Source organism: Stegastes partitus, unplaced genomic scaffold (assembly GCF_000690725.1).
Source record: "Stegastes partitus isolate 25-593 unplaced genomic scaffold, Stegastes_partitus-1.0.2 Scaffold142, whole genome shotgun sequence".
Taxonomy (NCBI): Eukaryota; Metazoa; Chordata; class Actinopteri; family Pomacentridae; genus Stegastes; species Stegastes partitus.
This window is the reverse complement of record NW_007577873.1, coordinates 227,935-516,292: the sequence shown is the minus strand read 5'-3', so window position 1 is coordinate 516,292 and position 288,358 is coordinate 227,935. Positions and strand designations below refer to the sequence as shown.

The 288,358-nt window shown below is 40.2% G+C and overlaps 9 protein-coding genes and 1 long non-coding RNA gene across 14 annotated transcripts in view; 8 read left to right on the top strand and 2 right to left on the bottom strand.

Annotated features, from left to right (window-relative positions):
- tfap2d (transcription factor AP-2 delta (activating enhancer binding protein 2 delta)) overlaps positions 1–11,716 on the top strand; it is a 14,992-nt gene extending 3,276 nt beyond the window's left edge. The window contains exons 3-8 of the mRNA XM_008279039.1: positions 1,154–1,214; positions 6,516–6,681; positions 8,344–8,462; positions 8,561–8,702; positions 10,089–10,202; positions 11,500–11,716. Coding sequence (XP_008277261.1) covers positions 1,154–1,214; positions 6,516–6,681; positions 8,344–8,462; positions 8,561–8,702; positions 10,089–10,202; positions 11,500–11,716 — 819 coding nt within the window. The remainder of the gene's footprint in view (positions 1–1,153; positions 1,215–6,515; positions 6,682–8,343; positions 8,463–8,560; positions 8,703–10,088; positions 10,203–11,499) is intronic.
- Positions 11,717–22,401: 10,685 nt separating this feature from the next.
- Positions 22,402–34,485, top strand: tfap2b (transcription factor AP-2 beta). Of its 3 annotated transcripts, none has more exons than XM_008279037.1 (8): positions 22,402–22,449; positions 24,606–25,067; positions 26,552–26,606; positions 27,052–27,083; positions 27,674–27,876; positions 28,201–28,319; positions 29,256–29,397; positions 33,453–34,485. In XM_008279037.1, the coding sequence occupies exons 1-8, from the start codon at positions 22,402–22,404 to the stop codon at positions 33,742–33,744; spliced, it is 1,353 nt and encodes a 450-aa protein (XP_008277259.1). In that variant the 3' UTR covers positions 33,745–34,485. The 3 variants fall into 3 exon arrangements, with proteins under 3 accessions (XP_008277259.1, XP_008277258.1, XP_008277260.1); XM_008279038.1 differs by lacking the exon at positions 22,402–22,449 and adding an exon at positions 24,281–24,307; XM_008279036.1 differs by lacking the exon at positions 27,052–27,083 and having other exon boundaries at positions 27,657–27,876.
- A 77,306-nt stretch (positions 34,486–111,791) lies between these two features.
- Positions 111,792–197,871, top strand: map3k5 (mitogen-activated protein kinase kinase kinase 5). The gene is made up of 30 exons (XM_008279035.1): positions 111,792–112,697; positions 137,286–137,425; positions 142,303–142,326; positions 148,217–148,410; positions 152,309–152,477; positions 153,919–154,025; positions 161,195–161,365; positions 163,474–163,586; positions 165,131–165,290; positions 166,307–166,460; positions 166,942–167,049; positions 167,508–167,560; positions 169,158–169,253; positions 172,777–172,858; positions 175,016–175,149; positions 177,187–177,314; positions 177,757–177,893; positions 180,352–180,457; positions 182,104–182,261; positions 186,073–186,250; positions 187,749–187,766; positions 188,351–188,528; positions 188,806–188,974; positions 190,040–190,225; positions 191,243–191,348; positions 192,821–193,064; positions 193,262–193,374; positions 194,752–194,873; positions 195,110–195,186; positions 196,681–197,871. Exons 1-30 carry the CDS (start codon positions 112,241–112,243, stop codon positions 196,739–196,741), a joined length of 4,143 nt encoding a protein of 1,380 aa, XP_008277257.1. The 5' UTR covers positions 111,792–112,240; the 3' UTR covers positions 196,742–197,871.
- Positions 197,872–198,880: 1,009 nt separating this feature from the next.
- lrp11 (low density lipoprotein receptor-related protein 11) lies at positions 198,881–206,834 on the top strand. The gene is made up of 9 exons (XM_008279034.1): positions 198,881–199,448; positions 201,496–201,653; positions 203,241–203,382; positions 203,535–203,660; positions 203,846–204,040; positions 205,262–205,429; positions 205,521–205,577; positions 205,671–205,763; positions 205,879–206,834. Exons 1-9 carry the CDS (start codon positions 198,881–198,883, stop codon positions 206,031–206,033), a joined length of 1,662 nt encoding a protein of 553 aa, XP_008277256.1. The 3' UTR covers positions 206,034–206,834.
- Positions 206,835–207,271: 437 nt separating this feature from the next.
- Positions 207,272–214,537, bottom strand: pcmt (protein-L-isoaspartate (D-aspartate) O-methyltransferase). 2 transcript variants are annotated; one of them, XM_008279033.1, is made up of 8 exons: positions 214,357–214,537; positions 211,072–211,176; positions 210,935–210,966; positions 210,454–210,558; positions 210,145–210,265; positions 209,092–209,177; positions 208,738–208,964; positions 207,272–208,267 (listed from the first exon to the last, which is right to left on the bottom strand). In XM_008279033.1, the coding sequence occupies exons 1-7, from the start codon at positions 214,535–214,537 to the stop codon at positions 208,785–208,787; spliced, it is 810 nt and encodes a 269-aa protein (XP_008277255.1). In that variant the 3' UTR covers positions 207,272–208,267; positions 208,738–208,784. The 2 variants fall into 2 exon arrangements, with proteins under 2 accessions (XP_008277255.1, XP_008277254.1); XM_008279032.1 differs by having other exon boundaries at positions 208,795–208,964.
- A 292-nt stretch (positions 214,538–214,829) lies between these two features.
- nup43 (nucleoporin 43) lies at positions 214,830–219,781 on the top strand. Its single transcript, XM_008279030.1, has 8 exons — positions 214,830–215,015; positions 215,397–215,519; positions 215,877–215,954; positions 217,535–217,697; positions 217,839–217,974; positions 218,069–218,220; positions 218,349–218,465; positions 219,233–219,781. Exons 1-8 carry the CDS (start codon positions 214,896–214,898, stop codon positions 219,460–219,462), a joined length of 1,119 nt encoding a protein of 372 aa, XP_008277252.1. The 5' UTR covers positions 214,830–214,895; the 3' UTR covers positions 219,463–219,781.
- A 1,272-nt stretch (positions 219,782–221,053) lies between these two features.
- On the top strand, positions 221,054–230,937 carry lats1 (large tumor suppressor kinase 1). The gene is made up of 8 exons (XM_008279029.1): positions 221,054–221,178; positions 221,782–222,232; positions 222,815–222,935; positions 223,473–224,932; positions 225,535–226,117; positions 226,676–226,858; positions 227,797–227,903; positions 227,984–230,937. The coding sequence occupies exons 2-8, from the start codon at positions 221,891–221,893 to the stop codon at positions 228,491–228,493; spliced, it is 3,306 nt and encodes a 1,101-aa protein (XP_008277251.1). The 5' UTR covers positions 221,054–221,178; positions 221,782–221,890; the 3' UTR covers positions 228,494–230,937.
- Positions 230,938–232,833: 1,896 nt separating this feature from the next.
- Positions 232,834–249,112, bottom strand: rab10 (RAB10, member RAS oncogene family). Its single transcript, XM_008279028.1, has 6 exons — positions 248,430–249,112; positions 242,733–242,793; positions 240,373–240,511; positions 236,972–237,061; positions 235,011–235,112; positions 232,834–233,987 (listed from the first exon to the last, which is right to left on the bottom strand). The coding sequence occupies exons 1-6, from the start codon at positions 248,554–248,556 to the stop codon at positions 233,901–233,903; spliced, it is 606 nt and encodes a 201-aa protein (XP_008277250.1). The 5' UTR covers positions 248,557–249,112; the 3' UTR covers positions 232,834–233,900.
- Positions 249,113–253,249: 4,137 nt separating this feature from the next.
- Positions 253,250–288,358, top strand: part of kif3ca (kinesin family member 3Ca) — a 36,470-nt gene continuing 1,361 nt past the window's right edge. Inside the window, exons 1-8 of one of the 2 annotated variants that reach the window (XM_008279024.1) lie at positions 253,250–255,194; positions 280,143–280,244; positions 280,561–280,683; positions 280,957–280,965; positions 283,602–283,720; positions 285,928–286,044; positions 286,327–286,435; positions 287,509–287,654. In XM_008279024.1, coding sequence (XP_008277246.1) covers positions 253,767–255,194; positions 280,143–280,244; positions 280,561–280,683; positions 280,957–280,965; positions 283,602–283,720; positions 285,928–286,044; positions 286,327–286,435; positions 287,509–287,654 — 2,153 coding nt within the window. In that variant the 5' untranslated portion in view covers positions 253,250–253,766. The remainder of the gene's footprint in view (positions 255,195–280,142; positions 280,245–280,560; positions 280,684–280,956; positions 280,966–283,601; positions 283,721–285,927; positions 286,045–286,326; positions 286,436–287,508; positions 287,655–288,358) is intronic. The other variant, XM_008279025.1, reaches the window with a different exon arrangement.
- LOC103355286 (uncharacterized) lies at positions 265,880–266,956 on the top strand. The gene is made up of 2 exons (XR_520081.1): positions 265,880–266,251; positions 266,433–266,956. It is a non-coding gene; the product is annotated as an uncharacterized LOC103355286 (long non-coding RNA).

Below are 288,358 nucleotides of genomic sequence, written 5' to 3'. Positions count from 1 at the left end.
TTGTATATTGATTTTATAATCACTTTAGCTTCGGAATAGAAGAAAAGAAACAGAGCAGGAGCTGGTTAAGAAAGAGCCGCAACAAGCTCCCCTTTTTCCAGTTTATTTTAATCAGGCGCTGCTTGCGTGGGCCAGGCCTCGAGGCTCGCACGGGGGATTAAGTGTTTTTCTGAATAAAAAGCGCGTGTTCTCCTTTCTTGATGACATTGTTGATAGTGTGATCTGCACCAAAATGGCTTCCATACATGCAGGCCTGGATGTATGTTTGCAGCACACAGTGATCAGCCAACAGGTTGGTGGCTGCTGCTGCTGCTGCTGCTGCTGCAACGCAGTCCGGACACTTTGTGCTCATTTGTGAGTCTGGATGAGTTGTGCTGTCCTCAGTTATAGCCCGAAGCTTCTCAAATTAAGCTCGTTTCTGGGTGAGCCGTGAGCTGCATGATTTATTTTTACTGTGCCCTCAATTTTACTCAAAGCCTGCTAAGTGATGCACACTTTCTAACAAAAAGGCTTCCACCACTAGAAAATTGTTCAAAGGGCATGCAGTGCAGCAGGGCCAGTGTTTGGACTCCAGGTGGCTGGTTTTGGTTTGTTTGTTTGTTTGTTTGTTTTTTAACGTCTTTACTGATGAACTTTACGGTGCTGGAAAGAAGTATGTGGATGTGGTGGTGTCCAACCTGTGGGTAGGAGCCCCACAGAGAGGTGGCAAGATAAAGTGATTAATGATGGAAAGTATTATACTTGAAGCACATTTTCTTGTGAAATATTTGTGCGCCTTTATTCACCTAAAGTGGGTAAAAAGTGCGTTTTAAGGTTTACATGGACAGGGACGCTTACAGTGGAAGTTATGGTGTTGCGCGTAATTACCATCCTGTTGTTTTATTCATCACAGTTTTTTTTTAAATTCTAATTTTCATTGCAGCAGGTTGGTGTCACCTCAGTGTGTGCTTGTATACATGCTCATGGAGAATGTCTGCACACATGTACAGAAAAAAACAAACAAACAAACCTTAGTAATTTCCTCTGTATGTGCAGCTGGTAAACTGTGCTGCAGCATTGTTTTTTTTTTTTTAAACCAAAAAAACAAAAACAGAAACTGCGGGTGAAGTGATTTCACCTCCCTGCTCGTCCTAATGAGTGCGTGTCTCCACAGGGCTCCGTGGAGGCGCAGTGTGGGCTCGTGCTGAACGGCCAAGGGGGCGTCATCCGGAGAGGTAAGGCCCCGTTTCTTCTCTGTTGTTGTTGCACCGGAGGCCGTGAACGCTCACGGCTCGACACGACAAGACAGCGAGCAGACAGACAAACAGGCGGAACACTCCTCTCTTGTCTGCTGTCAACGTGTTACAGCAGGAGCGGCAACATTTTCTCGCCTATTTAAACACTAACACACTGTACAAGCGCGCAGACAGAGCTCCCCACTCCCACTGTCACTCACTCCTGCTGCAGTCACACTCAACTCTGGTTGTGCGGAGACAATTAAAATGGCATGAATTAATATGGCCCTGAAGTGACTGTGCAGGTCTGACATAATAAAACCATTTGACACATCCACAGCCTGTCACACGCCTCACAATACACACTCTTTTTTTTTTTTTTTTTGATGCTACCACACTATATTTGTGTGGCACTTTACAAACAAATGGAATGTAACGCAAAGTGCATCACAGAACAAAAGGAATAATAATAATAAAACAATCTGAAATGTGAAATCTATATAATCAAAGTGCAAAGAGGCGCCTGTGTTTGTTTTCATGAAATAAAAGCGTCATTTCATTCTAATCATGTTTGATTTTAGGTAATATGTCCATTATTATCACCTCACAGCTTGTGTAAAGACAATAAGAAAAACAAGGTTAAAATAAAATATTTGAAGTCAATTAAGTGCAATTTAATAGAGTGAAAATAATCATACCAACAGAGGTGTATTATTGTACACGTATAAAGGTTTGGGGTTAATTTAGCAAATTAATCTGACATTAAAGTAATTAAATCCGTATAATATCTACTGCAAATGGAAGCATTTAATTTAGTTCAATCATATAGATTTTTTTTAAAAGGTGCTGGAAAATACACATAATAATTGTGCTTATTATTTACCACGTGTTTGGCTGTTTTTGAGCAAATTCTGCCATTTAATCCTTATTTTATGTAGCTCTGTTGTAGTCGTTGCTGTTTATTGTGTACCTGTGTGTGTAAAGTAGCAGCAGAAACAGAGCGCGGGTCTGAGGCCGGTGAGGCGGCTCAGGGCGGCTCTTGAGGGGAGGATGTGGATGTGGACTGAGCCTGCAGCAGCGCTCTGCAGGCCGGCCGGCTTCCTCCTCCTCCTGCTGCTGCTCCAGCGCGCTGTGGATCTGCTCTTTGCTTCATCAAAGCCCGCTGCTGTTTTTTTTTTTTTTTTTTTTTTAGCGGGGACTGTGTGTAATTTTCCACACAGAGAGGAAGGCTGTGTCTCGGGTTTAATTTTTCATCAGCTCTGCCTAGGTGTTGGGGCTTTTCTCTCGGATTGACGCGGGAATCCCTTCGCTATCACTTTCGGTTAATGGTGCGCCGTATTTGGCCCTGAGCTCAGCCGCTGCAACCATCACAACCAATAATCTTTGCTTTACCTCCCGCTCCCGTATCGATAGCTTCTCTCGCCTCGGGCGCACGCTTTGATATGCTAATGCCGAGCGGGGCCCCGGATTCAGCCGAGATCATATTAATGTTGTTCTTTCTGACTGCGGCTTTGGCGGCATGAATATTCACATAACCTTTTTCAAAAGAAAATCACTCAAGAAATGCGGATCCTACTTAGGAGGAGTCGTCTGTGTTTTTAATCACCCTGCTCTCCCTCTTCCAGTTCAGCTCGAGCAGCAGCAGCCGCCGCCGCGCTCATCAAGCTGATCTGTCAGACGCGCGCCCCCGCCACTACACCCCGCGCACGCACATCTCTCTCTTCTGTCAAGACATTGGCGGGCTTTTTGGAGCTATAAACATTGTTGTTAAAATATGAGGAGAATGGCATTTGGCCCTTGTCTCTTTTTCTTTAATTTTCGTGGCAAACTCGTAAAAGGCGCTTGATTCCGCGTGTGATCCCGCCCGCCGCTCGCGCCGCAGCCCGAGGCTACTCTCCGTTGCTTAAATACCGTTATCGCCTCTGGGCCCGCGCGCTCCACTGACTGCACTACCGGCAATAGCTCTTTTCGATTGCCCTTGGCAACATAAAATACAAACTACTTTGAATCAAAACATTTTTAGGGGAATTAATATGATGTGAACCCGCGGCTTTCACAGACGCGCGTCCCTGTCAGAGCGCGTGAGTCTGACAGACAGCTCTGCCCGGTTCGTGTCACATATAGACAGGCGGGCCGGACGCGCGCACACGCACACGCGGGGGCTTAACCAATAGTATCAATCGATTCCCTCGACCTGCTGCCGTCCATCTCTGACAGCCTGAGTGAAACACAAGTCCCATCCAGTGTGTACAAAGCGCTGCCCGCCGGACTACAACACGCTTTTGTTTCCACACCGTCATGGTGTCAGAGCTGCTCTGTGCGCACGAGCCGACCGTCCAGGTGCTGCGGTGGAGGAAAGGTGCGAGCCGCTGGATGACAGCTCCGACTGCCTTCCTGCGGCCACAAAATAATGCGAATCTAGCACATTTCTCCTGATTGTGAATAATAGATTCTGAGAGAAAAAAAAAAAAAGTAGGTTACAGCTTGTCACATGTAGGCCTTAGTTGGTGGCCAAACTGATGCCCCAAAAAGATTTGCTGTGTGCACTCACTCACTCACTCACTCTTCTTTCCTTCAGTTCGGCCTAAATGGCGTCTTTTTTTTCTTTTCTTCATTTCATCATATCCAGCACGGCATAATAACAAAGCGACACACCCTGCTGTTAGATTTGATAATGAGGCAGATGAATAATAGAATATAGCCTACAGTACATCAGACAGAAACCTTGCATTTCAGCTGCTTGGGACGTTAGTTCAAGTGAAAGTTTAATAATAATAGGCCTACTCAGAGCAGTCGATATATATTTCAGGAGGATCCAGTAACACACCGATTCAGATGCAATTAATAATGTGAAAGAGCCTTCACTATCACAACCACAATCATTTATTCACACATCCAGGAGCCTCAAGTACACAATGAAATCAACTTGGTGGTGGAAGGTGATTAAATGAAGGTTTTGTTTTCCCCTCCTGGGATAACAGCAAACACTTCTTACATACAGACAAATATTGAGCTGAAACTGGAATATAAATATATGTACATAGTTTAAATAAAACCACATGCAATATTTAACTAGTGAAAAGGAGTGTGGTGAAGTGCAGAGAGAAACACATTGATCATGGCAGTGTGACTGAAGATGCTTGATGGTGTGCATTTTCTATCACACAAGGATTCATTTTAAATTGGAACATTATTTAAACATAATATATTGTGTTTGCAGCTATACAGCGAAGAGTGTACACAGATGAGCTGGGAACTTACATGTTCGACGATATTGCTCACAGTTTGTGGCGTTTATGGAAATTCTCCTGATTCAAATGATATTAGACCTTCTAGTTCATAGAAAAAAATCAAAACAGGTCAGAAAAAAAGTGATTTGTAAAGACACATGGTCAAAATAGGCTGCATCTTTAATGTATGTTTGCTTTGAAGGCAATTGTTTGAATTTTATGAAATATTTTCATGTCATCACACAGGTGGAAAAGTTTTAATGGTGAAGCGATTTTCCTCCACGTTAACTTTCCACTCGAATCTTTACTGCTGTAATTGTGTGCGCTCAGACATTATTACATTATTGCTCCAATCCAGTCGGCATATTGTGGTTTATTTTCATTCTTTGTATCATGTCATGAATGATATGTGGCACTCTTTGAAACGAGAACCAAGGAGACCTCATGCAAAGTGTGTGTGCACAGCTAAAGCCACCCTCTATGAACAAAGGTGCAAAATAGTCTCAATGTCTGCACACTTGTCCCAGAGGTAGCATTCACTGAAGCTTAGAAGTTCTCCCAAGAAAAAAAAAAAAAAAAAACACATTTGTGTGTTTTAGACGAAAGTAAATGTTTCTAACTGTTGTGTGAGAAATGTGAATCCAATGCTGGAGCTCACTGATGGATACAGAGTTTGGGTTGAGGATACATTTACACTTTCATGCATTCGGTTTTTTCTTTTTTTTTTTTTAAGACCAAAATGTTCATGTATTTTCAGAGTGAAGGCTTTTCAAGGTCTACATGGATTTTTATTGGATACATTCAGTATAGACCTGAGAGCATCTACATTAAAAGTACAGAAAAAGGTTGTTGCTGCTCTTGTGATAGAAGCAAACACAGCAGGTTTTCATTATTTGCAGGACTAATTGCAAAATAAAGCATCTATAGCATAATACAAAACAATTTAATTTTTTGCGGAACATAATCAGTATTGTTAATACATGCAATGGCAGTGATACAAGTTTAGTCTACATGTTTAAATGCATTTCATTTTATTTTATTGGTGGTATTTTGCTTTTACATTCATTTTTTCATCAGTTTTGGTGATTAAGCAGGAGTTATGGGCACAATGTACAGTAACACCGAAATAATAAAGGTGTTGCCACAGCTTATTCTAACCTGCTCAAGCTGTAGATGGCATCCAAAATAGTCCACGTGTTATTGTGGTCTGCATACTGGTAACAAAAATGAGCACCAGTTAAGAAATCCGAAGTGTTGTTGCTTGCTTGTGCGTTATTTCAACTTAATAATAGCTATTCATGTTGCACAAAAAAGAAGTCACATATAAGGATTAGCTGCCACAAAATTAAAGTTGTGTAATTATGAGCCCACTACTGTCAGTTAAAACAAACAGTCAGGTCTGTATGTGCAAAAGCAGAGGACCAGGGATTGACTAATGTGGTTTTGTCAGGTTCTACACATTAGTAGAGATGAAAGAAACAAATAACTGATATTTGGACTTGATCTATGTTTGCAGTAAAAATGGAAATCTTGGTGTAAAATCTCAGAGTTATACTGAACATTTAATTGAAATGCCTTTGATAGTTCCTATGTTACATATGTTTAACTGGAAGAGAACTTTTCAACATTTATCTTTTGTCTTTATAGCAAAGTTTTACTTGACTTGTAACCAATCATACAGTGGTGTGGGCAGAACATTGATTAAGGCCACAGAGGGACTAAAGATGAAGAGAAACACCTGCATCAGAGCCACAGCAGTAAAATTAATTTACTTTATTAGGAATTGATTTAGGCACATGTAAGTCATAGTTCCATCAAACCCTTCAGAACACTTGGACTACACTGTACTGGCTGTTTGTAATAATATATAGTTATTTCTTCTGCCAGTTGAATGATTTGTGACCAGCTCAGTGTCTAACAGAAGGAAATCCACATCCTAACTCTGTGATTCATCTGATGGTTTTAAAAATTATTTTCTGGTCAACTATGGCTCTAAAATCTCAAAGTTTTAGAGATGCTGCTGTTTGTCCACATTGAACCTAAACAGGTTATTTTGTGTGTGTGTGTGCAGGGGGAACGTGTGTGGTGAATCCTACAGACCTGTTCTGCTCAGTACCGGGCCGACTGTCGCTGCTCAGCTCCACCTCCAAGTACAAAGTCACCATCGCTGAGGTGAAAAGAAGACTGTCCCCGCCAGAGTGCCTCAACGCCTCCCTACTGGGCGGCATACTGCGCAGGTCAGTACAGCGCACACACAGGACGGACAGCTGATCACATATGAAGGAAAAGTTCACAACAGCCTCTTTAGTGGCTCTAAATACACCTGCAGTGATTTAGAGAGATGTGTTGGCAGACAAACAGTTTTTAAACTTCTCTCACTACTGCAGCAGCATCATGGCTCCATATGCTCTCATTTCATCTCGTTAGCCTTTCTGACGGAGCTGTTTACAGCTTTAAAGAAACATTTTAATATTTTAACTACAACTTACTCATTAGGAGTCCAAGCCCAAAATATCCTCTCATAAATCATAAATCCACTGCGACCACTGGCCAGCACCTTAAAGAGTTTTAGGCAAAAAATGTTTAAACCATGCGGGGCGTTCCGGATCATCTCTGGAGAGGGAGAGACCCAAATTTCCAACAAGTCCCTCCAACAGCAGCAATGTTATATAAGAATAAGAGCGTGTAAGTGTCATAGTAAGTGGGTGGAAAAAGTAACACAAACACCTGGCAGTGTACAGCAATTAACACAATGCAAACTATTCAATCTTGCTACACTAACTAACAACTACTATTAGATATGATTAGATCATTGGAATGTTATTTTGCGTGTCATATAACAGCATGCAATAATATTGAAATAAGGCGTGTGATGAGGGAGGGGAGGGTTGAACACAGTTTTTTTCAAGTGTAAATCTGGCTGGTGAGCATTGGAGAGTGCTGCCTGAGTCTTTGCAGCCCTCAGATGAAACAGAGGATATATTGTAGCGCCTACAAAGACTATTGTAGGCGAATGAGGGCCGGGGCTGCACGCGCCGCCATGCCCAGGGAGCCAGAGGGAGGCGAGACCAGGCCAAAGCATGCCAGGATCAGAGGAACCAGAGGAAAGCAAGAGTTGCCAGCGCTGTATTATTGATGAGGTGGAGAGAAAGGGAAAGGGGGGGAAGTGGAGAGAGCGAGCTCAGAGAATATGGCTGGTCCTACAAGATGAGGCATCAACAAAGTGAAAAAATAAATAAAAGTAATTGAGCTGCTGATCTTATTTGGGGTAAAATGTATAATGTTGCAGGGATCACTCTAACAGATGATGATGATATGAGCTTTCATCGTGTAATGTGCTCATATGGTGTCATTTCCAAAAGTCGAACAAACACAATCATCTTTATCAACCGAGCAGAAAGTTGTCCCAGGTTCCAAAAAGTGCTTTAAAGTTTTAAGAAAGAAGCACATATGTTTTATAAATTTCACATAACAGAATAATAAACCACAGGGATCATCGTTCGTCTGTTTTCCAAAATAGAACGTCTCACTTTGGGTATAGAAAGAGACATGGAGAGGCACAGTGAGAGGTCTGTGTATAAAGAAAGCCTATCTAATATATAATGAGTTGACATGTTTTAATTATTTTACTCTTTGATTTTGTGCTTAACTTTATGGCTTTGTCATATCAAAGCAAATCTATATTCTTCCATCCTTACTTGCAAGACTCAATTAAACAAGGCTTTTTGTAGAATTTTTTTTTTTTTTTTTGCATTTTTGGTTCTGAGAAATGATTGGTTGATCAATGCTGCTGCTGATGATGATACGATACGTGCTCCAGTTATTCAGTCTTTTGCTGTCTTGTAAAATGTGATTGTTTGATGATATGTGATGCAAAGTTATCTTCTACGTGTCCCCAGAGCGAAGTCTAAGAATGGAGGCCGGTGTCTTCGTGAGAAACTAGACCGTCTGGGCCTGAACCTGCCGGCAGGACGGAGGAAAGCTGCCAACGTCACACTGCTCACCTCCCTGGTGGAAGGTGAGGATGTTTGGCCTGTCTGTTCACCCTGTGATATGTATACTCATCTCATATTGCAGGTTTTATATCATCAGTCCTTTCCCTGTGTCTGTGTTCAGGTGAGGCGCTCCACCTGGCCAGGGACTTTGGCTACACCTGTGAGACAGAGTTTCCCAGTAAGGCGGTGGGGGAACATTTGGCGAGGCAGCACAGTGAGCCTAAAGAAACCAGCGCACGCAAGAAAATGGTTCTGGCTACAAAGTAAGAATGCACACATACATTCACACATATGGATACACGCTGACACACAGAAATACAACAGAGAGAGCTGAAAGTTTTGCTTGGCAGGCTTTCTTCTCAAATTCTGCTGATATGAATGTTTTTTTGCCTGTGATGGGATGTAGCAGGTTAGAAGATTTAACATAGTGTTTGTATGAGTGAAAATGATAGGGCCAGATTTTTTTTTGTTTTAATTTTAAATTCTATTCCTTAAATTTTGCTCTTACTTAACCCAGTATTTCACCATGTGTAGCTGAATCAGACAGTTTTCATGTTGAGACCACTACTCGCTTGTTGACTTGTTCGTTATTTTTTTTCTATGTGGCAAATGTCTGTAGGTCACATCGTACATTTTTGGTCTCTATATTATTTGCATATGCAGACATGACTTCCATGTAAAAATACATGATGAAGGCTCTGATATATGCGTGATACGTCTTTGTGTTGTTTTATCACGTAAAACTCCATTATTAAAAAATTAAGAAATCTGAAACAGTCGTTCTAAGTTCTGCTTTCTAATTGTTAATATTACAATTTAAACCACATTACGGTTGGACGCTAACTCCATCTCTATGAATACAAGTGTAGTCCTGCAACTGGCTTCACTATTAGCTGTGGGGGGTATACACGCTTACTCTGAGGTGGCCGTGCCCACCCATTGGTTCTGTCCCTGGTTTCCAGCCACTACCATCCATTTCTTTGAGAGAAAAGTTCTTGCACAAACATGTTTAAAACTAAAGGTTTAAAAACAGCAGAGTTTGAGGACAGATTGGGAGAAATGTGAAAATGGAAACTTGCTGCTCAATAGGGAGAAATTGTTGTCAGCTCCTGCTCTGAACAACACATACAATTTCATGCACAGAGCATCTTCCGCTGTATTTGAATTTTAAAATATTGTGTTCACAAATTTGTGGCTACAGGGCATGTGTATACCTAACAGTAGAAGCTGCATTTATAGTAAACTCTCACAAGTTGCACGCTGAGTACTGAATGTGCTGAGGGGAAGAAGCTCCCACTCTTTTCCTCATATTGTAGGCTGATTTTTTTTCCAATAAAGTTAGCCCACCAATGATTTCCACTCTGACTAAAATCCAAACAGACAGCCTGGACAAATGTTAAAAAAAATCAACTTCGACTCTACATCTGCAGCATTGTTGGCATCATGTTGTGAATGTGTTTTGCTTGTTTTTGAACAACACATGGCCATGAACTTGTCTTGTTCCTGCATGTCCTTCAGTTTTTTTGCTTGGAGAAATAACTTGAAAATATGTGTGGGTTGATCCAAATTGATGAGGATGGGTGTTAGGGGGAAAAAAAAGACTCAGACAGATGGTAAACCCTCATTCCCTCCCTCCGTCTGTCTGTCAGGCAAATCTGTAAGGAGTTCCAGGACTTGTTGAGCCAAGATCGTTCTCCTTTGGGCTCCTCCAGACCGACCCCCATCCTGGATCTGGACATCCAGAGACACCTCACACACTTCAGGTAACACTCGTGAATTTAAAAAAAAGTAATGCTAAAAATCATCTGTAATAATGCTGTGAACCTCAAGTCACACTTAAAACCACTGAGCGAAGACAATTTTCTTGCAGAGCCTTGCTCTATGTTTTGCCACTGACCTCTTTGCCATTTTGGAAAGATGCAGCTGTGCAGTTTGATTCTTGGCACAAATGACAGAGGAGGAGGGAACAGCGCCTTGTTAGCAGAAATGTCACATCTGTGGCGTCACCATGTGCAGAAAGTTTTAGCAGACCTCTAAAGGGAGATGTACTGTGGACTGCTGGGCAGAGAAATAAGATGTGAGCTCGGTTGTATAAGCAGCTGCATCCTTGTGGCAGCTTAAGGGTCTGGGCTGAGAGATGAGCAGGTACTTAGCTGTGGATGAACCTGCCTGGAGAGCTTGTAGGCAGATAAAAAAAAGTATCATACGCTATAACTGATTCTTAAAAGCATTTATCTCTCTGTTGTTATCCAGCTAGCTTGTGCTGCTGTCATATTTCCAATGGATTTGATAAATGCCATGATTCTATTGTCTGGGTTTACCTGACTGAGTAGTACAAATGTTTTTTAATATGTATAAGAGCAGTGTGGTTTACTAGACTGAAGGGGAACTGGCTAACTCTTGTTTTATGAATGTCAAATAAACATATTAGTCACTACAGATACACATATTGGAATCTGAAGACTCAAACAGCTCCTGTCGTGGTCATGTAGGATCATATATTAGGTCTGAAATGAAAGATGATTTCCATTATTTTGTAATGTCATTGTTTAGCCGATACAATTTTTAAAAAGTCGTGAAAAATGATGACAAGTTCTGAACAAAATATTCAGTTTATGACGGCTTTAGACAAAGAGACTTGATCAAAATATCAAGTCAAAATATATTTAAACAGTCATTTATTATTACAATATTTGCTTTTTGTTCAAAATACCAATTGATTAAGCTCTAATCTGTATAGTATATGTTTAAACTTGATCATATTTAGGCCTTGAATTTGCTGAAACACATTCAGTGTTTCCTCATGAACTGTTGTGAAACAGGGTGGAAGCAGCGTTTAGACCATCACAGGACATTAAAAGGCTTTTCTGACAGACGAAAGAAACTCTTTTTTGAGGATTTGAAGCTCCATAATGCAGGAGGAAGGTTTCACTGCAGGTGTGAGAAAATCGACACGACTTCAGCTATCGGTGTCACACAAACCCTAACGGATGTCTTTAACTTTTACGCCCTTTGCTCTGCCGCTGTTCTGATCATTCTTTCCGTCTCCTCCCTTGACAGCCTGATCACTCACGGGTTCGGCACGCCGGCGGTCTGTGCAGCTCTCAGCACCTTCCAGACAGTCCTGAGCGAGATGCTCAACTACCTGGACAAAAACTCGAGCGGGAAAACGAGCGGGCCCAACGACCAACAGATCAACAACAGCTCAGAAAAGACGCAGCTCCGGAAAACAGCCGAGCCCCAGAGCAAAGACGGGAAAACAGAAAAGACTGAGTAGCCCCCACCCACCCGGTCCCCGTGCCTTGGAGCGCTGCATTTAGGAGTGTGTCTGTGTATGTGAGTGTGTGCCAGGATTTGTTAATTCCCACACGTGACTTTATCTTCTATGGGACAGTTCATATTTATTGTTATTTATTGATCTTATGTTGAAACGTAACACTATAACTGAAGTGTCCCAAACAAGACATCCTCATGTGTGAAAGAAGTCCTCCGGTGTGTGTGTGTGTGTGTGTGTGTGTGTGTGTGTCCTGACGAGGAGGAGCCTCGCCATGGAGACGGCTGTGACTCATCCAAGACTTTATTTGTTTATTTATTAATTCTGAAAACATGAAGTAAACATCACAGTTTTCCAGGACAGGGGAGGTAACTGCCAACACAGTAACACAAATTATACACACAAATTAGACGTTTGGGGTGATTTGATCTGGATCCAGATAATTCAGGTGTGCATAATCTGCAAAAACACAAAAATTGAAAGCATTTTTTTTTCTCCTTTAACCTGTTTTGCAATAAATTATGAAGAGAAATCTCTGATATCAAGCACAAAGGAGCCAGTTTTGCTTCAATTTTCAGCTGTCATAATTGAAATGATTTAAACTCTCAGATCAAAATTGAAGACAACCCTGACCCAAGCCCTGATCCATGCAGATACACACCAGTGTACCAGAACCTGCAGGAGCACTTGAACCACACCAAGCATACATATCTTTATTTTTACGCCGTACAATCAGTGCCATAGAAACGTGTGTGTTTACCATGACAGAGAGAGAGAGAGAGAGAGAGGCTGTTTCTGGATGTGCGACTGATGTAAGCCACTGCCTGGGGTAGGCTACACTGTGGTGTGTGTGCATTTCTGTGTGTGAATGTGTGTGTGTGCGAGAGATAAAGAGAATGAAAGCGAGAGAGAGAAGGGTCCAACTCAGCCATTTTGTAAAAGGTGACTTTGCGGTTGCCGTCGTTCCTCTTCCCTGTGCATGTCTATCTTTGTACACTCCCCAGATCGCAAGTTTAGCCGACACGAGCTCTCTGACTCGCTCATGAACATTTGTAAAGATATATATAAATATTTAAATTACTTTTCTTGTAGGCTTTCAACTATATATATGTTAAATCCCTACCTTCTAAAATGCTGGTGTTCAATAAAGACAGTTGCTACGTGTTCTACAATTTACTTTTTAAGATGTGCTGCACACACACACACACACAAAACTGCACATTTAAACATACATACACACATGAGGAGGCAGCAGAGCAAGCAGAGACTAAAGGCAGACAGTATGTATCAAAGCCAGAGAGTGTGAATTATCCATATGGGTTCAGAGTGTTAAAATTATAAAAAGCCAGAGTTCCTTTCTAATGTTGTGAGAGAAGGCTCTACCTACAGAAAAGTTCAAAAGCCTGCTTTGTGTGCACGAGCACGTGTGTTTTCTTTCAGTTTGAGCGACTTCTGTCAGGTTTTCTGTTTATTTATATTTCAAAAAAAAAAAAAAAAGAGAGAGAGAAAGAAATCTAATGATAAAACAGAGAGAGGAGCAGCTGCCTGCTGGCGTCTCCATCCGGGCTCTGCAGGTTCTGTTTACTCTTTAATATTCCAGTCATTTGAAAGGAGGTCACGTTCACTGCATACAACACCGAAATACATAATCAGACAGGATGCATTTACAGTGATGCCTGCGCTGGTGTGTCGCCTCCCCAAATCAGTGCAAGCGAAGCCTCAGGTGGAAAAAGTAATGGTGGTAAAGAGAGATGTAAAGGAAGGGAGCGACACAGGTGCCGAATCCCAGTATATTCCCAGTCTAACTGTTATTGTTTGGTCTGGTATTTGACAGATGGTGTTATCCTCCAAATACACACACACATGCAGGCATTGTTTTCCCTCAGGTGTGCTGATTTTTCTTTTTTTTTTTTTTTGGTTTCTACAGCAATGCATTATTTCCAAGCAGCAACACTGTGCTGTCTGCAGCCACTTATCGTTGGGTTTCAGTCGTCCGGTTTGGAGATTTTAAAGACTGATATCATATAAACTAAATGACCCGAACCAACCCTCTTAATAACTGAAAACAAAAACTCTCACATAGCTGCCATCAAGCGATTATTACAACATTGTTTTGGTGCTGGAAGTCAATTATTTGATTAGTCAATTAATTAGTAATTATTTTGATAAACTTTAAAGCTATGAGCAGATAAAGTCTATTTTGAGCAATTCAAGCACGAGAATTTGCTGCTTTCCTCTTTGTTTTTATCACTTTGTATCAAGTATGATTAGTTTTTTGGAATGCTGATGGACAAAACAAGCCATATGAAAACACCATTCATGCTCTACAGAATTGTGATGATTTGTTTTTGGACTGAAAAAACTAAAGTCATTCCTCCTTAATATTGTCTTTAAAAACAAACAAAAAAATTTCTACTTGATGCTAAATTAAAGGTTCAACCACAATGAACTGAAACACATGCTCGATTGGAGACAAATATTTAGACATGGTTAACAATTTTGATTAAATGTGTGGACAAAAATGCTCCCATTTCCAGCATCCACTCTTTTTTTTTTTTCTCTCTTAGCTGTGGTCATATCACTCCAAATAAAAAAACACAAATAGTTTTTTGGAATGCTGTTGGGACAAAACAAGCAAAGTGAAAATGACACTTCTGTTCTTTAGAATTGTGAGGATTTGCGTAGCATTCAAAAAACATTTTAAAGACTAAATGAATAAATGAAAACATAATCTAGAGGTTAAGCGATAAGTCTGTACTGAATATAATTACAATAATATATTGTAACATTTCCACTTGATGCTACGTTAAAGGTTCAACCACCAGAAGCAGAACAACAGCTTTCAGTCTTCAGGATTCATGTAAATTCAGTTCAGTTTTATTTATATAGCGCTAATTCACAGCATTAAATTATAGAGAGACACCCAGAATATCCAAATATTCCCTTTGAGCAGCTCTTTGGTGACAGTGTGAAGGCAAAGCTCCTCTTTAAGAAGACCAGGACCAGGCTCAGGGAGGGCGACCATCTGCCTTGACTAGTTTCAGTGAAGGTAAAGGGGAGATATTGGCTGCATGTGTTGAAACACTTCATTTAGTCAGACAGGAGACACTGGAAGCTGCCAAACATTCACACATATCCCACTCAGTAGCACCAAAAGGTCGATTTGAAGGGTGATCTGAACAGAGATCCATGGTTTAAACTCAGCAGCGTTTCTAGGTTAAAGAAATTCATGAGCGTAAAGCAACATGTAAAATTAACCAACTTTTTTTTTGTGTGGGGGGGCATTTGATGAGTTACAGTATCACGTAGCAACGCATATCCTAATGCTTTGCTTTTGGAGTTACATTAATCATTTTTAGTCTGGGAGGAACATCAATCATGTGCGTGGCTGATATGGAAGAATCAGCCTAATATATAATCAAACTCATGTATTTCCACGGCTGTGTGTGAAGATGTAACAGAGTGATGTGTATGAAGCAAAGCAGCTTTTTAAATTGGCTCTTTGATGGTTGCTGCATCTCACTGGAGGCTACGAGCACCAACAAACGAGCACAAACATACATACTGTACACACCAGCTACGCATATGCAAACATACGCTGGGAGAACATAACTTAATCACGCTTTTGTTTGTTATTACTTGCGCGATAAACATGTAATCCCTGTGAAAGACATCCCTGCTGACCCCACATCAGAATAATAAACAGCTTGATCAAAATTTGCTGGAAAATGAAATCAATACATCGCCTCTACTTGAGTTTCTGCAAGCTGACAAACGGACAAGAATGAATCACAAGTTTGACAACGGCGATGCATAATGTGATGGGGAGGACGATGTATTATTCACACAGACTATTGATTGTATTACAATGCAACACTCACTTATCACCACATTAGGCATCAGAGAATATTTTCGCTTTCACTATTCTCCTCCTCAGCCTTCAATGTGCAATATTGTTTACGTGGTGATTAAATCCATTTATGAACAATTTCCTTGCGGTCCAGACTTTCTACAGTAAGGTTTAACATGCAGAACACACACTAAAAAATGTACATCTTCAGCTCAGAAATACATGCAATGAATACTGCCATTTATATAGAAGTGAATTAAACAGTCTGAGGTCTCAGTGGGACTATAACTCCTGCTGAGTGAGCCCCACAGTCACGAATACCAAACTCTGCTAACTTCTAAGCCCCATCTCTCCTGTCTCTCTCCTCTGAAGCTATAACCCTCCTCCTCCTCTTCCCCTGCTTCTCTCCTAAAACCTCTTCCTCCTCTATCCTGATCCCATTCAGTCCCAAGAACATTCAAGGCCTTTTCTCCTCGGCTGCTGTCCCGACTGTCCCCGTCACACCCCGTCTCTCACACACACACACACACACACACACATCACAGCGGCACCTGCAAGACAGAACACCCTGTTCGCCATTAAATGATGATCAACAGCTGCTGCTTGCATTTGTTAGATCCTGGGAGGGAAATAGATGAAGGCGATGATGTGCTGGTATCAACACAAACCTTAGCTGAGGCTCTATTGTTACGTTTTTGATGCAACATACAGTCTTTGTCTCTTCTCCCAAACATCCAACTATCCGTCTAATTCTAGTTGCATTCACTACTAATATGTGTGTTTTTCTCAGACTAAACAAACCCAAACCTCATGTTGCCAGCAGTGAGTCTACCAAAATGGAAGTACTGATTGGTTAAAAAGCACATACTTTGCCTTTTCATGGTGTTCACTTACAGTAGACAATACAAGTGAGTACATCCCTGTGCAACATCTCTTGTATGTCCTATAATTCTCAATGGTATCACCTTACAGTAAATAGGTTGCTTCTAACTTGAGCAGTAGGGTATTTGCTCTGATGTAAAAATAAAAAATATCAGCTTAGGTTTATTAAATTCAAAACAGAGGCCATACAGTAGGACCTCAATGCAACAAAAATGAATACACCTGTGATCACTGACATATAGGTTAGAAAACATGTGATCATTGGAACTCATCTGAGAGTCCCTGTGGTTTCCCATTAGCCTAACTGCACATAAACATGCTTTATAAAATTGCCTTGGAACCCCCGGACTTTTTTCGTTTTTGGCCCCTTGGTTTTTTTTTAGCGGCTTTTTGGCTTCTTGGTTCCCCTTGAGGAGGTCTTGTTGGGGTTCGGGGGAAAAAAGCTAACTGTGAGACATCAAAAAGATGGAAAATGATAAAGAAAGATCAGCAACCAACTAAAAAGTACTGGACTTGCAGCAGTAATCAGGAGGTATAGAATAAGCCATAGCACCACTAATCAGAGCCACAGTGGCCATCCTACTACAATGACGGTACTTTCACAGTCTAGCACCGACAGACAGAAACGCTTCAGACTTAGCACTGGGGTTATTAGGAGAAGTCAGAGTTTCTATGACAGCTCAGATTGTCTGAACACCATTGTGTAACATCAAACTCTGTGGACTGAGTCAAAGACAAAGGAACCCTGTTTGCCCTTTGGCACAAAACTGCAAGATTAACTTTGCTAATGAACATGAAAAGAAGCCATGTGAATGTTGAAAGCACATTCTTTAGATGAGACCAAGATAAATGTGTTCAGCTTGGATAAGGTCCAGTAGGTTTAGCGTAAACCTGGCCAGGACTACCACCATGAATGCATCGTCCTGGCAGTGAAGCACAGAGGTGGGTGTGAGATCTTATGGAGCTGCTTAAGTGCAACAAGTGTTGGGGAGATGCACTATAAATGTATGTCACCTTACTTGAATCCAAGAGAACATCGTTGGGGTATTTTTTAACAGAAAGGCAGAGCAACATACCCCCTCCAGCAAAGAAAGAAAAAAAAATTGTCCCTGAAAAATGTCAGGGAAATGAAATTTTTTCAATAAATTTAGTATCTCCACACCGAGGAGGGTTGAGTCTATCATCAGAAATAAAAGTGGACATATGAAGCATTAAAAAAAAGAAGAAAAAAAAACAGACTTGAGCGCAAAATCTCTCTTGTTCAACTTAGACGTAATGCAGTTACTGTACGGTGATACAGTTTTGGATCGTTTGATATTTAAGTGACATTGCACATGAATGGACTCACTACTGTTGTACACTGTATGTTAGATTGGTGAAAGGCTTGAGCCTGTCAATGTTCGCTCACTTCAGCTGAAGATGTCATTTAAAACAGGTAAACCCAATGATATTTGGTTTCTATAAATGTGCATTTTTCTCGTTTTCCTTAAGCCATTCTTTAGAATCATAACCTGAGCTCACATTGGCAAGTTTTGTGCTGATAGTTTATCAATTCAAAGCAGAGCTCAGGTTTCCATTCTGCTGCTTCCTGCTTGCTCTTCATCTCCTTTCTGTGGTGTCCTAGTGCAGCCTAGTGGTCAACGGCTGAACTGCAGCTGTGAGGACACCGTTCGCACTGGACCAGGTTTAGAAAGGAATACCAGATAGAAGGAAATGTTATTTTATTTTGTTACAATGCTTGTAGAATGAATCATTAAATCAGACAATTATTAATGTGTCATGCATGCATAAGCACAGTACACTCAAGTGATCACATATTTTTCTACATTAAAGTTTCAGTGTCCTTTGAACCATTTCATTATTGTTCTCATATGTACAGTACATAATTATATGCACCATATCTTTTTAGAAGTAGATAGAAAATGCTGCTCCCATTGCACACATGGTATTCTTTGCAAGAACAGAAACTGGCAGGACTGAGGATTAAAGATTTGTACATGCGTCAATATATATATTAAAAAAATGTGATTAAGTGAGTCTGTAGGTCTGTTTTCTTTGCTCCCAGTCACCACTTTTGTCCAGGGAAAAAATAAAGTGATGAGAGGAATATTCAACTGTTTTCCTTTATTATGTCCAGTTATTTATCAAACATATTGTTCTACTTTCCCCTAAACAACAACTTACTTCTAATACTGTGGATCGACCTTAAGAGCAAAATGAAGTATGAACTGCATGAATATGTATCAAGGATTCGTTGCACAAAGCATCCAATACGTCTCACAATGATCCTAAGAAAATCTAAAGGTTGAACATTTAGAGTCTTTCCAGACACATAAAACTGCGGTGCAACCAAAAGGCCCAGAACAGAACTGTCCTCCGAATGAAATCTCACAGAAAGTGAAAAGGAGATGAATGTGAGCGGATGTCTGCAAAGACAGGGAGCAGATAGAGCGGCATTAGTGTGGCATGTGTGTAATGTATGCTGATACATCATGTGTCAAAGCCCTGCAGGACAACAACCACAATCATGCCTCCAGACTTCCAGACTGTCAGGACATCTGTTATTGCTGACAGTCATATGTCCTGCCATGTGTGTGTTAGTGTTGGTATGGATGCATGTGTATGTGTTCGAGAGAGAACAGGATGGGTGGATCTTTGGCACCAGGTCACTGCAGAGAACATGGGAACAGCCGTGCTCCTGAAACATTCATGTCTGGTATCTTCACTGTCAGTTTCTTTACATGAAACGTCAAAGGAGCCTAACAATGGCAGCGATGTCAGAGAAAACCTACAAATACAGACATAAACTAGCACATAGGCACACATATAGACTCGATGAGCTGTGACTGATGAACCAGAACACCTCCAGAATGCCAAAACCCAAGACAACAAATGCAGATTTTAAGGAACCTAAATGGAAGATATTATGTTAAAGGAAACAGCAGTTTTCTGAGATTAATGTTAAACATGAACACACTGATGCAAGTATATAACCTCCTAAACACATTTATGATTCAAAGTCTTGAGATGACAGCAGCCAATCAACTCAATTAGCCTGAAAAAAAGTCTTATCTCTGTTTCAAAACCTTCAGATTTGTAACAGTAACTCATATAAAGACAGGAAGAAATGCAGCCTAAAGCAGCAATAAACTACGGAATTTAAACATACACCACTGTTTGTCCATTCAATATTGACAATCACGGTTGGGTGACTGCATGTGTGATCCACTGCCACTAGGGGGAGCAGTGTGCACACACATGGACTAGTCCTCAGAGAGCTGCAGTACAGGGGGGTTTACGGGGACTTGGCGTTTATAAAATGCATGTACCCTGTTTATTAATGATTTTGATGAAGACAGTGAATCTGTTTCTACTGGATTGTTGATTTTCCGTTGATCAGTATCAGTATATTAAACATCTGGTCTATCTATATGGAGCCAAAAAAATGTTTGACTCAGATTTTTTTGTTTTTAAATATATATATATGTTAAATTCATTGAGAAATATCACAGAGGTGAGTTTTTAAAAAGGCAAAAGCACAAAACTTAGAAATGTACAAAGTCATGCTGTCAACAGTAAATTTAAGGGAATGCAAACTACTTCCTATGTGTCCATGCTTTTCCTATTTATGACCTCATATAATGCCATGTCATGAACAATCCTGTACCACTTTTCATCATCCTGCCATATAATCATTTAGTGACAAAGAGATTCTCCCTTCCACAGTTCTCATCACCAAGTGAAGAAAACACAACCATTTGACAGAATTTTCACACTTTGTGAAATCCTGAATACATATATATTTGTGTTTTTATTTGTATGAACCATAAAAACAACACTGGGTTCAATATTGATTCAAAACGTGTTAGAATACTGAGATCATACTGAAATACTTCAACAATATGGACAAAATTTGATCCCTATTGAGCACACGCACAATTTTAATGATTAAGCTAAAAATTATTTGATGTTGATCCTTCACGTTTATATGAACACCAAACATTTGATGTTGAATTTTGGTTACGTGGCAGCAGTGTGTGAAGGCCCTGTGATTAAACACCACAGCATGAGTTTCCACATTATATTTCCATTATTGCAAATTTGTTATTGTTTCAGCATTTATTTAAGATACATTTTCATGTATTTTTGCCCATATTTAGACATTCAAGTGAGGAGGCAGAGAGGAAACATGGGGCCAGAGAGATGTGACATGCAACACAGGACTGAACCATGCAGGGACTTGGCAGTTATATAGCATGTGTTGTAACCATTTGGCACCACTTGTACTTATTTTTTGTTTGTGTCAGGGATGCAGAGATGGTTTCATATAGAACTGGACATAAATCAATGCCAAAGCAGCTTGTCATTATACTGCAACACCACAAACCTGCATTCTACTGTTAATTAAAATGACATACATAAATTAAATTGTCCTATCATCTAATTTAAAGCTGCAAAACTTTTTTTTCCTGAAGCATAATCTCTGCTCTGTGTTTTGTCCTGCTCTCTGTCAGAATGTGCAAAAACTAATTTGACTGTTGTTACAGGTAAAGGTTTGGTCCTGTGATGTAATCACACAGTAGCAGTGGTTGTTGTTGTTGTCGGCGTTCAAATACAAGTGCACAGTCCACACAGATTTATCACTACAGTGCAAACAACTGTACAGATAATTGACAAATTAAAGGAAAAGCCTGAATAGATGAGTGAAGGAAAAGAGAGGACAAGGAGGTGACAGACTGGTGTTACGAATGTGAAAACAAGGTGAATCAAATGCCTTCACAGTCACCATTTGAAGAGGAGATTTTGAAACCAGTTTGGCAGCCTCTCCACCACCAACTTCAAAACACGCGAGGGAGTGTATTTGGGAAAAATCCATTCAGAAGAGTTTGAAGGACTTGGGTATTTCATGCCAAGAGCATTAAAACTGTTGTGGAAGCTTGGACTCATTTCTTATTATATCTATACAACATGTGAGACTTTGTCAGGAATAGAACAATAGAGCCCTCTAACAATCTGACCAGCATTTCTTCTTACATTACACTCCTTACACTCTTCATATTTATATCTACTATACAATTTCATGTGGAATATTTCATTTCATGTGCAGCATTTTATTAACATGCACAACATTATTGCATCATGATCACTGCCAGTATTATAGCTTACATTTCTTACCTTGTTTTATTCCAGCTCACTTATTTTTACTAAATGTATTATGCATATTGTTACTTTATTAGACCCTGCTGTTAACTCCCTATAAGCTTTATATTTACTACTCTTGGTTTATGTTATTGCCCCTTTTTTTCCTGAGCAATTGGATTCATGACATTCTATGTTATCTTATTCCAAGTCTTATATTAAGAAACATTAGAAAACATTTCTATTTAAATTTAAAACATTATAAAAATGATGCTTTCATTTGTTGGCACCTTGAAATTGATTAAATAGATCATCAATGTTGGGTAATAGTTTAATCATCTATTCAATCTTTTTTTCACTGAGTCAGATTTGCTTCACTTTTTTCCAAAAAAATAAAAAATAAAAAATTGCAAGAACAATGGTCAAAATAAAACCCATACTGAAGACACTAATGTCTTGTAAATCAGGCTTTGCAAAGTGTGTGGGCATCACATGAAAGGCTTTTATTAGCTGCCTGTGTTTTTTCGCATGGGCAGAGATGCATGATAAATAAAACATGCATACTCTGGATTTATTTGTTGCTCACCATGCTCATACATGGAGCAGCCTGCTGCTGTCAGCCCGCCCTATAGCTCTGCTCCACAGTAGTGGAGTCCTTACAGGGGTTCCCCATTCACAAAGGCTGCCTGAAATTACAGAGGGCGGAGGGAGGGAGGGAGGGGGAGAGAGAGAGGGAGAAAGAGAGAGAGAGAGAGAGAGTTGAGACATCCCTTCCTCACTTGGCTGCATTCGGTTTACCGACACCGGAGAAGCGACCATGCTGTGGAAACTAGTTGAGAATGTCAAGTATGAAGATATTTATGAGGTAACGTTACCGTCCAGCTGTTTGTGACTTGGGGAAATAGACTAAATTGACTTATTAGACATGCTTTTTGGAGATCAATTGTTAGACAGTTGTTGAGTGAAGTGTTTTCCACGAGGCTTTAGGCCTGGTAGTTTTTATTGCTGTGGCTGTGAGAGTGAAGTGGAGGACATTTCAGTACATGACAGTTTGATTCTGGCTGAAATTTGCTTCATTTGCGCTCAGATGCTTTTGATTTTATGTATATTTTTAAAAAATTGGTTATTTTTTGTGATGTTTGTGGCTATGGTGCAGATCCAGTTACTCTCTGGTTCGTGGGAGAAAATGCAGAAAATGTGTCACCCTGCATAGAGAGGGTTGTAGTTTGTGTTTAACTTAAACACTACTTTTATTTTAAATATGGCACACAGCTTCTTGAGTTAATTTGTGTTTTTCAAAAAAAAAAAAAAAACTACATTTCTAACATAATTGGACAAATATAAAAGTTTGGTACATCAGGAAGCTGCTTAAAATTAGACTAAGCATCGATTTCTTAAAAAAATAAATTAAATTAAATAAACAAATGGGTAATTTTTAGATTAAAAAAAAAACACAGTCAAAGAGAGAGGATAAGTTGGAGGAGCGCTGGGTCAAAGCATGAAGTGTATGAAGTATGTAAATGATTTGGCTTTGATCCCAGAACAATAATTTTGAAGAGGCAGTGAGGGAAGGAGGGGACGACGGGGGGACGACGGGGGGAAGAGGGAGAAACGCCGCGCGCTCGGGGGCGAACTGCTGCTCCGGCTCGCGCTCAATGGGCTCGAGCACAAAGCGCCGCTCGCGAGGCCCCTCGGTGGGAAGCCTCATCTCGTGCCGCACATGGCGTTTCTCCCACGGCGCGAGCCGCGGCGGGCTGCTCCGCCGCCGAACTTGCAGATCCACGGAGCGGCCGCGCGGTCCGGGAAGCTCAGCCGCCGCTTTTCAGTCCTGACACGGTTCACACGAGCCCCTCATGCGCCCTGCGTTTCCATGGTGCTCTGACAAAAGGCAGCTGCAGCACAACTTGACCCGTTTTGTGTTTGTAGAAGTGTCAGTTCAGGAAAAGTGTGTGTGTAAGAGTGAATGAAGAGAAAAACTCCAACAGTTATTTTGTATGTGTGTGTTTTTTAAAGTGCTGTAGTGACGCATGTCCACGGTGTCTTACATTAGCTCAAAGGCTGAGAACTGAACCTCTGACCCTGCTGCTTCTACTCTCATAGTTGGTCCAGTAGCGCGAGCTCATGTACACTGGTTTATAGAATTCCAAAGTCTGGTTGCGCAAAAAACTATTTGTGCCAAAACGTCTCCACTGGCAAGAAAGTGCGCCAGGTTTTGCCCATAAAAGGCCCCCAAAGCGCTGTTTTGGTGATGGGGGATTCCTCTCGGGTATATGTGGAGCGGCTGCCCTGTTCGCTCTCTCCTGCCACAGAGACTTCTCTTTCTATCTCCTGCTGTTCGCGCGTCGTTTCGGCTCTCCACGGAATTTAAACGTCACTCACGGTTGCGCGAAAGGCTTCACGCTCCATGTGTCGCCAGTCCCCTGCCTCGCGCACATTAATATTCCTGTAAGTCTCAGTCATGAATAACAATTACACCGTATACCGGGGTAGAGGCGGGAGCTCGGTGCTCACACTCAGAGCGGCGGCAGCTCCGGGCGGAGGAAGGTTCTGTATGGAGCTGTAGACCAGGCCGAGCCTGAAGATACTCAAGCGCTGCTTTTACCTGGAATGTGTTTGTGTGTCTCGGCCCAACACCCTCTGAACCATCCTGCTATTTTACCGTCAGCTCGCTCCTGGTACCGACAGACGGCTTACAGATGATAGTGCATTCCTACTCCACTGCGGTGAGTTTTCTTCCCTCGCTGTGTATTCCAGAATTGCGCAAATGGTAAATCCGTAGGTGTTTCTAGGAGGCTTTAGTTGTGAGGCAGTTTAAATTAAGCTGTGACATTTTTCCTCCAGGCTCTTATGTGTTTTTGTTCAGGAGTTTCAGTGGCAGTTCGGCTACTTTGGCTACATCACCAGAGGCGATGTAATAAAAGCATCCAGATCCGAGGCCTCCATGTGCTTTCATTTCGTTAAAATCTGGTTCCAATTCTTCCAGAGCTTGATTTTTCTCTTCTTCTCTGCATCCTGTTCAAGGACCGGCATGACGGCGTCTCGAGCCACAGCTCGCGCCTGTCCCAGCTGGGCTCGGTGTCGCATGCGGGACCCTACTCCAGCGCGCCGCCGCTGTCTCATGCGCCTTCCTCGGACTTCCAGCCGCCATACTTTCCTCCGCCGTACCAGCCGCTGGCTCACTACCAGAGTCAGGACCCGTACTCCCACGTCAGCGACCCCTACTCCCTGAACTCCCTGCACCAGAGCCAACAGGGCGCATGGGGTGCGCGCCAGCGGCAGGACGCCGCCGGGGACCGGATGGAGAGCTCGGCTCTGCTGGCTCAGCCCCGGGCCTCGTTGCCTCAGCTGTCCGGGCTGGACCCGCGGCGGGACTACGGCGGCGTGCGGCGGCCTGATGTGCTGCTGCACTCCGCTCACCCGGGACTGGAGCCCGGTATGGGGGACGGACTGCTGCACGGGCTGCACGGCATGGAGGATGTTCAGGTAGGTGGCAGGTCCCAGCTGAGATTTACAGCGCTTTAAGTACGCTAAATAATATTTGTTGTTCCAATACTAATATATTTATTATAAAAAGATATTTTGAAGAATTTTGTCAGTGGAGAACAGTTAAACTGCAGACGGGGACCACCGAACAAAATAATGAGTTTACCACAGACCACTGAACATTATCTCTGTGGGAGATATAAACAGTATACCTGTAATATCACATCCAACCATTCCCTTTATTTCTATTTTAACTATCTTTAATAAATGTAATTTACAATTAACAAACATTTTTCTTCCAAAAAACAAAATAAAAATGAACAAATACAAAATGATTTTTTCCAGTGGCAGAACCGGCTCGGTAATTGTTGACAGTTGTCTCCTTCATTGTGTCCGCATGTTAGTCGTGTCTCCAGAGTTAAGGTCAGTGAACTTGGAGCAGCTCCCTCAGGGCTGGACTCTCCCAGCAGCTGTAGCCTGGACGCACATGGCCCTCAGCTAAACGCAGTGTCTGCACACACCCGAGATATCTTGTTTTTAATAAAAACACACTGAACGGTGCCATAAGACCTTCTGCAAAATACTGCTGCATGAATCTTACATTTCCTAATAAGATGTTGTGTAAATAAACCTGACTGATATCTAATAATTAAAACATATTTAAGGGCAGAAATGTCTTCAGACAGCGCTGCAACACTGATAACTTTATATTAAATAAGTCAGTTTGTATTTTTAAGACAGTTGGTTATCTTCTGACTTATTATTATTATTATTATTATTATTATTATTATTATTATTATTATTATTATTATTGCAGTTTATTTTGCTGGAATTTACCCATTTCGTTTTTTTATTTGATTTTTTATTTTTATTTTTTTGTTAATTTTGTGAGCAATATTTTGCTGCTGAGGTTTTAAATGTACAAAGCAGCCTAACAAAGACGTGGCGAGCCGGGCTTTATAGTCATCTGTGTAGGATTTCATCTTCCCCTCGTCTCCCCTCAGGGCACAGCCATCATGAACTGTTTGCCATTTAAACTCTACCACAGATTCTCCTCTCTGGCTTTCACGTATTTGTGTTGTACATTATTAACCCCACGCAGATCTGTTTATATCTATATTTATATTCATGTGTGTATTTATTTGATTATTTACATCAATTTATTTCGTAGCTGAGTGAATGACATTGATGAACGACGCTTTAGATTTGTGAGAGAAGCGTCCTCTGACCTGGTCCTGATGAATCAAACACTGCACTGGAAATGAGATTTGATAGCTGTCTGGAAACAAACTATTTATTTCCTACTTTTGGAGACCTAAAATGAATTCTACAGGATTTTATTTTCTTTTTTTTTTAAATTTTGTGACTGTCAGTCAGTTTGTGAGTGAAAAACTAAAACAAGTTTCATATGCTCGTTAGGTGAAGCATGTCTAACTTTGTACTAAGCAGGCTGTAATGATCTGTATTCATCTTGGTTCTAACAGACCATTGAAGACACCAACGGAACGAACATACTGGATCAGTCAGTAATTAAGAAAGGTACACAAACACCCACACACACACAAACACACACACATCTCTATTGATTGAGCAACAACAGCCCTATAATTGTATTAATTTATTTTATTTTTTTTAAGGGAAAAATGCTTTATTTAAATATATATATTTAAATATTGTGCATGAAAACTGATATTTTGGTTTGGGAAATATGTGCGCTGTTGTTTATAACCGACACATCACCCTGTGGTTTCTTCATTCCCTGCATCGTTGTGTAATCTCTGCTCCTCTGTGCTAATGATTGATGGTATGTAGAGCAGGTAGCCCCCTGGCCTAGTCGCTCACTAAAGGTTATTACCAGAATGACAACCACCTAAACTGGATCTCCGGTCAGCGCAGCTCCATGCAGGCAGATCTCCGTGTTTTGTTGGGGTGCAGGATGAGCAGTCTGAGGCCGGGTTAACGATGCTGCTGTATTGAGTAGCAGGCAGTGTGTCGCTGACAGGCTGCCATGCTGCCGCTCTGATGATGTGCGGTGATTTAGTTACGGGATGTTGAGTGACTGAGCTCCCCGCGGGGCATTTAAGCCGCTGATGTAATAAATGGCACCGCTCACGGAGATCTCGTGAGCTCGTTTAGAGCTAATCTGCAGTATTATCCCCCGTGGAGCCATCAAACCCCCTCGCACTGGCCCCTACACATGCATCCGAGAGGCTGGCTGCTTCTCTTTTGCGCCATTAACGCGCGCATTAACGCGCGGGATGAAGGAGCATCCAGTGCTGCTAGTGGGAGTTAAAGCGGCCGTGGAGAGAACTCGGGGAGGTGGTTAATGCGATTTGAGAACGCGAGCCAATCAACAATCGATAACACTGTAATGAGAATGTCGCGCGACATTAAATAACAGCAAATGCCCGGCACGTGGGCGCTTCATTAGGCCGGGGCCGCCCCCTGAGCGCGCGAGGTCTGAACGGCTGCAGAGAGCCGGGTTTGGCGCAGGAGCGGTTTACACATGCATAACTGTGATCTGCACCAGGACAGTGTCTCCTGTGTGTCCAGACCCCCACTCACACCCTCTAAACCTTCCTCTTCCAGTCCCCATGCCTCCCAAGAACATGGGCTCTCTGATGCTCGGGAAGGACGGCCTGATCGGTGGAGTGACCGTCAACATAAACGAGGTGTTCTGCTCGGTACCGGGCCGCCTGTCGCTGCTCAGCTCCACCTCCAAGTACAAAGTGACCGTAGGGGAGGTGCAGAGGAGACTGTCCCCGCCTGAGTGCCTCAACGCCTCCTTGTTGGGGGGCGTGTTGAGAAGGTACGACTGCAGCCTCAGAGCATGTTGACGCGCATTGTGGTGCTCCTGCAGAAACTGTGGAGAGACTTTGCTCATTAAATACTCAGGGGCAACTGTTAATTACACTGTGAGCTGTTTAAAAAAGGTCTCGGGATCTGTGTCATTTGCCTCCCACATTAACTTTAACTAAATCTCTGGAGAAAAACTGCAGCACAAGCTCACTATTTTTACTACATTCTTTCCACACTACACCTTCATGATCCCAGATAAATATGTTCTGTGCTTAAAGTGATTTTTGATATTATAAACTCTTTTGTAATATATTTATAATTTTTTTTTGTGCAGAGCGAAATCTAAAAACGGTGGGAAATGTCTGAGAGAAAAGCTGGAGAAGATCGGACTGAATCTACCCGCTGGGAGACGCAAAGCTGCCAATGTCACATTACTAACATCTCTTGTAGAAGGTGATTGATTATATTATTTGGGAGTATTTTTTTTTTTTTTTTTTTAATCAGCCTGTTTACATTTTTTTTTCCAGGAAAAATAAACACAGTGTCCCAATTCTCTCCAAAAATTGCCACAACTTCCGTGTGAGTGGCGCAGAAAAAAAGAACCTTCATCTATAATTTAGGTGTCCTGTCATCTGGAAGCTGAATAAGTAACAATCAAATAGTGTCAACATCACCTAAATGTAAGACTGTAAAGGTCATGACCTTACAGGTGAAGCCTAAATGTCTCTTTATTCAGAAAAAGGCTACAACCAGATAAATATACAAATACTCATTGTGGAGCAGCTATGTTTAGGATTGTTAAATTAACAGATTAAAGGCTGCAGTCCGGCCTTCCAAAATCAAAGCTTCATAACGCTTATGGTAAATTTCCTCTTTAAATCTGGCCTCCTGCTTATTTAGGTTTAAATCATCCTGCGACCTAAAATGTTAATAAACTTCTTAGAAAATGTGACATTTTTTGTGGCTTTTATTTTTTCCTGCATCGGTGGTGACACTCTATTAGATATCTGGTCGTTATTACATGCAATAACTAGAACAAAGAGCTCACTCTTTTTTAATAATAAAGTAATTGGCACTTGGGTTTTACATTTTTTCGGCGTTGGTGCGTAAACTGGTGCGTAAAGTGACAGTTCACTGACATTAACCAGCAGCCAGATTTATAAGGTTTAAAAATTGCAACAACAAAAAAATTAATAAATGAATGAAATAAAATGAAAAACAAAATAGAACATGTGAGTGTGCAGGTTTTTAGGTCCTAGAATTGGCGCAATAAGCCGTGGTAGTGAAGCAGAACATCGCTTCAGTCAAATATTTGCCTTCTCATTTGCGTAATGACCGTTCCTATGCTTTTTCCACTGACTGTACGTTCGCACCTGAACCTCCCTCCAGGTGAGGCGGTCCACCTGGCCCGGGATTTCGGTTACATCTGTGAGACGGAGTTCCCCACCAAAGCCGTGAGCGAGTACCTCAACCGGCAGCACGCAGACCCCAACGAGCTGCACACGCGGAAAAACATGCTGCTGGCGACAAAGTGAGTTTGATGGACCGTTTGATTAGATACTGTTCCCTCGTAGCTTTTATGGGGGTTTTCGCTTCTACACAACGCAGACTAATGTTTTCACTCCAACATATGACAGACTAATGAGATTAAAGCATGTGATTATGTTGATGAATCCTAATTTAAATGAATAATTGAGGTATTTAAAGACGGAGCACAATGGTATGAAAGGAGCACAGACACTAGGACCAGCAAATAACTGCTGTCAGAGAAATGCACATAAGCCTCTGTATTATAAATATTAGAAATGTATTATAAAAGTATCTAGGTACTGGTATTTTAAACTGATGCAGCAGATCTAAATGTCTAAAAGATTAAAAATAGACACACACTGGGGCTCCCAATTTGGAAAGGTTTGTTGCTCTGCTGTGGCCTTTGGAAACATTTTTTGTTGTTTTGGATGTGAATTACGTAACACCTGGACATAAAATAGAACATTCGTCTTCTGCAAATTTCTGTTGTGAAATTAAGCCCACTCTGTCATTTTCCTGGGGCCTCTATGGCCTATTTTAAGGAGCCCCGGAGGGTGCAAAGCCTTTCTATAACATGTGCTTCGCTCTACATCACACACAGTCCACTCTGCCAGTGAACGTGACATTGACATTTGGAGAAGGAAGGGAGATTTTCTTAATGAAACCCATTGAAATCCATATGGATCTAACCTGTGATGAAATGGTTGATCGAAAAATTGCCAAGCTCAGAAATTAGAGCAGTTAAATTGAATCCAGGCATTTAAGAAGAGAGCAGAAATCTGCATTAAAGCAAGGAATCTTGTGACTAAACAAAACAGGAAACAGGCAAGACATCAGTTTAAAACTTTTGAATGTATATATACATATAATATCTGGACAAGATGTGTGATGCAATGTGATTCTATCAAGAGGTTCCATTCAGCTGATAAGCTTTACTGAAGAACACATGGATATTACTACATTTGGAACACTTTTAAGTGGTTTATAGTTCTTTCGACATAAAAACATAAACTCTCAGGTTTGTAATGTGTGTCTGACCCCTGGCTGTGGTGTTAGAAATGATCTATTCTATTGGTCCGTCTTGTAAAGTTACTTATATTAATCCCTTTTTACGGCTGTTAAACTGTGAAGTTGAATCCAGGATCTTCTGATTACCTTCACAAAGTCAGCAAGAAAGGGATTTCAGAGGTGACGTGGATTTTTAAATCTGGATGGAGTCACATAATCGCTTTGGATTTTTGAATATTTTAGCAAACCACCAAAATAGTTTTGTGCTAATTAATCTCATTCTGTGTCCATTCGTTTCCCTGAATTTGGGTTTTCTAAATGTAAAGGCTGTGAGCAGAGCTGGAAGTCAGCTAACAAAGATCCCTTCAGGAAGCTTGTATTTTTAGGTTGCATAAATAGTGCTGTCTGCTGGCCTGTACTGCATAAACCATCTGCCCATATGTGTGTGTGTGTGTGTGTGTGGTACTCAGAATGCACGGTGTGTTCGGTGCTGGATGTTTGATGCTTAGATTCAAACCTGTTCCAATACTGTGCGTCGGTGCTGCCTGTTAGAAATTCATTATTTAGCAGTGAAGTGTTTCAAGTCGTCAGAAAACAACAGCGAGAGCCTTGAGTGTAGCCCGGGGTGGCGGCTTCTCCTCTCTACTCCCATAACCCCAGCTGGGCTCGGCCTGCACAGCCTGTCACTCATTTACTGGAGCTCTGCCCTTAGGCCGCGTACAGGGTGTGTGTGTGTGTGTGTGTGTGTGTGTGTGTGTGTGCAGGGGGTGTGCAAGTACGAATCTGTGAGCGGAGAAAGAGGTCTCTTGAATATAGAATTTGGGCCTAAAACCAGAGGATGATTTGCTGAAATTTAACAAGGAGAACAGTGTGAGAATGTGGTTTTCCTTTACCATTGCACTTCAGCATTAAATGTATTTAAAATGGATTTGATTAGCTATTGTCACAAATGTAAATATTTAAGGTGTTGCTCTTAATATGAAGGATGCAAAACTACACTGCTCTGGCATTAATGTCTCTAAAGGGCATTTTGTTTGTTATTCAAATCTGTGCAATTTGCAATTAATTCTGGCTCTAAGTATTTTTTCTCATTCTCAAAAATAATCTGTCAAATGAGCGTTGTTTAATTTCAAGCAGGAGTTTGAGTGTAATGAGTCTGATATAGAACATGTTATAGATAATAGTATAAGTACCAATGTGCAACATTAAAGTACCAGATGTCTTCACAGACAGTAGCTCAGTACATGAGAATAGATTTTTAAAAGGATTTCTTTCTCTCATGGTGTCCTGGTGGAAATCCCAGATTGTGTCACACTCGTGCTTTCTTCCTTTTTATTCTGAGAATCATTAAACTAACTGAAGGAAACAAAGAAGAGCTCCAGGAAAAGGTACAAATAAAAAGCCGTGGGCTAAACTGAACACAGGCAGAGCTGCAACAATTAATCAATTAGCTGTTACATTAATTGCCAACTATTTTGATAATCTTTTTTGATGTTTTTTGTTTTTTTTTAAATAAAGTCTCAATTTTCCGAGTCCAGCTCCTTAAAGTAAATACTTCCTGTTTTTCTCCTTCCTCCTCTGACACAGTAAACTCAAATATCTTTGGGTTGAGGACAAAACATTTGACATTTGTCATCTCGGGTTTTGAGAAACACTCGTTGACAATTTTCACCGTATTCTGACATTTTATTGACCAGAAAACTAATTGATTAATTAAGAAATTAATCAAAAGATTAATCAACACTGAAAATAATAATTAGCTGCAGCCCTGCCAAAATGAATTTTAAAAAGGAAAAAAAAAAGTCAAGGTGGAAATGTTCCTTTGGGATAGATTATGTCATACAGACTGATCCATGGAAGACTGTTTGTTTTTTCATCCAAATTTTAAACACTGCAAATTAAATCCTAATTTCTGTTATGGCAGAAGGCAGGCCGTTTGCACTATGTCACAGAGACATTTTTTTTTAACGAAACGTTTTATCCCTTGTCGTGATGAACGCAGCAGTGATGCAGTAAGCTTTAGCTCAGAGTTTCTCTTCCTTTTGGAGAGGTGGGTGGAGTCGTGTTGCCTTCTGGAGCTGCTGAACTACCTGCAAGAATTTCATCAGTCTGTGTTATAGGACTGGTCTGAACGCTGTTTTAGGGCGTCTTCAAGCTTGTCGACCACACAGCTCCTCTTTGTGTTATTACCAATGATCCACTAATCCACTGCAAAACATAATTTCCTGCATGTGCATTCAAACTGCATCACTTCTTGAAATAATATTGCAACATGGCATTGCGACATCAATGGCATGTTACCTGCCATGTTGAGTTGTGTTTTCATAAGATGTGGAATGCCGGAAAGGAGAGATAAACGTAGATGAAAGTGAATGTGCTTCTTTTTCCTCTTTTTATGAAAGTAAAGCAGCGAACTGTGAGATTGTAACACAGGATTTGCTGCTCTGTAGGATTGTTTCATTAATAGACTGTAGTCAGTAGTTTCAAGAAGCATGGCGGGAAAATTTGCAATTAATGCTCCTAAATCCTCTTACTGTCACTCTTCGACATGGGCTACCCACAAAAGCGTCTCAGTGTGATGTTCCACAGTAGCTGATTTGCGTGCATTTACTGAGGTTTGCAGCTAGGCACAGTCACACAGTTTATGTGCTGTGTGCCGGTTTGCTAACGGGGGAAAATGGTGCTCTGATTTGATGCAAATTAAGACTGAACTCAGAAACTCTCAAGTTAGTTGATATAGCACCACAGGGTTGCAAATTCCTATAAGAAATTGTAATAGTCAAACTCAAATCAAATTATGTGCAACCCCAAGGAAGTCTCGGGCCCTGAGGGATGTTGCCCATTTCCACTGGATGTGGAATCCTACATTTTCTGTCAGTCTTGCCTTTAATAACATTTGGGAAAACACTGAATAAACCATTAATCCTTAAATTTAATGACCAAACTGGAAGTTAATCATAGCATCAGCCTTTCAAAAGCCATTTTGGGGAAACCCTAAGATGAGGCAGAGTTCCCTCCTGACGTCTTGTCTTGTCTTCTCCCCTGCAGACAGCTGTGTAAGGAGTTCACAGACCTGCTGGCCCAGGACAGGACTCCCCTGGGCAACTCAAGGCCCAGCCCCATCCTGGAGCCCGGCATCCAGAGCTGCCTCTCTCACTTCTCCTTCATCACACACGGCTTTGGCTCGCCCGCCATCTGCGCCGCGCTCACCGCCCTGCAGAACTACCTCACCGAGGCTCTCAAAGGACTCGACAAGATGTTTCTCAACAACCCACCCAACAACCGGCACGGGGACGCTGGCAACAAGGCCGGCGACAAAGACGAGAAGCAGCGGAAATGAGGAGGGGAGAGGAGGGGAGTGATGATGGAGAGCCGAGAGGGAGGCAGACACACAGACAGCGGCGTTACACCGTTACTTCTAGCTTTACACCACTGCGACTGACCTGCCACACACAGGGCTGAGGTGGAGGAGGAGGAGGAAGGGGAAGGCTCGGTGGAGAGAAAAAGGCAGAGGAAGACACCCGTGGGCCAGTGTCAGAGAGCACGGAGGGATTTTTCATCTGTGTTACGTTCTTTTCATTCCCCTGAGGACATGGTGGTTACTGTGTTACATCCATTTCGCTCCCCCTGCCTGCATCCTGTGAGACTGAGATGCTGTGAGCAGCCAACAAACAACATTGTGTCTGTGTGCCTGAATGAGTGTGTGCGTGCTTGTGTTTGTCTTCACACAGAAAAAGCATTGTGGGTTCGGCGATTGGGTGATGAGCATTCTATCTGTGAAAGAGGTTTGTGTGGGTATTTAACACAAGTAAGAGGAGGGAGGCTGTTAATTTATGTGTGTAAATATTTATTTATATTAATTTAAATGGATGGTTGTGTAAATAGGTGCGCCAGCTATTTTGGAGTAGGCCTATTTATCTGTGATTTGACCTTTGTGAGCCGGTGGGGGGACAGGACTCATCCAGTGTTTTTCTGTTCTTATAGAGCTGTTGTCATGGTGCTGATGATGGGTAGACATGCTTCTAATTGTCCAGTGATTTCATTTCTATCATATTGATAATAAACCATGTGTTTTATTATGCGAGGTGTGCAGCCTGCGCCTTTTCTCCAGGGAAATACTCCGGCAGAGTCTGACCAAAGGTCGGAGGTCAACTCGCATTCAGTTCAGTCCATTCAGAATTATTTATGACATGAAATATTAATGAACACCTGTAAGTGAGACAGTTTGTATTTGGGGGGGGATTCCAAAAAAATGCAAGCTTTTGAATGACCACTAACAATTTAATCTTGTTGTTCACTGTGATAGTGAGTGCGATGGGTCAAATTCACAGGAAGGCATCTGTGCTAGTAATTCTCATTCATATTTTGTCAGGCACCATTGGGGGGAAAAAAAAAAAGAAAGACAGGAAAAAAAAAAACTTAATTTACTTTGATTCTGGTCATAATGTTGTCAAAAAAAACAAGAATTTGCTGCAGGTGAAAATTTATTTTTTTAAAAATGACCACTGTTTATTTTTGTTGTTGTTGGCAGGTAGAAAAAGACAAAAACTGGCTTCTTCATATACCTACAGAGAGGACAATATGTGGACGCTGTCAGAAACTGAACCATCAGTTAAATTCAAAAGGCAGGATTGGAGTCATTCTAAACTAAATTAAAACAAGTGCATAGCTGAACCTAATAACGGCCAATATTTGTATAATATATGTATGTAAACATGGTTTATTGGCCTGTGCACCTTGCTATGCTTGTTATCACGAATTAATAATACCAGTTTAATAGAAGCATTGAGCATGACTGTGGATGTCATCGCTTCAATTTGCTGTTATTATTATTATTATTATTATTATTATTATTATTATTATTATGGAACAGCTGTTGTTGTTTTATTATTCTATACATAACTGGCATGTAAGGTTGAAAGTGTCCATATATTACAAAGCTGAACACACACATGCGGACACACACAGAGCCCATGATGGATACTGTATTATTCCTGAGAGATAATTGGCTGGATTTTCAGCCAGTGAGGCTTGTCTCGCGCGCAGGGGGAACAGAGTCGTGCCTCGCGGGCCGCTTCTGCGGAGGAGATCTTGCGCGTGCTAATGACGAGAGAGCGCGAGACAGCCGGAGAGACAGACAGAGCTTGGAACTTAATGAGAAGAGAGACACACAGAGACACAGAGAGAGAGGAGAGAGAGACACAGGGGGACACAGGGGGACTGCAGAGAGAGAGAGAGAGAGAGATAGAGAGTGTGTCTCGCGGGCTCAGTGTGACCCGTGGAGTGGAACGCCGCGTGACGCAGGTGCAGAGTTCAGCACCCGCGTGTCCGCGAGCGATTCCCGCTCAACAAAGGCAGCGCTGCGGAGCCTCACCGGCCACCAGAACGACAGGTTGGCTGCAGGAACAAACAAACAGGCCGCGCAAACAACAAACACGACGAGAAACATGGCGTTGGAACAAATTAACTCCACACGTGACAGGGTCGAGGTAAAGCATAAAAAGCGCTCAATCTAAAAGACTTTAATGACGGCCTGACGTGTGTGTTGTGGGTTAATCAGAGAGGACGGAAGGCTTCAAATAGTTCACTGAATCAGGACGTGTTGTTGCAATGCTTTTCTGGCTTCTGGAATTAAAACAACATTCAACTTGGAATGAATGGGCCACAATGTTAAAGCTCCTTGGTCGGCAAACAACATGTCTCCAAGTCAAAGTCTGAGTTACTGAGCTACAGAAAGGACAACATTGGTAAACTAAGAAAGTGGCTAAAAGCTAACTGCCGCAGGTTACTAACACAATATGAAGATTGGAAACTTTTTTTTGTAGTTTTTTTTCCTTTTTTTCCCCTTTTTGCATAAAAATAGGTAATCTTGAGATTTGGAATGAAATCAAATTAATGATAATACAGTGAAAATTTACAAAAAAAGAAAAAAAGATGGAAAAATTGAAACATCACTAATTCCCAGAGAAAATCCTTCCTGACAGAAGTCTTTCAGACTGCTCAGTTACTTTTTGTATTTCCTACTTTAAATGAGAACTGACATCACCGGTTGGTTCAGGGTTTTTCTTCTTTTTCTGCCAACAAAGTTGGTTTTGTGTATTGACCCTCAGGCCTGTTGAAAATGCTCCATCGTGGAGTTTTAGGTTTTCTCTATACAGCAGCTACCTGATGCTCACATTGTCTGCAGGTCATGCAAATGTCATAAATTACAGCAGCCTTTGGGTTGAGACAGATTTTCCAAGCAATATCTTATACACACAATCAAAATTTCACCTCACTGGTAGAATAATTAAAGGTGTGATTCTGTTTTTTTGTTTTTTTCCTCCCAAATAGACAAAAAAAAAATATTGCATAATTTAGGGCTTAGGCTATGAAGAGAAAACTGTTTAAATAATTACCAAGGAATGTATTTAAGGTTAAAATGTAATGGGTCATTACTTTAAACTGTGCAGGTTATTTAGGGCAAAGATTTTATTAAAAGTAGTAAGATCACTACCCTCAGAGTCTCCAGCATACCCTTGAAAATGACAATCAGTCAACGCTTCACATCACTTACTAATTCTTACCAAACAGAATTTTTTTTGTGCATTTTTAACATTAGGCTTTACTGCTCACTCTAAAATGACATTTGGTCTCTTAGAGAACATCTGTCTCACACAGACATTCCAACCAGTGTATAGTGATGGAGTTCACTGGTGCTTCACAGCACTTTGCTTTTTTAAAATAGCTGTCGTCAGTGTGGGATGTCGCCTAGTTTTAAAAGAACTACAGATGTGTCACAAAACTGATTCCTGTTTGTGACCAGTGGAAGTTGGTTTGTGCTCACCCGTTCCATGTTTTATTTACTCTTAAAGGACATCCAAAAACATAAAAATGTAAAATTCTGGCAGTGGTCAGTTGATGCTGTTTTTAGACATGAGTGCAAACTATGGGAAGTTTAAAGCCTCACCTAAAAGAAAAGCTGTATCATCAGTAACACTGGTTATGCTGAAGGATGCTTCATCCATCTTCTCCCATCACACAATTCTGCAAACTACCAGTTTGGAGTTAATATGAATACAGAGTTAAACAGAAAATATCAAATTCCAGGATAATACCAGAGTCAGCGGAGCTTTCTAATGCAATTATCCTATTCCCCGTCCTATTTCTATTCCAATAACAAGGCACTAATTAATTTACTGCCTTCTGTGAGCTTTTCACATGGAGAATTTACAAGTTTTCCAACTACAAAACATCAGCATTATTGAAAGCTGCACAATTAAAAGGAGCTTAGACCAAAATCCAGCACAGGGAAACCCACAGTCTGGGGAAGCAAAAGCAGTAAAGGTGGAGGTGGCTCAGCTTCTTAAATTACTACTGTGTTCATTCTGCACTGTTCTGTGAATCACCTCAAAGTAACTTTCTGTAAGTCTAATGTGGCGGCTGCTGATTATGGGAAAGATCCACAAGCTGCTGAGAGTTTGAAGCAGCAAACAAGCATTCTGGAGCTTGAACATATGAATCACTTGTGTTTGATGAATTGGTGATAAAGGGAGGCAAAATTTATTTTTATGAAAATGTCACAGGTTGTTACTTTAATGAGAGGACCTGGGGAAGGTAATCCAGTTACGAACATCGACTGAGCTCATGAAGACAATGAGAACATTTGATAGATGCAAAGTATGAGAGCAGCACTGACAGTCTTCTCTATATACAGTTATGTCTGCATCTGTCTGTCTGTCGTTTTGCCAGGAAGTGAGAGAGCAGGCCCCCATCAGCAAAACCCCTTGGCGTTCTGTCACGCAATGGGCTGTAAAAATGCTTATCCAACACACACACACACACACACACACACACACACACACACACACACACACACACACAGGTTATCCAGCATGCAGACAGCCGAGTGCCGGTCGGGAGTAATTCCTGCTCGGGGCACTGTGCTCCAGGCAAGGCAGGCGCGTGCTGGATATTTCATTATTCATTAATTTACTGTTTAACAAATCCTGTCATTACTGAGTCCGAGCTGAGTTCACACACATACACACACGCACACACACACACAAAACACACACTTGCAGCAGCAGGGGTGTCAGGCGTGGCAAATCTGCCTGTTTGATCCCGGCCTTCTCAACAAACGGGGAGAGAGCCATGAATAATAAGAAACGCGAAGCCTCGCCGGAACGAGGGAGCGTGACACTGTCTCACAAAAAGCCCTTTAGCGTGGAGCAAAGCTCCGCCGGGGCCTCACCCAGGGCCCAGGGTTCATCATATGAAAAGACAAAACAAACAGTTGGCACAGCCATGATCGATATGAAAAGCAAAGCTCCCCCACACACAAAAGGCGAAAGTGAATCAGTCATGTTTGACAAAAGATGCTGCACTGTTTCCTTTCTGCACATGGAGGAGTCTAGCGTGGCTGCTGTTTACTGTCTTCACCACTGACTCCACTAATGGGATAAGGATTAAAGCTGTGAATGTGTTTTTGGCTCCAACAACCCTGTTTTTGGCCCAAATCCCTACAAAAACAAAAGGGATATCTTCTCGAGTTTCTCATGAAACAGTTGAACATATACAGAATGATGAACTCATACACTAGAATAATGACTTTTACTTTGCCTTTTCAGTCTAGTTCACTTAATTAATTAACAGAGGAAACCTCGAGGCTACAAATATTCATTATTTCACAGGAAGAAAAACATGTATCATAAATATTATAATGATATATTTGTGTTGTACAAATTTTATTCTAAATCACTTAGTAACTACACTCACTATGTCAGAGTGTTTGCTTTGTGGCTGCAGAAGGTGGGAAAAGGTGACCACAGACTTGACAGACCTACGGTGCAGCGAAGGGTTAAGACCTTCAAGTCCTGGCAATGAATGCCACAGCGAAAGGATAAGACTGGTGTTCCAAGGAGAAAGGACTTTATTTCTCAATCTGCTGCCCTCAAGTACACCGCAGTCTGTGGGTGGCCACAGACTTGATGTCATTAACATGTGACATATGTAGAGCTGACTGGGAGTGGCTGGAGGCCAGTGTTTGTCTCCAGCGCTGTTCTCGTGTCTGCAGGGCCAAGCAGGCAGAGTCTGGGCTTTGTCAGCACTCAAGCAGCCAGCCAGCCAGGCCACTGTCTGCCGCTGTTGATAGTGAGCGCGTTTATCAGTATGCATGATGGACAGTGTGCATGAGTGTGTGTTTGCTGGTAGCTGAGGGCGGGAGGGGAGGGGAGGGGAGGGGGGGTCTGGCTGGTTGCTCCATCAGGGGGGTCCTGGTTGAATTGGCTGGGCAGGGACACGGGCAGTCCGGGTCCCTTAAGGTTGGACTGAAGACGCTGAGTTGAAGTGACACAGCTGCTGCTGCTGCTGAGGCAAGGCTGCCTCTCCAGACGGGTCAAGGTTACACAGAGGAGAATACACTTCTGCCACATAGCTTCTTGTACTCACTTACACACATAAACACCCACATGCAGACACAAATACAAAGCAATGCTCCTTCTAAGCCAACACTGCAAGGTCACACACACCTGAATGCTTGTGCCAATACTATGGGATATGTTCATGTCCTTTGCCACTATATTTTAGCATCCCAACAGGGTATAGTCTGGTGTCTTAGAACTTAATATATTTAAACTTGCCATCTTATCTATTCAGTGTTGACTGAGGACATTACTAAGGTTCAGCTCATTTGAACAATAACTCATACCTTCATATTTGTGGTCATGTGACCGCTTCAATATTGAATTTAAAGGCACGTCTTTACAAATAAAAATTTAAAATAGGAATTAATATAAAGTTTCTGCTGTTAAATGCTGATTCAACAGAATTATTAGTTGTTTGACCAGATAAATATGGGAATCTGTGTGAGAATGTGACATTAGTCTATCTTGAACTGACTTTTGATTCTGAACTGACAATCCAGTCTCAAAACAAGGATTTTACCAAAGCACCATTTCTCATCTCACTATTGCTAAAAATCCAACTTATTCTATCACTGTATGATGCTGAAACAGTGATTTGTGCACTTGTGTCTTCTTGACTTTGTTGTAATGCTCTTTCTTCTGGTCTATCTGTTTGTGCCACTAGAAGTCCTCAGTTTGTTCAGAATGCTGCCGCTAGAATCTTAACAAAGAAACACAAAATGTGATCATATGACACCCATTCCGTCCTCCCTTTACTGGCAACCAGTGCAAACTAAAGCTTTTCTTTTAACTTAAAAGGCCTGGCGTAGACTTGCAAAACCTCACATGTACGAGATAATTATAACATATAAATCAGTACTAGCTCTTTCTGCTCTCAGTGCTGCTCTTCAGTTAACAAAAAATCATTTGGCTTCTGAACATTTGCCCTCACTGCTCTTATCTCTAGATTGGCCTTCCACGTTCTGCTGAAATCTTTAAATCAAGACTGAAAGCTTGCATTTAGTCACTTCACGGTAGCCTCTCCTACAATCAGAACTTTTCCAAACATCCCTTCAACACTGATGTTTAGTGTGGTTGTTTTATTTATATTTTTTATATTCTTGCTGTACAATGTGTTCCATGTATTCTCTTTATTTGTAAAGTGCATTGGGACAATGGTCTACGATGGTGTTGACTCAAATAAACGGACTGGATTTCCATCTGCTGCAGTTTAAGTCAGTGTTAAGCTGTATGGCTGTCACATTACCCAGCTGACCCACTGATGACTGACAATCATGGCTCTGCTGCCTTCCTAACCTAAAAGGAATTAATCACAAATTGCATATATCCACTTTCCTTCTACAAGTTAGATATTCAGATTGAAACCACTGTCATATTTTTAAAACAAAGCTGGAGCCATGAGACTATTGCAGGTTGGAGCGACCAGCAGAGATGACAGCTAACATCCATCCATCATCTATACACCGTTTAATCCTCACTAGTGTCGCGGGGGGGCTGGAGTCTATCCCAACTGACTTAGGGTGAAGGGAGGGGACACCCTGGACAGGTCACCAGTCTATCACAGGGCTACACTTAGAGACAGACAACCAAGCTCACTCACATTCACACATAGGGACAATTTAGAATCACCAATTAACCTCAGCATGTTTTTGGACTGTGGGAGGAGTCCGGAGAACCTGGAGAGAACCCACGCTGCACGGGGAGAACATGCAAACTCCACGCAGAAAGATCCCAGGTGTCCACATTGGAACGCGAATCGGCGACCTGTGCTATCAACTGCGCCACCTTGCAGCCCGACAGCTAACATACACAACAAAAACATAACGATTTGCCACAATTTGTTATGCAAAGTTATACTTTGTGAACAAGCGTTTTCAATTGCAACATGTCTGAGCTGTTACATACAGTTTTCCAATTTGCCAAACCCATTGCAGATTTGTGATATCTGACATTTGACATTTGAAGGATCATCTTCACAGTTACAGTTATATTGAAGCACAGACTGTATTCAGAGACCTGACTATAGAGACATCTTACTTGTTGTATCTGTCACATGGTCATGGGCTACTGTCCCTCTGTCAAGGATCATTCAATAATAATAAAGAATGATGCATAATAAATAATGTTGGGTCACTATTTTATGGGTTGTTGGGGATTTCTGTTGTGATGCACAGCCCACATAATAAAAAAAGAAAAGAGAAAACCCAAACCCGTAGCATTCCAGTACTGATTCGGACATTGATTACCATAGCAGTGGTCAAAGCTTTGAATGGTTTGGGCCAGCCCAGGTTGGTTAAAGTTGTCTACAGTAACTTTACTGCCCTTATAGCAGCACTATACTCTAACTGCAGCAACATGATGACACTTCTTCTCTCACACACCAGGAGAGACTCACTTTACACAACTGAACTGCTCGTGTATGTCACAGCCTCCATCAAAGAGGATGCGCTCTGGGTGCAGTAACTATATTTATTCATAGAATTATTAAATGTTTGCTTGTCTTGATAGACAGAGATGAACTGTGGTAAAGAAAGTACTCTGAAATTAGCTCCAAACTGTTTTGAAAATCACTTCTGAATGCCACAAAACATTATATAGGCAAAATGCTGAGCTTGTTTGGTCTGATCTCGAAAGTCATCACCTCCTACACCAACCATTAGTATGATGATAATCATTGAAATGAGCAACTGTACAAATGAGCTGGAAAGAAAACTTGAAAATCCATCATGGATTCAGTGCTGATGGATACAAGGGAAAATTCACTTTTAATTCAAAGCAATGTAGGCATCATAGACGTACCACAGCGGTGTGATGGTGTGGGGGGTTGGGACTACTGATGTACATCACCGCTTGTGTTGGTTGTGTATCTGTGTGTGCATTATTAACTCTCTATTCCCCCATCCCCACCCCCAACACACACACAGTCCCGTGAGTTATTAGCTGTGTTTATTGTTGGAGGCATGTTTGGGTCATATCGCTTACAAACACTTTAACAGGGAGGCAGGACCTGTGAGTGAAGAATGTCACAGCAGGAGATCAGACATGAGACAAGCGCATCGATCTCAAGCAGAAAGAGGCTTCAGTGCACATGAGAGAGATGAATGCTTCAGTCAGAGCAGATGCATTTTCAAAACTGGTAAATCCAGTGAGCACAAATTATGCTTAAGCATTAATCAAGGGAGCTGCGCTTGATTAGTGTGATTATATACCATCTTAATCCTTGCTTTTAAATGAGCAGACACTGAGTGACCGTGCATTCAACTGCATTCTAGTATCTGTACCAAATCCACAGACTTTGGCCATTCTGAATTTTATACATTTATATAATATGACATTGTGTACCTTTGTTGTAATGATCAATTTGGTTTCAGACTGAGAAATCCACTGAGCAGAACTAACCCAAGACTGCAAGGTATGTCGCTAACAGCAACTTTACAGTGTTGCTAATGTTTAGTGGAAAAATTTTACTCATAAGAGCATCCATCCATCCAACCATTATCTATACCCCGTTTAATCCTCACTAGGGTCGTAGGGGGGCTGGAGTCTATCCCAGCTGACTCAGGGTGAAGGCAGGAGACACCCTGGACAGGTCTCCAGTCTATCACAGGGCTACAGACAACCAAGCACACTCACATTCACACCTACGGACAATTTAGAATCACCAATTAACCTCAACATGTTTTTGGACTGTGGGAGGAAGCCAGAGAACCCGATGACAACCCAGGGAGAACATGCAAACTCCACACAGAAAGATCCCAGGCGTCCTAACTGGGGATCTTCTTGCTGTGCGGTGACAGTGCTAACCACTGAGCCCTTGGCAACAACCTCATAAGAGCAGCATGCACATATTATGATGTGTAGTTGTGTGAAGCTTCCAGGTAAGGAGAACAGATAGCAGCTCATGTCGTGTGTTGCGACCCATGGTGGCGATGTGCTTTCCCTCTAGTGGTGGACCCTTGTAGCCTCTGTGTAGGAGATGGTTTGAGCAGACTTTTGAATATGCCTGGCTGAAGAGCATGCTCCAGACACCACCTGTGTCCAGTCATGGCTGATTGGTCTGGAGCTCCTGACCTGCTCTCCAGCCCTCCTTCATCTCCCCGGCTACTGCCGTGGCTGATTGGACCACCACCCAGTTCCCTCCACCAGTCAAACTGCAGCAATCACCACACCTGGGCTATAAATGTGCAGCTAAACTCACAGTCAGTGCGGCTGTGATTTAATATGAGCATCTCACCTTGGTGCCTCTCACTGTCTTTGCGTTTTGTATAGATATTACATTTCTGCTACCAGCTGTGTAACTATGCTAGAAGTTGCAAACTACAAATTCATTTAGCAGACGCTTTTATTCAAAGCGACGTACGTCTGAGAGTAGATCACATTCATACACTCATGGCAACAGAGCTGCCATGCAAGGTGCTGCCTGCCATTGGGAGCAACTTTGGGTTCAGTGTCTTGCCCAAGGACACTTTGACTTTGGAGGGGCGGAGGATCGAACCGCCAGCCTTGCAATTAGAGGACAACCCGCTCTACCTGTCTACCTGAGCCACAGTCGCCTGTTACTTGTGACTAATGTTTTCTGTGATGTGTGTTTTGAGCAACTCATTTGTTTGCTTTTTATTTGCTCATTTCTTAGTTGCTTTTGTTTGTCACATGGGTGTCGCTACTGTATCTTTAAGTTTGGCTAAGGAGTTTAGTTTTGTTTTCTTTTGATATTTTGTCCGAATAAGTTTTGTAACTCTGTTGGCTTTAATCGGTTCTTTGATTTAGCAACACCGACCAACTCTGTTGTAATATATTCACCTTTTTCTCTTTGTTAATTATGTCACGAAGCAATAAGTTGCTTTACCCTCCTAAGTACACCTGTTTTAATTATCTTCCCTGCCAACCCTGGACAGCTGGGTTGTAACATCATGTCTCTGACATTAGGGCAAAGTCAATGGCACTGAGCAAAGAGATGCAAGTGAGCAAGCAGTCGGCAATATTGGAAAAACTGACATTTTGTTCTGAAAAGAGCTTTGTGTATATATAGTGGGTAGAACTTCCAAACTGCAAGATGCAGACTATGGCCAAAGCACTGGGTACTTGTTCAGGTCAGCAGCTTCCCCCATGTTTACTGCAGTATCTGTCATTATACAGATGTGACGTCTCTCATCAAGGCCCCAAGCAGCCAACACTTCCCTCATCACCGCTGCGATGATCTCATTTGTATGATCATGCAGGAAAAATGCCGTTTGTAAACAGCAACGTTTCAGTTGGAAACCCTTTGTGACAGCTCTGTTTCAACTTGTGCTTTCATACAGCTCCTGGAAAGCAACTCGAGAAAAATAGGTGCGTGATGTTGTTACATAGCACTTGTTAAGCGTCCGGATCATTTTTTAAAGTTCTTTTCCATTAATTAGGATCATGTCTTTTTCATGGTGAAAAGTTGTCACATTGATTCTCTCTGTTGTTTTGAACCTTTCTCATGCTGTCTAACACTGGAAAAGGCATTCAAAGTAGATTTTGCTTTTGATTTCACTAAGATCTGACCTTGCACTCATCCTACAGAGCTTTGTGGTGCTGATTTAAATTACAAACAAGTCAGTTGTGTTGCTTTATGTAGTGGCAATAACTGCCAGCAGAGTACATGTTTTTGGTCAGCATCTTGCTTTTTGTAGCTAAAATATTTCTATGCAGCCTTTATTGCATTTGCTTTTGCAACCAAATCTTATGTTTCAGTGGTTCTCTGCTGTTTCTCGCTCATTTTGCTGTGCACATGTGGAGACTGCACGCCAACAAACTCTTTTAAAAAATGCTTTTTTTCCAAAAGTATATCAAAGAACCCTGACAGACTTCATCATGTAATTTGAGAAACTTATGAGTTTTCTTTTAGTGTCATGCATCAAACTAAATTGTAGCATGATGTCTTTGACTTGAGTCGTCTCACTTCATATTGCGCTTCCTGTGATATTGTGCATGTGCAGGATTGGTGGTGAAACAGCATATCGTGTAGTCTTAGTGCAGCATGAAGTCACATTTAGATTTGGTTTTCTTTTCACTATTTTGGCAGGATTGTTTTTTTCAGTACAAAAATATCCTGGAACGTCGTGAACATCTTCATGGTTTGTTACCTTCCCATCAGGCTCAGAAAGAATGTGTGCCAATATGAATGGAAAAGTATCCTTTGACTGTCTGAAATATAATACTAGCCTTAAATGAGTGAAAAACATGGTTTGAAGTTTTTCAGTACTGCAACAGAACTCGACAATATATAATTATGTCTATGGAAAATATTCTTGTATAGTTTTTCAAACTGCTTCATAACAATAATATGACTATAACTGTTTGTATACAGGCAGCCATGAGAAACCCTGCATATTACATGAATAAAGTAGACATACTTTATTAATTAAAACCTTTGTTTACGCTGTGCCTCAACTCAGGAATGTGTGTGACTGTGCTACTTTGTAAAAGCACTGCAATAAACAGTCTATTTGTTGTGATAGGCGCATTAGATATTCCTCATGGTTTTGAAATTTTGCATCATGTCACGTGCACAATTTGTTCTTGTTTGTTGTTTGTATCAGTTATGGTAATAAACATGTTCATTTTCATTTAGCATAATTAATTTCTTCATTTCATGAACCCCCTCCCCCCGACCTTTTTTTTTTTTTTTTTTTTTTTTACATTCTTTCTCCCAACCCTCAAAAACATTTCACAGAAATGCTCCTTGCGTTCAGCCCTGTGGTGATGACAGAATTAGGAAAGATTACATTCTGTCCATAAATTTAAAGTATGCCCATTCATTCAGCCATGGTCTTAGTCTCTAGGTGGCTTAACGTCAGTAAGCTTTTTGTATTGGGTTGGATATTTGTTCCCTAGATACCTGCTCTCTGGTCTACTTTAGTAATACAGCTATTTCTGCAGTTGGGACACTTTCAGGATTAACCTGGTGTTAAATTTAAAATTTGACATGGTCAGTAAGCACACACAACCCATTCACTTACATCCTGATGTGTATCTACATAATGTAAATGCAGTACAAACACACAAAGGTTGAAGTCAAAGATTGGAGAAAAATTGTCAGTCTGGAGAAAGATAAAATGAGAGAAGCTGTAGAAGAAGATAATGAGAAAGAATATAGACAAAGTGCATTGTTTGTTAGTTACAGATATAATAGGAATTCTGCTTTGGCTCACAGACTGTGTGAGACCATCAGAGGGAGATATGGCCTCAGGGCAGTGGAGGTCTCTGTTCAGTGTCTGAACAAAATGCCCAGTCTGATCGAGTGAGCAGGGCCATGAACTAACCATCAACCCCTATAGCATCCAGCCCATCCTCAGAACACTCTAAACAGTGTGTGTGTGTGTGTGTGTACAGACAGATACAACAATCAGTTCTCTGACAGTTCATCTCTGATGAGACGTACACAATGCAATTTGTTTGAATGCATATTTAATGTAGAATGCCATACCACCCACCATATGTCGAGGCACAGGGTTTAATATTATAATGAATATAATTAAAAGGGGATTATTTCTCAGGAAAACAGCATTTGCTTAAATTAAAATTGGGTACAAATTGAATATATAACATGAGCACATTTCGTGTAAAAGGATATTTTATTTTTTCTGGTATAAAAACAGCAGCCTCTATGATTTCCCTCCAGCTTTTTATCTTCATTTTATAGTATCAGAAGAACCTCTTGAGCTATTGAAACTTGATAAGCTGTGGTGATCAATGTTTTCTTGCAGCATAAAAGACAACTTTGGGATTCCTGGGAACAGAAATTCCAAGCGGAACTTGAACTTTTTTCTTTTTTTTTTTGCACTTGATGGTCCCAAAAATCCAATTTTGTCTTTTTAATACCCATATCAGCTGAAGCAAGTGTGTATGTGTGAGTGAGTATGTATGACACGGGGACAAGGAGACAAAGGGGACACTGGTATGGCCGATGGGCTGCTTGTGTTAGTTTGGATGGCAGCAGCAGGGCTTGTCTTGATGCTGAACCAAGAGGACAGGAGGAGGCCCAGCCATGACGCTCATCACTTCTGAAGCCCCCATCTGTACTGGTGTCTCCCCACCAGTCAACTAGCCAACACACACACACACCAACACACATAGCTCTAATCTCTTCTGACAGTGCTCACATTCAGTTAGGCCCCACAGTGCTTGTGCATGTCACTGACCATAAACAAAACATACACTCCTCTACAGGAGACACACCACAGGACACGGGGCGTGGATACCCGAGAAATACCACAAGACAGGGGTGTGGGGAGTGTGTGTTGCAAAAGTCTGTGTGATGTTTATGATGTGTGTTTGCGTGAAGCTTCCAGGGAAGGAGAACAGATGCCTGCAGGTCATGTCATACCTCTGACATTAGGGCAAAGTCAATGGCAGCCGAGCCAATGAAAACAAAGAGACGCAAGTTAGCAAGCAGCCGGGCTGAGTGCAGCGTGAGGTCACAGCATCGCATTATCCTGTATGTCTGCTTTGCTTTTCGGAATTTGGTGAAAGGTTTGTTTTTCAAATATAAAATTTTATAGGACTGTCTTGAACATCTGTACTGAATCTCTACTGACCCAAAAAGTTTCCTAAAGGACCCTTACCCTCAGTCTCAGGAAAAATGACAATGCAGATATTTTCTTTTTACTATCTAAAAAAAAAAAAGATCCTATCTAAAGTTATAGAAAGATACAAAGTTCCTGATGTATTTTGGAAGTCAGCAAAATTAGGAGTTTACCCCTCAAAATGGAATTCATGTCTACAACCAGAAGATAATTATGGGAAATTCAGACTTTTGTGAAAGGTCCAGTAGACAGTATCCAATCTGGCACATGCTTGTACATACTGGGTTGAATACCAAACAAATAAGGATGCCTCATATCAGCCACAGTACATGTCATTAGAGGTGATTAAGTCCAAATTTAGCATTATATTTATCATGTACTGTAATAAATCTTTATATCTGTTCAGATGAAAACACCAGTCTAGTATTCCTACATCCATACTGAATGAGTCCATACCTTTTATGTCCATTCCTAACATTGATTGCCCTATATTTATTCATGTGTATATGAGGTGGAGACTAATGGTGTGGAGGTTAAGACAGTGGATGTTCATGAGGCAAAACTAACATTAATGCAGGAGATTGCATAACCTAGACCCTATAGGTGATAAAATGACAGCAACATGTGGCAGCAATAGACACCTCATCAGTTGCAAACATGAAACTTTTCGATAGAAAGTTCGATATAGTCACTTGAAAGTATTAGAGGCTAAGCGTGCATAACGAAAAGGCAAAATTGGGATACACGAACAAACCCCAATTGTCTTACCTTCCCAGCTCATAACTGCCTACCATACCTTGACAATGGAGCCGCTTTACCCTTCATCATGCTCTCTGTTAGCTTCCAAGGCACGCTAGTCTGCAACCATTTGGGCTTCTCGCCATCCGCTTCCATGTCTGTAGAGTGAGAAAGCGAAATCAGTCGTAACGTCATGGGTCATTCTTTATTTATATGTCATCTGTTAATCTTCTAGTAATAATCAGTTGCCTTTATGTTTAGTCATTAATAGAGAAACTAAATGTGCTGCTTATAGTACTGTGAGATGTGTCTGGAGTACCACAGGAGTCAGAAATAGAGATCTCAGGTCCTCTCAGGTTTGGAGTTTGTGTGTGAAGACACTCCTTGGTCAACTTATGAAAGTAACCAAAGCCACAGATCTTTCAAGGAGATACCTTAGTTTTATCTCTAGAACGCTGTTCTGTCTACAGAATGTAGGACTTGGAGTTTTACACGGGATGGAAAATCGCAGCATAAGAGTTAAACTTACAACCTATTTACAGCAAGCTTAAAAGAAAGGAGCTTGTGTTCACTATCATGGGATTATTAAGCTGTCGTTCTTCTTCTTCCCCACATTAGAAGTGACCGCAATATTTCAATGGCAACATTTCCCCTTAGAGGCTGCAGCCAGCAGGGCCAGTTTCAAAAAACACCATGACCCTGCATCCGCCTCCGCCTAAGTGATACATTTCTGTCAACCTGCTTTGAGGTCTGACGGTCTTGACGTGGGGGTGCACACGGAGGCCAACATGTTGCTGGGTTCCTCATCCATGACACATGAGCCTGGCTAGACACTCAAAGCCTTAACCTCTGCTGGGTGTGATCTCCTTGCCTCAAAGTAATTTCTTGCTTTCCTTTTTTAATGTGTATCAAGATGAGATCATTCCTTTATCCTTACTGATTATTTATATGTGCAAAATTATGAATTTGTACATGTTTTCCGTTGTTTGAATGACATGAACATTTTAGATCTAAATGCATGGAAGGGAATATCACCTATCTCTACCGACAATCCCAACAATTAGCAAAAGCAGAGTTCCAGATTATCATTTGCTTTCTGACTACAGTCACATGATGTTTCCAGTGATCCCAGTTAGAAACTGTTCACACTGGATGCTGGAAATGTACAGCAAACACTCAGCTGAAGTAACCATCAGTGTCAGAGGCTTTCATGGATAGTAAGCACAGTCCAAGATATCTAAAACCAAGACACAAATGCAGTTCTAGTTGCTAGGCCAAAACGTAGGGTCCTCATGAGAGTTAGTAAATAAAACAGGAGAATGCCACACTCTGCTCCCATGTTACCACTTGTTTATTCAGTTATTTCACATATCAGCTTGAGATCGTCACCTGATTGCTGACATTTTCACGACTGGGAGCGATTCAATTTAGTAATAGCATCATTTGTCATTTAGAATGTGCAACTCTTCTTGTTGAAAAGTTAAGAAAAATGACATTATAAAAACGAAGGAAAAAAAGAAATCATTTTTATCCTGTTTTGAAAAAATATTGACACACACGCTCCCCTGAGGTTGTAGCTCATATTTTTAGCTACTGTCAAAAATTATTACTTTAGATTTTGGTGTTGTGTTTCGTGTAGATGAGCTTCCAGTGTGGGTCCCTGGAGAAAAAGTTTGAATCCCACTGCGCCAGCTCTTTGGCTGCTGGCTGCTTAGTGAATGGAAACACAGTCAGACATTCCCACCAGAGAAACGGAGCTGTTTACAGACTGTTTTAAAGCCATTCTAGTTTTACTAAGTGATACACAGTCGAGTGTGACAGCAAACATGGGAGAAGGTGGAGATGGCATAAACAAAAGACACAAGTTGGATTTGAAACAAAAGCGTCCTGTCAATGGCGTGTACCCTCAGATAAATTATTCAGTCCAACAAGTCATCATACTCGAGCGACAAAGTAGACCATTTGTCAGTGTATTCCAAACAACCCTCAAGATATGATGAAGTTTAGGCACCTGCGGTTTGGATAAGATTACCTCAATGGTTAGCAGAAATAAACAATGGCTGTGACTGGAAGGAAAGTGAAGGTTTTCAGACTGAAAATAGCAGTATGTTTAAAAAAAACAACACATTGCTTTGTTAGTTTGGGTGTGCTGCCTCACATATAGGTGAGGAAATGAAGTAAGACTGAAGGTATTCTGTTTGAGCAATACATCCACAAGTTTCAAGGGTTATTCATCATCAGAACTAGTGTTGCATAGCGCACTGATACCAGAACGGTATCACAATCCCCTGCCAGTGAAAACAAGACTTTATCCCATTTTGTTAGTACACATACGGTAAGAATTGCGCTGCTTCGATGTGCAACAGTGTGTGCAGAGCTCTGCTTCAACTCTCTGCAAGCAGATCGGGTGTGCCGATCATGTTTTTCCTGTCTCATGAGCACACTGCTGCTTTCACTGTGACAAAACAAGAGACGTGGCTGCAAATACAAGCGCTGCCTGTCTGAAGATGGTCCAAAAAGTAGATCACCAAGCAACATACGGCGTCATGTCACATACAGCTGAAACTCAGGACGAGCTCATCGCCACCACAAAGCCCGTCTGTAGAACATACTGAAGTGATGCAGGTTGAGGAGAACAACACGTCCAACCAGGCAGAGCAGCTCGTAAACAGATATTCTGACTCGTGAAAAGGATTGAAAGAGCAAATGTCATCGATACTGTAATCATATCATAATAACATTAATACACACTACTACTACAAGCTGCTATAAAGGAGGCATTCACAGTTTGCAGATCAGCAACACTACAATCAAATAAAGTTCCTGTGGAGGTGGTGAGACATGAATATTCACCTGACTTTAATGAAGACTTCCTCCAGTGTGAGTCTGTGTTCTTATAGTTGAATCTATTTGTGTCATTGTTCATTCCTACACGTTTAAGCAATGTTTTGTCTGATGTATTCTTCTTTGATTGCTACTTGATTTTAAGTGTATCTGCATTTATTGTATTGGCCTCAGCGCTATTTAAAAATGAGGGTTGTTCTTCAATGTGTTCTCTGAGGCTTTAAATAAATCAAATGCATGAATGAATGAAATGTTGTAACCATAGGATTTACAGCTGTTGTGATTCTATCAGCTGGCCTCCATAAAGGAGCATTACACTTGAAGTAAATAAAGGCGACCCACAGACAGACAGACGAAACTGCACTCACACTTTGATCTCAGGTGTCGACTTCCTGATTTTTGTCAGTATGAAAACAAACACAAAAATGGGCCTCATCTGACCGGGCTAGCATCTGAACATTTGGTATCTCTCTTGCTCTATTTTTAAAGTGCTCCTCCTCACAGGAAGTGACGGAAGGGAGGAGAATGTGAAGACTAATGGACAGAAAGTTATTGGCTACCACTGGAGCTGGTTTTATGTTACTTTTACAAGTCAGTGCACACAAACACACACACAAACACACACACACAGAATGGACATAGATTGACAGCTCTGACCTGAATGTGCACATGGCCCCTTACCCTCAAGCTACAAGCACACACACGCACTCACACACGCACGCACACACACACACAATGATGCACATACATTATTGCGTGCATGCAGTCATATGCCCAGTGACAAAACCATTTACCATTCCATCTGTGTAAGCATGTATATATTTACGATGCATACACTGTATGCAAAGATGCTTGTAATGCATATTTATTCATCTGTCATTTGCATGACTTTCTGGAGTGATTGTGCCTCCAAAATAAAAAAACAAAAGCATGAACATCATGACTTTCGGTAAATACGGGTTGAATATGATGGTGTTCTGTCTCCTACAGCAATAGCACCTGTCTAAAGATACAGTAACTACAGGTTTTAAGAATTGTAAATGTACATTTTCTAATGCTTTCATGATGTAAGACTGGGCTTTTTCTGTTAATGTTAAAAGCACCTTTTCTAATGCACAGCTTGACACAACATGAAGACATGACAAATTAACTGAACCTGTTACAAAACCCAGAATTGATAGTTAAACAGAAGATTTTTTTTAATTGTATGAATAAATAAATAAATAAATAAATAAATAAATACATAAATAAATAAATGAATGAATGAATGAATGAATGAATGAATGAATAAAATCGAAAAGCAACATTGTGTTACTCAGAATTTTACAACACTAACAAATCCTAACCTATCTGTGGTACTCACTCCCGAGCCTACTTGTTCTTACTGAAGGTTCAAATCTAAAAACAACTTATTCCCATATGTTTTGATTTCTTTTTAAATAGGCACCATAATGTACAGCTGGACATACAACAGTTTTTACAAAATAATACTGAGACCAAACAGTGCATTTGTTTGAGGCTATTTTCAGCTTTAGTTTAAAACACATTTGATACGCTTGTCAGTATTTACACTATCAGGGCAGTGAATGTATAAACTATGGTGTCCATATTCATGCTAATGAATCCATGCAGGGCAACAATGAGGCTCTTTGACTCATTTGACAAAAAAAAAGATTTACACCACAAAGGCATAACCCATACCATGCTTCAGAAACGCAAAATACTTGTTAAATGTTGTTCAATTCATTGTTCTTTGTATATGATTTATTGACAATGTGAATTGATATGAATATAGAAAACATCTAAATGTCCTTTATTCACATCTCTGTGAACTGTATGTGCTGATACTAAGTCAGGACTGAAGGTTGCTGAGCAGTCGGAGCATTGTTTTCTCCCAGATCTTCCTTAAAATGAGCCACAGGCGAGTCAAAGTGAGTGTTAACAAGAGGAACACCAGCCACTTCCAGCACTGAGCCTCAACTCGCCCGCTGGAGCCAGCAGTGGGCGAATATTCATCCCTGGTCACGTAATCATTTTGACTTCAGTGTGGTAGATCTGAGGGGTTGTTCTTATGACCTGCAGGGCCTCAGGGGAGCTGCAGTACAGTGGCTTGTTTGGATCATGCGAGTTGGAATCATGAGGACGTATATGTCTACATACGCATATATATTTTAAATTGAAGGGAATATTTGCTCGATCTTATATGACTTTATGTTCAAACTTCAACTTCAAACTCTTGAGGAAAATTGCTCCATGTGTTTTTTTGTTTTTTGTTTTAACTTTCATTACCATTACCATATGTTTATTGGATTTGAAGGGGAACAGATGCAAACATTCCCTCCATGTAGCCCAGTTTTTTAGGCAAAAACTGAGAAAATTACTGCCTCATTATCCTGAAATCATTTTTTAATTTGAATGAATTGACTTAGGCATAAAAAATATTACATAGTATGTTGCGACTGTGTCATGCAAAGTAGCGATAAAGTGTAATAAAGCAGACGTGCCCTATTTCTAACTTTTTAAAAACAGTGCAGTGTAGCGTTGCACACACACATACACACACACACATACACACACACACACACACACTCTGATAGCAAAGGCGGAGCAGAGAGTAGCAAAGCAGAAAGCGAGAGGAGGGCTCACCATCTTCTCCGTTAAGCCTGGCTGACTAATTCTTGCTGCTAATTTGCGTTTGGTTAATTAACTAATTACTGAGGATGTCTGAGGGCGAGGCTGTCTGTCAGCCTGTATCAGTAATTATTTTCATCGTTTTAATTAGACTCACACACTCCTAGACTCAATTTCTCCCTTCCCACAGAACACACACACATACAGCCGCACACACTGAAGCATCCTGCACTTTGTAAACAGTCTGACAATAGTGCAGAGATACTACGGCTTCTACATCTGGTCTGGTGATAAGATAAAGGCACAAGATAATGCGCATTTACAACCCAGAGAAAGGAGAGGAGTTAGTGCTGATGGGATGTTATCATTATCTCGTGAAAATACTGCAGGGACATCTAATTAGAGAGGGACGGTTTATGCCAGTAACACCATTGCCTCTCTATGTGGCGCAGAGCACATTTTATCCTTAAAGGAACAGTTTGAGAGAGATAGTTGGGTAATGCAATCAAAATCACTCTCATATCTGTCCATTTCATATGAATTTGGATCCACAAGCGGGTTAACTTAGTTTTTCATAAAGTCTGGTAAAAGAGGGAACAGCCAGCCTAGTTCTGCCTGAAGGTAACAAGCACCCCAAAGTGTCCGGACAAGAACAAGTCCTGGATGAAACCCCCCCGTAGCAGAACAAGCTGCTGACTGCAGCTTCCTATTTAACTAAGTGATATGAGCGTGGCATCAATCTTCTCACCAAAAGCTCAGACACAAATAAGAACAAAAAAATCAAGTTCTATGGGTGTCACCACAGTTACACATAAGAATGTCAAACAGGATCCAGGAGGTTTTAGTAATATATCACAAGTTTAAGAGAATGTGGCAGCGCACACTGCACAGTAGTCTAAAATACTCTGAAAGTGGGTTTCACAATGCAGGATCCATGATCTGCCAATGCAGCGGCCTCAATGATGACTAGATTCCTCTTTATTGTTTCAAATAGCGACATTTTAAAGTCCATACTTTATCTTTTACTGATCGGTGTGTACTACAGCTGCCCTAACAAAACGTGCTCTGCAGGCAGCATGCATACAGTTGAGAAATACTACTTCATCATAATAATGCACCTTAAATTTTGACCGTTTGAGAGCTGTCATCTGTCGGTGCACTCTCATGAATTCAAGCTTGGTTATGCTCCCGCAAGACACCGTGATGTGTGTGACGTATCTTCCGCTGTGCAGAGAATTGTGGGTAACAGACGACCAGAACAGCATTTTGGCTTGCAAAATGCGATCCGGATGTAGTAGGACATCATGGTATTTTTGGTTGACAGCATTTGACATAATATGAAGAGGGGCACGTTTTCTGGTACACTATATAGTGTGATAGTACTGATACTCGAAAGCACCCATAGTGTTGCACAGTGCACAGCCTAACAGGAATGTTAGCTTCTGACAATGATCTAAAAGCCATTTTAGCAATTAGTTCTTCAATATACATCACGAAATAGGCTGTTTGTCAGTACCTTCCAAAATGTCCCATACATTTCAAAAGTAACTGTTATGAGTACCTCTAATTGCTAACTCATAGTGAGGAAACCATCTTAGTAATTGTTAAACCAGCACCAGGCCAAGTCGATAGTGAGTGATTAGGGTGCACACCACATGGGAGCTAACGCCCTGAGATGCAAGTCACTGGTTTAAACCATTTGCTGCATGTCACTCCCCGACTCTCTCCTCCATGTTTTCTGTCTTTCTCCACTATCCCTGCCAATAAAGGTACAAAAATACCTGAAAAGCAAACGTTTAAAAAAGGCTGTATTGGAGAGAGAAGTCTAAGTACAGCCCCATGATGTTGGCTGCCTTCGGAAGTCCAACCATCGAACGCAAACTCTGAAAAATTGAAAAATGCTGTCCTTCTCACATTACTCTTGCTTTTTCCTCAGACCACGTTCAGATGCTTGTCAAGAACAGAAACATGGGTGGTTTTATGACAACAGTCAATAAGAGCTGTCATCTTTCTGCTGCACTCTCAGTCCATTTCAGAGGCTTTTCCACAAAGATAAGAATCACATCACAGGAGGAATAAATCACTGTTACCGGAAAAAAAAAAAAAAAACAGGGCGCAGAGATAAACCTGGTGGTTATAAAAAAATGATCACAGGTAGATAACTCCTAACTACACGTCATGGATTAATGTGACTGGGGCCTGAAACCCTCTAGAAAGTGAATCCTATGGAGCTCGTTATTTTCTGTAAAGCTCTAAATTTATTGCTTTGGTGTTGAAATCGTTGTTTGTTGGCTTATTGTTGTTGTTTAGATGTTTCATGCCCAGAATAAAATGCCTCATCAGCTTTCTGTTGGGTCAAAGCCTGGCAGAGCGAGAGAGAGAGAGAGAGAGAGAGAGAGAGAGAGAGCGAGAGAGCGAGCGAGCTGCAAATAGTGAGCAGATCTCTGGCAGAGCGGCCGCACAGCAGATTTCATCCCAAGAAGCCAACTTTAGTAAACAGGCAGAACTAATGAGGACACTGAATACACACACACACACATAGACAGGCAGACATCCACACCCACACACATACACACAACTCAGTGTCTGAGCATTTGGAGGCCCCGGGGCCCCGGGGCCAGAGCAGCCCAGATACCTGATGGGAGCAGGGACATCAAAGCTGCAGGATTAGAGAGAGGAGAGAGGAGAGAGCGCCGCAGGGAGGAAATGCTAACTTATTATCCGCTTCCCAGCTAATCCTGTTATCTACAGAATATAGCTGTGTTTAACCCCCCTACACACCTCCCTCCAACAACACACACATACGGTGTACACACACAGAATTCAGTGTTTGGGGGTTCAACAGCCTCCCAGAGCGGCCCCTGTTTCCATACCGGACCCCCAAAAAAACCATCTGCCTGTGCATCTCGGTTGAAGATAATGTAGATGCAGTTGAACCTTCTCCACTTGTGCAAGTCCTGTTCTTTCATCTAGATCCCTCTCAGGCAACCTAGTTAGGTTAATAACTTGTTCCCCAACTGGTCTTGAGTTCCACGTCAGTTTTTGTAGGCTTTCAGGTGATGTAACACACCCTCTGGCAGACATATTGGAGGTCCACAGATCAGGGACGCCTCGGGCTGAGTGAGGCCCCAAAGCTGAATATGATTAGGTTCCCCCCCAATCCATTATCATTCACGCACCCACATTCACAAACAAAATTCAAAACAGAACAGTGCTTTAAACTATATATAAGTAACAAAGTCATTGTGTTTTTAAGTCACTGTTTAACAAAACTGCTGTTCAATTTTGTTCAAATAATCTTGAAACAACAATCGTTAAAACCTAACTTAGACTAAATCCTGTTTTGTGTTCCAACCCAAGTATGAAAAGAAGAAAATGGATAAAAAGAATGTGGATTACACCTGAACTGTTTCATGTATTTTATGTAAGATTTCATCACAGATATGTGTTTCCAAAGACCAGAAAAGCCTCTGCTGCCATACAGATGGCAATAATATATTGTCCCTACACATATGAAACATGCCTTCTCCAAACTTTGCTAAACAGAAAGGCTGATCAGGTTTGTCATGCTCACTTTATCTCCTTGTTTAACCCCTCGCACACTGAAGATCCCTTTACCAGGAGCAGGCTGTATCTGTTATCAAAATGCAACATAACTTCATTTTTTCGAAAGTGTCTAAGTGTGGAACATTCAAAGAAGAAGCCACCGACTACAACTTAGATGGATGCAGCTGTGCTTGATTTCTGTTGCATCGTATTCGTTATTTATTCCATTATGTACACTTTAGAGTGGGCAGAAGCAAACATGTAATTGTTTTCTGGAGTTTTCCAGATCTCACTTTGACTATTGGAGACTTTTTTAGTTTTAAAATCTTCTGAGGGTTTCTTTTACATAGAGTCCATTGCTGTTCAGCTTGGGTTTTACTCGAGGTGAAAGTTTAAAAAGACAAAGCTAATGCATCTTTATAAGTGCAATTATAAATATTGTATATATATGTATATATATGTGTGTGTATGTATATGTATATATGTTCAAGACTTTAGCTTTGATGGACATGTCATTTATACTTGCTGAAAGTGGGATGTTAGTCATTTTCAAAGTTTGAACGGACATCACTGGCATTACAATTCCATTTTGCCATAAGCTGAAACTTCACAATTTTAGTAAATAAATCTTACACACATATAAACTGAAACATAAAAAGCAGAAATTGTTCATTTCTAAGACATTTTATGTTTTTTCTTTATGTAGTTGTTAGCCATTACATATCTTGGAGCAACCCCACCAACTATCAGTAGTAACCTTGCTTTGTACTTAGCCATCTTTTGCAGGCAGAAATCATCTATTACGTGAGCTAAGTCATCATCAGACCATGGTTGTGGTCAAATAGTCTTTTCTTAAGAGGGTTCCTCACTGAGTGAAATGACATGGAAGTATCTAGAGGCTAATTCATGCTTTCCAAATGTCAACAAAGGTACGTGTGATGCAAACTTTGCCATCTACCCCGGCTTGCAAGACTGCCCATACACCTCTCTACAGACACCTGAGTGCGGTCCAAAATTTGTGACTGTGTCTGTGCTGCAAGCACGTGCCAGGAAAATAAATGGTGCATAAAACTAATGCTTGTTGTGGGAAGGGAATGTCTGAAGAGATTCTCGATCAATCCACACCTTTATAATTCAGTCTCAGACTTCGGATGTGCTTTGATTTCTACATGCTCGCCACTGATAGTTCCTAAACACAGTTCTCCAGATATCCTGTGCTGAGCCTGTTCACTGTGATCGGCATACCTCCGAATAATCATACTGACATGGGGCTACAGCCCAGTCTGGAACTAACTGCTATATCCTCTAAAAGTGCAAAGTCACAGCCTTTCATGAACATCCATGGGAGCTCTGCGCATTTTTTGGCGTTCAATATGAGGTTCAATGTGAGCATCTGCATAGCAGCCCAGTCTAGTCTGGATAGAACCACGAGTGCGTCCACTGTCCACATTGGTCATGCAGAAACCATGAATTGGCATTAAGCGGTAGCCACGGTCAAAATTCTCCAAATGTTAAGGAAAGCTGCTTCAGTGCTTCCTTTAGAGCAGGATACACTGCACCACTCTTTACAAAAGGAACGATGATCACGCTGTCCGACAATTCTTTGCTTCAGTAACATTCAAAGCAGCACCCCATGCACAGCAGTCCCATCTCAACAACATCTGCTGTTGCATAATTACGTAGCCTAATGTAGGGGAAGTCAGATTGTCTTGGTGCAGCTGTTGTCTTTACCTACGTCCTCACAAATTCTCCTTCTTTCACCTCGAGTGAAAGCATCATGAGGTCAAGGAGAAGTGCTTAAGAAAGACATAGGATGCAGTTTTTTTGACTTTTCAACCACAATCCAACACTAATGGTGTGGAAGCCAAAGGGCTGTCAAATGTGGCTTTACAGCGGATCCTCATCTGCATGCTATATTTTAACGTTATTAGATGAACTGTGTAGTCATACAGACATTGCTGGTAATGCTGTAACCAGAGCCAAACCACTTGGTTCTATAGCCACTGTTTACCTTCATATGCTCTTTATAGGCTCTTCCATTTGAATTCATGTGCAATAATTACTTGTTGCACATTCAGCTGTCTCTACTCAGTGCAGCTTAAACATGGATATTTTTTGAGTATTTTTGACACATGTAGTTACCTTGTACTGCAATTACCAAATGAGGAGGAGAAATATACAGATTTATTATTTTGCATAATAATGATGATGTGAAACTGTATTGTTTATTTCCAAACGTTGCACATCTGTATGTGTGATTTGAAAAGTTAGTTTTGAAGTCATATTTATTGGACTTTTGGAAGATGGGCAACAAAGTCATTATATTTCTGACAACATGTAGGCAGCTCATGCACCACTAATTCTAACTGCTTAAGCTCCAACACAATGTTGTATGACAGATTCTTGGCTGACAAATAAAGTTGATCATGGAGCTTTATTGGGCTTCATGTAAACGATTACAAGGTAATAACATACCAAAACAACAACTTATTTTACTACCCCAACATGCTGCATGAAGGCTGGATACTGAATGCTGCTGCACATTAATTTATTGCAGGTACAAGAGTTTACTTCTGGCCATAATTAGCTCATTGTCCTTTCTGACCATAACACCTGTAAAATAAAGAGGGGAAGGAAAAAAAGGAGAGGCAGAAGATGAAAGAGAAAATTCCTTGTAGATAATGTTTATGTGAACAGAAGTCGTAAGAGAATATGGTGCGCTAATACATGTAGATGAAGTGAAATTGTCATTAGGCTAATCAGCACTAAACTAATTGGGAGTCATGGACCCTCCTATCTGCTAATTCTAACCCTAAACCCCAGCCCATATCTGCAAGCAAATGGAGGAAGAGAGAGAGGAAGAAAAGTAGAGGGAAAGAGCTGAAAATGAGAGTGAGGTAAAGAGAGGAAGAGAGAGATGAAGCCTAATTAAGAGTGCTGGGATTTATGCAAATGAGACGGTGCTGATATGGTAATCAGAGCCTGCAGGGCCGTAACAGGCTGTGTGCTGTACTCTGTGTGTGTGTGTATCTAAGAGGCTGACAGCTGGCTGTGAGGAAGGTCAGAGCCAATCAGGCTCTTACTCTAATGCACACTGCCCTCTGGCCACTCCACCATCTCTCTCTCTCGGTTTCTCATGTGCTCGCTCGCTCTCCTTCTTGGTGTCTCTCTGCCCCTCACTGCTATCCTAACCCTCTCCACTGTCTCTCTCTCTTTTTCTTTACATTTCACTGCTTGTCTGTCATGATGCATCTTGACACAGCACACAAACTCAAACCTACACACAACAATTGTTTTCACACATTTGCTGACAATCGGACTTAAATTCACATTTGTAACTTCCATCCCACATTATCCTGTTTTAGCTATGCTCAGAGTTTTTTCTGTTTTGATGTAATACTCACATGTACATATGCACATTAAACTGGTTATTGGTTGCTGTAAACACTAGTCTTGTCCATTCTAGCTGCAAAGAGGTCCCTTATACTAAACTGCTAAAAACCTAAACCCAAAAAAATAAAGGTGCTAGCTGGAAACCATAATGGTTCTTTGCAGTGATGCTATAGAGGAACTTGTGAGTTCCACAAAAAAAATGTTTGCAAGCGGTTCTTTAACGAATCCCCATAGATGCCTCAAAGAATGATCTGCAATTGGTTCCTTCAGCCACCACATATGGTGCGCCAAAGAAGTTTAGCTAAGATAGGCTCTTTAAAGAACCATTTTCAAGACCTTCGTGACCTATCTGAACCTACTGAAAACAGGACTTGATGGGTGTTTAAGTATTTTTAGGCAAAAAAGTCCAGTGTAAGAATGTGCAGTATTTGTGGGTCTTCCATGAATATACATTTAATATTTTGGGTTCTGGATTGTTCAGAAAGTGCAACAGTCGAAAAGATGCTAACATGGGATTTGCGTAAATGTGATTGGCCTTTCTAACTGAGGACCCAGCGAGCCTTCTGGAGAACCATTTTTCCAGAAACCATTATTTTTCTGACAGTAGTGCTAAAAATCCACCATCCTCACCCTAAAAATGCATTCTAAAGTTCATCAAAGCTTTCATGTGGTTTCAGTCATGTGAGATATATCAGCATTTATCAACATTTTCAGTGCATGCAAAGGACTATCAGGGCTGAATGATATATTGTGGATATATAAAATACTGTTTCAGCTTCGACACTGTGATGTTCACATGACTAGTAGTCATATTGTAACATAAACTACAGCAAATTAACTCAAACACATCACAACTTTTTTGCTACTTGATACAAAAACAAAAGTCATTTGGTGTTTATTTTCCATGACTAATCTATTGTACTGTGATTTAAGAGTTCACAGATACACTGAGGTTGATCTTTATTTGATTTAAAAGGACAGTTTGTTGACATGCAGGCTTCACATGTGCACAGAAAAATGACAAGGTTCAGGAGAGAAACACTGGAAGGGAAGATTTGGTTGCAAAAACAAGCATTGCGTCAGCGGTATGGAAATATTCCAGCTACAGAAAGGATGATATTTACAAAAATCAGGTACTCTGTCGCGACAGGTCGAGACAACACCACTCATTTATTTGACCATTTATATTATGATGCAATTACCTTGCAATGTCAACTTTTTCTCAAACTGTACACTATCAATTAAAAACAATCCCTCATTTACAATAAACTGATGAGTAATTTACAATATCTACTCTACATCTGGGACAACCCTCATCTGTACAACTCTCAGAGTTACATAGATGGCACATGTAGGGCCAAAAGAAAGTTAAAATAAGCACAAATCCACATATACACAGTTGGAAAACAACTATTTCTAAGGGGGTCTTAAAAGTTGACAAATCTCATGACAATGGGCAGAGAGGATTTTAAATCAAATCCTTGACTCCGACTGTATTGCAAAAGTTGGTGATGCGTCCTGTATATGGTGAATTTTACATTGTTGATGGTGATGTTTAAGGAGAAACTGCCACTTAAGAGAGGACATCAAGGACAACATAAAAACAACATGTTGTCCTTGTTGGGTTTAACCAATCAGCAAGTAAAAGAAAGTACATTTCCTAGAAAAGATCCAGGGGTGGCTCCTGTGTTTTGATTATGCACAAAGTGGCTGCCCTAAAGTAAACCATGAATTCCTGCAATGGAAAACAGCTCTATTGTGTCAGATCAAGAGGACAATCAGGGGTTCAACTCACAGTCCTCAGCTACATTTATTTGGAAATACAGCAAAACATTAATTGTGATCCTAAACACACAGTCTCATTGCTGCTCGCATGTGCTGTCAAGTGTTGTTTTATATGATAAATGAAAACCAAACCAAGCTTAAAGTCAGGACAAGAAATAGGAGAACATATTTTTCATTTCATTTTGTCCTTAAATTAAATGCTCCCTTAAGCTTCTACAAAAAACTAAAATAAAAAATCAACAAGAAATAAGAATACATGAACGCAGGTTAAATGAATGAAGTAAAACAAAATGGTAATTCCCTCTGATTAGAAGGCTACCTGGGACACATGGATGACTCTGAAGGACCGTCTCATCACCGACTCAATTTGCAGAACAACCTCTTAAGTACTGTGACTTTAAAGCAGATCCCTCCTCCATCAGTCAGAGTGTCTTTATGTGTCATCGTAGGCTTTCTGGACCTCACAAGTGGAATGAAACATTGAGCTTCTTGATAATAGTTAAAAGCATGCATATCTGAATGTGCAACACACACACACACACACACACACACGCACACAGACACACACACATACACACACGCATACACACACACACAGAACCCAGGGCCATGTGGTCATATCAACCCATCTGAGTGTAATCCAGTTAACAGAGTATCCCAAATGACTAAATTAATCAGAGAAATACTATCTGGCTCATCTCTCTGTACTGCTTTGATGTGTGCACACACAAAAACACACACGCACACACACACACACACATACACACTGGTTTACACACATGGATACACATATAGAGGAGGAATTAGTGTGGAACATTGGTCTAACTGAGAAATTACTTTACCTGCTCTGATAATAAGGCCTCAAACCCATGGAGAGGCCTGTGAGATACTATCATTATACAGACACCCTCGGGGGCATGGAAACACTCGCACACACACACACACACACCTCTGTTGTATACATGGGAGTGGGAAAGATCAAAAAGATGCATTATTCACAACTTCAGATAGAGAGTACAATAGCAAGAAAAAACAAGCATAACTGTGTTTCTGTTGCACCTCTGAAGTACAAGTCTTCACCAGTGACACTGCTCTTAATTGATACTTTTGCTTTGTAGATACAGCAGATGTTATTGTACTGTCAACACAGCTCTCATTTCCCTATCCTCATTGCCAGAGATGTTACAGCTGCCAGCAGTCGAACAAAGGTGCTTCGTTTCTGTTGTGCTGTTTTTTGATGCTGCAAACACTGAAGTATTACACTACAAAATGGGAAATTTCAAGCAGTCGATCAATACTAGTCAACAAATTGGCATCGTACCACAAATCTACTGTAGTCTATATTGTGTAATACGACAGAACATGGAGAATTGGAAAGTAGAATTTGAAAACAAAGGTTTCTAAACGCGTTAATGTACAATTAACTTTTTATTTCAGGTGACGTTGCATCCACTACAACATATCTACTGTGCATAGTTTCAAGTTTTGTTACAGTCTAGTGGTTAGGAAGACCAGCTAAATAGCTTTCCCATCATGCATTTTGCCATGACTGTGGATGAATGGGATTATGGTTTATAAGAGAAGTGAACACAACCCTGTGTAATGTCACTGACATGTCGAATGATTTAAAATTGTCTCACACTTAAATAATAATAATATCAATAATAATATTTCTAAGGTGACAAGTACAACATTTCCATTTAAGAACAATGAAAAAACATATACTGTACAATGACTATATTGTAAATACAGGCTCTGCAGTAGGAACTCAGTGCAGCAAAGGTGAATATACCTGTGATCATTGACACACAAGTTAGAAAACCTGTGCTTGGCTTGGAGCCTATGGGCTATTTGCCATCTGCATGTCTGTATCATGGCTCTACATTTAAAAAGATTGCCAGAGGAGCTAAAAAATCTGGCTGAGACTTTACAAAGATGTAAACGGATACAGGAGGATTTGTGAATAGCTTCCAGCCAGTCGTCCCATAGTATGTGCATGGAACAGCAGGTATAAAACAAGTCGTAGTACCACTAGTCAGCGTTGAAGTGGTTGTTTTACTAAAATGGTGCCACAAACAGTGCACTATATTCAAAAAGTGCCTCTGAAAAACAAAAGTGCTTCAAACTTGGTAAAGGGGATATCCATAGCAACCAGAGTTTCTGTGACAGGTCTGACAGTGTGGGGGACAAGGCATGACATCAACCTCTTTGGAAACCTTTCTCTTTAGCACAAACAGCAAGATTAAACTTTGCTAAAAACACAAAAAGAAGCCTGATCAATATTGGAAGCACATTTTCTGCTCAGATGAGATCAGAATGAATTTGTTAAACTCAGATATTCCAACACGTTTGCCGTGAACCTGTCCAGTACTACCACAATGAATGCATAGTCCTGACAGTGAAGCATGGAGGTGGGAGTGTGAGGATGTGGGGCTGCACCATGAACATGGTGTGAAAATATTAAAATACTGCCTGATAAGATGACTGCCAGTCTGTTGAGGCTTGGCAGAAGAGAAATGTTTCCGCATTATAACAACACACAGGAGTTTCTAAGGAAGAAATAAGTGAAAACTCTGACCTGGCCGAGTATGTTACTGGACTTGATGACCGATAGAACACCTTCAGGGTATTTTAAAGAGAGCAACACAACCCACCAGTAAAGAGCAGCTGAAAAAGTCCCTGAAGAATGATAAAACATCTTTTTAGAAATGTGGGATGTTGCATGCTAAGGATTAAGTCTGTCATCAACAACAATGGAGGATACACAATGTATTGAAATGGGGTGGCTCAGGTGGTAGAGCGGTTGTCCTCTGATCGAAAGGTTGGTAGTTCAATCCCCTCCACAGTCGAAGTGTCCTTGGGCAAGACACTGAACTTGAAGTTGCTCCCAATGGCAGGCAGCACCTTGCATGGCAGCTCTGTCACCATTGGTGTATGAATGTGTGTGTGAATGGGTGAATGAGAAACACATTGTAAAGTGCTTTGAGTGCCGCTAAGATAGAAAAACGCTATATAAGTGCAGACCATTTGAAAATATATATTTTTTAAAAAGCAAATACCAGCTGTTCTACTAAGAAGCATTGCAATTACTGTAAGTTAATACAATTTAAATCACTTGACATTTAAGTGATATTGCACAACAGCGTATTCTCTTCTGTTGTGTGCTGCATATGCGGCAAAAAATAGGCCATATATTTACAAAAACATGCCTTCTATAAGCTTCAGAGGTTATTCTGGAAGTTTCTAAGTTTCAGGCCAAGTCATGTCAAACAGAAAAGAAAAGACGAAGGATGATTAAATGAACCTTGTAATTACATAAAAGACTTTCAGTGTCACTTCCCTTCAGTGAACGTCAGTTTCAAATGATGTCAGTGCTGCTTCAGAGGTTTTTCCATCCTCCCAGTGAAACATTCTGGTTGGTCTACTCATGCTGACAAACAATATGACAGTGTTGCTGTCTTAGCATGTAACCACTATCCAAAATCTCTGGATCCATTTGGGGTTCTCTACATTGATTAAAAAGAGGATGTTAGCAGAACCAGGTGGCTTTGAGCTAAACCAACACTCATAAGCAGAAATCTCCATTAAAATAATGAAAGCAATAAAAGCAACAACAACAACAACAATAATAAAACCTTTGGAAAACATTTCATAAACCATCAGCAGCCAATTAGAGGAGCCGGTACAGGCTGTGCTGTGCTGTGCTTTGTGTGTATGTGTGTGTGTGTGTGTGTGTGTGTGTGTGTTGGGTATTAGAGCGTTACAGCGCCCAGCCCGGCTGTGCCCTGCAGGCCCGACCTTCTAATCATTATCTGTCTGTCTTATTACGCTCCAAACCGGGCCACTCTTAAATAAAATATGCAAAGGTTTCTTAAATGATGACCCGAGGCTGCGCGCGCCGCCGCTGCTCTACATGCTGTTAATCTGAGAAATGCAAATTCCCTTCATCTCGCACTCGCCTTTATTAACTTTTTTGAATTTAAAATTCCACGAACAATGAGTTCTGTCAGCTTCTGAAATGATATTTTCTCTCCTCTTTTTATGTGCGCACGGAAGCGAGTTTAGAGCATGAAATTACCAGGGGAAATATGAGCGGTTTCATCTCTCCCGCACAATTTAATTGGCTGCTTTGCAATTATTAGTTTTTGCTGCTAAAGTTTTTTTTTTTTTTTTTTTTTTTATACTTTACTGTTACTGTTTCCTTAAAGTGGCAGCTCACAACAGTGTTTTATTTTTTTCATGTATTTGCGTGCAATTCCAGCGCAAACCATTAGCCAACCGCTCTGATTGGACGACCCATTCCATGTGATTTGCGCGGTGATTTGATGTTCAGATTTCAAATTCAGTGATGCTCAGAGCGGGTCAGGAAAATCTTCAGCAGATGAAAATCAGCCACACACACACACACACAGACATTAACTGCAGACAGACTGACAGATAAACTGATGGCTCTACTTTATAATGCACAACATGTTTTACAGCATCTGTGTCTTTTCCTGAATTCGACTGAAATAAATTCTGCAGTTCTTGACCTCCAGATTTCACACACAGGAGGATGTCTAATTCTGAACTTTTTCATCATGCACCTCTTTTCTCCTTCTTGCTCTGTGTCCATATTTTTTCTTTTTCTCCAGAACATTATTCACCCTGCCTCTATCCCTCTGTTATTCAGCTCTCCTCCTTCGCCCCCGTCTGTTTTTCCCTCTCACAGGATCAAACACAGCTACAGACGAGCGTGAACTCTCCACTTCACCTCCACAGACTGTCAAAGCTGTGGGTTGATATGTTCATCACAGCATTTCTTTCACATTAAAAATAAATGTAAGTCGAAAATTCTTGTTCCTTTTTGCTCTGTTTAGGTCTCCACCAACTACTATGGTTTCGTCCACAGTGGTGTTTTTTAATTACTGGCCAATAGAAGCCTGAAGAAAAGCTATTACCTGTCCTGGTTAATTTACCAACAATGGTACACTGAGAATTCTAACACCTCTGTTCATCGGGAAAGTGGAAGTCTCGTTAGCAAGGTTAGCACTGTGTCTGTTCTCGCCACATCCGCCATTGCACAAAATTGCAGCGTACACTGTGACATCACAAGCCAACAACTCAGTTAAAATGGAGTTTCTGAAATACCCACATCCTGAAAGGTTTTTTCTAAAACCTCCAAATTCAGTGACTTAAAATTATATTTACGTGTGGACAAAAGACCAAAAAGTATAAATAAATAAATACACGTGGACAGCTAAGGATTCTAACTTTTTTAGCTGCTAAAAGCCAATAAACACTTCCAACTTATGTCTGTTTGCCATTTGATGCTGAGCTGGTAGCATGCAGTGGGTTAATCGGACCTTTTTACTGACAACAGCCGCCTGCTGCGACTGGATGAGGTTGATGAAAGCAGTGAGAGAGCCAAAACAGTATTAAAGTTGCAGGGTAGAAAATAATAAAAGGATCTGAATGACGCTAAAATCCTCCCTGGGGTTGAGGAGAACAAATATTCTCTGTGGATTCATCACTTTTCACATTATACATGCTTTTTTTTGATTGACTGTTTGTACTGAAGTTTTAACCACAGCATAGAACAGAACACAGTAACAGTGATCCGGAACAACTGAAGGCACTAACAAACAATAGGCAGGAAATTGGTGTGAACATTTAAAGGAATATCCCCAAAATCGTCCGTTTCAGCCTGTCTGTGTCTATTGCAGTGTAGGATCCAACAGCTTTGACTGAGACATAAACTCAAAGTGTACCAAAACAACGTCAAATAGTAGTAACTAGATGTAACTCCAGTTCTATAGGAACCAGAACAATGGATGGTGGTTTGTTATGATAGCCTAGAAGGAGAAATTTACATTGAAGATGGTGATGTTATAAAGGAGAAGAGTGCTACTGGACAAGAATGTGGAACGGCACTTATTGTTTAATCAATCAGCATTTGTCTTCTTTGAGTTTGACCAATCAGTATTAAGATCCGAATGGCAGTTTTTTTTAAGGCTGCTTAGATGCACCTACCCCAGAGGAGGTGCATTTACCTCCCCAAAAGCAGTCCTGAAAGAGTTTCTTCAAAGACGCTTCCTGCAGTTAGAACAAGTTCAAAGGTTTAGACCATCTCTAAACGGCCTGCATGTGCAACCTGATGTGATGGGGCATCAAAAAATTCTAGTGTTCTGGTTTAATAGGCAATGCCAAAGTGTTTTGTCATGTATGTCGAAGGACTTGTTGGAAAATTATACAATTAGCATCACCGGATTGAAAAAAAAAAAAAAAAGCAACAACAGCACATTGGCTTTTTAAAATTCTGGAAATCTCTCAGCTATTTACGTTCAAGAACACCTCATGAAATTAATAGTTTTTAAAACTTTATAAAGCTGTTCACAAAGCTCCTGAGAGTCTTCAGTAATATAAAGTAGCCCTCTGCTTCCTTCTCGTTCAGTCGCTCTATCTTACTTTACATCTTTAAAAAATGTCAGATGAAACATTTTTATTTTGAACTGAAATAACTTGATTGCTTTTCCTCCTCTCTCTCTTCTCCTCCACCTCCTGCTTGGCGGCAGAGAGTAATGGACAATGTTATGATTGCGTGGAAACACACTCACACTGCTGCTTCAGAGGAATAATGACTCTGAACTAATGTTGATTAGAAAGAAAGAAGACGCAAACATAACGAGGGCTCGTGCTTCATTCCCCTTAATCACCCTCCTTATTTACCTCTCTGTCAGAGTGCTCAGTCTCTGCTCATGCAGCCTAAATGAAGAGGCAGGGTGTACGGTCAGAAACATGGAAACAAGGGGAATGGACACAATTCAATGTATAGACCATATCAACAAAGCAAGATGACTTAAACCACTTCTTGTTGGGTTTATATCAAATTCTATATTCTCAAAATTTCTCTCCACTTTTGATTACAGAACTCTAGTTTCTTTGCTGCAGTAAAAAACACAAATGATAGTTCTCAATATAAATTCACAGCAAGATTCAGCTCAAATTTCACACCATTGGTACTCTGGTGAAAAAAATATACATCACAATGAAGCTTGTTTTACATTTCCAATAATCCCTGTTTATGTCAATGTGTGAGGGTTTATACCCTGCACAGTCTTGAATTAAATATAGGGTGGTTGGATCTAGTTTTCACTGGAAAAACAGCACTTTTTCTTCATTTTGCTGTAACGCAGTCACAGATTTCACATCGTATCTGATGCAGACATGTACACAGCACTGTAGAGGCTGTCTTCTTCTGACTGCACGCTTGCAGTATGAACACGTCATGTAGTCACAAATTTTAGGCTACTGAGGGGTCAATGTGGATTTGGTCAGATGATGTCACAGTAACAGTGATGTTCCCATGCACACATAAATTGGTCTTCTCAACAAATGCCAAAGTCTTTGAAATTTTATGCTCCTCGTGTTCATGCGGGCTTTCTTTTTTTGCTTTGTCTCCAAGTCCAAGACCACAGACTGTTCATAACAGATGGATATTGTAACCATGACATTACCCATTGGTTTGTGCACCACTGTTGTAAAGCCTCAAGTTTGGAATTAAGTTGTTATCTTGGTCTTTTGAAACCAGATGTAACAGATGTGATACCTTAGGTAGCCCTACCCTACGTATACCTTGTGTTACTATCTATATTACTCTAAATGGGAGTACGATTTATTAAAAGAACATGATGCCGTATTGAAGGAGACTTGAAACTAGCAACTGAAACCATAAACTTACAAGGAGAATGTTTACTGAAGTAACAAATCAAGTGGGAAGTAGGGCCATTTTCTCATAGACTTCTGACCTATTCCTGGAACCAGAAGAGTCGCCGCCTGCTGGCTGTTTAAAGAATGCGGGTTTAAGTCACTTCTGTGTCGGCTTCACTTTTTAGACCCGGAGGCTACATTCATCTTTTACATACAGTTTGTGTCCAAGATAAAACCAACATCAGGGATAGGTTGTCAGATTGTACAGAGCCCCTCCAGAACCACATGCAACAATACACTGTTAGGTTTAGAGCTGGAGCCAGAAGGCAATTATCTGAGCCTAGAATAAAGACTGATAGCAGGGGGAACGACTAGTCTGGAGCCATCTGTACACCAATTAGGAAGAAAAGCAAATAAGTGGAATTATAAAAAATATTCAATTATGCCTTTCATTTGAAATCACTTTAAAATAAAAATAAAAATAAAAAAAACAACTATGTGAGAAAGTAACCGGAGTTCATAATATTAAAACAGATGATATTAATTTACTTGAGTGATTCCACAGCTCTCCTAACTTTTTGTTAATGCGATCAGCATATTGGATATGAGAGATTTGTTTGCGCAGAAAACCTGGAACTTGCATCGTAAAGAAAAAACACTTTGATTTTAAAGCTACAACTATTAGCTACATAACTAACTGTCTGATTCCAGCTTCTTAAATGTGAATATGTTGTGGTGTCTATCGTCCTCTAAACCGAAGATCTTTGGGTTGTGGACAAAACGAGTCATCATCGTGAGGTTTAGGAGACGCTGACAGACATTTTCAACTTAAAGCAATCAAGATAAAGTTCTGGCAGCAGCAATCTCATCACCTAAACTCCACGAGGAAAACAAAGTCAAAACACTATACAGTAAAATCTCAGTGTACGTTCCCAAACGACTTGCACAGCGAGCTTCACCTCCTCTGTTCTGACTTGTAATTTCACTCTGCAAACATTGTTTCATTTTCACCGTAACACCCTGCACCCCCACAATTACAGCATTTCTCCGCTCTCATCAAACTCTGCCTTTTGTCCTTGGCGAACAACTGCTGTACTTCAAAGTACATTTACCCACCGCCAACCCGCCCCCCCCCCCCCTCCTCTCCGCCTCCTTCTGCCTCACAATCCATTTTGTTTTGCTGTCAGTGTTCAATAAAAGAACTTTCTGGCTGCTCTCAGACATGCTGAAGATGCTGACACTAATTCAACACAGCAACATAAAGTAATGCTCGCTGCTTTGTTTTCGAACCGTACGTGATGGGTGTGTGCTGCAGATGATCTGTGGTGGTACATCCACTGCATAGTGGCCACCATGGAAACAAATTAATGGTTGTTGGTGAACGATGCTCATGCTTGTGTGTGATGGATTGTTGTGATGCTGGGGAGACAAGTACCTGATTAGCCCACCGTATCACTGCTAGAAGAGCAGTGCATTGTGGGCGATGATGGAGAGGTGGTGTTGGGGTATACAATGACACCTGCACTCACATACAAACAAACATTTACACACACACAGATTTATCTAGCCTGCGATATTGTTAGTATTGAATAATTCAATGATTTTATCAGCCTGAACCACAACAAATGACTTAATTATGTTAATCTGAGCCAGAAACTCATGCATAAATGTGTGTGTGTATGTGTGTGTGTGTGTGTGTGTGTGTGTGTGTGTGTGTGTGTCAGCAGGATTGACAGGAGCCTACAGGCCTTCAGCACCGAAACGCTGATCTGGAATTTCACATCCTTATCCTGAAAGCCTTAGGACACACACACACACACACACACACACACATGTGCACAAACTTGTTCTCACACACACATATACACGCAATACACACTCACTGCTCAAGGAGCCACCGGGCAATTAGCACTACCCTACCTAGAGTCTTTTGATTTGCATACCAAGTCAGACAGAATTCATATCAGTGCGCAGCAAGTGTGACACACAGTATGCACAAGCAAAAAAAAAAAAAACAACACACACACACACACAGGGAGTGTGTAAAGTGAACACAAAGCAGTTGTGAGTGCATCGCTGGCTCCTCAGCGAGGTTATAATTCAGCGTGATGGACTGTCTGTGTCTGCAGTGTATCACCGTGGGGCAGCGCACACACACCTGTGGTCTCAGCACACTGACAACATGAGACAAACACCTGTCTGCTCCACACTGACAAAAGAAAATAAACTGTGCATTTCTGGATTGTTCTTAGCAGCATTACTTCTTTCTTAGATGGTATACAGAGGAGATAGAAACTTAAAGTGAGCTGGTGAAAAAAGACCCTTTTCTGAAGTCAAAGTAGCAATGCTGCAACACAAAAACACTGCACAACAAGTACATGTCCTACATGCAGACACATGCATGCAAGTACTTAAGTATTAGCAAAATGCGCTTAAAATATCAAACGATTACACCACTCACAGTGCAGTGTTTTATCATTACATACCACTACTAATGCATTTATGTGTACACAAGGTAGAATTTTGTTTGGTTGTTGTGCAGCAAGTCTTAAGGCAAGATGCCCATAATCATTTCCATAATGATGTCATTCAATGTCCTGTTAACAGGAACAAAAACAAACAAGAATATCCACATGTAGTATAATGTTAGGATACTGAAAAGTGGCTGTAAACATCAACAGTTTTGCATTTTTGCTGGAAAAATTACTTTTAATGATTCATCAGTTTTCAAAATAGCAGTAGATACAATGACTGAACTCAAGTAATTATTTCAGATCCACTAATTTTATTTATTTGAAATGTTGTTGGGTAGTTTAATCTATAGTCACATTTAATAATAGGTTTTTGTTGACATTATTGTTGTTGTCACAAAGGTGCCATTCTGCATCCACTGGAATGCATGAGTTTGGGAATAATTCCTAATATTTAATCCACCCCATTAATACATTTAAAATAACTCAGTCTGTTACATCAGCATCACCCACTGCAACATGACGAGTAAACAGAAAAGCAGAATTATCACCTTGTCACCACAATGCATACAGAAACTCAAATGGTATATTCTGCTTAAAAAAAGTGTAAAGCTGTAAAAAAATGCAACAATTAATGGCTCAGTGGTCAACTACTACATTAATTGAGGGCTATTTTGACAATTGAATTAATCAGTTATAGTACTTTTCTCTTCGAAGAAAAAAAGTCTAAATTCTGATTGCATGTGAACATTTTCTGTTTCTTTTCTTCTCTCTGACAGTAGACTGAATATATTGAGGTTGTGGACAAAACAAGACGTGTGTCATCTTCGGCTTTGAGAAACATTCAATGACAGTTTTTGTCAATTCCCAATGTTTTATAGCTCAAATAACTAATGGATTATTTAAGAAAATATGCAAAAGATTTATCTACAATGTACGTCGGCGTTAGTTGCAGCTTTACTGGACTGAATTCGATTGCGCAGGAGTTCCAATAAAGTGCTTGGTGAGTCACTAAAGACATCCCATGACTGCATAACAAGAACAGCGATATTTTAAAAAGTCAAGTAAAGGGATACTAGCTTTTTGAGTCTAACAGTGACATTTGCTGATCCCTTCAAAAGTCTGGCGTCTCAATTTCATGTGGTGAAAATGTTTCCCAAATAAGACTCAAAACACAGGCAGGGAAACAGGAACACAACTGTTTTAGACTGGGCTTTACAACATAAGTTCAATATTTAATGGCGAAAACTTTTGTCTCACTCGTTTGCTTGTTTTTCTTTTCATCTCAAGAGCTTGTTCACAGTTTACAGTGTAGGGGTCGACTGATTATAGTAATCAGGGAGAGCAATAATAAATTTGAAGTAAAAATTAAAATCAACATTAAGAACAATACAAAGCTCCATTACCAAACCTCACTGAAACGCCTTTCTTCATTTATGCTTCACGTGTTTATTTAAATGAGACTTTTCAACATTTATTTTTCAAAGTTGATAAGCTGTTACTCGTGACATGTAACCTTCTTTACTCAGGACCACAGACAGACACGAGCTTAAGCTAATTTGATCAGAAATCAGTTGTAAAAAAAATGATACCAATAACTGGAAAAAATGCTAAACATTAAATCCACCCACTTCTTCTACAATGTAATCTAATGGAAAATTACACTGCTGGTGAAGCAACAAGTGACCGGATTTAATTCAGGCCTGGATTGAGTTAAATAATAGATCTTTCAACATCTCAAAAGAAAGTAGAGTCATTTGATTCATAGTCTTGTCTGATTTCTGGAGCAGACTCTCCTCCTCTGACCTGTTCTGTCTCAACTTGTTACAGCTAACATATCTGACAGCCCGGTCCTTAACGTTCTCCATTCAGCCTCAGTGGGATCAACATTATCAGTAGGGTCAGCATCAATTCTGATTTCTTATTTGTTTATGAATTGCTGATGATTAAAAATAAATCAAAAAACAGCTGAGACCTGTGATATGTATATATTTGTGCCTTTTCTTATTACTTTCTGTCACCAAAAGTATTTTCTAAGAAAGCAAAATCACAGTGTTTCTAACTGCAATCCGAAGAGTCGAGGCAGAAAATCTGGGTTTAGTTTTAATTAAGGACAGTAAAAATCACAAATCTTCTACACATCCTAAATATAAAATAGCGAGAGATTTTCCTTATTTCCTTATACTAATAGTCAAGAGGTTTGGGCATTTCTTTCTTTTTTCTTTTTTTAATCTCCCACAACTAAGTAGAGGTGTGGGGATCAGAAACCCTGGACGCTCTCAGCCTGTTTATATTGTTCTCTTGTTAAACATCCAGCATGCCTTCAGCTCAGTACATTGTATACACCAATAGTCCAGCAGCACAGAAACACTATATTTGATGGAGGCCATGAACGGTTTTATGGAAAACAGCTGTATTGAATCTGTTCCAGCGCTTTTTTTCCCACCTCATGAATGAAATTTCCCATGCTGCACTGCTCCGGGCTCTGGCACATCTAGGAGGCAGAGCGCTCTCTTTCTCTCTTTGTCTCTCTCTTTAATGCCTTCATACACCTTATAGCCGTTCGTCAATTACTGACACACATTTTGGCAACAAACACACCATTAATTGAAACATTTAATTAGCATTAAAACCAGCAGTAATTAACATCTTTTCTCCAGCGCTCTCTGAGCTGGGCTCAAATTCTATTAAGGCTTTAAGCAGCTCACCATTTCCCTGCTCTGCACTGACTTTTTGCAGCATCCACAGATGTGTGTGGGTGTGTGTTTATGTGTGTGTGCACTCAGGGCCCCAGGTAAGGAGCCTCCGTGAGGAGTCGAGCACCAAGGCCAGGCCTGCTGGGTGCCCAGGGGAGAAGAAGAAGAAAGACGGTTGAGGAGGGAGGCGAAGACGAAGAGAAAAAAAAATGAGGGAGGAGGTCAAGAGGGAAGGGGAGGGGAGCGCTTGAAAGGGGGACGAAGGGAGAAATAAGGTGGGAGGCAAAGGGAAGACGTGAATGAGGGAGAGAGGAGAGAGGGAGCGACAGAAGGATTAAAGGAGGAGGGCTGTGATTGAGTGAAGAAGAAGAAGAGGTGGTGGTGGTGGTGGTGGGGGGGCGTGTGAAAAGACAGCGAGAGAGAAAAGTGTGGTGATGCAGAGCAACTAAAAATACACACTGAGGATTAACCAATGTGTGTGTGGCAGTGTGTTTTACATACAGTACGTATTTGCTCATCCTTCTGTGTGTGTGTGTGTGTGTGTGTGTGTGTGTGTGTGTGTGTGTGTGTGTGAGGCCTACTTGGAGCCAAAGCAGGGGCCTGGATTAGTTGCGTTTGCCAGGGCTGGGGGGCAGGATTAGCAGGCCGGGCTGCTGTCTGACGCCGCTCTGCCACCACTAATGGCATTATTAATAGGCAGCTAAAAAATTCATTAAAAAATCCATTAAAAATAAATGTGTTTTACATAAGACTTTGCCCCAGGTAGAAGGGATAGGGGAGGCAGGGGGTGAGATGGGTGCAGGAGGGAGAGAAAAAAGGGGAGAGACGAAATGGGCGACTGTTAGCTTTGAGGTCAGCTGAACATCACAGTTCAGATAGTGGAGAGAAAAGCAGCGAGGAGTAAATACACAAACACTCGTCTGACTGGAAATGATGTTGGATTTGTGATAATGAGGCTAAATCAACAATACTGACATTTCCTTCGCTCGGAGAAACGTCTGCAGAGCTGACGTCAAACGTGCAAGCCTCAAAGTACACGTTAAATACAGGTCTGCAGCAGCGTGCTGTCAGTCCTGTCAAACACTGAGCCTATGTGAGCAAATACGGTGTCTTTAATCAACTGAAAATGCGAGTGAAGTTAAGCTGAAAGTCAAGCTTGTTTTTGCATTTGTGTACATGTGCACATACAGAATTCTTTGACCAGTTTTAAAAGACTAAAATCTAAAATATTTAGGCTGCTGTGATCACAATGTCCCTGATTAGATTTTGATCCGAATTAAATTGTTGAGTCTCTCTGCTGTCTGTCTTTTGAAGGCAAAAGGGCAAACGAATCCAAAAATTATTTTAAAAAAGTGGAGACAGCCAATGAACGCTTAATTTTGTTCTCTTATTATCCCAACCTAAAAATGTCTAACTCATCTGTTACTGATATTATTAGAAAAAGACTAATTCGAGCAAATGTTTCACACTCTGGACCCCAAATTCTGTCGGGTTTAAAAGACATTTTTAAATCACCAAAATTGCACCATTCATCAGTGTAAAAAACAAAGAACTGTCAGATTTTTCAACTTTCTGGCCTAACCTGAGCACTGCTGGGAAAATCGAAGCTTAAAACTGTGATAAAAACAAATTTATTCTGTATGTCCTGTAAAATACAAACAATTGGTAACTCATGTGGGTACTCTAGTTTTCTTTTTCAAGTTTTGTAAAATAAGTAACTAATAAAATTCACTTTAATTTCTTCTTTTTTTAAAATTATTTACAGCATTACAGCTATGTCATACTACAGAGAAGATATTTTGAAGTTCTCTCTACTTTACCATGGTTATGCTGCTTCCTTAGAGGTGCAGAATTTTATATTGAAGTTTTAAAAAATGAGCCCACAGTAAGTAAAAATGAGCCCAGGAGTAAAAGTTGCCAAGAAACTCCTTGAAGTTTAGAAGGTTAAAAAGGCTTTTGATTGTATCACAGTCTTCTTCAGCAGATGGAGTATCCCCAGTTGTCATTTTTCTGTGCATTTTCAGGATTTCTTGTCCATGTTGACTTAAAAGTGATGAGAAAAATTAAAGTTTCAGCATCGACATTCTCACAACGACTGAGTAAAACAGATACTGAATAGAATAAACCTGGTGGTCTCAGATTGTACATTAGAAAAAGAAAAAAAAATACAGTTTGTCTACAGTGTGTATTTAATTCCTATTTGACCACAACTATAAATATTTTTCCATATCATAACACAGGTATGTGTCAGCACATGCTCAACATGAGGTCACACTGAGTTATTATTGATTGAACTGACACAGGAATATTATTTTTAACAGGAATGTTTAAATAGCAAACAAACGTGGCTGAAATCAATTTAGCACAAAATAAAAAAAACACTACTGAGCTCCCATTCTCGCCCCAATATATTATCTGTATCAAAGTTTTTAAACTGATTAGCCTTTTTAAATTAATGAAACGGTCGGGGATTATTAACTGTGAGAGAGAGGGAACGACGATGAGGAGGAGGAGGTTAAAGGTGAGGAGGTTCTGCTTTGTGTGTGCCCTGGGGACATTTAACCAAATCAGATTAGTAACAATAGATGCATCTATTCATGCACACGCACACACACATGCACACACGCAGCATAAAAGAGTAGGCGTGGGGGCCTCACAAAGTGCCCAGGGGCCCCCTTTGCTGTAGCCTGGGGGAGTCATATGTAGGAAGAGTCGGGGGGGGAGTCACGTAATTGTTCGCATACTAACTCACTGACATCTCTTAACACACACACAAATAAACACACACAAACACACACAGACGTATGCATCCTGTGCAATAATGGAATTTGAATGAACAGGCAATAAGATGCAGCTTTCACAGCAATCACCCAGATTCATTTCCATCAGGTCGCCGTGCCCCTCGGCCTGCAGCACACCACGCTGACGCAGGACGACACCCAGCACACGCCGCCGCCGCTGCCGCCGCCGCCGCTCCATCACACCATCGTCAACACACAGCAGCTGCTTACAACATATCATTGTGTCGTGCGTTGTTCAGACAGCAGAAAAACTCACAACTAGTCAGCAAAACATCACAGCGGTCAGTTACATGGACAAAAATGGCAAAAATCTAAGATATGAAGCTCCTGAGAGAAAGCAGATGATGCAGATGAATTTGATTATATTCTATAAACCTTCCCCCTTCCAGCTGTGCACCTTTTAGTAATGCATGAATATGTAACGGTTGCTCTGGCGTTGTTGTGATAGTCTGTACCAACACACAGTCTCAAAAGTATATTCACTTCAGGGTTACCAGGCATAGTTGAAAAAGAAGACAATTGATGCCTCAAAAATTCTGACAGTGTCAAAAGTGGTAGTTACAAAACAGTAACTTTTCAATACATACATAAATTACTGTGCAAAAGATGTATGGATTCTAAGGGAACTAGGCATGCTTTTCATGCTAGCTCTTATTCTTTTCTTAAAATTACTCAGAAAAAAAGGGTCAGGAAATCAAAAAAAATCAAATCGATATTTGCTGTGACAACCCTTTGCCTATAAAACAGCACCAGTTCTCCTGGGTGCACACAGTTTTCAAGGTATTTGGCAGGCAGGCTGCGACAAACATCCTGACATCCTGGAGAACCTGCCACAGGGTGTTTGGGGTCACCGTCACACTACAGAATGAATTCTGGACCAATCAGATGAATCCCTGATGGTGCTACATGATGGACAAGAGTCTAAACATGGAGTGTGTGAAACTTTTACACAGTACTACAGATCTCTATATATGTGTGTGTGTGTGTGTGTGTGTGTGTGTGTGTGTCTGTGTGTGTGTGTGTGTGTGTGTGATTTATCATAACATGAAAACACTACACAATGAGAGACACACAGCACCAACCAGCTCACAGTGAACTATAAAGAAACTCCCAGAAATCAATGCTATTGAAATCTGACTGTTACATTGCATTTTAGTTAAAGAAAGATGTAATCCAGGATATGGAGACTAGATTTGTTATGCTGAGTCTGTTGTCCTGTACTTGTGCCTATATGCGCAAACAGTTTATTTTCTGTAAAGTTGAATGAAAAGGTTTCCTCACAGAAACTTTGTACCTTTGTCAGACGACAAAAGTAGACCGTGTCACTAATTATTAGGAGCTTCCAGTGGTAAGGTTTCACCACATACAGCATGAACAACCTAAAAACATATAATTGCTGATGAAAATACTCGATGATTTCAGTGTATCAGCCAATGAAGGCTTTAAAATCAACTCTGGCAGGCACATAACGCCTGTCAGGTTCAAGGATTGTAGGTGTGTTTGAATATTTATAGGTGAGGGACATAAGAAAGAGAGGCAGGTTTTACATGAAAGGTTGAAGTAGTTTCGATAATTGTACCAGTAGTTTCTATTTTATACACAGTGGTGCTTTTTATTGGTTTTATATCCCTTCACATTGCTTCATTGCTCTCTTTTAATGTGGGCTCTTCTCATACACTCTCAAATTACTGGTTTATGCTGCAGCTGCTGTTTTTACTAACCTTGGAAAATCCCATTTAACTCACCGTTTAGCTTCAACCTGGAATAACCAGCAGAACAATCTAAAGCTGGACTCAGTTTTACCCTCAGGGTAATTCAGGTTTCTAATCTCATCTAATTTTATTTCCAACTGTTTTTGTTTTCGTTGATTCAATTGTATCTAAATATCAAATGCTCCAATTAATCTATAATATTTTGATTTTTTAACTTTTCCTTTTAATATCTTAGTTGTTACTGTCATTTAAGTCACTTACACAACTGCTACCTGCATCTAGACCTCTGAATTACACCCCAGCTCCCATTTATGAAGGTTTTCAAAGAGGTCAGGTGTTGCTCTCATTAATGACTGCTTGACCAGTTGGAGAAAGTCGATCAGAGGTGAATTAAGAATGGGTATGACCAGAGTCAGAAATGCTGTAAAAGGAAAACAAGCAACAACAATCACAGATGAGATGCTGTTTAAAAAATATTGCGGTTCAACATCGTCATCAAGCGAAAATGTCTTTGACAGAGCAAATCCGCAATACTGACTCAAAATATCAGGCTGAATAATGACAGGAAAACTAAATTGCAGTTCAGTCTGACTATGAGGGTAGCCAGAATCTGAACTCAAATATCTCAGCAATGTCAGTTCAGAAGTTTCTGGAGCAGGATTTCTACTGATCCACAATACTACATTTCAAAGATTTTGTGCTACTTGGGGCTAGAATTGAACTTGGCCTCCTCCTTCTGCATCATCACTCTCTATCAAATGCTTGGTCGGGTAGATATCATGAGGTGATTAAGAATATGTCAGCAGAGGGAATCTGAATCAGAGCCGGAAAAAAGTAAAACGCAACTTACCAAATTTGGGCGAGGAAAGGCAGAAAGTAAAAGGCAGGAAAGAGCACCTCCCGCTGTGCAGAGAAAAAGACAGCAAAAAGTCAGCAACATTCACACTCAAAGCAAACATCAAACATCATCAAACACACAGAATGAGACACTTTGATCTCCCTGGCTCCACAGGAAGCCAGCATCTTTAGAAAATCCTCCAAATGTAAATTAATTTACTACAGAAAGAGATCCTGAGGCGCTGGTGTGCAACCGAACATCAGACATCAGAGGGTTAAACCCAAACTCTGCAGCTCAGCCCACAGAGACAGTTGAGCCCTGGTGAGTAGATTTTAACCCTGAGCCATGCACGCAGGTCCCCACCAACAGGCAAACCAACACGCACAACTGAGCTCTACATTCCTCCTGAGTGGATTGCCAAACACAGTGGGAATCTGTTCGCATCTCGGCTCATCAGCACTGACATCACGAAGCTGATCGCGTTTTAAGGCTTTTTTTTAAGTGCTGAGAATTCAGAATGTGTAAGCAAACAGAAGGTTTTTTTTTTCCCCTGCAGGCAGCAGAGGGTAACACTTCAGCTACTGAGATTGAGATTCGTCTGCATCGCGTGATCTTGTATTTCGAGTGCATGTTAATGGGTGTGCTTGTCAGTGTGCAGGTAGCAGCTGGAAGGGACATCAGCCCAACATAAAGCATGAAACCAAGAAGCAGCGGTGCCAGTAGCACACTCTGGGTGGCTAAAGCCAACAGGAAAAGTGCTTTAGTGTGAACATTATGGCTTTATGTGGTGTTTATCGTCAGGATTTTTAGCCTGTTTCATAAAGACACCCAAGTAAAGCACATCCTATTGTTGGTCCCATGTCAGGATTTCCTTTGTACATCCTCAGATAAACACTACAGTCCTTCACATGTTACTAACTTCATTTAGTTCCTGACTGTGTGTTTCTCTCATTTTGCCATACACACTTTATTTTATCTGATAAATCTGTAATTTACAGGTGATACTTACCTTGGATATCTTACTGAGAGCTCTAACAGCGCCACGTAAGCTCCGCCCACAGGAAGTGGAAGAGACCAACAGCCAGATGCAGAAGGGAGAAAATGTTGGAAATCACCAAAAATAAATTCTTTCTTTGTCGTCTTTGCAATTAATTAAGGAATTAATCAATTAATTATTGTTTAAAGCCAATTGTTATTTATAAATGCTGTTCTCTTGATGACCTTGTTTTTGTTCTGGTTTGTTAGACAATGAATGATTCTTGTGTCTCTATATATATAAATCTCCCCTTTGTTCATCATTTGTTCCTGTAGCCCTATTTAAAAACACAAAAATAAATGAATAGCACCATCCATCCATCCCTTATCTTTACCCTGCTTAATCCTCACTATGGTGGTGGGGGGGCTGGAGTCTATCCCAGCTGACTTAGGGCGAAGGCAGGGAATAAATAGCACCGACTTATCAAAAGAATTTAACTTAAGATCACAATTAGCATTCTGACACACACACCAAAGGATGTAGAAATTGTTTGTCGCCTGCCAGCGAACAACAAAAGTTTAGATACTCCGATCTGTGTATCTCTTACTCCTCAACATTATCTGTGTCAAGTATTGATTATATTGCCTTGAAGACGTGCATACTGATAGCTGCGGACACCACAGACACGCAGTTGTATTAGGGCATGATGATACAGCTGAAAATGTGAGTATCAAAACTTTTGTTTCACGACAAGCGGTGCAGATCCAGGGCCTTGAAAATCACCAAGTAGCCCAGTCACCCCAGAAACAGGCTGCTGTCCCTTCAGGTAGAAGCTTCGGCTGCCTGAAGGCCACCACAGTAAGGATGCGGAGGAGCTTCTTTCCAGAGGTCATGAGCATTCTTAACAATAACTAAAAAGGACTTTACTGGACACATATCCACATTACACATGCCATACACTCACACTACATATTGCACACGACACACATATTCATACATGCCTTTGCACGTGCACACTTTGTCCATTTTACACTACTATATGTGTACACTTTACACTCACATGTTTATACAAAACAACAACAACACCACAAGAGTCATTTTATATTCTAATCTTATTCTGTAGCCATTTTATATTTTTAAAAAATGTAAATCTCTACACCCAGGTTGTAAATACTGCTTCACATTTTCTATATACTGTCCATACCTACGCAGGCTCTTTGTTTTGAGTGAACTTTGTCTCTTTTGCACTGTCAGCTTGTTTTGTGTACAAGTCGGATCAGGTGCAGTGTATCATGTGCGACTGTGTATGTAACAAATACATTTGATTTGATTTGAAAAATGTATCACAATCAAATTTGTCATTTTAGTTGATGTTGAAGACCAGCAGAAAAACAGGTTTACTTTGAATCTAATCACTTTAGCATACAACGCTGTCCAGCGATCATACTGCTGAAAGTCTATAGTCACTTGAACATGACGGTCATAATTAGAATGAGCATGTAACATTTTTTGTGTGTGAGAAAAGCCAGTCAGAAAAACAAGAAAAGCTGCCCCTTGTTGGCCTCACCTGAGGATGATCACCAGCTACACAGTTCGGGTCACAGCATATGCGCTTTTTTGAGAGCTACTGCTTGTACAAATCAGCAGCATCATGATTTAAAAACAGGTGAAAAGGGTTACAGACAACAACATCACTCCGCATCACATCACCTCCAGCCAGACTTCAACTGAGGAATGCTCAGTTTTCTGTCTAAACATCTGTCCTTCAGGTTACGGTCAGGCATGAGCTTATCCTCTGCTGACTGACATGCTTGTCTTTGCCCTGTCAGTGTAGAATAGCTGCTAAATGTGAGAGCAGGACTCTGTTTCTCTCTCCTATACCTCTCCTTCACACCGAGAGACACGTCGCGGCCCCTCTGCCCCTCCAACCTGCCTTGAGGTCCTATAATCTTTTTACAATGTGTTGAAACAGAGCAATAAATCTGTTAGCTTACAATCTAATTTCCCTGGCCTTTTCCAGAAATCCTCATAAACTTTTGGCGCCCCCATTAACGGCCCTATTGAATCAGAGCGCTTAATCTGCTTCCAGGTGAGGGGTCAGAAAATGAATGCTTTGAGATCCATCACGCTGACGGGAGCAGAGAAAACTGGGCGAGGGAGAGCGCTGGGGAAAAGGGCAGCGTCTCTTCCTCATAGGTCAATAGCAGCCAAGAGAGTCAGTCATTCACTTTTTCCCTCAGTGCCGCTCTCATTTTCCATTTAATATGGACATCCAATTAATGTGAGCACGTCTGGGGCGGCCCGGATCCCCATGAATTATGGCCCATCATCCCCCCAGTTATGGCTCGGCAAGAGAGAGGAAGGAAAGGAAAGGAAAGGAAAGGAAAGGAAAGGAAAGGAAAGGAAAGGAAAGGAAAGGAAAGGAAAGGAAAGAAGGAGAGGAATGACGAGGGAACATAGAGAGGTGAGGTGAGGAAAGGAAATGAGAAGACAAGAGAAAGACAAACAAGGTGATAAGAGAAGAAAGAAAGAAAAGTGAAGTCAAACAAGGAGGAGAGGAGAGGAGACAATAAGAGGAAATATAGATTAGAAGCAGACACATTAAGGATGCGCTAGGAGAGGAAAAGAAAGTAAAGTTGAGAAGGAAGTAAAGAAATAAGAAAATGAAAGCAGGGAAAGATTTAATGAATGAGGGGAGGAAAAGAGGAACAAGAAGTGAAAAAATGGAACAAAATGACAGGATGAGAGAAAAGGAAAGTAAACGAGGAGAGGAGAGGAGAGGAGAGGAGAGGAGAGGAAAGGAGAGGAGAGGAGAGCCTTACAGGAATTAGAGATAATTGATTGGTTGTTGGGGCAGCAGTGGCTGCCTCTGATTGGCTGCTAGGAGGAAGAACCAGATTAGTTTCCAAAGTGGTGCAACAGACACCTGAGCTGTGTGTGTGTGTGTGTGTGTGTGTGTGTGTGTGTGTGTGTGTGTGTGTGTGTGTCCAAACAGCATTACACCAGGGCCTGTGATATTAAACCTGGACAGCAGCACCTTATTGTCGCAGCAACAGGGATTTGTCATTGTACCTCATTATCCAATTAACACCATATGGGCCCGCGGCCAAACATACACACACACACTCACGCATGCACACACACACACACACACACACACACACTGGACCTTCCTCTGAGTGTCTGTGTGTGTTAATATGGTTTGAACAAAGTTAAAATAGGAAATGTTGGAGGAAACTTTTAGCCCTGCTGCCAGTCGCTAATACATTCTCAACTCTCTCTTCTTTAAATTCATGACACTGGCAGCAGAGTCCTGGTCATTAGAAACACTGTTAATTATTTTAAAGCTGCTTTGGTGTTATCAGGTGGGGTACACAGACTCTTAAAGACAAACAGAACAGAACTGGTGAATGAGTGTGCAGATTCTGCTTGTCACTTTACATCTCAAAGAGTCGGAAAGTCATTGATGTATCTTGTAAGTGAGGTAGCTGTGGATGACATGAAAGGGCAGTTTTTATAGGGGTGTCCAGGCTGAGACAATCATTCACAATGAGGTGTCAAATTGTTCAATAATTTCTGTTTTGTTTCAATCAAATTGTGCCTTTTTTAATCACTCACTCTTGTCATTTGTTTACAGCATAAATGAAAGGCTGCATGTAGAAATACATGAGAGCTCATATACAGTATAATAAGCTTTTTAACATAATCCTCAATTTATTAAACTCTGGAACAGTTGAGAAAGCTATGTTTGTTTTTTAAAGCTCATAAGATGATCAAATGTAGATTACATGAGATAAGTTCTGCTCAGGACAACCATGTAGCTGAGACGTCACACTGTGAGCATCCAAACTTTAGCTTCTTTCTTTTGGCTGCAGCTTCTGGTTCAGTCTTCGTTGTTCAACACTTTGCATCACTTGTTTCAAGCTTTTCAAAGTAGGTTTCTACCCCACAATCTCTCAAAGTCTAAGAGCCTCACTAAATGCACAACTACACCTAAATCATAAACACCTCAAGTAATCAAAACATGTACGCAAAATCAGATTTCTTTTGGTACATATAAAAGCAGATGCATCTTTATACTGTTTGTACACTTTTCAATTAAAAAAAATTATAGAAAATGTTGCTACAAAATCATTGTAAACATTTTCTGGTTGATTGGAAATTCCTCTATGTTGCTGAAAAGGTAGATGGTTGTAATGTGAAGAGAAATGGTCCAGCCCAAATCTTCTGCCAGAAAACCTTCTTGGATGTAACTCCAGTTCTAGTAGTACTTGTGTAACCCTCTTACATGCTTCACTATTGATCATGTGTGGTGACCAGACTTTAATCAGTGGTGGCTCACCTGCTCAGGTGATACAGCAGGTCATCCACTAACTCCTGTCAACATGTCCTTCCCTGGGCAAGACACTGAACCCCAGGTTGCTTCAGGTGGACAAAACAGTGTCTTGTATGGCAGCGAAGTGCGTATTAAAAAGGGTGAATGAAAGGCAAAAAATGGAATCTACTATATAATGTATAGTGTAGTTGTGTATTACTATCTTTGGTCCATCAAACCTAAAATCCACTCCGCTCAAATACACACAACAGCATACGTGCTGCACACTGTGTGTCTATTCTGAGAAGTTTACAGTCATTTGGGTAAATAAAGTAAGCAAAACAATATATAGCAATTTTCAGATGTGAAATGTCCAAAATCAACACCCCCACATGCATGCATGCACCTCTGCAATGTTGTGACAATGCAGTTAATATCTGTGAGCAAATGCACTCAACTGTCTGTCATGCTGGTGACAACAGTAGGTAATAAATCCAGTGAATCAGTGGTTGTGAAGTGACAGAGGTTAATATGGGGATTGAGTCAGAAGGCTCCTAGAGGGATTTGTGAATGTTACAGATGTTGTCTCAACAAAGCTACACCTATATTCTTAGACTTTGCAATAATACTTTAAAATCCTGGAAACATACAGTTGTGATTAGATTTAGAACACCTAGTGCAAAGTGTTTTCATTTGCCTGTTTTTCAGACCCTATCCAGTGTGTACACATTTGTTTTTTGTGGAGTTAGTTATGAATGCATGAAGAGTCAGCCTCTCTGGAACAGTCTGCCTGAGGATCTGAGGAACTCCACCTCTGTGGACATTTTAAAAGAAACCTTAAAACATATCTTTTAAGCCTGACCTTTAATTAAGGTCCCTTGTCATTTGTTGTCTTAACTTTAAGTTTTAGCGATTGCTTCCAATTCTGAATTTCCTTGTGCACAATTATTTTAACAGAGTCATATTTACTTTAATATGCTATTCTTTAATTGTTGAAATTATCAAATTTTGCACAATTCTTTCTTTTTGTGTGTGTTCGTGAGACATTTGGGGCTGTATGTCTGTATGAAAGGTGTTACACAGACAAAGTGTTTGAGTTGAGTTGAATGCACTTCATAAATGTGCTGCAGTATTTAACATTCTCCATATGTTCCATTCTTGAAATATGCCAAGACATTACATCTCGCAGCACATCGAAGCTTCAAGAACAATACTATGACATGGAGTCAGTTTATTTAGCCATGTTTTGGATCTGTTGGTAGGGTGACAGCTGAGAAACAGCTTTAACAAGTTATTACAGATGTTTTCCCTGCTGTAAAAATGTGTCACTGTCAGAATTCATTAGAACTGACAGGCTTCTAATTCAAACTGCTGTGCGTCACACAGACTAGAGTAGATCTTTATTAGCAGTCACCCTACACCCTCAAACATTTTGTTATTACATAAAGCACACACATAAATACTATATGTAACAATGAAAATTAAAAACATAAACATGCTGCTAAGTGTGAATTATTCCACTCTGTGTTTGGTAGAGCAGCTAGAACATGAAAAACTGATGTAACGGTAAAAGAATATTGCTACTTCTTGTGTAAAAAGCCAGCGGCTGATGGAACAAAGACCTGAAGTATCTGTTGGTTTTAGCCCTTCTAGACATGCTGATCCTGCGTCCTAATGGAACCAACTTAAAATTCCTTGTGCGGAGGATGCTGTGGGTTCTCTCAGAGCACCTCTGACTTCACTGTAGCTCTGAAAAGATGGACAAGCTCATTCAGATTACTGCCAGTGATCTTCTGACACAACTTAACTACTCTCCGCAATCTGTATCTTGCCAAGGCTACTGACCCAGCAGATGAATGGAAAGGTTAATACAGACTTGAATAAAAGTGGAGTGAAATATTTTTAACATTGAAAACTTCTCATTGTCCTGAGAAGAAAAAAAAATCACAGATTGGCTTTTTTGCATGTCAGATTGGTTTTGGCATTAAAAGCCCTTTTCCGGATATAATGTTGCTGCTTCTGGAAAAGTGACAACAATCTGTCACTCAGACACACTCTACAATAATGTTCCTCACAGCGTCATTTAGATATGCTCACAACAGAGAGAACCATCATACAGGCAAGACTGGACATCTGATGATGTATTATAAACTAAATGTAAACCAATAGCAGCTTATCAAACTGTTCAAATAACAGTCTAGTTTAGAAATGATGTGATGATGATCTAACTGCTGCTTTACCAACAGTAAAATAAAAATATCCCAACTGTTGTGTGACAGCTCACCTGTCTGAGGTGAAGGATCCTGCCCTATCCTGTCTCCATGTTTGGGATAATTTAGAAATATAAGTAATAATGAAGTTACTGCTGTTGTTACAAGTGTGTAAATTAAGCAAGTCCTCTCCTTGGGGACGATCATATGTATAGCTGCTGTTTGATGCCTCTAAAAAGCTGAAGCAACAAGCTAAACCTCAGGTCCTGTTAAGATTTTTTCAATCCTGAAATGCATTTAATCAGAATACCGTCGCAACTGTTGCTGCAAAGTGAGTAGGATGCTCATTCAGACCTAAACACACATTCAGTTATCATCAGAATACCTGATGGCGACTATAATTCTACACAAACAAGTGAATTATAAACTTAAATCAATGAAACTATTTTGGTTGAAATTTAGTTAGCGAAAAGAACAATATGTTAGCTATGATGGAGGAAAAGTGTTGAGGTTATGCTCGCTGAAGAAAAAAGGAATTACTTACAGTGTAACCTCAACCTACACTTCTACAGCAACTGTGTTAAAGCTGTAATGGTAACCAGCGAACAGAGTAAAAATACAGGCCGTCCTCACAGCAGCTTGGCACGCAGGGCTCAAAGCGGATGGATTGAAACCTTAAGTGGAGAAAAGAGAATGCATGAAAAGAAAACAAACTAATAAAGAGCATATCAAAATATGGGTCATCCCTGTATTTCCCTAGATTTGGAAACGTTTCAAACTAAATGAAAAAAATGTGCATTTCATTAAATGCTAATATCTGAGAGGAGCTCCAGACTCTCTCTCTCATTGTGTCTCTGCTCACACAGAGATCTCTCCCTGATTTTGGAGCAAAATACAGGAGTTATTGCAAAGATACAGGAAGTATTCCAGTGCAGAGCCCCCTAAATCCTGATGTCAGATGTTTTATTATTAAAACTCAGTCCACTCTTTGCAGTTCTCAGAGGCTCAAAGACTGAGAGGAAGAGAGAGACGGGACAGGCTGGAGTCCTTCATAATGCCAGATACAACAGACTCATCTTAACTGATCATACAGTAACACCAATGGAAATGAACACTCAATAGACTCCTATGAAAAGACAATCACAGACAAAAATTTCACATCAATGAAATACCTTTTGCCTCTTCACGTATATTACATTTTAAAACTTTCTGGCCTTTTTGCTCTTATTTGATGGAGCACGGCAAAGAGGCAGACAGGAAATGTGAAAAGAGAGAGGACTAGGTTCCCTGACTTTTTGGGACATTGCCGCAACATTTGACCACAAGACTGCAAAACGTCAACCTGTAAAAACTCCAGCAGGCTGGATTGTATTATCTTAGATGGAGCAAGCAGTAGCAACAGTACCAGTGAGCACAGTATTATGTTATATTCTCCACTGTCATAGATATTCAAGCGTTTCACTGCAAGTGAGGAGAATTTTAAACATTTCTTGCTGTCAATATAGCCTACAAAAATATCCACAAACATCACTGAATCACTATTGCTATGAGGTACAATGAAGTTTAGAGTCTGTGCCTTCAAACAGCAAAAACTGTACTTTACTTAATTTTTCTTAGTAACTTACAACTACTTAGTAGGGGTTCTAAGTAGTCTTTTTGTGCTGCAGGTCACTGCTCCAAGTGCTCCTGCAACATTTTGAATGCTCTCTGGAAGCTCTGCTCTGTAAGTGCATCCTCTACTGTGTCAAAACGGCGACCCTTCGACTTTAATTTTATTTTGGACAGAGAAAGAAGTCACTGGAAGCCGTCTAACAAGTGGGATGAGTGGGGAGGGAAGATTGTGTTGGTGCAGCCAACAAACTGCTTCAACACAACGTGAGTGGAGACGTGTAGACGTGAGTTGGCACATGCCGGAGTTCAGGTTGTTTGTGCCAAATGTTCTTCCTCAGATGCCTCCGAATGTTACAGGAGAACTCAGTGTTGACACTGGGTAAACAAATCCACAGTGCACAACCCCACAAATGTTAAACAAAATGGCACTCGTGCCCTGCTGACCTGATGCACCTTCTTTGGTCTTACAGACAGCAGGTTCTCCCACAAACAACAATCTCTTGTGTCAGATGTCAGTCAAGTGTGTTTCATCCCATCCATCAACCCTGACCACCTCCGTATGGACTTTATAGCTCTATAGTGAAGTTACCTGGGACATCTGTTGAAACTGCTAATGCTGTTGTTTCTCTTGGGAGGACCGCCTAATCAAGATTATTGCTCTGTTTTAAACCTGTTTGTGATTGCTTTTTTATGGCTCTGCTGCCATAGTACAATGAAATGCCTATATTTAAAGAAAAAATGAATGATTCTTTATGAGAGTCTAATGCATTACCTATAAATAAATAAAATAAAAAGTCAGCAATGACCTCAAGCTAGTTAGCATCATAAAACGTCAACTTCCTCACAAAGTAATTCATGATACTATCACGATATGTTGCCTATGATAACAGTATTATCATGATATTGTCACAGTGAAAGATACAGTCTCCTTATAAGAGAAGATAAAGCAGATGGCAGCCTGCTATGTTTGCAGAGAGTGGAAGCAAAGCTCTGCACACACACTGCTGTCACATGTTGAAGAAATTTACCCATAATCCTCATGTGAAGCTTGCTGTAGTGGGGTGTTTATTAGTATTGCAGTAAACGATGGGCTTACAGAGAGTGAGTCTGTGAAGGTAAGCCGCCCCTGAACACTTGCAGAGTAAAACATTTTATACAGCTGGTCAGACAGCGGGGAGGGGTACATACAGAAAAGAACAGTGATTGGTTTGCATAGAGTTGCCAACAAAAGGTGATTGAATTAAGAGATCTGATAAACAACAAAAGGTAAGAGAATGAGGGGTCTGGCAGACAGTTACAAATAATAGAGATGATTGAGTTAAGGGATCTGGCAGACAAGAAGCGGTAAGGGGACTATCAATAACAATGGTAATGGAATAATGAATGGCATTAGGAGTAGCAAAGGATGGGCTATTTTCTTCATCACACACGGAGGCAACTCACAGGAAACACAACTTCTATTAAAACATTCCGTGATTGTCACACTGTCATTAGTACAGATACTAATAAAATAGGGAATAGTGTCCTTATTAACAGCAGGGTATTGCAATGTCTTTGTAGTGTTACACTGTGCAACACTAATCGCAAGAGGAAGTGATGATGATGACAACATGACAATAGCAAATCGATGTTTTGTTTCACTCCTGCTTTTTACGCATTTGAAGTTCTGATTGTTAGATTGTTTCAAAAAGGTGATTAGACAAAAAATGGGGGGGAAAAATAGATAAGAAAAATAAATCAGAGCCTCTTACTTCAAAAAAATCAGCGCAGGAGGGTTGCATAACTACTGTGGCCTTGGAGGAAAGTGGATGGGACTACAGTTAAGACCGTGTGTGTGTATGTGTGTGTTGTCAGCGTGTGTCTGCACGGCATCGTAGCTGTGTTTTTAAAGGCCTAATGTTTCCTGACATCCCACAGTTAAAGTATCATAGAGGCAGAATGATCGCCCCTGGCTAGCGGGAAAGAGACTGCCTGGGGCCTTTCGCTCTGGGCAAGAGTGTGTGCATGTGTAAGTCTGAGTGTGTGTGTGTGTGTTTGTGTGTGGTGAAACGGCCTTTCAACATGCAATATTCTCTGTGTCATCAGCTTAAACAGCTAAACAGGGTGTTCAAGGGAGAGAAGAGGAGAAGACAGGAGGAGGGAGGGTAGAAAGAGGAGACAGAGATAGAGGAAGAAAAGCTCTCACGGCCAACGCGCAGCATTACAGCCTGGCTCAGAGCCGGACTCCTCTTTTAATGAAGGAGGAAATGAAGATGAGGGATGAAGGAGGAAGAAGAAAGAGGAGGAAAATCCTTGTGTTAAGTCGACTCTTATTATCTCATTATGCTCCCCTCTCTTTTTCCTTCTCACACTCTGTCTTTCTTTAAGTGTGTGCCTGCAAAGTACGCTGCGATCTCCATTAGCAGCGACGCCGAGAGAGAGAGAGAGAGAGAGAGCTGCGGTGTTAAAACCCGTTTGTTGTCGTTCCTGAAATAATCAAGCGGATTTATAATATTCAGCACTAAATAATTCAAGTGTTTAAGGCTCAGAAGTTTGAGCAAATTGCTGCTTTTTTTTCTGCCTTTCTTCCTTCTTAAAGTGCAGGAGGCAGAGTGTTAACGATGTGCACCGCTGGGCCTGAAACTACTGTAGGCCTGGACTTGAGGTCTGATCTTCTCTTATTAGCACTTCCCCCTTTAGTGTTTTTAAAGGTTGAGATCCTCAGCTCCTATAAATAGGCAATTAACACCAGACCTGAGTCCAACTAGTGTTATTTAAGATATTCTCACAATGAAATTAGTCTCAAAGAATCATGCCTTTTAATATTCTTAATGTCAATGTAGGTAAAAGCTGCCAGTGTGGCTAATAGATACACAAAGCTATACCTTACAGATGTATTATTAGGACAAAGCTCCAATGGTTTTTGGCCTGTAGCTGCCAGCGTGCAGGAAAGAGTGAGAGAGGAAGGGAGGGTCAGGATACAGTAGTGTATAATGGTGTCTAGTGTGAGTCCACACAACAGATGAAGTCATTTCACACTCGTCTGTGAATGAAATGAGAGCCCGGCGATACCATCTCCCCTCGCGCCCGCTCTCTGCCAGCCAAGCTTTTGATCTTCCCGAGTGGCGCTGAAATGATCTTCTGTCCGAGTTTTTTACAGCGAATCAGTGCCGGACAATTCTCTCCCTCTGTCCCCATTTTCTGTCTCGTTCTGAACAGCCGCCAAGCCACGAGTTCAAAGCTGGAGCCCAGATGAGATGAGCACCACTCGCAAGGAATTACATTAGTGCCTGACTGTCCCATGTGCCGGCACGCAATACATCAGAAAGAGAAGAGAATATTTTCATGACTTGAAGATGGCCTTATAGTGTTGTAAAGGGCTGACAGAGTGTTATTGCAAAACCTAAATTCCTGTGGCATTAACCTCACTTCCATGTCGATTGGACTGTGATCGGACAGAACAAAAACAGATCTGTGCAGGTATTCAGGGACACATTTGACCACAAGAGCAGAAATAGAGGCAAATCAAATCAAAGAAAGACAGCACCAAAGATTTGAAGAGTGTATTTTAATTGTCTGGATTTTGTTCTGCTGTTAGCATGATCACCTGTAAGAATCCACTTCTGCACAGAAAGAGTCCAATCAAAACTCCTTGTCTTAAACACCCTGTGCTGACTGTTTGGGTTACCAGTATACAGGGTTTCTGGGTGTGAACTACCTCAAAATTCCAACCTTATGCAGTACCGTGTGGTCATGACAGAGCCAGACTAGTTGTTTCCACTTCTTATGTTGAGCCAAGCAGCAGGCTGTAGCGTCTTATTTACTTACAGACAAGAGGGAGGCATCAATCTTCTCTTATTCTCAGACATAGAGAATAAACATATTTCCCAAAATGTCAAACTATTCTTTAACTGTTTGCATTTTTATATGCAATTGTGGTACCATAATGTCTATTGACTATGATAAAGCAAAGTATTTTGGTAAACACAACAACAGGGCGAGCAGAAAGTCATGGCGAGAGTAAAGTCTTCCCATATGATAAGACAGAATCTGAACAAACCAGAAATTGAACCAAATTATCAAAAAATACTTCATTTGGGGTAAAAAACCAAACACGAGCACAGCAGAGTTGTTGATGCTATTTCGTCCTCAGACCGCAGAGCTGCGTGTAGTCAATCTGTAAACTGTGACGGATATTTACAGTGGACAGCTGTGGGTATAATTTTATGCCTTTTGTTTTTTCTTCTAAATTACAGTTTGGTTAGTCTGGAGGTTTGTTTAAAACCTGCGTGATTGTTTGCCTGTTTCTTGCTCCTGTTAGACTCCTTTTCAGCACATTCAATCACATTCTCAGACATCCAAAACTGGAATAATATGAAAGCTCACTGGGATTTGTCACACATAGAGGTTAGTGAGTAAAGTTTTCAAGAGGGGGAAAAGAAGACAAAATTAAATGTCCTATAAAAAGTACAAAATGATGCTTGTTTATGTCACTATGTCAAAGCAGAGACACCCTCACACTGTCTCTGTGTCACCCACACACACTCTTCCTGTGCTCATGTGGAGAGAAAGCAACATGCAGGGAGGGAGAGTTGAGCCATGAATCATGACTATTATCATTAGGTTAAGCACCAACCAACCCCAAAGGCAGTGAAAGCCTCTGTGGAGAAACGGCACTCTAAATGAGCCTGATTATTATTATTGTCCTCCAAATGAGAGTGATTAGTATTGATGTCTAAATGAGCACTGAGGTTATTATTGCCATGATTATTATTATTATTATTATTGTGGCGGTGTTATGAGGAGCAGGCGGCCTCGCTCATCTTCGCTTCATTCACTTTTAATTCCACAGGCTGCCTCTTTTACCGACAGCAGCTCCACATGGCTGCTGTGACACACACACACACACATTCCCACAAATCTCATAAAAATGTACATGCATGTTTGCACGCAACCATATATGCAGGGAAGTTGCAATCATACATCGGCATGCAATTCAAACTCATACAGACGTGTTTATGTAAATGCAAATACAGACACAGACGACACAAAGACACACACTTTTGTGCATGCACATACACACTAGAATATATGCATTAACCCACACTAACCTGGAGGAAGGCTGCATGCAGCGAAGCACTAGTGTCTAATGGAGCAGATGGTTGCAATTCCCTTCCTTCCCTGAAACAGAATAAATAAATCATCATTACATCTGGACAGATTACGGATCCGTGGAACCAGCTGAAAGGAACATCGCGTATGTTAATTCAGTTAGCATGATCGACGTTAGGGGCCCGTCATTCCCACCGTGTTGTTTTTGGAGCTAATCGTAGCTGCTAATCTGTGAGTAAATATGTCTGTTGCGGTCTGCGTCAGCACTGTAAATGTGTTGTTGTAGTTTACTGTGATTAAAATGTTATAAAGATGAATGCAGCCTTCCAGAGTTTGATTGAAAGGGGGGGGGGAAAATCTGCCTGATTCATTTTAGATGGCGGATTTGGAGTTAGGAGTTGAATTTGTGGTTAGTATGAGAATTAGGCCTGCCTGTGTGCAATCTGTACACATCTGTGCACATGCGTGTGTGCATGTGTGTGTGCATGTGTGTGCATGTGTGTGTCGGGACAGCTGTCAGATCACTTCTCTGATTGGCCAATGTGACAGGCATCAAAAAGCGCCGTGGGAGGCAAAAGGAGGAGGCGGGCTGCCCAGCTGTCAATCACTGCCAGTCACAAGTCTGGCTCAGCTAACAAAGCATCACCTGGGCCTACACACGCGCACACACACACACACACACAACCTTCTAAGCCCACATGTACTAACATAATCCATAAATCTTCATGCATACATCCCCAAACACACAATAGCACATTCACATATAAAAGCACAGCGCACTGCTTTGCACACATGATCTACTGTATATCAGCCACATACACACAGAGACACACACAGTCGTCAGTCTCAACACAGACAGGCATTCAGTTTGACAGAGTAATTATGACGTCCCACTCTGAAGGAGCCCTGGGCTGAAAGGTGAGAGTTATCGATCCCGCACAGGAGGAAATTTATCAATGTCCAACTGTTCAGCTCTGACAGGAACCCAATCCACTTAGAGCGCAATGTTCAAACTGTTCAGGTCTGCTCAGACACACACCTCTGCTCAGCTCAGTGGAGGAGCAGCCGGCCAGCACGAAGGCCAGGCGATGGGTCGGAGGGGTCAGAAACACCGTTTTCCTCAAGTTGACTCATCTTCTTCTTTGGCATCAATAAATCTATATGATTACTGAATGGCTTTCTATATTCCAAGAGAGAAGACTGATGCTTTTGTCATTGAGTTCTGGGATATATCTGTAGGCCCCGCTGCTAACTCAAAACACATGTCATGGTTATATTGCATTCTGTAGTACTTAGGCTACTATCTTTGTAGAATTACGATTATATGAGAGGAAATAGTGCTGAGACTTTACAGTATGATTGTTGAGCATCATAAAAGGTGGCTATTTTTTGGAACTAAGGTTGCGCAGCCTGTTTTATGATCAGAATCACAGCAACAGCAGACAATATCATTATATGCATGTGAAGAAAACTCTAATAGAGCAGCCCTGGATGATAAAATGATAGTAGTATGAACCAATGATAGACACTTAATCACTGTGATAAGAAAATTGTGTGGTCGAACGTTTAATACTTCCACGGAAATGCATTAAATGGGAATTGCCATAAAAGCACACAACAAAAACGCAAAATGAGGTTGCATGAACAAAACCCAAGTGTGCTCCCTCCATGAATCATTACCAACCTATCATACCTTTTGCTGAAGCTTCAATGCGGGTTTCCTAAAATGTCCTAACCCTGCCTAGGCCCCTTGTCGTCCTCGTCCGTCTCCGCAGACCTCCCCTGGTGGAGTCTGCAGGGACTGATGGCTGCCCCTGCAAGACGGGCCTCAGGGGCTAAAAACATTCATGACCCTGTGTCCCACCATCTATGAACAGTGTTATACCTTCTACATCCATGAGTACGGAAGGGTCTGCTAGAGTCTACTTGAATTTGTTCATCTGTCCAATACTGCGACCCCACTACAACGGGCAATAGCATACATGCTCTGTAATCCTGTGTATGCTCAAAATACGTAAATATGACCCACTGTACATGGAAGGAATGAAGTTCTCCCACTGGAATCCTGCAAACTTGACAAGTAGTAAAATAACTACAAACAACAATGTGTTTGTTTCGGATATCTATGAGGGTCCACAAGGGAGTGAAACCTAAGTTTAAGGCCAGTGGTTTACTTTCCGTGTCCGCTCAGGAGAGTCCATGTGGATCCCTCTGTAGATGTCCACCTACAGCCCAAGATTTGTGCAACTACATCACAAGGGCCACAGAGCATGTGTGCAATAGCAGTGTCCATGTGTGAAATACAAGACGCGGCCTCCTGTGCATGTACACAAGTCTCACAAAAGTAGTGCATACATGTGTGTGTTTCTAGAGAAAGACATTGCGAGATGTACTACAGAAAGTGGCAAGTCAGCAGAAGCAGTGTGATGCTCTGGGCAGTATTCTGCTGGGAAACCTTGGGTTCTGGGGTGGATATTGTGGATATTTTCTTGACATGTATCTCCTACCTAACATAGTCACAGAACATGTACATCCATTCATGGGAATGTCTCTGATGGCAGTGGACTCTTTTAACAATATAATCCACCCTGACACACTGCAAACATTGTTCAAGAATGATTTAGGGACCAAGACAAAGAGTTGGAGGTACTCACTTGGTCTCAGAACTCAATCCAATTGAGCATCACTGGGATCTTTTGTAAAAATAAGTCTGATCCATGACTCACTAGATGTAGAGTGTGGGTACAAGCCCGCCAAACGGCTTTAGGTGTACTCAATTCCAAACCAATAGCAACCTTGTGACAAGTTTTAGATTTCGCCAATGGTTTGGATTGTACAATAAAGAAGCTCTGCTAATTTCTCTTGGTGAATCATCTTCTTTTAATGACAGTGTTCGCCTCCCTGCATGCAAATGTTCAAATGTCACTATTTTAAGTAACACCATTGATTAATCTTAATCTTAGCAGCACACAAGATGACTGTGATTGGTTTAAAGAAATGCAAAAACACCAGAGCTCCTTTCCCCTTATAGCACAATGATAATGAGGGGCACCCAGACTGGTCTACACAGCACGGTAGCTCAGTTAGACAATGATCTGACTATGCAGGACGAGATCCATGAAGACCCCCCTCACAGCTTCCAATATATGGTGTAATTGTCTTTTTACCTTATAGGACAGAGAGGTCTTGTGAAACTATGAGAGGTCCTGTGGAATCCATGCTGTGCTGGGTCACAGCTGCTTTGGCGGCACAAGAGGGATCTATACAATATTAGGCAGGTGGTTTGAATGTTGTGGCTACTTAGTATATATAATATATTATTTTTATGCCTGTAGATTGCAATCTACAGCAATGACCTATTTAACTTTTGGATGAAATATTTTTTGCCATTGCATGTGAATGGTTTAAAGGAAGTTTATGTGATAACCGCATTAATCACTGCTTACACTTTGATTTTAATTTAAGAAACTTAAAATCATTAGTCTCATCTCTGTGTGTTGCCCACAGCCTGAGCTCTGGGTGTGCTGTGTCTTGTGTTATACTGAAAGCTTGTGTCAAAATATTTAAACTGCTTTCAGAAACTCCCTGCATCCATGTTGGTTGGAGTCACTAACATTTATCTTTGACTGACAGATCAAGGCATTAAACTCTGGCTTACCGCAGCTTGAGAAGATTTTGATATCAAGCTTGTAAATAGAGTCTGGGATTCTCACCACAGGAATACTCTCTCTCTCTCTCTTTTTTTTTTTTTAAAACTAAGACAGTGAAACATGGAACCATAAAGCACACTATACCCTACATACCTCACAGAAATCAGAGACATACAAGCAGGGGCTCAATGTTTAGAGAAATGTTTGACATAAATGTAAATATGACACTTAGAAATAAACATTAGGATTCAGGTTACACAGTGATGATGAGTCCCACAACTTCTACATTTACAAACTAATGCAGACTTCGAGGGTCCATGTTCTAACACTGTATGGTATAAAAGATTTAGTTTTAAATTCATAAAACTGACAAATATGTTTCTTTTTTGAAAATGTATTCATTACCAAAAACACAAAATGTCTCATTTACAGAAGAATTTGTATTCTAGAGTGGGTTTTTTTCAAGGATCTCTGGGGGTTTGGATGTATTCATTGTTCCCTTGACTGTGACCAGTCTCTCTGTCCCTGCTGCTGAGAAGCACCCTCATAGCATGATGCTGCCACCACCGTGCTTTACTGTAGGGAATATATTTGTTATAGAATGAGCAGTGCCTGCTGTTTGCCAGACAATGTGTTTGGAGTTCTGCCCAACCATTTAAAGATTTGTCTTATCAACCCAGATTATCTTTTCCCTCATGCTCTCAGAGTGCTTTACATTCTCAGGGACATTAAAGGTGAACTGGAATCTGAATAGTTTCCTAAATGAGAAATTAAATTTTTTAACAAATGTGATAGAATCTATGAAAACCATGCTTTCACTTTGTCATTCTGGATTCTTTGTTTTTTTTAGGAACACTGACAACTTTAGTGATTTAAAATTAAATTTACAACACAAAAAATGTGCATGTTTTCTGGCTCTAATAGATAACTTAACAAGATGGTTAGAAACAGATTATACAATTTTTTAACTTGCTGTCAGCATTGCTTCTTTGCATGATATATTCAATGTTACAACTTTAGCTTTAAGCCATCTGACCTGTGAACTACAAAAATGGATAGGGAATGCTGAACAGCATACGCTGCATGATTTTAACGGCAGACATTACAGATGAAATGGAGAAAAGATGACATGTAGTGAGTACATTTTATGTGGATATCATAGATTGGGGTAGTAACAGTAACACTTTCAATGACACATGTGCTGCGATGCTGAACGAAGTGTAACTTTCTGGATTCTGACAAATCTTTGATTTCTGTAGATCTTTTTTCTGCTGGTAAATATCACATGATATGACAAAAACACTCAAAGCAGCTACTATGTTTTAGGACATGGATAGTAATGTGGATATAGATAGGAATCCTCAAGAATCCTTTAGCAGGGATGACTGTTATTAAATCAGTGCCATCATGTAGATTCAGTTGTTTTGTGAATATTTGGGCCATCAAACTGATGAGTAATGTTTCAGTGTACATTGTGTACTCGCGTAAAGTACTTTACAGGAAAACTGCAATGATGCTTAATCTATTAAGGTTATGACAATAAGCATGAAAACCTTGAGCTTTTCAATTTTCAAATACCGTAAGCATTAGAAAATGACCACTCGCTCTTAGTTACAATTATTTCTGTACATTTTTCATGACACACAAACACTTGATATACAGATAGCAGGTAATTTTACTTCATGTGTTGTATACATGCAGATAAGAGGTGCTGTGTTTTCACACCACATCAGAAAGGAATCAAGCGGAGCTATTTATTTCCTTGAAACCATTTTAGCAATTTTCTGGATCATAAAGAAACAGATTGCTCCCTCCATTTATAGCAGTTTGGTCAATATTTCTGTCAGAAGACTGCTTTCAAAATGAGATTGTCATGACAAAGGCCCGTTGACTAAAATGTCAGCAAAAAAGTGTGGTGAAAAATATATCCATTAGGGATGTGTGTGTGTGTGTGTGTGTGTGTGTGAGTGTGGGTGTGTGTAGGTGTGCGTGTGTGTGTGCGTGTTTTAAAGTTTAGATCCTATGCACCAGAAGGGAAAACACACAGTGCACTTTGTGTGTGTCCATGTGTGTGTTATTTGTCTTTGCGCTCATCGACTCAGCCATCATACTACCCGAGCACCTGTGGACATCTGCCTAAAGCCTGAGGTGATGTCCACGCCTTCATTTTTCTCAGACAATGAGTGGAATCATTTCCCCTCACGCAGACCTCTCCATCATTATTGACACAGAATTATTGATCAAGACCTCGGCCGGTAAATTACAACCTATTAGTCAAACTCTTTCCCCCAGATTTGAAAAGACCAAAGAACGGGAGGTTGATAGAGTGAGATTATGGAGAAGTTTGATGGTCTGCGAGGTGGTTTACACTGCTGACTGGTATTATACGTTGTGGAAATTCCCGTTTTTGCCTGTTAAGGAGATTTATTTGGTGAATGCAGATTAAACAGCAGACAAACACAAACTCGCCCAGCTCATTCTTCAAAGTGGTGCTGCCACCGAATCAACATTAGTTCAAGGAAGCCGAGGTTCCAGGTGAAATCTACAACATTGAAGTTAGAGAGCACACCAGCCTCACTTAATTTTTTTTTTTTTTTTTGATGTTTTGCCTGAGGCCTATTCTACTAAAGAGAAGTAATTTGGCTTATCTTATCCCAGAGACCTAGCAGCTGCTTTTTATTCTTTTTTGTGAGGTCTTTTTTCTCATTTAGTCCAACAAAGATTGTCCTCATAGATTGACCTTCTCTGTGCCTGCAGGCCGTTGCCCTCATGCCAGTAACTAGATAACACACTCTATCAGAGATTTGAGAAAATCATTGGGAAAGCAGTGGGGCTGATAGTGGCATCAATCCTAACCTGACACCAGGCTGGGTCAACCATTTATCTCTCCACACCGCCTCTGGTCACAACAGCGGCCATCTTGCTCTGCTACATCCTTCTTTAATAACCTTGGCCATGTCTCTTTGCAGACTGAGAGGATAAGGCACCACGGCACTCCTAGCGCCTCGCCTGATCGCCGCCGTTTTGTTTGCATTTTACCCGTGAAAATCACATTCAAACAGATTTACCGTGTGTGTTTCAGATCGACAAGATTCCTCCAACACAAGCACTCAGGCAGACGCGCAAACACACACACACACGCAGAGGAGATGTGTCTAACAAGAGGGCCAAAGCTCACAAACTCGTTAGTATAGGAGTTAATGGTGACTCCACTGTCATTAATTCCCCATGGTGTTTGACTTAAATGCTTCTATATTGGTGGAGTGAGAGTTTCCCAGAGGCCTCCTAGCGCTGAGATCATTGTTTTTCACTTACTAACAATGAACTTATGATCAGAGCGCCGCAAGGCTCTTAAAAAATGCCCCATAGGATCATTACAGACCCTGTGTGTATCTATGTGTGTGTGACTGTGCGTGCTTGATGCCAATGAGGCCGGCAGAGCAGCAGTGTGTCCGAGGCTCATCTCGGTGCTCTGTGGCGCAGTCAGGATGAGTGGGGAGGTTAAATGGGGCGTCATCAATCTCAATGAAGTGCAATTATTTTCTCACTTATTAATCATTGCAGGCTAATAGCTAGTGGCAAAGCCGGGCCAACCATTTGTCAAACTTAGCAGATTTCTGTAATTTTGTTTCCCCGTTTCCCTCTAATGTTTGTGTAGACTTTGGCAGATATCTATGGAGGACTGCAATAAGTCTGTGCCTCCAAGTATCTATCTCCTACCTGCACTGCAGAACTAACTGAACTTCTCGCTGTTTCTCCATGTGAGTGATTCTCTCCATTTCAGAGCTGAGTGACTATTTCATGGTCTGTGGCAGAGCAGAATAGAAAGCTTTATTTGCAGGGTGCAGCATGGACGGCCTATTGATGGTTAACTACTCTCAAACCCTTACAAACTTCAAACATTACGCCATAGTGCAGGTTGTTTGTTTCTAATTTTGCTATAATAAGTGCATGTATTTACATTTTGAAAGATATTGCATGCTTTCAAGGAGAAGAAAGAACCAAAACCACACAGAGAAACTGCATGCAGTAGCGCAACTATCCAGCTATTGCAAATGTAACTTGACATTTACAAGATAGGTCATTATGTGCATTTTTATCTAACAAGGTGCACTTGGAACAGTGCCTGATAAGGCCATGATTAAAGAGTGACTTAAGGCCAGGTTGAAAGGCATTATTTTACTGTGCTCTCTGTTTAGGGGCTGTAAGTCTGTTGCACTCCTGACTGGATCCAGTGATGCCACCAGTGTACCAACACACCCTGGAGTTCACCTCTGCATCACTGCGTATCAGAAGTGAAGATTTTCAGCTACTGTTACTTTACTCTTTCAAGCTACACTAATCAATATGTTTTTTTTACATTAACAATGCACCATTTGGTTGTGTGTAATACAAGTGGAGCCTGCTGCACAACAAATACACTATCTTAGAACACAGCGCCACATGTAGCTGGTGAAGAGTCGCACATTTCCCCTTAGAGATGATGGAGAGTGAGTATTAGAATTAACAGACAGCAGGTAGACAGAAAAAAAGCTCAGTGCCAATGAGCACGCTAAATGTGTTGTGGTTTGCTGACAAATTCTCCATAACAGTTTTATGTTGTGAAAAGATGTTGATGTGTTGCCTCCGCATGGTAAATAAAATCTGTTAATGCAGTTGTAAAAGCCCTTGGAGGACAGTTTTGTTATTATAAAACTTGGCTAAATAAGTTATGTAAGGATATTATATGTAAAGCCACTTAAGATGCTCCACTCTCCTTAAACAGCTTCACATCTCAGCAGTTAAAGGTCCTGAAGACCTATTTGATCAATCAGCCTCATACTGTGAGACTTGCAGTCCTTCATGAATGCAGCATTTTCTACTAAATTTTGGACAATTATGGAAGACGCATGAAAAAATGATTTAATTGAGACCATTAACTCGTTAGGAAAATGTTTGGTGAGGTAAGAGATCGAGTGAGAAGTAGGGTCATTTCCTCAAAGAATTCAAACTTCTTTTTGCAGCCAGAGGAGTCGCCCCCTACTGGCTGTAAGAAAGAATTAAATGAGCCCAGAGGGGGGGAAAAGGGAGAAAATAAGGAGGCCGTTTTCTGCAAAGATGTATGTTCAAAGACTTACTGAAATGATTCTAACTTCACAAAGTCAGATTTGATAGCTGTAAACTCTCACTTTATATTAGGTTAAATGCTAAATATGAGTACAGCTATGACTGTACTGACATCAGTGTTGCCAATAAAAGCTCAGGCTGAGCAGTAACCTGTTTTCCAAATGCAGCATCACCACAAGCCTATAAACATATAACCTGTAATCATAGGGGAACAATAATAGAATAGAATCATAAAAAAATAAATGATTATAAAAGTGTAGCTGGTGTTAGTAAATCATCATGCAAATCAAACTGTACCTGTATTTGCAGTAACTGCATTTCATTATTGTAATTCAAAACAAAGACTGTTGCTTTATTGATCACTTTTACAACACGAGACATTTGTGCATACATGTTGAGACAAACAGATTTCTTCTTGTGATTTTTTAAAGAAACTAATAGCATAGGAAAGAGGTGTGGCTTTTTGAGAAGTGATCTAAGACAAATGATTGGAAGCATATGTTTCATTTGTAATAGAAAATGAACATAAAAACTAATAGTTATAAAACGAAACAAAATTTAAACATTGTTAAAATGCTGATATCAAACAATCTGTCGACATAAGACTCTGTTTAGCTCTACATAAATGAAATCAATATTACCAAGCAACCTTTGGAGACCAATGTTGAAGTACCAAAACCAGCAGTTCCTTGAATGTCCACTTCTGGTTGGCTTCAAAATTGAGTCAGTCAACAAACTTTATAGCAGAAACAAACATGTTTACAGCTTACCATAGGTTTTAGGTATCTGGGTTTTATTATTATTTTCCTCACTCATTACAACTCTTCGCTCATTTTTGGATTAGCCAGGAGTTGGGAGGACTCGAGCTCTGCTGAGATGGGAACTCCTGAAGCCGTCACACAGGCCCTTCATTCCAAATCGCATACTTTTTCTTTTCCCTCTCAGTATGACCTACACCTCACAAAGTACCGTACTGTTGCATCTAGTATGCATACAGTTAGGACATACTACCTTGTCATAATATTCCACCTTAAGCTTTGATGGTGCTGCTCATATATCTGTTGCAGTCTGCAGAGTGAAATCACCTGTTTGCATGCTCTTGGCAATTTAAGCTTGTTACTTGGCCATGACCATGACTTATGTGATGCATCTTCCGCTGCGCAGAGGATTGTGGGTCAGAATGGCCAGAGAAGCATGCTGGCTTGCATACTGCAAAATGCAACCAGATGTAATGGGACACTGGTATTTCTGCCAGACTGCATTTGACATACTAATTCAGGAGACTTTCTTCATCTTTTTTTGTGTACTGTAAAGTATGATAGTATGGATGTTGGAACACATTTGAACCTATGAGTGACATTATAGAGGATTTGTCCATCATTATATATAGTCTATGATAGTAACTAAGGTTGTTTTTTTTATTTCCGTTGATTTCTATTTATGCTTATTTTTACATTCATATTGCATTTTAAAGAAATGCTTTAAAAAAAAAAAAGCTTTTATAATTTAACAAAAATTGATTCAAAACATTGTAGAAAGTTAGCTCCATGGTTACTGAATAACATCAATTTGGTAAGGAAGGACCTGTCAGTGTGTAATGATCATTCTCCTTACAGACAACTTTATAATGCTTGTAAACAACTATACTTCTGCTTCATATTATGTGTTCATAATATGAATAATACATTTCTTACTTTTTGTTCTACTACATGTATCTGAACCCTATCATTATACTGTATATTTGTCTTTACCTACATAGCCCCTCTAATCACACTCATATAGAAATACAGTCTAAATTACAATACATGAGACCCAACATAAAAACAAAGATGTAAAACAGTGTTTTCAGAATATATTACTTCAGGTTAAGTTGGTTGCTAGTTACATTAAAATAACATTTGCATACAACCTCTGTCATCCTCAGCTTAATATATACATACACGAAATTGTCAAAAATAAGCATGCAAAAAGTTGGAATTACCTTCATTTGTCTTAAATATAACAAAAAATGTTGCCTAAATGGTAATAAATATGTCATGATATTTGAAAAGTGTAATATGTTATACCATATTCTCAAAGGGCACTCATAGTAAGTACTTTTGATACTCAGAGTACACTTTTCCTGATAGTGCTAGACTATCTTTAAACTGAATATTTCTTCTCGATAAAGGATCTGGATACTTCACCGATCACCACTGCTGATAATAGCCGAAACTATAAAAGTCAGTAAATTGAATAGAGGCTTCCTTTCCATTCAGACACTACTGGAAGCACCTTGTCAGTATTCTTTACATTGTGTAGCAGCTTAAATATGAGAAGCTCTGGGTCACAGCTCCAGGACAAACTGACCGCCGGCGGCACGAAACTTTCTGAGGCCCGTCTGCAGGATGCAGAGGCTCAGCAGCTCAGCTCTGTCTGCCAGATGTGTCAAACAATGCTGGCTGCAAGATTCATGGCAACTGTTAGGGGCATAGTTTTGTGTACTATTTTGTCTTCATGGTGTTTTTGTCTCTTAATTGTCTTTTATTATTTTATGAATACAATAAAGATTCACATTTTAGTCTTTCAGCAAGTGTTGTCTTGCTTTATTTTTTCTTTTTTATTAGTTTACGTGTGCAAACAGGTTTTTGTGCATATATGTGAATGAATTAGTGAGAGATTGAGAGAAGAGGAGGGCACAAATTCTTCTGAGTGAAGAAAAGATAAATTCTTCACTGTATTTAATAATCATATGTAATATGACTCAATAATATAACCTTAATGTTCACTCCACTTGATTTGAGTGTGAATGAGAGACACGCTGATGCATTAATGGTTGGTATGATCTGTAATTCGCCCACAGCTAAATGATGGAGACAGACAGATGTGTTTAAAGAAATAACACAACCCTGTGGATGTGTTTGGTTTGGCAGCATTTTCACTGAAAACTAAAGGCTGCTGAAGTCGATTCAAGGATGGTCAATGTGGGACATCTAGTGGCAGAAAAGGAAAAAGGCGCTTCATTGGTTTCTCTGTTTTTACCTTTATTCAACCAGATATCGTTTTCCTGAATAATAACATTGTGATGAAGCATTGTCATGTTTTATGTTGTGAAGCAGAGAGCTGAACATTTATATGAACAGAGTCTGTGTTGAGTTAATGTGACAGCTGAAGCAACAAACTAAAAAACTACAATATCAGACGTGATGCCAGCCACCTAATGGACACAGGATCTGTAGGTTCCGCTGTAGCACACTCTTGTTGAAGCCCAGTTTGACTTACTATTGAAAACTGTCCATTATGAACAGTTGCAATAGTGTAGAGCAGCTATACACAGTACAGTGGAAAATTGAGGCATTGAGGTCACTTCACTTGAAGCACAACTGTAGTTATAGTGCAAAGAAAAACAACAATGCTTTAACTATAGTAACTTCACGTGTAAGGATTTATATTTTTTCATTCTTAAGATTAACACAAATGTACTACTGTTGCATGTTCTTTGAAGTCATGCCTGGGTATACCTTACAAGGTTATATAGTTTTGTTTTGTTTTGTTTTGTTATTTAAAAGGTATTCAAATTCAAATTTAAATTCAAATAACTGTATTTCTCCCCTAGGGGCAATGCAAAAGCTCACCGAGTATTTAATATAAAGACATTAAAAGATATTAATTAAAGATATTGAGTGAATGTGACAATAACCATAGTTGTAAACACCACATGGACATTTCATTGCTGATGATTATACAAAGCACACAGTAAGTGTTGACACAGTGTACTTCATGAAACCAGTACAATGTTAAACCTGTAGAACATCCAGTGATGCTGTAAAACTAGTGTGTGCATTTGTAACTTCTATTCTGGACTACTCTAATTCCCTATTATCAGGATGACCCAATCATTATTTTAACAACCTCCAGCTGATACAAAATGCTGCAGCCAGTGTCCAGTGGATCTAACTAGCAGCACTCAGGTCTTCCCCACTTGTTAGATGCACCTCATCAGACTTTGGTTGGGTTTCACTCATCGAACATGCTTTTGGAATTCTTTCAATTTGTTTCTTTCCATGTGTTCAAACTGAGTAGCAGGTGAAAACCTTCAAAAGAAAACAAACCATATTCAATGCACATAATCAAACCAAGTATACAGATCATCACAACCTGCAATATTTTATAATTTAAACCTTTGAATATATTCAGTATATGTATATTTTATAATATAAATTTCAATTTAAATATGTCATTATATTTAATACATTATTATGTATTATATAGTCATTTCATAATCATCTTATCCTAGTTTAACACTTAATGTTAAATATAGTTCCCATAATTCTAAATACAAATCCACAGTTGGTTCACCCCAATACCAGTAAAGCTACTAACAACCATTCACAAGAACTCTGAACTGAAATCCCCCTTTTTGACTTGGGATAAGATCGTCTTCTACTGGTTGTATCTGTGAGGTGAAAAGTCCTGGGATTTCAAAAAGTAGTGGCAGACTCTCCCAGAGTCGAGCTGCTTTCTGCTGCTTCTTGCTGCACTGAAAGAGTGTCTGCTTTTAAAGGCCCTGGTGCAGCTAATCAGCTGATCACTCACCTGCTGCACTCTTGCTGCTGCGCTGGCTGAAGTCTCTGGCAGGGAGGGGGCGAGCATGCAGCTTGAGCTCTGACAGGAACCAGGAAGAGATCATATTTCTCCAGTATTAGCTTATCTTCACTGGCTCCTGCTCACATACAAATCACTGAATGACAAACATTTATCTTTATATGTTGTCCCTTATTGTATCATATTCCAACAGAGCACTTTGCTCATAGACTGCAGACTTTCATCTGGCTTCTTGAGTTTCCAAAAGTGTTCCAGCTGTCTGGCTCCTCTGCTGTGGAATCAGCTCTCACTTTGGGTCTCTGCTTCTAAGACTAGACATCAAATTTCCCCTTTTTAAAAATAAATAAATAAATAAATAAAAATCTTACAGTTAGAGATGGTTATGCCGCAATAGGCCAGGGCTGATGGAGGACTTCCCATGATGCACTGAGCACCTTTCCACCACTCTTCTTTCTCTTTCCATACATTTAGCCATCAGTGCATGTCATTGCAGGTATCTCCGGCTGCAGAGCTCCACATTTCTGATTTGCAGTTCCAGTCCTCACCGACCCTCCTGAATCCATCCAGTATCTATACACCGCTTAATCCTCACTAGGGACCGACCCTACAAAATGTTTATTATTATTTTCCTATACAGTCTCAGTCTGTTTCTCTCTCTGTCCTGCTCTCTCTCCTCTTTACCTTCACCCCAACTGTCGAGACAGATGGTCAGCCTTCGAGAGTCTGGTCCTGTTGGAGGTTTCTTCCTGTTGAAAGGGATTTTTTTTTTTTTTAACTCCCGCTGTCACCAGAGAGCTGTTCAAAGGGAATCTTTGGATGTGTTTGCTTTCAGTGTGTATATGTCCATGTACCTGGGTAGTGTAGTTATTGGTGATAATTGTGATCACCGCCAAAGATCTCTTAGAAGTTCTGAAAAATTCATATTGAATTCCAGATTCCCTCTGAGTCTTCTGCTTTTAATAGTACGGATTATTTCCACTGAGGTGTTTCTTCTTGCACCTCACCAGCTCTAACAGGTGATGCTCTGCTATCAGGTCTTGGCAAGAAAAATAACTCTCAATCAAAACTGCTTCAAAACTCAGCTGCATGTGTGTCGACCAAGACCAGAAGGAAAGCGTGCATTACACAAATGATGTAAAGTGTGTAAAGCGCCCTGAGTACCACTAAGGTAGAAAAGTGCTATATAAGTGCAGGCCATTTACACGTACACTGCTAAATAGATTTTAACCCTGTCATGCCAAGTGTATCATATTTGATACATGAGTTTTTAGACCTCTGCATCATCAGTGTGATATTTTTTTCCCCCTGAAGAACCTGATGTATACAATCAGACACAGATAATCCACCATATATCAGTCATTAATGCACCAGAAATGCCGGATGTAGCAAAAATGATTCAAATTAAAACTGAAATACTGATATTTCATTATTATTTTTTAATTATTAGACGGTTCAATGAACACTCCATTTTCAAAATAATATAATTTTCTGGTAGTTCTCTTTTGGTTCAGGCTTTGCAGGGTTAAGATCATTTTCTTATAAAAGTCTAATGAGTGTAGGTCCAACCTAATTACCAGATTTGCTTTTTATCTCATGAAGCTTTTAGAGCCCTCAACTCTCCTGGTCGTGGCCTTTTAATGATAACCAAAGGAACCCACAATGAGGCATCATTTTTGTTATTACGTCTCTGAAACAGCCTCTCTGGAGGCAGCAGAGAGTTTTAATATTTTTGAAAGCAAAGCTGCCTTATTAGTTTGGCTTTCATGGGATTTTATTCACTTTTTATTATGTATCTTTTCATGTAATCGATTTGTTTCTCTATTAAATCTACATGTTAGTCCATTTTACATCTTTTAACACTTCACTTATGTTATTGTCTTGTTTTGTTATTGTGAATTACGACTCTTCTCACCTCTGCTGTTTCCTCATTGCATTCATTCCCAGGTTCCAGGGGTGTTGTGTGTTTTGGTTGTTTTATTGGTATTTTTTATTACAGCTCAGTGTGATAACATTTCCACCTGTAATATCAAATCCTCACCACAAGAGGTCCTCCTTGAAACAGCAAAGAAACGAAGACTAACAGGTTGCAAACGGATTCAGATATGTTCTAGGTGAATCGTTACATCATTCCTGAGTGCAGTGAACTCTAATATGTTTCTAAGGGAATTATGAAGCCACATCGTACCAGGCTGCTCTTGCAGGCTGGATATCAGCTGAATCTGTTGCCTAATACGTTGCACAATTTACTGTGAAATCTATTCAGCTTGAACAGAAAAAAAAAGCAATTTGTTTGCAACACTATGAAACATCCTCAGCTCACAACCTCGAAAAAACAGTGTTGCCTTTACAGAGATGGATAAAGGGACATTCCTCTGGACTGTCAACTTTCCCTTTTTGGCAGCGTGTTCATCACATCAGCTGATAAACAGGAGGAGACCCAACAGCTCGTCATGTTGGTTATTAGTAGCAGACATGTGATGGATGGAGATGGCTTCTGTTTTTTTTTTTTTTTTGAAGTCTTGTTTTTGTTGTCTTTTTAGTGAACTGCTCCTTTCCTGAGGCGCACGGCTCCACATATGGTCCCCGAGTCTCCGCCCAGTTACACAAGGCTCCACTGTTGTCTCTCCGCCCAGTGCGTGAGTCTGGACTGGAAGATAAGAGTGGAAACTGGGCAGGGTCTGCCCGCACATGAAGGCAGCCTCGACGCGCGCACCGTGGACTTTCTGTTTGGGTGGATGACACTCCGTTGCGCCGACGCCAGGCTCGGAACTGCGCTTAACTTCGACTCGGCGTCACATACGCGGTTCCTGTGGGCGTTGCTGCGCTCACACCGGCGGTGTTGCTCAACTTTGAGAAGTATGTGGATTTGTTGTGAGAGCTGAGACGGAATGCGCGGTGTCCGTGGCTTTTCCTGCTCTGTTTTCTGCTCGGAACGGTGTCGTGTCGCGAATCTACGGTGGTCATCGGGTGTTTTTACAAGCGTGCGATCGGCAGCAGACATGCAGCATGATGTGGAGCTGCAGCTCTAACAGCCCGGTCACCTGTGTGCGAACGGGGCAAGGTTGCACGTCGTGCCTGTGCAGAGGCTCCATGGGTAACCGTCGTGCGTAACGTTGGCTCTCCATGGAGGACTGCTGGAGGAGCCGCTCGGCACAACCCACACTTTAAGACAGGCAGTGACACTTGATGCAAGATGAGTCAAGACCAGGACGGGATATCCTTACCGGTACCTAGTTTTGGTGCTTGTCCCCGCAGAGAGACTCTCAGCGGGGAGAATAACAGCAGCAGCAGCAGCAGCAGCGCTGGAGGTGGTGGAGGAGGAGGTGGAGGTGGTGCTGCTTGCGGAATCCCTGCAGCTGGGACATTCTGGCAGGACTCGGTGTTAGGAGGCGGGGGGCTCAGCCCGACCCCCGGGAGCTGCCCGATGGACGGCGGAGGATTGCTGTCCACCGGTAAGACCAGCAAGAACAGGCCGGTGACGGTGGCGTACGTGGTGAACGGAGAGGCGAGCCAGCAGTACAACGCGGAGAGCATGGCCCTGCAGTGTCTGAAGGACGCCTGCGACACTGTGGGCAGCAAGCTGGAGACTGTCAACTTTGGCAAACTGGACTTTGGAGAGACCACAGTGCTGGACCGCTTTTACAACGCAGGTGAGTCAAGTGCAGGGAAACTAAAATCCTTCCACATCCAACCCTGAAAAAAAAAACTTCTCAAACTGCTTCTGTTTAAAGGAATTCAGGAGTGGAGATGCCTGAGATGTCAATATTACATCTATGATATTATTGGTGGTAAATTTTGATCCTAAATGCTTGGAGTTTTGAGACCAATCCTGTAAATGTATTTCAGAGGATTTAGGTTAATCTTCCCTCTCCATTATAATGATTAAACCATCTACCCCTGAAGTCCCAATACTTCATGATGGCATGCCACAGGAATGCTTACCTCTCTCCTAAGCTATTTCCAGAGGTCAAAAGTCTCTTTTCCTGCATCAGCTCCATTCTTGGAAACAGTTTGCAGCAGGACAGGTTGCTCAGAGCCTCCCAAACACAACACTCAGCTCTGCATGTCAGGGCTTGAGGCTGCTGTCACAGTCTTTTCCACAAAAAGCTGGAACTCATTGAGCAAAAGTATTATTCAGGGTTGTTTAATTTACACCACAAATGTGGAGTTTATTGTTAGATTTCCCCCTCCCCACACACACTTTCCCCATTCCATTGTGCACCTCTATTGTCATGGTTTGAGCCATGAGCCTGGACTTTCCAGTGGAATTTACTAGCAGAGAAGCAAACTTGAAGCCTCTGACAGAGAGCACTTTCCACCTCTCATTCATACTGTATATGTAGTAGTTGGCTCCTAATCCTACTGGAAATGTGCAGTTGCATAATAAGCAATGAAAAAAGCAGACTTTCTTTTTTGGTATAATACAAAGCAGCTGTAATGTGAAGTGCCGGTCAGCAGAAACAGCAGCCAGTGTTTGCATTTCGTCGAGATATTTGGTGTCAGGACACACAGGAAGCACAGATGATTATGACTGCTATTAAGAACCGCAAAGCCTTTAAAAGATCAACAGCTCAGCAAAACCGTCTAGTATTCAGCCACTATAGGCTTTGTCAGACTTTGGAGGGACCTCTGTCAAACCCAAGGTAAATACTCTAGTATGCTAAATAACATCGGCCCTTCCATCTTTATTAGCACTGTGACAGACATGAAAACGATTTACCTTAGAAGAGTTTTAACTGAAGGACAAACATGAATGAAAACGTGAATCCGTGCGGCCTCTAAGCATATTAAAAGGAGTTTTTCAACAGCAAGGACACTGTAGATACAGAACATAGTGACAGAGTTTTTTCTTGTAGCTACATAATTCATAACCAGCCTTTTTCTGATTTTATTGGAGGTCAAACAGTGTCCAGGCAGCCAGACTAAATTTGGTCTAAAACTAAAGAATGCGTTGTCAAGTGAAGTCATTGTTGCTTATATAGCACTTTTTGAAAAAAAAACAACAACTGTTGCCAATGTACCACTGTTATGTGTAAAAGCATTTCAGTGACTATATTTAGAGCCCTTTATGGTAAAACATGGCTGCCTATTCTATTCTGACCCACCACATGTAGACTTAAGATATAAACTGCTGCGCATTTCATGCATCTTTCTCTTGCCACGATGTGTTACGGTTTTTAAACTCCCCTTCACTGTGGGAAACAACGACCCCCTAGCAACAGCATACATACTTCAAATTTCAAGTTTTGCTGCAGATTTGGATTGCAGCCCTGCTTGGTTCTCTCAGTGAATTACCTATTTTAGTCACATCGCTCGTCTTTCTTTCGAATGTTCCACCAAAACCATTTACTTGTCACTATTTTGCAGAGGTACTGTCCCTACATCCTGGGCTTCATGACACCCAAAATGACTGTGATTGGTTCAAAGAAATTCCAATGCACCAGAGATTTTTTTTTCCTATAGCAGAATGATAATGAGGTGCAGCCAGATAATTCTCCAGCGCTGACGCAGTTCTGTGGAGATGTATCTGACTATAGCACGACTTTATGAATATTTTATAGTAGCCTGTTAATGGTTACTGTACCAGTACACTACATAATAATCTAGTGATAAGAACAATTTTGTGGTTGCCAGAATAAATGATTAACTTACTCAAGACATTACCATTTCTAAAAACCATTAATTCTAAGATTACATATCTAAGTATCTGTTCAAAAAGAGTTAATAACAATCAAGTCTACACACAAGGTCAATAAACCAAAGGCTATTGTTCATTCATTCAACCATAAATGAATCAGTAAGTTACTACTGATGAGTCCCATGCATAGACTCTGTATAAAGATGAACAAACCTTCTGTGGCATCACATGTAGGTTTCCTGAACAGCGGTTTTGAAAGTGATTGTGGTGGCTTCGGCCATCTTGGCAGTGCCTGACTTCTCTAAATTCCTGGTTAGTCCAAAAATGAGCAACAAGGTGGAGCATGAGTGCAGGTGAGACGGCACCATCTGTCACTCAAAGCGGGCACAGCCTTAATTATGCACAACTTCAGGCCTTAATACAATTAAAACAGAGGAGTTCACCTCTTCTACAGTTGTCAGCAAACAGAAAAGTAGGTATAGAGACCAACACATTTTTTATACCAGGCTGTGGACATGTTTACTTGTGCTGTAAAGTTGGACATTTTACTGTAGGGGTTTATGATGACTGACTCATTTTTGGAGCTGGCCTCATGTGGCCATTTTAAGAACAGCAGTTTGTGATACTTCGAGCCTGGAAGTTGAAACTTTTTGCTTTTTGTCTAAGTGAAGCCAAGTTTTAACCTAAATACATTTTGACTACAACTCTTAAGCTGTAATAACCAGAAAATTTCCTTTTTTAGTTTCCTGCCCAAGATGGCAGGATCACACCTTTATCATCAGCATAACCTCCACTTATGCTGGTGATTAGGTGTTTATTATTTAAACTCCTTGTCTGAAAAATCAGTACAATACAGAACGATGGTAGTAAACCAAACTTAAATAGTTTCTATTAGACCTTAAGCAATCTACAGAAAGTTAAATGCTGTAACAGAAATTATTTCACCTGTGTCAAACCATCAAAAGCCTTCCTTGTACAAGCTTACCGCTGAAACAGACAATTGTCTGTTTCACAAAGACAAGCTTGTTGCTTCTCCTATCATTAATTGCACAAACACATCAAGTTCCCTGTATTTTGTTTGGTCTTCTTTCTCTGAACTGCTGTGGAATTTTCTCATAATACACATGGGAGAGCAGTGGCATTTTCCCAGAAATCTTTTCAAACGCAATCCTCTCCATCCTTTTCCTGCACAAGTGTGTGTCAGAGATGAAGGCCAGACAACAAAAAACTTTAAACAATGAGCTCAGAGAACGACTGTGGGTCTCTGCAAACTTGGAAAGATGATTTGGCAGAATCAAATACAATGAGAAGCTGTTCCTAAGTGTCCTTAAATGTCCTCCTCACATGATGCTGTGGACAAAAAAAGGCATTTGGCTGAAGGCTGGCGGAGCAGGATTGCTGAGCCTTTAGGCTATGATACACAGGAAATGTTGGGAAAAAAATGGAAATGCAAAAGTTTGGCAACAGTATCTAATCACTGGGGGCTTTGTTCTGTACAGCCGAGCTGCTGAACACAGACTCTGTCCATGGAGTCAGACTTCAGATCTGAAGCTATTTTGATGGACCATGTTTGTGTCAGTGACTGCCTATCCACATTTTGATGTATTGCGTTAGAAAAGTTAACAAAAATGGACACATTTTAAAAAAAACTTTCAGAATTTTGCAAAAAAAGTTTTTCCGCTTGCAGGAGGTGTTTTTTGCCTGTAGAAATAATAATGCTTTTAATTGGAGATTGAAACATGCACTTTAGAATCAAGTTTAATGCAGCAAACATCGAACTCATCAGCTGATTCTGCTTCTAGAGAAGAGGAAGAAGCTGTTCCAAGGAATTTTTTCCATTCTTCTCTTGCAGATGTCCAAGCCAACTGGTCAGGTTTTTTCCTTCTTGAACGTTATTTGGTGGTTGGCAAACAACTTCCCAATTTATGATCTCTATTTCTTTACTCTGTCTGTTGCAGTCATGTGCAATGTGATTGTATTCCACCGCTTTCTGATGAAACAATGCAGTCTAGTTTATTCCCCTAACAGTAGTGTATGGAACTAATGCATCTAATTTCCCTTTTTTTTTTTTGTCTTTTTAGTTATTTAGTTAAAAAAGCACATGATTGATCAAATATTGAAATACAAAAGCAATTTTCGCTCAAATGAATTCGTTGAGTTGTTTCAGTGCTGCTTAGCACTACTGAGTCTATTTCACACCATATGAGAGACCTTGCAGGTTACAGGATGTCACAGTGTGCAGTATTAGATACCAAGTTTGATGCATGACACTGAGCTATGAGAGTCTGTTTGACAAGCAATAAGCAACATGTCATCTGCTAAAGTCATCTATTTGTAGCACAAAATGCAACGAAACAAAATCAAGCTTTATCCAGCTTGTAACTCCATTCAAAAAGGGCAAATAAGCATTGTTGTGTCAGGCAGTGACAGCTTGGCCCAAGTTTCTGTCACAGTCTTTGTCGAAGCTCTACATCAGCTGTGGGAGGGAAGGATCTCACTGTGATCTAGCAAGACTTTTATCTGGTGCTTTCCAAAATTACATAAGCTGTATCACCCTTTGAAGGCTGTTGAATGGTGTTTTCTACCCAGCAATATGTCTGAAGTCCAGTTTATTCATTCAATGTGTAAATTACATTGAAGTGAATTTACACTTACTACAACAATCCACCTGCTGGTAGTGAGAGGTTGCCTCCAGTGGGCAGTGAAGTTAGAAAGACGCAGCTACAATGGCTATACTTTGGCAAATCTGCCATAGCTGCTGGTTCCTACTAGTATATCTGCACATGTAAAACTGAAGATCCAAACAGCCTTTGTTAGATGGACACTTATTTTTAGTCCAGACAGTTAAAAATGTCTACACAAAGATGACAACAAATCCATATGTACCATTGTCTGACTGAGGCTATTAGAGGAATGAGCTCCTAAATCAGAAACTCACAGGATGTTGAAGGCGTTTCAGAGATGTCACATTTTTCCTCTTTTAAAAAAAGTCTAAATCTCAACTTTTTTTCTTCAGAGCTAAGCACCTCATTTTTCCATTTTTTGCTTTCTGATATGTTTCTTCTTTCTCCATCTTGTGCTTGGGCCAATAAGTCAGGAAGAATCAGTGCTTGGAAGTGTTTGTCACTTGATCACCTTGAAATGAGGGTCAAGAGAAAGAGTCCGAGAAGCCGGATCGATGGAGATGTGACTGTACAGCAGTAATGAGGTCTTTCAAGCTGATATTGCACAGTAGGTTTCAAATGCCATATTACTTCAATCGACGCGATAATTGCTGCTTGCTCCGCTAATGGGACATCTGTGCCGACTAAATACAACATAGAGAGTGGAGCTGCACAATATATTGTTTCAGCATTGACATTGCGATGTGTCCATGCGACAGAAGTCTGTCTGGTAGAGGATGATTTACTCTGATTTTAAGGAATCTTGGATGCAGACTCTTTGTTTTAACTTAATTTAAAAGACATAGAACTTTGTGACTTACAGGCTCCACATGTGCACAGCAAATTAATGAGGGTCAGGAGAGAAACACTGAAATGGGAGATTTGGCTAAATTTTGATGCTGACACACTCCCTTACAGAGTCAACCCAACAACTGTATCGTAGAATGATTAATTCTTACAGTATATTACATCCATCCATCCATTATCTATACACCGCTTAACCCTCATTAGGGTCGCGGGGGGGCTGGAGTCTATCCCAGCCGACTTAGGGCGAAGGCAGGGGACAGGTTGCCAGTCCATCGCAGGGCCACACTTAGAGACAAGACAACCAAGCACACTCACATTCACACCTACGGACAATTTACAATCAACAATTGACCTCAACATGTTTTTGGACTGTGTGGGAGGAAGCCGGAGAACCCAGAGAGAACCCGGGGAGAACATGCAAACTCCACGCAGAAAGATTCCGGTGCCCCCACCGGGACGCGAACCGTCAACCTTCTTGCTGCGAGGCAACAGTGCTACCAACTGCGCCACCTTGCAGCCCCAGTATATGACAGAAAAATAAAAATACTGTTATGACCGTTTTTGTTAATACTTTTTAAATAGGCATTCATTTTTGTTTTATTGGTGACAGTGCCAGAGTCCAAACAATTAATAGTGTCCAAACAAATATGACAACAAATATGTAGGTGGCATCATCTAACCAGGCTGCTAGAAATCCTCTAATTTAATTCAGAGCCCCTAAATCAGAACAACATTGGGTATTTATGATGTTTATTCAGAGGTGGTTTAGCGTTTTTTTCCTCTAAAATGTTTTTCTTGGACTTGTGACACAAAAATCAGGAGGAATCAGTGACTCTAGGTGTTACCCACTTCACCGTCTGAGAAAGAAGCACATGATTGATGGCTAATGTGACTATGCTGCAGTAATGAGGTATTCAATTCACTTTCCACTAGTGGAGCATCCGTGTCAACTAACAACAACATAGAACAGATGCCGAGTGAGTGATTGGTTAGTTAAAGACAAATGTCCTGAACTGAAAACACAATAAGTTACTGTCAGACTGAATGAATGGTGTTTCACATTGATAAAGTCAGGTTCAAAAATGTATTGTTAACAATGCAGAAGTGAATATGGGTGTGTATCAGAGGTCAGCTGTGTAGACTTATGCTGGTCCACCTGTTTTAGTGTTGTGTCACAGCTGTGGTATGCACAGCTTTGTCTCTCCAGCTGATCATTACACTGCATCACTGTGTAATTTATAGGGAGCACAATGACTTATTGAACAATTCCTGAGCACTTTGAAAGCAGCTCTGCCACCGTCTGAGTGTTTGCTTACCTCTTGTTTTGTGCTGAGAGCCTGACTCCACCTCTCAGCAGCCTCTCTGCCAGCAGCTCAGATACAGCTCACCAACTGTTCAGGCTGTCCCCCTTTCTGTTTGTACTGTGTAGTGGCATTAAGAAGGCTGAGAGGAGCAGATTTTTGAGCTCTGAGGTAAATCAGAGAAGGTAGAAATATTTCAAAAGCATCTTATCTACTGCAGCCTCATTTTGTCATCATATCTGTGTTACCTGCAGTGTTGCTGAACTGCTCCAGTATCACACCTCCCTCATTTTAAAATAGATTTGAACAGGTTATTATTCCAGAACTGACTGGGAAATAACTGGTGCTAAAACTAAAGGAGAAGTGTTTTCTCCTGGCTAAATATTAAAGTGCCTCTGAGCAAGACCAGTGCGATTTTTTTTTTGTCATTATCTATACATATTTTAATTATTTAGTGAAGCCTGTCAAAAAATAAATCTAACGCCCTCTACAATTCCCACAACCCAAGATGTGTTTAAAATGTATTATTTTGTGTTTAGCAATCTAAAAAACAAAAAAAGAGAGATTCAGTTTAACCCTGTGAACCCCAAAACTCAGCGGCCAGTTTGACAAGCAGGTCATCTTTATGAATTATGACAATTACACCATCTATGGGAGTCAAACTCTTTCAGACGGTATGTGAATTAATCGTGTGTAACATGCAGTTTAGTTGGAAAAAAAATATTCAAATCTAAGCTTAAAACCATATATTTTGTTTTAAAATTGGCCAAAAATGAACTGTTCATTGAAACCAGAACATTTTGCACTCCACATCACAACCAGAAAACCATGAGTGCCTGAGCTGTGACTAACAGTCACCTGACAAAGATTTAGGGACTTTTTAGCTAAACTGCAGGTTGTGTTTACGCAGAGCAAATAGGTGGCAAATATGGAAACAAATTGGAGACACTGAGAGAAAAATAAATACACTTTATCAATAAGATAAATGCAGCATGACTCGAAAACAGTGAACAGAGAAGCCAGTTGTCAATGAGTTGTCGGAGGATGCATTCAGCAAATATCTTTCTGGACTTCATGTGCAGAGTGGTGTAGAAAATGCTGCATTTGTAGAGGTTGTGAAAATGTACATAGTAAAATATCTTTTGTATGTAGAGACACATTTTTTTTATTTCCCCAATACTGATAACACCTTCACACATTTAGATAATTACCGTGGATTACATTTTTTGTGTCCATTTTTGTTAACATAAAATTAAAGAAATTCAACTTTTTCTCTTTATGATTTATGGCATTATAACAATATAATGCATACACTAAATGGTATTTTTGAGTTCCCTCTATTTCTAGCTCTGTTCTTACTGTTGTCATGGAGGTGCAGGACTTTATGTTGCAGTGAACAATAAGAAGCTGACATTTGAGATTGTTTTGCATGTGTGCTTTCGTCAATTGTCAAAATTGTGATTGATTAATCAACCATTTGCTCAGTTGTTAAGTGATATTAGACCTAACGACTCCATCACGCTGTAGAATTTCACAACAAAACTCATCGGCTTGTCTTCACAAGGTAAACAGCTTACAGGGCTAGTTGGTTGGCTACTGTAGCCGGTGAGCAGACAAGCTGGCAGGCAAGATCTGCAAATGTAGACCAAACAGGGCTGGATGTAATCCTTGCACAGTGGGTGAGGTCCTACTATGTTCAGTGTCAACACCGCCAGGCGTCAGCTAACAGCTTCTTGTTGATAGCGTCTTGGGATTCACCAGCATTAGACTGTACGCTCAGCCTCCCGACTGGGAGGCCACACTGCTCTGAAATCCCATCAGCTGGCCCCTCTGCTAAGTTGTTTATCCTCCCTCCTGTTTACTCTGCATGCTTGGCTGCTTTTCAGAGGTTAGAGAGCACAAGGTCAGTAGGAATTAGCCCATGGGCCACTCACTGGCGTCTGGGGAGAACTGCCTCCTCCTCGGTGGGAGAGGTAGGCTGCAGGCAGGAGTGCAAGTGCATAATACTGAGGACAGATTTCTTTTTTTTCATGCTGGTATTGCTCAACAGGAAGCATGGCTCCAAATCAGAGTCTGTTCTTCATTCATTGTTACTGTGAAATCCACTGAACAATAGTAAGTATGTCAGAGATTAAACACTCAGACTCATGTCAGATCATTTAGGTGTTTGGCTCAGAGGGCATTGCATGTTCTGTATAACTAATAACAGTAATACTCAAAACCCTCGTGTGCTGTGTTTCAACATGAAACAGTCTTCAAGACAGTATTCCTCATGTAAGCTGAACATGTTGTAAGTGCAATATAAACCCCGGGCTAAATCTCTTAAGTGAGCCTCAGAAAAATGACAGGAGGTGGAGAAGTGAGGTGGAGTATCAAAGCGCCCTTTCAAGGCTTATCAGGGTTCATTTTAGGTGAAAGGCAGCAGCAGTGGCTCGCCGGCATCTTTAGAAGCCAGTGGAGGGCGAGGGAGAACTGATTCATATCAGTTTTGGTATCATGATAAGACTGAACTAGGCAGTGAATGTCTAAGATCTGTAGGATTACTCACAGCAGCTGTTATTACATTCTTGTTTTCTCCTGCAGATGCATAGCTACATGCAGCAAGTTTTCAGTGCACCCTGTGGTGTCTAATTATAACATTGTAGCCAGGCAGCAACATAGATGTGTTGTTCATCTGCCTGTACAACTGCTTCTCTCACAGACAGTTTGCAGCTTTTGTCTGGTGTGCTTCATTGCTGTGATTCTGCATGCATACCGCAAGGATCAGAGTGAAGTGTTTGCTAAACTGTATGGGTGGTTGTGGCAAAGAAGAAGAGTCTGTTTTGGGTGGCAACAAACAAACTTGACAAGAAGAGACGCAAATTGACATTGCATGTGTTTTTGGAACCAAAAACTCTGGAAGCTCTAGTGTACTGTTTCACTAGTTACTCTAGTTGGCCTGTGACACTATTTGACCATTCACTGAGTAACACAAACACGGGTCAGCTTGATGCACCTGTAACCGATAAAGAGCCAGTTTGGCCTTAAAACAATGCAGTCTTTCCAAATGTCCTAAATGTAATGAAGACTAGTCTTTTGCAAGGGAGTGATCTACAGTGTGACTTACACTTGTTACAGAGGTAGAGAATACATGATCATTTCATATCATAAGAAAATTATACAATAAATCAAAAGTGCAGCTTTGGAAATATATATTGCCAAGTTCACAGAAACATCAAACTATCATTACTTTTATAGTTCCATCGTAGTCCAATGTATCTGTCATTTATTCAGATGTGAGCAGCTCCTCCATTTCTTTTGTGAAAATACTGTCAATTATCAGCACACTCAAAAGTATTTAGCTTTTTTCTTTGCTGCTTTTCCAGTGAGAACATGTGTGTTTGTGACATGGTGTAGAAGTCTCCAGCCATCTGAGTTATGCACGTGATTTCAATTTAGCTTCCTTCCCTGTCGAAGAAGTCTCCTTGTGGAGCAATACAGTGTTCCCAGTGTTTCTGCAACACATGCAACACTCCCTGGAAGTGTCGTTATGTAAACTGTGAAGTCGCAGGGAGAGGGGTGAGTGAAGTCTGTGGCTGTGGCCAAAAAAACTTGTGCACACTGCAAGCGCTCACATGCAGTTACACCACAGTTGAGGTCAATTGCACTGCATGTATCGATCAGACGAGACGTCGAGTGAAACTCTCTCATAGCAGTCCAACTCTGAAAATTGAAGAGAACAGTGATCGTACTCCTGGGGCTGCTGAGCTGATGCACCTTGTCTGGGTTCTTCTGCAAACTTGTTCCACTGTGAAAATGGCTATTTCTTCTGTGGGCAGTTGCTGCAGACCACCTCTGGTCCGCAGTGATGATCCTCCACATGAAGGATGGATCATGGCGGCTGCTGATTGACACAAGGTGTGATGTTTGCACTTTGCTCCAGTTTGCAGTACGTGGAGAAATCACGAATGTGCACCTACTATTTATCACAAAAATGTGTGTAGCATAGGTTCCACTGTTGTTAGTGCAGAGCCACACAGTCTCCTGGCTCATGACACTTACTGCTTCCACATGTTGCATGTGCATGACCTTGACATGCTCCATGCTCATACTGCAGAGGAAGTCCCAGAACGTTTCGATCGGAACACAAGTTCTTCGGCAAAGCAGTCGGCTGAGTTCAATGCTAATGGGCATGCTAACATGCTGATGGGAATGTCATTATTTTTCAGGTTTTTGGTCATTATTCAAACACAATTTAGATTCACTTGATCATACACCAAGATGAAAAGTAAAATGACATTTCATTAAATAGCCATTGAGAACTTTCAATCAAAATCAAAAATGCCAGTATCATAGTGGTAATGTTTCAATTTTGTATTAGTCCATCTCGTTTATGATGAGATGGTTCACTGAAGATGTAAAAATGTTGGTAGTGGCGCAACAAGTCATCAAAGTTGTGAGGATTCATCCTCTGGTTAACATGTACAGTATATTTGCATTAGTGATCCATCTAATAGCAGACAAGGTATTTCAGTCTGGGCCACCATTTTAGAGCAACTGGCACTGCTATCCCTAAAAATCTGGAGTGTCAAAAGGTCAAATAACCCTTCAGAGCCACTGCAGAGCACTAACGTCTTCAAAATGTATTGTGTAGTAACTCTTGCCGTTTTCATGAATTGGTCTAAAAAATACCAAGATATCATGTGAGGAGAGATTTTTTTATCAACCATGCTGGTGTGTGACATTTCTGTTGCTTCAGATGGAAAACTCTTGCACTTTTAAGGGTATTCAGGTGTATTTTTACTCTCCTTTCTGCCTAGTGTAGCTTTTTCTTTCGTCAAGCAGTTTGCAAACAAGCACAACTGTTCCCCAGTCTTATCATGAGAAGCAGCTGAGATTAGGTTGACACATTGTTTACTTGGCATTAATACAGATCCCTCTTGTTTCGCTGAATTCTATTTCGCTGAAAAGCAGGCAGAGGTACATCAAGCAGGCATGCCGGGGCAACTTGCACTTCAGCACGGGTTACTCTCTGTGTGTTTGTCAGCCATGGGTGAAGTCACATTCTGTTCTCAGTTATTTTCCCCCTCAGGGCCATGCCATCGCACTTTGTAAAATCTGTGTGTGTGTGAAAAGGCAACAAAGTGGAGCAGGGGTAAAAAGGACCATTCTGCCAGGAGAACGGTGCGACTGGCAGGTTGGTGTCATTTCCTGCATCATGTTTTTTTTTCTGGGTCATTTCTTTTGAGTACACTTGTGTCTAAAAATAAAGGCAGGATTAATTCTCTCTGCAGGGCAGGGCATCCAAACTACAGAAAAACCATCAGCTAGTGTTTCCCTTATAATCCTGTGGGAGATGCACTGTAGATAGAAGTGCTCTGGCTCCTAAAAATGAAGTTCCTGTCCAGCTGAACTTAAGTAAACATTCTTAATGAGGGAAAAGTAATAATAAACTTACCTTTGTCATTTGTTATACTGCTGCACTGTTACTCATTTTTAGCCCACCAGTCATATCTTAAATGGGGTGGGATTTGGGATCCTGGCAACTCCTGGAGAAGAGCCTTTAGACGTGTTGGAACAGGGTTATTTTAACCCAAACCGTGGTATTTTTAAGGGATGTCTCCATCCTATCTCATAAAATATTTTTAAACTGATAGGTATTGGCTTTATTGTGCACGAATCGAAGCCCAAACCTTCATTTATGTCCACTTTCACACAGGCGTTTTCAAGGAGAGCTCAATGTGTTGCAGCACGCTGCTGAAATGTCTACAGTGAGGAAATATTTAACATTGAAAAACCAAAGCAGTTCAACAGCTGCTTGTAATGTTTGCAATGTCAGCATTTTGTGAGGTGGTAGCAACAGTACGACTACTTTCATCTAAAAAGTAACACCAATGAGTTCACTCAGGTGACTGAGGACAAGGCTGCACACAGCAACACAATGTGGAAGCTACTTTTAAAAGAAGACAGAAATGTCCTTGAGACAGTGACAAGGCCAGAAAGAGCCTTGGAACTTTTGTATGGAAAGCAAAAAATGCCATAATTGGCCTGTTTGTACATGATTCAAATCAAAGTGTTGCTTTATACGCAGCACCTGAGCTTCACATCAAGGTTCCTGACCACCTACGGGGTCTTTTGCCAGATAAGACTTCTACTGGTTTTGCCACTTTGAAGCAAAATTGAAGTTTCTGTTCAGTTTTAGTACACTAGCTTTTCTACAACACTGCGCCAAGTGAAGTTGTTGTTTTTATTTGTCATGACTGTGAATTTTAAGTTAATCTATTACACCACATTGAAGTGGAATTGTGATTATATTACTCATTGTGAGTGTTTTAGTTTCACTGCTAGAAGGCAGCTCTGAATGGAATGGTGATAAGAGCTATTTATTAAGACATATTTTAGTTTGTTTACTTGGCTATTTTGTTAAATAAAACAGTGCTGCACTAAGTGGAGTTTGATAAATTAGTTTCCTACTAGTTATGTCACAACCTTATCCTCGAGGGAGAATACAAGTTTTTAAAATTGTACAGAAACTATTTTTGTGAGACGGGGGCACATACGCATCAAAATGTCTGAGGTTGTATTTTCGTGCTGTTCTATCTGTTTTTTAAAGTGTGGTAAAAAAGCAGTTTGCATGGTCAAGTAGAAAATTAAAAATCAGAATGCAACAGTGAAAATGTCATTCCACATGAGTAATGGAGACTCCCTGAGGCGCAAACATGCTCCACCTTGTTTCTACCTGGAACTGTAGCACAGCTTGTGTCTAGTTTTGAAGTCTACAGAACAGGATGAATAAAAGTAGTATCTAGTATCATGAACACAACTCAGAGAAATAACCAAATATTTCAATTCCGGTGCTTCGTCCAGCACAACTAAAAAGCTATAGCACAGAGTCGTTTTGCAAGTCCTTCAGAAAAGTCGCACATCTTTAGAGCAAACGTCACACAGTCAGTAAATTTTCATCAAGTCGAGATACACAGCTGTCACTTGATGGAACTCAGTGAATAAACCTGGAAGACAGCCCGTGCATCCCTGTTTGTTTGATCCGCGGCGCCTCATGCCTCTCTAAACTCCGGGGTTTTGGAAATTTGGCAAAAGATCTGGACACGATGCTCTCGAGGGTTCCGTTTTTCGAGGGGATGGAAAAAGACTTCTTGAGTGTGGGAAATAATTTCCAGTGGAGCTTAGAGACAGTAATTCCACTGTCTCCTTCTGTCCTCTGTGTGGGCCGAGCTCCAGGGAAAAAGCTCCCGCTGCTCTCTGCTCCACTAACACCAGGCTCACTCCCTCCTTCATCAGAGATAAGGGGAAAAACCTCAGCTGCCATCCGCGCTGATGGCTTCACTCGCCCCATTCACAGCGGTTTCCTCGGCGTGTCTCTATGGTTACAGCATCTTATGCGTGGCTGTTATGTAATTGATTGTAACAAGTGTTTTATTTACCCACTGTACCTCTCCTGCTCGAGTCAAACTGGGGGCCTCACAATACAACTGTGGGCCTACACAGCTGGCCTCTGGGTGACCAGTGTACGCTCTGCTGTTGCTAATGTGATTGCAGAAGCTTTTAGCATCGCCATGCAGTGACATTTTCACAGATATGAAGTGTTAGACTGAACTCAGGGCACATCCAAACACATAAACATTTCATCCCTCCTCCTCTCTGCTGGATCAAGTTGACTGAACTGTATCGTAGCACTATGAGAACGGAACAACTGTGATGAACTGACAAATAAGAGACGGAAAAGCAATAAAGTCTCAGCAGAGTTAAACAAGATGATAATTACACCTGTAATGAGCTGACAAACATGGACTCCAGCCAGATGTGAACGTATGATTTGATTTATGCAAGGATGTCACTTAACGAGGATGACGGACATCCTTTATTTTGAGGTAATGCATCATCACTTATGCATAATAAAGTCTAAACGTACAGACACAGTTTTTAGCACTTTGCTTTTGTTGATACTATTTTTTAAAAGCCTTTCGGACTGTACCATCTTAGAGACCTCGCCACAGGCTGTCCGGGTTTACTGTCATGCTGCAGAATGAACTCTGGAACAATCAGGCGAGGTCCTGATGGTATTATTTGAAGGATAAGAATTTAAACATTAAGTGTTTAAAGCATCTCCAGAGCATTAGATATTTGAATCTATATCAAACCTGTTTCAAAAAGAGGGATGTAGATTTAATGTCATTCATGTCTCAGTGTCACATGTTGTATCCATTTTTGTATTTCATCATTCAACTCATTTGTCAGAAAAAAAACCTTAAAGTGTTTTCAGCCTCTCACGTTTTTCAGTTTTCTTCAGTTTTCATCAGTTTTTATATTATTGCCAGTTGAATATTTTAGGGTTTTGGCAGGGATGGGCTGGAAACAAAAGGGAGCCTGGGAATTCGCTGGCAGGCGGCTGTAATTTCATTCCCTAAATTCGAAATGACTCAACATGTTTGTCAATTAACAAAACTTTAATTTAAAAAAAACTTGTTAATTTGTATTGTTTATGCAGGACTAAAATACAAAACAATGAAACTATATTTCCAAGGTTTCCCTGATGTTTGCGTGAACTAAAAAATTCAATACCCAATCTAGTTTACATTCTCTGCACTGCTGGCTGCGGGTTTTCTCTTTTTCTCCCTTTTTCCCCAGTAAATGCTCGATGCCTTTGCTTTCGATGCCAACTCCTATCTGCTGTTATGGATTTCACCAGCAGTCTATGAAAAGCCCATGAGGTATTCTAGTAATAGGCCACTAGTAAGCTATTCAACCTTAAGCACAGAATATTTGAATGCAGATTTTTCTCTCTCTTTAGTTGCAGGTGTAGTCATACAGTAAGACTCTTTCAAAAATGCACTTCTTTTTACTAATCTGACAGCATTACAACATGATGGCCTTAAGTCTGAATGAGCACCCTGGTAGCTTTTCTGTAAAAGTAGTGATGGTAATCTTAACATTTATGTAGCACTGTCAATGTGGCACAAGTCTGGATGCTTGGATCTTGTGCATGTGGCAAATATCGTGTGTGAACCAGAACCCTCTCTGTCGATGTGGAGAATGTATATGGATGAACCTGAATGCAAAAGTGACCTACTGTAAGTCTAAATGATAGAATGACTTCACTTTAACAAATTGATGAAGCCAGCGATGTTACGTGTCTCATGTCTGACAACGACTGTAAACATATCTAGCCTGAAGGAGACAATTAATTTGTTTTCTGTCATGCAGGTGCATGCACTATATATAACATTAGAGATGTATAGTGTAAAGGATGCACATAGTCTCAGTTTTGTTTTCAGCTGATGGCTGTTGGAAGCTCCTGTTTACATTTCTGCACAGCCCACACTCATTGAAATCATTTCTTTCTGTCTGAATGTAAGCTCTCTTTTTGGCTCTGGGCTCAGTAGAGACATAGACATTGCGTCGCTGAAACAATCCATATTCACTTGAACAGTCTCAGGTGCCACTTAGATCCTGCTGTGATTATAATATTGAGCAGATCCCTTCTCCAAAAAGAGCGTGTGGAACTGGTGGAGACTCTAAGGGTAGGGTTAAGAAGGATCTATAATGAGGAACCAATAGACACCAGGACAATCTCCAGTAACTTCCTGCTGCTCTCTGCTCTCTGAGCTGCTCATCACTCTTTGACTCCTTCCTTTTTTTCTTCTCCCTCTTTCTCTCCCTCAGAGGCAACACAGGGCCTGAGGAACCTGCAGCAGCCTGCTGAAAGCCAAACAGTGTGAGAGAGTATTGAATTGTTTTCCCTCCTCTGCTTTGAGCAGTAGGCGAGGGAATCAATGTAGTTTTGGTCAACAGCAGCAGGTCCAGCCGTAGGAGGTGTAGCAGGATTGTCAGGGCATCACTATGCATGTTTTGTTCTTGCTTTTTTTCTAGTTTGTCTTGTCTCTGCCTGCTGGAGACAGACTTCAGTGTACTTGTGATTTAAGGTGGATTCAGAGACTACAACACTAGTCGAGGTTAGCATGTGTGATCAGGTGGCAGCGCCTGTGAAAAGGGTGAGTGGGTGACTCAGGTTACTCTGCCATTGGCTTTAAGGCAGCCTTCTGTCAACACGATGCTGGCACGTCTGCCGTTACATTGGCATGCACTCGGCTTCGCTCTTGCATTGGTAAGCAATCACGACATCTGAATGCTCTCCAGAAACATTCAGAGGCTGTGCTGTTGAATCGCAGTCACTGTGTGCATGAGGTTTCCCATTTCTCTGCTGTTTGTCTCCATGAAATCGAGGCTATCATCCTTTACGTGAAGGATTGGCAGATTACAGGAAACATAGTGATGGAGCTTCACAACGGTGAAATCTGACATTTTATTAGCATGTATTCACAGCGTGTCTAGGGTGTTTTATTACAACTGTGGACCATTTCCTCATTTGGTTTATTCAGTTCATCAAATGTTTATTAGGATTGTGTTCTAGATCTTGCAAAAGTGGCTGCAGTGGGCATTTTCTGAGCTATGTATTGTACATGCTAGTTCAGGACCACACTTCACAGCATGGCCTTTTAGTACTTTATTATAAGGCTCCAGCACCCTTGCGATTGGGGGCAAACAGTGCATTCAAAGCTGGCCACTGTTGCACAAATGCTGTTTTTGCTTGTGTAATACTGAACACAAGGCCATGAAATGACCCACACTAACCAACAGGGTTTTGACAGTAGAGTTTGCAAGCTCTTTTGGCAGCCCTGCCAAACAGGTCCTCCTACACTGTCCTCTTAATTAGCCCAGTTATACAATAAAATAAATATACCTTTAGTTGCAAAAAAGTAAATAGTGAAGCAACAATGCAAAGAAAATATAAAACTTGAAGTTGGTGAAGTAAAACAGCTGCTAATTTCTGTTAAACATGGATCTTTCCCTCCTACAGGACAGCAAACAGAATCTACTTTTGCTGTCATGTAAACATATACCAGCAACTGTTAAAGAAATCTGAAAAACTGGAAAACAAAATAGAAATGTTAATCTTCAAAGTTAAAGTCACTCCTAATTCCACACAAGTTTGCACAGGAATTTAAAATGCACATAAGTGTGATGTTTGTTCTATGAGGAAAAAAGAATTCAGAGTATACAGCAGTATCACTCTCTCTAGACATATGATTCGAAATTGCATCACTTTACAGTAATTGCACTCTGTCTAAGGTGAACAGTAGAGTATTTGCTCTTGAGTAAAAAACAAACAAAAAAAACTGTTTAGATTCACTATTTCAAAAGTACAGGCCCCACAGTAGAAACTCAACCCAACAAAAGTCAGTACCACTTTCATTACTGACATCAGGTCATAGTTTTCACCTTTTTCTTTTTTAGAAACTCTTGTGTGATTTTGGCAGTGTGCTTTGGATGGTTATCAAATGGGAATATTTCTCTTCTGCCAAGCCTCTGCAGACTGGGAGTTGTCTTGTCAGATGGTATTTTGGTATATCCACAGTCATTCGTGATACAACACGTCATCACACTCCCATACCCGTGCTTCACCGTCGGGTCTTTGCATTCACTGTGGTAGTCCTAGACAGGTTAACACAAAACAAGCTGGAGCCCATCTGAGCCAAGTCTGAAGTTCTCGCGTCTGTTGTTCTGAGGTAGACTGTCCATGACATCGTTTTAGGAGGACGACAACGCTGCAGCTCTGATTAGTGGTACTATAGCTCTTTCTATATCTGCTGATTACTGCTGTAACTGGGTTTCTAATGATTTTTTCTTAGTCACTGATTGTCCTACAATCTTTTCCATCAGTCTCACAATCAGATTTTTATATTCCTCTGAAACTTCTTTCAGTTTGGGGCCATGATATAGACATGCAGGTAGACACAGTTAATAGGTCCAAAACTGAGAAAGTTCTGGTGTTCACAGGTCATTTTCTTACTGTATTCATGCAACAAGGCTAATTGTAAATCACAGGTGTACTCAACTTAGTTTCAGTGATCCCGGGTTCTCTTACTTGTGTGTCAGTAATTACAGGTGTATTCAGTTTTGTTCTCAGAGTTTCTGCTCTGGGACCTGTGATTTCAGTAAACTCTTTACAAAATATTTGTCTATGTTGTTCATGAGAGGAAATACTCAACTTGTTGGCTGAGAAATAATGCAACTGTAGTGAAGTGAAATTTTAATCATTTGACTTTTAAATGATGTTACACAGAGGGTGTACTCACTTCTGTTGTGTACTGTTGCTTCTTATTCTGGACGCAGACATGAATTATAGCTGCTTTTTTAAACATGACCATTTGCGGAGGTGAAAATCCAAGGAAATGAGCAATGAAAGTGGTTCTGTACGGCTGCCGCAGTTTCTCACTGAAATCTGGAACATGTTGTTCTTTATTAATAGACTAGACTAAAATATACGCTGATGACATGATACACTGGTAGTCAAGTGTTGTCAGCTCTGGGGGCTTTGTTGTCAGTACAAAGCGCTTATGAGAACTGATTGCTCTTCTCCACTCTCTGGGCAGAACAAAACCCGCTTGCCCTTTTTTTTTTTTTTTCTCGTATGTGCACCTAGTTGGCTGTGCTCCGTATTCATCATCTATATCTGCCCTGCCCTGTGACAAACATTTTTCTTGGCTCAGACTCATTCCTGTGAAGCAGCCGGTGAGATTTCCAAAGCAAAGTTATTGCTTTACTCTTGTTTTTTTGTTGTGTTTGCAACAACTGAGTTGTATTATGCCGTTGCCTTTTAATGGCCTGTTTGCATTAAAATCTCATTCAGATGTAATATTGATGGGGTTGACTGCCAGCAGATAAGTGAGACAAGCTTATCTTTTATTCATCAGACAACCTGTGCTGTCTGGATGTTGACATTCAGTTGCATCTTGTATGGATAAGTAAATGCAAAAAAGACAAAGAACATTTTTTACGCGTATGCTCAAGATTGTTGAGGGTTTTATTAGGTATGGTGTGCCAACTGTTTGTTTTCAGGGGTGCAGCAAAATAGACCGAGTGTCATTTTTTGGTTTTGTCGTTTATTCTTTGAAAAAGTTAGATTAGTGTGCATGTTCAACAATTTCCCTGAGGTACCCTACCAAAGGGATCAATAAAGTTCTATCTATCTATTTATGATGGTGACAATATCATCTGTCATGGATGTGGAACTAACAAGTGGTTGTTAAGCAGAGGCCAGTGCTAGTGGGGCTTAAGGTGTATTCTCCCTCCCTACTTCATACGTCAGAGAGTGAAACCTAACTTGCACTCGATCAAAGAGCAGACATCCTGATGTGACGACGCTGGCCGCTCAACAGCAGAACAAAACTCTCATGATGTTCCGCACCACTGCACAGAGCCACAGAGCTTCAAATCCCTTATATCCTGTCTTCCGCTCACTGTCCGTAATGAAAACGTGAGGCTGCTTACCAAAGCACGTGTAAAAGAAGGGTTAATGATGAGAACCTGAGGCCAAAAGTAAGTGCCTGCTTCCTGGTAGAATTTGCATGTTCTGATGATGAGTGCGAGGGGCTGCGTGGCTCCTCATCACTGATGAAAGCTCTCCACTGCTACAACCAGCCTGATTGGCTCGTCTCTGCAGTGTTGCGTTGGCATGCAGTCCCAAAGCTGCTGAATTAAATGGTCTACTTGTTGTTAACTGTGCTTTCAAATAGTGAACACTTAGGTGCTTGCTTTGAGCAGTTTGTTTTGATGGACTGGGTGGAGTTAGAGGCTTTCATTACAAGTAGTGTATTGAGTGATCCGCTCCCTTAACTCTGAGATAATGAAAGTTTCATTAGTTTGGCATTGCATTTGAATAATGTTAAATAGCTTTGACAAGAGCATAGCTGGCTGCTAATCAGTTAAACAGCAAGCAGAAACAGAATAACATCAACTTTTATTTGAAGTCATGTTTCTGACCACCTGACCAATGAAAGTCCAATATGCACTCTCCTGCCTCTATTTTTACCCACTCCTCCCCATTCACTGCAGCTCTGGCGCTCCAGCTCCCCTAAGACACTGTTCGCGAGGGCAAATTGTCCTATTAGAGTTCATCAGCTGTACATGTTCGAACTGCTAACTGATTATGAAGAAGAATAATGATACAGAAAGCCTGTTTACTTTGCTCATGGTATGTCTTTTAGCGTATAAAAATATACCATATGGACACGTTAACAAGGTTCTTCACCGCAGGGAGTCTCTGTTATAGCTGAGACAAAGTGCCTTGAAAGCCTAGCTCTAATACCTTATTACTCATATTAGAGAGCTACATTGGTTCTGGGATCCCACAGAACCCAACAGAAAGGCTGCAGGGAGTGGGTGGTTTTCACTTTGCTGCAGGTGGGAGTAAGCGGTCGAGAACTAAATTGCATTTACCACAAACCAGCAGGATGGAGTCAACAAATGAGGTTGAAAAGAAGATCAAAACAGGTCTTTACAACACAGAAACAAAGCGAGGCAACTCTGACATGTGGATACATTTCTCAGTTGTTACTGATAAAAATGGAAAATAATTGGCCTAATTGACCCTAACTGCGGTAAATGTGCAATGTACTGATATACGACTAGCACATATCTGTCACCTCTGGGTTAAGGAGATGCCTGCTCTGTTCTCCCACACCAATGTACGCTCTCCTTCAGAGATAAAGCACTTCTTCCTGCACGTGTTAAACAAGATACACTCAGAATTGTATATTTGTGCACTAACTGCTCCTGTCTAACTGAATTAATTTTTATGAATGTAATTATTGAGTTTAGAATTTTCCTGTTCATCATCTTGGTCTTGGACAGGATGAGTGGATGAGTGGATCTAGAACTGGAGGGAACTGCACATGCCAATACGGTGGCAACCTGCCCTAAAATATAATCTGCCTTAGTGCATATTTTACTTTGACCATAATTTAGAGGTCATCCTGTATTGTAGGAGACTTGAAACTCGATTGAGACCAGTCACGCAATAATAACGTATTTATTGAGGTAATAAATTAAGTGAAAAGTAGTGCCATTTTTGCATAGACTCATACACAATTTGACTTCTTTTTGCAACCAAAGCAGTCGCGATAAAGAATGCAGCTTTAAGGTACTTATGCATTGGCTTCACTTCTCTGTAGGTTACATCCACCTGTTCGATACAGTCTGTGCTCCAAAACTGAATCAGTGTCCATAAACCTTTATGTCCAAATGCTCAATATGATTATTTTGTGGGATTTCATCATGTCAGAACTTAAGGCTCAAGTGTTTTTCTCACAAACTAGTCTCAGTTCTTCATTTATGTAACATAAGCTGGACTCCAGTCTTGTCCTGGATAGACTGAAGCAGCCTCAGTTCTGCAAATACAAGCCCTGCTGAGTACTTTTTGTCTTTCAAGCAAGCTATAGAAGGTAAAATGTTGATTTGTAATCTTTGCTCTATTTTGCACTGGCCACACTTTTGTATAAACATGACTTTTCTTGTTCAATCCTGGTTTAAAATGGAGCCACCCATCATCGGAGCTTACGCTGACATGAGATGCCTGCATGGATATTTTGGTGTTTTTCCTCTCGTAGTACTACACTAGCTGTAATGGGCACCAGCTTGGAACAACCCATTACGGGAAAATGATTCGGTTTGCAGGGTCAGAGAATATCTGCTCTTCAGCTCCATGTAATGTGTTTGTTGACACAGAGAGGTGGATAGTTGGAAACAGATGAAAAACCTGGGTGCGGCTTTATCTGTGTGACTCTCTGAGCTCCTCTGTCATTACTGGAGCGCTGCCACGGGGCTGATTTGTTTTAGGTGTTATCAGCGGTGCGAGGCAGCCTCGGGGAAAACATGTATTGCCCTACCTCATGTATGGGTCTCCATAACACCATCGTGCTTATTCCACAAGTTGAGGCGTGTGTTTACTGCCTCATAACCTGCATGATGTCATCTAAATGCGAGAACTGAAGGATGGGCATGCTCGCATATGGTTAATGTTGACTTAAACAGCCCACCAGCCACTGAGCGCTTCTTCCATTCAGTCCAGTGCTTATACATAACAGAGCAGTCTGTTATGCTAGTATAAGCACTGGTCTTTTTGTTCAAGGCTGGGAACTCTCCACCCCTTCGCCAGAAACCCTGCTGGCTTGAGTGACAATTGGCATATTTACCCCTCCAGACCTATTGATCCTGATCGTATGGTTAAGGCCAGCTGCAGTCGGTGAGGTATTTAGTGTATTTGTATCCGCTGACAGAGTTGAAAAGGTGGGTCAGGCCACCTTCGTCGATGAAATTCTTTAGTTTTTTTTTTAAGATTGTGCGTCAGCTCCACTTGTAGCTGACAGCAGAGTGAATTATGAAGAGCCATGACTATTTGTCTTTATATCTGTCCATTAACCCCTTAGCTCTTAACTGTATGTCTCTCTCCCAGAACAATAAAGACTCACTGATGTTTGCTTTAGTGAGACCAACAGTTAGTGACACAATACAAGTTTTACTGTTTTTAACACATTTGATTATGGGTAAATTGAATGTTTGCTGCTAATGAACATTGCACTGTTCATTGGTTTATAGATTTTTTTTTCTTTGTTAAACTCTAAGTGTATTAATAAATGAATTGTTCTCCCAATTCCCAGAGCCCGACTGTGTATTTTACTTTGTATGCAGTTTACAATGACATCCAAGAACTTTATTTAAACTCTGTGAATCCCAAGAAGTTTCTGGGCTCTGGGCATGTAGCCCCACCTGCTATAGATCGGCTGTTTGACTAAGTCTATTTACATTTTAACAACCTCTACAAACTCACACTGCTGCGCACATCAGTTCCAGGAAGGCATTTCACCATGCTGAATGTATCTTCCAACCAGTTTTCACACCATTTGGAACCATGCTGCAGTTATTTTATTGATCAAATATGACATGTAGAATAAAGTGATTTGGTGGAATGTCACAGTGTTATGCTTAGATTTAGTTTATTCATCCTGACGGTACAGCACGCTACACATGATGCGTTTACAGACCATTAAAAAGCTGAAGATCCGATGATTCTTTCAGATTTTTACAGTTTGTGGCTGATAAATGGTTCAATTTTGGCGATTAAAAAAAAGAGAACGAAGACATGCATGTTTGGGGGTTTGGAGGGTTAATGAATGATCATTTCTTTGATGATCTAAATGATGAGTCAATGACTGTTTCATAATTGACTGACAACTGAACCATTAACTGTCTAGAATTTTCTTTATAAACTATGCAGTTGTAATACATCAGTCATTTGTCAGTAAATTAATTAGTAAACATTAGTATACTAACTGGTTTGAACAGAGGAAGCATTTGACCCAAACACATTCTAACAGTGATTACTAAAAGCGCCTCAGGTGCTAAAGCGGCACGGATTTAAAAGATTTGTTGCTCTTGCTGTTGTTGTCATTGTTGTAGATTTCACAGAAAGTTAGGGACAAATTTTACTATGAACAAAACAAACACGTGAGAAAGACTTTTCTTGTTTCACAATGATGTGTCCCTGTGCACACAGCTAGCTCTTTATCGACATGGTTTTCTGAGTTTGGTGTAAAATGCCTCTACTAGCAACACAGAGGCCAGACCTCCACCCATCTAACACCTTCAGATTGAACTGAAACACCAATGCGAGACAGGCCTTATCACCCGATATCAGTGGCTGGTCTCACTAATCCTCTTGAGGTTGAATGGGAGCTGCAGCCAGCTTCCAAACTCTGGTGGAAAGCAGAGAAGTGGCGGTTGGTGTAGCAGAGTGTTAATGTTCCTGTTTTTAGAGTGAAATGAACTATCACATATGACTGTTGTTGGTGGAAAAAATACCTCTGACTGTACCTGTATTATTATGATTATTACTGGTCTTTAAAATCTCATGGTATTTAGTATTTTAGAGGACACACGCAGAGGGCCACGCTGACGACTAACATAACACCTTCACCTGTCTTTCATCATCAGACATCGCAGTGGTGGAGATGACAGATGCTTTCCGCCAGCTCTCGCTCTTCTACCACCTGGGAGTCAGAGAGAGCTTCAGCATGGCCAACAACATCATCCTGTACTGCGACACTAACTCCGACTCCCTCCAGTCCCTGCAGGTAAACCGTCATCGCGAGCAGAAAGCAGAACGCTCCTGGCCTCATTGCTTTAGCATGCAGTCCAAACAATCACAGTGGTTTATGAAGGTGGTGATTAAAGACTATATTTAGGAGGAGGTGGAGGGAGGGCACGGGGTTGACAGGAGCGTAATTTGATGGTGGCGACACATAAATGCATCAATAATTTGACGCAAGGAGATGAGGTTATAAAACATGTTGAGAGCAGAATATTAGATCTGAGGGTGAAAAGAGGAGAGGGAGTTCTGTTTCCAGTATTTGGATTAAAGGCTTTCCTTTGTTTTGTTTCTATGTAATGTTTAAAATTTTGATTTAATTCAAGAGTCTTAAGGCAACACATTTCAACCTCCACCAAGGAGGTTTCATTCTATTCTGGGTTGTTTATTCGCTGGAAATTTTTAAAAATTTGTTATGGTACCAGATTTGAGAAAGAATGATGTGAAGTGAGGTCATGATCTAAAAAAACGAGTGGATCAGAGGCAAGGGAAAGAAGTTTTCGCAGGGGAATTTAATAGCCTTTTTGCTATTTTATCATGAATCATTGAATATTTTATTTACTATTTAAAAGATTAATTGTTAGACACTGTAATTGGAAACACAACGAAGAACTGTAGGGACAAAGAGAGAGGTCCTTGACCAAATCCACCTAGAATCATCGCAGTTTTGTGGTCCGTATCTTAATTACTAGGCCACATTATTGATATTCTACAAATAAAATAACAAATATAGAGTGCATACCGTTTTGGAGTATGCAAGCTCTACTTTGTGAATTTTTTTTTATGACCAATGTAAACACTCTTCATTAATGTTCATGGTAGAGTCGGCTATTTTAATCCATTTTTGTGAAATTCAGCAAGTATTTCCTCACGCTGTGTTAGCAGCAGGAGGTGTGATGTGAGATAAGGCAACTTAACTCAAACACATGATGCTACAACTATTTTTACCACTTGATACAAAAAGTAAACAGGTCTCCTTCCCCATGACTAATCTACAAGAGAAGTTTGACTGACAGAGCATAATTTATTCAGATTTAGGGGTACTTGGAAATGTATTTTTCCAACCTTCTTGAAAAGACAGTTTGTACAGCTAAATAACAGAGAAACAGGAGAGAAAAAAAACTTAAAAGGAAGATTTAGTTGTAAAACAGTCATGCAGTGTCAGGTGTAGGGCTGCACAATTAAGAGAATATTAATCATGATCTTGACTTTAGCTTCCCACAGTGAAATGAACATTAACAGACCATCTGCTGTACAATCTCTCGGTTTCAAACTGGGTCAATCTGACATTAAAAGACATTATTTCACTATTTTCAAGGCCATTTATGGTCCCACGTCTGTGTGAATAACTGATGGAGACCAGAGGTTTCACTGTGCACACATGAGCACCAAGCTTCTACTGCAGCCTGCATGTGAGACGTTTAGGGAACACTGGTAAATTGTAAAGTCTGTTACTTGGTAGGTTTTCAGCAAGTCATGTGTTTTGGGTGCAACTGAATTTATATTAAGCATCTATGCAGACAATTCCGTTGAAGAATAACCTGGTGTTCAGTTTTATTTTATTTCAGTACTCTGTTTAAGTGTCTTGCAGTTTCTACCACTACATGAGGCAACACAACTAATTTGTTTGAACATTTAAATCAGCATCACAAAGCTCCGTATGACAAATGCAAAGTACCCCCCTTATAAATCATCCAAGTTATTCTTGCATGATGTGGGTGACTTTTTTTTCTTCAAATAGTTATTCAAGTCATCTGGTGAAAATTCCTGTATTTTTTCATACTTTAATATATATTGCAGGATTCCAAATATCACAATGTCAGCTTCTTCCGATGCTGTGCAGCCCTGTTATAAACATACAGCATCAGATTCCTCAGTAAACAAATGAACTGTACAGTCAACTGACACTGATGCCCAGCCTGTCAGGAGGAGTGCACCTCCAGAGGTAAAATAAACACAACATAAAAAAACGAATGCACATTCTCAGCTCTGTTGTGTCATAGAAATTGCTTAAGATGGCATTCTTTCCTGCTCTAATGGAAACGGATACTGGGATAATGCGAGCTCTCCCTTCCTGTGGTCTGCCACAGTGCCCACCCATCTGTCTGGGCGATGGAAAAACTGCTTCTCACACTGCCTGAAAAGACCACTTCTCTCTGCTGGTTTCCTCTGATCTCCATCAGACTGCCAAATTGTTTCATAAAGCACTGTTAAAATATACACCAGCATCTCTTTGTGTACTCAGTGTAGTTGTGCTGGTTATACTTCTTTCTACTGCTTTTCTGAAGAATGAAATAGTCTCATAGTACCTATGAGCAAGTCGTTTATTTGTTATTGAGCCACAGTTGTACTACAGTTCACCCATGCTTAAGATTGATTCTTTTGAAATACCAGCATGAAAGAAACCCTGGTATTGATTACAGATTGTAAGACATCCTAAAGGTCATCACAGCTTTTACGTGGAAAAACTAATGTGATATTGATGTTCTACAAACACACATTATTACTTTGTATTCCTTAAGGACAGGCAGGTATTAGTAATACTCTACATTCAATGCTGCTAAGGTCATTCATTCTGTTGCTCAGCCACTTTATCATTGTACCCAGCTTGTGATAAAAGAGACTGGCACCGAAACTCTTTTGTGTGTCTATGTGTAAACTGTAACTGTAATTTCATTAACTTAGCAAATGCACAGCACATAGTGATTAATGCATAGTAAGCTACTAATAAATAAAAGACTAACAGCAAGCAATTAAACCTAAAACAGTAGTTATAAAATTCTAAAATCCTAAAATTCTGTCAATGTGTGACAATAATCTAACTAGAGCAAAATAACAGCTGTGATGTAGCGCATGACTTAACTGCAGCTGATAAACTGCGACAGTGTGTTACAGCTCACCTGTCTGAGGTGAAGAAAAGTACACGGTTTGGCTTTTTGTTCAATCTTAATTATTTCTGTCTCCATGCCACTGGTCATTTAGAATTATAAACAGCTAGTGAAAGTACCTCACGGGAAAAACTTTTACAATCAGCTAAAAGCAGCAAAACACACTTCAGCTCCTGTTAATGTTTAGTCAAAATCTGGGTTACATTATTGGTTAGTCTCGTTAAATCGACCTTCGTGGCAGCAAAGTTTTATTTTTGTGTTAATTTCAGTTTGTAATAGATGCAAAATTGTAAAGCGAGTTTTTTTTTTTTTTGTCATCTTTGTGGGGATTTTGGAACAATGTTTGTGCAGAAATGTGAAAAGAAATCTTGAGTATGTTGCGATTTCATGCGTGTGTTTCCATTAATGTGATCTAGCAAGAGCGGCATTGCAACTTTTACACAGCAGTAACCAGGATTCTCATTCAGACATGAATGAAGAAAGACCTTGGAGGAGTATTTCAGATTCTGATTAGTTTCTCACCTCCGCACACTTGGCGAATCTCTGCATGGAGTGGATATGATTGTTACAGAAAAGTGTCAGGCAAATCACATTTACCACCAACGACGCTCTGATTTTGTGCTGAAGGGGGGTTTCAGACATTGTTAGATAATCCAACAAGCATTTATTTTGAGGCATAATGAAGCCTTAAGTTGTGTTGTATACACCGGAAGTAAAGCTAAACTGGGTCTTTCTATAAGAAGTCAGTCAGTGGCTCCATTCTGACCGCCGCAGGATTTGTTTTATGTAAAGGAACTTAAGTATATTTGATGAGGCCATGCAAAAATGTTACTTTCATACTTTTCTGTAGCAGTTGCAGGCCCTTGAGGTACATATGGGGGGATTGAAATTCACAATTTTTAATCCATTTTGGCTGGAATTTTTGAGTTCTCACACTTTATTTACTTATGATAAACACGTGAAATGTTTAGGGATGAAAACCACATTTGAGCTCTGTTCAAATCTGTAACATAATCAGATGTATATCCACTCCAGGTGTCTAAAGACTAAACCTTGTTTTTGTTCAGCATGATTTTTTTCTATTACCAACTTTGAGCATCAATGTCATGGGATATCTCATAGCTTTAAAAGCAGACTTGCATCAGTTCAATGTCTATGATGCTGATCTAATGTCTTTTTTTTTTTACCTACATTTTGATACCAGGTTAATGTTCTCGCCATGATGCCTTCTGTGTCAAAATAACTTTCTAATAAAGGTGTATTTTACCCACCCCCTTTGTACTTCAAGGACCTGCAAAACAGAAAATAAAACTTAATCACATATACTAAAGTTATTTTGCAGAAGAAAATTGGCTGATTCTAAAGGGATCAGGTGGGAACTTCTTTCCGATTCAGTTGTTTTTAAGTGAGATGACTCTATTTCACCCACCCCTTGATCTATACACTTAGTATAGGCAAAACACCGCCTGTATTATGAACCATGCAGTATGCAGGTTCACCTGCGCCTTCAGTATTCTATGCTTCTGAGAAGCCAGATGCTAAATGCACCCTTAAAGGTACTTTTCATCGTAAATAAAGCCTTCCGGCATAACAAGCATGTTGCATGAACTTCCTTCCTCATCTACAAACAGCCTTTGAATATTTTAAAAGAAGCGCTGTTGGCATCAGCTTGTAGTTTCTTTTCTCTTGTTTTACTGGTGTATTTCTCTTACTGGCAGCAGCTGTCGCCACATAATGTCTGCTACACTGTCATAGCTTTTCACTGGAAACATTCATCAGCTATTTGACAAGCAGACAAACTGTCATAAAAACAATGTCATCTTGACAAAATGGTACTGTCTCTCCACGCTGTATTGAATGGTAATGATTTATATTATTTTACTCAGTAACACAGTGTCCAACACAAAATTGCTCCCAGCAGAAAATATTCCTATTGAATCTCTAAATATATTTTTTTTCTCTTCTCTTCTTACAGGAAATCATTTGCCAGAAGAACACTGTAAGTACACAAAGCAATTTTCCCTTGCCTTTGCCTTTCACACATTACTCACCCATTGCTCACACATCACACATATTATGTGGTGCAAAGAATATGCTTTTGTAGAGCGTGCGGGGATCACAGTATCTAACGCCTTATGTTTCTCTTCTCAGTGTTATAAAGGCTTTCTCTTGTGCAGCCCACTTTTGTTTAGAAGCTGTGATAAATGTTTAGCTTCGTGAAAACATCTTCGCTTCCACTTTCAAGATGTGTTTCTCAGATGACAGCTGTTTCATGAGTTCCAGTGACTGCACACGCACAATCTGCATAAAAAGGCGCACGCATTCTCAACATTTGACTTGCAAAAGCTGCAGCATTCAAATAAGGTGGTGCCTTAAAGCTAAGAAATCCTCCTCTGTAGTGGTTGTTATCCTCCTGTAGTTCTAATGAAGTCAGTAAATTAAATTAGCTTCACTCACTGAAACCTTTTAAGCAATACTATTTACATTTTTAGAGAGGTTAATGCTTTCTGTGTTTAGATAGAAATGCGGTTTTAATATTTTAAAGGCAATATGAGGAAGACAAAGTGGTGCATGTGTGTAACCCCTTTTTAAAACGCCAAACAGCATTGTAGGCTCCTGAACTGCATGGTGCACTCAGCAGAGAGAGATGTTATTCATTAACATGCAATTTAATAATTATTTCTGTCAGTTTTTGGCAGTTAGTAGAAAGATAACGTCAGAAAGCTGCAAGAGCCCAAGGTCATATCTTTGAATTCCCTTTTTTAAATCAAAACAATCAAAAGAATTTAACTTGCAGTGATAAACAGAGAAAAGCTGCAAATTTTCGCATCTGAGAAACTAAATGTAACAACTTTGTTCATTTTTGCTTGATTCATGCCTTAAAACACTGAATTGCTTATAGAAATTAATACTGATTGGTCCCCGGTAATAGACTAATTTGACACTAGAAGTTTCATTAATGCCGTGGCAGGAGCAGCCTGATTGTTGTCCATGTTCAGGAGTCAGATGAAAGGCTTAGCTCTCCTAAGTGGCTTTTCAAAGTGGAAGGTGGCTTTGTGCTGCATGTAACGTACTGTTCTCTGACTCTGACTCGTACCGTGTGAGGAGAGCTGATTATCACTCACAGTATGAGAGTGAGAACTCACGGATGTCCCTTATGTGCACTCGCTGTCTTTGTTCTCCCTGTTTCCTGCTTGTATTAAGGCACTTTAATGCCCTCTGCACTGGTGCATATGCTCTTAACTAACCCTCTGTGCTGCTAAAAGTGCACCCAAAGTGCAGCATTGGAGTTTTTGGTCATTGTCTTTTCTATCCCTTTGATGCCAGCTGTTTACTCTGAATGCAACATAATTTATATCAGTTTCAAATAATCCTCATTCATACATGCATTTCAAAAAAATAAAAAATCTTCAAAGAAACTTTCCGCTAATAGTCAGCTCCTCCTGAAAGCCAAAAGTCAAACCATGACACAAGCTTTTCTTTTCTAGCTGATAACCAAACATTTCTTCACTAGAAAACTCGTACGTACATGTTACCCAATTTGGATGTCATCATACCATTCGATAGACATTATCAGGGCACATGTTCTGGTACTTATGGGCCAACAGAGACCTCCTCAGCCTTCTAGTTGACTCTGTGCACTCAGTTGCAAAGTGTAGTGTGAATTGTGGGGTGAAAGTCCACATTTCTCTCATCTAGGAAACTTGAGTTTGACTTGCTTCTCAGGAGCTAATTATTTTTTTCAATGCTCTTATTCACATGATGCCAAGAGTTTGCTAATGCTATCGGGGTTAGTTTCTGTTTATCAATGATCAGAATGGATGATAACCTCCCTACTGGACTTACTACAGGGTGGAAGAGGTCCCTACCGGCCCATGTGTGTGGGAGTAATGTATGCTGATAACAGCTATTTAATTGTCTGACAGCATCTAAATCAAGTTTTAGTCCTTGTATTTTGTGTGGAATATTACATAAAATGTAATTAAAATGTAATCAGACATGTTTTGCCTTATATGTCAGATTTGTTGAAGATCAACAGTGTCAATAATTTAGAGTCAGCTGATGAATAAGTCCTGTGTGCACTCTTTAAGCTCTGTGTTGTCTTCCCCATCTTCTGAGGGCAATACAGGTGCAGCTCAAAAAAACAGAATATCGTGAAAAAGTTCCAGTTTATCTTTTGTAGTTTCATTTAAAAAGTAAAACTGTCTTATATTTTGTATTCATTACACACAAAGTGAAAGAGTCTAAGTCTTTTTTTGTTTTAATTTCCAGGATTATGGCTTATAGCTCATGAAAATCTGAAATCCATTATCTAAAATTATTAGAATATTTTCTGTGATCAATTTTAAAATGGGACTTACAATACAGAAATGTCCAGCTTCTGAATAGTATGTTCATTTATGCAGTCAATACTTGGTTGACGCTCCTTTACCACAACATTACTGCATCAGTGCGGTGTGGCATGAAGGTGATCAGGTGTTTCTCATCGTCCTCTTGATACTCCGTATAAGGTTCAGTGGGGTTCAGGTCAGGTAAGTTGGCTGGCCAATCAAGCATGGTAATATCATGGTCAGCAAACCAATTGGTGGTAGTTTTGGCTCTGTGGGCAGGTGCTACGTCCTGCTGGAAAAGGAAATCAGCATCTACCAATAAGACCGTCAGCAGATGGAAGCATGAACTGCTCTAAAGTCTCCTGGTAGATGCTGCGTTGACTCTGGACTTGATAAAACACAGTGGACAAACATTAGCAGATGACATGACACCACAAATCATCACAGACTGCATTTGTCTTTTTTTAAAATACTATTTGAATAATAATAAACGCAAACTCAAGACTAACAATTCTAATATTTTGATATATTAGATTGCTGATTTGAATGAACTAAAAGCCATAATCATCAAAATGAAAACAAAAAGTCTTGCAATATTTCACTTTAAGTGTAATCAATATAAAATATTTGAAATTTTGTCTTTTTCGGTGTAACTTTTTTACAGTATTGTCATTTTTTGAGCTGCACCTGTATATGGATTTTTACCTGCTACGTTCTTCCCTTATTCTTCTCAGCCAGTCTTCAAGGTTGTGCAGTTTGGCACTGAGCAGGTAGTTATAGAATGCTTTGAGGTTTTTCTCTGAACACAGCTGCCTGTAAATTCCAACAAAACAACACTATAAACTAAGATCACAAAGTCGGAGGCCAGACAATAAGCTCAATTTCAGTGTAAAGCTCCATAAATCTGAGAGGAGGTGTGGATTCAGGTGCTAATTCTATACATTGTAATAATTTAGCAAACAGCCAGTTGCTCTTAACTACCATCTGCGTTGATGCAAATGCTTTTAATTTTTGTCTCTCTGCAGGTACAAATGTACCTGATTATTCTCTACTGTGAAAAAAGCATGCGTTTCTAATTCACTTGAACAAAGTGCATTTAGCTGCCTACTGTGATAATTGAAATCCAGGTAATTAGTCTCTATTTGTGTATATCCAGTTCCTGTAACTGGATAGACTTCTGTTCCTCTCCACATTCACTTACTGTACTCACGACTCGTTACCTGAAGTTGCAGCCCACAGGTGTAGCAGAGCTTTAGGCCTGGTGGAAGTGACCAGGTCATGACTACTTCCTCAGTGGGTTACTGACTGAAACAGTCATGGAAATAAAGCCCTGACACTGAGTTGTGATCTGCTCTTTGTGTGTCTCTGCGAAGGTGAGCGAGCGCGCAGTTCTGTACAGTGCAGCACAATCCTGCTGTAACTGCAGATGGATGGATGGATCATCGGCAAGGCTAACAAACCAGATGACTCACTCTGAATAACTGACTCATCCTCAGTCACATTCACCAGATTCCCTGTGAGCCAGAGCTGTCACATGTGTTTCAGCTCAGAAACTTGTTACCTGTAAACGACTAGGGTAGGTTAGCTTCAGATGACCTGCAGCCTCTCTGAAATATGCATCGGCCTGTGACAGCGAAGCCGTCATGTGATCCCTATGACGGCATGATCGCACACACAGAAGCTAAATTTAGCGGCAGTGTATTGCAACCTGTCTGCTTGCACCTAATAGAAACAGGGTTCAAGGGTTTATTTTTGAAAGGCATGCACAGCCTCTGCAGCTGCTGATGAAGTCATGAACCACTGTTGCACAGGAGGAAGTAGTCATCTACGGGTTGCTTTCATTGCTTCGACACCGCACCTTCTTTTCACTTCCTTTTTTTTTTCTGTTGGCAGTGAGAGCAGCAGTAGTCTGTTTACTCAAAGGTTGCTAAATAGCTGAAACCATGATTGAATATTAAAGGATGCAGCTGGGTAGCAGCCCGACCACCTTCAGATGTTGTGTTTCGGAATCGGCACACATCTGACATTCTGGGAACAGCTCTCCTTGAAAAGACCTTGGCTGTTTCTTGAGAATATCAATAGTGGATTTCCTGCCTCTCGCTCTTTCTGTCTGGGCTGTGTGTAAATACCGCGCGCATGTGTTTCCTCTCGGTTTATTCAGCAGCGGTGGGCCACCGCAACGGGAGCATCACGGCGGCTGCTGCTGCTGGAGAATCGTGTCGAGTTAAAACAAATACAGATACAGGATAAAGACAAAAAGCAGATGTCTGGAATTTGCGCTAAGTAAATAAAGAAGTACATTTTTAAGAGCTAAAACCACAGATAAATCTGAAGCAGGCATGAAACCAAGCTACTCCTGAATGCCACTGCTGGAGCAAACAGCAGGATAGAGCTTTGTTTGGCTCCAGGTGAGCAGTCAGACTTCAGTTTCTGCACGATTTTCTCGTGGCCCGGGCTGCATGAATAAGTAGAGTGTGTTAGCGCTCTGCTGTAAGTGTTTATGGGAAAGCAGCTCCTAATGGGGGGCTGTCAGCACTAATGCAGGTCTCCCCTCCCAGCTGCTACCTGTTTAGTCTGACTCACTCAACGCACCGCCACATTAACACTATTGTCTACGCAGACGGATCAGAGATGAAGCTTCATGTCATTACTTGAAACTGTCTCAAACCGGGGAAACGGCTCAGACTTCCTCCAGGCAATCTGCTTCCTCCCTATGCAATCTAATGCTTTACTGCACAATGTATATAAAAACTGCTGGAGATCAGTGTGTTGATCACATCATTTAGATAGGGTAGTTGTTTAAAGAGAATATGTGTTCTGTAGAGCTGCAACAACTCATCGACTTAAATTAATCAGCAGCTATTTTGGCAAACAATTAGTCGGGTTGTGTAATTTTTATGAGGAAATATCGATATTCTCTGATTTGAAGCTGCTTCAGAATTTTCTGCTTTCGAGGAAACATTCCAGGAAATCATCTAGAGCTTTGAGAAACATTAGTGGACGTTTCTCATCGTTTTCTGACATTTTAAGGCTCAAACAACTAATAGAGTAACTATGATAATAATTAACAGTGAAATTAATTATGAGTTGCCACCCTAGTATTTTGCACTATAAATACATACATTATACAGTTAGGCATTTTTTAAACTGCTTATGATGCATGATACTTTAAATTTGGAAATAAGATATATAAATATTCCCATATTCAAAAAAAATAACTGTAAAGAGCTGCCTCAAATTTATATATTTTAGCATACAACATACTGTATCGCGTATATATAGACATGCATTATAATCTATAAATATTTAAAAACAGGGAAAACAAGAATATAGAGCAAAAAATGCATCGCTCTATAAACACATATATTTAAATGTGCTGAGCCTAAGGGTTTGTATTTTTGTGATTTATTCTTGTGGATATTTCCAATGATACACCCACATTTGGCTAAAATATCACTGATGCCACTTTTCACACCCACAGTGTCAAACAGAGAGAACCCTCTGATGTTTAAATGCACTAATATCTCTTTTCTAAAATCGTGTCTCTTGTGTTGACAGACAAGCTCGGCTAACTACACCTTCATCCCGTACATGGTGACGCCCCACAACAAGGTGTACTGCTGTGAGAGCAGCCTGATGAAGGGCCTGACCGAGCTGATGCAGCCCAGCTTTGAGATGCTGCTGGGGCCCATCTGCATGCCCCTGCTGGACCGCTTCATCCAGCTGCTCAAAGTGTCGGAGGCCAACTCCCAGTAAGTGCATTGGGTTAACTGGACCTTTTTCTTGTGTGTTTTCCACAGAATTGTCATTTGATGCATCTTTCCGTTTTGCAATATTGCATGACTCTATATTTAATTTTATATACGTTTCATCTGCCATAGTTGAAATATAGATTTTATAAAGCACAAAGCCTGTATTGATGTTGACCATTGCGACCAATAATAGCAGATAAACAGGAATGCTGAACAATACAAACGTCCTGTTTTTGTGTGTCAGTGGTGTTCTACAAAAGGAAGAGAAAAGTAACTCTAGAAATAAATAAAAATGTCAAGTTTTCAAGCTTGTAACAGGCAGACAGGTTGTGATACCTAAACATTAGTCCTGGTTACGCCAGTATAGGAAACTGCTTAAGACCAGAAAAATGCAAGTACTGCACTTTGTCTTTGGATAATCTGCAGAGAAACACAACTATTAAACATTTGCAGTACATTGAATTAGATATTACAAAATAATGTACAATTCTAATATTTAATGGTAGTTTAAAGACATCAGATTACATAAATTCCACAAATCAAAATCCAAGATGGCAGCCGCTCTGTCAAGCTAATGTTACGTAGTTACTGTTAGCAGGAGTTTTGCTGGGTTCATTCAGTAATGACTGGTTTTGGTTGTTTGGAATAACAAACTGAGGTAGGTTACTAAAATGTATCACAAGGGTTTGCAGTTTTTCATTTCCAGAATGACAACTAGAGAAAAATCAATAAGTACATAAACTTTAGTTCTAGCTTTAGCTTAGGCTAACTTTAGCTATATTGCTGCTGTTATACTTGTGAAAGCTGTGCAGTGTTTTTTTTCTCTCTAAAAACTTTACGTTTTTCAATGAAATTATTCATTTATATAGCTATTGTTGCAATAAAACAACAAAAATGCTCTCCATTTTATGTAATAAAATGTATTGGGGTAAAAACTTTTGTTTTAGCTTTAGCTTAAGCTAGCGATAGCCGTAGCGTTGTTGTTTTAGCTGCTGCGTAGTTGTTTTTATCTATCTACAATGTTTACTCTGTGCTTCACTAAAGTTACATATTTTTATTACATATACTTGTTATACATCGAAAGAGATGACAAACATGCCCTAAATGTTAATTCATGTTTAAGCAAAGTTCCTGTGTTTTGGCTTTGCAGTGGCTAAGTAGCATTAGAAATAGGGTATAAGGTAGATTACCTATTGTAACTGTTGAAGGAAACACTTTATCACTGACAGCACAAAGAGAAAATCTATTTCAAACAATGTCCTACAAACAATAAGTTCTCTTCCTCTGAAATCAGGAATGTCACTATTGCTAATCATTGTGCCCTGTACGTGTGAAATACTTCTTTGTATAAGCAGAGGTTATATTGGAAAACAATATTTGACTGGTTGTTTATGGTCGTTACAGTGTGATGTCTTGTTAAGAGAGAATCTAGCTTGCAGGTGTTCACGTTTGAACAGCCATGACATTTATTCAGAAGAACAGGCTTCTGTTTTATTATCCCACTCTTCCTATTTTTACTTGCTGTAATTATTGTTGCATGCATGCCTCAACTTTGACTTGCGTGGTGATCTACATTTTAAAAAGAAAAGAAAAAAAAAAAAAAGAAGAGATTTGCTGTGCCTCTGTTGCTGGGGTAATATTTTAGGTTCTCCTGCCAACAGGCGATACAGCAGCCAGTTAGTTCTAGCTCAGCTCCAGGAATAGTGACTCAGGTTTTATAGGCAGAAAAGAAGAATGTGCACTTTGATGAAAGCTTCGTCTCCTGGAGACAACATACATAAAGTTATAGCAGCAGAGTTGTCAGCCATCAGTGACTCACTGGAATACATTATGTACATTGTGTGACTACTATTTATGATCACTATTTAGAATAAATTACCAGGTACATATTGAGTGTCCCTGCCTTCGCCCTAAGTCGGCTGGGATAGGCTCCAGCCCCCCCGCAACCCTAATGAGGATTAAGCGGTGTATAGATAATGGATGGATGGATATTGAGTGTGTTCTGTTAAAGGCATGAAATGATGAGGCGACAGTGTTCATTTTGTAATAGTTTAGTGATTAGACAGCACTGTATGAAAGGAAATCAGGATATCATGAAAACAAAACTTTCTCTCGTTTGTCCACATGAATGAGATACAGAGCTGTTGTTGGGATTTTAAAACATTTGGAGCTTAGTTTGCTAATTACCATATAATTGCACCATTTTCAGATTTTTCAGAGCAAATGAATGTAAAGTGTGAAATGCTAAAGACAAAGTAAGATCATCTGCTTTCTTGCTATGCTTAGCCCAGGTTCAACACTATTATCACAGTGAGTGCAGGTGAGCCTTACTAGTGTTTCTCTTATTTGTACCTTTTTCATAATGATCTACTGCTCATTTTGATTCTTCATAACCATATTATTTTATAGCAAACCGGGTGACCGACACTTTAAACAACCCAGGAGAAGAGAAGCAGAACTTATTCAACCACTTTCTCCACAGCCCCCCACCTCACCTCATTGCCTGCGTCATTTTTCTTTTTGAAAAAGCTTCTCATTTCCACAGTGTTCCAGTCAGACCTTAGTGAATTAGATAGCTGTTCGCCACCAGATGCCAACAATGATAAGCCCTGTAACCGCTGTGCTTTCTCTTTCTCACGCTCACACAAAATGTGCGAGTACATAAAGCAGCGTTAAGTCAATCTGCTGCTTGAATAACACACAGACAACCCAAACCATATGTTATTTGCATTTTTGATCAATGATATCACTTTATTATCGAGGGTAAGCGTTGGGTTAGGGTTAGTTGTTAGATTTTAATGCATGATTGAAATGACAAATACATTTAGGGATATTTTTTTTCCATTGTTGTAGTTTTTCAACACCTGCATGAAACATTCGGGGCTGTAGACTGATGTCTAACGGAGCCACTTTTTTGAAGAAAGCACACAAAATGCCCTATTGGTAGAACTCACTTCTAACAGCTAGATTATGTGAATAGAGAGTACAAAGTGAGTCACTGTTTGTCATTTAGACTTTAACCTTGTTCACTCCCTGTAAGAATACAACAAGTTTAGCACAAAAGAGACATCAGTACATTAATCTTTTGATATTTGTTGACCTTAGAGCAAAGTTTTAATGCCAATATCAAAAGTGTACTGTTTTCAAAAGTATATTTATTGGAATAGAAACATGATTTTCTGCAAACCACAAACAAAATTCTCCTTTGCAAAATGTAGGTAGCCATACAATAACGCTTCTTAAATAAAGCATATATTTAAAACTGGTAAAGTAAATTATTTGAACTCAGAGAGAGTCCAATCAAAGAATAAGTGGACAAAATGCTGATCTCAGTTTTGAATGCAAATGTAAATCAAACAGATATGTTTTCTGCAAAATGGCATTAAAATACTTGCATCGGGAGGAAACCCTTTTAAAACTAATATCTACATTTTTCTGCAAGTTTAAGAAGTTCCGCCTCATCAGTTGCAGTGACAATTTATTAGATTTAATGAGAAATATTATTGTGATTGTAAAGTCATTACTTTGCCGCAAGAGCATAGCAATATTTAATTAACATTTATGAGATATTGTAAAATTCTCATTTAAGACAACATGCCTCATATCTCACGAGAGAGTGATCTGAAATTATGTAAAATAGTAGGAGAATGCAGGAGATGAATGAAATCCAGTCATTTTAGAACTGTTTTCAAGGATACCTTAACTACTTAAAATAATTTGTTTAGTCAGGTGTTAATTGTTTGCATGGATATGTTTATCTGGAATAAACACCAGTTTTTAGTTAAAGGCAGCTCTATAATGAGCTGAGGTAGAGTTTAGTTGTATTGCTATATGATATACTTTCAAGCTGCTCATTTCTCGCATGTACATATCCACTTTTTTTTTTTTTGTCTTTTAGTCAATATTTCCGTGAGACGATTTTGAACGAGATCCGTAAAGCTCGGGAGCTGTACACTGGCATGGAGCTGGCTGCTGAGCTCAGCCGAATCCAGCAGCGGCTGGACAACGTGGAGTGCCTTTCAGTCGATGTCGTCATCAACCTGCTGCTGACGTACAGGGACATCCAGGTACAGCTGCTGAGTGTAGACGCTCTGAACATCAACATGCTGTTGTCCTTTGTCAAATACTGTCTTTGGCTGACTCTAATAATGTTTTGTTTCTGGAAATTAATAATATAACTTTCAATGTGGCAGATTCATACATTGACATCTATGGAGGGAGGAATAAGAATTACACACCTTGTTCATTGTCCCCCAGTAAGTTTAGCAAAGCAATAGGACTGCAACAAACTTTTTCAAATTGAGTCATTATGTGGTCCTTGAAATTCAAAAAATACTGAAATATAACCATCACAATTTTCAAAGGCCCAAAAAATGCAATCTTAAAAGCTAAATTATCAGTTGCTGCCAGGTAACTTTCTGGTACTTTTTTTGTATAACAGTGCAAATGAAAAGTACTTTAAATCAAAAAAGAGAACAAAATAAAATAGAACATGATGTCAATAGTTCATAAGACAATAAAATAGAAGAGTTCATTATACATGAACAGTAACTTATCTTAAACTACATAAGCACAAAAAGGTATCTTCTCAATCAAATGCTGTTGCCTACTCTGAAAGGCTGTTTCAGAATTGAGGGCCGAAGGTTCTACTCTTAAGAGATCAGAAGTGATCATTCTAGCTTTACCAGATATTTCGGTCCCACAGAGATCATTACCAGGCATTAAAATGTCCCAAAAAATCAATATACATCCATGGTGATAGTAGTCTGCATTAAAAAATGACCCCACTTTGCACCCTGAGAACATCCCACAAAGTTTCTAGGATAAACTATCAGACAGTCAGCTAACCAGCAATGCCCTTCTTAAGTTTAGTAACAAACTGTCAACTCAGTGAACTGAATATGCGTGCTGATGTCCCTGACCTTGGCAGTGGAAGCTACTGTACAAACCTACTGTACAAGTGAGAGAGAGGTCACTGCCTCAGCATCAATCTGCCTCATCCCTTTACGGGTGTCGTTTTCTCAAACAAGGGCCATTGCAGACCGCCTGTAGAGAGCTCTAGGCAAAGCTTTTGGTCTGCTCATCTTAAATCTGCCGCTCTTTCTGCTCTTTAGTCTCTGCATTGTGATGGCTCTCACAGTCCAGATCCTCCCACTCAGCATAGGCAGCGTTCAGCCTCATGAATCATTCATTAGAACAACAAGCATTGAGGATGTGCTGAATTATTCAACATGCTTTGGGTATAGTAACTATGCAGGCAAGTATAAGAAACAAAAATGTGATGAAGAGGCCACTCAATTATTGAAGTGTCTTTAGTGTTAAGCAGACAGTTGAGTCTTAGAATAAATAAAGGGACATCAGAAACTCTCCCTCCAGGTTCAAAACAGATCACCAGCTCAATACCGTGATGAATCAGAGTGTATGTTTTGAGGGCATTATTGCAGAGATGCACCAGTCCCACACTGTTCAGCAGTCAACTCATCAGCATGTTCCTGTCTTGTTGTGTAGGATTATGAGTCCATTGTGAAACTGGTGGAGACTCTGGAGAAACTTCCCACCTTTGACCCCGTGGCACATCCTCATGTGAAGTTTCACTACGCCTTTGCACTGAATCGGTAAGTGACCCAGTGACTACATACTGACCAGCCTGCACATGCAGGCATACTCACAGATACACACAAAAGCTCTATACGCACAGAACTAGTATTACCAGCGGACCTTGAATTACATCCTCACGCCTGTTTCATGTGATGCTTTCACAAAAGAAAAGCAAAGTCTATGCTTTACTCGAACTTACTGACAATACCCACAGATGTGGCATTGATAGGCTGCCACATAGTGCTGCATCTGCTAAAAGACAGCAAAGTCACCACATGCTGCCATGCATGTGCTTTATCTAATGATCCTTCAAAAGTTTGCTCTTCTGATGTATTTCTGTGAGTGAATCTGTATGCTAGGAAGTAACTTCAGCACCCAAAATGCTCCAAACACCTCCAGTGTAGCCTATGTAATTTTTGAGCTGCACAGATGCAGAAGAAAGGTGCAGACAAAACAAAACAAAAACAAAAAATCACAGAAATGCAGATTCACAAGCCTAATTCTGTGTGTGTTTGGAGGGAGTGGACATTGGAGAGTAGGAGTGACGGTCCTGCTGGTGTGGACGGGTTAGCCTTTAGCCTAGCATGGATCTCTTTTGCTCTTCCTTCTCTCTCGGGTAACTGTCGGCGTCGTCGGACTCCGTGTTGGCGTAGTATGTCCAAATCACAACCGATCGCTGCAGTTTTAGCGTTGTTTATTGTCCTGATGTTTTTCCAAGTCTCTCAGCTGTAAGTTTTGCGAAATTAATGTTTGGGATAGAGAAGACACTCAAAATGTTCACTTTCGTTGTCTACTGAAGGGGCCGCTGCGTCTATGTGCACCGCCATCACCACGGCAACCATGAAACACAGTACAGTGATGTAGCTTTATGTTCCCATCATATGAAGGCAATTGCACATACCGAGGTTGCCTAAGTTGAGAAATTATTAACTTAAGAGAAAATGTGTCCTTTGCCTGTTTATATAAGGCTTCCATGTGTGCATGCATAATGTTAAATGACATTTAGATTAGAATGGATAATCTTTTTAGGAGTTTATAGTGAGGGATTATCATTTTTTAATTTATTTTCTGTTAGCAGGCAGGAAACATGTAAACTGTATGTAGCAAATCAGATAAGCGCTTTAAGTTCAGCATAATGGGTACATTTCTTACATTTTTTTTTTGAATGGCAGCAAATTTCTGTTGCCAAACAGCAATGATGTTGTTAGTATGTGTGCCGCAGCTCTGTTCAGGAAAGAGACAGATGTAGAACACAGGAGGTTTTCACTGCCTGTTTCTCACCAGCTGCTTTTCTTGTAAACTTCCTGCGGTTTTCATGGTGCGACTGCCTCGAACAGCAATAAAGCGTGCTGTTCTTTAATTTGGCAGCAAATGGAAAATGTTTCTGCAGGGTGCCAAGATGCCCGTGTGTTCGCTGTTACTATCTGGCCGATTCCCAGGATATGATATTGTGCTCGCGAGCTCAAGGCAAGACGTTTCGTGCGACAAATTCATTCAATAAGTGTTAATGACAGAAAGATCTCCCTCTGTCGATAGACTGAGATGCTTCCCTCAGCATTAGAACAGGATGCCATAACACAGACACGGATGTAGGAGGTCTTTTGTGTCAGTTTACCTATTCAACAAAGCTGGATGACTCACTATAACTACAGTGGCTGTTACAGGAGATTGCAATGCCATGTATGCTGCAGCTGAGTTTTCTGATATGTTGTTGCTGTTGAAGAAAAAAAAACTTTTTTTGGTTTGGCGTTTTGGCCCCCCCTTCTTTTTCTTTTTTTTTTGAATTAAACCCTTTTGAAACTTGCCGGATTTTTTTAAAAAAATAAAAGATTTTGTGTTCTGTGCGCTATTGTGTATTTTCTAGTCATAAAAAATACGTTTTTCAGAAAGCAAGTGATTGGTTACCAGCTTAACGGTTTACAGCAGAAGTACGTTAAGCCCTGAAACTTGATGCAAACAACTCTGTCAGGTGTCCTGTCTTTTGTTGGTTACTTCCAAACACCTGTGTCTGTATCAAAGCAGTGTTAGAACACCTGTCCTGCTGCACCCTCTGAAGCATTATTTGGACAGTATCATGGCAATAACATGAAAAACTCAGGTGAAGAAGGAAGACAGACAGATAATGACAATAAAACACACCTTCAGGCTATGCTAGATCTACCTGACAGGAGACGAACAAGTTGGTAGGCTTCAAATGAGACTTAAACCCTTAACAAGCTGGTTTGAGATGAACTTGACAGGAGTGTGAAAGCAATGCAACGCATTTTTTCGGAACTTCTGCGTGGGAGAAACTTGCTTTCTACTGTAAAAAGAATGCCATGAGTGTGTAGTGAAGTGGTGTACAGTGAAGTATTACCCTCTAAATACGTGCAAAGTGCAAAAAGTAAAAGTAATAATCATAGATAAATGCCCATTTGAGAAGAATTTTATTGTCCCATTGGATTATATGTATGGATGCATCATTTTTAAGCATGAAAGCCCCTTCAGACACCACGAGGCATGCACTGAGCTCGCACCTGGGGACTTGCGGAAGACTTAGCAAAGTACACAGTTTCGAAAAGTTCAAGCCAAAAGACATCATTAAAATATTTTGCATGAAAATACCCTTTTACCTCATCACCACAGTTACAAAACTTCTGTAGCTCTGTAGAGCCACTGAGATACATAACAAACTCTCTTAAAACTCTTACCTGACTGCAAATATGCAATGGTTAAAACACACCTGACATAGTTGTAGAGGTCTGTCCTCCAGACGTCGTGTCACAAATGCAAACTTCATCAGCTTTTCCTTGGCTGCACGGACATTGGTCGCACTGTTCAGTTGTCAGAGTTCACCTAATTTGAATCTTGACCACAAGCTCATCAGATGCTGAACTCTGCTCAAAGTACCACGATTGAAAATAATTGATTTCAGTGTGCAAAAGTACCTTTATTACATTTAGTCTGACAGGTCCATTTCCTAAATATTGCAGCTGTTATGCAGGGTTTCCTGTAGCTACTTTATAAACTGATGGGTAGTTACTCTGTAATATTACATAATCATTTATTAGCTGTTTATATTAATAATTAATGATGTTGTTATCATAAGTAACTTAAGCTGTGATAAATGTGTAGTCAAATAGAAGTCTAAGGTGGCATAATAGCATAGATGTACTTAGTCATTTTACATCTCCAACTTTGGATAAGAAATTATGCTTTTTAGTTTTTTTAGTTTATTTTTTTAACATTTTATATTGCTAAGAGGGTCAGGAATACATTGATTCATTTCACTTTTTGGCATTTTAGTCTTTGTTTAATTGTGTAGAGAGACAAGAAACGTAGGCAGAGAGAGAATGGTGTGACCTTGCAGTATATGGTATGGATCATAAGTAACCTGACACAACTGATGACATGCTTAGTATATAATTGACTCCGGTTGTCTGTCAGGAGACATGAACCTAAATCAAAGGAGCATTTTTACTGCAGTCTACAGTTGATAGATACACGCCCAGATACAGATTTGTTACTTTCACATTAAGAAAACCTGAGATTATACTTTGGTAGGTAATTACTGATATTGTAACTGTTTTCAAAAAGCCATACCTGTCAAATGTTAGTTGCAGGTTGTAATAGGCCTTACCATAGAATAACAAAGTCAAAAAAACGGTTCAATTCTGTGTGAAACCCTTGAAGTGGAGTTGTATAAATCTCTACCTTCACTATTTTCACAGAGCTCTGACTCAGCAGCATTCAGCCCACACCAAGCCCTGAGATTATCAATATTTAGCCTTAATAGGCACTCAGTCATTGATCTGAAGTAGGTGCTCTACTTCTAAATGAATCTGCTCGGTTGAAGTGGCTCCAGCCTCAGGCATGTGAGTGCTGAACGCCGCTCAGGGGCCTGTTGTGCAGGGCTCGCTGCTGAGAGCTTGACAGCAAAGAATCTCCTCTATCCAAATACCCATCAGCACTCTGGAGAGAAGAAAGAAGGAAAAAGAGAGATGCATGAGAAGAGAGCAGGTCTCGTCTCCATGAGTGCTCTTCCCCCTGGACTGTCTCCATGGTAATAGCTGTCAGCTCATATGTTTTATTTAACCTTCATGCCCTGGAGGAGACCCACACTATGTTTATCAGTATTTTTTTTCATGACTATCACACAATGTGTGTGTGAGACTTAACTTTATAGGATGGCGCCTCTTATTTATTTCTGAGGTCTGTGTTTTGATATAATCTATAACTCAAGAGAGCAGCCTGATTGAAATGTCACACCGCCAAACAAAAATTCCCCAACGGAGCACATGTTCTGAATAGATACTGAATAAATTTCCATAATGACGAACAACAAGCTTTTCCTGAAGCTGTTAAAGGTCTTTGTTGATATTAACCATCCATACACTTTGCAAAGACGAGTTTGTTTACAAGCATGTTTCAATGTAGGATGTAATTATCACCCTCTTTATCACAACTGATTAATATATATTGATCATATTCTGCTGTTTTTAGTTGCTATTTTCAAACCGGTTTTGTACAATGTAGCCTTTTTTTTTTTTTTTTTTAAGTTTAGTTTATTCATTACTCGATGGCCGGGTGGTCATGGTACATACCATATGGGCACATATGCTCTGAGCAGCAGATCTCCAGTTCAAATCCCAGCTGGGGACCATTTGCTACGTGTCATTTCCCTGCCCCCCCCTCCACATTTCTTGTCCTTCTCTCCACTGTCCTTGTCAAAAATAATGGAAAATGGCCAAAAACAAATCTGTAGTTTGTCCCCTTCCTCCAGAACGACACATAGTGTTTTCTAAGTTGGCGTCTTTCTTGGTAAGAACATATTGTGTCTCTATTCCTTCCAAAACGATTAAACTCTTGTGATTTGACAATGCTACGTTTAAGGTTTGGTTTGGATGTAAAAACTACTTGGTTGTGGTGGACCTGACTACAAAGATATAATGGTTTTAAAGGGTGAAACTATACACTCATTAAGACAGGAGTTATTGCAGTGCTGTTGTATTTGACTGAAGTGTACCTAGAAAACTGACCAAATGTTTTAGAAAATTGCACAGATTTGGTTCATTGACCAAGCCTGATTACTTATTCTGTTCACTCAGTTGTACTTGTGTTTTGTTCTTTTTTCCTAATGAAGCAGAATCATTAAACCTCTCTTCTAGACACTGAGTCAATCGGAAATATAAGAGCTTTAATGGGCAGACATTCATGTGATTTCAGAGTTGAAGAGTTTGTAGCTGATTTTCTAATACAAACGCCATTATTCTGTCTTTTATTTTCCAGTGGGTCACTAATTATAGAGCCTAATATTCGTCCCTCAGAGAACAAATGTTATCGTACCTGAAGGATCACCTGCTATACAGTTTGAGCCTCACAGTGCTAAATAAAGGAGGTGATTCTGTTAATGACCCCAGTTACCTCTGTAATTTAAGTTGGGCCCCTAATGGCCTTCTCTTTACCAGGTATCCCTGTCCCACAACAATAGCTGTGCGACTGTTTCCTAGTTACATACACAAACACACTCATAAGTATGAGCTCACATGCATACGCCACATGCACGTTTTTGTGCATGTTGATACTTTAGTTTATACTTTAGGCTTAGCAAATATATGAAACACTCACAGTTTTTATTCCAAGTAAAATCACCTAGAGTTGAAGTCCACTAATTTCACAGCATCAATACCCCCAATGACCTGCTTTTACAGACTGTTAGGTGTAAAAGCAGATAAAAACATGGGTGTTTTGTGATGTCTCTTGACTCAGTGTTATTTGAATCTGAAGTTTGACAATGAAACTGTGGGTCCGTAGCTTTCTCCTCATCTTTACTTTAAGCTAAATTAGATCAGGTTGTGAAAAATAACAAAAAAAATGTGTAGATTTACAATGTGGGAAAGTATCTTTAGTTCTGCTGCATTTTTCCCTTTTTTTAGTTGTCCAATGTGAGTGTGGCATTGGTGTAGTAGTTCAGTGTTAAATTGTTGAAGTGAGTTTGAAGGTCCCTCTTCAGCTGTGACCAATAGCAAACCTTTTTCTTTTTTCTAAAAATCTTTTTATTGTTTTGTTTTTTTAATTTTTTACAGCATTACAAAACGAACAAAAATGCAGCACTTTATGAATACCATAATATATGATGTCCGTTAGCCATTGTTTATGACTGGGCAGGGCACCTTCCCTCTGCCTGAGCCAGACAGGAAACAAAGGATAAAAGCTCGTTGTTTTTCCACACTAAATTGTGCCTCCTCTGCAGTAACTCCAAACACAGCAACCAGGGGATTTGCATCCAATTTATCATTTAATATCTAAGATAGGGTGTGAAAAACCTTCATCCCATACTTGTTAAAGCTGGGGCATGAGCAGTGCATATGAATAGGGCAGGCTTCAGCACTTTAGCAAATGTTACCAAGGGGACTAGGCCACAAGCAAACTTTTGACAAAGATGGAAATGCCTTTCTACTTACAAATAGCCCTTTAATGCTTTGTTTTTATATCGTTTTCTAACTCCCACTCTCAAATGGGAGAAGGCGTGCCACCTGTTATGTCCTTTATTTTTCAGAATTTGGAAACTCCTTTGTAATTATCCCAAAAAGAAAGTGAACTGAAGGGAAGGAGTGTTTACATGACAAGCATTGATATGTTGTATCATTTTCTTTCCACATTTTGGCTGTATTTGTATTTTTAATTGGACATTTCTTTCTCTTTAATAACTAAGATATTATGACATATGCTGATATATAAGGCTGGGTGTAAATAGCTCATGTTCACAGAACTGACTGTAAACAGCAGTAAACTACATGTGCAACAGATAGACAAAGCAGGTGATGTAGCAGCAGCCGGCATATATCGACTGTAGGTCATGGTCCTAAAGCACAATCTTACATCTCCTGCAAGGCAACTCAGTATTGTCTAAGCAGGTTACTACAGAGCCCCAGAATATGTTACACGACTATGTTACAGGTTGAGTATTAATACGGACATTGACATATAAGAGTGGTGGAGTCCTCATTTAAGAATCTCAGATATCTATAACAGCTTTACACGGTCATGTCTGGACAGATGCTCAAAAATGATAAATTTTTTTGCTTCATTATTTCTGGGAAATCAATGTTTCACTCAAATTAGAAAATGTTTAATTCCTTTCTGACTTGCTGCACACCATATGTGATATATATGTGTGTGTGTTTGTGCTTGTGTGTGAGTGTAGGAGGAACCTGCCGGGCGACAGACAGAAAGCTCTGGACATAATGCTGCCCTTGGTGGAGGGCGAGGAGCAGGTAGCGTCGGACATCTACTGCTTAGTGGGACGGATCTACAAGGACATCTTCCTGGAGTCTCACTTCACCGACACACAGAGCAGAGACAGCGGCACACTCTGGTGAGAGAGCCGGGCAGGATGTCAGTGTATGTTTATGACATTTCAGCTCAAGCAAACAGTTTCCGTCTTCACACACTGAGTCACCACTAAATATTGTTAGAAGAAATGTTTCGAAGGGCAAGATGCCTGATAGATGGCTGCACGCTGACTCACTGGATCATGGCACCTCGGCATTCAGCGTTTACCCTGAATAATACCATCAATGCTGGATTTTTTAAAAAAGCTGTTAAGTCTCATTCATGGATACATGCAGGCATCAGGTCTGTGTATGACAGTTCATTACAGCAGTGGTATGCAAAATGGCATCAAAAGACCCTTTCAGACAGTTTTCCATTTTCCACATTCCAATATTCATCCAAAAGCATCACAGAGAGACTTGATACACCGTTGGTATGCCAGAATCACTACGCACGTTTTTTTTTTTTTTTTTTTATCAGTTTGCTCTACAATTTCAAATCTATTAAGCTACAGAATAAAATATCCATAAAAATATAACTTTACTGTGTGAAAACGGAGACTAAAAGCTTAAAGATTAACGATACTCACCACTGATGAACCTACCGCTGAGTTTTTTTTTACCTGCACACAATTCTAAAATCCTCATATTAGATTTCAGAGTCTTTCAGCTTACACAGTTTAGAGACTACAGACATGATAATTCAGAACAGTGTGCTACATTTCTGTGGAACCTCAAAGCTCCCCTGTTTAAAACTGCTGCATGACTTTCCTGAACTAGACTGTTGTGGTCTTTTTCAGTTAAGTAAAGTGAATCTATGTTGGGTTAAGGTGGTCGCCAAACAATTGTAGCTTCAATAAAATGAGTATGATTTTGAAAAAATAACAAAAAAAAAAAAACATTAAAGTTTATTTTTTACAAAGCTTGACCAAGACATATTTGAGAGGATAACTTCCATCAGTTCTGTTTCTAAACAATTTCTGATACAAATGTGGATAATTTTGACTTACTTTCAGTTTAAACTATCCATCCATCACCAATTAACCTCAACATGTTTTTGGACTGTGTGGGAGGAAGCCGGAGAACCCGGAGAGAACCCACGCTGCACGGGGAGAACATGCAAACTCCACGCAGAAAGATCCTGGTGTCCCCCAGTTTAAACTAGTTGAATATAAATTAATTTTGATTTAGATAACGTGAAGGTCAGAGTTAAGTTTTTATTTTCTGTCTTCTTCCTTTCTATAAAGAGCTTTGATATAGCCTAGATTTGTATGACACCTTCATCATTTATGTCTGGAATCCTTCGCATACACCGGTGTTAGTAAAGAAGTGTCGTTAGTGTTGCCGCAAATAAGGTGTTAAAATACAGTTGTCAAACTCGAGCTATGTTTAGTTTGAGCAGTTGTTGAAGCGAGGAGACTTGCAGAGACCTTTGGGATGTGATAGAGCTGGATGTTCACAGCTTGAGCGTGATACCAAAAGAATCCCAGCAGTATCAGCATGATGCTAATGAGTCAGCCCGAAGAAAGATGCATGTGGAAGATTTCCAGCACTCCGCTGAATCCAGGCCTCGATAATTTAAGAAATGTCAGGCTGTTTGAATAGCAAACCACTACATGGTGTTGGCTACGCTGTAAAATTTGATAGAAAACTTAAAGGGAAGGTTAGCTCTCAGGTTTGCTCTCTCTTGTGTGCGGCTGTCATGCGAGCACAGAGGGGGGCTAACATTAGTTGGCGGAAGTTGACACGAGGCTGGTGATTGTCTTTATCTGGAAATTGCTTTAAAAATCTCATATCTTTGTCGACTGAATATGCTGCTTAGATAATCCAAGCTCCCATCTGGCTGTTATTTTCAGTTCCATGTCACAGCTTGGCACAGGCCTCTAATAACATTCACACCCCTTCCCTCAGCACAACAGATTGCTCATTAAATAAATGAAATTTCTTGTTTTGTGGGGATACTCACAGTTGCTGTTTGCCGTTCTGTGGCCCCAACTCAATATGGCTGTAATTGTTTTTTCTATCTTGAAGTGTCTCAGAAAGCCGGGGGAGCCCTCTGAAGCCATCCGTTATCTCTGAGATTCTTGGGATTTGCAATGACGCATTTCTTGCAAGAAAAGTGTTTATTGGAGTCATTTTTTTCTTCTTTCAGGTTTAAAAAGGGGTTTGAGTCAGAACCAACACTACACTCCGGCATCAACTATGCTGTCCTACTCCTGGCAGCTGGACACCAGTTTGACACGTCTTTCGAGCTTCGGAAAGTGGGTGAGTGGACACTAGACTGGATATTTGTATGTCTTTGACATAAATAGGCTGATTTTCATTTTATTACATTGAGATTCTGGAGAAACCACTGACTAATCAAACTCTTAAGTCCTTCCTCTGCAATAGATTAGTCATAGCTATTTGTTTATAAAAGAATGGCTTGTATTCTACAATGTGGTTGGCACTCTAACATGGAAATCTGCTTTAGTTAAGGCTGCACTAATCAATATTTTATAATCATTGTTATTACATTATTAAAACCATAAATCACAAACAGAAATGTATTACATCTGCTGTTCCCTTCAGTTCTTGACATTTTAAGACCTTTAAGCTAAATTGTTTTTTGGTTTTGTTGGGTTGCAGCTTGGTCGCTCATCAACCCCATTTCCAGCAGAACAGGCAGCTTTTTTTAGTTTGAAAAACTCTGTTAAACCCTCAAACAACAGGCATAAAAAGTATGTGACCAGCTGGTGAACATAGTGTACATATTTTCTGGAGTTGGAATAGTCTCACTCACTGGATGTAGATTGTGGGTATAAGTTTACAATTGGCCCCACATTTCACGTGGCTTTTTCCTCACATTCTGCTATCAATGTGTTACTGTTTTTAAAACAACTTCTTTAAACTAGGGGTTCACACTATTCTGCACATCAGCTGTACAAAATATGTCACCATGCTGTATGTATCTTCCAACAACTTGCTGGTAATTTGCTCCTTTGTAAGCCATTTTTGGACCATCCTGCATTTGTATTACTAATCAAGCATATTTTATTTTTATTCCAGCCTCTCGTTCCTAGTGTTCTGAGTAAACACAGCCTGCAGTTCACCCGAAAAGTCTCAGAATTTTTGAAGCGTGACTGTTAGTCACTCCTGAGTTACTCATGGTGTCTCGCTGAGGAACACATCATTTTTTTGTTTTTTACAGAATCCGCAGCTGGTTTGTTTTTGATGACATTTATTCATCATTACTATATTTGTTACCATTTTTCAGATTACGTTTTTTCTTTCTTTTAGAATCAAATATTATCTATTGGTGTTTCCCTTTGTTTTTGACACCAAACATGTAACTAAGCCTTTGCTCCAATTTTTTTGTTTTTTCTCTGAAATCTGAGGCTCAGAGGAGCTCAGGAATGTGGGAAACAGAGTGGGCACTCCTGGGAATCGGCCTGCAGCTCCCTTAACTAACCCCACCCTCCATTCCTCTAGATGCTGCTTATACCGATCCCTATACGACCCCCGCTGCCTCTTTAAATGGCAGGTTCCTGCAGCAGCCTCTGCAAAACATGTAGCAGCAGCTTCCCTTACAGTCCCCCTAAATATATTGGCAAATCATAAAGCGGGGCCTTTTTGCTGCAAGTTGTGGCACATTCAAGTAGAATGTGGACTTTGTTCTTTTTTTTTTTTTTATCCTTTTCTTGCTACACTCTTTCCTCAGCTATCCTATCTGCTGGCTGGTCCTGTCTGTTTACAGCCCAAGGGCAAAGAGAACAAAACAGTTATCTCCCTACTGTATAAAAACCTATATATTTTGTCTTGTTTTCCAGGAGTTAAGCTGAGCAGCCTGCTGGGTAAGAAAGGCAGCCTGGACAAGCTACAGAGCTACTGGGATGTCGGCTTTTTCTTGGGCGCCAGCATCCTGGCCTGTGACAACACCAGGGTCATCCAGGCTTCTGAGAAACTCTTCAAACTCAAAGCCCCCATCTGGTGAGAACATGGCTAAGCCATTCTCAGATTAGCATGCCCAAAAGCACATTTTAGACCACCTCCATCACCAACTGCTCCTGTGTCATTGGGCTCTGAAGTGTGCTCTGCTTTCCCTTGAAACCACACTGGCCATCTGTGGCCATTGTGCAAGCATTTGGTGCATTTCTCATGAAGGAAAGAAAATATCACAGGGAACTCACTTTGCTCATTTGAACAGAACCTCTCTCTTTACATGGATTTGATGGATATCACAGCCTGGTGTTGTGACATTTTGTGAAGTCTTAAGAATGTGTTACAGTGCAGTGAAAGAAATGCTTCTTCACAACAGGAGACACAACTAGGAAGTGGGTAATTTGACATTTGTTTGACATCGAAATAGTTTAGAAGTCAGGGTGTGGATAGCTGATACATTTCTCCACCTTTTAGTTACCTAAACTAAACTGCACATCTGGATGTATTCATCTAGATGATGGGAGCACATTAAAAGATACCTAAATTATCCTCTCAGTATTTTAATATGAACACATGAAAACGGTTTGTCTAATCCTCACTATTTTCACATGATCCTTTTATGGTGGAAGAACAAAGCCTTAGCTGTCTGCTAAGACATAATTTTAGTCTTTTCCACAAGATTTTATGAGGCTGGATCATGTAGAGGACTATAGTAAACTGTCTGCAGCCCCTTCTGTGGAGTATGTAAAACCCTGCTGTTCTTTATTTGTGTTCGTGCTGTGAAAACTCTTTAAGTTTCCAACAATGTCACAAAGAAAAATGTGGCCCTGCATGGGAACACAATGAAGTGCTCTGAATTGTTTTTGTGATCTTTCTTGAACGATGCTCATGGGTTTAAAACAATATAGTGTAAATGCAAATTATCTGGCAGTAAGTTATTCTGTTCGTAATATCAGATGATGAATGTGATACCAGTAAAGTAGTTCAAAAAATAGTCCAGACATTGGATTATTTGCTTTCTGACTTTCTCAAAATTTTTTTTTGTTTTTGTGTGTTTTTTCCAGGTATCTGCGCTCACTGGTGGAGACCTTCTTGATCTACCAGCACTTTAAAAAGCCCTGCATGGAGCAGCCGGCTCCCAAACAGGAGCTGGTGGACTTCTGGATGGACTTCCTGGTGGAGGCGACCAAAAAAGACGTCTCATCTGTCCGATTCCCTGTAGGTGACTCCAGCCGGGCACCATTTAATTCTAAACATAGCAGCTGAGCTTTAATGTATGGAAACAGAAAAAGAAAAACTTTCACTGATTAGCCCTCTAAACCCCAAGCAGACTCCAACCGTTGTTTGCTCATGTCACATTTAACATCCCTGTAAAGTCATTTGTCACTGCAATAGAAAGTCCTGCACCTCTATGGAAACAGCACAACCATGGCTAGAAACAAAGAGCACTCCAAAAATGTCATAGGAACAGTATGCCACAGTTATATTACCATAAATGGTTAAAGAAGGAAAGTTGAATTTCTTTGATTAATTATTAATCTGGAGTCAACTTGTACAACATTTTCCCAAGTTACCAAAACTGGGACAAAAAAGCAGTGACTTAACATACTATCAGTAGTTTGCTACCTTCATATTTAATTTGTTTCTGTATTTGTTAAACAAGGGTTTAAAACATAGAATACATTAATCTCTTCTTCAGGTGCTGATATTGGAGCCCACCAAAGTGTACCAGCCTTCATATTTGTCCATAAACAAAGACGTTGATGACAACACGGTGTCTATCTGGCATGTGGCACCTGATGACAAGGTACGATATGATATTATGAGTGAATGAAGTCTAAAAAGCTTAGCATAAGCTGTTGGCAAACTATACATGTAACAACAACATGGTATGTTTGTCAATGTCTTCAGTAGGAGGAAATGGCGGTTGGTGATAGGAAATGGTGTTTTGCAAAAAATCACAATATCACAGCCACAGATGTCAACTTTCCTGTTTTCTTGTGTTTGGTTAGATGCTGTATGATAATACATTGTTGCTTCCTGTGAATAATTTCTTTGTCTATTTATTGTTTTTTTCATGTTGTAACACATTATTATTGCTCAGTACACTGCATATAAATACATCAATCAAGATATTTTGGTTAGTGTTGCTTATCTAATGAGGTTATATTGCTGCTATGATCAGTGAGTCCTCCACATAACACACACTGATAAAACACCTCCTAGAAACTGTAATGACGTTATTTGTTTTGATCTGTTATGTAGAACAAGGGAATACACGAGTGGAACTTCAGCGCCACATCTGTGCGAGGTGTCAGGTCAGTGTCTGTTGCCTTTATGCAAACCTAATTAAACACCAGCTTCTTAAACCAAGTCAGAGTCTCAAGTCTTTTAAAGGCAATGGTCCAGTATGAGTTTCTGTCGGGAATATAGTCATGTTTCATGTACATCGCTGCTCCTGGTTTGATTTCAGTGCTGATCCTGAATGCAACATATGAGCAAAAGTTGCTTTTGGGATCAAATTTACGGGTGCAAGGAAAAAAATCAGTGAAAAGTCAAGCTTAACTGGCAGCTCTTGTCACTATAATTGAATGACTGAAATTAAGTTTTTTGTATAGTTTAATTGGTTCACTATTTTTAAACAATGAAATGAAAATGAAATTAAATGAAATGAAAAATGAAATGAAAAATACTTTATTTGATTCAATGAACACATTTTAAAAATTAATCACTACCAGCTTTTGTAAAATTTCCAGGCATTTTTACAGTGCTATTTGTACAGCAATGTTCGTAACAGTAGTACAATTTTGCATGTCAAAAGCATAAAGTTTTATAACTGAATAGAAATTCACAGCAGACTCTAACTTGTTGTTGACATGACACAGACTGAGGGGGCCTTTCCGTAGCCCTGTTGTGACCATGAGTTTGCAGACTCTAGGGAGTCCCTGCACCACTCTGAGCTTGAGGCAAGGAAGCACATTTCCAAAAATGTCAAACTACTCCTTTAAGGCGCAGACTGTGACCCCTGAGTCCTTGATTTGTGTGCAACTTTGCTGCATATCTTTCTGTCCCCTTATTTGCTGTCTTCTTTTTTCTGTCAAGATACCACATAAAAAGCACATATATCTTTCAGTTAACAGCATACAATGCCCAGTTGTAAATAATATATCAGAGCATGCATTTTAGATGTAAGGTTTATTACTATCACTTCACCTCTCAAAGCTCCAGACTGTATCAGAGAGCTCCGGTGTACCATAAACCATTTTCATGATGTCTTGCTCTGCGCCTATTTTTCCACGGTCCTCAAAGGAATTCAGTGTCAGATCGGAGAGAAGTGGAGGGCTGTGCTCACATGTTGCTAGGGAACGACTCATTCTCTGTGCCCACTCAGCCTGCAGACAGTCAGCAGGACACAATAGCAGCTCTGCAAGCTACAGTACGACCACACACATAGGCACTCCGTTGTCTGGCTCAGCAACCTTGGCACACTCACTAAGGAATGGACAAGTGCTCATCCCACTGGATAAAGTTTCCATTTAGTTGCTGAACTGAAGCACTCCATCTTTTATGCAGAAATGCAACATTATTTAATTTGGCAATTTGCAAAACAGATTTCATGTTTGTTTCAGATGCAGATTATGGCTGCAACAAATTATGACTGCTGCAGGACATACTCGTAACACTGCATACTTACATCAGCTAGCTGTACCGCTATTACATCTGTGTGCACATCCTACGTTTGTCACTGAGGTTTATATTTAGATGGAGTGGCTGTCCACGTGCAGTGTTGGTCTTTTGATTCCTGCCGCAGATTTGATGGTGAATTTCATGAGTCCAGTAAAAGGCTTAATTCATTCTCTGAATCATATCTACTCTGCCGTGATTAGCAACTAACTGTGGACTGTTTCTCCTCAGCATCTCCAAGTTTGATGAACGCAGTGCCTTTCTCTACGTCCTTCACAATGCAGAAGACTTCCAGATCTATTTCTGTACAGAGATGCACTGTAAAAGGTTGGTCCGTCTGTTCTGTCTCTCACTGTTCAGTTTCCATCAACACACCCGCTGTGTAGTGCTTGTGTGAGATTTGTAGTAGCCAGTTAACATAATATATCTTCCCTTAATGTGGTTACAGTTGCTTTACTTCCCTTGCTGATGCTTTTGAAATCGATATAATTTGGATTTATGAAACCTCAACCAAAAATTATCTTGAAGTAGGAGTACAGTTTCTAGATATATTAACCTTAGCTCTAACCTACATCTAAAAAGGAGGGTTTAAAGGTTTAGAAGAGATTTACCAATGTACCTAAAGAGAGACTAATACTAAACCAGACATGGGCAAGATCATAAGTGCCTTCAGTCATACTAGCCACTCTGTGAGGCTGCACAATAGTGCTTTAACCTAAATACATCCCTATGTAAGGCTTTTAAAACTAGATGTAACGAGCGAGCAGTTGAGCTGACTGAGTACCCCAGAAGGGTACACGCTGTGATATAGTCGTGACCTGTCAATCATAAGGTGGAAAGCTGTAAAGCAAACCCTGCTTTATCATCGATGTTACCCTAAACGGGGGTATTATTTCTAAAATGAAAACCATGCTGTATTCAAAAAGTCTTCAAACTAGTGGTTAAGACAATAAACTTACTAAGAAAGTGTTTACTGAGGTAGCAGATAAAGTGAAAAGTACCCAAAGGCTGAGTCCATCTTTTGTATTCAGTCCATGGTCAGCATGCTAAAATGCTACCTTTAAAAATGCTAACATGCTGTGTTTAACATGTAATAATGCTAACAGCATGCTAACTTTTGCTAATTAGAACTATACACAAATTTCACCTGAAGCTGATGGCATTAAAAATTCATAGTATTTTCACAGATATAAACTAAACATGTCTGTTATTCTAAACATCTATGACATTAAACAAGGTTTATTACTTTGTTGTTAGTGATGGTGCAGTTAAAGGTTGAAAATGAACACCATTTTTGTTGTAGTTACAGGACAAATTCTCAATTATTTGTTCAGTTAAACCATAAGTTACAGCTTTACAACCCTTTACAAAGGTTGCCTTGCTAGATAATACAAAATAAGCTGTGTCCTTACCCACATCACACACATTGGAAGCTGTTTGGGAGTCAGCGTCTTGCCAGTGACAAATTCAATATGTGAGCAGGAGTGGCCGAGTGTTGAAGGTGGATCCCTGTGAGACTTTCAGTTGTATTCCTCAAAATTCACTCATAACTGAATCAGCATCAGTTTGCTGATCAATTTTTATCTTAAAGATTTGCATCAGGCAACAAAGATTGTAAACTTTGTGAGTACATCTCTTCTTTGGTTGGTTGTGCCTGTCCTTGCAGTAGTTCGAGCACTCTTGTCAACTCTGTACTCAGGTGGCAAATTTCGCACTGTTCCATCACCACAAGCACACCTTGTTGCATTTTGACGCCGCCATGTTTTTTTTGCCTGCTGCTCCGTTGAAGTATTGAGTCCTCAGACTTGTGACTCTCGCAGCTAAGGCTCCCGAGCACTTCCAGTTCCATTATCTGGAGTGTGAGAGTCAGTGAGTCATGCCGGCTGTTGTTATGATGCTGCTTTTATTTCAACGGGAGAGACAGTGGGATAAGAGGGGTGAGAAGAAGGGGGACGAGAGGAAGGAAGAAACAGATGAAAGCTGGTAGAAAGAGGAAGAGGGCCAGTGTGATTCTTTGTGCATATGTATGATTGGCATGTGTGCACACGTAAGCACATGTGTATCACTGAACACCTGCAGGCACGCCGCGTGTGATAGCACGAGGAGGCGACGTGCTAATTCACGTGCTGAGTGGTAAAGGTCAATGTTTGTATGTATCTGTGTGGGCGGTGTGCATGTAAACATAATGTAGCCCCTTCTGGTTCACCAGCTAAAAAACACCACTCAGTCACAATATGCACCAAATGGATTTTCAACATGTGCAAATGACTATAATTTTGAATAATTTTAGATGATTTTTTAAAAAAAAGACAGAATTTTTACACTTTGTTTCTCAACAATCAACATATCATGTCTGGACTGCAGAATTAAGTGCCTCAAATAAACACATTATTGTTTTCAAGCTCTACACTACACAACGCTCATTGTTGAAACTTAATTATATTGTCTAACCCATCACAGTGGACACAGACATGCAAATTATATGGTGTAGTCTTTTTAAATGTTGGAAAGCTTAACGGCCAAATATAAATACAGTACAGAATGTAATTATCACAGCGGGTATCAGATTTTCTTTATGTCCCAGCTCAATATTATGGATTTTTAAGGAAACAGAGATTCTGGCGGGCATTGATATCCGTATTTTTGGATAAGAGTAGGAATTCCAGCCCTGTAAGTGTCTTGGTACGCTGTCCTGATTGGAACTTGTTAGGGCCTTAATTCAGTGGTCACCTAATATGGATACATTCAAACACACCTAAACATGAAAGTCTTTGTTATGTTTCAATTTTAATGAGCTGAAACATCAAAAAATATGTATCTTATCATCTCAAGCTAAATTATAATACGTTAAATAACTCAACTTTATTTTGTCTTTATTTAATCTTCTGAACCTCCTGCATTTAAAGTGTGTTTTTTTTCCCTCCTGTCACATTTTAGCTCACTGTGGGCTGATTTTTTACTGCGATACAAAGTCCTGCATCTCTATGGAAACTGTGCACCTATGGTTAGAAGTAGAGAGCTCAAAAATTTGTGCAATATAAAAAAATTATATTGCCTTAATTAAAAACAAGGAAAAATGAAATTGGAATTCATCTGATTCTTTATTTTACAGAAAAAGTAATAAAAATTAAACCAGGAAGTAGCATGTTCTTCATTTTCCAAGTGCCCACAGGTGTTACCAATATTGGAAAACAAATTTGAGTCTACATACAATAGATATTTTACTACTTACATTTTAGTTTGTTGCTGTACTTGCCCCCAGTCTGCTCTGTGTAAACACAGCTTGCAGTTCAACTGACAAAGTGCTGAATTTCTGTCACGTGACGCATCTAAGTCACTAATGACTTCACTGTTCCACTGAGGGGCACAGAATTTTTTTGATTTTTGCAAAGTCTGGTGCAAATGATTAATTTTAAAAATGTAGTCTAAAGTGATTTTGATCAAATATTTTTCATTTAAGCTCAGTTTCCGCACATCACAAATGATTAGCTCAAGAGCCAATCGGAAAGTTATAGAACTCTTCCAGTTTCTGAATCTGAATACATTTTGCCTTTCAAGCCTGCTGGTAGGTTTTGAAGATCAGAGGGTTAATAATGTTTACCTTTTTTCTATTTTATCTAGTCTTTTCTTATCTCTACCTTTTTTTTTAGTTTTTTACAATTAGGTATATAGGTTGTGTTGACTATTATATGTGTAAATCTTGTGTTTTGGAAGATGAAACATGAGTAAATGATGTAATGTTGTCCACATAGCTCCAGACCATTATTATATATTTTTAACTGGCCTAATGAAGAAGCAGCTATGCTTTATGTTGTCTGTCTTTTAGACTGATCTGACTTTTCTTTGGCAGATTCTGTGACCTGGTCAACAGCATAACAGAGGAGGCCTGGAAAGGTCCTGAAGAAGGAGACTGTGACACTGATGCCTTAGAGGTGAGATGATATTTTTTAAATTTCCGTCACCACTTTCTCAACTGGATTTTACTCAAGCAGAGATGTAGCAAAATTGCATAACTATTACTAATCTAGTCATGCAACTTTTTTTTTTTTTTCCCCACACATCAATACCATGAAAACCGTACCAGTGTGTTGCTCTTTACGTTGTTTGGTTACATCCTGTTGCATTACCACAGTGCAATGTGCCTGCTTTTAAAATGTCAGAGGAAATGTAATGTGATTTTGTGTTTCCATCAGAAGGATTGAAGTGCTGACAGTAAAAAAAAAAAAACAACAACAGAAAGCCATCTGTCAATGATAATTAGTGTTCCTCTTTACTGACAGCCGACTAATTCTTTCATGCAGAATTTATGGCTTAATTATTAAACAATAGATTTTCTGAGCATCTTTGCTCTTGTTTGATCCAGTTTTCCATCTGGTTTTTTTAATCCAGTCCATCACATTTGCATTATAATAACTGGATCGAAACTCAGCTGCAAACACTCAGAGACGAGCAGTAACCTGCTGGGATAAGGCCTGGATTCTGCTTGTGTTCTTTGTATGCGCTGACAGTACAGAACAGACACCTGCTGTTGCATTCACCTGTCTTCCCAGCAGAGCCTGGGGAAAAGAAAAGCTAATTACGCAAAATGCTGCCGCACCTTCTTTGACTCAGCATGGCACGGATCAGATGTCTAACAGGTTTCTGTCAGAGGGATTTTTATATGTGTGTTTGGTGCCATTCTAATCAGTGTGAACTGAGGGACAGTTGGTCTCCAGGGTTGTCAACCAAAAACAAGGGTCCTCCTGACTGTTAGTTGTTTAACCCTCTAAATCCTAAACACCTTCTAGACATTTTTTGCTCCTGTCACATTTGTACTTTCTGTTGGCTTCATTGCAGTATAAAGTCCTGCACCTCTATGGAAACAGCACAACTTTGTCTTTATTGTAAGATAGTTCTTTGATTATTTATTGTACAAAAAATGATGACTCTGCATACTATAGATATTTTACTGTTGACATTTCTGTCTCCTGTCTGCTCTGCATCGACACAGTCTGCAGCTCAGCCAAAGCACACCTGAGTTTTTGTTGCATAACTGTTGGTCACAGCTTAATCACTAATGGCTTCATAGTTGCACCAAAGTGGACAGAATGTTAGGTTTTTAACAAAATGTCATGAAATATCACGATTTTAACCTGAGATTTGATTTGTTAACAACATCACAGTGCATCACAGCATAATTCAAGGACTGTTGGCAAGTTAAAAATGTGAAGTTTCTTTCTACTTTTACGCTTTCTAACTCTGACAAGTGGTGTCATTTTGGCAATTTTTTTTTTTAAAGAAAACACACCTTTCAAGCTCGCGAGTGGGTTTAGGGGTTTGGAGGGTTAATTTGATCTTTCTTAATGAAGTCTCATCAGGGTCAAGAAATCAGTGTGACTGATTTAAAGGAATCTGATTATAAAGAAAAGAACCTTTCTCAATTATCAAATCGCGAATCAGATCTTGTTTTTCTGCACTGAAAAGATGTGATCATTTGTTAGACATTTGTGCCAAAAACAGGAGGAGAATGTATTACTTAGTACACTAACAAAAGAATGTTAATCGTGCAAAAAGCTATAAAATCACTGTTGCAGTACACACAAAATCACAGAAGAAAATAGATTTGCGATGTTTGGATTTATTTTAACAGCGATTTTAGAATGTAAACAAGCAAACATCCACCGCGCAATTACTTGGTTTTGTATCAGCAGGTAACTGCTTTCTTTATTTGGGATAATAGTTGTATGTTAACAGGAGTATAAAGTGATGTGGTGTTTCTCTTGTAATACATTTATTCAGGGGGTTATTTGATGATTTAAAAAAAAAAAAAAGTAGTTGTGTGATATAATTTTTAAAAAATGGATTACAGTCTTTCCCGATGACCATCAGTAAGAAAGCTACAACACAGATTCATTTATTGCTAGATTACATTAGAACATAGCAGTCAAATGTAATTACATGAATGATTTTAGAGAATTTGTTTAGCATTAACTGTAATTCACTACAGCTGCAGTGCTAAGAACAGCTTATCAGGTATTGTTAGGTACTTACCGTAAGTACTGTGTACTTTTAACTGATATTGCAATAAAATATTTCTCTTGTGTCCACAGTATGACTATGAGTACGATGAGCATGGAGAGAGAGTGGTTCTGGGAAAAGGTACATTCGGAGTGGTGTATGCGGGCCGAGACCTCAGCAACCAGGTCCGACTGGCCATTAAAGAAATACCAGAGAGAGACAGCAGGTCAGAAAAGAGGCCGCAGTGTTTCTTTTATTTGTCAATCTGGAAATTTCACACTGTTGTTACCACAGAGGAAGACGGGAGACGAGCATAAAAGACTCATTCCTTTTTTGTTTGCCATGCCAGCAGAGCCTCACCATGGTGATATTCATAGTTCCCAGGGGATAGACCCTAATATTTCTCGTGACCCTATGACCTTTGCTGTAGTGCCAACAACAGAGCAAAATGTCCTTTTTGCATATAAAACATTTAACGATCTAACTGGCAGACTGCTATGGAATTTGCTCAGCATATTCATGTTCAGATCAGGATAAAGGCTTCATCTGAAGCCACCCTCAGGACATATTTTACAAATTTAGCAGTTTTGCTAATCGTCTATTTTTTGCACTGTACAACGATTGAATTACAGCTGGAATGTTAACAAGTGTTAGAGCTGTTAATGCCTCATGCTTGTTCAGCAATGCTGTCAAGCAGCATTTAGAAAAGTGCTGCTTTTCTCCAACTGAGAGCGCAAAGCACAGATCAGCGCTGTCCCTGGCGGGTTCTGGCTCTCAGTGTGCTGGTATCCAGTTGAGTGACTGGTTAGTGAAGAGCATAGAAGGCAAACTCCCTCCCTCTGCCTTTTATTCCCTTCACTGTGTCTGCTCAAAATGCTTGTCTCCTCATAGTTCCACCTACTCAGCTCAGACTGGAAGACTCTCTCACAGACTAGATGATTGCACTTCCACACTTAGTTCCACTAATCACATCAGCAAGTCAGCAGGGCGCTCAGCTGCAAAGAATGTGGAGAATCTGGGTAAATAATTCAGAAGTCGACAGAAATCTCAAGACAGAGAAAAAGAGAGAGAGAGTGAAGATGTGATTCATGCAGGGAGCTGAATGTGAAAAGAAACTGCTGGCAGGCATTCTTTCTCTGTATGGAGGTACCTGTTGTTCTGGTCAGATACAGGATTCAACCTCAGTTTTTTCCTGTTTTAGTCTTTTGTTTTTGTGTTTGTGTTTGGACTGCCTGTATCTATGTTGTTTTCTTTCACATCGCCTTAAGGAAATGACACTCAGACATGGCATCTCCATAAGCCTACTTGCTCCTGCTGAGCAGTGCACACTCACATTCAGTTTATGATAGATCACTATAAGTTAAACTTGTTTTTGTTTTTATTTTTATCTTGTTTTGAGTTGAACATCAGTTCATGGAATATTACCCATTTTAATGATAAATGATATGTTATTTTTTCAGTAAAAATGCTAAAAGTTCAGTGCTGTCAGCTTCCAAAATGTGAATAGTTGCTGGTTTTCTTATTATTCTATGTTGTAGGTGTTGTACTGTTGGTTGGACAGGCTCTGTCAGGCTTCTAACAGGCCTGTTTCACCATTTGCTGACATTTTATACACTAATAACCGAAAGAATTGCTGAATTAATTGATCCTGAAAATAGTGATTTGTTGCAGCAAGAGTTTTTGTACATTTTTGCATTTTTGCTCTTTTATGTTAAGGCTGTTTTATTCTGGCTTTAATGACTATAGTCAAATGTGATGTAGTAATTAGTATTGGGTTTAATATTCTTCCACAAACGTTTCATCCATTCATTAGTTATACCCACTTAATCCTTCTGGAGGGTCATAGTGACAACCCATTGCATCCAATTTTACACCTACAGACAATTTGGAATTATCTCTTAACCTGCCATGCATGTCTCTGGACTGTGGGAGGAACTTGGAACACTTGGAGAAAACCCATGTAGGCACAGGGAAAGCTTGCAAACTCCACACAGCCAACCAATACATATTCCAATACAGTTCTCCCCCCCGTATCTTTATACAAATTAGTCATTTAGCCGTCTCCACAGGAAACACAAGTTCTACACTTTCAAAAGCCAACAAATATGAGATAAGGAACTGTGTAAAAAATTGCAGAGGAACTGAGGAAATACTGGTATAATATCCAGCACTGGTACCTGTCCCGCTTCATCTACATACGTTATCTGACCTGTTATCAGGGGATTTTTTTTCCGCATTTTGATGTGTCATACTTTAAATGCAGGTACTCCCAACCGCTTCACGAGGAGATCGCCCTCCACAAGCACTTAAAGCACAAGAACATTGTCCAGTACCTGGGCTCCATCAGTGAGAACGGCTTCATCAAGATCTTCATGGAGCAGGTGCCTGGAGGTGAGACACCTGCTGTCACCGGGGTGCTTTCACAGCATTACTGAGAGCACAAAATGGATTAAAATTCATTCAAACCAAGCCGCCTGTGCTGCAGATTCCAAATCTCAAACATCTGTGACATCTTAACTCAATTGTTCAAGTGCCTGTTACTGTTCCTAAGCTTTCACTGTTTGACCTAAATTGTCCTGGAATTGCTTTTACATGTGGAAAAGGGGCAAATCATAAGCAAAAGCTGTGAAACATAAACATACACTTAAATTTGCAGGGATTTCTTAATGACATATGTGGAAAATGGAGTTTGCAGATGATGTGCAGCAGTGAATAAGCTAAACACCTATATACATGCTGCCTGACACCATGCAGACTAATCAGTCCTGTGCTGCTAATCTCAGATCAGAGTCAGTATAATAACTGTTGTTGTACTTTGTTCCTTTGTGTCCAGGGAGTCTGTCTGCTCTGCTGAGGTCCAAGTGGGGCCCACTGAAAAACAATGAGCCCACCATCGGCTTCTACACACGGCAGATCCTGGAGGGGCTCAAATACCTTCACGACAACCAGATAGCACACCGAGACATCAAGGTGATTAAACTACTATTATAAGTCTGTAGAACCATCAGCTTTTTGCACACTCCTTTTCAGAAAGGTACTGTTAAAAATGAAGGGAATCGACTACCTGAACTCGCAGAATTTACTATCATTGTTCTGTATCCTATAAGAATGGTTGGCTTTAGCAGTTTCTTTTAATCACACTTGATTGTCACATTCATTAAAAGGTTTTCTGTCATAAAAATGCTGAAAGAGATAACACATTTAGTATTTAATTTTGGTTTTGTAAGGAAAGGACCCAGCATTTAGCAGGATGTATGAGAGCTCCAGTGGCTGGGAAAGAAAAAAGCAAAGTATTGGACCACCGTCAGAAACTCAAGCTCTGAAAACAGGAAAACATGTCAGCATTGGCCACTGTGTGATTGACAGGTGATCGATGTGAGGTTTACAGGAAAAAAACACTGTTGCAATTCTAGGTTTGAAAACAACAGATTTCAATTTAACTACAACAGACGGGAGGCTTGCAAAGCAGTTTTATTTATCACACCTTTCATCGCTTGACTAAACTGTGTCTGTTTTAAAGGACAACTTCAAATTATTCCACGTCTGTTTTGAATTACTCACTAACCCACATGAACATTGAAACAGGTTTTGCTTGCTGTAAATCTACTGTTCAAACTGGCACCGGACAAAAACATACAGGCAGCATGCAAATGTTCTTCCTTTCTGAGTAAAGGTTAAGTTCATTTCTGTTGTTCTGCTAAAAGAAGGGTTCGATTTTAAAGCGTGCTCAAATGTTTCCGAGTGATGACAAATTCTCAGTCAGTGAGTTAATTCACATCCCAGTCAGGTGTTAGAGGACGGTGATCAGATACCGTGACCAGTATACAGACACTTCTTTAAAAAGCAACCATAAAATGCAGCTTTATTTCAATGCCACAATACCACAGATGACAAGAGAAAGTCAAGACTGAGCTGTGGGCATTCTAGATATTATTATTTAATTCGGGCTATAGTCAGACATGAATATTCACAACTCCACCATTTGTTGTCTGAGAAATAGTTTCAGACCGCCTGGTGCGACAGACAATCTACCACATAATGGTCTGGATGTCCAACAATGTGATCCACACTGCCAACTGAACTGAATTGAACTTTGTCAAGCCCTAGCAGCATCAACAGCCTCATTAGCTCTGTGCAGCACAAGTGCAGCACTATGTGATGCAAATAATGGACTCGTAACTGACTTGTGAATTCTGGTCCATGACCCCACTCTCTCCACTAATCTCGCCATTATCTCTGAAATCGCCATACTTTGTCGTTTCATGACATCCGTTCTATTGCAGAGATAGTGTGTGTTGGAGCAACAAACATTTATTCCCTTGTGTTAAAAAGAATGCATTAAATTGTAACATGCTGTGTCTATATTTTTGTGAAGTTAAAATGATGATGGACAAACTGCACAGCCGTTGTTCAGTGCACAAACAGAAAAACCCACGTCAAAAGATGAAACGAGTCTCCAGCAGTCTGAATTTATCAGATCAATTGGGTATCTTCGAAAGCCGCAGTCTTTTTAGTACAGTATTCCCCGCTGGTGTTTCTCTGGACAGAGTTTTCATGCTGAGCCGAGGTAAAAGCACAGAAACACAAAGAGTAAATATTGCACTAAAACTGGTAAATGTACACATAGAAACCTGACTGTTGTTTTAAGACTGACTTGCAAAAACTGTGAACTGATGGCTTCATTTAAAGCACAACCTAATGCATGAGCAGATGAACAAATACAAGAACATGCATAAATAATAAAAAAAAAAGTAGTACATGTAAGCGTATGCCCACCTACCCAAAGTCTGATAAACCTGCATCCACATCCAACATAGCCAGACAAAAACACACAGAGTCAGTAATCAAATCTGGGTTGTGTTTTTGCACTTTGGTAGCTAGTGAAAGTTTTACAGTAAAATGTCTCAAGGACTGCAAAATTTCCATTTTAAAGGTTTGACCTAAACCCTTCACCGCTTTGTTGCAGTCTGAAAATGTCTTTCCTGTGACTCCCTGTGCCCAGTAAATTTGATTTGCCGTGCATGCATTCAAAAAGTATCCAAGCTGCTCACAGCATGTAGTGTTTTCTTCAGAGCCCATTGGTTCCAGCAGTAATCCCTTTTTCTTAAGTAAGAGACTCTCCCTGTTTTATCTCTATTATAACGAACCAACACTGATAACATTCCCATCACAGACGCTCGTTAGGGTCAGCAGCCACTTCCCCTTACGTCCACCTGATTTAACAACTTGGTCATATAAGCATCATTAGCAATGTTAATCACTTTGTTTTGGCTGGGAGCTCCTCCTCCCACGCATGGTGTTGTAACCTGCTGTTTGTCACTTTCAAGGATTTGCAAGCTCCACACATTATCTCAGTACCATCATGGGCTTGGAATTTCCGCAGCAGAATGGGTGTATCTGTTCTCACGGATGTCTTTTCAATCCACAGGGTGATAATGTCCTCATCAACACCTACAGCGGCGTCCTGAAAATATCAGATTTTGGCACATCCAAAAGGTTAGCTGGGATCAACCCGTGCACTGAGACTTTCACAGGTACGTTGTGACCCACCTCGAGATAATTCCCTCCTCCCCCGCCTGTTCATACAAACAAACACATAAATAAGCTTTAGATGTCTGATGAATTCCGGAAACTCCCCCAAATAGACCTTTTGAGGCTAAACTTTGCTTAGTCATGGCTATAAATAAAACTGAACATCGAGGTAACCCCATACAGAATCTCCTGTCTTTGGCTGTTACCATTTCAGAGCAGTAATCCAGCCTCAGTTTCTTAGCCAGTGAGTGATACTGCTGACAGTAACTGACTGTTGCTGTTCAGAGGCGTTGAGTTTGGCATGAGCCTGCGGTCAGACTGGGCAGGTTTGTTGTCTTGTGATGTCAGCACCACAGCCACCAATTGCAGTCCAGAGTTGACCTCTTGAGTTGGACCATCTGCCTGCTGATTGGAGCAGACAGGGACTTACCCTGAATGGTGGAGTCTTTCAGGAAACTGGGCTACTCCTTTTTATAGCCCCTGTCTGCTATAAATGTGTCCCTGCCTGTTTTTAGCTCAGCACACACGCTTGTAAAAGCAGCAATAAGTAGCCAGCTGGCTATTATTAGAACAAAAGAGTCCTTTCTGTGGGGATCTAAAAAATGTTCTTTAGACTGAGCAGTGATTAGCTGACAACACTGAGAGTCTTTGCTGTTACTCACAGAAAAGCATTAACAAGGCTTATGGACTTGTTAATTCTTTTCTAACCTGATTGGCCATTTGCAGGAATTGTGTCATCACCTTGAGGCTGAGGTAACTTATAATTATCCCTAATGCAAGGTATTTTTGGCATTTACATCAGTTCTTTCTCACGCTGCTGACGCGTGTTTAACCTAAAGCACACTGAAACACATTGTACCTTGGTCTTTGAAAGTTTATTCAAGTGCCCATGCAGAAACTGAAACACGGTAAATGTTACCCTAGTGGTTTTGTGGCTCATTGCAGTGCATTTTTCACAAACAGGAAAGATGATCTGCAACACTGACTTCGCCATTAGTGTTAGACATGAAGCAGTAAGAAAGAAGGCAGAATAAACTCGGGCTGGACTCGAACATCTGAATATTCGGTTGTTGTGGAGGCATCCGGATATCAATTTTGAGATACAAATATTCGTTCACCGCCAGAAGGCAGGGTTGAATCATATATCAGCTGCAAGTAACTAAGATTAGTTCAAGTGTGGCTTTGTTGCATATTTCTGACAAAGTCAATATTTTATTTATTATTCAGTTCCTTAGCTATCTGCTCAGTTGGATTGGTTAGTTTAGGTGATTGGAGGTTTGGGTCACAAGTTAGTATGGTTGGTTTGGTTTGGCTGGGTTGGTTGGTTGGTAAGCTTGTTGGTTGGTTCTTTAACTCTCACTTACTAAGGAAGAAATTAGTGTTGCGAGTGTTGTTGGATCAAAAGACAGAGTGAGTTGTGAAATATGCCAACACTCTCTAACCACACTGGTTAGCAAAGCCTGTTAGCTTAGCTTTGCAACTGGAAGAGTGCCAAGCCTGGGTGTGTTCACAGCTTAGCGCACTAATGAACATCGTTTGTTTTCTTTGTTTAAACTGTACAACAACCCATGAACAGAAATGACATTTTGCTGATTTACAGGCGTTATATGCCAGTATTTGTGATGTCTTTATTGGTGTTGTTTTTCAGGCACATTGCAATACATGGCTCCTGAGATTATAGACAAGGGTCCCCGGGGATACGGCAAACCAGCAGACATCTGGTCCCTGGGCTGCACCATCATAGAGATGGCCACTGGTAAACCGCCTTTCTATGAGCTTGGAGAACCACAAGCTGCCATGTTCAAGGTGAGACACATTAGCTGTAACATATTCCAGTATGCCTCTATGTAAAAGCAGATTGCAGAGGGCTGATGAGCAGCTGTTTTTATAGTGACATCCTCCAAAAAGCAATGAACAGCTGCAGCTCTGCCACGTCGATAAAACTGAGTCTGTTGTCAGTTTATATGCTCGAGAGCCGATAATTGCACCCCTGAGACGGATGACGGTGTAAAGTATGAATAGTTAAGAATGTGATTTGTAGCATATTATGTTTTTAAGGCTGTGCTTAAGAGTTTACCATCACCTCCCTCTTGTAACCATATCACATTTATGCATTTATTCTGAAAGCCAGATTACCTTGTCTATCCTGTTTTGCAAACCATCAGTGAAAAATGAAATGATCTGGTTCCAGTACAAGTTTGGAAACAGTGTTCTGCCACAACATTAGCAGAGAAAGTTAAACAGCTGTTGATTTAAAGTTGGCTGAAATTGATCATGCAAAAACTTGGCATACTATTAAAAGGAAAAAAGCTGAAGATCCATCCATTTTTACAACCTCTACAAACTTGACATTTTTCACACTACTGTGCACATAGACTCTATAAAGCTATTTCACCATGCATAGTATATATATATTCCAACAACTTATATGCAGTTTTTGAGCCATGCTGCATTTATTTTATAGCTCAAGAATGTTTTATTTTCCTTTTTGTCTCTTTTGTTGTCTCCTCTCTGCTCTTTGTAAACACAGACTGCAGTTTACCCAAAAAAATCTCAGAATCTTTGTCAGGTGGCTGTTGGACACAGCTGAGTCGGTCTCAGCTGAGGAGCACAGAATTTTTTGGTGTTTTGCAGGATCTGGTTTATTTTTGTTGAATTTTAAAGTGAAACATGCAAAAAATGATTTTGATGAATTATCCTAATTGTAAACCTGTTTTTCTTTCTTGATGGAACCATGCATTCACAATTTTTTGTATGTTCACAGTTTCTGGCTCTGAATGCCTTTAAAGCCTTTCAAACCCACCAGCATGTTCTGGGGTTCAGATCCTTAAATTTAAGATTATTAGAAGTGAAGCTAAAAGTTTAAATACATTGAAAATAATTCTTACTTAAAATGACTTTTTCTCTTCTCGTTGTTGCTGTAATTGTTTTTCGTTTTCCTAATTTTTTACAGAACTCTAGTAACAATTCTGTTCATACTTTGCATAACTATTCAGTTGAAAATGATGCTTTTTTTTAACAATTTTTTAGCAAACATTGTTGGCGAATGGAGACAGCTCAACTGTTATCACATAAAATAAAAATGAAACTAGTAACAAGTGATTGTTGGGAGAGAGTCCAAAAGAAACTGTTTAGGTCAAATCAGACTGTGATCAAGTTACATTTTATGTGATTTAAGAGGAGAGAGGCAAGACTGTGGATGAATACGTCACTATTTGGAATAAAACAGTGTCTTATGACACGGCATGACTTATCCTAACACCTCACAATTTGTGTCAGGTTTGTTTTTTTATTGCCTGGTTAAGTCTCTGAACCCCCAAAACCCACTGGCATGTTTCAAAAGCATGTCCATCCATTATCTATATACTGCTTAATCCTCACTAGGGTCATGGGGGGCTGGAGTCTATCTCAGCTGACTCAGGGTGAAGGCAGGGGACACCCTGGACAGGTCACCAGTCTATCACAGGGCTACACTTAGAGACAGACAACCAAGCACACTCACATTCACACCTACGGACGATTTAGAATCACCAATTAACCTCAGGAGGAAGCCGGTGAACCCAGAGAGAACATGCAAAGTCCACACAGAAACATCCAGGGTGTCCTCACCAACGATCTTCTAGCTGCGAGGCAACGGTGCTAACCGCCAAGCCATCTGGCAGCCCTAAAAGCATGTTATCTTAAATCTAGATAAAGAATCATTGGATTTGCAACTTTTCAATGGTCCTTGAATTAATCATAGTTGACTTCTGGTACTATTTGGAAACTTAACCAAATCTTAGTATAAAATCATGGTATTTTCTCCAACTTACTTCATTCTATATGTACAATTTAAGAATTTGCCAAAAATCAACCAGATTCTGTGAAAACAGTTTTGCGCTCCTTTAGGCAGCCAAGAAGCCTTGACTGACTCAGCTGTGACTGACAGTCATTTGACAAAAAAAATCAAAGACTTTTTTTGACTGTCCCACAGGCTGTGTTCACACAGAGCAGATAGGGGACAAGGTGGAAATAAAACTAAAAACATAGGTGGTGAAATATCTATAGGGTGTAGAGCCACCATTTTCCCAGTGTTAGTAGCCTCTACAGGCATGTTGCACATGTTGATTTCAGATTGTTTTCATTTTTTGTACAATAAATAATCCCAGAAATTCAACTTTAGTTTTGTTTTTGTTTTTTCCGTTTTTATTATTTATAACATTAGAACGTTGTTATACTGCACAGGGGACATTTTTGAGTTCTCTTTACAGGTGCTGGGCTTTATATTGCAGTGGAAAATGAACTGACAGTGAGGAAAAATGTGACAGGAGCAAAACACAGAGAAAGTACTTGGTGTCCAGAGGGTTAACATCACAATAAGTAAAAAGCTGCTTCTCTTTGAGACCTCCATGATGGCACTAGACGTGATTGAGCCTCTGTTTTAGTATTTAGCTCTTGCCAACCTTCAGACAGACCCACAGTTGTTTATGGAAACCGACTGCGTATGTAAACCACTTGTATATACAGTGCATTGTGCCAGGCTTCTTCCACCACTCTGAACCTTTAAAATCTACTGCATTTAGTTCATTTATTGCCCTACACTATATCTTTTAGAAAGTTATTCATTAGAGAGAAAGCATGAAATTATCTCCCATCTGCACTCATCAGTTCCCTTTTTACAAAAACAAAACCGGCGCATCAGCCATTATGCATCTGCATTATGTTACCACCTGCGGGCTGTAACATGATCGAGCCCAGTAGAAACTCCAAATAGAGTGTGTGCTTGAACATTTGTTTGAACACAAACAAATATATTTAGCTCAATAAGAGGAACCGTCAAAGGCTCCCTCAAGTTTCCATGTGCACATGTCTTTGTTTGAAATCATTACCTGCTCTGTTTGCACACTGTATTTGCTTTGAATGGAAAGGTAAAATGTTCCACACCAGTGAGTTATTGTTCTTTAGCCACGTGCAGCCCATTAAGAACAATGAAGATGTTTAAAGGTTGTCTGGAAAGCACTGTGCAATCCTGTCACAGCTCTGAATCATGGGATTTTCCATATGATGTAACTTACTTAAGTGTTGTGAATCCAAACAATCAGGCATATGTTCCTGTAACTCATTTACCTTCTATTAGATTTTATTTTTTTTTCCAAAAGAAACATAGTTGTCCTCTGTACTTTTTGGAAAGAGATCACAGAAGTTAGAGAACTGCCAGTACAGTCTTAATCATCGTCATCTCTGTCAGGATCTGGTGTTATGTCTGCACTCTGAATAGAGTTTCCTTAAATCTTTAAGCAATTCTCATATATTCTTCACTCATCCTTGTGGAATGTCTCAAGGGAGGGGCATCTCCCTGCTAATCTAAAGTCAACATTCCTCAACATCAACAACAGGAATTTCTAGTGTTCCTATTGGCATGAGAGTCTAGCGGTTGAAGTCCAGCCAGGCCTGAAGAGCCGTGTCCTCATCAGACCTCACTGCGTAAACACTGGCTCTGCACAGTTAATCAGAAAATGTACTCTAAGACAAGGACGCTTCAGAGAGGCTGTGTGGTCTCAGCTTTTTATCTCAACCTTTTGTATATATGTTTTAAATATCAACCTGACTAAAGTGTTTGTGTGTCATTTTTTTGCAGGTGGGTATGTTTAAGATCCATCCAGAGATCCCAGACTCCATGTCGCTGGAGGCCAAAGCCTTCATCCTGCGCTGCTTTGAGCCCGACCCGGACCGGCGCGCCACCGCCTTCGACCTGCTCACAGATGAGTTCCTCACCGTCACCAGCCGCAAGAAGAAGAGCAAGAGCAGCTTCACAGGTGGGGTCAGATCACAAGTTGCATGTTGAGGTTTTTCCTGCTTCATTTGATCCAAGGTCAGCAAAGTTATAGCTAGCCTTGTAGGGAACAGTCCACATAAGGTGATAAAAACAGAAAAATAAACTGCACTTTTACATTTCCTTGGTATCAAAATAAAAAGCATACATAAATATTAGTAAATAACTTAAGCTAAGAGGTGGGAAAGAACACTTATTTTCCTTGTTGCTGAGAGTTCGATAAGAAGGTTGATAACACTATTTGTAATATAAACATGAAAGTGGTTAGCTTAGCTTAGTAGAAACATTGGAAACTGAGGAAAACAACTTGTCTGGATCCATCCAAAGGCAGCTGCATTCACATTCAGAGTGGGAAACCATCAGTTTGTGTATGTAGCTACACCCAGTAAACAAATAAACCCACATACACCCCCATATGAGACAACAGTTTGTGGTTTTACACTTAAAGCAGACTTCATCTGAAAGACATTTTAACCTTCTGCCTCCCCAGGCAGTTTCAAGGCATTTATTTACTCCTGTCATATTTTTCTCACTCTGGGCTGACCATGGCTGCAAGTATTATTTATTTCACAAAATAAAAAAAAATTATAATAGTTGAATCAAGATTTACAACATCTTTCTAATGCGACTCTACAAACAATTGATATTGCTACTTTTATTAATTTTGTCAATTATCAATAACAAGCCTGTCAAACTGTCCAGGTTTAAGAGTTTAGGGAGTTAATGGCCAGTATCACACAAAGCTTTTTTTCAATGTTCATATGGATTTGTGACAATTTCAATTTGGAAATCATGTCTTGTTCTATGAGAAACTTAAAAATGTGCCAAAAAGGAATTGCTTGGACTAACTAGATTCTGTAAAACAAAAAAAAAAAACCTGAAACATCTGTGCTTCTTGCTACAACCATGAAGCCATTAGTGACTTATCTGTGACCAGCAGTCACAAGACAAAATTTAAGGGACTTTTCTGCTGAACTGGGATGACCTACAAGCTGTACTTATACGAGACAAGAAGTAAAATATCTAATAGGTTACAAATCTGATCATCTTTTCTGTCTCTGAAAAATTGTGTAATTTTGGTGATTTTTTTTTTAAAGACAGAATATATGCCTGGTACATTAGCACTCGAGTTTCTTTTATCTTAAACATTAACATGTAAGTGTGAGTACCAAAACAGTGTTTATTAATTGCTGCTATTCTTGTACATTTTTATATCACGTTTTCATCCTGCAGCCTGCTTTCTTTCTTCTTTCTTTTTTAATAAACTGTAACCACATCCCTCTTCAACGTCTGGATTTCAGAATAGTCTCACTTCTCGTTAGTAGTCATGTGACCTGGCACAAGTGCAAAGACTAGAAAATAGCTTGAAAGCTTGTGCCTCCCAGCATTCTTGGAAATGTTATTCTGCCAGTCTTACATATAAATCATGTTCTGTTTTGTTCTTGTTTAACTGCTGTTATTTTTTGGTTTTCCCCCTGCAGCTCTGTCACCAGGGTCAGGTGAGTAATTTTTCTCTCTACACTTATTCCCTTTTCAGACATATTTACCACTGGTGTGACTCCTTTATGAACTGCATGTCAGTTCCATGAAACATCTGCCTGTTTTCCTGAAGAGTATCCAGGCTAAAGTTTACATTTTTCCTTCTGCTTGTTGCTCCCTACCTCGTACGACTTTGCCCTTTCCAAGACTCCAAATAAACAGTACGCAGCAAGACGTCTTTCCAAAAGGTTGAATATCTTTATGGTCACAAATACGACACAAAATTGTAATTTGCTGCAAAACACATCAGATAGAGCTCATCTCCCTAAACATAATAACAGAGCAACATCAATTTTTGGCAGCTGAATCAAGATAGAGGTTTTCTTTTTCTCTTTTCTGAAAAGGAAGCCAATACTCCATCAGCACTTTCGTGAATTTCACCCTCTTGAAGCTTTAGCGCTCTTTGTTATGGAAGAACAACTCATTTTCCTGATTAATACAGAAAGCATCACACTTCGCTGCAATGAAGCACTGCATAAGATCTTTGATGTGTGTGTGTATAAGCAGGACTGAGGTTCAGTTTTATCTTGCGTTTGTCCTTCAGAGTACCTTCGCAGTATCTCCCTGCCAGTGCCAGTGGTGGTGGAGGACACCAGCAGCAGCAGTGAGTACGGCTCCGTCTCCCCTGACAACGACCTCAACACCAACCCCTTCATCTTCAAGCCCAGCGTCAAGTGCTACAGTGAGAGGGATGTCAAGGGGCCGAGGTCCCTCTTTCTCAGGTAGAGCAAGTGGAACATACACATGATTTAGTCACAGTGATCGTCGCAGCTGTCATTTATTGAAAATGAGTCTGCTTTGTCTTACACTGACATGATACCAGGTTATATTCATAGCCTTCTGACTCAACTAGTGATTAATACCAATGCAAATCTGCAGTTGAGTTTCTGTTACCCTGAGTGGTGGATTAACCCAGTACTCAAAGAACAAGAAGCAACCAAGCCTGACGCAGAGACTGAACAGCCATTTGAGTGAATATCCTTCATTTTTTCCACCCAGCATTCCAGTGGAGAACTTTGAAGACCACAGTGCCCCTCCATCTCCCGATGAGAAGGACTCGGGCTTCTTTATGCTTCGGAAGGACAGCGAGAGGCGAGCCACCCTGCATCACATCCTGACTGAGGATCAGGACAAGGTGGTGGCCAACCTCATGGAGGCCCTCACACAGGTTGGTGAGGGGCTGAAGGGATGGACGTCCTCACACATTATTGCAACATTTAAGAGTTAGACTGGATATGTATTGTAGATATCCAGAATATAATTCCTCCAAGTCAAAGACATCCATGATGTCATTTTTCCAGGACAAACTATGCCTCTTTTACCCTTCATGAGTTTCTTATAATCGATATCTACGGTGTATCTGCAGATATGTGCCACTGAATTATGACTAGTTGTAATTCCACTTTCAGATATATACATTTCAATTGTAACTACTCATATTTTTAATTTCAGATGTCTTTACTTCCCCTAAGTTCAAGATACATTGTCCTTTTTAGATATCTCAAATTAAGCTCAAACTGGTCAGAATGATATTCTAGATACCTTAAACAGGCATTCTGCCTTGTCAGAATGTAATTACAGACATCTTGCATTAGAGTTTTAACTTGGCAAAAAGACGTTGCAGATATCTGTAGTTACATCAGCAGCTAAAGCAAGTCGGAGGCGGCTTCCTTTTCAGACATACTGTTGCACTGTAACCGCATATGACAAGCCATTTTACTGCCATGTCAGAGCAGCCTGAGGCCAAAGTTATAGTAAATTTCTACCACATATTTCTAATGAATGAAGCTCTCACTCTCCACAAACTCCCTGCTGATGAGCTCGTTCTATTTCACAGCATTTTCCAATAATCTTATCCACAGCAGCAGCAGCTGCCATTACATCTGCTAAAACTGTTCAAATGCTTTGCTGGATCAACATCCAATAAGTAGTAGCACATGTGCAGCGTCATGTGCCACAAATCAGACAATTAATGACATTTGAGATATGTGCAACTTTTATTTTGACTAGTTAAAACTGAATTACAGATATCTATAACTGTTGCTTTGTCTGCGCTGATTTTTTCTGGAATGATTTATTTCTGTGTAGCCAAACTCAGCAATTAAAAATTAAAACAACTTGCTTTCCAGACATAGCAAGATCAACAGCGTAGTAAAAGTCTTCTACATCAAATACACCTAAAGCTCTGTTTTCACATCGCCTTTCTCCACTTTGCCTCATTCTCCTACCTCAGGGCTCTGAGGAGATGAAGCTGAAACCTCAGCTCATCTCCACCCTTGTGGCGAGTCTGGCTGACTTTGTTCGCATGGCGGACAGGAAAATCATCGCCAACACCCTGTCTCAACTCAAGTTGGAGCTGGACTTTGACAGCACCGCCATCAGTCAGCTGCAGGTTGTGCTGTTTGGCTTCCAGGATGCTGTAAGTGTTAACTGAGATACCCATCTAATATTGGAGAGCCAGGAAAACTGCTGCAGAGAGGGTCAAGAAGTAATTCAGTTCAGTAAATCTCAGCTAAATTTCATCTCACATCGCATCCCAATGGCCTTGTGAATTATTGATCACAATCGAAATATGAACCCTGACAACCCACAGTACTTTTCATGTCTTTGCTGCATGTCGTTCAGTTTACAATTAATTGTCATCAGCTTACCTAAGGATCAAATGTTAAATTGCAGGAGAAACAAACTGGTAATTTAAAGATTTGTTTGGTACTACAATACCCCTTACAAGCATCTCATTTTCAGCTCTCCTGCACCTGTAACATGTGATTTTCTGTCTATTATGCGTTCCTCGTTTGGATGTGCTTCTGGCCTCCGCATAATCCATGGGTTCTAAAGACTTCAGTATAATTGTTATCATTTTACATGAGCTGCAGACAGCAGCTGGTTGCCGTTCTCCTGGCACACGCATCAGACAGATAACTGTGAAATACTTGTAACCTTTAAGTGAGGCGATAAAAGGGGGATCTGTCAGAAATAATTGCACATTTTGTAAAAAGGCTCATCTGCTCTCCCCCTCAAAAATGCAGTTATGCAGATGAAATGACACTGGAGCAAGTGGTTGTTTTCATATTTGTAAGGGGTATTGCATAATCATGGAGGAATGTGGAGCTCTTACGCCCCCTGTTGGTCAGCAGTTCAAACAGTTTGGAGAGGATGAAGATACATATTGTGATTTGTGGTGCACGACTATTATCTACTAATAATGTTGTGAAATATTAGCAGAAATCGTGGTATTTTAAAGATCTCTTTGGGGGTATTTGCTTACTATAATCCTAAGAGCTTCAGTAAAAATAAAGACTGGACTTCTGTATTTGGTTTTCTTCAAGAACCAATAAGAAAAGTCCAGTTGCTTGCTCCAGATGACCATGACCTGGATGACTGAGAATCTGTGCAAACATTTCGGTTCTGAGTATGAAAACCTTTGCAATTTCAGGTAAACAAAGTGCTGCGAAACCACAACATCAAGCCTCACTGGATGTTCGCTTTGGACAACATCATCCGCAAAGCTGTGCAGACTGCCATCACAATCCTGGTGCCAGGTAGCATCATTAGCATCTTCACATGCTGTGTTTTTTGATTGGCTTCCTTCTCAAGTTTACCGTGTTGTTTTGCATTAAGGCCTACAAAGCCATCATCTGCTTCATTGTTACGGTTTTATTCTGAGAAACTTTTTCCAGTGAAGATGTCACTAAACGTCTCCTCATTACTTGCATTAAAGCTGTTCACTGACACCCATAATGATATTAATTATGGCTGCAACTGAGTGTTTTCATTATTGATTTAACTGATTAATCTTCCAGTATTAATCAATCACTGAGCAGAAATTAAAATAATAGCAGAATATTTTCATATTTGAAAATGTGGAACCAGTGACAGCTCCATAAATCATTTAAATGATTAGTTAACCCTCTGAGCCCCAAACAGTTCCTGGGTGATTTTTGCAGCTCTGTGGAGAGAAAACTCAAAAATGTCATTTGGGCAGTTTTACACTGTTAAATTGCCATAAATCATACAAAAAGGAAAAAAACCAAAGTAGGACTTAAATCAACAACCAAACTTGAATTTCTTTGATTATTTGCAAAAGTGTAGAAATACTGAAATTTACATGTACAACATTTTCAAAGTGTCGTCAGGTGTTACCAAAATTGGAAAAGAAAGGCTGACTCTGCATACTTTAGATTTTTATTAGTTTCCATACTGGTCTCCCAACTGCTCTGTGTAAACACAGTGTGCAATCCAACTCCAAGCCTCAGAGGTTTTGTTACGTGGCTGTTGATCGCAGCTGAGTCATTCATGGTGTCAGTTTTTTCTTACAGAATTTGGTGCAAACTGTTTATTCTTGTAAAATATTCAAATGAGATACAGCATGTAGAATTAAATTATTTTAATGAAATATCAGAATTTTACGCTTAGATTTGATTTAGCTTTCCAACGAAATGGCATGTCACAGATGGTGCATTCGTAGACCATCGGAAAGTTGAAAATCCAACGATTCTTCCAGTTTTTACAGTTTCTGGCTCTGATGAATGGTGTCATTTTATCAAAGTTTTTAAAAATAGCATGTCTTTTTCAGAGGGTTAAAGGATCATTTAAATTAGTTTCATGTCTGTTCATTGATACCCATTTTAATATTAACTGGGACTGGAACTGTGAGTGTTTTCAGTATAGTTTTACTTGATGAATTTACAATATCAATCATTTAACTGAAGCTGAAATAATAGCACAGAAGTCTGATATTTAAAGATTTGGAGTGAGCAGTGTCTTCCCAATATAACTGCTGAAGTGATTAAAATTACATAAATTGTTGTAAGCTGAATTGTTTTGTTTTTTTTAAATTTAATATTCAAATATATTCATGCATACGTGTGTGAAATCTGATTACAAGGCAGGTTCTCTTGTACAGTTGTGTTTATCAGTTCCATGATAGATATGTCATCAGACAAACTGCACCGCATCCATCCTGCTGCTGGTTTTTGCTCAGTTCTGATCACAGTGTCTTCTGTCTGTTCAGAGCTGAGGCCTCACTTCAGTCTGGCCTCAGAAAGTGACCCGGCCGATCAGGAGGACGTCGACGACGACGCTGAGCCTGACAGAAACTCCACCCACCAGAGCCGAGTGCCTCCCGTTGCCGCTCACGACGACACGGTGGCCACGTCCGGAGTGAGCACGCTCAGCTCCACCGTCTCCCATGAATCCCATAACGCCCAGCGCTCTGTGAGCATGGAGCTGGGCAGGATGAAGCTGGAGACCAACAGGTAGACATCCACTGTGGTTTTACACATCAGCTGCAGCAGCAGTGCAGGATCTCTTCATTTATCAGCCACATTATTTTATCTGTTGAGCTTTTAGTCAGCTTTTGATTCATCTTATGAATTATTCATTTATTCACTTCGGGGTAATACTCTGTCAAATAAATCCTCATGTTTAATTTCCTCTACCTGCTTGACTCCAGGCTGCTGGAACAGCTGCTGGAGAAGGAGAGAGAGTATCAGGCCATCCTGCAACAAGTGCTGGAAGAGAGAGAGCAGGAGATCAGACTACTGAGGCTGCGATCTGAGCCCGCAGGTCTGTACTTTAATCTAACTCACCTTTTTAACCGTCTTTAAAACTAGCACCATCTTTGCTGCTGCTTCCATCTGCTTTACATTTTACAACCAGCTGTGATTCACTGACTGTAGTTTCCATTGACAGCTGGGCTGTAATACATAAATTAAAGAAACGCTAAAGAAACGCTCTCTCATCTTGCCTGTATTACTGCGTATGTACAGCAAAATGACAATAAACTTGATTTGATTTTGATTTGATTGATTTGATAAATCAAATATATGTTGTACTGCATCCAGCTCATGTTGGTTGAAAGTGCAGAGGACTGGCCATTGGTGCATCAGACTGTTTTCCCTCCAACTCACCCAACAGTTTATACAAGTCATGACATGAACAGTGCACCTAAACAGCTTTCTTATTGCCTACTCGAGGTGCAAATTGGGTGACGTTAAAAAAATAATGCTGTAAATGCTTATACAAGGAATATCCTTATAGAATGGCTGCAAGACAGCAGTATCAGCACATCAGCAAGTCAAGATGCATGTGATGCTGGAGTTACTGATTGGATTAGCAAATTGAAATAAGATGTCACCCAATTTGCACATCGAGTAGGCGAGAAGAAAGCTGTGTTCATGTGCACTCTTCATGTCATGGCTTGATTTGTCACTATAAATAAAGTCCTGCGCCTCTATGGTAGCAACCATGGCTAGAAAAAGAGATAACTCAGATACAACTTTGTGTGCAGTATAACAGCAACAACAACAACAAAGTCGTAATGCCATAAATCAGATGCACCAACATTAGATCTCTTTGATTATTCCTTTTACAAGAATTGAAATAAAAACAAATCAACATGTAGTACAAAAACACCCCAAGTGCCCTCAGATGTTATCAGCACTGGCAAAAAAAAAAAACGTGGGCTCCACATGCCAAAGATGTTGAGCTATTTGCATTGTTACAACCTCTACAAAATCTCTGTTTTTCACACTACTCTGTATATCTGAAATGTGTCTTCCAACAAGCTGCTGACCACTTCTGACCGTTCCTCTGTTTACCTTTTATACGATGCTCTATTTAGTTTATTGAACAAGTATATTTGAGTTTCCTCGAATTTCTTTCCATGCTAAATTGTTTAATTTGGGCTCTTTTTTTTTGTTTTTTTTAAGATGACATGTTTTGAAGCCATTAGTGGGTTTTGGGGTTTCAAGGGTTAAACAGTCTTAGGTGTGCAACCATTTTCTGTCCTTGTGTTGCAATTTAGTTGAAGCTCAACTACCTGTTGATGCTGAACCAAGATCAAAAATGCAGAAGATTTAAGAATGAATAATATCAGACTGAACTTGTTGAAACGGGCTCTGTGTGTTAAAGGAGTCTTCTTCTCATTATGTCCTCTACTAGATGCCCCCACATCATCAGATGACCTGGAGGAAGAGAGGAGCCCACGTGCAGAGAGACAGGAAGACCCCGAGCTGAGCAGCTGGCTGAGGCTTTATGGTGCTGACGACGACTCCATAGACAGGGTGGGTGTCTGCTTTGAGATATCAGAGCTGGTGGTCATCATTCTGTGACAACTGTTTCATATTAACACAGTGAGGAAAAATAAAACTCTTTATACAGCCCATGATAAATCACTTTGACTAGATACTTTGCAATGAGATTAAACTCTAAAATGAAGTGACTGTGCAGAACAGCTTTCTTGAATCTCATGTAACTATGTTGTCTTGGGGTCCTAATTTCCTTCATTTTGTTTCTCTAGATACTGAATGAGGAGTATACGTTGAACGACATCCTCCACGATGTAACAAGAGACGATCTGAAGAGTTTAAGACTGAGGTAGTAAACCCCCCCTTTTTTTTTTAACTTCTTAATACAGTTTCACTTCTGTATTCAGTGCTTTATAATACAAATACATGCTGACACTTGAATCTGTGCAACAGGAACACAGAAAGGAAGCTGTGACAGCTGTCTGTTGCAGAATGGTTTTACTTTCCTGTACTTACTTTATATTAGCACCGGGCAACTTAGGACATTTATGAGGACTGTTTAGTATTCACATACAGTTACTTCTTTTGGATTTTTCACAATGCAAGTTGCATGAAACTGCTCACAAGTTCCTGAATGTGATTTGATGAGCCACACTTTGGGTCTGAATGTAGTTCTCCAAGCCTAAATTGCTTCAGAGGGGACACTAAATCTGAAAACTAATCGCATTCAGGAGGACTAATCAGAGCGCTGTGTAACTGATCACATCAGGCACGTCTATTAGAAGTCTACTACTCCTGTAGTGTTCACCTCTCTTTTAAATTACTTATGCCAACTTATAAGATCTTTGTTTATTATATGTAAATAAGAGTAAAACATTTTACAAAACATTCTTGTTAGACACCTTTAAAGTCTTCACTGGATGTTCAGGATCTGTGCATTTCTGTATTTGATTCCCTCCAGAGGTCTTATCAGAGATACATGGTGGCAAACGGCAACACTCACCCGTAGACTGTATAGAAAATGATTAGGTAGCCGCTGTTATGTCACTCATTAGTTTGTTAATTTAAAGACTGGGATTTGGAATTTGTCTTTCTTATGTGAAGCCAGACATAATAAACAAGGGTTGGATCTGACTGAGAACTGCTCTGCTCTATTGTCTGTTACTCTAAATGAGAACATATGTACTAAATGAATTTGTATTTAAAAAGACTTGAATGTAGTAATTCAGACCATAAACACACAATATTTGCTAAGGCAGCAGATCCAGTGAGAAGTAGTCCTTTTCTCATAGGCTTCTATACAATCAGACTTCCTTTTGCACCCAGAGGAGCTGCCCCCTGCTGGCTGCTTGAGGGAATGCAGGTTTAAGTGATTTCTGCATTGGCTTTCCTGTTAAGCCCTGTAGGCTACGTTAATCTTTTATATACAATCTACACCACCACAGCCGCTGTCAGTGGTATGGTCTCTGGGGTGTCTGCAGGTCTTACAGTCTTAAAAACAATTCAGGTATTAAAAACTTGCAGATTTAAATCCCCACTAGGCAGAAATCTGGAAGAGGCTAAAAAACAACAACACAATGCCAGACTTTGAAAATACAGCCTTCCTCCTGCAGCTGTCCCTTCTCTGTCTGAAGCGCTTCCCTCCAGACTAGCACACACACACACACACACACACTTCACACTCACAAAAATAGTTCAGCCCAAAGTCAACACTCATTATTCTTCCGTTATTGCTTTATACTGCTGGGAAGAATGGGAATATGTGTAGCAATGAATCATTTCTGATAATTTCTTGAAAATGTTAGCTTATGTTACCTAACGGTGTTTCCTCCTGTCCTTTCAGAGGTGGGGTCTTGTGTAAACTATGGAAGGCCATCACAGACTACAGGCAGAAGCCGACCTAAGGCCTTAAGTGGCGGCAAACCACTCAGAGAAGCCAGGACAACAGCAGCATTCTCCTCTTTACCTCAGTATTTATAAGAGCAAGTCTTTTAGGAGAATTACCTGTGTTCCCCGTGTGCGCAGAGCAGCTTTACACTCACACAAAAAAAAATCTCCTGGAGAATTTTATAATTTTGAAACACAAATTTTAGATATAAGGTCATTTTGAAAGCATGAATTCCTAAAAAAGTGCCACTAGTTTTGCTATGCCTGATGGACACAACACAGCTTTTGTTACAGGTGTGTTTAAAAATGACAATTGATGGAAATAAAAAAAAAAAATCTCTTGTTAAAATCTTGAAAACTGTCAAAAAACTTTTCTCCTATCTTTACAAGATGTAATGTTTACAAAACTGGAGACTGACCGTTTTCCAACCCAAGCCTGAGACACAAAATACTACATTCAGCAACATCTGTACTAATATTTTTATCATAACGCAATCATATCACTACTTTATTTAAATATATTTTAATTTAATTGTCATGGTAATCTGAAGGATGTCAGTGCATGCCCTCTTTTTGTTTTTATTTTTTTCAATCCAAACTGAGACTTATTTAATTTGTCGATGCTTTTTTCACATTTCCTTTTATAATATGAATCTCCAATTTTATTTTTCAGAGGCTTATTATGTAAATATTGTGTTATAGAATTGTATGTGAATGACATTTATGTACTTAAAAAAGAGACATTGCTAAAGATAATTACATCTCCATGTGGTTTGGACCAAGTCTATGATGAACACATGTGAAAAATGAATTGTATATTACTGTATTTTTTAGTGTCACAAATCATAGGAGATAATATTTAGTTTGCGATTAATATTACATCAGAACATTTGTTTTCATTGTTATACACTGACAGAAATTGTGTTTATCTTGCTTGTGTGGATATTATCATTCAATCAGATGTTTGTTGTATTGAAATTTAAAACAAATTTATATGAAAGAGCCTTGACTTCTTTTTTTTTCAACAATGATGTCAAAAACGGGGGAAATAATTGTGAGCAGTGTGTCCTTTTTGTTTCATATCTAAAATAATTCAAGATTGTTGTCATATTGTTAAAATAAAACTTTTCATCTTGAAGCTGTGAAAGAAATGTGTTTGCAGCATTCTTTAATAAATGGCTGTGGCTCAGACTTGGAGGCCCTTCCTACCTTTACTCCACTACTTTACCCGTCTAACAGGTACTGTGGGGTTTTGAGTGAGAGGCCTTTTGCGGACTTTCATTTCATGTCAGTTCTTACCGTATGCTCAGCTGCATTTCAGAGGGAGGTGGTACGGCAGAAGTGAGTACACCTCAGTGGAATATCAGTTTAATGTCATATAATGAAAAATAGTTTCACCTCTTAAAATTGCATTATTTCTAATTTGACAAGTGGACTATTTCCTTTTATGGACAATCAAAAACAAATACTTAAAAAAGATCATATTAAAAATACAGCACTGCTAAAAGATCTCAGGTTCATGTCCCGGTTAGGACACCCGGGATCTTTCTGCGTGGACTTTGCATGTTCTCCCTGTGCAGCGTGGGTTCTCTCCGGGTTCTCCTCCCACAGTCCAAAAACATGTTGAGGTTAATTGGTGATTCTAAATTGTCTGTACGTGTGACTGTGAGTGTGCTTGGTTGTCTGTCTCTAAGTGTAGCCCTGTGATAGACTGGTGACCTGTCCAGGGTGTCCCCTGCCTTCACCCTGAGTCAGCTGGGAAAGTAACGAAAGTACACACTGAATATATTCACCACATAATGTCATATACTGAATGATCTCAATTACAAGAGGCTCACAAACTATACAACAACCGTGGTACAAGCAGCAGCAGCAGCAGCAGAACAGATGCTGATAGATGCTGGCAGCTGACAGGTGAGCCGCCATGTTTGTTCTTCAGTGTGACGTCAGCGGATCCCCGGCCGCCTCCCCTCACCATGACAACGGCAGATTTCCAGCATCGTCAGAGGACACGGCGTTACTTCCGTCCGTCTTCGTTAAGGTACAATTAGTATGTGAACTAGTGTTTGGAGCTACAGTGCCGGGGTGTGTTCCATGTAGGACGTTGCTGAGCGGGACGTGCAGAGAGGGAGGCCGGTGGGCGGCGGAGGAACAACATGGCTCTGCTTCAGCATCCCCCGCTGCCGCTGCTGCTGCCGCTGCTGCTGCTGCTCGTCGCTGAACGTGTCGAAACTCGCTCCTCGCCCATATCGGACTTGAAATCCAAAATTTCAGGGGTGGAGGAGCTCTTGGAGGAATTCCGCAAGCAGCTCCAGCAGGACCAGGCGTACCGGGTCGGCGACGTGATCGACTCCTGCGTGGGCGACTTCAACGCGGTCGGGGAGCGCATCATCCGGGCCAAGGCCTCCATCGAGCAGGGGGCCACGTTCCTGCTGGCCCCGGACCGGGTGTTCACCTGGAAGGACTGCCTGCACGCCTGCTGCTCGCAGCCGCACTGCACCGTGGCGGTGGTGCAGGAGGACCTGCGGCAGCCCGGGGACAGCCTCAGCTGCTACCTGTTCACCTGCACCTACAGGAACAAGAACGTGTGCTCGTTCGCCCCTCAGCAGGGCTTCACCACCTACAGCCGGGCCGCCAACAGCACGCAGGGACACGTCGCTGCTCCACCGGGCGGTGCGGCCAGGAGGCCCGGGGAAGGGCCGCCGGAGCAGGACGAGACCCAAGGTGGGAGGACAGGCTGGAAATGTTGCTCAGTGGGTCAGAGAGGTGTCTTTGATGTGCGTGTGTGGTCATCCGTGTTATTACAAGGCTGGAGTGGCTAGTTAACTAGTTTATTTACAACCTAGTGATTAGTTATTAAAGAAGCAGGTAAACATGCTGGGTGGTTCATTAGCCTTATTCTAGTATGTAGAGGTCAGTGTTAAACTAAAATAGTACTGATTAAATTAAAATGCAGCCAGGGAAGTAGTAGCAAGTGTCATAGTTTTCCTTTTTTCCTAATAAATATGTAGATTTTATAGAAAAGAGACATAAAAATGATTGAGCGCATCAGGAAAATACAAACATTATTCATCACTTTATTCATCTTCAGATGCTGCAAAACACTAAGAAGTCATCACATCTTGTTTTGTGTTTTTCAAGACTGATAAATAAACTCAGATCAGTCACTGATGTGTAGTTTGTTATTGTGCATGATCATATTGAAAAGGCTTATTCAGTATTTTCTGTTATGTATTTTAAAGCTTCAGTGTCAAGAACTCACTGAATTCAGAACAGATGGACACAATTGCACAAAACAAACAGGTTCAGGCAGAAAAGCACGTTTATTCCCAGGCAGGGTTCAGTACACAGGTGATCATCTCATAAGGCATCCAAGACGAGAGGCAGAAAGGCAAGCTCGAAGGCAGAAAACGAGGTTGTACACATAACAGACTATGACTTGACTATGAAACGCTGGGACGAGGACTGTGAAGTACAACGAACTGGCAACGAAACTGTGAAACAATCAGGGGACAGGTGTGAGGAGACGGGGGACGGGCGTGCAGGAAGGACACGACATGAAATGTGCAAACATAAAGTGGAAACTTGACAGACATGACATTCAGCAGTTCATGAATTGATTAGTGGTCATCTGTTTTGATAATTAATTAGTTTGAGTAATTTTTAAAAGATAAAAGTCAACATTCTCTGATTCCAGCTTCTTGACTGAGCATTATTTCTGATTGTCTTTGGGTTGGACAAAACAAGACATTTGTCATCGTGGGTTTTGGGAAACACTGATAGATTTTTTTTTTTTTTTTTTTTAACATCTTCTGACATTTATAAACCAAACTAATTGATTGTAAACATGTTAATCAACCAGAGAGATAGTGATTAGTTTCAGCCTTGAATGTGTGCAGCTGCTCATGGTAGTTAGTGAACATTTTTGTTATCAGTAAGTCATTCTTGTGTTATGAAGGTGACCTCTGTCCTCAGATCAGTACCTGATATGCATGTAGTTATTGCAGGACCATATTAGAAAGGCTCACTGTATTAATTCCCATGTGTTTATAGAACAGATAAGAGGAAGTATAATCTGACATCACACACATCATTTCTTCATCATTCTTTCTTTGCTACATAAACTTTTTCAGGCCCATGACAACCTGAACATTTTATGCCCATTGAAAGTTAGAACTTTCTGTCAGCTTTCTAACTGTTCAGTTGAACTCCAGAACTAACCACTACAACAACTGCTTGTTACCCTGATAAGGCAGGAAGGCAGGTTAATGATTGGCCTCTCAGGTTGCATAGTCAGATGAGGACACAAAGAGCGACAGCAGGTGTTCATATGGCGGGGGGGCATTCTAGTGCAGGTATTGACATTGTAAAATAACAAGCTTAGAGCTGAAGGAAATACATTGATGGCTTGATTAGCAGTTTGACAAGTACAAATCCCAAATCCTGTTCATTGTTTCTCCAAAGTGAGAATTTGGTGATTTGTCTATTGTATCTCATTATAATCTGAATATATTTGGTTAATGGGCTGCTGGTCAGGCTCTAGAACATTGTAACAGGATTTTTCACAAACAAAACGCCTAATCAAGAAAATAATGAGCAGCTTAATTATTGATTAGTCACTACCAAAAGCCTTTCAATCTTCTATATCAAAATGTACACCCTGAAGTCATCCTACTCTGTAGAACAAAGCAAGAATGAATGCTAAAAGTGGAGGGTAAAGTTCCATGCATGTGGTACATAGCTTCCATCTAACCGGGGTCTGGTGTTGCAGATGTGGATGAGCCTCCTCGCAGCGACGCCGGGCAGGACGTGGTGATCCAGCTGCCCACAGACTGGGCCGTGCTGGACGGCCGGGACAGCGTGGACGACCATGAAGTCAGCCGCTACGAATGGACTCTTGTTAAAGGGGACACTGCCATTAATATGAAGGTCGGTGTTGGCTTTGTACAAATTAAACCAAAGTATGTAATTTTAACCCAGGTGAGAATGAGAGCCTGAACCTCCAGCAGTGACAGTGATTCTATCCCACCGAGCTGCACTGGAAACGAACACTGAACGAGCAAATTAAGATTTTAGAGTTTATGTTGAGCATCTTGTGAACAAAAAGGAGGTTATTTGGGGTTTTTATTATCAAAATAGGGCCTGCCCTAATTTTGCAGTTTGGAGAACACTTGTGCAGGCTAGATTGTGTTTTAGACTGAGGACATTTTCTGTACACATGCTGCTGCTTCTACTTGCTGCCTAAATTCTGTGTACCACATCTACTCTACACATCATTTTGTTCTTAATGATCGGGTATCTTGACCTTCATTAGGACCATGGAGACAGCAGCACTGATATATTTTTATTTAAAATACTAGAGTCCTAAACCTGCTTCTTACTTGTGTGATTTTCTATCACTTACCAACAGCTGTTATAATTCTAACATATCTAAACAGCTGCAGCACAGGGTGCCCAGGATTTGCTGTGCAATTGGTAAAACAGCCTCCTCCTATTTTGCACCGTGGTCATGAAAAAACCCTCAGAAGATTCACGATTTTATCTGCCTGTGAGAGCTCAAAGCTCTGATTAAAAGATGTGGAGCTGAAGACTGCAGTTGCTGTCGCTAAGCTGGATTTTGTTGTGTGTATTTTTAGTCTATTGGTTGTTTTAACGTGCTTTACTGTTGTTGTCATGCTCGAGTTTATCACTTTTTGTAACTTTTCTTGACCCGGTCTCCCTCGAAAAAAGAGCTTTTGATCTCAACGGGCTTCCTGGTTGAATAAAGGTTACATAAATGAATACAAATTAAAGAAGATACTCGGGAGCAGCTCTATTGTTCTGCTCTTTAGGAATCAGATGTCTCTAATATTATCATTTGCTATATAAATAGCCACTAATTGTCCTCAGTTGCCAGATGCTAGTTAAGTCAACAGGGTGGCTTGTGTGCAGAGCTCCGTATTACTTCGCTGTATCAACAGGGAAAAGAGTTCATTATGTCCAAACTGCCACAAAGGCAAGCAGCAGTGTTAGAGTCTGACCTCTGTTTGTAACCTTAGAGCGATGGGAAATGTCTTCCATAGTGGGTCTTGTTTTAATGTCAAGATTTGTACTTTCAACTGTGCTCAGTTTTCAGTATTTTATACCTTTAACAGAAAATAGTTCTCAGCGGAAAGACTTCGCAGCAACCTTTACACAGCAACTACGGACTGTAGTGTATGTATTTAATTTTGTTTTACAGTAACTATCTCTTTAACGCCAAACGATTTATGAAGTAATTGTGAGCAATCCTGTAAAACAATGATCATGACTGTCACTGTATTGCAAATAGAAAGTGATAAAGTACTTTGATTTTTCAGTTATTACTTCCTATATTAACTCATTTCTACCTGTCAAGTTAACAAATTCTCAGTTGGTTTTCCAGAAGCTGTATTACATAATGAAGAAACTAATTACAAACACCAAGAAAGAGAATGATGACGCTGGACTCAGCTAAAGTCAGAGCCATTAGAGATGTGATCTGTGTTTGTTTTGAAGGCGACCCATCCAGGGCTGCTGAAGATCAGTGGGCTCCAGGAAGGCGTCTACACGTTCCAGATGACTGTCACCGACACCGCAGGACAGAAGAGCTCAGACAATGTCTCCGTCACCGTACTGGCTCCCAAACACCAAGCAGAAGGTAATGAACTCACCAAAATGTGTCTTTGTTCTGGTTTGTGTTGTGACTTCAGGGATCATGTGTATGAAAGCTTGCCAGTCTGTCTTTCACATGGATGGATTCTTTACCAGCTGAGAGAGAAGGTCTGCAGTTAAATCTGTCTGTGCCCACAGTGTGCACCGGTCACTGCTCCAACTACCAGTTCAAGTGTGATGACGGCTGCTGTATTGACATCACCTACGCCTGCGATGGGAAGCAACACTGTCCAGACCGCTCTGATGAAGACTTCTGCCCAAACTGTAGGAAACATTCTCTGTTATCATGGCATGATTCAGTGAGCAGGGAGATTATAGAAACATTTCATAATCCTTTACATTATTTCAATCAGTGGATTTCAATCTTTTGACCAAAAATGAAGTAAAAACGGGAGCAAAGACTCACAGACTTCCTCACGACTGACTGCTTTTTCTGTGTTTATTTGTAGTTGACGGCAGCCGAAAATCAGTGACCCACCCTGTGGACCCATCCAGCCCTCAACAGCCTGCAGCCCAGGCAGAAGAGGCCAGGGACGGCTCCGTGCTCCCAGCTGGACCCAGGAAGACCATCGTACCCTCACAGGACCGGAGCAACGCTGCTCCTCCACAAAGTCCCAGTGAGCAGGGGGCTTCAGTCAATCATGGTAGGATGGTGCTTCTGCCTAAAGCGCCCTGCAGTCTGTTTGGGGAGGCAAAAACAGCATAATATGAAGTAAGAGTAACTCTACAACATCATAGAATGTTGCTCTGTAGTGATGATACAAAATAAAGTGGTTGTTCCAAATGTATGGTTCAGTTGGAATCTGCAACCGTTTCCATTGCTTTTAAAAATGTTTGTGTAACAATATGGTCCAGTCCGTGTGTCATCAGTGTAGTATGACTGTGTAAAGAAGCAGAAAGGGCTGTAATGTGTTTCTGGACATGGAAGCAGATGGAGCCTGTAGGCAGCCATTGAGTCATAGCACTGAGCTCAAAATGCTGGCAAAGCCACAGGGCCACTCTGAATTCCCTGGGAAAGCAGCTCCGTGCCTGCATCCCCTCTGAGTGCTGGAACAAAGCTCCTCTGTCCCCTCCGCCATCTGATCCCTGAATCAGACCAAGACTCACCAAACGGGCTTCTTCCCCCATTGCTATTTTTCCATAGGTATTACATGCCCGAGGTGCATTCTCAGGAGTCTTTTCTTTATTTCACAAATGCTTTGTCCCATGACCAAATGCTTTGCGCACTAAGATGATACCTGACTAATTAGCAGAAAGAAAGAGAGAGAAGTAAAAAGAAAAATAGCTCAAATACCATTGTCTAGGTGGCTTTAACCTCTGGTAATATCTAGTATCTTATATCAATGACACAAGGGCAGAAAGTAATGATTCATTTCATCAGTTCATCTCTTTCTTAAATAATCTCAAAGTCCTACGAACAATACAATACCAACAACCAAGCATGTTAATTTTCAGTGTTGTTCCAGTGAACTGTCTTATTCATCAGTAGTGTTATTAGTGTTTGTTTAATTAGTTTTAAAATAAGCGACGATTTATTCAATAGTAATTTCAATATTAATCCATTTGAATAAAGAACAGAAGTCTAAATTATGAAATTATGTTTTTTGTACTTCATATATTTTAACAATTTATTAATTACTAATTAATAACCCTGCCCACTGTCAGTTAAGCAAATTGTTTCGAATTATTTGCGTTCATAATTTAAAATTAAACTAATAACAACATATTATTTTGACATTCCAGTGTGCTGAGGGCTGACTCCTCCCCCAACACCTCGCTATTTTTTCACCCTGACTACATCAGTGCACAAGAAGAGTAATATGTCAGCTGTTAATGCAGGTGTATCGTTTGTCTCGTCCCCGTAGATCCATGTGCTGCAGCACCAGTGGTCGGACCCTGTAAAGGCAACTTCCCGCGGTGGTACTATGACCAAAATGCAGGAGAATGTAAACACTTCCTGTACGGTGGTTGCCAAGGAAACCATAACAACTTCCTTCAAGAATCTGATTGTGTCAGTGAATGTATACAAAAAAGTGAGAACTTTTTTTTTTTTTTTTACCTAATATGACAATTGTAACAATATGAAACTACAGTCATTTTAATATTCTTGAAAACATGTTTTAGGTCCAGCTTTCAGGCCAGCGAGTGTAGCCCCTCCAGTCACAAAACAGACTGACATAGGTAAAGTCATCACAGCTTCAAACACATATCAGTAACACAGTGGTAATAGTTGTCTGCTCACTAATCTAAGCTGCATTTGTATTTTTGTTGAAGTTGCTCCCAAAATCTCCCAGAGCCAAGCAGAGAGCGACACCTCCATCTCTAAACCATTTCCAGTAATGGGAGGACATCCAGTCCCAGAGTCAGGTCAGACACACTGTTCATGTCTATATGTAGCCGTTGTATCGTTGTTTTTGTGTAACGTTCTGTTCTACTAGTCATCTTCCTAATTTTAGTGCGCGGTCTCTGATCCCTCTTCCAGGTGCCATCCTTCCTCTGGCACTCGGCCTGATCATCACCGCTCTGCTGCTGCTCATGATCGGCTGTCGTCTCAGACTTGTTCGTCACAAGCTGAAGAAAGCGAGACCTCTCACCACAGAGGAGTCAGATTACCTCATAAACGGCATGTACCTGTAGCTGATTAGCCAGGCAGAGATGTGAGAAACAAATGAGAGTGTCGCCCTCTGAGACCTGACCCAGGATGTTCTGAATTTGCACTCTATATTTCTTGCAGCCCAGTAACTCTAATTTATCCTCATTTCTGGTTGGAAACATCCAACGCTCTGCTGTCATGAACGTTTCTGAACACCCCCACACTGATCCCCTCTGACTGGTACAGTAAATCTGCTGCTGATAGACGCTGCCTCGCAGTCAGTGACACATATTCAGATGCTTGTGAGTCCATATTTATGTTGTCTTAAATCTGACTAAGAATCAGTGATGAAATATCAACATTCCTTGTTTGAAACTGATACATGCATTAAGAGAGACTGTTTCATCCCTGTTATTGTACTTCATTCATTCCTGAAACACTGGTTACTTTCATATAACTTTTATTTTTACTTGTGATGTGTTGTCCTTTCCAGTGCTGCACAAAATATGCTGTGTTTCTGCCACTATGTGGCACTAATGTGCCATATTTTTGCTGTACATCTCACCTGAGTTTACCTGCCTGAAGGGCAGAAACATGAGTGTTTGAGTGCCTGTTATAGTACCATAGAAATCATCGAAATTATTATTCTTAAAGTTTGCCTGAATCATAAAAAGCCATAGCAAATTCTATTGGTCAATTTCTATTCTTGTCTATATTTTGTTGCATATTTTTGTTCACTAACGAAACATATCTGGATGATGTATCGTATATATTTGCGCAGATGTATTCCTTCAAAGTGCTGTCTTTCATGTGGCATATTAAAGTTTATTATATATTTAAAAAAATATTGGTGATTTATGTTGACAAGGAAATTTACGAGCCAGCAATAGCTTCACTGCTTCTATAGATTATTTAACTACCATGGAGACTGACATCATTCACTGAACACCGACAAATTCTAACCTATTTTGTGTGAAATTACAATCAGACATTGATATAATTCTTGCCATCTTTAAATTTTGCTTTTCTCAGAGGGAAAAAAAAAGTGTTAAAACAAAGGACAACTTCTCTACCAGAATTATTAATTGTACTCCTAGCAGTTTGGTGCATTTAGATTTTGTAAGTAATATAATTAAAATTTAAATATAAAATTATTTTAAATGTTCACAAACTAATTTTGGTGAGCAGATTTTCAGACTGTTGAATGGTCCTGTGCCCCTGACTTCACTATTCTAAAATATCTGTTGCAGCCTGTGCACAAAAAATTCAGTAACAAAAGAAAGACAAAAACATAAGCATCTCTTTATTTTCATATGCCATTCCAGAAACTGTGAAAGCCAAATAGCATCCATAACTTAGATCACTCAAAATAAAATGTGCTTTTTTTGATTCCATGTTTTTTTTCCCAAGAAAACAGACATTCATTTGCTTAATATTGTTGGAGTTTATTTTGGCAAAGCAGTGACTATCCCATTTACTGGCAGTCACCAGAAGAGCCTGCACAAATTGTAAATGGAAACCAGCGGCAGAAAGCAACACGTCACCAAGTGAAAGCACGCGTGTCGGTGTTATTAGTGCTCTGCTCTCTTTGGAGTATGTTCAGTATGATCCGATGCATTGCTTATTTCATGTGTAGAATGACCTAAGAGTGCTGCACATAAAACAGGATGTGTGGGTTACATCAGCCATTGTGTTGCCTGTGAATGTGTGTGAATATGTGTGTGTGTGTGTGTGTGTGTGTGTGTTTGTATGTGTTTGTAATACTGCTGGCAGGGGAAGAAAGCTCATATTTTAGCAGATAAGTCTACTCTTAGATGATCCACACACACGCACACACACACTGTAGCTAGGTGAATTATCTAAAAGGCTCAGGCGTTCTTCTTCGTTGTCCAGCGTTCCTCCTACATTCAGCTTTGATGCTGCTGAAATGTAATGCCGTAAAAACGTCTGATTGCAATTCAAATGGTGAGACCACAAAAGAAAAACAAACCTAAAATCCAGCGGTTAAAAAGAATATGTAACCAAGAGGATGCAGGCCTGAAAAGAAAAACAAAAAGCTCTCTCCAATATTTCTGTGCTGAGCTTCAAGCAGTCTTTCTTCCCAGCCCCTCAGGGCTGTCATCAGTGTGGTTCTCTAGTCCCTCGTTAGATGTAAAACAAAAAGAGCATGTTTTGTTATGCTTTGAACAAAATGTCAAGGGCTGACCCCCATCCAAGTTTTCTCCAGGTTCAAACTTAAAGGTGGATTATGGACTGCCTTCCGCTTCAAAGTTCATCCCTGTGAGACACGGAATTTGAATGTTAGAAAAGACAATGATGACCTGCAAGAAACAGCCACCTTCTTGTCATGCAAACAGAGTTAAGAGTTAGAATCTCATGCAAAATGTTACGATACATTGTCGTGATAAAAGTCAAACAGTAGCTGTTTCTTTCTACATCTCACAGAGAAGATAAAAAATAAAAAATCGAGGTTGAGTTTTATTGTCTAATAAGCATCCAAATTAACAAAGCAGTCATGCTTTTGAAAACCAAGCATATGCCTTCACACTGCTGCTATTTCTCTCGTGTTTAGGTCCCAAACAGAATAAACTGCATTAGTTGGGCAGAACCAAATTCACACTGGTGTTAAAATAAAATGAAGGAAACGTGCAGCGAGTTGGTATGGTATGGAAGAAGCAAAAAATGTCAACAAGCAGCAAAATGCAGCCCCTTGTGATCCATTGCCTGCTCCAAGCCACACCATTTCACCTTTGCCACTGTGAGAAGGAGAGAGGGGGAGGAGGGGGAGAAGGAAGTCACTTCCACCTGGACCACTGCTTGTCTTTGTCTGTTAAAGGCACATAAATCACCCCCATCAAGGGCTTCATTTTGGTGCTGCCATCCTCCATCTTGTCGTACTGCTCCAGCATCTGGTTTCCACCCGCTGGGCCCACGGGGAGAATGAGCCGGCCGCCCGGCTTCAACTGGTCCAGAAGCTGCAAGAGGCACAAGGTAGATGTAAAGAGTTTTTTTTATTTCTTAACACAAAATACATTAAATGTGTTTTGTCAATCTTGAATATGTGGCCTTGATCAACAGAGTTCAAAACTTTCAGAGACTCACAGCTTGGGGGACATTAGGTGCCGCTGCGCCAACGTGGATGGCATCATACGGCGCCTCCTCCTCATAGCCCAATCGTCCATCTCCCACTGAAACACACACCAGGGCATCACTCACAGGCTGCCAAACTCAATGCAGCACTGATGGATGTCTTCACCAGGTTGTCATATACAGCTCTTCTTGAAGGCTGTATGTGACTGTACTGTTCCTCATTAACAAACTTGCAGATTCCATTTTCACCTCGTTATTTAAACTAAGAAATGCCTCAAACTCATACTGTAAACAGCTGAGTGATACTGACAAAACTACACGTCAACATCTTCCCTCACTACCTTAATAATGTATGAGTAATGTGACAGTATTTTGACTTATTACAGATTAAGCACTCCAATAAGTCTCCCAGCTCCATGAAAGGTATCTGAAAATAGCTGATTTGGTCTGACATCTGCCAAAAATAACAAAAGAAGCTCTTCTTGTGATGTTACATTTTGACATAAAATATTGGTTGTGTTTTGTTCAAAAGGGTGGGCGCAATGAGCTGAAGTTTCAGCCTACACCTTTCAATCTGTTGTTTCTGTTCTGTCTCTGTTGTGCCGCCTTTTATTGCACTGCTGGGAATATTCCCCCCCCAACTGTTTCTGCAAACACTGTTAGATGAAAATCCAATTTCAACAAATTACACACAGAAGTATGCAGAAAATGTTAATTGCACTTGAGCGAAATTATTTACAAAATTGGAATTTACAGACATCCAAAAACACAGGGGGAAAATACGGAAACACTGAAGTTGTAAAACCATACAATACAGAGTGTCTGTTGACCTCGTTGTTGCAGCACTTCAATCTTCCTGCAGAGAAAGTGAAAGCAGGTACTCACTGCTCAATTATTTAGAGCTGCACGCTGCCTACTGAGCTTCTGTATGGTTTTCTCCACTGTGATGACCGTTCCAGTGTCTCTTGTTTTATAAAATATAGAAAGCTTTCAAACTATTTCCAAAAAAGTCTAATGACAGAGCGAATACTAAACACCATAATGTTGCATCCAGGACAATCTTACCTAATAGCTTGACTCGGCCCGATGTTATCAAACTGGGGTCATCTTTCTTCACATTGTTTATTGAATCATCTACCAGCTCTTTGATGTGATCGATTCCTATAACTTTCCCTTTTGGACCTACCTGTAAAGCACAAAAAGGGAAAGTGATCAGTTCATACAAGAATTCCACCTCATTACACACATTTTTTTTTCTCTTTCTTTCAGATTTTATGTTGATTGGCTGACACATAAATGTGTCGACCAGTGTAATAAATCAGACTGACACCAAGGAGAAATTGTATGTGTTTACCCGTCATATATGTGGCTCACCATTCGTGCGAAGCAAACAGACAAGATTCCACTGCCAGAGCCGACGTCCAGAGCTTTGGCTCCCTCATACAGCTGATCATGTAGAAGCTCCAGGGCATATGCGTGCTGGGTGGAGGGGGGGGCATCAACAAGAAAACGACATTATAGTCCCTCAGTCAACATTCATACTGAAGCTAACACTGGCGAGCAGTAGGTTAAACCCAGGACATCTATGAGGTGCAGCTAGCCAACTGACATCACTGCTTGCCTCTTTCTGTTTGTTAGCTGTACAAAGCTTTGATTCATTTTATTAGTTTGCTTAAGGTTTTGACAAATATCACAATCTAACATGCCAACATTGAACACAAATACATAAAATAGCTAAGGTTTCATTATCATCTAAGTAAAAATAGCAAATTAGCAGTGACTGAATGGGAGCAAGCTTTACAAAAAACTGTGATTCACAGGATGCAGAAATGTCTGAAAGTCCTTAAATTCATACCATGTGTGGGGCGCTGATAGTTGCTTGAAAGCCTTTTGGTAAAGAGGGAGGCACAGATTAGGTTAGTTCATTTCTCAGATCTCAGAACGGTTTTGCGCTGTGCTGCGATGCATGAATGATTACAAGAGCAGACATACCTATTGACTGCGGTGAGTCCATGTAAGGATTACACCTAGAGAAGTGTGCTCGGTCTGTGGCCAGCATGACTTCATAGACATTGTCGGATTTAATAATGCCATTTTCTGAGGATGCATAAGAGTTTGTGTCACTGTGGGTTATGGAGACACTGGCAGAAAACGATTACATAATCATGCAGCAGAATCAAACCCAGATAAAATATACATGAAAGAAATAAGTCAGAGGTAAAAACAAGAAATAACTCAGAGGTAAAAACAGAGTAAATTCAGGGACACTAAGCACAACAACACGACTACAATGACTCGTACATTTGCGCTTTGGTAATATGACACATGCTGTGAGAGTTTGTCAATTATCAGAGCTGATACCTTTGTAATGCTCAGTGTATTAGACCATTGAGGGCAGTTCTCTAAATGAATACCCCAGTCTGCTTTCTGGTAAATTGGAAATACACAGATTGGAGTCACTGTGGTAATTTGTCCAGCATCTGGACAGACAATCCTGTCAGATCTATTTTTTTTTACCCAATATACCTATTTCTCAAATAACTTTTCCAGTCATTTCTTGTGTCCACATTTTAATATAAAGTTGTGCATACTGTTATCATGGATCAGCCTATGCCACTGGCACACATAAACTAACAACAACATAACAGTGCGTCTATAATAAAGGAACAGCAAATAAGGAGCAGAAAATACTGAGACACGAAGGAATTAAAACATTTTTATGAGGGACAAAAATTAAATCGTAAATAACAATATGCCAAGAAACATGAGAACGTCAGAGAAAAATAAAGGATGAGCAGAAGACTGCAGCATACATACAGGACTATGTGCCACCCAGGTGCTAGCACCTACAGAAAGCCACACAAACTGTACGTCTGCGTGTTTAAGAATATTGTGGACATTTTTCCAAATCAAGACCGCTTTGAGGCAAAAACTAAAGTTTATATAAACTTTGTACCTTTACTGATGGTGTATCTTAATTTGTCAGGTTTTTAATTCACTTGATCAGCCAAAAACAGCCATTCCTGTATGAGTTGTGTTGTTTACCTTTTAACTGTGTCCTTACTTATTTTCTCAGCAAATGTATTATATTTTAATACATATTGATATTGTGATGTAAGATCGCCCATACTGTGACAGAGGATTTCACCTGTATTATGGCACATGATACAACCTATACATTGGCACAAACTAGCAACATAAACATACAAGGCATACAAATCACAATATGCCAAATATGAAAACCTGAAAATATTCTAGAAAAATACAAGATGAAATAAAACATGCTTCCCAAGTACAGGCAACACTTGTGGTTATCACATATAATGTATGTAAGCAACAGAAAAGCACTAAAGCTTGGAGACGAGTCATGGAAAGAACCAGAAATGCAAAGAGTTAGTGTCTTCAATATAACCCCTCCTAACAGGTTCCTGTAGCAGCTTGAGCCAAAGGCAGGAAAAGCCAACAACAGCCGGTGCTGCTCTCATTACTGCCTCCCCCCCATCCTTAGAGCTATGCGCCGCTTTAGGATACATTACAAATAAACCATACAAGCTGCCAGATGGACACCTACAAGTGATTTCTGAAATTAAAATAACCCATACTGGCACATCTCAAGCTGTTTGCTTCCTAACTGTAATTATTCTCACAATTCAAATTTGTCTTTGCCAATATACCAACAGAAATGTAATGCTGTTTTTGGGCTATACGACCATTTCGTGTATAATTTGGAGGCACATCTGACTGCAGCATGCAACTGGGTGGTGAACCTTAAAAATTAAAGAGGTATTCGAGGTTTGAAAAACAACTATGACAGCCTGTGCTGACCAGTCCTGAGCACTGACCAGGAGGACAGAGACAATAAGAAAAGACGTGAATTAGCATGCATCCTGCGTGTGACCTGCTTAAATGCAGCTTATGCAAACTCAGGGTTAAATTTAAGCCATTCGTGCACCTAAATGGGTCAGTGTCCAGTTAAGTGAACAAAGTAACAGTCACATAAAACACATCAAATTAAATAATAATACTACATTTGCTTTAATTAGCACAACTACTATTAACTAAGAAAGAAAAGGTTTCACTTGAAAAATGTGCTATTGTACCGATGATACAAAATGACCTGCATCATCAACAGACATCCTGAAGGGACTTTATGAGCAAAGTCATTGGTGAGAGGCTAATTTGTTTAAATTGTACTTGCTGATTTTCAGCATTTAACTGTTTTACTATTACATATTTATATATGATAAAATGCATTCCCTGCAAATAATTTGGTTAAACTTCTTTATATACTGGATCTCTTTTTTTTTTTACTTCACCAGTTGCAACATTTGGTCAATAATAAACTGGGATAGAGAATCTTTCTAGCATTATTTAGTTTGGCAAGGCACTGCACCCCAAACCATGCAGCTTTTGGCAAAATGCTTGCAGCTTGCAACGCTCTGCTGGACAGCACAGAATATAAATAGACCCGGTAGATACTTAATATTGAATGTGGACTTGCACTTTCAAGTCTGCAGATATCATCACAATCAACGTCATTTGGTGATGTGCATGGAAGAAGCAGCAGAGCCAGAGTGTTATTACAGTAGTTGTATAGGCCTGACTTTTTGTATTTACCACCTAATGCACTACCATCTGATTGCAGATAAAACCATGTGGATGGCATCGATCGTAGTGGACTTCGCACCACATACCAGTCGTCTAATAAGGTGGCACACTGAGTCACTGCTCGTTCATTGCAGCCAGCAAATAACTAACCGCCGCTGTGACACAGCAAGTTGTCGTTTTCAATCACCCGCTAACAAAGGCGCTGTAGAAACGAGCCTCACGTTTACAGCTGCCACTGCCATTCACGTAAAAGCACAGTGAATGATAGAGACAGCCATCAATGAAAGTGGGCACGGCTGCTCGCTGGTAGTGCTGCTACAGCTAGCTACAACGTCCCAAATGACGCACATAGAGCTAGCAGGCTAAGCCAACTCCACACACAACTGAGCTGCACAAATATTCTATGTTCAAGCACAATAAAGAGGTAATTCATGTCTTTAATGTTTCTTTTTTTCTGCAACTACGGAGGCATGCATCTGTACTAAGCGTAAACGTGGTCCGAGAAAGGGGTGGAGGAAGGTAACGCTAGGTCACAACAACATACCACAGAGCTTAGCAACCAGCTAGCTGCCGCTCCTGTGTTCACACCAGCCTTCAAACTAAACCGATTTCTAGCGACGTGTCGGTGAAGGCGTCGGTGCTGTCGCTTAACGAAGCATTCGTACTTACTACGGAGGTTGTTGACAAGCTCTGCGTGGCTGGCTCCTCCAGATTTCCAGGCCATTATTAAACAGACTTTGCGGAGTAAGTAGACAGCAGCTGTCAGTGCCGCGCCTGCGCCAACTGTTTTGCCGATGAAGCTGACAACCTCCAGAGCAGACGGCGGAGCGGCGGATACGTCACCAGACATCCAAATGATTTTACTGCAGGGCCGCCTTTCAAACACACGCCCTCACACACCACAGAGCCATAGTTTATAGAAACAATTAAATCTGTATGGATATGTGCCTAAGCCAATGTTAGTTGCAGGGAATAAGCCACATTCCTCACTCAGTGCATTATCAGATTTGCCGCAGTAACATAAACGGCAGCCGCTAGGTGGAGTGCGTCACAAGTTAGAGAGCGACTGTGAGAAAAGCTCGTGGTTTGGTCCTACAGGGCCACCGTAGTTACGTATGGCGTAGCCGGCGCGTACATTTCAGTCTTGTTCATGAATGCTAAGCTAACGTCAATTTTTATTTTAAGAAGGAAAAGCGATTTCTGTTTTAATGGAGAGCATAAATGCTAAGTACGTGTCCCAGAAAATCAGCAAGACGCGATGGCGGCCAGTATCGCACTCGTCTTTGCAGCAACCAGATATTTTTGCGACTGGCTCGTGGGACAACGAGGTGAGCAAGTTGGCACTTCATATTTACGTTGGATGAGAATGAGCCCACGTCGCGCCAAACTTCTTTGAAAAATGACACAGTTCTACATATTTTGCTTGTTGGAGGACTTACGCACTTTGTGTCCATTAGAGTAACATGACACTAACTTTACTGTGTAGTTTTCACGACATGAGCATGTTAAATTTGTATCTGAGATGTGACTTACGGTAAAGTAACAACGTTGTTTTCATGCTTAAAGGCAGCTAACCTGGATTGTTGCTGTGTTTGCTAAATTTCCTTGAGAGAAAGTAAAATAATGACCGACTCTGGTCAGTTTCAGCATTGCAATGACAACATTTGTTGGAATTCTGCTTAATTACCCGTAATGTTTGTCTCTTACAGCTCAACAAGATTTCATTTTGGTCCATTGGGAGTCATGGAGGTTCTGCTATGGAAGATGGATTTGAAGGAGACCCGCAGCTTTTATGTGAACACAAGCACGATGGAGATGTCCTCGACCTTCAGGTAAGACACCTGATGCAATGTGAAGCTAATTGACAAACCTATAGTGGTTGCAGTGTTGTAAAAATTAAACTGGGATTATTTGGCTTTTCACTGAACTACAGTCACTACTTGATAGCATTTATTGTCGACTTTGATTTGGACTTGGTCTGACTTAAACAAACAAGGCTATGTTCTTACAAAAGATAACTGTATGAATTTGTCACTGTTGAGAAATACATGAATGCAGTTTACCAGGATAAAAGGATTTTTAAAAATGTACTGTACATTAATGTGGCATCTATATTGACTCTAATACGTGTGCTTTAGAGGAATACCTCCAACAACCAGGCCCAATTTGTTTCTGTTATTTATTTACAGTTTTTGGACCAAGACAGAATCGTCACAGCATCATCGACGGGAGCAGTCACTGTCTTCCGCCATCACCAAAACAGTCAGGTACCATCAGGTTTTACATACAGTGTGTTTACACAGATCTAGTTTATGTACAAGGTCATCATAACTACTCTACAAACTACAAGCATCCACATCACAGGTAGAGACATTCCTATCATTGTTCTACTAAGTGAAAATGCAATTTTTGATTGAAACTTAGGCAATATAAATGAAAAATAACTAAGAATGTGGTGGGAAAATACAGTTATGGATGTCACATGTTTAGGGTGACTCCTGTGCGAGACAAATGTATACGAAATTTTCACTGGCTGCACTGGTGCGACCAACTTTCTCATTTGTTCACACCTTCCCACTTTGTCACAGGCAAAGCACATCACTTGCTGAACATTTTCTTATCGGTAGACACTCCAATTACTTTACTGATGTTCCCTAAATGGCCCACATTGCAGGCTGTGGTAGCTGCTGCTTGGTGGCTGCAGTGCTCAGACCGGTGTGTGACAAAAAAAATGTTCTGAAAAGAGTAAACTAGTGCATTCTAGTGTCAGATTTGTCCAAGATCAACCAAGTGTTTTTTTTTCTACATGCAGTCTTTTCTATGAGCAGAAAAAACCGCTCATGTAGGTGTGCTCCACTTTTCACGAGAAGACGGCATTTTTAAGCGTAAATACCGCAGTATGCTGAAGTTATAAAAGTGCTGCTTTCCACCACTGTGTTTAACACAGCAGCGGTCTACGATTACAGCAACACTAACACAACTTAATAATCATCATGCACTTGCACCAATGGGACCACTTGAACTCTTAACTCGCACACTCTCAAAAAAATGTCGCAAGAGCAACCTTTTTGGCCGCAGTCTGGAGCCCTGCTCGTTTTGTTGTATGACAACAGAAACAGAAAAATAAGTAAGTGAGAACAGCTCTATTGGGGATTCATTTGCATTAAAATACAGCATATGTGAGCACAGAGAGCAGGAGCACAGCAAACAACAGCAGTAAAGGGCCAATAGTGACTGAGTCACCCACCCAGTCTTTGTTTATTGGCTTCAAATCAAGCTTAAAGAGTCCATATCATGCTTATTTACAGGTTAGTGATTTTATTTTTGTGATCTACCAGAATATGTTCATATGCTTTATGTTTAGAAAACTATATATAAGCAACATACAATATATATCTCTAATAGCAGACATAGCTGCAGCACCCCTGCTCAGCCTTTGTCTGAAGTACTCTGTTCAAGCTCCTGTGTCTTTAAGGTCCCTTTGAAAAGCTCAGTCTACTGCCATTGTTTTTTAATTACATTTTTTTCTGTTTGTTTGACAACTTTTGGTTTTCCAGTCCAAATGTAGAAACTGAATAAAAATCTTACTGGTATGTGCAGCTGGGAAGCCATCTAGTTGTGGGAGAGCTAAAGGAAAGGCAGTTGAAAGTCTATAAAACACACCAAAACACAATCAAAACACATTTTCACAATATGTGACCTTTAACTAAGGACAGCACCTGATCTGTGACTGGCTGCGATACAAATATGATGCAGTTCAAGGAAGGGAATGTTAGACGAACTGTGCAGTGAGATATGCAGCATACTTGTGGTTGAATTTCTTGCGTCTCCTTTCTGTTGACTGCAGACAGTATCAGTTGTTCAGCACTGGACAAGAGCGCATCGTTATCCTTGTGACAACGCTCCATGCACTGGTGTTGTATGCAGCAGTCCTGAAATTGTTACAGTCGGTGAAGATGGCAGGATCATCGTCTTCAGAGCCGACCAGGAGGGAGTGATTCGAGTCATAGGTGAGATTAAGATTACGCTGCAGTAGCCAGACCGTCATGTTAAAATGCAGACAGAATTAGTTTTTTAGCACGAGATAGCATTTTCCACTCGCGAACTAAGTTGACACTAACTTGTTTATTGAACTGTTTAACCTTTGCTAGAGAATGCGGACAGCAGCACAATTCATGCTGTGACTTACCTGAGGACAACAGAGATTTTGACAGTAAACTCCATCGGCCAACTCAAGCTGTGGGATATCAGGCAACAAAGCAACTCACCTTCCCAGATTCTCTCCCTGTAAGATCTGTTTTTAAAAAAAAATAAATTCTGGTTTGAGAGCGTGATTCTTTCTTTGGCGTTTTTTTTAAGTTTTTCTATTTGTTTTCACAAGGTCAGGGGATAGAGTTCCTTTGCACTGTGTGGACAGACATCCAAACCAACAGCACATTGTGGCGACAGGAGGCCAGGATGGCATGCTGTGTGTCTGGGATGTGAGACAAGGCAACGCGCCCTTCTCACTTATGGAGGCACACTCTGCTGAAAGTAAGATTCATTGTGGCCAGATAAATGAATTTACCCATACGACAATAAAAAGTTAATTTCAGAGATGTCATGCATGCACATAATTCTTACTATGTTTTATATATGTTTTTCCTTGCATTTCTGGACAGTGTGGGAAGTCCACTTTCACCCAACCAACCCGGATCATCTGTTCACGTGTTCAGAGGATGGCTCACTGCTGCACTGGGAGACTTCCTCACATTCAGACATGCCCTCCTTCTTACAAGGCAAGTCAAATTAAGGATGATGACATGATGTTTTTACAGACTTTTCTGCTGCTGCTGGTAAATTCGACCAGTATTGAACCTTTTAGAAAGTTTTAGTCATTTCTGCTACAACAAAGATGCACTGTGAAAGCCATTGGTGTTGTAATCCAGAAGATTTTAAGGTTAGATTTTACCATCGTATAACTACAATGTTCACCCGTTATGTAGTGTAAGCATTATAGGTTAGAGTGAAAATGGTGTGCAGGTGTGTTGTTATTTACCAATGTTCTCTTCATTAATTGTGCAGCTCTATAAATGACATGTTCCTTTTTTGCAATCAAATCTTCCTTTTCATTGTTTCTCTCCTGTTCCAGGCTCACTTTGCTGTGAGCCACGAACACATGGAACCTGCACACCAGCAAACTCACAATACGGTGTCAATGCTCAAACGGCGTATTTTGCATCCTGAATTTTATTCAAGTATTTTCATTTCTAGCTGTTAACAATGACTTCTGGCTTCCCAAATTCTAAACCAGTCACCAAATTTTATCGGCAAACAGCTGCAGCAAGCATCGATAACCATACATGACATCACAATGAACTTAGTCATAGGATGTGTGTATGTTTAATGTCTTTACCTGCTATCTGTTGCTTATTAGACAAACTGACAGTCAGCCAAGATCTAAAAGATGGCATATTGACATGCTAGGAAAGCTACAATCAGTATACAACAGTACAGCTGTCATAATGAACTTCTAATTTAATAATTAATTTTATTGTATTCTCAGGTGGCAGGAACAGCAGCATAATGTCTCGCAGTGCGATGGCCCCAGCTGGAGGGAATCAGTCCCTCATCAGCGCCTGGCTCAGTGGAGACTCCAGTAAAGGCCGTCTGGAGACGAGTCACATGCTGCCCAGCCAGACGCTGTCCGTCAACAGCTTGGATGTACTTGGACAGTGTCTTGTCTGTGGGACTGACGGAGAGGCTATTTTTGTCAACAGACAGGTTTCAGTTTAAAAGGGTTTTTGGTGCAATGCACAAGATGTGGATGAAGATGTTTATTGATGTCAGTTTCATTCACAACAGAAGATTTATTGTGTCTTTGAATCATACAGGATGCCCAAAATGCTGTATGTTAAGACGTTTGGCGTTACTTGTGTCTGACACAATGCTTCATTCGTAAGTTGCAGTTGTAGTAATGGATCATCATGGATCAAGCGTTTTTGTAAATCATTCCAGGCAGAGTTCTTCAGTTTAACAGTCGTTTTGTACAAAAGACATATAAAACTGTTTTTTTTTCTTTTCCTAAAAATAAAAAAATATATGAATATCTCAAGACTCTGTTGACTGATTTGTTGAAACAGAAATTCAAAGTTGACCATCGCAGGCTGAAACAACAACACCAGCACTACTTGAGCCCTTAGTGAAGTTAAAATACTGCAGATGCTGTAAATAAAACATTAAACCTTTACCTGGTCGGATCAGTGGTGTTGATTAGATATGAGTAAATAAAGTAATAAGTAAATTATTTACAGGTAAATAAATGGTGCAGGTGTGAAGTGAAGGCTGAAAAGTTCTACAAACAGCATCTGAGTAACTTGTGTGAAGTTTCCCAGGCTTTACTTAATGATTATCCCAGTGGGACTTCTGGTGTTTCTTTTAAAATCAAAGCTCTAACATGATAACATTTTGAGAGATCAGTTATGTTTGCATCCTTAGTCACTGGTTTTGATTGTGTCTTGAGATTCTCCTAAAATTTAAAATAAAATAAAAAAAAAAAACATTTTTGAAAACTGTTTTATGTGCCTGCACTGTTGTTTGCACATTTGTATTTACATTTTACATATGATCTTTATCATTTATGTCAAATGTACAAAACAATGATTTTCAGGTGACTTTTTTACATCAAGAACAATAAATAAAATGAAGAGAAAGTGTTAGAATGTATCTACTGTGTTTATCTCTACTATGTTTTTTAATTAATTGAATTTACCTTCTTTAAATATTAAGGAGTAAAACCCTGCTGAACTATCAAAAATACAAATTAACTTGAAAAGAAACGTCCTTATATATAATCTGGATATTTGTATTTCCTTTATAATTACATGCAGTGTTTATACTGTTAATACTACTTATATTGTTTATATCTTCCATTCATTACATTCATATTGTCTTTAAAGTTTGTTTTTTTTCATATAGAATTTCACATTGCATTGCACTTTTACTGTTTCTTTTGCAATTCTGGTTAGATAATAAACTGCATTCCGTTGCAATAGTACTTCTAGTCTGTGTATTGACAATAAAGTTAAGTGTAATCTAGTCTAAATTCTGTATTAAGGCTAAGTCCCTGCAGTATCAATTATACATAGTTTTTAAATCAGAGTTATTAAAATGTTTACAGTATGAATTGCACATGAAAAGCCAAACGAATCCAGGGATTCCCAATATTTTCCTTTGATCTAAATTAATTCTAAATAATGGACAGATTTTTGTTTTATTGTTGAAGCTGCAGTCACCGGAAGTGATTGTTGTCGGTTTGTTTTCTACCTTGACGCTGTTGTACTTGTCATTCAGACATCCCAGGAATTCAACACGACTAGGAACCAGCCAGCACGGCACAACAAGGGCATTTTTGACTTAAAACCGCGTCTTTGTCGCCGAGAAAGGTCAAGCAACCATCGTTAGTTGCTAAAATAGGAAAAGTGTCGAGGAAAGTGGCAGCTACAGCCGCTGGTAAGTTGTCCAACTCAGCTAGCTGTTGCCAGTTGTGTTCTCGGAGCTAGCAGGCTAATTCGCAACCTGTTGTTGAATTAGCCTAGCAGCAAATGGATGCCTTTAACACACAGGCCGCGGAGGCTCTGCTGCGCCGTCTCGTTTTATGGAAACTAGAATTGTGTTAACTACAGTGTGCAAGTCGTGGGTGGCTAAGTAGTGGAAGTATCTCGGCGAACATGACAAACACTTTTAGCATGTACTGTTACCATTCCCTACTAAAGGGAATTAGCATTAAAGTAGCGCTCTGTTAGCGTACAATGCTAACGACGCTAACAAGTGGAAGAGGTCTTGATTTGTGCAAGGATACTGTTTCTTTTGAGGCAGGTTTCGTTCATTTTAATTTTCGTACAACGGGTTGAACTTAAAATGAAATGGCAGATCAAGTGAAATTAAACTTTTTTTTCAGTGAATGGCTCATATTACCACGTTAAGTACTAAATAATCTAACGTGTATCTGTTTATTACTACTCGTTCAGTCTCATTTGCCCTGTCGGATAACATGACAGCTACACTGGTAGTACAACTGACATTGGTTTTTCCTATTTGTTTTTTTTTTCTCAGGAGGAGCATGCAGATGTGAGGTCAGACATCGGATACCCTTGCTATCCTTGCAACCCTGGACTGGTGACATCCTCTTCATTCCCTTCGTTGTCATCATACATGCTCTTACATGAAGAGAGGAGAGAAACCCGAAGGATACAGACAGATGAGACCCAAAACATTCCCCGCCAGCAACTACAGCGGCAACAGCCAACAAATGCTGCAGGAAATACGGAACAGCTTACGTAACTTGTCCAAGCCCTCTGACCCACCTAAAGTGGACATTAGTGGACCTGGAAAAATGCATCCTGAGGATCAAAGGCAACAGGGGCGTTGCAGCAACCCCAAAAATCCCCACCATAAGGTCTTACAGGAGATCCGCAAGTCCCTGTTGCCTTTTGCCAATGAGCCCAGCGCTTCAGGCTCTGATGGTAACAAACACATGCTGCTGGAACCCCCTGCGTTTGAGGAGGTGAGATGAGTGTGATACTGGTTGTTGTGAAGGATTGTGGAATAATGTCATTCTATGCATATCTCTGTAATAGAGCATAATAACTTGGTGCCCTTTGTTTACCGGAGAATTATGTGGAAAATGAAAGGTATGCAAAGTGGAATGGCAAGCTTGTACAGTTGACAATACCAAAGTAGTTTCTGAGTTGGCAGTTGCCACTTGTTTTGCGTGTGTGTGTGCAGTCCAGGTATGAACAGGTGGAACAGTATGCAGCGCTGTTGTGTTCAGCTGTAACAAATAATTCTACAATTTGTGTTGGACAGGAATTTCAGAGCTGCAGCAAGTGGTTGATTAGAAGTTTGACTCTTCTGATCACTGACTAATTGTACTAAAGTAGTATTTTAAGTAAAATCGTCCACCTCTCTAATTTTCAAGGCTAGTCTTATTTTGTACAAGGTTACACCTCAGACTCTTTAAATGACTTGTTTAGCAAAAAATAAATAAATAAAATGTTTATTAAATGTAATTACAGCTCAATTGCATCTAATCCCACTTTGATTGCCCAAACTCTAAATGTCGGTTGTGTTACTTTTGCCTCTTAAGCCAAGCAGCAGTCGTGGTGTTGGGATGATTATAGACTACACGGGTAAGGTGAGCTACCAAGACTCAATGAGGGAACAGATGGCTGTTGCCAACCCCAACACTACAGGCCTGAAAGCCCCAGGTATGTAAACAGTCCACTGGGATTAACTAGTGGTTCTCCTCTTTTATCATCCATCCAGACCTGTTCATTCAACCTTGATATTGTTTGCAGGATTTGGGACATTTGCTTAAAGAAATAACAATAGGTGGTTACAAAGAGTATGAGTCACTGCATCAGTTAGTAGAAAAAGTTGAGTAGAGGGTTTTGATTTTCATTTACAATGTCAGTAATGGTCCACACAAGGAAAATGTTGTATCTGTTTATTAACAACAGATGTTATTTTCTCTAATTACAAATGTTATGGTATTGCAAAAACAAATACCAGAACATTCTAAATTCATAGGTATTTACAATAAGCAGTGTTATTCACCTCTTGTCGTCATTCCAAATAACTTTGTGTATACCAAAATTAATTGCTGATTCTTGGATTTTTTTCAATCTAATAGAAATAATTTTACATGGGCATTGGTTTTAATTATGTCAGCTGTAAGGTGCTACAAGTTATTTTTCATCCCTTCTTCCCTTCAGCTTGATTGTGTTTTTTTGTTGTTTCCGTAGGAGCTTCTCATATCCAGCAGGCTGTGCTGAGGAGGCCAAGCTGGAAAGGCTCTAAGGAGTCTCTGGCTCCACGACACGGTCCTCTCATGGTGGATGGAATGATGTACCGCTCAGACAGTCCTGGACCGCCTCCTGCCTTCCCACAGGGCCACCCTGCTAACAGCCAGAGAGTTAACCCTCCGCTGCCTCCTCAGGTTCGCAGTGTCACACCTCCACCAAACCGTGTTCCCATGCCTCCTGCATCATCCTGGGACAGCAACCCATCAACCAAGCGGTACTCTGGAAACATGGATTACCTTGTGCCCCGCATCTCTCCAGTACCCCAGGGGGCCTGGCCTGATGGGTACCCGACTGCACCACCTCAGAATCAGCGTGGGATCAGCCCAGTACCTGTCGGCCACCAGCCCATCATAATGCAAAGCCCTGGGGGGAGTAAGTTCACTTTCCCTTCTAGCTGGTCTCAGAATGGCTCTCCCCAGCCTGACTACATGGCAGGAGGCAGTAGACAGCCCCCTCCCCCCTACCCGGTCAACCAGAGCAGCCGACACAGTCCCACTGATCAGCAGATGCAGGCAGGTGGACCTGCATCGTCTCCTTCATATGTCAACGGTGGCAACATTCCTCAGTCCATGATGGTTCCCAACCGGAACAGTCACAACCTCGACATGTACAGTATCGGTCCTCCTCAGCCCTGGTCCCAGGCTCCTCTGGCCTCGAACCAACCCCAGTCTTCTTCTGGCAACAGCAGCAACCAGGATCTGTCCCCGTCATGGCAGCACAACAAGCCTGTCCGCTCTAATTCTTTCAACAACCACCAGCTGAACAGTAGACCTGCTCACCCAGCCAGCTCCCAGCCCTCTGCTACCACTGTCACTGCCATCACACAGGCTCCTATCCTGCAGCCAGTCAAAAGCATGCGTGTCCAGAAACCTGAACTACACACTGCTGTCGCTCCCACACACCCTCCGTGGCTGCAGCAGGTACCTCCATCTACAGCTGCACCTGCCTACCCAGAACCCTCAGCTGCTGTCCCTCAGATCCCTGTTGTAGCAGAGGTTCCCAGCTACCAGGGGCCCCCTCCACCCTACCCTAAGCACCTCCTCCAGCAGCAGGCGGCCCCCTGCCCCCCAGCATACGATGCAGGGGCCAATAAGCTTGGCACAGGTAGAGAGGAGCCTGCTGAAGAGGAGAGCAGCAGCGGTGAAAACACAAGAGACAAGACATCAGAAAGTCCTGAGAGCACTGTACCAACAGAGAAGGAGAAGAAGCAAATCACAACATCACCTGTTCCTGTCCGCCGCAACAAGAAAGACGAAGAGCGGAGGGGCGAGTCCGGAAGAGTTAATCTGTATTCTCCCCAGGCCTTTAAGTTCTTCATGGAACAGCATGTAGAGAACATCCTGAAGAACCATCAGCAGCGGATTCGAAGGAGGAAGCAGCTGGAAAATGAGATGCAAAGGGTGAGAAAGAATTTTCTGACCACTTTTAAATGACTTTCCTTCATGTTTTGCTATTTTCCAAACTTTACTATCTTGTCATCACTATGCTATCTGACTTTGGTCTTTTTCATGCTGTTCTGTTTATTCTTAGCTGTTCTTTCTTTTTCTCTCCTTGCTGTCACTAACAGCTGATCTAAAAGGTAAAGGTATATCTGCTGTCTTGTGACACAAAACAGTCCACACACATAAGCCATTCAAGTAAGGTGGTGCTGAGAGACTGATGTTTGTATTTTATATGTACTGCATCTTCTGATGAAAGCATGTTGGATGCATGCCACTCCATGACCTCCATCTTACTGATCCTGACACTGTTTCTGTATTTTTTATTTATTTTTTAATAATGTGGTGATTAACACTTCAGGAAGATATTGTATGTTTGCGTCTGCAGTAAATTTTTAAAATGCATTTTGCACTGGTTTCCTTAATTTCCTTAATAGTTTTCATTTGTTTCTCTCAATGGCATTCATTTCTAACCAGGAGTAGATGTGTGTGTTTTTTATTGGATTATTTGGCTGTTGTATGTTGGATATGACAGCTGACTTTTGACTTTCTGCTGTGTTCAGGTGGGTTTGTCTTCAGAAGCCCAAGAGCAAATGCGTATGATGCTCTGTCAGAAGGAATCTAACTACATCCGGCTAAAGCGGGCCAAGATGGATAAGTCCATGTTCAAACGAATCAAGACGCTTGGCATTGGAGCCTTCGGTGAGGTGTGCTTGGCCAGGAAAGAGGACACGGGAGCACTGTACGCCATGAAGACGCTCCGCAAGAAGGACGTGCTGCTGAGAAACCAGGTGGCTCACGTCAAGGCTGAGAGGGACATACTGGCTGAGGCCGATAACGAGTGGGTGGTGCGCCTCTACTATTCATTCCAAGACAAGGACAACCTGTACTTTGTTATGGAGTACATCCCTGGAGGGGACATGATGAGCCTTCTTATTCGACTCGGCATCTTTAAAGAAGAGCTGGCCCAGTTTTACATTGCAGAGCTCACCTGCGCTGTAGAGAGCGTTCACAAGATGGGCTTCATCCACCGAGACATCAAGCCTGACAACATCCTCATAGACCGAGATGGACACATAAAGCTGACCGACTTTGGTCTTTGCACTGGCTTCCGCTGGACCCATGACTCCAAGTATTACCAGAGTGGTGGGTATTAAGTTTTTATTAATTAAAGGTTTATCTGTAGTAATAACTTTACCTTGTAATCTACGGTATGTATCACAAATTGTCAAATAAGAATGGGCTAAGTTAAAAAAAACTACATTCTCATTACCGTCACATTTTAATGACATTATTACATTAATTATAATTATTAATTGTTATTAGATGTAGAACATTGCTACATGGCAGCAACAAGCTAGTTATTTTAAGGTCAGCTCGTCTATATATGATATATAAATAATATTATTGTAAATAAAAAAAAATAAAAAAAACATAAGTAAAGTACACATACATGAGTTGACATCTTGCTTGGTGTTTCTTAACCATTTATAACCCAAAGACATTCGGCTTACTGCCACAGAGTACTTAGAAAGTCAGCAAATGTACATATTGTGAAGCTGGAATAACTGAATTTGCAGGATTTTTAATTTAGAAACGACAGCTGATCAGTTTCTTATTTAAGCTATTGCAATTGTCGTGCTCTGACTTTCTCCTGACAACATAAACACTGTGACTTAAAGGCACCGTGTGATCTCTTTCCAGGGGACCACGTGAGGCAGGACAGCATGGACTTCAGTAAGGAATGGGAAGATCCAGCCAACTGCCGCTGTACAGACCGCCTGAAGCCTCTGGAGAGGAGAAAGGCCCGACAGCACCAGCGCTGTTTGGCCCACTCACTTGTGGGGACACCCAACTATATAGCACCAGAAGTGCTGCTCAGAACAGGTACAGTGGACCAGAGCTAGAGGAGTTTGATGTGAAAGTAAATGTTCGTCTTCATTTGTGTTCTTTTTACATTGGATTGTCCATGTTTCACTTGTGGCACTATGTTTGTCAGGAATCTACTGACAAGCAGTGGGTTCAGATTTGAGGTGTTGACTTTTTGGCGTAGCCTTTAGCATGTACGTTTTAAAAATCTGATTTTTGCTCATGTGCAGCACCAGTATTACATTTTGTAGGATGTACATAATTTATTTTGTAAAAGTTTCCAAGCCAAGTGTATCTGCACCAAAGTCATAATTTTTCCATTTCCATAATTCTTTTCTTTTTTGCTTCAGTCACTGTTGGCCTATTTGTTAATACAACATAAAGTTCTGCACCTCTATGGAAACTGCACAACCACGGCTAGAAGTAGAGAACTCAAAAATATATTCAGTGCAGTTAAAGTGCCATTAGGAACATACATTTAAGAAAACCTGGACTCAACATGTATGACATTTTTCCCAAGTGCCCACAGGTGTAAAAATGATGGGAAAGAAATGGTAGCTTCTTCTCAGATATTGTATTACTGACATGTACAATTTGTTTCCACACTTGTCTCCTACCTGCACTGAGTAAACGCAGCCTGCAGTTCAACCCAGTTCAGTCAAATTGCTTCATGTTAGAGAAGCTGAATTTTCCTTTTAAAAAAAGATTTTAAATTACCTGCAGATTACTGTACTATTGACCTACATATGAATTCTTCCTTTAGCTGCAGTGAGACATTGTAAGCTACATCTGACACATAACTGACATTTGTATTTTTTGTCATTATGCAAAACAATAAAATTAAGATTAAGAAGTGAGCACCATTTGAACAGATGTCTTAACCAAAATAGATTCCCTGCGCTCCTAAGAGAAGTTTACAGTATGTTTAGTAAAATATTTTCTGTAATCTTCTGCAGGATACACCCAACTCTGTGATTGGTGGAGTGTTGGTGTCATCTTGTATGAAATGGTTGTTGGACAGCCTCCCTTCTTAGCGACCACACCCCTGGAGACACAGCTGAAGGTATGTGAGGCACCAGCAGTGAAAGGTTTTGTGTCCGCAGAGTTTATTGTTTCCTCATGTTGTTTGTCTGTTGACATCAGGTGATAAACTGGAAGAGCACGCTGCACATTCCCCCAGCAGCCAAGCTCAGCCCAGAGGCGTCAGACCTCATTGTTAAATTGTGCCGCGGCCCCGAAGACCGCCTCGGAAAGAACGGCGCAGACGAAATCAAAACTCATCCTTTCTTTAAGAGCATCGATTTCTCCAGCGACCTGAGACAGCAGGTGGCGCCCTACATCCCCACCATCGCTCACTCCACAGACACCTCCAACTTTGACCCCGTGGACCCAGACAAACTGTGGAGCAGTGACAGCGACGGCGAGGACAACCACAACGACACCCTGAACTGCTGGTTCCGCAACGGCAAGCATCCTGAGCACGCCTTCTACGAGTTCACCTTCCGGCGCTTCTTCGACGACAACGGTCATCCGTACAGCTGCCCTAAACCTATCGAGTACGAGGGCTACAACGAGGACGAGGCGGACTCGGAGGGCGCGGTGCAGGAGGCAGCCGGTGCAGCGACACAGGGCCGAGACCTGGTCTACGTGTAGCAGCCGAGGCTAGCTGAGCTGCTTGTATATAACAAGTTTTGGAAGGGATTGTGTGTGAAGGGGACGGTACAGCATGTAAATCCTTGAACGTAGGAGTATATGTTTGTAGGAACAGTCAGAACACTCTGCAGCGCACGATCACATTAACTGACAGTAAATTCACACTATAAGTTAAAGGACTAGTTCAACATTTGCTTTCTTGACAAGAGACAGATCATAGGATTAAAGATATAGCTCTAAATATGAAGCTAGCTGGCAATAGCTTTGCATAGCTTAATATAAACACTAGGGAAGGTACCCTGCCTTGGTCCAAGGATAAGAAATCTGCCTGTTTACGCCACTCAGGCCAGAGCTATACTTTTTATTAATTGGATAGTACTCAAGGATCCATGTGACGTAAATGTCATCGTCTCTTTTAGCCCATGAGTCTGTGCAAACCCCTCTGTGGATGTTTGCATGCAGCCCACAATTCGTGTCCACATACAACTACACCACAGTGTGTATGTATGATTGGATGTGAGTCCCGTCAGCTGACAAGAGAGCAGGAGAATAACAACTACACGTTTGTGGTGTCTGCAGCTGTCCGTGTTTGAGTATAATCAGGACTTAAGGCTGACTAATTAACATGTCTGGGGCACTGAAAAACCTGAAAGATGTTATCCTTCTTCTTATATATGACAAAGAAAGGCATCAGAAACCTCACATCTGAAAAGTTGGATCCAAACTTTCTTGAAATATTCTTGCCAAATAGTTTTGCGTGTGTTGACTACTTCTCATTACGACTCTAGTTATGTCTCGTGTCTTAGAGGCAGCTGCCCAAATACTTAACAAGAGGGGGGCCACATTTGTGAGGCCATTCTACTGTTAAACTTTGACTTTTATAAAAGCTTGAAGCTTCTTAAATTTGTCCCTATAATAAACACCTGCAGATGCTTATTTTGCAACCAGAGCACATACAAATCTTCAGTGAAATGTAAAATGTAGTGCTTTAAAGTCTTTGCATTTTAGCATAAAACAGTAGCCATTTGATTTTTGGGTACATCATCAGGTTTCCAGCCAACACTTCCAGCTTTGTACCTATCAAACAAAGCAGATCTGACATGTTAACTAGTGAGCTTTAGAGATGCTGCTGGGTGGATGTTCTTACCTTTGGACAGAATCAGGTCTTCTGTTTCCCATATTCGTGCTAAGCTAAGCTGACCAGATGCTGTCTGTGGCCTCTGTCGATCTACTTCTCTAGATCCCTTCGTGTTTTCCAGAAGTGTTGTACTTTTAATTTGTGAGAGGTGACACTGTATGATGTGTGCTGCCTGAAAACCCTAAAAGGAACAGAAAGCAGGAAAAAGCTGAATCAGGGTGCTCTCATTGACGACTTATCGCAAAACCCCCTTAAAGCCTTAATTTATTTAAGAAATTGTAACAGGTAGTGTAGCTGCTGTTTGAGTGTGGGAATCTTTTGTTGTTGGAATTACTTTTATTGGTAAGAATTGTCTTAATTTATATTTTAATGTCTGTTGCAATGGGGATTTAGTGACTCATAGAAATGTGCAGGGATACGTTGCTCTAATTATTCATTGCTGTGCCTTTTTGATTCTTTTTTTTTTTTTTAATTGTATCTTTCACCAAATATAAAGAGGGTTAATAATCAGACTGGCATTTTAAATGAGAGTAGAAGTAGGTGATTGAACTACAGTAGGTTGTTATATTTTTCTAATTTATACCTAAAATGTATTTATAAATTAAGTTGTATACAGTGGATGTAAATATATTTTTTTCTTCCCTGTCGGCTGATTTTTTTTTTTTGTTCTTCTCTCTGGGCAGGCCCTCGTCAGTGTCCACTGCTGCTGCCTTCTGTCAATATGTACTTTTTAACATTAATCACAAGACTCTGAATAGATCTAAGGCCTTCTGTTGAACTTTCATTGCCATTCAATGCTCGTCTCTCAACCAAAGCACTAAACAGGTGGGGTTTTTTGACCCCCCCTTTTTTTTTTGCAATAACCCACATTTAGAAAGCAACTATCACAACGCTATGAACATAATTTTTTGTGGTATTATGTTACACAATCACCCAGAAATGCCTTCCTTTTTGGCACCCGATCATCTTCTAAACTTCACACGGTGACCTGAGGAAACACTACAGCCCACTGTCAAAGTTGACCTTTTTGTGCTGCCGTATTGAAAATAAAGAGAAACTGGACTCTTTTCTTGACATATCATGATGATTTTGTAACCCGCTGTACTTCTGTTTGTGTAGGAAAGATCTCTGAATGTAGTTGTTATGAACTTAATGGTGACCACTGTCATTCTGCACTGGTTTTGTGTTTTCATTGTGTGAGAATTTTATTTTTGTGTACATTATTGCTCTGGGAGGTTTGGGAACAGGGAAGAGGGTGATAAATAAAGAATGTAAAGAACAACACATGTTTTTACATGCACACCAACCCTGATGTATTTTCATTAGTGTGGATTAGTAACGGACTGCTTAACTGGTTATTTAAATTTCAGCTACATATTTTCATTATCAATTAAGCTGCTGATCTAAAATTGTATATATTTAATATTTAAGTGTAGCCCTGTGATGGACTGGCGACCTGTCCAGGTTGTCCCCTGCCTTCGCCTTTAGTCGGCTGGGATAGACTCCCAAGCCCCCGCGACCCTAGTGAGGATTAAGCGGTGTATGGATAACGGATGGATGGATTAGGATACATGACATTAACAATTCAAAGCATCACATTTTTCCAATCATCTGTAATTGCTCCAGAGATTACGTTAATGTTGGCAGGTTTACAAGCTCTGGTATTAAATGATCCTGGAAGCAGAAACTCATGTAATCAACTTCTATAGATAACAAATATATGCAAATATGGTAAAAGGTATATTTTCATCTCCACTTAATATGCTCCCTAGCTTCAGCCTCCACTCATAACTACATATTGTTGCCCTGAATAAATAAACTTTTCCTACAGGCAGTTGAACATATAACAACACCTCAATCTTAGACCTTACCACTGACAATCATGTATTATAGTTATTAGTGTCTTTTTGATAAGGCATAATTTATAAAACTTGATTAATGGCTAATAAGTCATTTACTGATAATTAATAGATCACCTGTGAGGAATTAATATGAATTCCTGTTAGCATCTAGTCAACTTATTATGAATAGTTATACACAAGTCTACAGCTATAAAAGTTACTAAAGCCTTATTTGGTGGATTTTGTTGCCCAGAAATGGTCAGTCATCATTAGTAAGAAAATGCAATCATTCCTTGATAAACCTAAATGTGATGGTTTTTATCAGCTCATACCACCAGAGGGCGCCAGACTAAACCATGACAACAATGCAGCTAAAATACATGATATAAAAATACTATACAAATGTTGACAGTGCATTATTTTGAAAGTCTATCAAAAAATATTTTTTTCCTATGTGCCAGCACTAACAGCACATTAGAGTTTTATTTATTTATTTATCTATTAATACATGGGTTTTATTATGCGTGTACAGTTAAAAGATTGAGTGGTGTTGGCCTGATTGTGGATAATCTTACATAGAATTCAGGTCAAAACATAACTGGTGTGCAATTTGGATCCATTGAGGAAAATTTTAGATATGTCTCATGCAAAAACATTGTGCTGGTGTCTTACATTTTGTCAATTCTGTTAAATACTGCATTGCTTCAGTTGTAGATGAGAAGTTATTCATCTTTACATCAATACATAATTCATACATGCTTGAAAATGTATCTCGAAACTCATCTGTTTAGGTCTACTTAGTAACTGGGTGGGATACATTATGTATTTCTAATCTTAAAAAATGTTGACATTTGTAATAGTTTTAATTTAATGATGGTTGATGAGCTTAGTGATGTTTTTTTTCTTCTTCTTTCATATCATATCACTGACAGTGTACTAACACTGACGGCTAGACACAAACAGGTGTAACTACACTGTTGCTGGCTGCTTTCCATGGATGTCAGCCAGCTCCAAGGCTCTAAAATCCTACATGCTGGCGCTCCGACTTGGCTTAAACAAAGCAGCCATCATTAGTGCCGTTAGTTACACCTGTGCTTTTGCAGGATGTTAAATACCTGCACTGAAAAGATTAATTTTCATTATCTTTGACCAGTTCCACCTGCAGAGGCCAGCCATAGGCCAAAAAGCACGAGTAAGCTCTACACTGTTTCTATATGGTAGCTTTTCTTGAGTTGTGTGCGTCTTCTGCAGGTCAAACTTTCCACATCTTGAGCGTCGGGCTGATGAAAAACACTGGTTATAAAATCTGACATGAACGGAGACATCAAACTACACACAGCACATGATTGAGGACAAACAAGTTAACTTAAACAAGCTTATTTTTAATGGATCTGCAAAATTGTTTGAATTTCCAAAGAGAACTTCTGTACCTCCCGCCCACAGTTACCCAGTGGCAAACGTTACACAACGTTACAGAAACGCTTCCAACCCAAAGAAATCTGCATGCAGGAAAAAAAAAAAAAAAAAATCAACCCAAAAAGGGAAAAAAAATAAAAGAAATCAAAAAATAAAAGTAAAATAAATCATACAGATAAAAATAAAACATCAATAAACAGGACATACTGTATAATGCCGTTCTCTTGGCTGGAGGAGAAATTCAAACGCTTTAGCTTCAGTTCGGCTTCTGTGCCTGAACCGAAGTAATATTAAACTGTAATTTCATTGGGTGGATGTGGCTCCGCCCACCACACAGCCCCGCCCCTGTCTTCCATATAAGGCACAGGACAAAATAAACCCCCACATACAAAAGGAGCTAGCCACGCCTCTGTCACTTGGTAACAAATTGTAAATGACCAAATACGGTTAGACAACAGAAACCTCACTAAGTGTACAAAATGTTAATCCTACATTAGTCTTTTTTGTTTGATTTTCTTTTTACTTGGATTTCCTCTGACTGAAGGTGAGTGCTGTGGGTGGGTGGGGTTAAGGGGGGAGGTGAGGGTGTCCAACCAGGTGAGCTCAGGCAAAGGAAATATTAAAAATATGAGCTTGTCTTTTCACACTTTTTTTTTTTTCTTAACAACCTTTAAAACAAATGACAAGAAACGTGACTGGATTTCTCTTTTTATCAGAAATAAAAATGATCATCAGATGCAGAGTGGAGGAATATGGCGGGTAGAGGGGTGGGGGGGATTAGACAAGTGAAGTGGTTTATTGTTTTATTCTGATAAAGAGACAGAGAGTGTCAGTGTGCAAGAAAACTCATGAGACAGGTTAGAGGGCGAGAGAGTTAGAGTTAGCCGTTAGAGAGAGATAGAGATAGAGAGAGAGAGAGAGAGAGAGAGAGAGAGAGAGAGAGATATTATGTGTGTTTGTGTGTCTGTGTGTGTGTTTGTGTGCGTTAGTGTGAATGAAACAGAGGAGTTGTTCAACTGCAGCACTTGCTCTTCCAGCCTGTGACTCCACCTCCGCTGCTGATGTCGACGTTTTCACTGTTGGGCTCTTTTACAGGCGTCTGTCACACAAACACACAAAAAAAACATCCTATTAACTACATGAGACTTAGTGTTGTTATACTCTGACTGTGTCCAGAATTGCTGCCTACTTCTACTCTAAAAAAATCCAACATGGAATTTAAAAAATAACAGTATTGTCAGTGGCATGTGCTGTCCACTACCCCCTCCTAACAATCCCACAATGCACCGCGTGGCATTTGACAGATGCAAAGCACTCCAGTTGTCAGTGACGATGCAAAATGATGACTCTCGTGAGGCTGACTTAGCTGTGGTTTAAGGCTTTGGATGGATTTAAAGTCATCTGAGTGACATGATCACCTAAACCCCACTCCTGTGTCTTCAATAGATGGAGTTTAAGCAGGATTTATGGTGTCCAAACTGCATGTCAGAAGGTCAGTAGGGGGGCAGTGAATAATTAAAGCAGTCAACAAGAGTTGATGACTAAAATAGTTGCCAACAACTGTGGTTGCCAATTAGTTGGTGATGCCGTTGTGGTTTTTTTTTTTTTTGTACACACTCAGAATGATTGGACTCCAGCTGGTTTTTAAATTTCGGTTACAGTGGTGCTCAAATGGAAAGCTTATCAGAGGCAATTTGGTCAGACAGCACAAGGGTTTAAAAAAAAAAACAACTAAAATTAAACATTTAGAGAAACTTTTGCTGCTCAAACCTCAAAGACAAAAACCACATTGCAGAAATGCATATTGCGTTGCTTTAAAGTGTCAAAGATCAAAAGGTTGAGAGCTACTGCTATTCTATTATTATAACTTGTCACTAATATATGTAAATGCATGCTGTGATTGAAATAAAAATAAAGAAATGAATGTGCTTGTTCCTGTAACCATCATAACTCTACCATACGAGGCCACACACAATGATTAACTATAAAGTGAAATCCCAGCTGCTATCAGCCAAAGTCAATAAAGTACTGGGGCTGGTTCTGAAAAAGTAACTACAAAAACAAATAGTAACTGCACACGTAGTCTTTCTCAATGTCGCGGTCACACGGTCAGTACACACACCTTTCTGAGGATGTCTTCTGCTAACGTGAGGAAAGCCTTCTCGATGTTGATGTTGGCCTTAGCACTCGTCTCAAAAAACCTAATGCCATGCTCCCTCGCAATCTGTGGAGGAGAAAGCAGACCAAGTTAGAAAGTGTGGATGTGGTTTAAAGATGACTCAGTCCAAAAATAAAGTGGCTGATCTCCTCTGCAGAACAGAGATCGGGTATCACTGGTGTATCGCTCAAGTGCACACACAACAATACTAGTCAGGTAGATATGTGTATGAGTAAGCACATCTGTGTCTGATGTTGCTCAGTATGCAGACTGAGCTTCACTGTGAGTTTGCTTTGGTGCTTTAAACCAAAGCTCCTAAAGCCTCTGTACTCCCATACAGGTGTTTTCACTCATTCTGACTGATTAGAGCTCTGCTCAGGATGGAACTGGGCTGAACCACGTCTGACAATACATCCTGTGACCAGACACTATATACCAGTAGAAGGCATGTACAGTGAGTGATGCCACCACAGGTTAAAGTTAAAGTGGTCATTCTCCAACAACACTGAACAAAATACAACTGCAAATCATATGTTGTGATGAGTCCCAGTTTAATGGGAAATTTTGCATTCCTTTTCCACTAAAACAAATGATGGGATTCCCGCTGTGGTCTGTACTATACAAGCATGTTACCTTATGTATGGAGGACATAATTTGTTGACTGCTCAGCCCTACAACATGCTTGCCAAAGTTTGAGACATCAGACATCAGCTCCATGTTGGATGCAGAAGAAGTGGGCAGATCAAGTAAAGCAGTATGTATGTAAGCAGCTGTGCAAGGGGTGTTGTCCTGTTGTTGTTCTTCAAATGTTACTGCACACATAAGCCCAGTTCATGTAGAGCAATGTTTTATACATCCAGTGCTAACAGGTTTCTACACTGTTAAGCTAGATTTAGGTGTTTTGTTTTACAAACCCATAAACTGCAATTTCATGTTTCGTGTTCACAGAAAATGGATGGATGTGTTAAAAGCAACTTTTGTAAACAAAATTTTGCACCATTTCTTTTGGTCCTTTTTGGGGAAAACAATTCAGTGTAATTTAGGACTTTAAGAGCTGCATATACCCAGTTATTACACCCACTATGCCCATTTTTTGACTCCACATATTCATAACACAGTGTTTTGTTTTAAGTAGAAGCAAGTCTAAAGCCCCAGAAAACACAAGCCAAGCAGACCCATAATGTCATCAGCTCTCTCTTAACACAGGAATAATCTGAGATATGAGCGGGTATATGGACAGAGATGGAGCTTAAATGTAGACAATGGAAATAATGTAGGTCTGGAATTCTATGTTCAAGCGTTATAATGTGAAAAACTGCTTGAAGGTCAGAGGGTTAAACATTCTCATGTGACTCATTTGTGTAGCCTTTGTATGGTAATGAAAACACAGAATTAAAGGAAATGTAATTAAAGGATTGTTTATTAACTTGGCTTATATCCCAAGAAAATATGGTTTTCACAGTAGTTCAGTACAGAACATAAGCCTGAATGGCATCCTGAGACCAACAGCAGCTTACTGCACAGTCTATTTAGTGCAATGTTTTGAGTGGCACTTTTGAGCTGCAATTACACAATTCAAACTTTATCACCTGTTCCAGCACCTCACTTTAAGTCTGTTCTTCATGCTTCCTTTTTGTATTTCCTCTGTGCTTTTTTTTTGTTATTTTCCAGCTACTTCATATTGTGATTAATGGTGAATCAGCAAGCAGGGCACTTATGGAACTGCGACTGCTGTCATTGCGTTGTGCCCTCAGAGTGGAGCGACAGGACTGAAATGTGATTAACTGCAGAGGACTTAATGTGTAGACATTTTCTTTGTTCAGAGCTTTGAACTCCACGTGCAAAGCCACAGCGACAAATTATAGCCAATCAACACGGCGGACCTTGATGGCTGCTTATAGCTGCAAAGGACTAGACCATCTCACCTGCTCTCCCTTGGCTTTTGGTACGACCCTCTTGTCCTCCATGTCACACTTGTTGCCTAGCAGCATTCTCTCGACGTCCTCATTTGCATGCTGAAAAAAATAAAACACAGAGAAGAAAGCATAGATTATTGGGATTACTGTCTCATATGAGCAACAGTAAACTTCAAGCTTCAGCTCAGACTTCATTCATGCTAAACCTCTGAATCATGAGCAGTCAAGACTACATCCCCTAAACCTATCAATCAGTCCAGCAAAACTCAGGCAGTGTGCAGAAATCGTTTTCAAAAAGGTATGTATTAACATTTCAAAGCTTCTAAGATCCACCAGGGGGCAGGCTGACCGAGTGGCAAACTGAGTGTAAGAGTCAATTACTTCCTAGATTTTTTAGCTTAGGGTGTCTTTAATGTAAAAAACGACTGTGTTGGTCTATCTAAGAAAGGGCTCAAGATGGTTCACAGAATAGGAGAAAGAATACATGGTTTTTAGATATTATTGTAGGATATTATTGAAGTATGAGCCCTCGGTGCGTCTTTAAATTGACAGTTTTATCTGACCAATAGTTGGAACCCCAAAGATATTCAAGTTAAGCTATAATTGAACTTTTCCTATCCCCCTTCACTCAGAAATGTGCTTTGCTTAGTGTTGCTTTAGTTAAATGTTTGAGCTTCACTGTGCAGAATAATGAATGCACAGACGACACTGTGATGACCTGGGGGGGAAACTTTAAACATTTAACACGTTCCTGTAGGATTTATGACAGCAATTAGTCTGGAGCCAATTATGGGCCTACAAGAAATTTACAAAGTAAGAAGAGTATTTTCATATCTTGAGAGGTGATCCTTTAACAAAAAACCTGATAAACAAAATTGATGTAAACTAGCTGACGAATCAATGTAAAGATTACCACAATTACAAAAAGGAAATTAGGTTGCATGATTGTTCGCAGATAGATGCCCTCGTATTCTAAGGGATTCACAGGCCAAAAGTTTGGCAATAACAACAAGCCTCATAGAATGAGGTGCAACACGAGCAAGGCCGAGTTCTTAGTTAGCAGGAAATTCATTGTGTTGGCTTTCCCTGACCGGATTCAAAGCTCTTTAACAGCAAGAGTGAGAAAAATTACACGACACACTTCCAGAGAAACTTAGTCTCACCCATTCCACTTTGCCAAATGTGTAAAAACCAACTTGCTGATAGTGTCACAATATTTGAGTGTTTTATTGCAACAAAGAACAATGCAGCTAGATGATGTTTAATGTCTGAGATCCAACTGTCACATTAACTAGTCTCGTGTGTTTAATCTGCACTGGATCCTGGAAGATTGTTCACATAACTGAATCATCGAGGCAAAGAAGCACCAACAAATAAAACAGGAGAGAAAGAAGCTGAGAGGAGCCCAGTTTTCCAGAGAGATGCACAGAGGAGGACAAACCGACCGTATGTTACCGACAGCTTGTCTGATAAAAACTGAACAATTTAAAAAAATATCAGGTTGGTTGGAGAGGAGTGTCATTAAATGTTGCATATCATGATCACAAACATTTTAACACAATTCTGAAACTTTCCTAGGGAGGAGGAGGGCAGAAGTGGGATACAAACAATAAAAATCTAAATATACAAACAATACAATTGGTACTTACTGTTTTGTAAAGAATCATTTTATCACATGTACAACTTTCCTGGCTAAGGATGTTAAGCTTCCAATAAACTTAGAATACTTACACAATGCAAGTATTTAGTAGTTTTGGGTATTGTTTTAACGATTCTGCTTATTATTAGTTAAGGTTCTCGACGTATACGGATTCCATTTTTTATTTAAGGTTTAGGTGGATACAACAATAGTAAAATCATGCTTTTACATTAATGCATGAGTTACAATAGTCTAACAATATAAAGTACTGTATTAGAGAGTCACAGTGAGTACTTAAACTGTCATTACTATAGCTTCTTTTCCTGATTATACGTACAAACTTTTGTAAGCAACATTTTCAGGGCAGGACTTTTACAGTGTGGTATTAGTGTTTTTACATAAGTAAAGACCTGAGTGCATCTCTCTGTCTATTAAGGTGAACAGACACTTATCATATCAACTAGCACAGTTAGGTTTTTTTTTTTTACCCCCTAAAGTTAGCATAGCCACAGTCTGCGCAACTGCACAGTGTCAATTATGAATGTGGTGGCACAGACTAGTGGGTTTGCTGTGTGAAGTGAATTACTTCAGTCAGCTGTAGAATGGTTACTAAAAAGGCTGTGTGTCGCTGTCACGGAAGAAAAATAAAGTTCCCGCTCATCAAATGTTACTGTGACATCCTCCTCCGTTCTTCATGTGTGGAACCCTACTTACCACAGATAGATGTTAGCAGAACTTGTCAGCAGAAAAACAGAGCTAAATAAAGTAATCCTAACCGTAGCAACAGTGGTCTCTTGAATATTTTGGGTTACTCTAACAATAGCAGAGTAAAATGTTGTCCTTGTAATGCATTTTGAAGCAGCATTTGCTAAATTAAGGCAATTGTTAGAAGACACCCAAACCATTGTGTTCAACTGCTGATCAAGCAACACTGCAACAGCTTGGTAGGTTAACAGAATGATGACGGCTGACAGAATATTCAGGCAAATGCATCAGGAGACAGGTAGACACGTATGCATTCAACTCGTATGATGAATGGAGCAGACAGACAGTAGATATACGGTAGGTGTCTGCAGTACATGCTTTATAACCTTGCACAAGACAAATTTGCTTTGGAACCAATAAGCAGAATTACAAATCATCTTTCTGTAAGATTCCTTTAGAATCTGGCTTTTGGAACCATTTTTAAGCTGGAGCAGGTTCCTGATGCCCAACCCTAGTGTTCAGTGACGTTCAGCATGACAAATCACCAATGCTTCAGCCTCTGACATCTTTAACACAATAACTCTTCCGATGCAATCAGCCATCACAGCTGGAGTATATTAGCTGTTAACACACAAACTTTTTACTAGTAATTGTTGGGGGAAAAAAGTTTAATGTTTGACACAGCAAATACGCCTTTGTAGCATCTGGAGAGTTTGGAATTGAACATTTATTACTTGTGATATTTAAGATTTAAAACAGTACAGCCCTTTGGTTGCTCTACAGTGAGATGGATGCATACAGACATCTGGCTCATCTGATGTGATTTAGTCACAGACTCCTGTTCCACAGCTCACTGCACTCAGTTTAGCTGGCTTGTTAGTCATGTTGGCTGCATTCCCATGAAGTATTTATCACTGTGTCATTATGCCAAAGATAAAACAAAAGATGCGGAAGGAGTGCCAACAGTTGACTCCCCAGAAAGAATCAAATTTTACCGAGCAGTATACACCCACATGACGATACGTTCACTGAGTCTGGGGAGATTGTGTGTATGTGTCTCTCTTACCTCATCGATGTTGCGCAGCCATTTGCTGATGTTTTCAAAGCTCTTGGCGTTGGTGATGTCGTAGACCAGCATGATGCCCATAGCCCCTCTGTAGTAAGAGGTGGTGATGGTGTGGAACCGTTCCTGGCCCGCTGTGTCCCTGCGCACACAAACATGTATTTTATTTGTATGTATTCACCTTTTTGTTGGATTAATTAGAGCCCTTGACCCTTACAGTAAATTGTTCAGTAACTAAGATATTCTCTGCAGTACAGCTCAAACTGGCCACAAGTAAAAAATAGAATTATTACTCGATTACTTGGCATAAAAATACATTTGCCCAATATTTCTGTCATGTGTCTACCTGTTTTACTCCTCTTTGCTGAGAAAAAATATTATTTGTGCCAGTTACAGGACATCATAAGGTGTGCCAGACGTGTTATTGTGATGCAATTCTCTTGGTCACCAATAGAGGCTGATAAAAGCTATAAAATATTTAATGCCCCATTAGCACAGTTTAGACTGTCAGGGAAAAAAAGGCCCTGTCGTGAGGCCCAGAGGAACAACGGTAATTTAATTTTAACTTGCACTCCACTTGGGAAGTCTGCTAAACCATAGCAGTCAAGTGAACCTGGTACAAACACACTAAAATCCACCGTAGCCCATGTCCCTCACATGTCTGCACGAGCATGCACCTAAACTATGACATTTTCCTAACAGGGAAGCCCTGCCAGCATCTATGTATCACTGCTGATAGAGGAAAAGAGAAGAAGTGCAGCAGCACCAGGCTCACAAAAAGCAAAACCAATCTACACTTACAAAAGGCTTTTTCAAGATGACCTATAAAATACTAAAAGGCTGTTCATGAAACTGATCTGTACGGCATTACCACATGCTCTGGTGGCAAGGCAAAATTTTGAAGATGTAACCCAAATGTAATTTGCTTGGGCAGGAAGAGGGGAAAATGTGATGTGAACAAAGACTGAAATGCAAACAGCCACAGCCATGGCCTAATGGATCAGGTCACATGTGATGAAACTTTGGAAAATATCACAATCAGAACCAAACCAAACCAACTTATCTTGCAAATACAGATTCCTGACCTCTGGTATGGATTCGTATTCACAACCACACAGGTAAAGTATAAATATTAGAAATAAAAAAACTTCCTTTCATGTTTCAAATATGTCCTCTAGAGGCCTCCTTTGGGTTAAGCACCTACGCTCAGGAAATGAAAACATACTAAGGCAGCCAATGCATAACAACTTATCATGTTTCTCTTTTCTTTTGTATTGTTTTTAACTCTGTAGCACTTTAAATTTTGTTTAAAATGTAAAGTGCGTTATAAATAAAATGTATTATTATTAACTAGATAAAAGTTCCCATAATGCCTTAAACCTGAACCTAACCTGAAATAACAGGCTGCAACAATTACTTTAGTTGTTAATTACTTTTTCAATTAAATGTGACCAAAAAACAAGAAAAAGCACCAACATACTATATTCTAACCGTTTTGTCTGACAAACAGATCAAAACTCAAAATGACGTATTTTTTTTCCTTTTGTGTTTGGTTCTCACATAACAGTGGGTGTGAATGCCCAGGTGTCTTCATCCTCTGGATAACAGTAAAAGATTAGTCTTGAATGAAAAAACTCTGTCTCCTGTGGAGGACATGCTTAGCCTGTCTGAAAAATATCTGTATATCAATTACCATTTTCTTTCTTGACCCCAAAACCTCTAATCACAAACTGTGTCCTGGGTTGTGCTTTAAGACATTTGTAACTTTAGGATTATGACTACTCCATACTTCTTTTCAAGCCATTTATGGTTAAAATGAAAAACTGGTACATGTGTCAACTTATGACTGTATACTAATTATGCCTGCAATGAAACACTTTGAGATAAGAGAAATATTTGACTCTTTTTTTCCCAATACAAAATGTCCACACTTTGTAGTTTGGCTGGTTCCAGCCTCTCAAATATGAAAGTTTGAACATCTCAGTAACGATAATAAATGTCAGCTGCATCCCTATGTATTGACCAAAGTTCAGTAGTAAAGTGAAAAAAGTGTTTGTGTTCTACGCTTGCGAAATGAAGCAGTTGAAATGTCAGCTTCAGCTGGTGAAAATCACCAGCTGTGGACTACAATGATAATCCTGTAGCAGTCCTCCTGACGGACTGATGACCATTTCCTGCCCTAGCACACTTCAGTCCTTGAGGGAGGTATGTCAAACAGATGTTTCACTATCATATAACAAGGCACAAACTCAAGAGGCTACACTGAAAGATGACTCTCACAATGTCAGTGTATTTTTCAGCCCTGCACACAAGCCTTGACATGAGTATACAAACACAAGAACCACAATGTACAACATACTCACCAGATCTGTAGTTTGATCTTCTTTCCTTGTAATTCAACAGTTTTGATCTTGAAGTCTATTCCTGTAAAAACAAAAAAACAAAATATCCATCAGAAGTGATATGTGCACTCGTAGCACATGAGGCGCCATCAACAGGGAAGAGATGAATGAATAAATGAAGGCTTACAAAGACTTTGGCACTGATGCAAACAAAGAGAAAAAGCAGCTCAGACATGAATACATCAACAATAGAGAATCGAAAACAGCCAAAGAACGACACTAGGAGAGAGAAGTGGAAAGTGAGTGACAAGTGTTTCCATCAGAGAGACAATAACATTAGCTCTTCCTGATTCTGCAGTGTCATGCCAGGCTTTGAGCCTATCAGCAGACAGCTGGCTAACAATGGGCACACACGAACCAGGCTACTCAGTGAAATCAGGTTAAAAGGAAGGAAAACCGAGAAGGTTTTTTCATGCAACACCGTAACCTCATTGCTGTAAAACATGAACTTAAACATGGGTGGTTTAAAATGAGATGCTTTTGAGTCTGGCATATTTTAGGTGGATGAGTAAACACATAATGTTAAAGCCGTAAGAGTTGTTTTGTCTTTTGGGTCAAAGCAACTGAACTGACAAAGCAGTGAGAGGACTGGTTCTGTGGTGGAGCAGCAAACAATTTTTCTATGTGCATGTACAACCAACTATGTATAACCAAATGTTTCACATTGGAAAGTTATCGAGGCTTCTCTTTCAGTGTCTGTACTCACTGGACTTTGAGTTTAATTAATTTGGATATAAAAAGTGCAGTGCTAAGTGTACTGATGTTTCATTGTATCCAGGAGGTTGCCTGCTTTTAAGCATTTCTTTGTCATGTTTTTCTATACCAGCTATGTCCTTTCAAATCTGTTTTTATTAAGTGCTATGACAAATTATATATATATATACAGCAAATACGCACTGATAACTCTAGGATTTCTAACGTGACAAAATACGTTACCAAACAAGCTGGATGTGAGACACTTTAGGATTGAATCTAGGTATTGAATCAGTTTGTTTAAATACTTTATCAAGAAAAAATGTCCAACATCTGCTAGGGCAAGCTTTTCACATGGAGAATTTACAACTTTTCTGTGTTTTAAACTCATTGTAAACTGAGTTTCTTTTGGCTAGAGACTTTTGATCAGGGAAAATAAGACACTTGAAGATTTTACCTTAAGCTTTTGAAAATTGTGGTGGGCAGCGTTCACTGACTTAGGAATTTATTTATTTTTTTAAATTCCTAACAATTAGAGATGACTGTTCTTAAGATTATTAGATAGCCAGTTCTAGCTACTCATATGAGAATTTTCTGCTTTTCCCAGTTATACATTTCTATAAACTGGATCGCTATGGATGTTGGACTGTTGGTCAAACAAAACAAGAAGTGAATACATCACTTTGGGCTTTGGCAAGCCATGACAGTGGTTTAGTCCTTTTCATACACTGAACAACTAAGCAGTTTAAATATACAAATGATCTGACATTTCGTGACATTATTCAAAAAGGAAAATAACAGTTATTTGCGATCCCTGACAACCACATAAAATGACCCATTGTCATACCAGCAGTTAGCTTTATCTCAAATTGGAAAGCACCATCTGCAAAACTAAAAAGAATTATCAATTTAACAATATTAAGCAAAGTACCTGTGGTTGTTATCTTTGTAAGTGTAAAGGCATAGAGGAGGTTTCACTTTTGGCCAACAAGTGGTGTTTTCCTGTAAAATTCTGAGCTGTCAGTTCTGCTCTGGTCAGAAATTGTGGCTGCTTAAAAAGTCCAAGAAACAGCTGTGCTGTAGGTGGGGCAGAGCAACAGAATAATGAAGGAACTGGCTGCCAAAGTGTGACTCACTAAATATTATGCACATCCTAGGGAGAGGAAGAGAGGGAAAGAAAGATGTAGTTGGATAGAAAGTAAAAGAGCAAATAGGAAGAATATGAATCAGGGAACTGGGGATAGAATGGTAAAAGAGAGCGAGTTTTCTTGACAACAACTGCTAAAGGTTAAGCTCTCAAAATCAGGCTCAGCAGGGATGACGTAAAATGTGTATGTTCCTGGTGAGGAATAAAAACATGGAGTAAATCAGTTTTTTGTTTTTTTTTACCCCCTTGTGAGGTGCACTGGCAAGTTGTCAAGAAAATATGTGCATTGCACAATCACACGTCATTTACCCAATCACTGGAAAAATAGCCATGCTTAACCAGAGGAGAATGACACTTTCCAAGACACGTCTGTTGAACTGGACGTTCTAAACAGAAAGTACATGGTTTATGGCCGGCTTTCTTTTCAGTCCCAGAGGAACCATTCCCTCCACAAGTATGAATTCCACTGTAGCCATTTGCCAGTTTCCATGCAAAATTCATTTTTTGAAAAAAGATTTCAGATCGCAACATTATGCATATTCAGCACCCTTAATCTGCATAACCTCTGATATGTAAGAGGAAAGGGCTGAGAGAGGGACACTCAGAGGATTGGAAAAGAGGATGAATGAGGGGGGTTTCCAGTGGGGGTATTTTGAGAAGCAGCTGTGCATCTGTGTCTCCAAAGGTATGAGTACTGTGTCAGAGGAAGAACACACTCCTGTTTCATATGTCCTGTTTCTGCTGTGTCTTTAAAGAGTTTTGTTCCTTTCAGACTTTCGATTTAGGTATGTATTAAGTTCTAAACCTGGCTGCTATGTGAATGCTTTCCTTAAAGTAACAGGTAAAGGTTTTATGATGTCTCTGGTTTATTACCGTTTATACTGGAATTCTGGAAAAGCTTCTGTCATATGTATTCAAAACTGTTTAACACCTTGCTGCTGTTATCTCAGATCAGAACACAAATCTGCTGACTGCTCCTAATGTAGACAGAAATGGAAAACAAAACCTTTGTGTTTTCTGTTCAAGCTACATTTTGGAAGACATAATACAGTCTAGAAAAAAAAAAGCCTGCTGTACAGACAATGCTACTTGTCTCTATTCTTTGCTCATTTTAACAATATTTGTACTGCCATCTCTTTTTGTTTTGTTTTTTTTCCTATTAACTGTTTTTAGTACCATTTCATCTGAAACTTTTTGGGGGTTTGTCTGTCTTGCAAGAGAGACCCCAACTATAATGTTGCAAAATAAAGTCTTTGAGACAGTTCATGTAATCTAACCAGTATTTGTGTTGTATTGTCTGCACAACAGTACTTTTGGAACTTTTATACACTGGTTTGTAGTATCCTCTAATTACACAGTTATACAGTATACCAGAACATTAGCGGCAACGGTATTCTGTAAAATGATAGTTTAACAAAAAGATAAAACCACCAATCCTTTATCACTGACTGAAAAATAAACAGCCATACAACAGTGCATGCTTCTGTAAATGTCTGTCTTTTTTCCTGAAGCAGAACTAACAGGTCTTTACCTTCCCGGCAGCATAGCAACTAACGCTTGGCCATTTCAATAAATCAATATCAGGATACTTTTACCTTGATAACAACAAAGGCCACAGCATGTCCAGACTACAGTACGACTACATATTCTTAAATTTCTACTGCTTACCATGTTGCTTGCTACTCTTGTTTTGAATACAGATGTAGAACAAAGACAAGCAGAGACAGAAACATGCAACTACTACATGATGACCGTGCTGTAGTTTAAAAGAGGACAGCTCAGACAATGCTGTTGGTTTTGCGATTCCCGACATCTGTACCGAGCTACTATCACTTGACTTGATTTAAGACCACAGATCCTGCTACAAATTTAGACAGACTGAAGTGGGAAGACTGCTGCTGAGAAATTCCTAACCTGAACTGACCACAATGACTGTTGTGGACACTTTCTGTTCAGGCACTGTTATCATCTGTGTTGCTGGTTATCCAGTTACTTTTAATAACATTTTAAATAACATGAAACTATGGATACCCCTACAATCTCTTCAGCAGGGTCAAACACATTATTTGCCATGTGAAGCAGGTGCTTTTAGAGCCTAGAAAGTTTTCTTGGAGGCAGACAGAGTATATGAAATATATTTTTTCTATTTCCCTAAATGAAAGAAAAGGTAAAGCCTGTAGTTGCTGTAAACACTTACAGGCAATGACTTAGTACCCAACTTGGCAGGGAAAGTACCCCTGCAAGGAGCAAAGGTCATCATTGGTCTGTGAAAACTGAAGAACCTGTTCGTCTGGACTGCTATTACCCCTGCATCTGACACATCTTTTCCCTGAACTGAAAGAGATCTGATATGTTGGCTTTAACCCAAATAAGCCACATAGTCAGCTTAATCTTGTTTCTAATTTAACTCTGACTACATTTTCAGAAACAAGAAGGAGAGTACTAAAACGCAAACACTATTGCAAGTCAAGGCAAAGCCAAAACATCGACAAAGCCAGAAAAATCATACATGTGACAGCAAGCTTTGCAGAGTGACAGTACATGGCTGTAGTTCAACAAATCCAATCTAGCATGGATGCCACTGGGAACACTGTCGCCCATTATTGCTGCATGTTCTTGTGCATAAAGTCAGGTCAACTTGACAATACATAAGTTACGAAAAGCTGGGCTCGTAACGAAGGCTCAGTTCAGGGATCAGAGATATAAAGCTTGTACATTGCCCGCAGTAAGCTTTGTGCAGTTCAGAAAAGCATGTCTAGTGTTACATTATTACTCAGCACTGATCTTAAGCAACAGGAGTAAATGGAGCCTTCACTTGGGCCACGCAAGGATTTGACATAGTTTGACACTTGACTCATGTCAGCATGATGTTAAACGCATGCGTAAAGGCCAGAAAGAAAAAAGGGCTGATGATGCCACCATGATGAATTGTTTATGCTTCTCAATAGAGGAGTTAAGGAAAGTGAGCAAGTACATTAACATAAACACTGTACTTAAGCATTCAACAGTAGCCAATTCTACTACTTTATACTTGTAGTTTCAGGGAGAAAATTGTACTTTTTACTCCTCTTACAGTTATAACACAGTTAGTACACTGCTGCCTCAGACTTTACAATGTCAACATTTGAACTTCTTACAACATACAATCTGTTTCATATATATATCTAATGAAGTACAATACTGTGGTTTTGCAACTTTAGTAAAGGACCTGAACACTTTTTTCATCACTGTTTTTGGGAGTGCTTTACTAGTATTGTATCTCTCATTTTGATCAGAGAGCCAGCCATTTGTTTCCTTTAAGATGTCAGTCAGTCAGGACAAATCCATCACGTTAATACTAAGAGGTAAACACTTGGACTTACACAGACAGACGATTTTTAGTGTTGCTGTAACAGCAGCACGGCCCTATGGTGCTACTAGCCTACTTAGCTTATTAGCCACTGGGTCAACTGACATGACAGCAAGTCCTCTGACACCTAAACCGGTTTTACTTGCTGTTACTGCCAAGCTAAACCAAAATAATAATACCAACATCTCATTTTTAAAGTCACAGCCATTTCAAACAGGGGTGACTGCAGTTTAGCTAAGGGCCATAAAGCTGCACAACTAGCTTTCCAGCTAACCTGTGCAGGCCTGGGGAGCTGATGCATGCTGATAGCATACTAGCTAACCAAATACGTCCTGCCTACCATTTCCAGCTGCAGGGTAGTGTCAGGCGAGTCTCCCAGCTGTCAAACTACCCCAAACGGGGCTTTAACATAATCCAAAACACCTGTAACAACACGCCATCCTGTGCCTGTGTCCCCTGGTCTTCTTACCTATGGTGGAGATGAAGGTTGTGTTGAAGGCGTCGTCAGAGAAGCGGAACAGCACACAGGTCTTCCCCACGCCCGAGTCGCCGATCAGAAGCAGCTTGAACAGCAAGTCGTACGTCTTCTTCGCCATTGAAAACCAGCTTGTGTTCACCCAGACAGATACAAAAACTGATAACCTAGCACGCCTATGTGAAGTCTAAAGCCAGCTCCTTGGCCAACCTGACCAACTGCCCGGGTCCTCTTGACTGTTAACAGTTAACAATCTGGGATTTGTTGATTAGCTTGGCAAGCTAGTTGGCTAAATACCACCCAAATAGCGTGCCCGTAGACTTGTCCGAGAAGTTATATTTCCCAAACCCGACTGTTTCTCCCTCTTACAGCATGAGAACAGAAAGCAAAAATAGAATCTCCTCCCGTGTGATTCCTCTTTTCCACTCTTTCTTTTCTCCCACACAGTCGGGACAAAATGGCTCCTCTCTCTTCCCCGACTCACTCTTTCTTCAAACTAACGGCGAGCTAATTCAAATTCTCGGCACACCCCGTCATTCCAGTGCCCTGCCACAAGCTCGACCGAGAAGAATTTGAAAAAAATCTCAGCATGAAAGTGTGTCAAATTCACTGTCTGTCCGGAGTGATTTCGCTTTTTTCTGGAGAGATTAGAACCGAAATATAGACGACCGCCGTCGCCTTCGAATGGGAGCCACCGCGGCGACACCCTAGATCCATTGGCACGCCTTCTCCCGCCCTTTCTGTCAAAATCTACTTCTGTGGTTGGTCATTCTAGCTGTCATTCCTCTAAGAGCTTTAATGTGATTGGCTGTCCTGGCAAACATTGAGAGGTAAAGGGGCGTGGCTTAGATTGACAGAAAGGGCAAATGTTACTGCGTAAGTTACTCGGACATTTAGGCTCAAGGCTCTCTTTGCTTCTCAGTATGATATGTATCCATTGATCCAATATGGCGGCCGGTTTCATGCGGATCTCTGATAGCCGGGGTGTGTTTCAGTTTTCATGGCAAGCTGGCATTTGGAACGGTGACTATCCCAGCTGTGAGTCAGGCAAAGTGATGTCATTTATAAGTACTTCTGTGCTTGTTACGGGCGTTTCCCACATCCTCTGCTCTGTGAACTGCAAGACCATTTATCCCCTAAAGTCCTTTAATAACTGTATACACTGAGAGACAATCTGCATGTACACATCAGCACTGTAGGTCCTTTTAGAGTTGGCTTTGTGTGTGTGTGTGTGTGTGTGTGTGTGTGTGTGTGTGTGTGGAGGAGTGAGAGACTCTTTCCTTCTTCCGCTTGTCAGAGTAGTTTGACTCTCAGACACTCCTTAGGAATGCTGAGTATGCCCTGCTTTCTATTGCCAAGTACAGACTTGACACAAACTAAGAGAGAAGGAGATGAAGAAAGAGAAGGAGGTCGAGAAAGACAAAGAAGTCAGAAAAAGGGAAGGATTGAACAAGATTAAAGGGTCTACTGCCACTCTGGCAGCTCTGTGCTGTAATGCTATGCAATGTACTGTAAAGAAAACCAAGCTGTTGCGTAAATAAAGAATTGAACGCATTAAAATTTGACCTTACTGTGATGTTAGATGAAAAGCCAGGGGATAAAAGTTCTCTGCTAAATTGCATGGTGCATTGTTGGCAATCCGTAGTGGAAAAATCAGGGCATCACTAAAGTCAACAGACTTCATCCTCTGAGGAATCACAGCTCCCTTTCATTTTATTAACCACTTCTCAGCTAACCACAGGTATCCCTCAGGCAAACACCAATGAGAAGGAAATGAGGGATATGCTGTTTAAAGGAAAAGGGCTATTCTCATCGAATACGTGGAAAATAAAGAATGTTAATACGAAGACGCATATTTAAGTAATAATGTGGTTGCCAGAGACATAAGGATCAATAAAGCAAATGATACAGAAGTTAAAAAGACAGCAGGACATAAGTTGACAAAGATTTCCTTTAGACGTCCTTGGCTAAATGAAGATTACTCTTTATTCTAATTCTATCACTGCACTGCTCCTCTGCAGTTAAGCAACCTTTGTTAAGCTAATAAATCATGTGTTAACACAGAACTCTTTCCAGATCAGGGTGCATTCCTGGATTTTGCTGCAAGGGGCCCCAGGGTTCGTCTCACACAAACAGCCAGCAACTACTGCTCAAACTTCTTCTCTGCTCTGGCAGTGATAAGGAGGGACGTCTGCCTCTGCATTCATATGTTTGACATGCAAACATTATGATTTTGGGTGGTGTTTTGTCTTTATTTCTCAATTAAGAGATGATAGGAACCAAGAGGAGTGAAGGAGGTAGTTATTCTTGGAAAAATGCTTTTGGCATTTTTACTTTACAGTAAAACTATAGCAAGTAGATGACTGATCAGTTAGTTGATGAGTTAATTGTAAAAGTAAACATTTTAAGAAAAATAGGCAAACATTCCTTAGTTTCACCTTTTTATTTGTGATTATTTTTCCCTCTTTCTTGTTTTTTAAAAGAAAGTGAAAATCTCATTTTTAAGCCATCGTGATTGAGAAGTTCTTTGCACATCTCCATCTCCATGACAACTGGACCACTTCATGTGCTTGAGGGGGATTATGTGATGCAATCAAAGCACAAGAACAACTAAATAGGAATTTACTGTTTTGGTCTTTTTTTTTTTTTTTTTCCACCAAGGTCACCAATGAACTTTCAAATGCAGAACAGCTTTTGGCTAATAACTGTTGCAATCAGCATGGGATATATCAAATTGCTATGGGCATATTATGTTTGTTTTACAATTTTTCTGACGATTTAAAGAGTAGAAGATAATCCACAGAGAAATGCCTCATCATGATAATAACTACTTTCTGCCCGATAACACTTACATCATCAATCAGAAATTTTATTTAAATGACTGACCACTAAAAAACTGAACACTAAAAACCTGTCTAAACATTCATAAATGGTCAGAGTAAATATTGCAGTTTTTATTAGCTCTTTAGCTTTTAATTTTACACAAATCATTTATAATCATATCAATATTTTCAGCTCACACTTGGAAAGTCTACCTTGAGCTGTAATACCTCAGCAATGTGTACCTCCCAGAGAGTGAGTCACAAAAGCTGACACAAACATCACCTGAGCTGAGAGAATTTCCACTACATATGTGGGTATTTTTCCAGTTCTGTATGAAACTTGAACAAACACAGAAAAAAACCTCCAAACACATCCAGTCAGATACTGTTCCCCCAGCAGATTAAACACATCTCAGTAAGGTGACGTGTTAAGGACTGCAAAGTGTCTCTAGTAGCTGTTGCGCATCAGACAAATAACCTGTTGAATTCCCCATGAGGCTGAGATTTTCCCCTATTCTGGTTAGTCAAGCCTACATAACAGAGAGAATGACATTAAGAATAGGAAGAGGTCTATTGTACATTTAGGTACTTTTACTGAGAATCATTGACAAACCCCCACAGTTGCACCTCCACCACAGTACACCTGGGATTACTCATATTTGCTCATACGAATCTCCCGACTTCCTTTGGTGACATTGAGCAACTGTAGGTCAGAGTGTGTACTGCACTTATTCCACCAGGGGACGCTGTAGCGACACATTTGAACGAGTGTAATGGTTAAGACCTGAAATGATTAATTTTGCATTTGGCCCCCTTGTCCTCAATATGTGCTGCTTTGGGAGACCAGTTGTATAAGAACAGAAAAGCAACCTTCCATGTCTGGCTGGTGAATATGGGAAATTTCTCTTTTTTTCTGCTGAATTATGTAAATCTTATTTCAAAGAAATCATGACAAGTTGTACAATGTTAGATTTTAACACTGAAAATCAGGTAGATGCAAAAGTAATAATTGATTATAGTTACTTCATTCAGGTACGACTCAGTTTTTTGCAGTATTATGCTTTACAAAATGTTTTTTTTTTCCTTTTTGGCTTTTTGATAAGCTTTTCTTTTACAGAACAACCATCACACAAACATTCATTCATCATATTTTAGCCACAATTCTGCAACAGAAATTAGATTGTGTCATTTTAATGTGTTTCCTACAGGGAATCACAGATAAATGCCTGCCTGTCAGATGGAAATCAAGCATTTGCAAATTAGTTTTGATCCTAAAATAATTAAATGACCTTATAAAATCTCCATGGTGGTGTGACTACACTGTTTGATTGAAGTTGATAAGTTCAGGTTGTACACATATTAAATTTATGGTCCATAATAGTTATAGTTGTTTTATCATATCTGCTAAATTGTTGTATGTTTGCTAAGATAAGGTCAGATAATGTAAGATCAATGTGAGTAAAAACATTACATTCAACCCTATTCAGGACTTTTGGGGTCTTTTGGACACCAGGCCATTTGTTTTAGGTAGCAGGTATTTCTTTTTATATTTTTTAAGATTTCTTTTCAAACACAACAAGATGGACATTTGTCCTGCATTTGGAACCAAAAATACGTCAACTTATCAGAACATTTATTTAACACAGTATAAAAGTATTCAGGAGTTTAACTATATTTAATTGTAAGTAAATGTTTCAGATTGTGGGGGAACAACTGTACACACATACATCTAACTGGTTCCAGTTTTAGATGTCAACTGAACAAACACTGTGGCCACCTGACGAGCTGGTGGCAGCCTTGGACAAGAATCAAACTCTTTGCTGGGACAAAACTCCATTTCCCATGGTGCTTTGTTCCACTCCGCAGTGATGTGGGGTGTGGTGGTTGAATGACTGTGTGTGTGTGTGTATGTGTGTGTGTCTGTGTGTGTGTATGTGTGTTGCGTACAGGAGAGGAGCTGTGTCTCTCCGCACAGACCGAGAGCCGCAAATCCAGCTCGGAGCATCAGTGCGCGGAGGACCGGAGGATGCGGACGGTAGCGGTCTGTACAGGATCTGCCGGCCTTCTACAATCAGGACGACATGAGTGTGATGCCTGAATTGATTTGTGTCATTGTCGGCATTGTTGGATTTTTTCACCGACTGTATCTGGACGTGTAGCGGGACTGCAATGGAGCGTCGATCCAAAGCGTGAGAGGTGCTGAGCGTCTGTCTGTTTGGAGGCTGATATTATAGACAATAAGCAGAGCAGATTAGCTATTAGACACAGTGGCTTCATCATTTGTAGTGTTAAATATCTCAGTCTGTGTTATTAGGCACTGTAGCTGTTTCCATTGTGATACCATCAAGAAGCCATACTGAATTTGTTATTAATGATTTAAAAAAATCTCAATCCACAGACAGATAGGAGATATAGAATATTAAAGGCTTCATAAACGTTTCCAGTCTTTATTGATTTAGGGAAAATAATTTGTTTTTTTGTTGTGTAAAACAAGAAACAGAAGCCAATCATGTCAAAGAATAAGAGCAGTGAGTCGGTGAAGGTGGTAGTCCGATGCCGTCCTTTGAACCGGAAAGAGGAGTCTAATGGGCCTGCAGGGGGAATAGTGCAGATGGACCTGCGGCTTGGACAGGTGATCTTGAGAAACCCTCGTGCACCCCCAAGTGAACCCCAGAAAACGTTCACATTCGATGCCGTCTATGATGCAAACTCCAAACAGCGAGACCTGTACGATGAGAGCGTGCGACCGCTGATAGATTCAGTCCTCGCAGGGTTCAATGGCACCATATTTGCGTATGGGCAGACCGGAACAGGAAAGACATACACCATGCAGGGAGCATGGATGGACCCAGACAAACGAGGGGTGATTCCCAACTCTTTCGACCACATCTTCACGCACATTTCCCGCTCCCAGTCTGACAGGCAGTACCTGGTGCGGGCGTCCTACCTCGAGATCTATCGAGAGGAGATTCGGGATCTTCTTGACCCCAACCATGCCACCGCCAGAGCCCTGGAGCTCCGAGAGAGTCCGGAGACTGGTGTGTATGTGCGTGACCTCACGTCATGTGTCTGCAAGAGCATCAAAGAGATCGAGGAGGTGATGAATGTGGGCAATCAGGCAAGGGCGGTTGGAGCAACAGACATGAATGAACATTCGTCCAGATCTCACGCCTTGTTCCTGATCACAGTGGAGTGCAGCCAGCCTGGACCAGATGGGAGGAAACATATTCGAGTGGGGCGCCTTAACCTGGTGGACCTCGCTGGCAGCGAGCGTCAAGCCAAGACTGGCGTCCAGGGAGAGCGCTTGAAGGAAGCTGCCAAGATCAACCTTTCCCTATCAGCCCTGGGGAATGTGATATCGGCGTTAGCAGATGGGCGCAGCGGCCATGTGCCGTACCGGGACTCCAAGCTGACCCGACTGTTACAGGACTCTTTGGGCGGGAATGCTAAGACTGTCATGGTTGCTACACTTGGTCCCTCCTCCCTGCACTACGATGAGACTCTCACCACCCTCCGGTACGCCAACCGGGCCAAGAACATCCAGAACCAGCCCAGAGTCAACGAGGATCCCAAAGATGCTCTGCTGCGGGAGTTCCAGAGAGAGATCGCTCGCCTCAGGGCCCAGCTCAACCACAGGAAGTGGAGGAGCAAACAGAAGAAGGAGCAGGTGGACGGCGAGGGCTGGGAGAGAGATGGGGAGGAAGATACAGAGGGTGAGGAGGAGGAGGAGGAGGAGGAGGAGGAGGAGGTGGAGAAGGAGGCGGAGGAGTATGTGAAGCTGGAGGAGCAGCGGCTGGAGAGGGAGAAGGAGGCCATCAGAGAAGATCAATTCCTGCTGGCTGAGGAGAAGCAGAGGCTGTTGGGAGAAAAGGAGAGGATGATGGGGGATCTGAGGAAGGAGCAGGAAGCCACCGAGCAACTGACCGCCAAGTACAAGGTGAGTCCAGTGAAGCCAAAGATGAAGGTGTTGAGTAAACCAAAAGCACCACCATTATTCATGAAAGCAACAGTTTTGATTTTGCTATGGCTCTTACTGGCCCCTTCTCCATGGCAACATTGGCTGAGGCTCATGGGTAGTGTAGTTTGAGGAGTTCTCAGTAACATTCATAGCTAGAAATGTTAAAACTAAGAGTCAAGACACAAATCAGGAAAGCCCAGTATTTCATTATTGAAATCAAAAACTGCAATAGAAATGCAGAACAGGGGAAAACACCATCATCATTTTACCACACAGTGCATTAGTAGCTAAGCAAAGAAGCAGCTGATATTCAGATTGCCATTTTTCTGAGGACTTGAAGGATTTTTAGCTAATGTTGTCCTAAAATGGAGATTACAAGATCATTCTTGACCTCTGGAAAAAGCAGTTAGCAAAACAATTTTACAATCACAGATTAATAGACTCTAAGGTGGGTTGGTCTTGATAACATGTTATTACTATGCGTATTAAACCCACAGACAGCAGGATTAACAAGCAAATAAGAATAAAGCCTAATATTAACCATCACTACTAAAGGCCAAACCCCAACAATAAACAAATCCTGGACCCTAAAATAAATTCTTTAAAAACTGTGTCCCAAAGTGACACGAAACGTCTTCACTCCCCAAGATCTCATTGACCCTCACAAAGACAGACACATACAGCCCTCTCAGTTCATAGACTCACATTAGGTGCATGTGGTCAATTAGATTATCATGTGTGATATCTGATGAGCTGATATTAAGAAACTTAATGGACAGTAGTACCGGGAGCCTCATTAACCCTCAGTGTGTGTGTGACTGTATAGTTGTGTATTGTACATTCTGCTGTGCATTAACTTAGTGGCAACCTATCTGGTATTGATATCAACTGTCAGTTAAAAAGATTTTTTTCAACATTAAAGAGGTACTCTAGTGCGACAGTTTATCAGTTGACAGAAGATGAACACAGACTGCTGGCTCCTACAATTCCAATAAAGAAACTCACTTGTGTCTGTCAGAGATTAGAAGTCCTGCTGGCTGTGTCCAACCTGCTCTTTCTCCATCGTCTATGTAATTATGTAGCATTGATCGTTCTAAAAATCACGTGCTCTGGGATTTAACTATCCATATTCTAAGACAGTAACCATCGATTAAAAAACATGCTTTTCTAAGCTGCAATCTCTGTGTTCTTAACAAAGATGAAAAGGATTGATTTGACAGTATACCTGTGAAAATTTATGCTTTCATTTCATGTCTTGTTGTTTATGTGCATAAAATTCACCATCATGTGATTCTAAAGTCACTTTTCCAAATTTTTAGTTGTGATCGCTGATGTTAAAAAACATCCACATTGTCCCATCCTCTATATACAGCTGGTGTTGTCTGAACTACTGAACTTGATCGTATGAATTGTGTTTAGTTAAGACTGATAAAAACAGAAATAATAAATAACAATGTTACGATACAGTAGTGTTTAAAAAAATAAAAAAATAAATCAACAATTCATATCCAGGCGTAAAGAATGAGCTGCTTGACATACTATACAATATGGGTGAATTCCCAGGATTGACTAAAGAAAAAGTAAATATCAATACAGCTCAAGGGATTAGTCAATTATTAGATTAATAGAATTAACCAGAATTAATTTTGATATTCAAATGATCATTTTAGAAATTTCCTAATGCAAAAATTCCAAAGTAATCTTATGAGTCCAGCTTCTAAGTGTGAGGATTAGATGCTCATACATGATATTAAACTGAATATGTTTGGGTTTTGGTTGGACAAAACATGATATCTGAGAATGTCCACTTGGGCCTTTTTCTCTATTTTCACATTTTGTAGACAACACAAGTCAGTTGTTCAAAAAAATATTGAGATACACAGTAATTTAGCCCTTTGTACAATGCACGATTCAAGATTTTGGGGGATGATCTACAGGTTTGGAGATTGTGCCTACAAAAATCAAAATCTATCTGCTTCCTGTGCTTCTGCAACACTCCTAACGCTCCCTGAAGGCCTGTTCTGTAAACATGTCAACCTCCATCTGTGATGAGTGCTTCTAAATGTTGTCAAAACTGTGAACCTTCAACTTGATTTCCATGTAAATGTGGGGAAGGAGAGCAAGAGGATGACACCCAGCAAATGGTTCCCAGCCAGCAATGGAACCAGGAACTCACTGTTCATTGTATATGTGCCCATGTGGCATGTTGCAGCCACTTGGCCATCAGATCACTCCATCTGTGCTAATTTTGATATGTTACATTAAGAATACAGTACAGTAAAATGCTATATAGCTGATCTGGCACCAGTATAATTATGCATTTCATCCAAGTAATGTCAGTAATAAGCTTGGTCAATCTACACTCAAATCTGCCATGAATGATCTCTTCTTGTTATACAGCACTGTGCTCTGTGGCCTGTGTAATAAAAGCTGATCTGTAGTTAGCAGTCAGTAGTGACCTTCAAACAGTCAGTGTGATTCATATGCTCAGTGTTTGGGGCTCTGTAGTCTGGATTTTGACTGCATGGTAGCTTCCCTTGAAATACGACTGTGCGATTATTCGATTCGGCATCATTGATTAGACACCTCTGACTGGTAAATGACTTACAATGGCTTTCACAGGCTGGATAGGTCTCCTCCTGCCAAGTGAAGTGAAGAATCAATCAGAATCCTTTAAAGCTTTTCTTTTTTTTAAAAAAATCAGTCATATTCTGGGATCCAGTAGCTGTGTTTTTCCATCTACTACCATTTAGCCACAGTCTGATCAGGTGTCCCATACAGGAAGTGTGACCTTTGTAGTTTAAAATGGCATTTATTTCTTAGCTATCTTCACACACACCATCACACATCCAGCAAAGACTGAGTCAGAGCTGCAATAATTACTTGCCCTGATTCATGGCCGTACCCAGTCAATAAGTCACTCGTGCAGAATGACTGGGTGACTGCACTCTTTAACACTATAGCTACAGCCCGGACCGTCCAACACGAGACACTGCTGGATCAGCTTACTGAACAGCCTGAGGCCCTACAGTGTGGAGAAAGACATTTTCACTGCTACTCTGTGGGAGCAATAAAAAGGACTGTGTATTTTAGATTATATAAAATGTTGTACATTACATTTTTCTTCTTCCCACCTTCTCTCAAGCTACTAAAGAGCCTTTAGTAACTCTCCGAGCAGGGATGTGAGCTTGATGCAATCAACTGGGGGGGAAAAAGCATTCAGTGTAGGTGGAGACAGCAGGAACAGCACATATGGAATGACACACAGGAAGGGCTTTTACAGTTTTAAAAAGGTTGCACTTACCCTCATGTCTCCAAACACAATATGCATTGTGACTGAACTGAATTCTGGTCTGTCGAAGCTTTTGTCAGTGGACAAATTGATCCATTTGCCTCTTCTGCAATGGATCTGTAATATATAGGGCTGTGCAGAGCAATTAAAATCAATACCATGATACTACTAACAATATGTTTCTGATAATGATATTTCACAAAACTGCACATTGTGTAAAATCACATATAAAATTATACAATTAATGTTGTGCATTTATCTTTGTTCTGCTGTTCCAGGCAGCAGTGGTAAGCAGTAGTGTTGCTACAAGCTAAATCAAATAACTCATCGATAGTAAGGCTTTTTGTCAGTGGTAAAGTAGTGTGGTAACATTCACAGAGGCTACATTTTCCTGAGTATCTCTGAAGAGCACATCGCAGCTTTCAGCGTGGTCTGAAATCCAACCAAGGAACAGTGCATGATACCACCACCGTACACGGACTTATATGTGCAGGGCTTGAGTTGGGATTTGTTAGGAGGGGAAGCCCCTGTTTAGTGAGGTCTGGCTTCACACATCAGACTACAGACTGTAGAAACAGGACCAGTTCCTTCAGTAAGAAGTACTTCTAGTTCTTTTGTTGTGTTTGTTAGCTTTCTGTGCATTTTGTAAATTTGAATAAAACAATGTGTTGAATTAATATAAGGGGAAAAAAGGTCACTGGAAGCTCTGTGAAGCAACAACTGACAACAACACAACACCCCAGTTATACAGGTCGATACCAAAATACACTGCAGTGGCAGACCACTTACTCAATATCATTTGTATTGAATTTATGACTAAGGAGACACTGACATTCCTGCCATACATAAAATTAGACATATCTTGACATTATCTGTCATTAACCCAGCTGAGCTACATAGTAACTTTTTGATATAGAGTATAATAAATTGTATTTTTATAGATTGACTGTCCATTGCCTTGCTTTTTTAATTAACCTAAGTAACCAGATCAGTTTATGCATGCAGTAATACCATTACTACAAACAGTTTTGCAGCACAATTAAAAACTCCCTGTAACTCCCCTGCACTGCATACGCCCAGAAAAAATTGTCCTGAAGAAACGATATGCTGAAAATACGAATGTATTGTTGTAAAGTATTTCTGCTGCAGTTAGTGCTGTGGTTTTAGTATCTGTACAGCGGCAGCATTTCACTTGGCCGGTTAGTGTTAATCCTTTCTCACCCTGGAGGCTCCTTGTATCAGGACCAGGCTGGATCTGTTATTAAAAGAAACCCCATCACATTTTTCAAACATTGCAGAGCATGGCACATTGACTGTAGGGACTGCCTGGTACGACTGTGATTAAAATGAATGCAGCATTGTTGTGCCTTGTTTCTGTTGTAATGCATTTGGTAGCGTTGCAGCTGAGGAATTTTAGAACAGGTCTGATAACATTAAGGTCACTGACTCATTGTTGTAAGGCAGTTTTGATTAAGTGGGAGTGAAAATGTAAATTTTAGTTGGAGTGTCACTCTGGCTTGGCGATTCAGACAAAGAAGCGTATTGTATTTTTTTGATTCTCCGGAGCCCAGTATTGTTCATTTAGGCTTTACAGTCATGGAACTGCTACTGACTAAATTTAGGGATGGTTTTTCAGGTAGACATTCCCCCCAAAATATGGCTTAACAGGCTTAATTTGCTTTGAAAATAATGCCAGACTGATTTTCCAGAGACTCAGCTACACACACGAGAAACAAAAGGTCTAAAATCCCTGAAACTGGCAAAACAGTGCGCTTATTCTGCAGTATGAGAGCAGTGCAAACACATGTCCATTTTTTTGCCTCGTCCCGAGGATTTGGTGCTTTGTGAGTGAAGGTCTGAGGTGTAGGAAATCCCACGAGACAGAGCTAATGTATACCCTGATCCTTTGCCCTGCAGAAGGAGTGCTTTCATGTACATTTCTACATTAGACTCCTCATATTTCTTTCTCTCTCTCTCTCCAAAGAACTGTGGTGCTAATACTGTTAAGTGCTTCACTGTAAAAAATTAAAAAAAATTTACAGTTTACAGTTCAGAGGGTCTTTGGCTTAGTGTGTGTGTTTGATGCTGACTGGCTGCTGAGTGATGAGAATCACCAGCTCCCTCCAGAGAGATGATTAAGGGGTAGAAGTATTTCCTGCCTTTCATGCATCAGTGTGTGGTTGCTTTAGAAGGACACCTGCATTACCTCAAAGCAATGTTAGTCATGCAAGATGCAGGTTCATTTGTTTATTCCAAGACGGTAAAATCGAAAATATAAATGTGGTAGTAGCTGGTCTAATATGTCTCTTTCCCCTGTGCTTTAGGGCTCCATTGTTGTCCAAAAATAGACAAAAATTGTGAGCAAACAAACACAGACATTGTGGTTTATTTTGAGTCCATCCCACATACAGAAGTCTGTAACATAGCAAGTAGCACAATTTGAAATAGTAATAAAAGTGTTTTGTATTTAAAAATGTATGTCTTTGTGGTGGCATGATGGCTGAGTGTTATAACAGATACCACATGGTCAAAAATGCCCTGAGCAGTGAATACTATGAAATAATCTTGGGGGAAAAAAACAAAGGTCTTCAATGACAATCAAAAAGCTTGTGGCCTCAAAGTCAAAGGCAGAGAAGTAGAAGGTTGTGATCTTTTCACTAAATTTGTTGACAGCTGAAAAAATAAAGAATAACACCATCCTTTACAATGATGGAGCCTTTTTCAGCCTTTCACACTTAAATAAATAAACAGAATCTTTAGCTTATAGGTTGGTTTCATACGACTGAAGTCCCTCTTTTGCCATTGATTTGATCCCTATGAACTTATCTGTGTATAAAAGTTACATATTTTAAAGGTTTTCCATTAAAATAATCCCTTCGTGCCTTCAAGTGGCTTAAAAGTAAGTTCTCTAGAAGGTCAGGCTGTATATAGTCTTTGCCTCTTTTGGTTCTTATGTTTGTTGCGTATGAAACTCTAGAAGATTGAATCCATGTTTTAAAGGCTGTTATTAGTACGCTGCAGTTTTTAGGAGGAAATCCTCAACCATGGTGTTGTTTGCTTGTTTTTTCACAACATTTTCATAACATCAACATCTCCTAGCATATATAGAACACCATATGGACATGTTAGCAAGGAAAAAGAAAAAAAAAATCACTGAATAAGGTCATGATGTGAGCAAAAATTCCTTTATGACCATGTTCATCTTTTTGTTTTTTCATTTTTTTTTTGCGGAGTGTGGGAGGTGGGTATAAATACTGTGGCCACATTTCATGCCCAAAAAGCAGCTGTTGGTTTTTGTTATAATTTGGAAAAAAACAATAAGACTTAAAAACACTTCTGAAAATGTCAGGAGACAGGAGATTATTATCCTTTGCGATGAATCCAACAGCTGCAGTACTTTTGTATCATAAAAAATAAGCACTGTCACATTTTCAAAATGCTACCTTCTATATCTAGAGCACAAAAAAGGTAAAACTTTTGGTCAAGTTCTGTCATTATTCCTTGAAATGAAAATTTCTCAGTAACCAAAACCCTCAAAAGACAAAACTGTAGTGCAGCCAAAACACTTTGTAGAATGTGTTGGAAAATAGATGAAGAGAAAATCCCAAAGTGACTCAATAACAGAATCACCTGCACTGATTTATAAGACAATTGTTCTCAAAACTCACTGAAGCTGAAGCAGTTAGTTGAGAAGTATTTTAATTATTGTGAATTACATTAAAATAATCTTCTAGTATTCCCTTTCTGATGAGAGGATTGACTAGTTTATCTAATATCATAGTATATTGAATATCTTAAGGTTTTATTACATCCCTTTGGGCTCTGAGCAACTGTGATGGACATTTTTCAAAGCTTTAATGGGTTAAACTGTTCCACAGAATAATCAGTAGTTTTGGCCCGAACAACAAATGAGGTGGAATGATAAAGAAAATACATGTACAAATATTTCTGGTATTATTTAGTGGATTTTTACATCAGATCACCTGGAGTGACAACTAATCAGAAATTGCTTGCAACTGCTCTTCCGTTTGATGAGTTGAACTGTTATTATATTTTTTTTATCAAGGATATGATATGTGCTGAAAAGTCTTTTACCCATTTCAAACTCTGAGAATTGTTAGAAGTGGGAATTAAAGGTCAAAAAGATGTGCAATGCATTAAAACATGAAGAAAAGAAAATTATACTTACATCAGAATGAAACACCAAACAAATTAGATCCACATATGCACTAATGATATAGTTATTGTTTTGTTACCTTACATTGATTAAAAACAACAATTTATCATCTTACCACCTTGTTTAGTATCATCTCCAGCTCCCAGCCCAGCTTCTCATTGATTGGCTGAGACTTAAATTAGTCCACCAATCACAGAGCGTTGCCTGAAGGTTTCCATTTTTCTCGCTGCTCTCCCGACCAATTAGGAAGAGGTTGCTGGGCAGAGAGACAGGAAGGGAGAGAGAGAGAAGGAGAGAGATCAGTGGAACTGAGCTCAGAAATAACCAATTATAGATAAGATCAGATGGTAAAGCAATGGAGTCCCTCTGTGTTCCTGTAGCTGTCTCTCTCTCACACACACACACACATCCATCCACGTAGACACACACACACAACAAACACAAGTAGGTCAGAAAGCAGCCTTGTGAAGCCGTGTTGGGTCGGCTGGTGTTTCTGCAGGGTGCTGTTAGCTAACTGGCCTCCAAGGTACAGCGCTCCATCTGTGGATGGTGTTGTGATGTTGGTGCAACTGTTGTTGAGCTGTTGTGTGCACTGCTGGACGTGCTGCCAGGTTTAATTTACATGAGCAAACGCAATGTGTGAAATCCTGTTGGTTCTGCAGGTCACGAGACGAGCGCATGATTCACAACATCACAGGTCTGAAACTAACTCTGTGACCTCGCGTTCATGTCACCTTCTCGTTTTCACCATTACACTTGCGCTTTAATGTGTGAAAAAGCTGGAGCTGGGTTGAGCAGAGTGCAGTTGGACTTGACATGAAAGCACATCAAAAGACGTGTAAAAAAAACGTCCTCTTGCACCGTCGTTTCAATTTAATGATATGGCGGTTCAAGAGAAGTTCCACTAGAAATGAGCACAAGCTGGCCTGATAGTCAGGCAGTTGCTGTTTTGTCAAACTTCGTTATTCAGTTATGTTTACGTAGATGCTTCAGGCATCGGGCCTCATGCAAGAACCAGTTATACAGATTGGATGACTACCACAGACCTGTCATTTAAGCCCTAAACTGAGAGACTGCCTTCTTTCACATGGGAAAACACACACATTTGACTTAGCACACCAACATACACCAAAGCTGATGTAATTTAAAAAATACATATACCAAACTTAGTACTCCGTTGACATTCTTTTCACCAAACAATGTTTATGCCTGTTCAATTTACTGAGATGCTTATTCGACACATTTATTGGTATATGTTGTCACAGCAGCTTCTACATTACAATAATTAAGTAGGAAGTCAAGCTGAAAAAATCTGTGCTGAGTGATTGTTGTCCCCTTGGCAGCATCACATGAGTCATTCTGCTTTATTTTAAAAAAGCGCTCTTTTGTCTTGCGATTGTGATGTCCTTTGTAGATTTGTAAACTACTGTTGCAAAGCCTTAAGTTTGGCAAGTGAGCGGTGGATTTGACTGGAGAACCAGAGGACGCTAAGAATTCAGTCAAAATAATTAACAAAATAAACATCATGCTGTTTTCAAAAAGTCTTCATACTAGTGATTGAGACCACAAACTCATTGGGAACATTTTTATTGATGTAACAAACAAAGCCCAACGTAGGGTTGTTTTCTTATAGATAATCAGACTTATTTTGTCGCCCCCTGCTGGCTGTTAGAAAAACAAATGTAGCTTTAAAACATTTCTATGCTGACTTCATTTTTCAGACTCAGAATCTACATCTGCCTATTATGAAGACTCTACGATTCCAAACCTTTGTGATTAATTTTGTGTCACGGGGCTGAAGACATGACTGTAATGTACGTAAACATTTGTTTTGCTTTTCTGGTGAATTCTGAATGCAGAGTTGAAGCTCTATAGTATACTATTCATCTTTTTACTCTTGTTTGTGAATGAAATTTTCCAAACAAACTGGAACACAAATCCTTATATTGAACCTTTAAGGATGCAATGCTGACTGTGCTCATGTTCAAATGTCCTGAATGTCCATCTCTTCATGACTAGGTGTTATTGATCAGTGTGTACAATCAAAAGAATCTAGAAAATCCCTCTTGGAACACAAACAAGAGAATTTTGGGTCAGAATATGTTCTTGCATGAGGTCTGTTGTGTGCCTCCTTTGCAATTCCAAAGAAGATTTTTTGGGGGTGAATTTAAAACTCTTATCCCCATTAAAATCTAATACAAGGGAGTTTTTTGTCAGCAGGAAACAAACCACACAACGTTACTGAAGTTTGATCTTTGCATGTTCGGCTTCATGCATGTTTCCACTTGTGTGCAGAACTGTGCTTCATCGTCACCACTCAGAAAAAAAAGAAAGGCTTTGTCAAACACTTGTAAACATGTCAAATACTGGCCATTGATGCTAAAAATATAGTAATTACTCCTACTTATGGGACTAATCAAATATATAATATGTAATTTGTGTATATGTTTGTGGACAACACGCCTTGTTAGCCTGGATGCTAGTGGAAAATCATCATCAGCGTATATGGTTCGAATAAGGAAGCACATATCCTGTTTTAACCAAATTACCAATAACTTAATTAAGGACATTCTGTCATGCTGTCAGTTGCTGTTATTTCCAGAATCACTTGGTGGACAACTAAAGCTCAGCATTTCCTGCCAGTTTTTCTAGGTTGCATCTGCCCGACTCTTTAGATGTCCCAGTAACCTCCTCAGTTTTAATGAAGTCTTTAGGATAGGAAGTCCTTCATCAGAAACTTTCCCTCTTCAGTACATTTCAACATCATGATGTGTCTCTTGAAGCAGTTGTTCTGTCACCCTTACAGTTAAATTCTCTTAATCCTTTTCCTAATCTTAATCATTTTCATTTAACTAAGCACAGTGTAGCTCTCAGTAGCGTTTGCGCTGTTATGAAACAGTTGGGTATCAGTGTGGGGAGCTTTATGCCAAGCAGCAGCTTCTCATCAGGAAGCTGCAGTGTACAACCCTCCAGTGGACTATTCTTAGATCCACTTTTCTAGGGCAAAACTATTATGCCCTCCTTCTTCTTACTGTCTCTCACATTATAGATCTTATCATCTTCCTGCATAGCTTATCTCATGTTTCTTTTTGAAAATTAACATGGATTTGCTGAATAATTGGGTTACATTAAGGTTGTAACGTCTTTTGTGGAGTAGTACACAATTCTAATGTTACAATCCAAATGTACGTGTAGTCCCCTCCTAATTTTTTGTTGTATATTGTTCCTGTATATATGTACATTTAGTCAGTGCTTACTGTATCCCTGGACTCTGGTTCAGTTATGGTTAATTGTTGGCGTGAAGATGAAGAAATGTGTAATTTTGAATAGTGTTGAAATTTCCCACAGTTTGGAAAGACCTTGAACTTTTAAGTTCCCCGTTTGTTATGTACATTGGTCAGTTGGTGGGCACCATGTTATTGTTTAGCCAATCAGTGCCAAGTCAGGATAATTTTGGTAGCCTACCGGGTTCTTAGTAGGGCGGGAGTTAACGCAGAACATGCTGCAGACGTAAGTGCGGAGAAAGGAGAGAAAACGGGAGGAAAAGGGAGATGTGAAGCGCTGTTTGTAAGTTCTTAAAAGTGTGTTAAATTGCTATATTGTAGGATAATTTAGAGCGGGTTGTTTATTAAGGGTATGTAGGCAGTTAAAACGGGAGAATTAGCCGGGTTTTGAATGAAGTATGCACAGTCAGACAGGTTGCTTTGTTAGCATGTGTCTCATAGCCGTGTGGGATTTTGTTTGCTAGCTAGCTGTGGCCTTGCTGCGTTGGGGGAGAAGAGACAAGTCTGTGAGGAGCACGGGGTTTTTTTTTGCTTCTGAGTGAGTATGGTTTATAAAACTATAAAGACGAGTAAATTTATGGTTTATTGACAGGATGTTTATTAGTGGTTTCTGAATCTTATTGATAGTGTGCTTCGGACACTGCCGCACCTGCTGCTGCAGTAGAGGTGCTCAGGGCTTCCCGCTGCAAGAGAAACCTGCTTCCTGCGCACGCGCGGACCAGGCCGCAGGGCCGTTTCTTCTCATCGCTCAGCTGATGGACAACTGAGTTGACTTGACTGCTATATCTGCTTTGTCCATGGGACTGTGAGTACAGACAGCTCTCCACCAGAGGTCTTACATGAGCTCCAACTGCGCGCCAACGGCCATGGTACCATAAACTGAATAACAAAATCCCGGGTATTATTTAGACATTGTTTAATTCATTTCTTTTAATTTTATTTTATTTGGGGTTTTGAAATAAATATTTTTGTGGGTCTGCATACAGAAGTCTTTGTGTTTGACTGTCATTTGTGTTTAAGATGTTTTAATTCATAGGAGGTTCATGTTATTTATGGTTAACAATGTTAGATCTGGCTTGTTAAAAGTGATGCATGGGAGTTTAAGCTCACCCCACAGTATAGCTATTCAGTAAGCTAACCGGGCCTCTCTGCCTTTTGTGGAGGTCATTTGCCTGTTCAACGGTTACAGTACTGCAGATTTCAAACTAATGTGTTTTGTTTGTAGCTCTCACCAATTCATCTCCCATGCANGAATGAAATTTTCCAAACAAACTGGAACACAAATCCTTATATTGAACCTTTAAGGATGCAATGCTGACTGTGCTCATGTTCAAATGTCCTGAATGTCCATCTCTTCATGACTAGGTGTTATTGATCAGTGTGTACAATCAAAAGAATCTAGAAAATCCCTCTTGGAACACAAACAAGAGAATTTTGGGTCAGAATATGTTCTTGCATGAGGTCTGTTGTGTGCCTCCTTTGCAATTCCAAAGAAGATTTTTTGGGGGTGAATTTAAAACTCTTATCCCCGTTAAAATCTAATACAAGGGAGTTTTTTGTCAGCAGGAAACAAACCACACAACGTTACGGAAGTTTGACCTTTGCATGTTCGGCTTCATGCATGTTTCCACTTGTGTGCAGAACTGTGCTTCATCGTCACCACTCAGAAAAAAAAGAAAGGCTTTGTCAAACACTTGTAAACATGTCAAATACTGGCCATTGATGCTAAAAATATAGTAATTACTCCTACTTATGGGACTAATCAAATATATAATATGTAATTTGTGTATATGTTTGTGGACAACACGCCTTGTTAGCCTGGATGCTAGTGGAAAATCATCATCAGCGTATATGGTTCGAATAAGGAAGCACATATCCTGTTTTAACCAAATTACCAATAACTTAATTAAGGACATTCTGTCATACTGTCAGTTGCTGTTATTTCCAGAATCACTTGGTGGACAACTAAAGCTCAGCATTTCCTGCCAGTTTTTCTAGGTTGCATCTGCCCGACTCTTTAGATGTCCCAGTAACCTCCTCAGTTTTAATGAAGTCTTTAGGATAGGAAGTCCTTCATCAGAAACTTTCCCTCTTCAGTACATTTCAACATCATGATGTGTCTCTTGAAGCAGTTGTTCTGTCACTCTTAACACACTTTACAGTTAAATTCTCTTAATCCTTTTCCTAATCTTAATCATTTTCATTTAACTAAGCACAGTGTAGCTCTCAGTAGCGTTTGCGCTGTTATGAAACAGTTGGGTATCAGTGTGGGGAGCTTTATGCCAAGCAGCAGCTTCTCATCAGGAAGCTGCAGTGTACAACCCTCCAGTGGACTATTCTTAGATCCACTTTTCTAGGGCAAAACTATTATGCCCTCCTTCTTCTTACTGTCTCTCACATTATAGATCTTATCATCTTCCTGCATAGCTTATCTCATGTTTCTTTTTGAAAATTAACATGGATTTGCTGAATAATTGGGTTACATTAAGGTTGTAACGTCTTTTGTGGAGTCGTACACAATTCTAATGTTACAATCCAAATGTACGTGTGTATGATGTACAATCCAGGAATCAAGATGTACAACATTATTATGACAAATAGTTCTCCTGATGGAACCGTTCTGTCACACAGGATTGTTTCATGGAACGTCAGAGAGTTAAAAATCTGATCGTCGGTTCTCTCTGTTTTCTCTGGCTCTGATAGATAATGTTATTTTAGCAACTGTTTAAAGATAACATGCCTTTTAAACCTGTTGCCAGCTCTTTTGTTAGAGTTATTTAATGAGAATTTGAGCTTTCCTTTTACTTTCCTCATCTAATATTTCAACTGATAAATCTCTAAACATTTTATAGCTTTCTCCAAAAACACATCACAGCAAATAGGACACTACTTTTAATTGGATATGTGCAGTTAAGGTTTAAAAATATCCCTACCAATACTGGCAAATTTGGAGCAAACTGTGGAATTTTAATTTTACTTTGTGAGAATTATATTAGCACAGCTTGCTCTCAGGAGTGTGAATCTATGTAATAAACTGAAACTAAGAATAAACTCTTCCGTGGCACACTGCCCAGATTAAGTCTGTGTTGGGAAACACTGGGCTCTTTCTCTACGCTGCTTTTGATCTTTGCATTCCTTTTGTAGAAAACCTAAAATAGATGTTGCATTGTCAGGCTTTGCAGCAAACAGAGGATGGCAACGTGGCCAGAAGCAGGGTAATAATTGAATCTTTTAGCAGAGAAACAAATACGTACCACGTGCTCATAGTATTCAAGAAGCATTATCTCATTTTGCCTTTAATTTATCTTCCAGTTTGTCCTTTGTTAAACGAAGGAAATCGACGTTGACCGTGCATTAAGGTTTTTTCCTGTATCCTGCCAGCTGCAGTTCAGCCAATCAGAACACGCGGCCGACAACAATGCCCATTGCCTCATGGGAAATATCGTCAGCACAACACACACATATACGCACACACTCATGTACATACAGACGCTTTATGTGCATATCAGCTTTCCACAGTATGCCGTAGACATCTGGTTAATAGAGCAAAATCTACTTTACAAACACACACTCTCTCACACACACACATACACACTCACATTCATGGCTTATGGATACGATAACTGTGTTTCCTGTTTATATAGCTGCCTTCCTGTTAAATTAGAGGGGGAAAGAGGCTAACAGACAGAGGGAAGTCTGTGTGTCTGTGTGTGTGTGTGTGCGTGTGTGTGTGTGTGTGTGTGTGTGTGTGTGTGGGAGGCTGATAAACAGAAAAGGCTCATCGCTGCTCTCCATCTTTCAGCATGGAGGGCTGCATCACTGAAATATTGATGAATCGACTCTGTGTGTGTCCATGTGTGTTTCCATGTGTGTACATGAAGAAAACTGTAGTTTCTTAACCAACACATGCGTACTTACTGAAACAGCACCAACACAGAACGGTAGACAAATATCTACACGTAAAGATAAAATATTAAATATATGTTTACCTTGTGAGGTGCAGAGAGGGAAAATGTGGTTTGGATGAATAAGAGGGATGTATTTTTTTGCTATTATTATCTTACACTTCATAATATATTAAGAACAATTATCAAAATATGTGAATAATTAGTGCAACCATTTTTACAAAAGCTGTGTAAAGACTTCAAAGTACATAATTAGCTAAAAACAAAGCTACTAGGGCTTCCTGTTTTTGTCATAAAGGAATAGTTTAACATTTTAGGAAACTTGCTGCTGTTGTTGAGAGCTAAAAGAAAAGTAAATGTGCAGTTAATTTGAAAGAAATGGGATCTTTTTACTAAATTTACTAAGCTTTCAAACGCAACATTACATACATGTTGAAATTATATGCTAAGAATGAAAGATGAAAATGCACACAGATTGAGAAAAATGGTATTCAGACACATCAATCCTATGACTTTTTTAGCTCACTTGAATACATCAACAGAAGAATAAGTCATATTACAAAACAAACTCACATGTCTGTCCTCATTTGGGCTTGACATAAAGCAGGATGGTGTTCTGCTGATTGCATGTCAGCTACTGGATCTCCCTCGTGTGTTTGTTAGTCAGTAGATGACTGACTGTGAGTAAACGATAATGAGATTGGAGCCTGCAAGTTGTGGCTGCTTAAGTGGTTTTTGCATCGACCAGGACTAATGTGAAACAGATTCTCAGAGATGTCCTGACCTTCTCCTCCCTTCTTTTGACCTTTGCCTTTCAAGCTCAGCATCTCGTGTCTTTTCCTTCTCACGTTCCTCTCTCTCTCTTATTCTGTGTTTCTGTCTCTTCCCAGCAAGACTTCTGTCTCTCTGCTGGGCGCACAAGACCTGTTGTCGTCACATTGTATTTATAGCCAGGTCGCTCCCAGCGGGCCCTGGCCTCGCTGTGATTGGCTGCCTGATGTGGATGAGCTGGCTCAATATGCAACACTTCCCATTCTCTTCACTTTCCCATCAGGAAATGGATCAGTCACAGCCAAAAGAATTTGAGCATGCACTTATGGGTAGATTATACACCCTCAAAGAAATATGCAGGCTGGCACTCCCACACACATGCGCTCTCAGTGAAGTGTAATGCATTTAGAAATGCTTCAGTGTTTTCTTTTTCTACTTTTAGCATCCTCCTGCAGACTCAACAACTCAGAGAACATGAGCGCTGAAGTCAGTGTGTTATTCTATACAGTGAATACATAAGTACCCACTATTCACTGCAACAGATTTTGGCTCTGACTGATTGGTGAAATGAAATCACATGTATTTGATGATTAAACATGAAGTGGTTCACATTGCTCACCTTAATCATCTTCAGTGGTTACTGTGCCTCACAGCACTATGTTTAAGAAGCAGCAGTCAGTGAATACAGGATCTTCACTGGTTTTAATTTTCAATTCAGATTTTCAGGCAAAAAAATTAAATTGTAGTTCATTTAAAGTTTTCATTCTTCATAAAAAGATACTCAGTTTTGTCTTTAATCAGTGATAGGGCAGCAAATGACGGAGCTCTTTGCAGGACATTATTCATCATAAAATATCGGGTCCCAAGGAAACTAAATACACTGTATTTTGTAATATGTTTGGTGCATAAGAAGAAATGTAATAGCAATTAGTTTTTGCTTCAAGGCCATTATTATAGAACACATAAGTAGTCTGCTGATTTAGATTTCTCTGGATGTTTTTTAAAAAATATCTAAATAGATGCAGATGAGGTATTGTCTTTTTTGTTCCACACACTACTTTGGGTTGTCAAAACCAAGTTCCTACATTTCCCACAATGCAACAGTTCAGTCTGATGCTGGGTTCCATTTAAACTGGGCATTTTCACTTAGAAAGATAAACAAAAATCTAATTTCGAAGCTGTAGGGCATGACAAAGGCATAATGTCATTGGTTTTTTACACATAAGATTTGAGTTTAAATTTCATTTGCAGCACATTTTATTGTATTATATTTTGACTTGAGCCTCATTTTGACTTTCTCATTCACTTCAAGTTTTTCAGTCGTTGTTGGGTTGAAGTTAGACACCAAAACAACGTGGTTGGGTTTAGAAAAGGATCAAAATAGGCAGTCGCTCTTATCACATTTACACAGCCCCATTTTGTACGTTTCCAGACTGACAATTTCATTTGAGATTTTATATGCACTAATTCACACAGCCACCATAATGAATTATAACACACCTACTGAGCCTTCTAAAACATGTTGGCGGCCCCTATTGGCCCACATGTATGGGAATTGCACTGATAATGCGCCATTTACTGGGCTGATAACATCTGAATCATCCAAAATGGCTGCTCAGTACATTCCCTGTAGTGAAGGCTGTAGAAATGTCCTGTTTATTAGCACTTCTGTATTATTTGTATCTCATTACATCAGTGGTACACATATTACTGTCCAACTTATATCTGTGGACGTGTTTATACACTGGTACCATAGCTTATTATCAACTGTTATTGCTAACAATGGATGACCTGAAAACAAAGGTTGTCCTGGAGGCCTAAATCTTGGTTTTCTGGATTTCATACTGCACAAAGTATTGTACAGCTTGGGATTAACGTCATTCCCAGGTCTAACTTTTTAAATGAAATGCAGCATGTTGCTCAACTGTGTTATGCTCGTAGCGTCTAATTTAGCCTGGAGCTGTTAGCTGGTAGAGGTCACTTCTTTCCATCTGCACACCCCAAGGGTTGTTTTCCCCTCTTTTTTCTAAATTGTACACTTCAGACCTAACTGATGCTAACTCAGGTGACACCACTTCAGGCAGTTTCTCTGATTTCCTACAGCTCCATCTGCAGCCACCAAAGGATTTGAGCATTTTCTCATATGCAGTACTACTTGACAACACCAGACACGCTTTGTTGTTTAAAATCTGTGGAGTTCCCCTTTGTGTATGTACAAAAACCAAGTGGCAAACCTCACATATTCCACTGTCTCATCAGCATCTAACTCAAGGCCTTTGGAATTATGGAAAAGTTTATATTGGCATGATGGACAGATATGTCTCTGCTGTTCTTTTAATATCCAACTTGCATCTATGTTTGTGTGTATGTACTCGTACTAATCATGTCAAGGGAACACACATCTGTACACACAGTCACGTTCTCTACATTCATCTACTTCTCTTTCAGGGATTTAAAAAACAGGTTCTCTTGACAGTAATCATGTATTTTAAAGGTTAAAGTAAGGCTAGGACAGAAAATGAGTCTAAATCAATATAATGTCCTCTGAAGAGATGGAAACACAACACTGTCTGTGTGTGTGTGTGTGCGTGTGTGTGTGCGTGTGTGTGTGTGTGTGTGTGTGTGTGTGTGTGAAACCTTGATCTGCCTGCATGTCTGGAAGCAGAATAATGACTCCAGTGACAAGTGAGTGAGTCGTCTCATGTGATTGAAGGTCATTTGGCCTCTTCAGTGAGTCATCTATCCCCTCGCCTCCTCCTCCTCCTCTTCCTCCTCTTCCTCTTGCCCCGTCTTTATCGCCAGTTCGAATGTAAAAAAAACCCAACAACAAATAGATTCAAAAGATGATGCTTTTATTGATGTTTTTAAACCTACATTGACTTTCTATTACTATCCAGAGTCTGGATTTATTTACCCCTTGTGTTTTTTTCTTTCTAAGACCTGAAAGTGTAATTAGATATCAGTTATGGAAACCCATGAGCCTGTGTCTGCAGCAAATGCCAGGATAAGTTAATTTATAAGTGAACTCAAATGCTAAATTGAGTCAATTGTAAATTACTTTTTTATGCTATTGAAGGATTTACATACTACATATGCTGCAAAAACCCCCCCAAAAAAAAAAGATTGCATGCTTGGGGTTTGTTCATGCAACCAAACTTTGTGCGCTCGTTGTGGGCTTCCATGGCAGTTTGTATCAAGTGTTTTGAAGGGAAACTGTTGAATGTCGTACGGGACAATTTTCTTCTTGTTGTTGATGGAGTGTGGTATGTTTCTCCCTCGTTTTATTGTCCAGAGGGCTGTACTACGAATCGAGATTAGTGGGTTATCAAGGTATGTTGAGCTACAAGTCAGAGTTTTCAGTGTCACAAAGGTGTCTCTCTTTTAACCTGCTAGATCTCCATGGTAACTTGTGCTGTGGAGCTAATCTGGTCGGGAGCAAGTTATGTTCTGAGTTTTGGATTTAAATTGGCTGGAAAGAGTGTCTCCTTTTAACCAAATCATTTTCTGACTGTTATTTATGAGCAATACAGGTTCTCAGCTGAGGGAATGTGTTTTATCTGCAAACATGTTGTGTTGCATGTTACTAATATCACTGAAAGAAGCTGTGTAGTTACAGTATCACACACTGTATATATCGTGATGCCATGGAAACCAGACCTTTGTTTAGTTGGCAATGCAGAAATCACAAAAATATGTTTTTATGTTTGGCTCTGATTTGCTGTCAAGTCCGTTCACACTGCTGCTACTGTAGCTGATAGAACACAAATGAGAAAATGGATTATTCTACTGGTATTTATTACAGAGAATATTCAACATTCAATAACATTAATTTTGCTTTGATTTAGCCAAAATTAAAGTGAAATCCTGCATGATGGCACAGTGTCAAACCGAAATGCACTTCAATACAAGATCATGTTTAAATATATTAAGTTTAAAGTTTAACTTTAATGTGCAGCTATCAGTTGGAAATAAGCGGCTGCATCAGTAAAATGTTATATATTAACATGTTTTAACAGTTTTCTACCAGCATTTCTGTCTTGCACCATTTGCAGTGATGGCGCTTTTTACCATCATAATTTTTATATTCCTCATTGTTCTCCATTAAAACAACGTGTTGACTGAAGCAGCTGCACACAATTGTTTCATTTTGTGCAGAGGAAGAGTCACATGACGTGTTAAACGGCTCCTTTTTATGTGAATGCGCACAGAGTCTGAAGCAGAAAGCCTGAGTTGATAAAGAAAGTTGATAACCACCTTTGTGATACACGTAGTCTCTGGCTGGGGCTTACTTTGTTGTCAAGCTGGTAAAGAAAGCACAACTATGTTAAACTTGCTTCATAGTATACCCCTCAGCAGGCTAAGTCTTACCTTGAAGCAAGCTAAGGGGTATTTGTCGATCTTCAGTGGATTCAGCTATGAGCAAAGGAGGTCCATAAATCTCTTCCTCACTGTTTAATCCATATGCAACATCTCTCCTCTTGCGTGTTTGGCTCTGGAAAAGTGAAATTTCACCCCAAACTTTTATGATATCTGCTGTGTAACTTGCAGGTTCTATGTTCACATCACTTATGCATTCTCCCCAGTTGGCCTCCTGAGATTAGTTACAGTCCTTAACATTGTTAGGGCTTAGCAAGCACCGTGTTGTGAGACTTCAGGCATATGTAGTAGAGGTATAACTGTGTGGAAAAATGCTTTTTAAATCCTATTTGGGTCAAACTTACCAAACGTTTTGATTCTATCATGCAGTTTTATGTCCCAGTGAACACTGAACTTACAATCATGGTTCTCCCACTGGTCACTTAGATAGCAAAATATCTTCCCTGGGGCATCACCAAGATAGCTACCAGGTGGGGAGACTTGCCCATAAGGACTTTGTTTCTTGCAATTAAGTTCAATTTGTGTTTGCTGCATTGACTATAACAATAGTGGCCAGCACTTCCTTACTTTTAAGCTCCAGATTTATCAGAGATTTCAGATAAGTCTTGCTTTCTCTTTCAGAGATACACCTTGATTGTTGACGTGAACTCTGTCTACAAGTGGGAAACTAGTAACTACTGTTCTAACAAATATTTTCCAGGAATAAGTTCAGGAAAAGGGCAGCACTCCGGTGACTTTATCTCATCTTTATCATATTTGTATTTTATTTACAACTAATGGAGACGAGGCTTTCTTTTGATTTGCATTTGTTTTCACTGAAAAAACATTTCTGCTCTTTGAGGAACACAAATTCACTGCAGGAGAAATGCACTTGTTTCCTGTTATGAGCTCAATGTTTTCCGAGCTGTTTTTGTTACAATCAGGGGAAATGTAGAGTATGCACCATCTTTGTTTCATTTTAATTGGATGAGGTTGCATTTGTGAATAGATGTAATTAGGGTTTTGACACAGTTTCACACAGCAGATCTTTTATCCCTGAATGAAATTAGAACATCAATATCCTTTTTTCCCGTTCGGATAATAACATGCTGAAACAGGTGGAGAAGAACTGAAGCCCTGAGGTAAATGTAAAGTGTCTAGTTGTCCATTGAAGTCAGAGGCCATTCACATCTTACATTATAAGAGCCTATATATAGGGGATTTGCATCTATCTAACCAGCCTATCAGGGAGAGGAGACATGGGATGCATGAGAGGGAGAATCCCTGACATGAATCAGCCCTTTAATGAAGCTGAAAGAATATGACAGAACACAAAGAGCAGCAAACCAGGCAGTCACACACACACACACACACACACATACATATACAGAGCGAACACAAAGACAGCTTCAAACAAAGAGGCTTTCTGTAGAGCTGCTGCAGACGCATCCTCTCTGAAGGACTCCACTGTACTCTGCATGGGTTTAAGTGTGTTTTTGTGTTCGCTCATATAATCAAGTGGACAGTGTGGTATGTGCAAATGTTACAGAACGTATAGGCTGCACACAGTTGACACACACACACACACACACACTGTCTTTTTGTATAAAGAGCTGGAATGTGGCCAATTCAAAATGACTGTGGCCCCTGTTTGCCCGTCTTGGGGCCCCTTTTCCTTTCTATACTTTCTGCCTCAGTGTTGCTTCTGCCTGCCTATCCTGTTACTCAGTTCTCACTCTTTTACATTTCTGCCCTCAGGACAGGGACCCAGATAATGATGCGTGTGTGTGTGTCTACATGTGCAATTCACTTTCTAGACTTGAAGATTGCATCACTGTGACCTCAGGCCTTTAATCTCCACGGTAACCAGAGATGCTGTAACCAGAGGCTTGAAATGATAATGACTTTCTAGCAGTCACAGAGTTAAGACACATACAGTATGAGACTTGCACCTTAGATTTTCACTTTAAAGGGTAGAAATAACAACTAGAAAGCACCCAAAGGGAGCAAACCTCACAGGGATGATGAATGATGCGATGCATATCATATCATTGTTTGGAAGTTCTTTGGGTTTTGAGCGGTGTTTGAATCTTTGTTTGTGTTGAGCTACTAGGAACCTCCTCCACCTTCTAGTAGGCTCAGTAGCACATCTTCCATTCTGATCATTGACGAACAGAAAGTAACTTAGTAACTTGCGATCATGTGAACAGGTGCATGTAAAATCTCCAGTGGAGTCGCCACCCTGAAAACATACAAAATGCAATTTGACAACGTGGTAAATGTAGCAACAAGGTGTATTTTACCCCAAACCATGATCCTTTTCTAAAGCTAACCAAGTAGTTCAGTGCCTGAACTTAACCAAATACTGACTTAAAATGCAAGAAAACACCACCGAATTACAATTCTGAACTTTTGCTCCTCTATCTAAGTGCAAAATTGCTTCATAATGAGCACCATTTCATGCAGTGATAACATCCAAAATTGTAGGAATTGTCGTGTTTGAATGGTACTCAGTATGTATTTTAATATTGAGTCTGATGAAGTGTCTCACATAGTCAGACCTGTTTCTGCTACGCTGCTTCAGTGCTAGAAAATGGTCTTGCTGCACTTCTTTATCTTGGAATAAAGCAATCACCATTGTTTTGAGCGGCACTAAACACAGTGATGGTAACCCTGAAAAAAAATGACTGAGGAATTGTGTCGGTGGAGCATCTCTTGTATTGCACGATCCACTCTGTGGTAGAACTTGCCATTTTCAGCATTAAAGTTGCTGCTCGTTTTTTTTTTTTTTTTTAAGGCTGTTTTTGTCGTTTCCTTGACCAAAGGGAATTTGAAAACAATAACACACAGACAGCAGAAGGGGAAGGGGGAAGCATTCTGAAAAACATGGGGGTAAATAACAAGCTTTTACCCCAAGTCTACATTTAGTCAGTCAGGCTACCCATATAGACACAAAAACTGCAAAGAGACAGGCAAAAATAACAATGGGATACACCTGCAGCAATGCTAATATACTGATGCCAATAAGATAGCATGCTAACTTGATATTGACTATGTCTTCAGTTTATTTCAAAATTCATAATTTGTTATTTCATGTATTTAAAAATGCCCCATATATCCTGAATATTCTGCCTCGTTGTTTGTAAGTTGTTGGAGGAAGATGGGAATGTCATTAGTTTTGCAAATATTTGGTCAAAAACCAAAGTAGTGAATACATTCAAACAATGATGTGAAGATGGTTAAGATTAAAAGTTAAGAGCCGAACAAATTATTACACTTCATCCTAAGATATGAATGTCTTGGAAACAATCCCTTTATCCATCCATCATCAATACACCGCTTAATCCTCACCAGGGTCGTGGGGGGCTGGAGTCTATCCCAGCTGACTCAGGGTGAAGGCAGGGGACACCCTGGACAGGTCACCAGTCTATCACAGGGCTACACTTAGAGACAGACAACCAAGCACACTCACATTCACACCTACGGACAATTTTGAATCACCAATTAACCTCAACATGTTTTTGGACTGTGGGAGGAAGCCGGAGAACCCAGAGAGAACCCACGCTGCACGGGGAGAACATGCAAACTCCATGCAGAATGATCCCAGTGTCCTCACTGTGTCGCACACTGGCGACCTTCTAGCTGCGAGGCGACAATGCTAACCACCGCTCCACCTTGCAACCCACAATCCCTTTATATTTCAGTAAAAACTAAAAATGTAAATCTGAGTCCGGTGAGGTTATCGTTGACATTCATGTCATCATTTTCATAAATATTGAGACTATTATTGTGCTGATGGAAATGTCAGGAGGATTCATCATCTGGGGAGCAGTGATGTCTGTGAAAAACTTCATTACTAATCAGTCGCTGTGGAGCTATTTCAATCTGGACCAACATGGCTATCAGACATCATTAACATTAGATACTGTGTGTATCCAATCAACGAGAAGGTCGATACCATATTTTATTTCATGAAAAGGGCACTGTGTAATTTTGTCCTGGTCTACTTTTGAACATGATTCATGTCCAAAGACCTGCAAAGTTTCAGCAGAGCTCAGCTCGTTGTAGCGTGGTGTCATCATGCCGATGTAAAGCTGCCAACTTCCAGCGTCCGCCTGCTTCGTCAGCACAAAGTCTGCTCACACTGCAGCTCCAGCACACAAACACAAAGACTCTACTGTTTAATGTCCAGATGAACTTAGTTTGACCTTGATGAGCTTCAAAAGCAAAAAAGACCCATTTTATGTTTTCTGTTTTCCTGACAGCTATTTACATCATTTAGAGTATTCCATTTTTGTTCATGAAACTCGCTGTTGGTTAAATGTGTTAAGATGCCTTTGATGAATTGGGTTTTGTTGGGAAGGATAAAAACCTGATACGGAAGTTATACCTGTTAATATCAGTATGGTTTTATACTACAGTGTACTTTTTTTGTTTAAATGTGAGTCAGTTTGGCTATGACACAACACAGATTTTAAAGGATTCTGACAACAGGATTAGTCAAATGAACTCTGGTCCAATAGATATCAATTTCCCAGCAGCAGTATGTGCTGTAACTCAGTATAAGCAGCCATCTAGAGTCACATTGAAAATTAGCAGCATATCACATGTCAGAAAAATGTATTTTGGTGATACCTGATGTTCAACATCGACCTGATTTTAAGTGAAAATTACAACTTAATTTTTTAAAAATATTACAACTCTTTGATTTCCTCATAACAGACAACAGATGTCTTTTCAGTACATAGCGAGTTTTTAGCAAAACATATTACTTAATTGTATGTATTTATGTTGTGTTTTTATATACAGATCCATGCTTAAGCAAAATAATTGCTGGAGCAAATATTACTTCATTTTCTGTAGTATCATGACATTTTCTTAAAAAACATTCAGCTTTTTGTCATAAAATTTGAACTTTTTCCTTCAATTCCAGTTAAGAGTTTTGGATTGTTGGGTGTTTCTGTCTCTGCCTTTGTGAAGCGCTATGAGATGACTTGTTGTAAATATGCGCTATACAAATAAAATTGAATTGAATTGAATTGAACTGGTGATGTATACGTATGTGTATGAATGTATGTGTATAATGATGTTTTGATGGGTAGCTTCATGAGTACTAATGCAAACTCTCTTCGCTTTTGTCAGGCAATGGAGAGCAAACTGCTGGTTGGTGGAAAGAACATCATAGATCACACTAATGAGCAGCAGAAGATGCTGGAAATAAAACGGCATGAGATTGCTGAGCAGGTAAACCGGTGTTTGCAAATGATCAAATCAAATATATGTATATAGTTGTTATATTTACAGCACATTTTACTGTTAGATATTATGTTTTAAGACATTTCTCCCTAATACGGGTGCACAGTGCACACTTTGGTTACAGCAGACCAGCTTTATTGTAATGGTATAACAAGCAATATTTGTGGAGAGGAGTGTTTTCTACAGCCTGAAAAACTGGAAGTACTTCAGAGTTTAGAATACTGCAGAAAAAGTGCCTCATAATTGCCTCCATTTGTCTCAACATGAGCTGAAGTGAAGTGTGACATTTACTTTATGCTTTCAGTCACGTAATGAGAGGGAGATGCAGCAGCAAATGCTGGTCCAGGATGAAGAGACGCTAGAGCTGAGAGAGACTTTCACTTCTCTGCAACAGGAGGTCGAGGCCAAGACCAAGAAACTCAAGAAGGTAAAATATCTATAGATACTCTACGTGCAGCTACACATGATGATACAGAATCAGGTGTGCACAATGCAAATACAGTGGATATGCTCCTTTATACATGTGCACCAAATGCAAAACACAATGACATTGACACACATACATAGAAACACCTTCTTCTTTGTTCCTAATGTGAGAATATCCCTCTTTACCCTTTCTACCCCTTTGACCCCTGACCTGGAACCCAATGACCCCCTGCCTCGGACACATGCTCCGCTCGGACACACACTTATATCTCAGTATCTCAAGGTTTGTCCTGCCGTCCCCTCCTCTCTTCTGATCACCTTCTGCCTTGTGGCCGATTCACGCTTTTCCACACTAACTTTTGAAATCTGTTTTCCCTTCCTGGTCAGAATGCTCCAAATCTCCCAGTAACTCACTAAAAACCTCCAATGCAAACCCTAAAACAACACTTTTAAACCCTTCCCCGCTACTTTTTTGCTTCCCAATCCGCTGCACCGGCACGAACAAGCAGGACTAACACCCAACAGGCCAGTGTGTGACTGCGGATGACAATGTGACTAATGATCTTGCGCTGATCTTTGCTCCCCTGATTCCTAAGCGTGTCCCGTCTACTGCTCTCCTACTGCATGATGCCCTCACTCTGAGCAAGAGGGAGAGTAAACATTTTTCACACTGTGCATTTGAAGCTCAGAGGGCAGTATGTGAAATCCAAGGAATGTAAAAATACAACCAGTTTGATAAAAGAGATCGCCTGTTAAACATGTTATCTGCCATAAATAACCAATTACAAATCTGCTCTTCCTGGTTTTGTTTTAGGATTTCTTGACTTTTTGAGCATTTTAGGCATGTGCAAGATGAAAGACAAGTTGTCATAGGTTAGATTAATAGTTGTGTATTATTGGGCTGCCCTGTGAACATGTAGCTGACATGTGCTTTCTCATACTTGTAAGTGAATTTTGGGGCGATGATATATGCAGATTCATCATGGACATCATAGGACCTGGGATTGGTCATCTTGAGCTGCTTGTGTTTTTCCTACAAGTTCTCAGTGCCAAAGGAAATGTGCAGGTCATTGGAGAAAGTGTGCTAGCAGCTATCAAAAAATATGTTATTTGTTTAAAAGACATTTTCAAGGAAGGTCTCAAGTGTAAGGTGGCAGGAATATTTTTAGGAACTTCCCTACTAATTGGCCACTTCAGCCTTACTGTTGTTGTTGTGTTGCTAGATCCAGCACCTTCAACTGAGATGTTAACGCCAAATGGACTAAAACAATGAAAAATAGTAGTTACTGAACCTAACTCCAGTTCTGTGCAGGAAACAGAACAATGGAGGTCTGTTATGTTAGCCTCGATGGTGAATTTTCTATTGTTAATGGTGATGTCAGAGAGGAGAGACTGCTACTCAATGAAGACATCAAGAGGGCAGAAAAATGGTACTTGTTGTCTCAGTGCTGCTCAAAACATCTACCCAGAAGTCAGTGCATTTTCCTCTCCTGAAAGAGGTTCTATAGGGGCAGTTCCTGCAGTCAGTACACACAGAGGTCATTGTCGCCTGGAAGTTTCAACAGTGGAAAATGGTCAGTTCAGTAGCAAAGTCATCACAATTGCAAACGTAACTGGAATTGTACAGCATTTGTCTCCTATTTAGTAATAATCACAATAAGACTATGATGACAAACAAACACAGTTCAGGGACATAAGAGCATGTAAGTCAACAAAGCAAGTTCACATTTAAGTAGGTAAAATAGAGATTTTAAAATAAAACTAAACGTATTGAACTACTGAACGTATACAAATCCATTGTGTCATGTATGAGGTGTGTCAGAAAAGTTTCAGGATCGGTGTCACAAAAGATATATTTCAAATCCAAACTACAAGTTTTCCCCTTTGAAGTATCCCCCTGGCGTCTAACACACTTCCCCATCCTTCTCTGCCATGCACTCCTGGAAAGATTCTTCCAGGATCCTCCACCGCTCCGTCGTCACAGCCATCTTGATGTTGTCCACGTCTTCAAAGCGGGTCCCCTTGATGACCCCCTTGAGCTTGGGGAAGAGGAAAAAATCCCACAGAGCCAGGTGGGGTGAGTAGGGAGGTTGCTCCAGCACGATGATGTTCTTCTCAACCAGGAACTGTCGGATGCTCAGGGCATTGTGAGCAGGCGGGTTGTCATGGTGAAGCAGCCACGACTTGTCCTGCCACAACTCTCGCCTCCTCTCACGCACTGAATGTAGCAAACTCCACAAGATCTCTTTGTAGACGCACTGGTTGATCGTCGGAAGGGGAAAACTTGTACGTAGTTTGTAGTTTGGGTTTGAAATCTATCTTTTGTGACACCAGTCCTGGAACTTTTCTGACACACTTCCTACATATCAAGTATATATTCTGGTTTGCTTCCATTAAACTTCAAGGATCCTCTTCTCAGATACTTTAAGAATAGTTCCATCTACAATTTAGGTTTTGGTTGTAAACACTGAATAAAGAAGAAATGCTGAGAAACACAAGAGAACCGTCTTCTGAAAAAGTGACTCCAACAGTTTTTAACAATCAGTCAAATTGCCTCTTATTGATCACATTTTTAAAGCTTTACTCTGGCCATGTTCAAGCTGCAGGAACATGAATTTCAACTACAGCGTCATGTTTCGGGCCTAAAATCAGGATTAGCCTACTTGGGTGAAGTCAAAGAACAGTGTGAAAGCTCAGGAGCGCTGGAGGAAAGTGGAGGAATGAGACGAGGAGAGGGAGGGCTGCCATGTTGGTGAGCTCCCATTGGCTGGCCGGTTCTCCAGACACCAGTGCCTCCAGTGCTGTTGCTATGGGCAACCAAGCTTCAGCGAGCTGGAGACCAGTTCATCAGCCACATTGCACAGGGAGCCTCACTCCTCCTCACCCTCTCTGCTTGTCTCTGTGTCTCTCTCCTTGTAGCTGTACGCCAAGCTGCAGTGCATCAAAGCAGAGATCCAGGACGTGAATGACGAGCACGTGAGGAGCCGACAGGAGCTGGAGCAAACTCAGAACGAGCTCACCAGAGAGCTCAAGTTCAAGTGAGTCGCACACGCTTCCTGAAGAGTCTGCAGGAGTCAGCATTAGATACATACTAGTCCATGCTGCACAGGCATTTATTCTGCCAAACACTGACAGATAAGAGAGTCTGAAAAAAAAACGATCAAATGTAAAGATCGGAACTTTAAAGCTCAATAAAACTGACTTTTTAAAACATTGTGTGAAATCTATATACAACAGCTCAACAGTGTCTCCTTAATTTTTTTGCAAACATAATGAAAATGAGTTATTTAAATGATGACCTCAGTAACAAGAACTGTATTTTTATTTTTAGTTTATCTTGTGAAAATAAAAAATGTTTGGTACACTTTGCTCAAGTTGACTTGTTGGACTTCTCAGGTGCCAGAACTTGGTACGTAATGATTTGGTTTATTTTTTCAACGTTATAAAAAAGACTAGAGACCAGCGTGCAGTGGCATCACGCAGCCCCAGAGCCCATCAACATGTTGACATATCCTTGAGTTCTCAGTCCTGCCGTCTCATTTCTTAGATTTTACATCCTCTATTATTTTCCTCGTGAAGAAAAGGAGTCAAGGCAAGGCTTCAAAGCAATCAATTCAATCTGACGAATGTGGCACAGCTGTATCACTTGTCCCTTGTTTTGTACAACCTACAGCTCGATTTTATGATCTTTGTAACTTATAGGTTTATTTAAAAATCAATTCCTAACATGGCAGAATGTGAGAATAAGTTGTCACATATTTTTATTTTTTAAGCATGCGCTCACACACACACGTGCTGTGAAGTTTCAAAGGTTTGTGACACACAAATGAGATCTATGCAAAAAAAGGGACATATTATAATTAAATGCTATGCAGTATATTATACACCCATATTAGTCAATCCTGCTCCCAACATGGTTCTTGTATATTCCAGCTGTGTGTCACAGCTCTTTTAAATTGAAGAGACTTCCACAAAGGATTCTCTATACAGAAAGATATATGAACACCTACAAAGTGCTCAAAAATGCCTTTGTGGTAGTTCCCACTACAGTAGGAGTCTCCAGGAAGACATTTTGCCAAGATGACACACATAGACTCACAAGGTGAAAACAAAACCAGTTACACTATGCTATGTAGGTGTGTTGTAGCCCATGGCCTCAGGTAGAAATAGAAATATCAGTTACGTACTGTTCCTGCCGTTGATGACTGGAGAGAACGTACAGTTTTAAACACTGAGGCAGAATTTAACCCTTAACACTCACCAGCCTTAGCACAGGCCGAGTGAAAGTGCTCCTGTATTTTAAATGAAATCAGTTTCAATTATATAGTTTGAAAGCTCAAAACCTCTCAATTAAAGTACTGTAAACCATTTTAAGATACACATATCAGAGCAACAACAGTGTCTTTATGAGTATAAGTGTATACACAGCACAACTGTCCCCTATAGGGCACATACTCACTGAATCACTACGTGCTGCACGCTATTTTTACCACCAGAGTCTAACCAACTGTATTCCCTCAAGCTTTTAGTCTTTTTTAGTAAAAAAAAAAAAAATTAAAAAGTGTAAACAGTAGAAATATGTTTGCTAATAATGTACTAGAAATGTGTTCCTAATGTTGAAATGTCTTTTGCCCAACAACCCGTTTTGTTTTTGTCGTCAGCATTAGCTCCCTTGCTGTGTTCATGCACTGCTGATGTTTGTCTGAACTGTCAGAAGGATGTCAGTCCTGTTTTGCTTACTGGAAAACTCTTGCTAAAAAAAGGTCTTGATAGTCTGCTCGCATCAGTTGTTTTTTTTGTCGGCACAAACGACAGTTTGATTTTTCGAAGCAGGGAAAGCACTGCATTTGTAAACTTGGTTTTGTGCAGCTACCTCCAGTAGCTTTGCTCCTCCAACAGCACGTCTGCTTCTCAGGTAACATATGATCACAAGTTGACTTTTAAGGATTCAAGGGGGCTTACCAAAAGCATGTGTTTACAAGCTTATAGCAACATAGTGAATTTGTCAGTAGAACTGTGTGGACTGCTTCTAGTCAACTCGTCACACAATAATAGATTTAGTGCTGATACAGAAAATAATGCTCATGTCCAAAATGTGAAAGAAAACAAAAGTTGAGCTTAAACACTGTGTTTCAGTCATAATGCTGCTGTCATCACAACCTGGGGACCATGTGACTCCGCAGACTTATCTATATGTATGTAACATAAAACTTGGGATAAAATGCTGTATGTTGTCTATCTGCAGATATCTGATCATAGAGAACTTCATCCCTCCAGAGGAGAAGAACAAAATCATGAACAGGCTGACCTTCGACCCTGAGGAGGACCAGTGGAAGTTCCAGCCTCTTGTTCCCGCTGAAAGGTCAGTGTTAGGTTTAGATGTGAGGATATTCCCATTTGGGATATGAGGTGGAAATAATGAACTCAAATTGCTCCTAATTTCTGTCTGAGTTCATGACCTTTTGACCTTCCTGCTCCTTGTGTCACCTGCTCTTCTTCTCTTCACTCTTTTCTTGTCGTCCTCCACCACTATTGAAGCAGGATCAGAGAAGGCCAGATGCTAGATTTTATTTCTGTCTTGTGGTTTGGCATTTTCAGCATTGATTTATAATTGATTTTTGTGTTGCTCTCTGCCTCTGTTCAGTAAATCCTCACAGATGAAGAAAAGGCCAGCATCTGCAGTCGGATACAAACGACCTATCAGTCAGTATGCCAGGGTTGCCATAGCGATGGGAGCTCATTCCAGATACAGGGTAGGTGTGTGTGTGTGTGTGTGTGTGTGTGTGACTCATGTTGTAGTAACATAAATCTGTTTATTGTGGGGACTTGACTTCCTCCAGAATATAAATCCTCAAATTCTAGACTATTAGGTTTAATGTTAGAGTAAACGTGCAGCAAATGAATAAAAGTCAATATGACAGATTGTGTGTGTGTGTGTGTGTGTGTGTGTGTGTGTGGAATACAGAAAGTCTGTTCAGTTGTACATAAAAGAAGTCAGCCATTGCTCTGAAAATCATTGAACTGATGAAATCAGTCTTAAAGCACAGATCACTTTCCAGCTCCTCCAAAGTCAGAATTTATTTATTTTTTGTCCTTTGTGTTCATAAACTAGAGACATCTGTTGGTATTGTTTCATCAAAAAACAATCACTTTTAAGACATCATCGGGTGTGTGTTTGCTGCTATTCCTATCATGAAATGCATGAATAGACCATATAAGTCTGCTTGCACTGGAATTATACATTTATTCTGTTTAAATCTAGTTTGATAGTTTATTCAAAATGTGTTTAAATCTTTTTGGATTATCAAATAAATCAATTTTCCCATTTTAAATGTTTGAAAAATGGTTTCTTACCAACCTTGTAGTTTAGGCTATGCCAGGAATATTGTGATGTCTACTAGGAAAAAAGAAAACACAAAAGAAAATGGAGATTACTTAAAAGAATAAACCAACAAAAAATAAAATCTCTTTTGACAGTCCAGACATCACATCCTCTGTGCTTAAAATGCCACACAGCAATTTCCCATCATGTCGTCTTTAGGTCACAGCGACCTTGTAGTTAAAATGTTAGACTTTTTAAAAAAAAAAAAAAACATGCACCTTATTTTTTCTTTGTTTCTAAAAAACTTTCACTTTATGCTAAAAATAAATTACAAAGCAAACCAAAACCTTTCTTTTAAATTGCAAAATGTGATGCATGCAGCACAGTGTCCTCATTAAAGCATCTGAGATGACATAAATTAAGTAAAGGAAACACTCAGTAAGTGTGATCCAGATGATGCAGTGTTTCTAATCATGGCTCACTCTTGTGTATTTCTGTATACAGGCTGAGAACATCATGTTTCTGGAGCTGGACATGACTCCTCCGAGCACAGCCTCACTGGATAACTCGACGGAGGCAGATCCCAACCAAAGTCCCTCCATGGACAACTCCCCCACCAAGGACAAAGGCGTCCGCAAGTCTCGTTCCTGGTGAGCCTGAACTCCTTTAACAGATCTTTAATGACAGATCAGAACAATTAAGTTATCTTTAATGATCACACTTACTGCACATGGCTACTGCTTCATGTTAGCACATCTCTAAATAGAAATAGTTTTATACCACAGAGCATTTTAAAAATGCTGATCTTTATTTTCTTGATACAAAATTAAAATAGTTTGTTGTATTGGTGTCTTTTATTGCCAAAAATGTTTTTATTAGAAGGAGTATTCTATTGGAGAATAAAGCAACATTTGTAGAACACACGTAGCATTTTAGAACATACGTAGCAAAAATATATTATTGTCTGATGTTTTTAAGATCTGAAATATTGATACTAGTCGTGGCATCAATAATACAGTGTTGGTCAGGTTGTAGCCTTATGTAATATTTTTTCTGAATACATCCATCCATCCATCCATGTTCTATACACTGCTTAATCCTCACGAGGGTCGTGGGGGGCTGGAGTTTATCCCAGCTGACTTAGGGTGAAGGCAGGGGACACCCTGGACAGGTCACCAGTCTATCGCAGGGCTACACTTAGAGACAGACAACCAAGCACACTCACATTCACACCTACGGACAATTTAGAATCACCAATTAACCTCAACATGTTTTTGGACTGTGTGGGAAGAAGCCGGAGAACCCGGAGAGAACCCACGCTGCACAGGGAGAACATGCAAACTCCACGCAGACA

Coding starts and splice junctions, on each gene's coding strand:
- nup43 (XM_008279030.1), top strand. CDS start 214,896: ATGGAGAGCATAAATGCTAAGTACGTGTCCCAGAAAATCAGCAAGACG. Junction 215,520..215,876: donor GAGATGTCCTCGACCTTCAG/GTAAGACACCTG, acceptor ATTTATTTACAG/TTTTTGGACCAAGACAGAAT. Junction 218,466..219,232: donor CATGCCCTCCTTCTTACAAG/GCAAGTCAAATT, acceptor TTGTATTCTCAG/GTGGCAGGAACAGCAGCATA.
- lats1 (XM_008279029.1), top strand. CDS start 221,891: ATGAAGAGAGGAGAGAAACCCGAAGGATACAGACAGATGAGACCCAAA. Junction 222,233..222,814: donor AACCCCCTGCGTTTGAGGAG/GTGAGATGAGTG, acceptor TTGCCTCTTAAG/CCAAGCAGCAGTCGTGGTGT. Junction 224,933..225,534: donor TGGAAAATGAGATGCAAAGG/GTGAGAAAGAAT, acceptor TGCTGTGTTCAG/GTGGGTTTGTCTTCAGAAGC.
- pcmt (XM_008279032.1), bottom strand. CDS start 214,537: ATGTCTGGTGACGTATCCGCCGCTCCGCCGTCTGCTCTGGAGGTTGTC. Junction 210,967..211,071: donor GGACTCACCGCAGTCAATAG/GTATGTCTGCTC, acceptor CTTTACCAAAAG/GCTTTCAAGCAACTATCAGC. Junction 210,559..210,934: donor CTATCAGCGCCCCACACATG/GTATGAATTTAA, acceptor CCCTCCACCCAG/CACGCATATGCCCTGGAGCT.
- tfap2b (XM_008279037.1), top strand. CDS start 22,402: ATGCTGTGGAAACTAGTTGAGAATGTCAAGTATGAAGATATTTATGAG. Junction 22,450..24,605: donor AGTATGAAGATATTTATGAG/GTAACGTTACCG, acceptor ATCCTGTTCAAG/GACCGGCATGACGGCGTCTC. Junction 28,320..29,255: donor ACTAACATCTCTTGTAGAAG/GTGATTGATTAT, acceptor ACCTCCCTCCAG/GTGAGGCGGTCCACCTGGCC.
- lrp11 (XM_008279034.1), top strand. CDS start 198,881: ATGGCTCTGCTTCAGCATCCCCCGCTGCCGCTGCTGCTGCCGCTGCTG. Junction 199,449..201,495: donor GGAGCAGGACGAGACCCAAG/GTGGGAGGACAG, acceptor CTGGTGTTGCAG/ATGTGGATGAGCCTCCTCGC. Junction 203,383..203,534: donor TCCCAAACACCAAGCAGAAG/GTAATGAACTCA, acceptor CTGTGCCCACAG/TGTGCACCGGTCACTGCTCC.
- rab10 (XM_008279028.1), bottom strand. CDS start 248,556: ATGGCGAAGAAGACGTACGACTTGCTGTTCAAGCTGCTTCTGATCGGC. Junction 242,794..248,429: donor AACCTTCATCTCCACCATAG/GTAAGAAGACCA, acceptor TTGTTTTTACAG/GAATAGACTTCAAGATCAAA. Junction 235,113..236,971: donor CAAAAGCCAAGGGAGAGCAG/GTGAGATGGTCT, acceptor TCTCCTCCACAG/ATTGCGAGGGAGCATGGCAT.
- map3k5 (XM_008279035.1), top strand. CDS start 112,241: ATGAGTCAAGACCAGGACGGGATATCCTTACCGGTACCTAGTTTTGGT. Junction 148,411..152,308: donor GTGTCGGAGGCCAACTCCCA/GTAAGTGCATTG, acceptor TTTGTCTTTTAG/TCAATATTTCCGTGAGACGA. Junction 175,150..177,186: donor ATACCAGAGAGAGACAGCAG/GTCAGAAAAGAG, acceptor CTTTAAATGCAG/GTACTCCCAACCGCTTCACG.